This window comes from Chroicocephalus ridibundus, chromosome 4 (assembly GCF_963924245.1).
Source record: "Chroicocephalus ridibundus chromosome 4, bChrRid1.1, whole genome shotgun sequence".
NCBI classification, from domain to species: domain Eukaryota; kingdom Metazoa; phylum Chordata; class Aves; order Charadriiformes; family Laridae; genus Chroicocephalus; species Chroicocephalus ridibundus.
Genome location: NC_086287.1, coordinates 66,193,140 through 66,477,437, shown reverse-complemented (window position 1 = coordinate 66,477,437; position 284,298 = coordinate 66,193,140). Strand labels below are relative to the sequence as shown.

General features: G+C 47.5%; 7 protein-coding genes across 14 annotated transcripts; 3 read left to right on the top strand and 4 right to left on the bottom strand.

The window, feature by feature from the left end:
* Positions 1 to 48,577: 48,577 nt before the first annotated feature.
* On the bottom strand, positions 48,578 to 63,515 carry LOC134515223 (potassium channel subfamily K member 16-like). 3 transcript variants are annotated; one of them, XM_063333962.1, is made up of 6 exons: positions 63,211 to 63,515; positions 61,110 to 61,230; positions 58,829 to 58,995; positions 57,079 to 57,247; positions 56,426 to 56,586; positions 48,578 to 49,846 (listed from the first exon to the last, which is right to left on the bottom strand). In XM_063333962.1, exons 1-6 carry the CDS (start codon positions 63,403 to 63,405, stop codon positions 49,769 to 49,771), a joined length of 891 nt encoding a protein of 296 aa, XP_063190032.1. In that variant the 5' UTR covers positions 63,406 to 63,515; the 3' UTR covers positions 48,578 to 49,768. The 3 variants fall into 3 exon arrangements, with proteins under 3 accessions (XP_063190032.1, XP_063190033.1, XP_063190031.1); XM_063333963.1 differs by lacking the exon at positions 48,578 to 49,846 and adding an exon at positions 55,667 to 56,261; XM_063333961.1 differs by lacking the exon at positions 48,578 to 49,846 and having other exon boundaries at positions 55,668 to 56,586.
* Positions 63,516 to 83,526: 20,011 nt separating this feature from the next.
* LOC134515034 (inositol 1,4,5-trisphosphate receptor-interacting protein-like 1) lies at positions 83,527 to 85,065 on the top strand. Its single transcript, XM_063333559.1, has one exon. It carries the CDS (start codon positions 83,527 to 83,529, stop codon positions 85,063 to 85,065), a length of 1,539 nt encoding a protein of 512 aa, XP_063189629.1.
* A 35,181-nt stretch (positions 85,066 to 120,246) lies between these two features.
* On the top strand, positions 120,247 to 216,617 carry DAAM1 (dishevelled associated activator of morphogenesis 1). Of its 5 annotated transcripts, none has more exons than XM_063333626.1 (28): positions 120,260 to 120,354; positions 135,941 to 136,029; positions 138,553 to 138,650; positions 157,080 to 157,303; positions 172,152 to 172,241; positions 183,168 to 183,239; positions 185,839 to 185,933; positions 187,780 to 188,113; positions 188,582 to 188,692; positions 188,800 to 188,903; positions 189,323 to 189,389; positions 189,735 to 189,852; positions 189,976 to 190,114; positions 190,600 to 190,658; positions 190,990 to 191,177; positions 191,499 to 191,810; positions 191,926 to 192,033; positions 196,943 to 196,972; positions 198,322 to 198,425; positions 203,513 to 203,597; positions 204,357 to 204,463; positions 206,183 to 206,271; positions 206,506 to 206,674; positions 207,428 to 207,535; positions 209,663 to 209,723; positions 210,374 to 210,505; positions 213,185 to 213,355; positions 213,796 to 216,617. In XM_063333626.1, exons 4-28 carry the CDS (start codon positions 157,121 to 157,123, stop codon positions 214,003 to 214,005), a joined length of 3,246 nt encoding a protein of 1,081 aa, XP_063189696.1. In that variant the 5' UTR covers positions 120,260 to 120,354; positions 135,941 to 136,029; positions 138,553 to 138,650; positions 157,080 to 157,120; the 3' UTR covers positions 214,006 to 216,617. The 5 variants fall into 5 exon arrangements, with proteins under 5 accessions (XP_063189695.1, XP_063189698.1, XP_063189696.1 ...); XM_063333627.1 differs by having other exon boundaries at positions 120,281 to 120,331; XM_063333625.1 differs by lacking the exon at positions 135,941 to 136,029 and having other exon boundaries at positions 120,247 to 120,354.
* Positions 216,618 to 225,698: 9,081 nt separating this feature from the next.
* Positions 225,699 to 228,477, bottom strand: GPR135 (G protein-coupled receptor 135). Its single transcript, XM_063333621.1, has one exon. The coding sequence runs from the start codon at positions 228,260 to 228,262 to the stop codon at positions 226,976 to 226,978; it is 1,287 nt and encodes a 428-aa protein (XP_063189691.1). The 5' UTR covers positions 228,263 to 228,477; the 3' UTR covers positions 225,699 to 226,975.
* A 939-nt stretch (positions 228,478 to 229,416) lies between these two features.
* On the bottom strand, positions 229,417 to 233,734 carry L3HYPDH (trans-L-3-hydroxyproline dehydratase). Its single transcript, XM_063333623.1, has 5 exons — positions 233,150 to 233,734; positions 232,686 to 232,855; positions 232,240 to 232,362; positions 231,235 to 231,376; positions 229,417 to 230,478 (listed from the first exon to the last, which is right to left on the bottom strand). The coding sequence occupies exons 1-5, from the start codon at positions 233,673 to 233,675 to the stop codon at positions 230,357 to 230,359; spliced, it is 1,083 nt and encodes a 360-aa protein (XP_063189693.1). The 5' UTR covers positions 233,676 to 233,734; the 3' UTR covers positions 229,417 to 230,356.
* A 72-nt stretch (positions 233,735 to 233,806) lies between these two features.
* Positions 233,807 to 238,700, top strand: JKAMP (JNK1/MAPK8 associated membrane protein). Its single transcript, XM_063333624.1, has 7 exons — positions 233,807 to 233,924; positions 234,099 to 234,190; positions 234,928 to 235,082; positions 236,142 to 236,348; positions 236,797 to 236,978; positions 237,663 to 237,739; positions 238,034 to 238,700. The coding sequence occupies exons 1-7, from the start codon at positions 233,912 to 233,914 to the stop codon at positions 238,250 to 238,252; spliced, it is 945 nt and encodes a 314-aa protein (XP_063189694.1). The 5' UTR covers positions 233,807 to 233,911; the 3' UTR covers positions 238,253 to 238,700.
* A 446-nt stretch (positions 238,701 to 239,146) lies between these two features.
* Positions 239,147 to 252,122, bottom strand: LOC134514659 (uncharacterized). Of its 2 annotated transcripts, none has more exons than XM_063332738.1 (10): positions 252,097 to 252,122; positions 251,490 to 251,621; positions 247,218 to 247,356; positions 246,842 to 246,921; positions 245,338 to 245,490; positions 244,032 to 244,134; positions 243,868 to 243,911; positions 243,153 to 243,315; positions 242,057 to 242,095; positions 239,147 to 240,831 (listed from the first exon to the last, which is right to left on the bottom strand). In XM_063332738.1, exons 1-9 carry the CDS (start codon positions 252,100 to 252,102, stop codon positions 242,079 to 242,081), a joined length of 837 nt encoding a protein of 278 aa, XP_063188808.1. In that variant the 5' UTR covers positions 252,103 to 252,122; the 3' UTR covers positions 239,147 to 240,831; positions 242,057 to 242,078. The 2 variants fall into 2 exon arrangements, with proteins under 2 accessions (XP_063188808.1, XP_063188807.1); XM_063332737.1 differs by having other exon boundaries at positions 239,147 to 240,804.
* Positions 252,123 to 284,298: the final 32,176 nt, after the last annotated feature.

Below are 284,298 nucleotides of genomic sequence, written 5' to 3'. Positions count from 1 at the left end.
AAAGGACAGGCCAATTGTGCATTCATCTCTGTGAATCAAGATAATTCTGCTAAGCAGGACTTGTGATAGCAGTATGAGAACGGTGGACCCTGTGGCCACTTGGAGAGCCCAAAACTTTTGCTTAAGACCAGGTCTGAATTAGAAAGAGACTCTTTCTCTGGCATGCTCTCGTAGTTTCCAGCAGCCGACTCTTGGAAGATTTTTTGCCTTGCTTGGAAAAAAGAATTATATATTTATATGATTTCTGATGTATATAGAAAGATTCCTGGACTGACTTTTTCTTGCATCACTTTTTGTTTTCTACACCCACAGATACGGCATTACAGAGCCAAGCACATGTGAGGTCAGAGTCTCGCTTGCAGAGTGTCCCACAGCTCACACCAGCTTGTGTGGAAAAAGTGATGGAGGGTCACTTATCATGCACTGAATGCTGCAGCTCTCTGCAGGGACTCACTTTGTTCTGGATTTAAAGGTTTGCAACCTGGAGCGATTTCATGTGTCTCAATCCACATGTTCTCTAGCCAGTCACCAGCTATTCCTGATGTTTGAGTGTCAAGGCCAAGGTTTGCTTCAAAACTGCCTGGGCAATTCTTGAGGTTTCTGTCTGAAACGGTTGTGAACAGCCTGGTTTCCCAGGGACAGGTGCACCAAGACTTTGACTGAATTCTTCCATTGTTTGAGATTTACTGCTGGCAATGGACGAGTTCCTTTGGGAAGGCCTTAACATGAGTTGACAGTAACTCACCAGAAGTTTGGCATGGTTTTACCTGAGGGAACTCTAAACCAGCAAGCCTTCCCATGATGGAATATGCCAGAGGTCACAGAGCAATTAGGATTAGGGTTACAAATGTGTTTGTTAGTGTCAGGACAATTATCTCTTCTATCTCTTTCAGATGGGCATCTTAAGACATGTACTTTGGAAGACTTACTGTGAGAAGGAAGAGCTTGAACCATAAACCTCGTGAGTGCTGTCTGTGCTCCTCAAGTGTTGATAACATGTTGTCCAGGATAGACTGGAACTGGCTTTTCACTCTCTTTTCCACAACAAAGCCTAGGAAGTATCTGAGGAAGCTAGGAGAAACTCAGAGCAAACAAAAGGATGTGCACCTTCCCACAATAGGCTGTTGCCTGTGGAAAAACCACAGCCCCTTGACCAACTGTGGATACAGATGCCAAAAAATTGATGGGGGCTCCAGGGAACACTAAGTTAATGCAAGAGAGATCCATCCACCCAGGGCTGCTAACTGCACAGGAACCACACCTGTCTTGGGAAACCCTTTAGCTGAAAATGGCTGGAAGCTGCAGAAATATCCGTAAGTGCTTCCCTGATCTTAGACTCTTTCCTAGCCATCCCCTCTTGGATTCCGCTGATCTGTGTTCTGGCGGCTATGGCCACTTCGGTGGTTTGTTGTGCTACAGCCTCCCTCCCACATTTGGGCTTCAGGGGCAGAAAGCAGCCCCTTGTTGTGTCCTCCCTCCTCTTCCTCCGTCCCCCAAAATGCTGCGTCTGATATGTGGGATCAGAAGCATGCAATCCTGTTGCATGACCTTGTGCATGGCGCATCTCTCATTGGGAAAGAAGGTGCAAGGTGTGTGCTCAGATAACACTGCCAGAAAACTATCCCAGAGGGAAGGTAGTTTTTATTGATGACCCCTGTTCAACATGTTAGCCATAACTCAGTTCATGCCTGCTCAGGGGCAGTGCTTTTTCTTTGAAAGAAAGAGATGTAGCTTTTCATGAGGACAACATTTGTGTCTCTGTTCCATCGAAGAAAGATGAGGATCTTGCATGTCTGTCCGTGCTGTAATCAGTTTATTGCTTTATGGGATCCAGAGCTCCCCAGGAAAGTGTCATGGATTGTGTCATGGTGCCCACTACTTGCATGGAGACCTTTGATTCAGCTGGCAGACATAAAAAGAAGACAAAATGCGTTTAGCCAGAATGCTCTGAAATGACTGCATGTGCGCAGCTGCAAAAAGAGCAAATGGTAATTGAGCCAAGAGTGGAAATTATTGGCAGCGGGGTCTGCATTCATGTGTGCTTCATATTTTATTCCTGATTTGTAATTTCTTTACCAGCTGCATGACGTAGCTTGCTATGTCACTGTTATGTTCTCACCTAACTGTTGTCCACCCTGATGCCTTCCCAGGACTCTCCTGAGACCATGCCTGATGACATGCTTGACATCAGCCTCCATGGTCCGAGAGCTGGGGAGGTGCTTTTGAGTATGCTCCAAACATAAATATTTGGGGTGATGTAGTGGAGTAGGAAATTCCTCTGTACACTTTACCTCAGGTCTGGAGAAGCTGGAAACACACTGGAAGCTCAGGAACAGGGGCCAAAGTCATAAAACCAAAGCCATCAAGGGAAAGCTGTTTCAAGCTGCAGTCTAACTTGTACAACCCAGTCAGTAAATCCCCACCTCAAAGCTTGATAAAATTGTCCTGACAAGACAGATGTTCTCCTCAGTCTACGTCTTCCTCCTCCTCTCATCATCAGTGGGGCTGAGAGCTTATTTACAGAGCTAATGTCCATCACGTGCTGGTTTATTACCTCTTTCACCCTCTCCTGCTGAGAAGGGCTGGATGCAGGGTGCAGGCTGCAGTTTGTGCACAGGGCAGCTGGCATGGGAATGGTTAACAGCCACTTCTTTGCAGCTCAAGTCATTTTTACAGAAACAACAAGAGCTGACTAGCCAGCAGAGGGACAAGGAAATACTCATAAAAATACGACCCTAGATTAAGTGGTGCTGCAGTCTGCTCTCCACTTGCTGTGGATAGCTTGACATTACTCCAGGAGCAGAGAGCTGAAGAAGCAGATCCTTGCCATTTCCTAGTCTTCAAGTGGGTTTTTCCTGTCTTTGTATAAGCAACTTTAATGACTGAGCTCCTGCCAAGCCAGATTGACCATGCTTGGTCCCAGATTTTGGGTCTCCAGTGGGTACACCGGTCAGAAATACTGGCACAAGACAGACGCAGATCAAGAGTCCCAGCGGTGCTGGTAGATGCTCCCATTGGCTTCCAAAGTCTCAGTTTGTAGGATGAAAGGGGAAAAGAAAGATGGATTTTCTGGCTTGTTAAATCACAGGATTTCTGCTGGGCAAAGGAGATGTCAAAGCTCCTAGCCTTACAGCAGTGAGGAGACCAATGGATCGCAGCAAGCTGGAAGTTTGAAACAAAGTGCCTTCTTGTAATGAACTGTTTTTCCAGAAAGTTGTTCTGCAGACTGTCTGGAGTCTGCACACAAACCTCCCCCCGCCCCAGCACGGGCCACAAATCTCTGCCTGGGCTGCTTTAGCTCAGAGTTCAGGAGTCAAACAGAATTATTTCCTCAGTGGGGATGAAATCCTGGTCCTGCTCACCCTGAAGCCAAAGCTCCTTTTACTGTTACCGGCGAGCCCCTGCAGGAGCTCTGCACATTTATTACAGCATTTTGCAGCATCCCCCCTGCTCGTGGCCAGGTGCTGCCCCTTTCTCCCAGGAACGCGGACGGGAGCCTGGTGCCCAGAGCCACGCTGGTGTAATCCACTGCTGGGGACTGCTGAGGAGGTGGGAATGGTTTTTCCCTTAAAGGCAGGACCTCAGCAGGGACCTGCAGGGCTCCCCTATATATAACCAAAAGCCCCGGGGTAATTCATGAGCTTTGCACCTGGATGAGTGGGTGCTGCTGACCCGGCATCTCTGAGAGCCGTCGCAGCCGGACTTGGGCTGTGTTTTGCCGGGTGCCAGCAGAACAGAAGGCACACTGACTTTTCAGGCTTTTCTGCTTCTCTCTCTGTTCCTGCAAACTGCAGAGCCACTACCTCTCACGCTGAGCTCTAGTGTTTTGGAAGGTGTGATTTCTGTGGAAGTTGTGAGTTTTTGTTGTAAGTCTTCCCTCCCTCCCTTGGGATGGCAGAGGGGTTCATACAAATATAGCACAGGTTTATTTTAAAGGTTGGAACAGCAAAGTGCAGGAGTACGTTCTACAAAGAATAAGAAACAGATCCTAACTGTACCATTAATTTGCCTTATAAGACATGAAGCTTTTTATATTATTTTTAAAAATTCTTGGGGGAAGCTTATGGCTTACAAGTTATAAAATCCTGAGCCTGCTGTTGCTAGATTAGCTCTCTGAGTTAGAGACAGAGAGGGGATGCCGCTTTTACAGGCACCACAGGAGTCTTATGCACTCACCTTCAGTGACAGGAGCACGTGGGGTGAAATCCCCCCACAGATGGATGTGTCTCTGGAAAGCCTCTGCTGCTGTGTTGCGTTTTGCACATGGGTCTTTCTGGATGCTTTCCTTACCCTTTTCAGGGGTGTTGGTTTTTTTTTACTCCCACAGAGAAGTTCCCCCCTTAGCCATCGATACAGCCTGTCAGGCCATCGCCTTTCAAGCCCTGGTGGATGATTTTGCGACCAATACATACTGCTTGAATTTCTGGGCTCTCCTATGTTCCACTGTTAATAAGCGTGAGGAGGAGAAGGATAATGTTTGGTATACCAGTTCCTGGTGCTCTAAATAACTTCTAGGGGAATGATGTGCCTTTGGCATCAGGTGTCTGTGGGCCGCATCTCTCCTGCTTGAGCCCAGCTGTGTGCCTGTGCTTCCGTCTGACAGCGAGGGAAGTTTTTCCCTTTGGCTGTTTGCAGAGTTCTTGAATTTGCACATACAAACCCTCCTGGGCCCAACACTCGCAGCTTTGGTTCCTGCCCTGAGGGTAGGACGTGGCAGAGTGTCCTGGAGCTGCCCCATTTCCTTCCAACCCTATAACTCAGAGTGAGACACGTAAAGATTTCCATATGCAGCAGGCAGGGACACATGCAACAGCCTTCAGGGGGAAGGATGCCGTTCAGGAGCCATGGGCTACCTTGGCGCTCAACACTGCTCTCTGTTACAGAGGATTAATTTGGATTCAGACACAATTTAATGCAATCTCAGCTCTTCCGTACTTTCTGTTCTCCATTTTCCCCTGCATTTCCCCATGGTAGGTTTGTAGCGGAGCCTCTGCATGGTCGCAGAGGGGTCCCAGTGCTGCTGGGCTGGCGTCGAAGCTCCGACCTGCAGCCGAGCATGGGGCGCTTCCTGTCGCTCTCACGCACTCTCCCCTCTTTCCAGCTCTACAGCTTTTTCGCAGGGGCCTGCCCAGGTCTGCTGCCCTTCCAGTCCATTTGCACCACCAAGCATCAACAAGCGTGGTGAGCTGCTGTCTCCTGGGTGCGAGTCCTCAGCAGCTGTGGGTGAGGTGTGAAGATGGGGAAAACCTGGCAGCCACCAGAAGTCATGTCACTTCCGCGGTGTTTTCAGATGAACTCAATGGTGCTTAGCAATAAATAAAATTGATGCCAGGTTTCAGCAAGCTGTTCCCTGTCTGAGCTGGGCTGTGCTCGTTCCTGCTGAATCATAAAGCTGGTGCCACAGGGATGGAGGCAAAACAGCACATAGAGAGATGAAACTCATGAAAAAGGGGCAAAGTATAGCTGCAAAGAGGGGCTGGTTGTGGTTTGGGCCTCCTTAATGGTCCCATGGCCTACTTTGTGTTTTGCTGTGATTAATTCATCCTCATGCTTGGCACTGGCTGTGGCTCCTGAGACATTTGGGGGTCTCTTGGGACTGTTGCTGTGACCTCCTGTGTCACAGGGGTCTCAATCTGTGTGTCCCTTAGGTATTCTCAGACTGTGGCTCTGCAGATGTCCTGTGCCCCTGGAAGGAGATAATAAATGAGTGGGCAATGTCCACCTGGCCAAGGTGGCAGGACCCAGTGCACTTCTGTTTGGTTTCTCCTAAGAGCCGTGTCCTTCCTCTCTAGACACCATAACATGGAAAGGATGTGGATTGTAGCAGGAAGATGTGTCTGAGCCTACGTGAGCCCAACGGGCTACTTCTGGGTATGGTGCAGCTTGGTCAGCCTTTGAACACAGACTCAAGCACCTCTGCCAGGAGGATGTACACATGTGCTTCTCTTGTGCACTGGAGAACAGTGTAGACATCTCAAAGCTGCCATGCACAGGTGAACACTGCTGCATAACCCTATGCAAATGCCATACCAGTATAAAACATCTTTAACACTTTGGGCAGTCAATCTCCATGGAGCTGGTCTGCACTCAATTTCTCTCTAAATACACTACTAAGGGAGAAGAGGTGAAGCTGGCGGGGAGCAGATGACCTAAAATATAAATGCACGGAGAGCCAAAACCTTGCCTTTTTCCTGAAGATGGTAAGTTGGATACTGCATCGGAGACACCAGAGGTACCGAATACCTTCTCCAGGTGTCTCTATTAGGAATAGGAGTCAAATTTATCTTCTGCCCTTTCTCACTCTCTCTCATGCAAGACATGCACCCCCAGTTACCATTGCTTTTAAAGACTTAGGATCACTCTCTCCAGGTAGTACATAATTTTTTTTCTAACAAAGTGACAGTATAAATACTTCTGCAAAGTTGAACTGGAATTTCATGCAGGTTTAGCTATGTACCTTGAGATCCAGCCTCCCCATGCCATAGGGGACTGATCCATAGCATGCAGCGCTGGCTTGCTTCAAACACTGGAGCTGAGAAAGAACTTGTAAGGGGGACAGTAAAACACCTGTGTTTTGCCTGTAGGAATCCTTGTCGCTGGCAGTTTGGAAGAAGAGGTCTCTGCTGGGAAGGGATGAACCAGAGGTGCATTGGGGTAAAGGGACAGTCAGGACCAGCCAGCTATGACACTCCTTGCAGCCTCCCAGGTGTGTGACCGGCTCCCAAGGTCCCTAAATGTGAGTTGCTTCCCGCCTCCCCACACATCCAGACCCCAAAACCTTCAGGTCTGCAGAAGACTGAGCTGGAGTTAACCACCAAGCATCCAAAAATGGTCCTGTTTTCTCAGCAGGAACGTCCATCGGTTCCTGGCTGGGACCTAACCACCAAAGCTGCTGCTGTGCTGTTCGATCAGCAGGACAGCTGCTATTGATTTTTATTTCATGCCCAATGATAGAGATGGTGCACGTGGGAAACTCTGAAAGGAGACATAAATAATAAACTAAGAAAAGCTGTAGTGGTGGAGCGAATGAAAAGCAGTCTGGCATTTACTGGAAAGCAGAGTTTAGCGGGTCATTTTTCAACACAAAGACAGTTTTGCTACAGAAAATGTCGGGCCTGCTTTTGCTGTTAGTTATGCAAGTGGAATTTGGAAGCAGCACTGGGCCAGTAGAGAAAGCGGGGTCAGAGTCAGCCCTGCTGCTTTTTGTGGGCCTTTTCTCATGCTACAGCAACAGTGCATGTCAGGCAGGAATGGTTTGCTGTCACTGCCAAATACCCTGGTTAACGATGGCTCTGCTGATCAATTAGCAACCACAATCAACTGCTTAGCAATTAGGTTTGTTAAAAACAAGATTTTTTCCTTTGGGGAATGAAGTAAATTCTCTTTCTTGTTCACTGTTCAGGTAGATTTACTGAGTGCCGGATGGTTTGAAAGGGAGGGAGGCCCAAGAGGGGGTTTGTTTAACGCAGTATGAGTTCATAATATAAAGCAAAAGGCTTGCCAGCTGTCCTGAACCAAAATTATATGCTCCTTCTCTCCTGTCCAGCACCTTTTATTTGGGAGATACTGCAAAATGCTGTGCAAGAACAAGGTCATGTGCCAGGGGATGAGTGAGAAAAAGGGGCATGTCATTTCTGAGACAACTGGATCCAGCATGTCCCTCTGTACACGGTCTGGGTCTTGTTGCTGGGATTCGCCAGAGCTGCAGGTCCTGTCCTGGACCCCACCAGAAGAGCCACAAGCTGTAGGTGAGACCTTTGCTTTCCTCAAGAGGATCCATTTGGGATCAACACAGAGTTCCCCACATGTGCTCACAGCTACACCATGCTGGGAACAACCGACCCGCGGTTTCCACAGTTTTCCGTCGACAACCTTCACTTTGGTGGAGAACAAAAGAGGAAGAGTTATGTCTAGAGCTAAGCAGGCTGCGGACAGAGTGAGGAAAGGACCCTGAAAGGTACCTGAGAAAGAGTGGTAGAAAACCTGGAGTGAGCAGGAGGGAGAACTGGAAGAGGGAAACCTGCAGCCTCTGCCTACTGGTGCAGTAGCCTTTGGACCAGGTCATGTTTACGCGTCAGACAGGGTTCAGCTTCACCACGGTGAAGACCCACCTGCACAGATGATGCAGCTCCGGGAGAGGCTGCCCAGACCTCCTGCCCTCGCAAAGCTGCCTGCAGCTTCAGAAATCTCCTGTCCCTCCCAGTTCCCTTTCCTGGCCAGGAGCATTTATCAGTCAATTTGCCCATGGTGCAGATGTCTGTCTGGAACCATAATGACATTTACCAAAGGGGACTAGAAATTGTCACTAGGGGACTGCAAATAATGAAGCCAATGCCTTTTATTGACACATGTGGAAGTTTTTTAATTTGGGATATTGGCTGTCAGAAAATAGAGGTCTTTTGCAGCAGTTTTCCCAGTGAAGCAATATTGTACTTAATTTCAAGGCTTGTGCTTGCATTTAAAAGTGAGCTATTCTCAGCTTTTAGGTTTGGAGTTTCTTCATAGCAATAACATATCAATTTAACATGCGACAAGGATTTGATTTGTCTCTGCGTGCAAACTCCAATGATTTCTGCCAAGGATTTCTTGCTAAGAAAGAACAGGAGCATTTTCATTTTTTCCCCTTCCAAATGCAGTTGTAAGCCAAGCACTTGAGCCTGGACCCTTGGGTACCTGTCAGCCCCCAACTTCTGATTTAGGCATTCTGCTTCCCATTTAGGATACGAAACTTCGTCTTCTTGGGATTCTTTATGTGCTTAAAAGGAGCCATGCTCTTTGCCACCTTGTGTAGTCAGCCGAGAAAACCAAGATCCCTCAGAGAGGGTGATACCTAAAAGCTGAGCATCGCAGGTTTAAAAATCAGGAAAACAGCTCCTGTTAGGAGATGATGCAGGTGCAGAGCTCCTTGTACTGCTAAACTCTGCTGGCTGTGTTTAACTCACACAAGAGTCTAGGGAGTCCCCAGCACTCCAAAAAACTGGTGATGGGACTGGATGGTGCAGCAGGAGAGGTTTGCACAGGTCAGCTTTATTCCCGGCTCTGGCTCCCACCAGGGCTGAGAGGTGCCACTTTGCATCCACATCTTCCCATTGGGAACTGAAAAAAAAAGGGTTATTGACATCTGCCAGGGTTACATCCATTTTGGGGCACATCTGCCGGGATGGCACAGCCCGGGAGGAGGCAGCCTGGCTTATTAATTTTAAGTGTGCTTGAGATGCTGTAGTATGAAAAGCTATCATCATGAAAGCGCTCAGCAGCATGTAATCAGTGCTCAGCCTTACAAAGAGACCTCTGTTGTGCTCAGCCTTTTCCAAAGGCCAGTTACAATCTACATTATTTATGTAGAGAAGTGTTATTAGCCGAGTTTCCTTTATTTTCTTTTTTTTTTTTTTCATGGAAGAATTTTAAGGGAGTTCTTTGTAAGGGGCGCTCAGAGGCTCTGGGACTTTCTCTCTCTCTCTGTTTCCTGGTGGGACCAGATTTTTTATTTATTTATTTATTTTATTTTTTACTGAATATTTCAAATACCAGGAAGCAATATAATGTTAAAGCCAAGCCAGTCAATGCGTAATTGTGGCACCAGTCTAGCTGGTGTGAAGAACGATACTTTCTGTTATTACGAGAGCCTGGGAACTTTAAGAGTTTACCTTTTAACAGCCTCCCTAAGAACATGGGCACACATTAATGGTCAGAACAGGCAATTAAAAGCAAAAATGGCTGACACCCTCAATGGCACAGGACAGGGTTTGCAATGAATTAGACCTAGAAATAGATATTGGCAAAAAGGACCTCCTAATTATTTAAAAGAAAAGAGAAAGAGCTGGTGGCTCGATCATGCATTGCAGAAATCAGTGTGAGTTTTCTCAGCGACTGTGGTAGCTGTGCCTGTGCCTTCAGTTTGTGGAGCAGAGATTTCAGTGAGTTTCCCCCTGCTCATGCCAGGCTGGGCATGCGTATGAGTCCTCCTGCCCAGTGGCTGATTATCCTGGCAGCAAGTTGTTGCAGACAAAAGATGGAGAATGGGACAACCTGCCGGTTTTGGGGTAATCCATAGCAGGTCCAAGGCTGATCTGCTCGGACTCAGCAACCCCTTAAGGCATGTTTTTGCACTTACAGTGAATTATCTGCAAATGGTGTTTTATGGAAGTGGGGCCTTGAGGAACCATGTGTCCTCCCACAGAAGCCACCACAGAAAGGAAGTACCTGCTCAGAGTCTTCTCTCGACAGCGCTGGACTTAATGCATAAGTGCATTAACTCATTAGCACCTTGATTCATCAGGCATTTGGAACGAATGATGGTAAGAAATGGGCATCAGATTTACCAGGGGACTAATGGTCCCATCACTGTAAGATGGTGGAGCTTTGTATCTCGAGGTGCAGCCCAGCGTCCTGCTGAACTGGACCCTGCACCAGGTCCAGGCTGGCTCTGGCCCGGTATGTCTCTGGGCCATTCTCTCCTTCCATGGCATACAGCAGGATTTTTTTCTGCTGTGATTTTTAACCCTCATTTTCTACAAATATTTACAGCATTAATTCCAAATTAGCCTTTCTGTCTTTTGTAATGCATAGAACGAGCTGCTCATTGACTATTCAGAATTTTAAGCAAAAAGCCCTGTCCAATATTTGCTGTAAATATGTATAAATGCTTATTGGATCTTTCCCAGTAGCACCTGTTTCTTCTGATGAGGCCTGTGATATAGAAGAAAAATGCAAACAGGAGCCTTCTAAATGAAATGGCAAATTTAGCCCATGTAGCGTACAGAATACTAATGAGCAATCCGAGGGAGCCGCTGCACATTCATGCATTACCAGCACCGAACAATGACCTTGCTCAAATGTGTGAGAGAAGGGAGTCCTTGCACTTGAGAACAAATAGATGACTCTGATTAAACTGCAGCCACCTCACCTCTCTGGGGACCTTCATAGCCAAGCACGGCAAGATCAAAGAGCTTACGCTTCCAGCAAGGACCTGAATTCAGCTCACGCGCTGCAGTAATTTTGCACCAAGCCCTCCCTTTCCCTGCAGCCCCCCTCAGACCTCACTGTTGCCTTCATTGTCACAGTACGCTGGGTGAGCTCTCATATTAATAAAAATACCAGATTGGCACTCTGTTCCCTCCTGCAGCCTCAAGCTGGTCAATTATTCTGCTTTAATTTCCCCCTTAAACATGCTTTTTATAGGTGCGGGCCTGTGCTGTATTTACGGCTAATAAAGTAATGAAGGGATGCAGCGATAAATTACTCTTCTGTTTAAGGTGGGGATAGGACATGACAAGTACAGGTGGGGATTCAGAGAAGTTTAGTGCATTGCTGCACTTCAGAGAAACATTTTGTTTCCCCCTGGAATGTCTTTGTCTCTCCTTTAGTTTTGCAGCAATTTTGGTGTTTTAGCGTAAGTTTGTCTTTTATTGTGTGACTGAATATGAAAATGCTGAAAGTGTCTTTGTTCAGTAGGTTAATTTTCTTGCTGATGATTAAAAGAAGACAATCATTTAAGACAGCAGAATAAAAATTGCACTTGGGAATTTCACTAGACCAAGAAATAGAGTGGAGAGGTTTTAATAAGGGGCTGTCTAATTTAGATTTCTTTCTTTTTAACCAGAACACGGAAACTGCTTTCCATTATGTAAGATCAATAATAGCATTTTTTAAATCCCATTTTCATATTTAATCATTTGCTTAATATTGGTTCTGGATCTTTCTGCAATTCCAACATAACCCAAAAATCAAAGGCAGGGATATTTTCTGCAGTGGCTTCCTATGGAAAAACAGCAATTACATCTTCCAGCAGTGATCGCTGTTGCTCTGTACTGGGGAGAACAAAAAGATGAAGCGCAGAGGAGATGCTGGCATGACCGAGGGTGGAGTATGCAATGGGGTCTGAGTTGTATGTGGACTTTGAGCATCTGCAAAATGACAGGTACCTCTGGACCAGGGAGGGGATTTCTCTCCACACCTCTGTGCAATGTCCACAGCCCAGGGGTCACCGCTGGAGCTGGCACACCTCAAGGAACTCCTGCTCTTAACCCTGAGGTCCCTCTGCTTTGCTGCCAGTCAGTTTTCAATTCAAGCCGATATTCATAATAGCGATCTTGTTACATATGAAAAATAACTCCAAAACATGATTTGCTTGGGCCAAATGGTCAAAAGCTTAGTATAATATATTACAGAAGGGTTTTTTTTATTTTGTTTTTATTTGGCCTCCTTCTCTACGCTCTTGGGTGCAGCCAGACACTGTTTCTAGGGGTTTAGTTTTTAGTGAGTTTACGGGTTTTTAATTCAGAGTGCAGAGGGCCAGAAACATTTCTCCCCTGGAAAAAAGTGCTCTTCACTGTACTCCAGTGGCTGAGACTCCTGTCCATGCTCACAAACATCCATAAGACCTGACATAAGACAGGTAGGGAGCCTCTTGGATGCTCTTATAGGGCAGACCGAGAAAATTCTGGAACAGGACCCTGTGGAGGACTTTCCCCTCTGGGTCTCCAGGTGCTGTCATGGTTCCACAGCCCATACTTTGCTGGGTGATGTCCTCAGCTCCTAGTGACAGCCCGGAGTCCTCCAGCCCAGATCAGTCCCCAGTGTCCTGTGGCTGGGGCTTGTCGTGCTTTACTGGGTTTGATATGGGGGGGATGGATGTCTTCAGTGCTGGTGGTGTGTGCAGGCCATCAGAGACATTAACCCCTCACAGTCACGCTCTGCAGCTCCCTCTTAGAAACTCTCCTAGAAAACTTGTTAAAAGTAAGCAAAAGCTGGGCTACCCGGGAGCAAAGAGAGCTTGCTCAGAAACAACATTTGATTTGCAACCTTTCCCTCCCCCAAGTGCTGCTTAGAGCAGCCTGTATTATAGATAAGGATGTGGCTTGAGCAGCTATTGAAAATATCTTAAAGTTGTGGAAAATAAATGGGCTGGACCTGCAATAACTCTCAGCGCTGCTGCTGGCCTCTTGAAACAGCCATCTCATCACTGCACACAGCCACGTGTCTCCTTACGTTTACATACGCAGTGCACAGCTTTTTATGGTGCACCAGGGGCGGCCGGGGTAAAAAAGCAGCCCCGGGCAGCCAGGAATTGAAACACAGAGGGCTTGCAGTGAAGGTGAAGTGTGTGCAATGGGGGGGAAAAATGATTTCTCAAATGAACCTCGCCTTGCAAGCGTGGGCAGGGCGTTTAAGCAGGTTATGGCAGCAGGGAGAGCTAGTCCTGTGCCCATGGCGGCCCTGTCCCCTCTCATGTGGGGCTCTGTGGCATCCCCCTGCACACGGCTGCGTGTCATGCCTAAGTGCATCCCTACACTTGTGCAATGCATAAATGCAGCCCTATACTTCGATGAGTTTGTGCACGCGCATCTTACTGGTCCTGCCAGACAGATGGACAAAGAACTGTGCAACAAGAAGGAAAGGGGAAAGATGCATCTTCGCTGCACTTGGAGAGGTAGCTGTGCACAGCCCTGCACTGTGTCTCTGCAGTCCTACCCTAACTAGCTGAAACAAATCTCTCTGAGCACTGTCAGCCTGATGTCGTTGACTACTCCTCCAGGAGAGCAGCTTTGAAGCTGAGCAGCCTCTGTGTGTGCCCAGGAGCTCCCAGCTGCCTCTTCATGAGATAGCCATCAGAAGGAGCCTTCAAGAACAGGTAAATGTCTTTACTGAACACACTTTTGCTTTCTCTCTTCCAGGCTTTTTCTACTGTGTGGTGGGTTTGGATTGGGTTTTTTCTCCTCTTACTGGTAGCCTGCTTCATAGAATCATAGAACCATAAAATCATAGAGTATCTGACGTTGGAAGGGAACCATAATGATCATCGAGTCCAACTCCCTGTTCCTTGCAGGACTGCCTAAAACTAAACCATATGACTAAGAGCATCGTCCAGATGCTCCTTGAACTCTGGCAGGCTTGGTGCCGTGACCACTTCCCTGGGGAGCCTGTTCCAGTTACCAAACCATCCTCTCAGTGAAGAACCTTTTCCTACTGTCCAATCTGTCCACTTGTCACATTCTCTCTGCACTGACTTTGGAAGGCGGTGCTTTCTCTTCTTCTAGCTCTATGCAGTTTGAGTCCTGGCAACTCTTCTCTACCTGGCCCCGCAAAGGCACCTCAAACCTCTTGCTTGGGAAATTCAGGAAATTCCGGTTTTTCCTGCCTACTTCCCTCCTCACCTCCCTTTTTCACTCTGGCAGGGCTTCCATATGTTCGCTTCCAGTATCTCAGCTCAGCTTGGCCCATAGGCACAAGAGCTTCCCATCATGTGAGCTGCAGATATGCACGGTGACCTTCAAACAAAGATGTGATGAATCCTCCAGTCTGTGTCTCCCTGTTTGGGAGGCTTTGAGGGGGGCAGACACTGAACAGGCACTGGGCTTTCAGCCAGCCTGCACTTGACCATGTTAAGCAGTGGAAGGCAAACGTCTTGATGGATCACGATTCTTGCTGCGGGAAGGTGCTGCTTTTCCCAGAAAAATTATGTCTGCTGCTGAATAGTGCAAAATAATCTTGTCTGACAGTATGTGTTGTCCTGGGTCCACCCCATGAGATTGGCCCGTGGTGGTTATCGATCCTACAGAGCACAGGCAATCAGGAGGGAGGCAACAGAGCTGGAGAGTCATTGCTTGGAAAACTAGACAAGACCACATGGTGGGCCATGAGTAGGGAATTGGGGAATAGCCATTTGCTTCCATTCTTCCCCAGACTCCCAAGCAATGCCCTAAATTCTTGGAGGATGTGCAGAGGCAGGAGTACGAAGTAGGCAGATTAGCCTTTCTGGCTCTGCCTGGTTCACGACACAAAATCCAGGTCTGGAGGCACCTCGATGCCCTTTCCTTAGAGGAGACACTGTCTTACCCAAAGCCACACATAACTCCTCATGAGTTCATAAGGACTTTTGGCATCTCCTGAAATGGCAAAACAAAGCCATTGCCTGTCCCTGCTGCTGCACCCTGTCATGCATGTCACTGTCTCTGTTCAGTCCCTCAGTTCAGTCCCCCAGAAATCCCCCTCTCAGTGACACACCATCAGCCTCGTCTGCACGTGTCTGCATCAATTCAAATGCTCATGTCGTGTCACTCATCCCCAAATCTTCTGAGATCTCTCCCTGCCTTTCTCAAACATGACAAATGTGCAAGTGGCAAAACCACCTCCAGCTTCCCATGCTGCTTCCCTGCAGAAAATCCCCTCTCAGGCAAGAAGGCAAACCTGTGCAGTAAAGCTCTTTCCAGCTCATTGGTGGCCTTCAGGACAGGCAAAATTTCTCTATCAGATGAAGAAGTAAAAGCTATCAAGCACTGTGGGTGCAGAAACGATCTTTTATGTGGGGAGGTACAGACCGCAGTTGCAGGCAAGTATAGCAGCTGTATTGGGTTGGGTGAAAAGCAGAGCTGTAAAAAAGTATACCTTGATTTACCTCCAGCCGTAGCCAGCAGCAGATGCCTAGGGTAAAATGGCAGGACAAAACTTGCATATAGTGATAACTCTCCGATAGACTCTTTCACTGCTCTGCAATGCAGAGTTCACAGGTCAAAGTTGGTATCTTTGTTTTTAACAGACCTTGAGGGGCTTTTCTTCTGTGAATATGGCTCAAACGTTGCTTAAGCAAAGGAAACATCCAGCCCTCACTGTGCCCTGGGGTGAGGAGCACCGCGGTTAAACCCATAATGTGTGATGAAGCACCTCTCTTTTTTTGTGGCTATTTGTTGCTGCAGTTGTTATCTGCCACTGATCATTTCAATTTCATGGGCTGACCCTCAGCTTTTGCAGTCTGTGGGGTAGTGAGTAAAACCTACCCATTCACCTCCCTTGGGTCATTCATGAGCTTCGGTTTCTCCTTTTTCTCATTTTCGGGGGTTAACAGGGTCGTCTCTGTTTCCTGGTGCTGAGCAGCTTCTGTATCCCCAAATCTGTTGGTCACCCTCCTCTGTGCCATATCTGGTTCGCTGTCATCTTGCTGAGATGGTGAAAGGCAAACAAATACAATATTCGATGTGGAGGCCTGTCATAGTCTTATGTAGCTGTCTAGCGATGATTTCTGGCTTATTCTCTATTCCTGATCAAACATCTCAGTTCTCCTTGCCAGGGTTTTTCTCACAGCTACCAACCTTGATGCTGTTGTTTCCATTGTGCCATCTGCTGTAGCTTCCCGATTCCCTTTGCAATATCTCTTACACATTAGTTTAGTGCTTTATCTTTGCAGCAGAGCTTTTCCCCACAGTCAGTTCCCTGAAATCAGCTGCAGAGTGGTAGCTCTTAGCTGGAATAGGCAACTAGATCAGTTTAGGTGACGTGCCCGTCTCCAAACATCATGGGCAAATGGTCTAGGAGATACATAGCCAAAGTCTTGGTAGTGTCAATGTGAAATCCCTAGAGCACTGGGTTAACTGCCTGAAAAGTCAACTGTGTGCATTGTCAAAAGGCTTTGCAGAAAATTAGTTGAAGATGTAGACAAATGGACAATACCATAACTAATAGGAGGTTATGTTGGCTCCTGTAGAACTAACTGAAAATGTTGCCAGCTGGCTACAAGAAAGGAAAAGTAATACTGAATAATTTATTTTTAAATAAAACACACATATGTTGCAAAGTGACTGGATTAAAGCTTTGGAGACTTTTGGAATTCTGCGGAATCCGTGTGAAATTCAAAATGTGTAGTGTGCTGAGTTGAAGATTAGGCTGTTTCCAACTTTGATACTTCCTAGTTCTCCCTCACCTGCCTTCGAGTGGCCCTGGGCAGTTTAAGCTGTGTTATCAGATGTGTGCTGGACATGCCTGATGAATGCCAAGATCTCACGGTTTGTGCAGACAGCTACTGCTCTGATCTGAATCACTGCAGACTTTGAACAGACTGTGTTTAAGCTGAAAGTGGGTGGTCTGAGTTGTCTGCAGACAGTCTAACTTGAGAGGGATCTTACTCCTGGAGCATATCTAAAGCCACATATCAAAAGTTACTTTGATTCTTATCAATATTCTGGAGGCAAAACTTCAAAATATGCCATTAAAACAAAGAGGCATGACTGATCTTTTTAAGAACTCTTGGGAATTTATTGTTCTCTTGAAGTCAAACAACCTAGGAACAGAAAATATATTTTCTAAGTAGATATCTAGGTTAAAGCAACTTCCTCTGTAAAAACAACCCTTTGGAAAGCCTATTTCTTCAGACCTTCCTGACACTGTTCCGGTTGCACTAAGCAGCCTCCTTAAAGCAGATCTCACAGCGCAGTTGAAAATGACCTCCAGCAAGAGACAATTTCTTCAGTAAACAGCCAGCAAACACCCTATTAAAGAAAGTATCCTCGTTCCTTAAACAACACACATGCTAAAATAATGGGCTTACGCTGTTTCTTGACGATGTACATTCTGAGCCCAAGGGGATTTTCCAGAAAGAAGGGAGGGCATGGATGGTCAGAGGGTAGATATGCAGCTATGTACATTCACTAAGATCGCTGTTATTTTATGCTCATTTGTATTAGATGAAGATAATATAACTTCCTGCCCCACCTACGTCAAAGATTCATGTTGTGTTTGTAGTACTATGTTGCTTGAAAATCTCTATGAAAAAGGATAGTTTTATTATACAAGGAAGGGCAAGAAAAGGGAAAACTTTGCTGAGAGTTCCGTGCTCTCCTTAACTCTTACTTCTTTTGCTCAGGTCAAATTAATACATTATTTAAAATCGGAAATCTCTTGATGAAAATTCAAGAGCCAGTAGGTTAAAGACACTAGTATCTAACTTTTTGTTTGTCTGTTTCGTTGCAATGAGGGGCATAATTGATGGCGGTAGAAAAAAATCCCTACGGCCCCTCCCAGAACTCACCACTTGCGTTTCAAAATCCCAGGGCATAGACTGGACATTCACATCCCTTTCCGCATCAGTCTTAAAATATTGGTGGGCCAGAGTCTCCACAACTGCTTTGGAAAGCAACAACTGCCTGATTTCAGCTGTATCATTTGGTATTTATATGTGCGTGGCAGAGGGCAAAATGTGATTTAGTTCACTTTTCAACCCTGTGTACGCTTTTAAGACAGAATACTTAAATGATTTTAAGCAGTCTTGTGTCGGAGACAGGCTTCTTAAAAAGAATTACTCTCCTTGTGTAATTACTCATAACAAAGCATAATGTAATTTTGCAAACAGCAAGCACTTTGTTTTTTTCCAATTTCACATTAATTTTATTGGCCCCAAATCCAGGGCTGTATTTTTGTATTTGGGCTCTTACCAGGAGTAGAATATCTCCTGTAAAAATGTTCTTAATTTGCTGGCATTATAAGCGTTTCCTCCTCCATATTTTTGCTGTGAAAGAGTTAGTAGATTTATATAAGCCAAACACACTTTCCTAGTGATAAGTTTCTGGTGATAGTATTTCCTAGAGGGTGCAAGCTTGTCTATGGTTTACACTGTTTTCTGCCAGTGGGGAAAAGCATATACATCTGTGTCAGTTGACTTATACAAAGAACAGCTGTTTTAGCCCCTGTAGAGATATTTTCCCCTTGAAGAAGATTGTTTGGTCTTGTCTTTACTGCTAAATTTTTTAAATCTTTTTTTTTCAACCCCAGGGGAACCAGTGCTCATCCAATATCCTGAGGTAAAAACACAAACGAGGCAGTAAAACTAAAGCACCCTGTGGGATAAATTTGCAGAGGTCAGCTTCAAGAGGGAGCACAACACTGACCTTGGTGAGTTTACCCACAGTAAAACTCAAGTCCTCTGTCTTGGATGTGTTGTTTACCTCAAGAGAGCTGCTGGCTGTTAGTTATCTTCCAGTGAAAAGAAATATTACTGTTTTTCAGTAGCGAAGAAAGCTCTTTTGAGATGTGACAAAACCTCAGCGTCTGGATGTATTGTCAGAATTTAAAATAAAGTGGGTATTCTGCTGCCTTTAACTCCTGAGAGCAGCTTCAGCAGAAACATATTTGGGAGGGTGTGTGCTGGCTGAGCAAGCCCTCCCTGGCCAAATCTGCTGCTTCCCTGCCCTGCTTTGCCACGCTGCCTTGGGCAAGTTCACAGGTGGACCTGAACCTGGAGCTGGAGGTCTTTAAGTCCGCTGACAGACTACTGAATTCTCATGTATCCAGAAGCACATATCTGCTAAAATGAGTCAGTCTGGAGGGTGTTGTTTTGGTAGTAGGATGAGAGTTATAGAGGAGCTAGACATTTAGACATCTAAAGGTGTCCTTTGGGCTTGCAAAAAGAGCTGCAAGACTTAGGCAGGCTTCACCCGGCTCAAACTTAGAACAGTTCTTCTGCAAACAAAGCAGAGAATAGCCGCATTCTTTTTTTTATTTTTTTCCTGGCCGTGGGTTTGGAAGAAGTGCCACTGACAATGGTTTTGCGTTATTCTGAGTGGCTTCATTTTAAAGCATGCGTGCTTTCCTTTGAATTCAGTGGGATGGGACAGGGTCAGTGGGACCCGTGCTGAGCCGCTGATGGGACTGTTAGCACATCTGCAAGTGCTGGCTGCGGTGCTCAGAGGCAGGATGGAAAGCAAGTGCCGATGGAGATTACTTTAAACAAAAAGTAGAGTGGATATAGGCCAGAAACCACACTGCAAAGGTCCTTGGGGAGCAGTAATAATTCCTCTTACTGGCCAAAGGCTACTTCCTGCTGGTCTGTGCAAACAAACCCGCTGCACTAACGGGGTCGTCAGGCATCTGAGGAGACGTGGGATTTGGCACTGGTCGCACTGTGCTCATGAGCAGGTCTAGAAAGGCGACCTGTCCTCTGCCAACAGGGGTTTACACCAGCCCTGGCTGCTCTTTTTGCAAATCCCCAGTGGGGCTGCAGGTCTCAGCACCACACCCAGGAATTAGAAACTGGGCTGAACCCCAAGGTATTTGTCTCTGACATTAAGCCTGATGGGAAGACAGGCTCTTAGCCATGGAAGAGATCTCTCCTTCCTGGCTGCTCTCTCTGCCAGTGTAGAAATCAAGAAGCGTTCAGCTGTTGCAGTTTGCAATGCTAATATTTCAAGCCTGAGGAATTTTTTCCTGAAAAAAATGAACTTTTTAAAAATGAACCTTTGAAAGAATGAGATTTTTCAAATTATATTGGTTGCTTCCTATAAATCTGGCCTGGAAAGTGAAACTGTTCCCCAAGGGAGCTGAGTATTTGAGATGGTCGTGACCTCTCCCCTTGTGTAATGTGCCTGTAAGAAGGGCTTTCACCAGGTGTTGTTTGTTTAAATAGATTTCTGGTGACGGCATGGTTATGTATGACCTTTGGGGTCGGCGTTGATAAAGAAAGGAGCAATTAAAACAAAACCCTGAAAGCAGACATGGAGACCCATCAGGAAACCAGGGATGCAGATGAAAGAGCATTGGCCCCACAACTCTGAAAAAAGCCAAGGAAAAGAGTCCTGTGGGATGCAAAATGTCAAAGAGGCTGGTAGTTCTAGGAAAAGAGATGTGTGAGACAGCCCTGGGATTTCAGCTGCATGTTTTTGGTAAAAGTACAGTTTTATCAGTATACCTGCCTACATTGCCAGTTTTGTTGTCTTAACAGAAACAAGCCAAAGAACTTAAGTATGATAAAATCAGAAAGGGCTATAGTGATTTATTGATGATTTTGAGGTGAGGAGGTTCAACAGATGGGAAGCTGGCAGAGGGCAGGCTATGTGCACAAGGTCACCTGGGAAATCTGTGGTAGAGAGGCTGCTCATGGATGTCTTGAGCTCCAAGTGAATGTCCTAATTGCTAGAACATCCTTTTGCTCTGACAACTGGCCTCGAGTCTCTGTTCCTTCTGTACTAGGGCTGCTACAGGAGCCAAACAGTTCAGCTTCATCCACTACTTATTACATTTTATTTAGTTTACGAGGTTCGCTCTCTTATTAGGGGGTGAATCATCCTTGAGGTCTAAGTATGTCCCCTGGGATTTCAGTTCAGACCTTTCCTCTCCCAAGTATCATTCCTCACTTAGTCATGAGCCCAGGGTACTAACCCCCTTCTGGGGGTTTGGTGGGTGTTGAGCTTGTGAAAAGCTTTTGCATTGAAGACTAGGGCATCAACTGATGAAAAGTGACTCAGAAACTCCTGTGGCTCATAATTCTTCTCTCCTCCATGTCCTGGTGTATTGGGTTTGTGTGGCAAGGTTTTGGTAGTGGGGATGCTACAGGTGTGTCTTCTGTGAGAAGCTGCTAGAAGTTTCCCCTGTGTCTGACAGAGCTAATGCCAGACGGCTCCAAGACGGACCTGCTGTTGGCCAAGGCCGAGCCCATCACCGACAGTGATAGCACCTTTGGGATAATGTATTTAAGAAGGAGAAAAAAGAAACTGCAGAACCGCAGCTGAAGGGAGGAGTGAGAACATGTGAGAGGAACAACCCTGCAGACACCAAGGTCATTGAAGGAGGGGGAGGAGGTGCTCCAGGCACTGCAACAGAGGTTCTCCTCTTCTGTGGTGAAGACCATGGTGAGGCAGGCTGTCCCTTTTGGAGGTTAACAGTGGAGCAGCTATCCATCTGCAGCCTGTGGGGGACCCCACGCTGGAGCACGTGGATGCCTGAAGGAGGCTGTGACCCTGTGGGAAACCCTTGCTGGAGCAGGCTCCCGGCAGGACCTGTGGACCCATGGGAAGAGGAGCCCATCCTGGAGCAGGTTTGCTGGCAGGACTTGTGACCCCATGGGGGACCCACACTGGGGCAGTCTGTTCCTGAAGGACTGCACCCCATGGAAGGCAACCTTGCTGGAGCAGTTAGTGAAGAACTGCAGCCCATGGTAAGGACTCACATTGGAGAAGTTCATGGAGGACTGTCTCCCACGGGAGGGACGCCATGCTGGAGCAGGGGAAGAGTGTGAGGAGTCCTCCCCCTACGGAGGAAGGAGTAGCAGAGATGTGCAATGAACTGACCGCAACCCCTATTCCCCATCCCCCAGTGCCACTCAAGGGCAGGAGGTAGAGAAATTGGGAGTGAAGTTGAGCCCAGGAAGAAGGGAGGGGTGAGGAGAAGGTGTTTTAAGATTTGGTTTTATTTCTCATTATCCTACACTGATTTGATTGCTAATAAATTAAATTAATGTCATAGAATATGTTGGGTGGGAAGGGACCCTTAAATGTCATCTAGTCCAACCCCCCTGCAGTCAGCAGGGACATCTTCAACTAGGTCAGATTACTCAGAGCCTCATCAAGACTGACCTTGAATGTCTCCAGGGATGGGGCCTCCACCACCTCTCTGGGCAACCTGTTCCAGTGTCTCACCACCCTCATTGTGAAGAACTTCTTCCTAATGTCTCATCTAAACCTGCCCTGCTCTAGTTTAAAGCCATTGCCCCTCGTCCTATTGCTACATGCCCTTGCAAACAGCCCCTCCCCAGCTTTCTTGTAGGCCCCCTTCAGGTACTGGAAGGCCACTATAAGGTCTCCCTGGAGCCTTCTCTTCTCCAGGCTGAACAAGCCCAACTCTCTCAGCCTGTGTCCCCATGCGAGTCTGTTTTGCCTGTGATGGTAATTGCTGAGTCATCTCCCTGTCCTTATCTTGACACAGGAGTCTTCTGTCATAATTTTCTCTCCTTTACCTGCTGAGGAGGGAGAGTGATAGAGTGGCTTTGGTGGGCACCTGGGGCCCAGCCAGGGTCAACCCACCACAGCTGGCTGGGTGGGAGATAAGGGTGAGCTGATCTGACAGCCAGCCAGGGGCTTTTGGGAACAGAGACCTTCCTCCTCTTTCTCTCTTCAGAGGTGCTTGGTTGGGTTTCCCTCCTTTTTCTGTGGGTTATGAATTTTTCTTTGTCTGTTCAGTGAGAAACAAATCAGTAGGAGCATTATCTTTGAGGCATCTACCCCTTTTTTGAATGTGGTTAAAATTGGCAAGCTAGTTCAAAAGTTTGAGGGTGGAGAGGAACCAACAGGCTGTATCCTCATATAAACCTTGCTTCCTGAGGTAAAAACATATCCTAGGCCATCTGCACAAACTTAACTTTCTCTTGCTGTGTATCAGGCAGCTAATTGCTTGCGGCAGGTAACGAACTCATCTGTTTGTGGCTTGCCCTGACTATGTCGAAGGGAATCCTGCTTTGCTCTACATCTCTTCTTGCCACCACCCTCACCACCGCCCACCCTAATCTGCTCTGCCTTCCAGGGTCTTGGAGGTTTGAGATGTCCTTTGATCCAAGGCTTAGCTCTGCGAAGAATAACTCACTCCACCTGGGATGTGTCCAGCCATTTTTATCTTCATGCCTTTGAAGCTGCCTATCTGCAGCGCACTTCTCTGTACTGTTGTTTTTACTCCTCCAAGTCCTTTTAATGGCCTTTGCCTCCACCCCAGGCATTTGGCAACACAAAACCAAACAGGGAAGTAGAGTCGCCCCTAATGTTAATAAGATATTGACCCTCCGTCCCATGGGATGGAGGCACTGGAGGAGGACTTGCTGGCTGTGATGAGGGTTGCTCTCATTTTCCCAGTGTCCCAGCAGCTTTTTCCCACAAGGTGAATTGCTGCAGTGTGCCATGACCCCAGGGCTAAGAGCAGCATGGTGATACAAAAGTAATACAGCTATCATGCTGATTGGAAATGAGCCCAGGTGAAAATCTCTGCTTCAAATAGCTCTGAGCTTTGGAAAGAAGTTTTAACTCCGGAACAAGAGCTGATTAGTAAGGAGGCGGTTTTTTTCTCAAATGCATTTATTCTCTCTGCTCATCGCCAGGGTACCTGGGCCTCTAGCAGTGATTAAAAAAAACAATACCTGCCAAATGTTGAGGTATTCAAAAGCTGATCAGGAGGATGTGAATGTTGAACCCGAGTATTTCATTATCCACCCAACAACAGTACCAGGAATGTCTTTGCAGAAGGACAGTCATTATAGAGGATTACAGATCATTTTGAGGCCTAGGTGAAATCTCAAAGTGGGTGATGTTTAGCTGGGAATAAGCAAATGAATTCTTCATTCAATTTGGCCTTTGTTCAGGACAAGTGGTTGTGTTTCCCCTCCCTGACCTCACTTACTGAAAATGTACATTTACCTAAAGCTGTAGGGAGTTCATTAGAGTTGTCTGTCTCTGGGTGACTAAAGATTAAGGTGTGCATACATTAGCCAAACCAAAATATACCAGGCCAAGGAGAGAAAATAAATCAGGCTGTATTCACTACAGCCGAGTACAATTGTGTACTGCCACACACCAGTGAATATGGCCCTGGATCTCTCGCATCTGACTCTGCACAGAAATAATTCAGGAATGAATATGGGATCTATTTGTATGTCAGCCTGTGGGACTCTTAGCGTGACTCCCTGCAGAGGTTACTTGGAACGGTGCCCCACTGAGATTCCCATTGAGATACATATAGACCATTGTGTATTGCACATTAATGCAGAGTAATTATGTCGTACTGGAAACCTTTCAAGTCAGCATTCATCATTCAGAAATTGTCTTAAACCAGTTTGTGCTGCTCTTGTGCTTGAAAGTGAATTGTGCGAAATTGGCAGCCATAACCACCACTGCAACAGAGCGTATAAAAGCCCTTTCATTGTGGAGTTAGTGGTTTTACTGTAACTTCCCTGTCTCATCAATGAGCACCATAATTCACTGCAAACATCTATAAATCCTGGAATATCATGAGCCTTTGGCTTGCTGAGCGTGAGTGACTCCAGCCTGAGCTGTGGTGGAATCACTGTTCCACATCCCAAAAGTAGCATCAGCAGGCAGACAGCAAGCCTGGACAGGGAATCCCATGAAAGTTGGTCCAGATTGCACTTTCCAGGTGGTACGTCTGCGCTTACTGGATGGGAAGAGGGCGGTAGGAGGAGTGTCATCATCTGCAGCAGCTCTCTAGTTGAGCTAATACAGAGGCTAACAGGCATTTTCAAATATCATGCTGGGCAAATTCTCTGGGCCTCTGTCACAGCTGCAACATGAGAGAGATGATAAAGACTATCTGTCTCGTCAGTTCTGTGGCCTTTTGGGCTCTTCCTGAGTTTGTGGCAGGATTACAGTATGCAAAGAGCCTCGTGCTCCAGCCTCGTGCACCAGATTAGGTGGTAAAAATAATTGTGAAGCAATTTGTGGCTCAGTTTCACTATGGTGTTTTTTCTTGCTTTAGGAGCTGCGGTGTGCTGCAGACACACGAGGATAGTGTTAAGGCTCCTTTGGAAAAAGGGTAGAAATAAAGAACTTCGAAGATTTTGGTTGAAGATCTTCCAGCTCAATCAGGTTTGAAATCTAATTCTGTATTATTTCAATGTCCGGCACACCAACGAAGAAATATCCATCCAGGTTGCTAGTGGCGGGAAGGAGTGAAATGAAGGTAAAACCCTTTGAAACTTACAGAGAAAACACTGTTTCCACTAAATTCAGTGCTAAAACCTTCACAGATTTCATTATAGACAGATTTTCACCAGGCTCCGATTTTAGCGGAGCTGTTCCCATGCTTACAACAAGCATCTTAATAAGCTTTTGCAAATTTGGAGCCTTAACTCATGGTCCCAGCTGCCACAGGTGGGAAGGATATATTAGTTCAGCTTTTTGCCATGTGGCAGATTGCCCTCTACATGACATTGATTGCTCTTTGCCTAGCTTAACAAGGGTTTGCGTTCAGCAGCCGAATATAACCATGTAAACAGAATTTCTGTTTATTGTTAAAATGTTTTCATCTTAACAGGAGGATTTCTGGAGTGTGTCTGACGGCAGCATGACATGGGCATTAGGGGCGAGTACAAAAGTCTGGAGTGCTGAGCTGTGGTTTCCTCTGCAGCTACCCCACGCCCAGCTCTGCGATCAGCTGCAGCTCATGTAGAATTTAATTTCAGATTAAGGAGCCTAAGGCAGCAAGGACTTTTCATTATAAACGAGGGCAAAGCATGCCGGTTATGCTGCCTGTCTGCACGTGCTTTGTGTGTGTGAGCACACGAGCATAACCGGTGATCCACCGTGATCGGAAATGGTGAGCAGCTGGGACATGTCCTGAGCACATGAATGACTCCTGGAGCGAGGGTGAGCTGTCAGACGTGTTACTGCTTTCCCGCAGCAGGGGTGGCACGGAAATGGCATCAATAACACCCTCTTCCTAAAACAATCCCTTGCCAGCCGTCCACACTACCCCCTGCAGCTACTGCCATGACATGCTGTGCAAGGAAGAAGACAGTCCAGCCTTTGGGGTGCCAGCTTGCACTTTAGGATGCTGTCACCTTTGGCCAAGTCTCTGGCAATCAGCATCCTCTCTGGTCCTCTCCACCCCAGGAGCTTGTTGCATGTGTTTTGTGTGGGGAGAGGGCTTCAGGGCAGGGGGATGTCCATCTAGAGAGGGACTTTCTCCATTAACCATCTCTCAGGTGCCCACATGTCTTGCAGGAGCTGTGCTGGAGAAAGCTGGGCTCAACGAAAGACACCCTCCGTCCAAAAAAAAACAACCTCAAACTACTGCTGATCGTTTTTAATTGGGCAGCACCTCCTCAGCTAAATTAACTAGTGCTCAGCTGGTTCATCCTGCCTGAACACTTCCCCACCCCAAGCCCCAGATTAGGGTCCACCAGATCTCACCTGAATCTAATTAGCGCTGGAAGAAAATGAAGGAAATACATTTGAGAAGCTGTCTCAGAAACTGGCATTTTTCAAAGGCCCTTTTGCCTACGGGTGTTGTTCAATGAAGAAAGCTGCCATGCTGGAAGAGCAGGCCGTGTGTCAGGGGACACATCTGCAGCGTGTCCCTGCTCTCAGCATCACAGCTAGTGGTTCCTATAGCCCTCAGCAGTTTTTCTGCAGCGGCGGCAGGGACATGCATGCCACAGGCGTCCCGTGCACTGACTGGCCTTGGCTTTATTTATTTATTTTTCAGTAAGTGCATCTGAGCTAGGAAAGTTACTGCTTTGGCTGCTTTGCTCTTTATCCGTGAGCGTTTTCTTTGCCTTCAGGCAGCCACATGCATGTGGGGCACAAGGGCCTCAGTAAGGAGCGAAAAGCACTGGTATTTTTTTTCCATTCCATCCTGCACATTTCCAAGGGGAGACCGCTCTCCTCTACAAAGGTTCAATGCAGCTCTTATGCACTGGGTCCACAAAAAAGCAGTAAATACGGCACAGAAGCATGCTTTGTGTGCTCTCCTGCCCAAGAGAAGTGTTGTAGAGCAACTAGAGTTTCAAAGCTTCCTCCGATAGGACGTTTCATTCCCTGCGGGATTTTGGGCACCACGAAGCCTAGCTAACTCAGCAAATGTATTTACTTTTGTGAACTGGAGAGCCACAAGGCAGGAATTCACAGCAACCCCAACTTCTTAGCACAGAACCAATAACATTATGAGCACCTCAGGGCAGCTCAGAACAAGGGCTTCTTTTGTAGGCGGGAAAGTGTAATACAAAGTGATTCTCGGCCACAGGAAAAGGGAAAATCGCCCAGGTAAACGTGCAGTGGGAACGGCAAACTGGATTCTTTCTGAAAAGTTTAATAATTCTATGTTATTTTGTGAAAGCTTTCCGGTATTATGAGTAATAACCCCCTCCCCCATCCCTACATGTTAAAGTAATTAGATTGCAAAATGCAATGGCTGTAGATGTATCTATGGCTTTTGTTATTTAGCGAGGGTGGTTTTTTTTTGTTTGTTTCTCTACTCCCATGATGAGTCTAATTGAGATCCAAATGAAATAAAGAGGATAAAATAAATGGTGACAAGATGGGTGCTCCCTCTGGATCTGTGGCCTCGCTGACTCCCACAATTTGTTCAGTGACTTCTAGGAAATGTAAAGCCAAATTAGAAAAGTCTTAATATGCCAAAATGCTGCAATAGATGTTTAGCTGTTCCTGAGGAACTGGTTCTCTAGATCAGTTCTTTAAGTGTGAGGATTTTCCCTTCTAGCCAGCCTCACACAGTGGCATTTCTAATTGAAATTATACAGGCATCACCCCTGCAAGGGAAAGAAAAAGAAAATCTACCATTCCCCAAATAAAAGGTGGTAGCATATTGCCTTGTCAGACTGGAAGGAAATTCCAGCTTATCAGATAAATAGCGATGTTAGGCTATTTTCTGAAGATTAAGCAACACCAGTGCTACCTTGAATTTAATTAAAGATGCATGTAATTGCTTTATATTTTTTCTAGCTGTTTGACCAGAAAGGAGTTTGGATGTAAAGTCAGGTGATTCCTAGAGAGCTGAGAGACACCCGCAAAAGTCCTGGCCCTGCTTCCATCCCCGCAGAGAGGGTAAAAGCAGAGGTCACGTCCCTGAAGGGACAGAGCTGAGCTATCAGGAGGGGGAGCTCTGAACACGCAACCCAGCTGCAAGCCTCCTCCGCTTGCTCTGAGATTTCTGCCCACGTCTTCAGTTCCCCCCGGTTTGTGTTGGCCTGTGCATTAGCATCCATCCCCACCTCACTTTGCTCCACGTACCTTCAGCAAAGAGCTTTGCATCACTACTGTCTGGTCAGGGAAATGAGACCCCCCTCTATCGCACTTTTGGGGTTCCCCAGGAGACAGCGCAGGGAGTGGGTTTGGTGCCTGGTGAGGCGTCCCTTTCCCTGTCACAGCACAAACTTTCGGTTCCTGTGGCCCTCTCTGTGTTTATGGTGTGCTGGGGAAGTCTTTCATGAGCAGTTGTTCTTGATAGAAGTTTTTAACAATTGCACCTGTAATGCTGAACAAGATGTGTCTTGCAGAATGCTTTTGACGAAATAAATGAAATCCAGCTATTTAATTAACATTAAAAGACTGCAATGCATATAAGAGTATTTTTTTAAGTGCATGTCATAAAGGGATACTACAGAACAAGCAGCTGCTGAGGACTAGCTGCCAGCTGCTGGGATCCAGCTGATCAATAGATATCAATCTTCATGACAGACAAGAACAGGGCAGAAAATGATGAGTAGGGATTTTCACCATCATAACCATCATACTAATTCCTGTAGTGCTTGAAGGCTTCCCCGTGTCTTAACTAATTTAGCCTCATGACCTGCTGAGGTGCCAGGTGCTCTGAAGGGGACCAAAGGCACTGCCCAACATGCCACTTTGGTCTTGAAGCTTTTTCTTTGACTTAGATCCTTTTCAGTCTGATCCCCAGTGTTTGAGGAGGACACCGTAGCCCCGAGACCTTGTTTGCCTCTGCATCCGTGTTAGAGGAAAATGAGGCACTTTGGGGATTTTGTTTCCACTCCAGAAGTTTCTCTGATGGGGAGAACTTTCCCTTTCTGAAGCATTTTTGTTCTCTGCGGATTAAACGCAGTCCCCGCCCCTTGTAAATTAGAGGTCTGTGCATTGAACAATGAACGCTCCTAACCAAGATTCAATAAAAACTAAAAGAGATCACAGTGGAAGCAAAAGCCGCTGGAACTAGGAGGCTTTCTTGCGTCTCTAAATGCACTCTTCATGCTGAGGACTGTTGCAAAAGACAGTGCTCTTTTTTGGAAATCAACACCGGCATTTCTCTACCTCCGGTTTCTGTCAAGAATATCCTTATTAGCACGTTGAGGCCAGTCCCAGCCCTTAGTTGTGGCTGGAAGTGCTGGACTAGGTGTAAGAGCCTGTGACCAGTGCTGGAGCTTACCTGGGCATCCAGTAGCAGTGATGGCTGTTCACAGGGTTGCAACTTCCCCTGGAAGCTTTTAAAAATCCGGTGTAAAATATTGTCAAAATACAAAGCAAAGAGGCTTATTTGGCATGAAGCATTGATTTCTCTCCCGACAGCTGGCTTTGTGTGGTAGTCTGAAATATTACTTGTAATATCATGAGATCAAAAGTGATCTTCAAATTGATGATGTCCCCTTAAAATTACTTTCAAAAATCCTTTTAACGTAGACGCCGTCATTTTAATACCACCCGCGGAGTTCAGCAAGTATCAGTGTCACTGTTCCCGCACAGCTGTAAAAAACCCTCTCCATCTGGACTTTAAAAGATCTGACTTTAAAAAGGCAAACCAGCAAACCCCTGATCATTAACCAGGAACCGTTTGCAACAGAGATTTATGAAATTAAAGAGCACTCATGTTAAATTGCTTCCATCCAATATGTATGACACAGTAGATTTGTTACACTTTGGGAAATCGTGATATTGCTTCTGCTATTACTTGGCAGAAATATAAAAATTCCTAATAAAAGAATACACACACATGAAAAATCAGCTTTTTGTGGCATTTCTCTTTGAAGTTGCTCTGGCTCTGTGCCAGCGAGTGGTCACAGACTAATCTGCAGCCACTGTACATGCTCCCTGTGTTGCTGGACCCCATCTGCTAACAGAGATGACTGGACTCATTGCCAAAATTTGAATCAACGTCCTCCTCTCTCTCGTGCTACTATGATCGGTATGGCATTTTGCAGGCCCAAAAGGATTATTATTTTTTTTTTGTAATTCTATTTCTTACTTTTCAGAAAATGCAAAATGTTGCTTTTTTAAGTGCAACAGGTGACTGTATTGAGAGGACTGCAGTTCAGCACCAAGGGATATTGTGTGTCTGTGAAGGGAAAACCGCCTTCAAGCACCTTTTACAGCAGCAGTCCTACATCTCGTCCTCAGAGCCCGCTCTCTCTAGCTAATAGTTGTCCTTGTTTTGATAGCCACCTGCCTCTTTTTTTTTGTGCAGGTTATCCAAGGCTCCAAAGCAGGAGCACTTATCCTAAATGCTCGTAGCATCAAAGACACGTGGATTATCTGAAGCATGAGTTCTGAGCACGAGAAATGGTTGCTTTAAATCAGACATGCAGAACCGTTGAGAAATGTGGAAAGGCCCTGTGAAGCCTTGCCTCCTCTTCGTCCTCCCACATCCCAATGCACGCGGGCCCTGCCTTCGTTGCAAAATTGCACAAATAGCCAGGAACCCAGATGACGTGAGGGAGGGGAGGGAGGGATGAGTCCACAAGAACATGAAGAAGAAAATGAGGAGCTGATTTTTCTCGATGTCCTCCACAGGCTGACCTTTGTCTTCATCTTCTACGGAGAGATCATCTTATTTATCATCTCCTTGCAAATTTCTTGTGAGATGCATGCAGAGAGGATGCCCAAGACTCGGATGGATGGATGGATGGACAGACAGACGAACACAACTAGATATACAACATATCATCTCCTTTCTATTCTCCCACTTCCCCAATTCTTCTATACAAATATGTATGCCCCATCGTTTATCGCTTCCTTCAATCCTGACAGCTGATGAGAAAGTGTTGTTTAGGACTCAAGGTGTTTCTTTAGTTTTCTAATCAAATAATTTAAATGTATGAGTTGACACAATAGATGAAGAGCCACAAGTCCCACTGCTTTCTATTATGTGTGATTCTCCTTTGAGTAAATATATAATCACAGCCCTAAGTTGTAATGATTATGTAATATTTCTTGATAGGAACAATTGGAATCTATTGTGCAGGGAAGTAATTACAGCCTACTCTAGTTCCTTTGTTTATGAGTGGGTGGCATTTATAAGGAAAAAATTATGCATGCTCGAAAATCTTTATAAAATGTTGGGTTCTCAGGAAGTCTTGTACTTACTCAGATGTATGGGATTTTTAAAGGATAATAACTTCTCTTTGTTTTCTGCAATGCAAAAATGTTTATTCCATTAACGAAGACACATTTATTTCTAAGGATGATAGAACATCAAGGCAAAGGTTTTCCTTACAAAAAAGGGAAAGTTGGTAAATTGAGACATTCAAATAGGCTCAGTGGGTGTGTGTACACATCCCCCCTCACACACACAGAAGATACGAACTGCTTTTAAGCTGGCACCTTAAATATTGATTTTTATCCTGTAACAATTTCATGTTGGAGGGTTCTTTTTTGTAGCTAAATTGCTGAGAAAACTTTCATAGTCATGACAGTGCAAAAATTGGCTTAAAGGAATAAATTAGCAGTAATAGCACAAAAGAAGGAATGTTAAGCAAACTGCTACAACACTGTCTAATTTGCTTTTCTGATCACATCAGTGAAGGTCTGGAAATAACATGACACATTAACGTTTATCAAGAAATGATAAAAGTTACCATCCTGTCAGATATTCAGTTGATTTATTAATTACCAGCAGAAACTTGAGATGGGATGTGTGTTAGTTCAACTACTTAACCCCTCACTGGAGAATGTTTTTAAAGGGATTTCCTGTAGAGGAATAAGAGATGTTTGGGAAATATTTTTGAAGACTGAAAGCAAAAATGTTAAGTTTCAATTCCTGCCACGATCTTTATAAGTCTTTCATCAAGTGTTTAGGAGACTGGTAAGGGACATAGGAAGTTGGCTGAAGAGGAGAAAAGATCATAAACCCACAAATACTTATCCTGGAGGCATGGGGTGGCTTTTTACACATAGCAAGCTCAGGGTCTCCTCTTACAGCACAGTGTACTGACTCAATCAGTCCAGCACCCGTGATGGTCACGCTGAATGACAAAATTAGTGTTGAGGAAGCTGGAACTGGTGTTTTCCATGTCAGAGGTGGCACTTGCATCATCTTCATGCCTGACAGTGTCTTTTCTCAGTAAAACTTAGTGTTGACTCCGGAGATTAGATGAGACATCTCCCAGCCTGGGACATGTCTGGTGACAGAGATTTCTTCAGGTCTGTGCTTTCTGCCTGGATTTCATTTGCTCAAATAAAAGAGCCCATCTTCAATGTTTTCCTAAACATTCCCTAAACATTCCTAAAACCTTTTCCTAAACCTTCCTTCTTTGTCTGTGGTATTACCCTTCTAGAGGATGCTTTTCCCCAGATCTGACCCAGTATACCTTTCTGAAGCAAATTGCATTTCTCGGGGTTTGGGAGATGCAAGAAGATGTATTTGGGGTCCCATGGTGGCAGCTCCTCCATCTCTATGGACATTGTTGGGGTCAAAGCGAGAAGAGGCTGGGGGGGGCACCAGTGGCTAGTGTCTCATGTCCCTCTCTGCCATCCTGTGGTCTGAACTGAGGGCGGTCTTGCCAAAAACTTCTTCCAGGGGTTTGTGGGGGCATCACCTCAGAAAAGGGATTATTTGGTGCTAATCTTCAATTCCTAACCTCAATGTCAGTGACCATAAAGCACAAGAATCCAGCTGGGTGTCTCTGTTATCCATAATATTTAGTCACCAACACCAGCTGAGAAACTGGCCCATGGCTTCATTTTCTCCTGGCTGACACAGAGGCTTAAAAACACCTGCTGCAAAGTTACCTCCAGAGCCATCACTAGGCTGATTGATAGCACTAAGTATTTCTTCTGCTTAGATCTGCATATTTCATCTATCTGCTTCCCATGGAAAGCTTTGTAAGTGGCTTCCAAAGATCAAAAATTGTTATTTTCCTCCCATTGCACACAGACCCAGATACTTTTGTTCCTTTTGACCTGATTCCCTGCCTTCTGATCAATATGCCAACATTTTAGCTAGTGGCCCTTTCTAAAATGTTCTCCTGTCCACTAGAGATTCTCTAATTTACTCTAACAATCGCCCTTGTAAGAGTAGAGATAGGCAGTGTGGTGCCACCCGTGTGTAGTGCAGATGCATGGGCTGTAACTCCGTGTTTACATCTGGGTAAAGCTTTGGTGGGTACAGACCGATGTGCAGGCCCCTAAAAAGGCCCCCCCTTTTCTCTGTGACTTAGTTGCACTTAAGATTTTCTCACGTGTAAATTTTATTCTGGATGTCTGCTGCTTAAAAAAACTGATGGCAACGACAGCAAAGCCTACCGTCTTCCACGTATTTTGACTAATTGCCTCAAAACCTCCTGTGTTAGATTCAGGCTGTGTTTTACACCCACATCATCACCATTTTCTTGTACGTTTTATTTCACTGGCTTTCTGAAGCAAGGCTGTGAGCTGCCAAACTCCTCGGAGATAAGTTAGAGGTCAGGGTCTGCACTGTCGCTCCCGAGTGGCGTGGACAAGGAGAAAGCCCCAGCTGTCCCCAGTCCTATGGGACAGCTCCTGTGTAGCCATGAAAAACTTAATTTGCCAAGAGGATAAAGAAATTTTGTACTGAATGTGATGGGAAACATAACGGATCAGTGTGGGAGGTGATTGAAGATCCGCACCTAAAGCTTTTCGTGCAGGGTTTGAAGAGGCGGATCTCTTGTTGGGGGCTGCCTTGTACATCCCTGGCCACAAAACCTGTTTTTTTTCCCCAGGCCTGAGTCTCACGTGAAGGGAGACTTTCAGGAACAGACTCTTCATGGATGTGTCAACTACATAGCTGCTGCTTAGCTTATTGATGCTTCGTATTGAGATTCAAATTCTTTTTGAAAGATTGCAATTTAAGCATCAGTTTTATTGTAGCTGCGGAGATTTCTTTATAACTTCCCGTCAAGTATAAAATGCAAGTTAATTTCTGATCCTAAAGAAGTGCTGTGACAAAGGCAGTTTTAATGACAACGTTTGGCACAGCCAAGCCCCAAACCAGTCTGCTCCTGCAGGTCATGCTCCCATAACTGCTGCCCTGATGTCCTGCACCCCCTAAAAGCAGTACTATAATTCCCACTTGATTGGGAAAAGCCAAACCAAGAAAGCATTGGTTTTCACCTGAATCTTAGAGTGATAGATTTACCCTATTGGTTTCAGAAAGTGAAAATGTGATCCCACCCCAGGTGACAGCTTTTAGGAATATGACTGATAGCTCCGTAGTGTGACTTGCTTCAGCAGCCTGCGTTTCTCCACATGCACGCTTGTCTCTGTCTGCTGTGCTATTAATAAATAACACGTTCATTTTCACGGCACGTACGCCAAGATGTCAAGACGTTGTCCCAGAAGCCAAATATGGTTCATAAAAGAGTTAACAGGCAATCCTGCACCTTGCAGGGAGACTTTTGCTGTACATTTTTAATGGCCCGGGTTCTTGGTAAGTGAAAGGAAAGTTCCAAGCAATAATTCACGTTTAAAATAGTGTCTCAGTGCCAAGTAATCAAACTAGTTTTAAGTGAAGCAATTAGCAAGAATTAGAAAGGCAGCTATTTCCTGCTTGAAGGTGGTAAACTCTGTGTCTCTTATTTTGATTTCTCTGGGGATGTGAGTAATGGGCTATGGAGCTGTTTTTTGGGGGGTGGGGTTTTTTTTACATGCAAGGCAATACTGACCATGTCCTAACTCCTTGATAATTTACTAGATACGAACGACGATGAGCATGGAATGATGCCCTTACTCTTTTCTGGTGGCTTGAACAATACCTGTGCCAGAGTCAAAAAGGTGGTTTTCTCATTGGTTGCTTAAATACAGGTATTTCACTGTCAGTACAGGCTCACTGCTTCACCAGATCACCATCGCTGGGACCAGGCCAGTGCTGGCGGCTGGAATGAGCAGACTGGGCAAAACCTGGTCATTCTGCTGCATTTCCTAGGTTTTGCTGGGGGCTTGATGAAACCCAGGTGGGGACCACATCTCCTTGAATGAGAGGCTTCTCTTTGAAACCATCTTGATTTTCTGCCCAGGGGAGCTCTCAGAGCCTGAACTTCCAAGGTCTGCAGCAGTGGAGTGGTTCCCAGCAGGTGCTTTTGGAGCCAATCTGCCACTTGTCCTAATTTTCTGCACTTTCCTTTGTACTGGAGAGCCACTCCTGAGAGCCGGACCAGGTCTCTCTCCCATCTCCCTTAGTGCCTCTCTCCTACACCACAGCTTTATAAACTGGCATCTACATCTAAGGGTCCTCGGATTAATAAGAAATTCTCCTGTTGGCTCTGCTGGGCTTTGAAAATTTCCTCGGGGGCTCCAATGGAATGGATGTGCAGCCAAATAAAGGTGAGAAGCAAGGCTGACACCTTGCAAAAATGCCTGAGGTGCAGGAATGTGTCCCCAAAGGCTCAGCATTGCATGGGGGCAAACCACCGCCCCAAAGGGAAACCTCTGCGGGAAACATGAGGTCCAGAAACAGACACTCCATGATTCATTGCAATCTATTCTTCTTGTTTTGATTTTGGAGGAAAAAAACCCACCTTTTCTAAGTGAAAACTGTGAATCTTAGGAAATATTAAAACTAGTTTGCTTTCTACTATTTATGTTCCTTCCCCACATAATTCAGGCAGGATGGCAACAAGCTGGAAAGCCTGAAAACAAAATTCTTCAACAGCATTTCAGATATGTGCAAGCACATGCCCTTATCTAGTATCAAGCCTTATGAGACTAGTTTTATTTTAACAAATCTGGATCATTAATTTGATCAGATGGCAGTTTGTGCTCGCACCAGCTCATACCTGTAGAATTATTGCTGCATATAAGCAAAAAAGAAAACACATCAAAAAAAGCTGGAATCTTACCTCAGCCTAAAGAAACAATGAAAAGTTTGGCAGAAAATGTGGAATTATGTCCTTTTTTAAAAATGTTGGATTTTGGGGACCACAGGAAGCAGTGGGGGAAGGTCCCCCTCCCATCCTCTTGATTTTCAATCAATTTGTTCTTAATTCTTTCTCTGAACATATAGGACAGCTCAGGCCTTTCTGACAGGGTGTCTAGATACTGAAGATAACCACAACTGCTTAAATTAACAGATTTTCTGGCTGAGTGCTGGGATAAAGAGCAGAGAAGAGGAAGAAACAGTGTCCCCAACATGTAGGACCTCAACCCAGATAGATATTGGCAAAAGAAACTCCTATTTTGGAAAAAAAGGGAAGCTAACTATCTCCTTTACAGCTGACAACTCAGCTGATGAGTCTACCGGTTCATCAAAAAGCCTCTTTCCTGCTCTTTATGGTTTTATTATTATTATTATTATTATTATTATTATTATTATTATTATTATTATTATTATTATTATTATTATTATTATTATTATTGCGGCATCTGTGCAAAATTTGGTGTTTGTCACAGCTTTGATTTTCACACTCAAGTTTTTCTGGTGGAGGTATGAATGCCTTTACAGCAATCTATGCACTGTTGTAGTAGGCTTGAATTCATAGAGAAACAGGCCACAGGTTGAAAACCATTAGACCGCAGCTGATAGCTAGATGTGATATTTTCCATCAGAAGACGCAGCATTTGTTTATTTAGAGCTTTTCCAGCCCAGCCTGCTTCAGATGGGAATTTTGCTGTGTGTTTCTAGTCAGGTCAGACTCCTCAGAGATAGGCACTAATTACGTGCTTCTGATCGCTTCATTCCCCAGCTTGCGACGTCCCGCCAACCACAAGGGTGAAGCTCTCATGACTGCAGATGCAGCCAAAGGGGACCAGTACTGTGACCAAGCAAAGTGCAATGGAAATAAGTACTCCGGAAAATCAAGCTATGTGCTTTCTCACATTAACAGGTGCTTTTAACAATGTTGACTTTCCCATCTCTGCAATTCTATTCCCCATCTCTGAAAATGGGGATAATAGTAATATCATTTTGTGGCCCGGGGCTCTGCTGAAGATACATCCACTAGTGCTGCTGAGTTTTTCAGTCTCAAAGAGAGAGCACTTCATAGGAAAGCTCAGCCCAGGGTTTGAAAGATATGCACGTGGATAAGGATGAGGGGCCGTGGAATGAACAGGGAGACATACACAGCAACCACCTTGTCTGGGGATGTGGATCATTATGTACGAAGCAAAGCAGGGTCTGATGGAGGGCAGAGGAATAGGTCTGTGATCATGTCTTTCTAGACCACATTATAACATATGCAGAAGAGACTAAATCAAAGTGGATGGCACTCTGTGTGTGTGTGTGTGTTTGTGTGCATATATGTGTGCATGAGCACACACGCATATACATGTACAGGATCTAATCTTAAATTAACAGCTAGGGTGAGGCAATCATTTTTAATGGTGAGATTCACAGGAATGGGTATGAAGTTGAGGGTGACTGTGAAAAGTATATTTATCAAAAAAAACCCAAACAAACAAAAAAACCAAACCAAAAAAGCAGTTTTGTGATCCTGCTACGAAAAGATCCTCTGATGCCATGAAAGCCATCAGAACAGCAAAAAATAACCCATGGTAGCAATGAAATCTTAGGGCATCACATTGTAGCACAGGGCAGACTCCCAGGCACTTCAGGTTGACAATAACCAGGGCTACTAAGGCAGACCTCAAAGGCTCAGGACTTTTACCAGGCACCAGGGTAAAGCACCATCCTTCCAGGGTGTTCGCCCGCTTGTCTGGACGAGGAGGTACTCGTGCGGTGACGGTGCACTGCTGTACGCCGGTGTCCGGGGTCTCCACTGCTTCCTGCTTGCATCTGCCCCTGCCTGATCAATGGCCACCATGCTGCCCTTTAGCCGCGACCTACTCAGTGTTAAGGAGGTATTTGTTGTTTCGGCAGACAGATCTCTTCAGGAATGGTATTTGAAAGGCAAAGAAATAGCTGTGTTGCACAGCTGGCGGGGTGGTAACCTCTGGCTGGCTGGCTGGCTGGGACGGCTGTGGCTGAGAGTGGGTTATAAACCTTTGATCCGGGGGAATGGTCACTGCAGGAGCTGGGGTGTGTAATGCGGCTGCTGCTGCAATATGTAATTGCTTCTGCATTAAACTTGGGAGGTGGAACAGCAAGATTTGCTTCTCACAGCTTATGCTGTGCTAGCAGCACGCTCCAAACTCTCCTCACCCCACTCCAGCCCCCAAGTATAAACGTCTCTTTATATGTATTTTTTTTCCAATCTGAGTATCTAAACTTCTTTGAATATCAGGCTCAAGTTTCCTTGTTTGAAGATTGAATCCTCTATATCCTCTGTTTACTCCATTTTCTTTCAGGCAGGCCTGATTGATGCTTGAAATATTCCCATTACATACAACTGATCAAGACTTTTCACAGCGGAGCACAGTGCGTTTGCCTGGAGTATCCACCTGACTTCAGCGGTGCTGCATTATTAGCTTGGGAAGCTATGACCTTGAAGGCTTTAAATTTAATTTATTTCAACATTCCAGGCATAGAGATATTTGGTCTGATTAGATCCAGTAAATTACCCTCCACAGATGAATTGTCAGTGGATTTTCTTCTAATTTTTTCTGCCTATTCTCAAACTGCGTAGAATGAGCCTGGGTATGTAGCAGTGTGTGTCTGGATAGCTTAAATGACTCCTTTTCCATAGCACAGGCCTCTAAACAGTTTACAGTGAGTTTTCCTGAATGACTGCTTATCATGTATGGTACCAGATGGTGCCAATGGTGACACCACTTATGGTGTCACCCAGTGGCTAATTTGATTAGCAAAACTTTTCAATAATTAAATAAATCACAACTTATTTGCAATTTTGGTCAGGGAATAGCAAACAGGTAGCAGATCCATGAGGACAGCCATATCTGCATCCCAAATAAGGCATAAGCAGCCATTCTCTTGCTTTCTGGGAAGAAGAGGATCTTTCTTGCACAAATTAGGAAAGGACACGTACCAATAGTGAAAGAACAACAGAAAGTCTGAATGAAAGTCTGTAAATGGTGGCTTTCTGGAATTAAGTATCGTGATTTATATAGTCTGCTATTGCAGTGACGATGGCTTCTCTAGATTAATAACATTGCTTGCAGAAACATTCGGCGTTCTGGTAATAGAAACATGGGAATTTGGTCTTGGTGTGTGAACTTCAAACGCACTGACCAGCCAGGAAGAGAGCTGAACCAAATCTTTAAGATTTTCTGGTTCCATATGAGCAAGACGTGTGCTTTTTCTGCAACATTTTTCCACCAGAGATACAGCAAGTACTTGCAAGCAATTGAGTTACAGGAGCTTGATTCTTTATCACTTTTGCCCCAGCAAGAAGCCTTGTGTAACTCTGAACAAATGTAAAATAAAGCGTATTAGCTCCTGTCACCCTGCAGGGACATTTCGTTTTGCATTTGCAGGAGGCTAAAAGTTTGCACGTGGGTAGTCACCATAGCTTACTTTGTTAGCAATAACTTCTGCAGAGCTTCCCTAATTTGGTCACCTGCAGCTACATGAATATATCCCTAGGGAAGAGATGGTTATATCAGCATTTAGAAAAGGGCTTTTTCCAGAATGACTCATCTTAAAGACTAAAAATAAGGATAGATGCACACTTCTAGAGGCACTTTTTTCTCCTTGGGGGCCACCTTTTCTTTGAGCAGGAGCTGTAGCATGTGCAGAGGCCAAGTTTATGCCAGTGTGCTGATGATTCCCAGCAGAGCAGTCAAGAAGCCTGTTAGGACAAGCATTCACCCGGCAAGATCCAGGGCCATGCTACCTTACCTATCACCAGCCAAACTTCCTGCAGGCTCCTCAGCTTCACCTCATATCTGGAACAGTGGTGAACGTTGCCTGTTCCCCTGCACCTCTGTCCTGGCGTGTTTCCAGCGCTGGGCTTGGGGAACCCATCAGAAGCTTATTGCATTTGCAGAACAAGCTATCGTTACAAAACGCACTATTTGCTGATATGTCTGCATCTCCATGAGAAGGTTTTCCTGCACGAACTCATTTTGTAGTTAGGATGAGGCTGGAAATGATGGTAGCTGGTGGCTCTGGGTACCCTGGCATTTTTTTTCTTGGAGTGATTTGGGTAGTGCTTCCCAACTCTGAGGGGGGGGGGTTGTTGCTTTTATACCGAGGACCGGAAATTATGATTTAATCCTTGAACTGTGTAAGTAAAATCCTAAATACAGAATTACTGGTAAAGGCATCTGGGCTACTTTAGTCAGGAAACAGCTTCATCAAATGTTTTTTGGATCAAAACTGCTCAAAGCGTATTTTACACTTTTCATATATATAAAAAAAGTGTTGTAATAAATGAGGATCATGGTTATTTGAACTCTAGCATAAAATTCTAACATAACATTCTCTTACACCATTAGCTCTGTTTCCTTGGGGTATGTACAGCTACAGGCAATTCAGAGCTTTGGCAGGTCAGGGTAACATTTGCTTAAAACGTGTTTAAGCCCAGGCTCCAGTGACCACCCTAACCAAATAGATGAAGCTAAAAATAAATGTGAGATGTTGTAGACACACAGGAGCCCCTGTTCCCCCAACTGTTTGCAAAAGGAAGAGACTGATTCTCCTGGTTTCAATTTGTCATTGGAGATAAGAACTCAGATCAGACAGTATTGGGGGGGGGGGGGGGGGGGGGGGCGGGTCCTTTAGCCTCATTTTCTCAAACAGCAAATACTGCATAGAAACCCTCCAGAAAGCCCTTCTGCTTTCTGCATTCCCATTCCCCAAATACTTCAGGCCTTTACATATTTATGGCTAGATAATGAGGCCAGATCAAAACTGTCATCTGATCTCTCTGCTGATGTAGTAGACACAGTTTTCCAATCACAGCTGAAGCCAATTTTACTTAACTGTGACCTCTGCATCTGATGACAGCTGAAACAAAACTTCTTCAGTTCAGGTCCTAGGTTTTGGACAATGTGTGACTGCTACTCTCTACAGGTCCATTTGAAAATCCATATAACTAGCAAGTCAAGATGCTGAGTTCAGGATAACAATAAATCATCTTAACCAAATAATTAGCCACAATTGCAGAAGGGGAATTTCACATTCACGAATGATTTGAGAAGCAAATGGAGCTGGTACAGAAAGATTACAATAGACAACAGACAGTTGTCAATTTTCCCATGTTGTGTGGACACAAAATGTTTTCAGCACAGGTTTGAATGCACTGTGCTACGGGACATGAAGACAGTCTTCCATGGGTCTGGATGAATCTGATTCTTCTGAAGCTACAGGAAGCAGAAACGGGTGATAATGGTCATGAAGGTGAGAAACCTTTGTGTTGACATGGCTGTGATTGTCAAGAGTTGACTCCTTTGGTCTTCACCCCAAGGTGAGACTGTGAGGCACATTTTTGTAGGCAAATAGAGCACTGGGAGACTTTATGCTGGCTGGTGCAGGCAGACCCAGGCCACCAGCAGCACCAAAGGTGTAACTGGGACACCTAAATAGACTGAATTTCCCCTAAGGAAGTCTCATATGCAACCAGCCACACTGCAACAGTTAATGTTGGCATGGGTCTCCACGGACATGGTGATCTCTGCAATGTGTCGTGTTGCGGGAATAGGATGTACACGTTGTTCCTTCCCTTCTTAATTGCACTTGGCCTTCTAATAAGCAGGCTGTCAGAGGCAAAGGGATATGGGTCCTGTGGGCTGAGCAGGGAGATTGGTCATCCCCACTGCAGCGCTATTCCCCAAATTGAGGCAATTTCCTCCTTTTCATATTTGGCAGTGGGGTTGGCGGGGGGCACGGGGAGAAGGAGTTCCTTAGGGGATATTTTAAATGATTTTTCCTGCTGGAAGAAGGGGAGCAAAGGCTTTCAGAATGAGACCTGACCTTTTGCATGCCGTGGCACCGGCTCCCAGCACGGACCATCAAATTCCTCCCTAATGAGGAAGAACTTTGTTTTGCTCTGCAGCCGAGTTCACAAAGAATAGCCCCGTTTTCCTGCCGATCAGCTTGAAAACTTCCTCTCTCAGGCCTTGCATGGGCTCCTCTGGCCAATGGCTCATCCTTTCACCCCATGTGCACATCCCAAACTCTTCCCCAGGTGACCCCAAGGTCCTCTGCAGCAGGAGAAGGTCCAGGACCTCTGACTAAACCCCAAAATCCCTGGGTAAATCTTATCTGCCTCTAGTATTTCTTAAAGGAGCCTCACAGCCCTAGCTAGTCCCAATGGAGGAAGAGTTTGGGATGCACAGACAGCCCTTTTCCTTCAGGAAAGGCAGCAGTGTCTCCTTCACGGCTTGTTGCCTGCCCTGTGCCCGAATCCCCCCTTTATACAGTCAATTCCCTTTGCTGTCCACTGTATCCAACCTCCTCTCATCCCTCCATCCCTCTTTCCGTGCCCTAGAGCTAGTAGATGTTGTGTAAGCTGAAGCAAAATTGCACGTTGCAGAGGAAGAGATAAACACAGTTTCCCTTCCTTGCTCCACGCTGAAACGCAGCTTTGTTGATTTTCACCCTCTGCTCTCCTATGATCATCTCTGATGAACTTCACAGGCTAACCCCAATGTCAGCTCAGCTCTGTGCAAATTTGTAATACAGGTATGTAAAGAAAACCCCAAAACATGTCCCTTTTTGTAAAAGAAAAAGAAAAAAAAGACTAGTAGGAATGTGTCAGCTGCAACAACTGCAACAAGGGGAAGGGCAGACAGCTGGAGCTGGGTGTGAAGGATGAAAAGAGTTTCCACCAGGGATACCCTGGGATGCAGGGGAGGTGAAAAGGGAGAGGAAAGTCAGAGACCCTTGACAAAAGGGAGATGGTGGGTTCAGTCTCCCATTCAGTCTCTTGCTGGTGGGGCTCAGCAAGGATGGGTGGGAGTTTGAGATTTGCACTTAAAACTTTGCTTCCTTGGCCTCAAGTCCCATTTCTGCTTTTGGCTAAATCTCTGACCCTGGTGCCATCTCATCTGCAAGAGAGGACTCACTGCATGGATTGTACACAAACAACTGCATTCACAGCCCTGAAGGGCTTAAGCACAGCTGAGATCCACCACACACCCTTTCCTTTGCCCTGCTCATGAATAACAAGGGTGATCCCTGTTTGCTATGTCACAGCACCTCTGAGGGGGCTGACACGTTTCACCAAGCAGGTACAAATAATTGCTTTACGCTGCACAGAGGCTGCCGAAGGCTAGAGACTGGCTGTTAAAATGTTTGTGGTGACACTGCGCCAGGGTCTGTGACGGGAGTTCACCTTCGTGTAATTAATTCTGAGGCTCTGTCACTGAATCTGGTTCTCCTCAGATAAAGCTGGTGTTAAATAGGCTCAAAAACTTGCCGTGTCAGTCTGCTTTGTACTTGAGAGGAGACATGTACCTCAGGGTAGGGGGAGGGGAGGGGAGGGAAGGCAAATACGCTGATGACTGAGAGACATTAAGATATGCTGTTAATGGGGCCAGCCAAGAGCCAGAGAGAGAATAAATAAAGATAATTTGGTAGTCACAGTCTGTCTGGCATTGTACTGCAGTCTGCTAAGTTTTCTTTTTTTAAAGGATGCAGTGAAAGCAATATGGTGAAAGGGCTCTGAAATTATTGATTAGCTTTGATCCATAAATTGCTGCTGAGCTCCTTAAAAATGCATGAGATAAGGACAGCCACGCAGGATAGACTGGGGCCAGATCTGGACTGAAGCACAGGTCTCGGTGCTGCTAGCACCACAAAATGTGACCCTAAAGCCAATTTAAGTGGGAATGAAGGGACTTTTACTAGCCTGTGGTGAGTCTTGGCTGGGTATAAAGCTAATGATAGGTCCTCCTACAGTTTAGGGAGACTGTTGGCCCGCAGTGATAGGGAAGCCTGTTTGGTTTCTCAAGATGTGTGTGAAGTGAGCCCTGTGGAGATGGCTTGCCAAGCTGGGAGATGGAAAGGAAGCAGAGACAACCCAGACCGGTGGGTAATAGAGCATGATGCAACATGTCCCATCACAAACCATCACGAGTGCTGGGCTCCTCCAGTCTCCTAATGCACCCTCTCTATCATACATTTGCTCTTAGGTTTAGGTGAGTTGCCACACCCATAGGTGTTTTTTTACTCTTTGGGCTATGGGAAATAATGAGAGTTGAAACCTTAATCCTTGTGATGCTCCGTCTAGGAAAGATTTCTTTGCAAGCTTAATTTGGGCAATGTTAACAGAAATGCTTATTCCCACAGACAAATTTGGGCATCTGAGCCCTGTTTGAAGGAAATTTGACCAGATCGCTTCCTGAGCAGTGAAACAGCTACATTTCATGGGGCCCTAGCCCCTGTGCAATGTTAAAATACTCTCCTCTGTGCAATGCTTGCTGGCCTGACTTCTCAAAACATTGTTATGTCTCAGCATTGCAAGGATTATTGCACATCTTAGATCCCTCAGACACAGATTTCCTATAGCTGTTATGTCATTGGCACCATGAGCAGGGCTGGTAGCAAAGAGTGGACTCATGCAAAGATCTTTTTGTGTAGGGTCAGGCTTCCACAGAGCCTGGAACTGGAAAATGCATTGCAAGTTCCCAGCAAGTCTTTGCTGCCTTTGCATGATGATACTCCACACAAGCACATTCTCAGACTTTGGTAATTTAAGGCTGACATTTCGTTGCATCGGGGATCAGCTGTGGTCAGATTTGGCAAAGCCATTGAAGTCTTGCCTGCTGTCAGATGTGTACTCCAAGGCTGGAGCTTCTTCAAAGAAGCTGTGTAAGGAACAGAGTATCTGCTTCTTGTGGTTTGACTGTAGAAGGGAAGCAACTTATTTTAGGCATCTGGTCTTGCAATGATCTCCAGAGTGCTCCAAGGCTGACCAGGGAAGTCATGGGCTTTTCCTTGGATGATCACTTCTTCCTTGTGAGTCTTTATGTAGAGCACACTTGCTAAGCTCTTTGTCACAGTGCCAGGTCATTTTGTAGGTGGTACTGGAGCTCTCTTGACTCATTGTCCCATTGAAGTCTGTACCCACCTGGCTCCAAGTCGGTGACATGTTGCCCATCCAAGCTTCCACTGTTTCTTCTGGATCAGGCCATGTGTGCTGCTCTTCAAGGGCTGGATCCAAACCCTAGAAGTGTCCATGGAGAAATTCCTGTTTGTTTCAGCTTTGGACCTGGTGCCAATTCTCAGCGCTGTGCTGAGTATGAGCCAGGATCCTGCTGGAGGCAATATCTGATGCAGCACCATGTCACCACTTTGGATTTCCTGGCTTCAGCTTTTAAAACCCAGAATAAGTATTTCACTCATTTCCCTATGGTTATCCAAGAACACAAGATGGGAAGACACTTCGTTAAATCATCAAGGCAAATCCCCTGCTCCCACTGGCAACCATACCACTCAAATCCTTGCATAAACTTCAATTTTGGCAGTAGTTAAACTGTTTGGCCCTTTAAACCATGGCTAATCTCTCATGCATGTTGCATCCTTTTTCTGCCCAATATGCAAGTGTGTTGTAGAGTCTTTTGTAGCAGAGCTTGGCTGCTGTCATTATCAGCTCACACCTTCTACTCCCACCCATCTGTGCCTGGCGCTATTTTCATGCATAATACATCAATCATCTGCAGCCTGGTGGGGGGAAAATCATCACTTCAATTCACTTGTCTGAATTCAAGCCACATCTGAGCTTTATCCTTTGCCGAATCCCATATCTATAGCCTGATAAAGGGGGAGGGAGAAACCAGACAGAAAATCTCAGGCTCCTCCTGTCTGCAAGGACTCCAAAGCAAATATTGCTTGCATTTGTAAGCTTTTGAGAGTCTTACGGGCCACAGTCAAAGCTGGTGGAAATCCGAGCAAGTCTGATGCACTCTTGCAGCAACACCAGCTGACACTAGGCAAAGGATAACGGCTGTGTGTGTTTGTGTATCTTGGCTTTCTGCAACGCAAAGGATCAGGCTCTCCTCTTTTGCAGATTGTCTGCAACCCCATGAATGTTTACTGATTTTCAAGCATCCTACTCTTGATTTACACCAGCATTGCAGGGAAGAGCACCGGTGTTTCATTCTGGAAGACAGACCTTCAAAGAGTAATGTACACTTAACAAACTCGATTTTGAAGTCTCTCAGGAAGGCTTTGAAAACAAAGGCTCAAATTCCAGAGTAAGTAGAAAGTCCTTGGTTCCTAGTAGTGAAAGCTTCTTACCAGAATTATTCCCAGAGGCAGTATAGACTTTGCATTTTGCCTCATCTAAATGCATTAGGAGGAGTATTAAATTTCACGTGTGCTGCATGTTGATGTAATTCTCCTGACATGTCTGCACCATTATGAAATAAGGGATTTCCTTTCCCTTTCTTTCCACATTTGCCCTGCTCTCTAGAGAACTCAAGGATATGATCCGTCGGCGTACGAGGAATACGCCTTTTACACAGAGGACTTAAAAAAAGCTTCGTCATTGTGCTAACAGAGGTCTCGGAACAACATCCCGCATTAGCAGCGCTTGACTTAACTGACAATCTATGGCCGGAAGAGATCCATTAATCTTCTGTGTCACGATCCCTCCCGGCCCTGCTCAAACTTTGCTACGTGCAGCCCTTCATTTTAGGATGAAAACTTTGGTGCAGGAGGATCTTGAGGATCTATTAATGTAAAAACAATACCTCTGTGCCTTACAAGAGCTGGAGAAGCTGACATCTCCTTCATATTTTTTTTTTTTAAATCTGGTGGTTTTTTTTAATCTGGTGTTAAGGGAGAGCATGTGTTTAAATTAAGAGCCCCTGTATCTCCCGCAGTTATCTGCAGGTGCAAGGTTAGGCTGGAGGATGCTTTCTGCCACCCCGAGCGCCCCTCTGCAGCCTGTGGAAAGGTGATCAGCAGTCTCCCTTGGGTCTCATACCTCTGCTGCCTCAATGCTTAGCATCAGGGGCCGTGCTGCTGTAGTTGTGACTTTACTCTGTGTCACAGCTCCACACTGTGACAGGGACAAAGTAATGCCTGCTTTGAGCAGAATTTGGGGCCTTTTCCTATCCCAATAAATTTTGAATGCATTTAAATCTTGTGGGCTGTAAGGAGATGGTAGAGGTAAGAGGAAGAAGAGGCGGAGATGGGATTTTTTAAAGCCTTTTGCTAAGAGGCAAATTTACATAGCTAAAAGACTGGCATAAAATTAATTTAACAGGCCAAGCGGAACAGAGGAGACAACCAATTTTTTGATCAGTTAACGCAGACCTTAATACATAGACTTGAAGGCATGTTGCCTTACACCACTGGGGTTCTGACCCGTGCTTATATTCTCAGATCCTGCATCTTGGGCTGATTGCTGTGTTTCTCAGCTCATCAGCTGCACTGGCAAACAGGAATGTGTACTGGAAGAGATCAATATGCATATGGTTAGGAAAGGGGCTAGAGGACATACTTTGCTTTTGCCTTCATGTAAAACTGTTGGCAAAGAGCCTTTTATTCTTAACACCAAAAGTTATATTTATCTATCTGCCTGTCTGTCTATCTATCTATTTCTGACAGGTATATATATATAGGTGATGAGCATCTACACGCACATGTGGTCTACATCAGTATAAGTAAAACGCGTGCACGGCTACAAACTATATCTTTTGGTTTTGTCTGTGAACTGAGCACTTTTTCCAGGTGAGTTAGAAACCCTCGTGTCTGTCTGTCTGTCTATCCACCCCAGGCAGGAGAGCAGGGACTGCAGGAGAGTGTTTCTGAAGGCCTAGCCTGCAAGTGGGGTTTTTCTGCACCGTTTGCGCTGTGCCTCTCTCTTGCTTGGGTTGATGCTGACATCTGGAGGCTGTGCTGCGACAGTGTGCGTGCAGTTATTTTTACATGGCTTTTTGCTCATGTCCTGGTTTGAGGTAAAACAGAACCAACTTTCTGTTCAGTAATTTTACTTCTTAGCTAGGCCTCTTCTAACTCTCTGAAATTAACAGCATGTTCGTTCTCATCGTAACTATGTTTATAGTTGATGCCAAGGGATGGTAAGCAGAGAGGCTCTTGCTTATACTTATTGCTATAACAACCAAGGTCAGATAACTTCATTATTTGCCCCACTGGAGGGTCGGAAATGGAAAAGTTTAGGGGGTCACACCTGCAGGGAGGACTGGACAGGACAGCTGACCCCAAACTGACCAACAGGGTATTCACTCCCATCTGCCCCATGCTCAGTATAAAAGTTGAGGGATCAAAGGGTCAGCCCTCTTTCTTCAAGACTCTGTCTGTTCATCTGCCTTTGATCCCGATCTGTGCATTCCTGATTCCAGATCTGGAATCTAGTTCCCATCCGTCACTGAGTCCAGTCTGGGACTTCCCCAGAGCCTGCCGGTGACATCATCCTGGGAGTCTGATACAGTTTTGTATGTATTGTATCTATTTCATTATTTCATTTTTATTTTATTATTAATATTTCATTAAAGTAGTTTAGTCCTTCTAAACTCGTAAATCTCTCTATCTCTCCTCCTCCTCTCCTTCAAGTGAGCAGTGGGGGAAAGCATCTGTCATCCATCACTGGCCAGTCTCGCCAAAACCACGACAGCTCATCTTTGTGGTTGCATTTTGTAAGAAGTACCTTTTGGCTATCATGCTCTGCCAGTGTGATTTGACCCTGGGTCATGCCTAATTGTCTGGATATATTTGCTGAAATCCTGTTGCTGATTTGGGTAGCATTTAGCATGTTTGCTTTGGTTCCCTCTGTTACTGATATCTGGTCATGATATGGTCAGTAGACAGGAGCCCAAACTCGAATAAGGCAGGTCTGGACACAAGACGAGCTGTGATCTGACCAAGTTTAAAAGTTAGGGAAAACTGAATTAGGCTTTCAGATTATGGAAAATGGATTTGCTGTCTCAGGTGATGGACATCTGGAGCATTGATGATGTTCATAATGGGGGTTGACCTACAATACAGGCTGTCTTACACTGCTAACCCCAAAAATGAGCCGATATCCATAATCCCATAGGGAAGAATGCTCTGCCTGTCCTCCTTCTCTGTGCCACCTCTCCTTGCCATGCTGTCACCACATAAGACAGGTGGTACTGGTAATGGAGTGACAACATTTCTGTAACTCACTTCTCTGCTTTTTGGCATCTATGAGGTAAGTAAGGGCTTTGGGGTTTTTAGCCCATGAGCCATATTAAGTGAGAAAACTGTGCCAAAGCAAGGCCCTTTATATGGAAATTTCCAGCCATTCTTTTAACTTCCCAGAATTGTAGCTGTAAGGCACCCTGGCCACTACACCAAAGCCCTACCCGCTCTGGTATGATTTATTACTGTTTATTACTACAAATGCCAGGATGCAAATTGTCATGCTCCAGAAATTGTGCTTCTCCCTTAACACTTGCATCCTCAGAGGATGTTTTCCACTTTAACGAGTTGGTTTACCAAGACAGGTTGACCCCAACAGAGGGCTGTGGCATGATGTCTGGGAAGTGTCGTTACCAAACCCTAGCACTACAAATGAGCTGCGTTTGAGCAAAGAGCCCGGGCAGCTTGTATTCAGGCTTTTGCTCAGACACCTACTGCAAGCAAGGAATAGACTTTTACAACTACTGCTGGGAATTCCTCTTTTTGGTTTCCTCCTGGCAATTTTTGGCTATTTGGCATCACCAAATTGTGCTACCACTGCTGCTGTTACACTCAACTTTTAAGCACTTTGTAGACCTTGCTGCTACGACATGTTTCTCTAGGAGCTGCCGAAGCATTTCTGGGACTGTAGTGAGCTCTGCTGCATGCATTCTTCATCCCACCAGCAACTTGAGGTCTGTAAGGAAGAAAGAAATAAGGAAGGAAAGGAAAAAAGGAAGAGAAATCTAATAAAAAACGTTTATGTATTGGAATTTTATACTGGCAACTGGGAAACTGGACAAAGTTCTGCAGAGATGAGCATTTAATCTCCGTGATTGATTTATTTTGGGCTTTTCACTTTTGGGCAATATACATGCCCTAACCCCATCATTTTTGTTGCAACAGACTTGCACAATAGATGCTGAATAGCTCCTGCATGTTTGGTGAAGAGGCAGACTGCTTGAATAGGGAAAATTGTTGTCTAGCAATTGGAAGGTGCCTATCCTGGGCTTCTTGCATCTTTCTTGTTCTGAGCCAGTATGTAGTATATTTTTAGATGAATGCCTGGATTTTTTTTAGTTGATAATAGACAGATCTCTGCTTACATTTCATCCTTGTTTTCTAATAAATTTCCAAAAGCGTTTTAAATTTAAGACCTTAACCTCATTTTTAAAGCACTCAATGAGTCATTTAAATGAACAGAACTCTGAATTCTGGGGCATTTTCAGCAAAAATTCTGATTTATGTTCTTTTCTGGTCTTGATACATGATTTTCTTTCTGCCTTGCTATGGTGTACAATCATCTTTTACTTTGAGAAGCTGCATTCACCTTAAACCACGTTTGTTCTTTGAGAATATCAGCATCTTTCTGGCTAATCCCTCTCAAGGAAGCCATTAACTTAAACTGTAAGTTGTACCTCCATTTTTCAATGGCGCATGCTTGCTATTGTTATCATTCTGCTTATCAGTATGTCTCTCTTTCTGGGGTTGTATTATTTCATGCTTCAGCATCTCACCACAAAAGTACAGCTATGGCTTCCAACCACATATGTGAGAATAACTGAAAGAGAAATTTGGAAAGTCTTTATTCAGGAGACATGTCTCCTAAATCATGTTGAACTGGTAATTAAATGGATTCAATAACTGACCTAACTTTAACTGAGCAAAATGAACCTTTCCAAACCTCTGGTAGAGAATTACTCTAATCAAGACCAGAATCCCTCGTGATAGAAAATGCTGAATTTTCTGAGCAGGTTTGGAGCTGTTTGAGTTCATAGCCTGAGGTGGAAATGAGGCTGGCTATGGGGATACAAAAGCACAGACAAGGTTCTCTGGAGAGCAGCATTTTTGCCCACCCCCCCTCCAACCTTTTAGCCCCAGAAAAGCTAAATGTGAACTTTGCTAGCATGGAACCAGCAATGTTGCCCCAGGCCAGTCCTCAGCCACACATGCCAGGGATCCTCTTTCCATACAGTGTGAGAGCCGCTATAAAACCTTGCAGGAAATTTTCAAGACTACTTTGAATCCTGCTGGAATGGTACAAGGGGACTTGGCTGACACCAAAATCTGATTTTTTTGTTTCTTCGGGTGAGATGGTGAGGGGTGGAGAACCTTTGGAGGCCTTTGGAGAGTGATTAGTTATGTTTGTTCAACCAGTTCTGAGCTGGATCCAGTGTCTGTTATCATAAGTCAGGCGAGAAAGCACATGTCCAAGTGTGATGCAGTGGAAAATAGCGTGTGTGGCCCATGTTTAGTGGTTTCTGTAAAAAAATTATCCCACTGGCTAAATGATGTTACATTAGCCAAGCTCTTCCACTGCTTTGAGTAGTCTCTCTGCTTCCAGAAAAAAAATAATCTCTCCAATTGAACCAGCTATTAATTGAAGGAGACCTCAAAAGACCCCTAAACAATCCCATATGCTAAATAAAGACAGATCAAAGTGTAGTTTCTCCTGTTCTCTCTGGATGCAGTTGAATGTCTGAGGGGCTTCTTTCTGAGCAAAAGATAATTTCCTTGGTTTCAAGTGCAGAAATGCACACTTTGCTAGCTGGCAGCAAAGACATGGGTGATGTACGAGGAGCAGCCCAGACTGAATGCAGGAACTTGCTGCTGCCATTTAATCCAAGATACTATATTTCACGATCATAGTCCTGGAGTTTTTCAGCAACCGGTTTAATGTATGGGAAAGTATTTAGCTTGCCTTGGAAAAGTTTCCCATTTGAAAACAAGCTGCAGTGGGAGAGCTGGCACTTGCACAGGAGGCTGCTCTGTGAAAATTGGATTTCCCTGAGTGGTGCAGTAGGGCTGGGTCACAGCGAGGGCTTTTGAACAGCTTCCAGGAAAGGCTCCAGGCTATGCAGATGGAGAACCCCTCTGCCTGATCTCCAGAGGATTGCTGCCACCTTGCCGATTGCCAGAACAGGGATTTCGGAATGGATTTTATTCCTGTTTTCTGTCCCTTGGGCAAGGGGAACGTGCAGAAGAAGAGCTGGACCTTGGCTTACACTCATGAATTAAAAGTCTTGGGACCATTTTAAATCTCCAGCTGTGGAGGAGAAGCTCTGTTCTAACTTTGCTCTCAATTCAAGATGATTGTTCTTAACCTCAACAAATAGAGAACCACTAGTTGGTTCTAATCTATTAGCAAGCAATACCAGGACACCTTGTCATGGTTGAGAAAGCGCCAAACCAGGTGTTTGCCAAAGGTCTCATGCATGAGCTCAGGTGATACAGTTTATTTTCTCTGGGCCCCCTGCTATCTGCACAGAAAGCAACAGTTCCCGCTTTCAGGGGTGATGTGAGGACAAGATCTGCTGCAGTTGTGCGGTGCTCAGAGGATGATAATGCTGGAAGAGGCTGCTTGCTCCAGCCCTGGAGAGATTTGTTGCTGTGCCTAAGCCCTTCTGGAGGCAGCTTTATTGTTCAGCATAAGCATGAGGAAGAATATCGCATTCAAAAACATTCCTCTCCCACCCTGGCTTGCAGCTTTCCTGGGCTTTTCCCTTGCCTTTCCCAGCAGATAGGGCCACACACCCTTTGGTGTTGGTTCTTTCTTCCATGTATCTGCAGCTTCTGTCTCCAATCTTTCTGCTGCATGAGGCACTGCCTACCCTCGAGGCTGCTGCAGAGTGGGCCAGCTCACCCTGGCCCTAAAACCTGCACCCAAACCTGCCATTTTGCAGATTTTTTCTGGATCAATCCCTTTCCCCGTAGGAGAGAGGGTGTGAATGTGTGCCTCAGTCCTGCGGCAGATGTTATGTGGGAGAAGTTGGTGCATGGGGCACGTGGTAGGAGTGTACCCCATTGTCAGCACTGTGCTTGCTGCCAGTCAGGGTCCTTCGCATGATGGTTTGCTGACAGAACACAGTCGCATCCCCAGCTGAACTCCACAAGGCTGTTTCAGTGTAGGTACAAGGCAAGATCCCTTGCTGGACCAATTTGGAGTGCCCATCCCCACCTCTTTCTTGAGAATGAGGCATGTTTTAGCCCTTAGCAAGCTAGTATGAACTGCTTCCTCTGGTTCACACTGATGAAGTTTCTGCCCTGGGTGGGACTTGTGCTGGCCAGGGCTGTACCAGCTACATCAGCTGAACTGCACAGTAGGAGGTAGAGTAAAACTACCAGAATTTGGCAGAAATGCAAAGGGAGGGGGTCTGCTGCACACAACCACGAGACAGCATGAGAAGCAAAGCTGAGACCCATCTTCAAAAGGCCTCTCTACGGGTATGAGGATTTATGAATGGCTAGTCTTCTTTCTTAGGGCAGTTATCTGAATTTCTCCTGAGAGCTTTTATGTTTTTAATGCTTGTGGATGTGTTTTCTCTGTTCCCAGGCCGGCATCTACATCTGAAAAGACACCTCAATTCTCGGTGCCTGAAGGACAGCTGTGGCTGTCCATTCCCGGATCATGTTTCCCACATTCCCTGGCCCTGTGTGAGTTGTTCAGTCCCTCTGTGCCTTGTCTGGAGAGGCATATCCTTGCTTGGGGAGCAAGGCAAGAGGAGATGAATTAAAAGGTGAATTGCCTGCACCCTATGACAATAGCTGCACAGGGCAGACTGACTTTTGGAAACGGCAAGTGTTTGGCTTTCGTGGTTTGTTGTTAAATAACCACCAGTGTGAAGAAAGGAGAATTTGTCCTGTTCTGCTCAAAGAGACACTGCCTGGCTCTGTGCTTGCTGTTTATGGGCAGAGTCCATGGGTTACCTCTCTTGCCCTTCCTGAAATGTCTAAACAAGCATCCTTGATTGCTCTGTGTTGCAATGGGACATTACCAGCTTGTATCAGGGCTGGGTTGTATTATTTGTCATGGCAGGGAGCAGTACAGTAGGAACAAGTTGAAGAAAACCCTTCAGAGGTGTGTTGTCTTCAAAATGTCCTTGGAAGATCTTTCTCCCCAGCAATAAAGACAGCAAGTAGACATGTGTTGGGCTGGCCCAGAGGCTCTTCCTGCCACCTTGGGTCTGGGGAGCATCAAACACCAGGAACTGAGCTGGAAGGAACTGTGAGAGGCTGTGCAAAATGGCCATCGCACCCCAAGGCAGGACCACCTCTCCCTAAACCAGCCCTGACAGTACCTCTGTTAGGTTGGGGATGGGGTTAATGGTCCTTGTAGGAAGGGCTGGGAAAAGACAGAAGGGAAAAAATGATGCCTGGAAAATAACAATATGAGTCCATGTTTGGTGAGAGAGAACACAGAGAAGTGAAGAGATTCTTTTCCACGACCATCCAGCGGCTTTCTCTGCCTGGTTTGGGTGTCACCTTGTGGTAGCAATAGGGTCATGGCTTGCACAAGGACCACTGTGTCCTATAGTACCCCTGCCACCTTGCCCTGATTTTGGTCAGTTCTTGTTCCTGCTGCCTCAGAAAGGCTTACTGAGCATAAGACATATTAGGTGAGAAGTCAGCCTTGAGGGCAACAATGGAAAATAATTTGGGGAGGGAAAGAAAGTACATATTTGGTCAGGTCTTCATGCCAGATCTTGAACCAGCAGAGCTGTTTTGGGAAGTGTGGTTTTGTTTGACTGAAATAGTTATGAATTCAACTTTAAAGCCAATTGCATCTTTATGGCCTAAAATTGCTTTATAGCTGTAATTTATTCTCCCTTTCATACAGGAATAGCTCTGGCAAAGGCTGGTCTTGTTGTAACTAACACCCGGAGGGTGAGCCGAGAACAATTATTCACTGTCTGACAAAATAGGAACTTGAGGATATCATGAAAACGTTTCAAGTGACATGTTTGGCACCATCAAAAGGAAGCACTTCAGGTACTGAACCTACGGACTGCCTTGGGTGGGTCTTGTGGGTGCTGATGTGAGTTCAGCATTCACGCAAGTTCATGGACTTTGAAGTACAGAGACACCGCCTCTTGTTTGGGCAGCCTTTGAGCCATCAACTACTGGAAGAGGGATTGCACCCCAGTGCAGGATCACGGCAGAGCTCCCACGTTCTTAGGCTATTTGGAGGCATGTGCCAGTAGGTATGGTCAGAGACAGAATATTGGACTAGACTGACTTTTAGTGTAATCATATACACCCATGCGACTTTTCACTTCTATCACTGTATCTACCACAGCAGCTTTGCCAGCACTTCAGGGCAGGGTTTGACTCTTGAGACACACAAGCACCTAACGTGTATATTGAGCCTTTAAAGCGCAGGGTCTTCACCCATGGATGGCCTGTATGCCAGGCAGTACATCTGAAACACCATGCTCAGATTTTACATCCTTTTTTTTACCTGGTTGAAGGTAAGGCTGCACTGTTTAGACAACACTCGCACTTGGAAAGCTACCTTAGCATAGCACAACAGAATAATTTCTAAATGACTTTTTAGCTCCTATGGAATATAGACATAGCAGCAAGGCTCCGATGAAGCGAGGACTCCTCCATTCAAACCAGTCTCTGTTCTTATAAAATGCTTGCAGAATAAAATTATTATAAAATGTGAATTAAAAATATGGGTTTGTATGTTCTTTATAAACACCATCAGAAAGGTTTTTCAAAGCCACAGGGATAAAAGGTAAAATTACCTTTATTCATCTTAGTATAAATCAGGAAGAGGTAGAATTAATAATTTCTAATACGCTAACCCTTTTCTAACCCTGTCCATTAGATGCTCTAGTGTCTCTGAACTGAGCCCAGGTCTTGTCCTTTAAACATGTCTTTTGGATCACAATAGCTTATCCAAGATGATGGCTCAAGTCAGGCATCTGTTAAGTTGTATACCCTTATTTCTTCTTCCAAAGGTGCTATGCAATGCCTCAGAAAAGCTCATGCATGTCAGTTCCTGGAAGAGACATGATTTCTTGCAAGCAGCAAAATCCAAATAGAACCAGCAAGCTCTACCATGACTCCCCTCTGCATTTTTGTGGAAGCACCTTAAAAATGCCTTGCAAAACAAGTGCACTTCTCAGGCTGTTACCACAAATTGAGGGGCAAATTTCCTACCGGTAATATTCAGGCTTCGTGTAACTATCAGTCTTGAGTTCTGAAAGGTTGTATCTCAGAAAAAAAGTAGGAGAAATTTTATTTCCATGGGAATTCCTTTAGAATAATTCACTGCGACTCTCCAATGAAGAATTCAATCCTCACATGTTATGGCAATAGTTTTGCTATAAGAAAAAGCATTTTTTTCATTTTCTCTGTGTTCAGAATCTGCTGGTAAGGACTCAGTTTTCTGTGCATCCCCTTCAGCACATGGTGGTTGTAGTTCTTCTGGAATAAATTGATCAGGCCAGCACCTTGTTTGTTGGCTTGCTTCATTGTCCTTACTGACCTTTCCAATTTGATAGAGATCCTTGACGATTATTTTTTCAGTATCTTCGAGTACTGTCGTCAATAAATTAAATAGGAGAGCAATCCAGGCAAGACCAAAAAGAATCCAAATGGCCACCAGCATTCGGTAGTAGGAAAAGTAATTCCTGCCAGGCTGTTTACCTGCAGGTAAGGGGACAGAAAGAATCCCCCATGAATGGGATTTCCATCTCTCAGTCTGCTGTGTAAAATCATGTCTTCTGAAACATGACCACTTATTTCTTTACTTTGAAACATAAGTCTTAGGTGGCTAAAGCAGGGACACATGCCTTATTTTGTACGACTGTCACAAATGGTTCCCTTTTGGTATATGCAAATTCCTAGGCTCCTTGAATTCTCCCCCTACACTTCCACTTTCCTCCCCCAAATACTTGGCTTCTTCGCACCCCAAAGCACCACATTTCATTATATTTAGACAAATTTGGGCTTTTGTCAGCACATGCAGTCCCAGAGAAATTAGTATTTCCCCCAGAACTGTACAAGGCAAAGACCAGTCAAAGACTCAGACAGAAGATTTTCCTCTACACTATGTTGGTGGCCTGTGTGGTCAACCCCTGGTGATTACAGTCATAAACCTGTTGCTTTGCTGTGTGTCCTTTTTGAAATCAACCTTACCTACTACATAGTCTCCAAAGCCAATGGTGCTGAGGGTGATAAATGCAAAGTAAATTCCTTCACTGTAGGACCAGCCCTCTGTTATCTGGAAGAAGACTGATGGCAAACACAGAAAAACTAAGATCCCTGTTGCCAGGAAGAACAAAAGGGTCAGAAATTTGATCTTCTTCTGAAAAAGAAACAAATTCAATTATAATCATGATTTAACACATTAGCAGGCCATATATAATGATGGCTATTCAAAATGGGTGGCTATCTAGGAATACCTACTGGGACCACAGGAACTGAAGGACCTCTATTAAGTGTTCTTCCTCTGAAAGTACCCTAGCCTTGCTCTGAAGCAGGGGGAAGCTATGTATTATGAATGTTGCATATCCACATTAGCCCTGGGAGATGTAGTCTTTTACCTGATTGTATCAGCCTCCAATGACCATGAGTATAGGATGAATTCCTATCCAATGACTTTTACTGGAGTCAGACTGTTTCCACTTTTCACAAGACAACTTCACTTTTAATTTTTAGATATTCAGGTATGTCACGTAAAGAACATTCAAATTTGCCTGGGAAAACAGACTTTTAAAAAAATATTTACACCATTTCTGACAGTACTATCTTCAAGAGTCTTGCATTGGTGCCACAACTTGTCTCCTACCCAGTGGATACATCACTACAAGAAGACATTTAACAAATGATCTTCTGATGAAGAAGTGCCTGAACAGTGACTTTTGAACCATCCTACTTCCCAGCAGTCATGAAGAAGCCTTGACTGGAGAAAAAGACTTGCTATATATTAAGATTTATCAGCCAGACACACATATAGTTTATGTACAGGATTTTATAAGTCCTGATTGTCTGGAAATTAATGGTAACTGTTGGATAATTTTTCATGCCTTCATGCATTACACATGTTCTTGAGTCTATATCTGATCAAGTCCTATGTTCTATTTAAGTTCACCAGACGTGGGGAGAAATCTAGCAATTTGAACAGGGTTCTCTGTAGCATTCATACCTTGTCCGGAAAGAGAATTACAGGAGGAGACACTGAAAAGCTATTTTGACTTCCTCAGTAGAGGTGAGAGAAGGGGAAGAGCTGCAAATAAATTGGGGCATAACCAGGCAAGACACGTCCTGTCTCTAGGCCTTTACAGGTGCCTCCTCATCTTTCAGCAGGTGGGTTCAAATAGGCAACTTCAGCCTGAAGTTTCCTTTCTGTCAAGTCAAGGGAGGAGAGGGATTAAAGGACTGTATAATGAACAAGGAGGGGAGACACACTAGTCATTGAGTCAATGTCCATTGCAACTCCTACAGCTCACCTACTTTTTACAGCTTTTTACAGCTCATCTGCTTTTTACAGCTCATCTGCTTTTTGCTACCTCAAGATGAGACGCTTAATGATCTCTCTCTTTACTGGTTATAAAGGGAGACAGGTGCTTCCCTAGAATGTTAGCTCCTGAGATAAGTGTCTAGAGAAGTGGAATGAGGCGCCCGCTCTCTCCATTGATTGCTGAAGGGGGCTGGATGTCTGCCATTTAAATTGGTAGACAAAATTTATCCCTTTCTCTGAATATCTCCTCTATGGTTGCCTCGTCTGTTTAGCTCTGCAAGTGAAGAATGTGTCTTTCCCTTTCCTAGCACAACGTCTAACACAGCATTAGAAAAAATATAATAGAGGATAATGCCAGTATATATCTTGAGAAAAAAAAACTAGAAATGAGCATATAAACATGCCTGAGTAAGTAAAACCAAGTACCTTTCTCATTCCTTTTTCGTGCAGGAATTCCCCCAGCTTTTTACATAGCAGGGAGAGCATCTTACCGACACGGTGCAGAAAAACAATATTCAGAGGGATTCCAAACAGAGCAAAGAAGACACAGAAGATCTGGCCCCCAGCAGTTTTAGGACGTAGTGTGCCATAGCCTATGAAAAAAGATGGTTCAGAGGAGATATTCCAGAGAACTGGAGCAGTCTACTTTCACACCTACACCAACGTGGCCTGCCTTTGACCCCAAAAGATACGGCTAACACTTCTCAGTCTACATGCACTCTTTTTTCTCTGAAAAAGGCAGTAAGTAGATTAAGTGATTCGCGCTGCACGTGTTGGGAGATGCAGAGAGCCCTGTGTGCTCCCAACCCAGCCTTAGTGGGAATGAAAGCACAATCTAAAAGCAGTCATGGCAAACATGCTCTGTCCAGTGACAAATACATGGGAAGACAGAAACCAGAAGTCTGGGGACCTGGAAGATGTCAAGGCTGCAGTCCCACACTGTTTGCTATGTCAGAATCACATATAGCCATCTCTAGCTTCTTGTCAATCTGCCTGTGTGTTAGTGACCTCCCTGGCTAAATGCCAGTGAGTTGGTATGTCCAGATACAGGCTCCAGTCCTGCAGGCAGCGCAGCATGCATTAGAATAGATGATGCTAATTAGTCCAGACCTTACTGGTGGGTGATTTATTTATGCCAGAGAGATATTTGTCTTAAAGTCCTACTAAAAGAGGATTTATCTAAGTAGTAGAACAATGGCTACAGAACTCCAAACATGTTCTTTAATGGATGGGAGACTTTGTTCCTCTTAGACCCCATGAGGTACATCCCTGAGTGCAAGAGTCCTGTGCTTTGTGGATGTCCTTACTCTGTCAGTGATTCTGAGAAAAGGCACTTTCCCAAGCACAGTTCATCTCAAGACATCCATTACTTGGAAAATGCAATGTTTTCTTTGGGGGAATAGGCAAATAAAACAGCCGAGTGATTTATTGACTACTAAGCCCTCAAATGCTTGAGCTGTCTTATGCTCCCTGTTGCAGAAATATTCCATTTTCATCACAAAACCGGGTGAAGATGAGTGGAAGTACTTGGTGTACTTCACAACAGACCTCTGTGGCAAAGGTGCAGATAAACAGGCAAAGTTGCACTTTTCCTGGGACAGCCTGACTGCCTCATTAGGGAAACAAATTTGATGGGAGGCAACTGATTTGTTTGTCAGAGAAATGCTGTAATGAAAAAGTACAATACAGGTGGTGGCAAGGAGTGGATTGGCTAGTAGCAGGGTGCTGACAAACTAGGGAAGCTTTATTGATATGCGAATGTTGTAACCATGGAACACTTGTTGTTCATGTGATGGGTCAGAAGCCTTTCTTTCTTGTGCAGCAGGAGGTCTCCACATGGGTTCATGCAACACCTATACACCTGCCATGATGCTGGGACACCACTGGGGCCCCTGTGACGCATCACACTCACAGATCAGTGGAGCAGCTGTGCTGAGGGTGCAGTGGGAGTGAGGCCTCAGCTTCACTCTGTGTAATCATAGATTTGACTTTCACTGCATGAGAGTGTGAAGCAGGAGCTAACAGTGTGGATTTTATACTTAAATTTGGCAGGCCTGCACTGTTTGGGATGCATATTTGAGAGAAAGGGAGAGGCAGGCAGGGGCAGGCAGCCTCTGAAAAAGTCAGAACAGCTTGAAGCAGCAGTGTAAAAGTTTCAGCATTTACCTTGCCTCCTTCCCATTTTTTTCCTCCTGGCATATTACTAATTCAATATGTACATTAACAGCTTAACACAGGTTATTGAGACAGTGCCTGTGCCCCAGCAGAGTTCAGTTATTTCCTAACATTCTTTTATGTTTTACAGCACTCTCGGATTTAAAGCCTATTTGACCTTAGAATAAAGACCAGAAAAGTGAAGTTTATCTCCCACCCACAACTGGCAGCAGAGGGAGCATTTTAATGGATGGCTGAAAAAGAAGAAACAAGTGGGAAATAATATGAAAAGCCACTGGTATTTCACAAGCCAAAATAATGCGCAAAGAGCTGTGCAGTGATGAGATCTCAGGACTAAGTCTGTTGCTGCTTACCACCCATGACAATGAAGGGCTGGAGTTTTTGTACTTGTCGGTTTTATCCATTCAGGTTCTAATAATCAGAGGGCTGGAGTTTTTGTATTTGACAGTTTTATCCATTCAGGTTCTAATAATCAGACATGATAAGCATCACACACACAAAGCCACATATACATGGAAAGCGTTAGACCTACCTATTGTGGAGACGACTGTGCCTGCAAAGAAGAAGGAGTTACTGAAATCCCAGCTGCTGTCTTCAATCTGTGATTCATTTCCAACAGGGTATACTCCATTCTGAATGGCTTCGGTTAGGTTCTGTAAGGGAAGGCAAAGTTTGATATCAACATGGCTGCTTTTCTCAACTGCTTGCTGCAAAGATGCTACAGATTTCGCCAACTACTGCTCCTTTCCTTTGAATACTACTCACTTGTCCTCAGCAATACTCTGACACTATTCACACCTTTACCTCCAGGCTGGGTAGTCCAGGCAGTGTTAGCCTTTTGCCCTGTTCATCCTGACTAGTCTAGTGGGTGTTAGAACTTGTTTCTTTTAGCGTGATCAAGGACCTCAATTCTTTTAGACTAAGTACTTCAGAAAAAATGATCCTATAGATGACAGGACGTGGCAGAGCAAGACAGCCTGCTGGCTTAAGGGATGGGGTGGCTGGTTGCTGGCTTCGAGTTTGCCCTTGAGATGACAGTGGTGGATCCAGGATCTAATCACTCACCTGTATGCAAGTGTACTGAGCAGCTACTCTGATCCCTCCCAGGAGGGCATCAGTGAGTTATAGCAGGGTACATGTGACATCATAAACAGAGAATTTCATTTTAAGGCTGTATTGTGATTAGTGTCACAGTTTTAAATTCAGAAAAAGTCTGATTTGCAAAGCTTTAACTTTTGGGGCAACCACAATCAGAATTCAGCCTGACATATACACTCTTCTCCAAACTGCATACATGAACATGCATGCACATATTGACAATGTGGCCTTTAAGGTGAGGTTAGATGAACATCTGTCAGAGATGGTTTGGGTTGAGTTGAGACTGTCCTGCCACAGGGAGTTTGACTGGATTTTTCTTCCAAGCCCCTCTAACCCTTTCGTCTATCATGATATGCATTTTCAGACTCTTCCCTTCTTCCTTGGTTTTAAGTGCTGTTATTTTTTTTTGAGTTAAAAAAAAATAATTAAGAAAACCCCAAACAGTATCCAGCTGTCCCTGCCTTTAGCAAACAGAGAACATTGGACTGGACATCTGGAAGGCAGGCTACAAACAGCCTAGATAAAAACCAGGGCTGAGCCCTGCCAGAGGCAAGACACAAGCTGGAATGAACTGCACCAGAAAAGTCTCCCCCCCCTCCCCCCAGCTTCCTCCCTATCTTTTCTGCTGGTGTTCCGGAAAATCAAGACTAACAGAAATCATTCCACAGCCTTTGCACAAAGATTTCACTGTCTTGTAAAGTTCCTCTTTTCTTTGGTCCTCCCTTACCCACAAAAAAATTCCAAGGTGAAGAGCGTGCACGCATATGTGAACTGGGGGCTGGATCGCCGGTTGTGTCATTAGAAATACCAGCTTTCCCCTCTTTTCCTTAACCTACAAACTGGCCCATTAAGAGCTCCCTTAATTTCCCACGCGGCAATGCTTACAGCAAGGCTATTTGCACTCCCCATTTTCTTCTGCATTGTAGCAGATAGAGCTAGGTAATACCAAAGATGAAGAGACAACCGTATTCATTCTCGGCTTCCTGTGCCGTGACCAGAAACACCTTTCCCTTGGCCAGGCTACCTGTATCACTTCTGCAGCATCTTCAAAAAGTAAACCCTGACTATGCTACCCTGCTTGTAGTGATATGGGCTTCTTTTTTTCACCCAACAGATTATTTCAGACCTTGACATATCGTTCCTTTTTGCTACCTCTGACACTGTTGTAAGCGGCAACCATGCCCATTCATTTCAAACGGCCTCATTTCTCCTGCCATGCCACCCATGGTAGATGAGCACAGTCCCACCAAAATCCAAATCAACAGGAGGCAAAACCCCGAAGATTTGGGATGTCGCAGGATGGGGACTGTTAATAGCTAACACACAAGGTTCTGCCAAGCTGCACAAGCTGTATTTACCATCAGTGTGACCTGTGTGCTCAGACCAGAGAGCAGGCTAGGGGTTTGCTGAAATCATCCAAATGACCACATCAGTAGGAATGCAGTGGAAGTTATCTGTGTAGCAAGGCTGAGTAGGAAACAACATCTGATGGGGAAACAGGAGGGAGAAAGGGCTTCTGCAGGACTGGCACTTACCTTCATAAACTGCTCCATCTCTGCCACCGTGAGGTGAGTGAAGTTCTGCAGAAAAGCCTCCTTCATCTGGGCAGCAGCCATTTTCTCCTGCTTCTCAGCAGTCCTCTCCAGCACCTGGAACACAGCAGCACCCACCAACAGGTAGACAAAGTAGCCGGCCACCAGCAAGCCCGTCTGCAGCTTGCCACTGCACATGGCCTTTGGTGGGACACAGCAAGGGACAGGGAGTGAAAGGTGGCGACTGGTAAACCCCTCGCACTCCTGGGAAGCCTTCCGCAGGCAGGAAGAGCCCTCCCAGCTCCAGTTTCCTCTGGGATCCTGCGCTGACAGGGGCAGCGAGCTGTCAAATACATTAATGGGGAAGTTGGGAAAAAAAAAAAACAAACAAACCCAACCCCCACAAAAAAACTTTCCACTCTCTGGGCTGCATGCTGTTTAGAGATTTCCTCTTGTCTGTGAAACTCTGCCTTGCTCAGTTCTCAGGAAAAGTGGGTCAGGATGTGAGGAGCTGGCAGGTGGCCATCTCCTGACCAAGAGGCTCTGGGGACAGGTGAGGATAGCCTGCAAAGAGCCCACAGGGGAGCTTGCTTGGAAAAACATTATTTCCCTCCTCTGCCTCCTGCTAACTCCAAGAACCGGACTCCGGGGCAACCCCCCGATAACCCCAGAAACCCCTTCTTGCACGATGTTCAGGGGTAGCTTCAGGGAAATTCAGCTGGGATGTTCTCCTGTCCACTTGCTGTGCAGGGCAGGGTCATGCAGCCTTGCCACAACAGCTCACAGGAAAAACTTGGACATAGAGAAAAACCGGTTGCAGGCTGTGTATGTTCCAGGCCTGGACAGATTCTTCTGCCAACATTTCCTATCCAGTGTATTCAAGAGAGGACATTACAGTGTCAACGTATGCACAATTACATGGATAAAAAAAACGTTATGCCATCAGATTCATAGAGCCAAAGAATCATGGAATCGTTTAGGTTGGAAGAGATCTTTAAGATCATTGAGGCCAACCATTAAAACAACACTGTCAACTCCACCACTAAACCTTGTCCCTAAGTGCCACGTCTACATGTATTTAATACCTCCAGGGTTGGTGACTCAACTAGTTCCCTGAGCAGCCAGTTCCCATGCCTGAAAACCCTTTTGGTGAAGAAATTTTTCCTAAGATCCAACCTAAACCTCTCCTGCCACAACCTGAGGCCACTTACTCTCTTTCTATCGCTTGTTAATTGGGAGAAAAGGCTGACAACCACCTTGCCACAGCCTCCTTTCAGGTAGTTGTAGAGAGCGATAAGGTCTCCTTCACGCTCCTTTTCTCCAGGCTAAACAACCCCAGTTCCCTCAGGCACTCCTCATAAGACTTGCTTTCCAGACCCCTCATCAGCTTCGTCGCCCTTCATTGGACACGCCTCAGTATCTCAATGTCTGTCTTATAGTGAGAGGCCCAAAACTGAACACACTATTTAAGGTGGTGTCTCACCAGTGTCGAGTACAGGGGGATGATCGCTTCCCTAGTCCTGCTGGCCACACTATTTCAGATACAAGCCAGGATGCTATTGGCCTTCTTGGCCACCTGGGTACGCTGCTGGCCATTGGCCAACGCTCCCAGGTCCTTTCCGCCGAACAGCTTTCCAGCCACTCTTCCCCAAGCCTGTAGCATTGCATGGGGTTGTTGTGACCCAAGCGCAGGACCCGGCACTTGACCTCATTGAATCTCATACCATTGGCCTCGGCCCATCGATCCAGCCTGTCCAGATCCCTCTGCAGAGCCTTTCTACCCTCAAGCAGATCAACACTCCTGCCCATCTTGGTGTTGCCTACAAACTTACTGGTGTGCACTTGATCCCCTCGTCTAGATCATTGACAAAGATATTAAACAGAACTGGCTCCAATACTGAGCCCTGGGGAACACCACTTGTGGACAGCAGCCAACCGGATTTAACACCATTCACCACCACTCTTTGGGCCCAGCCATTCAGACAGTTTTCTACCCAGCAAAGAGTGCACCTGTCCAAGCCATGAGCAGACAATTTCTCCAGGACAATGCTGTAGGAAATGGTGTCAAAGGCAGATAACATCCACAGCCTTTCCCTCATCCACTAAGCAGGTCACCTTGTCATAGGATGAGATCATGTTAGTCAAACAGGTTATTAACATACAGTGATATGGCCAATTATTTCTTCATGAAAAGCTAAGTCTCTCTTACATGATATTCCCTGGAACATAGGAAGTCATGGACATCTCATTGTTCTTAAACCAGGGACCCCAGGCTGCCTGAAGGACCTTGATATAAGGATTCCTATGAGGAGCCTTGAGGCAGGTGAACAGTACAGAGAAGGACTATTAGAGTTCATTTGAGATCTCGTAGGTTTGTGGAAAGATGAAGGCACAGCTGCGCACTCACCACATAGGAGATATATCAATACCTCATAGAAACCACAACTTAACTAAGAAGTCCTGACAAATGCCATGATGAAGGAGGGTGTAGTCATACTCCAAGCCAGGACCAATGCATATGTGCTTTTGAGTGGGTCTATCGGTACGTTTGTGCTTGGGGAGGATGAGTCATCAAAGTCTTGGAAAGGCACAGAGATTTTCAGCCACTGAGTGGAGTCCTCTCCTAAGGGAGCCAAGAGTTTCAAGGGAAACACTCCAGGGAATGATTAGGGAACAATCCAGGCAGACTCAGAATCAGAATCATTAGTGATTCTTTGCAAACATTCTTCTGTACTCATCATCTGGTCATGTCAGAAAAAAATAGATCCTAGGAATGCATTAAGACATGAAGAACCTTGGGGTCATTCACTGTTACTGCCACTGAGAGACAAATAGGCAGACAAAGGAGGCTGTGGCGAGGTGGGTCTTTTCTCCCTATTAACAAGCAGTAGAAAGAGAGGAAGTGGTCTCAGGTGATGGTAGGAGAGGTTTAGATTGGATATTCACAAGTCAGATTGGTTTTAGATTGGAAATTCACCAAATTTATTCACAAAAAGGGTTTTCAGGCATGGGAACTGGCTGCTCAGGGAACTAGTTGAGTCACCATCCCTGGAGGTATTTAAAAGATATGTAAATGTGGTGTGTAGGGACTTGGTTTAATGGTAACTTGCCAGTGTTCTGTTAATGGTTGGACTCAATGATCTTAAAGATCTTTTCCAACCTAAATGATTCTATGATTTACCTACAGTAATGTTGCCTCTAATGATTTCAGAAGGATGGTTCTCATGGATTTGGAAGTCACTTATATAAGTGTCAGAGCTTGTTCCCATCAGCTTCAATGAGAATTTGGCTGCCATTGAGAAGAATTTGCAGGGTAGGAGAGCAAAGTCCTTGAATGAAGATATTGACTTGGAACAGATACCAGGCAGATCTGAGCTTGGCTGTACCATAGACATTCTTAGCACTCAGATTAACTTGCTTGGCCCCTTAGATTTTCCTTTGGTTTGTGCACATTTGCTTTGTTATTTCAGTAGATGCCCTACTTTAATCATGACAAAACGGTAAAGCAAATCAGCCTTTGAAGAAGCATTTAAAATGTGCCACTTACTCTGGTCTTCAAGCCTTTCTGTTTTTATTGAGTTTGACAATACAAGAAAAGGCAGAGACTCTGGGATTAGCTTCACAGAACTAGTGTAAACAAGAGTTGGCAGATGGCTTCACTCTGTCAAGTGCAGGTTGTCCTTTCACACATAAACCTGTTTAACCTCAGAGGAAAAGAGGAAAACTATGAATGAAGGTAAATAGCTTTGCAAATCCTTAAAAGTTTAAAGATTTTCTTTAAACTTACTAGAAAAAGCTTTGTAGAAACAGGATGTGTCGTGTTTCCTTTCACTTCTTTTGAAGCTACAGGGTGCGGAAGGTGTGTTTCTTCCTCAGTTTTAAACTATTTCTATACAAATAATGGCACCTATGGCTTCACCCTTTTGTGTCTCTCAGACTCCCAGCCCTATGAGACAAGAGAAATCCCTATATATATTCAAAAGCAGCATTTCCTTAATGCACAGCAGACAGGAATATATTACAGATGGATACTTTCCTCAATACATCTGAGGGGAAAGTGCATGGAAAAACCACGAAACTCAGGGAAGATGGTGAGAATTTTGGTATTGACTTCAGTTGCAGCGGTTTGATTAGGGTAGTTAAGGTGCCAGGAAACCTCATGCTGTCTCCTCTGAAGTGTATATATACTAAGCTGGGTTTCCCTCTAGCCCCATCTCCAAGATAGCAGGTTTGATATTTGTTCATCCATTTCCAGAAGCCCTTGACTGCAAGGAAGCATTCAGAAGTTTGGTGACCTTTTGTTTTCCTCTAGCTCTGGAATATGGAATACACATCATCTTTAATTAGTCTGTTTCTTCATACCTGCCTGCAAATCTTTAATAACCACTACAGATTGTTCTGACATGAGAGGAGCGTCCCATCACACAGCATCTTGTTCATACTTGGGTTGACACTTACAGAGGGAAAAAGGGAGAGAAAATACAGTGTCTTCACTACTGGGATCTTCACAAATAGGTTGCTTTGGGGAAGAAAGGAAGGCAGAACCCATATTCACTCAGTGGAGTGCTACACTTGAAACCATTCCTCATAAAGGTCCTCATAAAGCCATTCCTCATAATTCCTGTTAGCCATGACTGTGCTCCTCTCCTTATTTTGCCTAAATTAAGAGCTGCAAAACATGTTCTTGGTGGAGGCTGCTGGAGCTGTTCCACCTGTTGTAGCTATTGAGTGAGAGTCACTGAGAGAAGGGGGATCTGGGCTGAGCCAAAGCACAGTCATTGACTCCTTCCCACCCTAGAGGTCTGGACACTAGGCGAGCCTGACACCACTCACCCCAGTCATGAAAACCAAGCACTTCCTAAGTGCTGGGAGCTGCTGTAGGTACAACATCCTCATCCAAGGGTTGATGCTGGCACCTCACACCTGCTTCATAACCAGAATGATAACCTGTCTAGAGAGCTGGGATGGTCTATCTGACAAATCAGCCACCATTATCCTGTGGACCGGGAAATCATGAATACATCCTGCCTGGACGCAAGTTAATACAACCCAACTAGATGCTAGTTAATCAAAACAAATCACTGGTGAGGGCAGCTCTTCTCTCATGTTCCCCAAGATCTTGGACCACCTGGACTGACAGACCTATTCAATGCCCCTTGTTCCTCAAAAAGGAGCAGAACAGATTGTAAGGCCTCCTCACTGTAATTTTCAGTTGTGGGAAACAAACAGATCCAGCTATCAAGCAGTAACACTTCTTCACAACTCATGAATTGACAGGAAGATTTCTGTTGGCCCAATTCAACCTTCGCTTGGGACTTCCCCACTGCCACCTAATCTGTAGCTTGCAGTTACATCAACAAAAGGATCTATTAGGGTACAGGATGCTGTGGGTGGGAGTGTAGTTTTCTGGCAGGGACTTGCAGCAGAACCTAGGTATCCTAGCACTACAGACACTTGTGCCAGGGTGCAGTGAGGGTCAGCAGCTCCCTCAGGGACGGCGAGTCAGGAGCTGAGTGTGCTAACACCTAGGTATGTCCCGCTGCCCCCATCCAGGGAGCAGGGCTGGCCTGGAGACGCTCGACAGGTTCAATCACTCCTGCAGATCATCAAGCAGGTTCACAGCAATGAGGCAGGATGAGTTCAAGACAGGAAGTCCATCTGCAGCCCAGAGTCATGGCCAGGCATGGCCAGGCAGGGCTGTGGGGACAGGGCCAGGCTGAAAACAGGCTGGGATATTGGCCCACTGGTGGGCCTGGCTTGATGGAGCCCATGGCCAGGACAGTCAAGGCCAGGGCAAGCTGGAAACTGACAGCCTGCGGTGTTGCTGGGACAGGGACTGACTGCCCTGGTTTAGGCTAGAGGGGGGTTCTGGGCCATGGACAGGTTGGAAGGAAGCCCTGGGAGGGTGGTCAGGGCCCTGGCAATGATGGAAGCAGCATGTCTGGTAAGGCAGTTAATGCTTTTTGTTCCTAAGCTAGGAGAGACCCATGACGCAGTTATGGGACACGGAAAGAGAAGTGATGCAGATTTCTCGCACATGCATTATTTACCCAGTCCATTGCAGGGAAACCCATGTAGTGAGATCCGGTGGTAATGGAGGGCAGGGAGCATTTCCTGCCTGTGACACGATGTGCTGGGACAGGGTTTTCTTATGCCAAATACTGCTCTTGCTCCTCCCCAATCCCATCATAACTACAGTTCAGCCATTTCCTTTTTCTACATGTGGCGTTAACTATCTTGCTGCATCCTTATGCGTTCTGTGTCCTTAAGCAGATTATAGCCTGAAATTAATTCCATCTTAATGGAAAGTGCTATCAGTTGCCATGGAAATGCCTTACCATATGTTTGTGGTTCTACTTCCTGTTGTGCTTAGGGTTAAAATCATTACATGACCATCATTTTTACACTTTCTTACAGTTCTATAAATATCTGTTACTCATAACTGTGGTCAGAACATTCGGTCTTCTAACACCGGTCATTTTGGTTTTTATGCTGTGATCTTATGCCAGGCTATCAGACACTTATGCTAAAGCTTCCTTCAACAGAGATCCTCAGACTTCCTGGTTTGTTATTTAAGATCAGCAAAGCCAGATTCCTGTGGATAACTATCAACTGTCAAGGAAATGGGCTAATTTCCAAGAGTGAAGAAAATGCTGAAGCTAGTCACTTGCCTTTGCTAGTTGGCTGATACTGAGATAAGAGCTCTAGTATGCAGAAGGTAAGGGCTGTTGTGCCAGGTGGCCCAGCATGGAAAACTGCCCAAGTGCTGGGTAACTCCTGGCCACAGTGTTGGCAACTGTAAACGGCACCTCCTTTGGCTCAGCGATACAGCTCCCACCATTAGCAGCTCATTTGGGGATCTGTGTTGGCTCATTCTTTCTTCCTCATATACATTAGGGATTCAAGTAACACAGTTTTGTACAAGCTCATCATCAAAGAAAAGACTCTCCTCACCATCAGCAGTGCCCCCTCCAACAATCTTTGGACAATCCTTTCATTACTGGTAGCTCCACCTAAAGGCCTCCAGAGCAATGAAAACACTATAAAGTCTTTCAACAGCACAATAAGGTCACCAAGGCCATTTATTTGATCCTCATTGTCACAAGCAGAGGAACACATGTGAGAGACCTCTAGAGGTCTTTACGCTACACCCTACTCAAAGCAGGGCTAACACCAAGGTTAGCACATGTCACTCAGGGTCTTGTCCTACTAAACATTTAATGTTGCCAAAGAAGGAGATTCCCCACCCTCTCCAGCTGTCTCTTCCACAGCTTATCTGCTCTCATGGCATACTTCCCTTGCTGCAATGTGTGACCATTGCCTTACATTCTGTCACTTTTGGGGCTTTTGGAAGCCGGCAAAAGCCCTCGGCCTGTGCTGAGGGCGGTCAGCTGGTGGGCGGGCTGCTGAGGGAGCCTGGGGGCGGAGCCAGCACCTCCCCCGGTGGATCAAGCCACCAGGTTATAGGAAGCCTCCGGAAGGGCAGGGACTAGGCCTTGCCCACAGAGCGAGCAACCAGTGCTCACCCCAACTGACCGTCGCGTCACAAGGTGTCACTTGCGTGTAGAGATCCAGCCATGGCTGCTATCCAGTCGAAGGCTGCTGTTAAAAAAAACCATGGGCGCCCAGACAGAGGCCCCGCGCAAACATATGGGCGTCCAGGCCTCTGGCTGCAGAGAGTGCCGGAGCCTGGCACTTGCCATGGAGGGCAGCGGAGACAACACCTGTGTCAGGTGTGAACCCCGGGTCCTGCACTTGGGCCACAACAACCCCATGCATCGCTACAGGCTTGGGGAAGTGTGGCTGGAGAGCTGCCTGGCAGAAAAGGACCTGGGGGTTCTAATGGACAAGCGGCTGAACATGAGCCAGCAGTGTGCCCAGGTGGCCAAGAAAGCCAATGGCATCCTGGCTTGTATTAGAAATAGTGTGACCAGCAGACGTAGGGAGGTGATTGTCCCCCCGTACTCAGCACTGGTGAGGCCACACCTTGAGTATTGTGTCCAGTTCTGGGCATCTCAATATGAGAGAGATATCGAGGTGCCGGAGCGAGTGCAGAGGAGGGCAACGAAGCTGGTGAAGGGCCTGGAGAATAAACCTTATGAGGAGCGATTGAAGCAGCTGGGACAGTTTAATTTCAGGAAGAGGAGGCTGAGGCGAGACCTCATCACTCTCTACAACTACTTGAAAGGCCGTTGTAGAGAGGCTGGTGCTGGTCTGTTCTCACATGTAATTAGCGATAGAACAAGAGGGAAGGGGTTCAAGCTGCAGCAGGGTAGGTTTAGGCTGGACATTAGGAAAAAATTCTTTACAGAAAGAGTGGTTAGACACTGGAATAGGCTGCCCAGGGAGGTGGTGGAGTCACCATCCCTGAATGTGGTTAAGACTCGTTTAGATGTGGTGTTAAGGGATATGGGGTAAGGGAGAACTTTGTAGAGTGGAGTTGATGGTTGGACTCAGGGATCCCAAGGGTCTTTTCCAACCTAAATGATTCTGTGATTCTATATAAGGTCACACTGCGGGGAGTGGTAGCAATACAAGGGGATGTGCCAGTGAGCCCATTGGGCAGAAACTCACCCCCATGGGCTGTTAACACAGCTAGAAGCCAGTCCACCTGGGATATGCACAATATGCTCAGACACTGAAGAAGGGAGGCTGCTTTTCCTCAGGAGCTCACATGGAGAGACCAGAGAGAGCTGAGTCAACTCCTTGAGTGCAAGGGAGGTGATTCAACATATTTGGAGGACTGGGACCTCACGGCAGTACCTGTGAACCTCACCCCAGACAGTGTGATGCAATCACCCAGTGACAGGGTGTGGAGCTCCAGTTCCTCCTGCTTGTTCCCCAGACTGTGTGCATTGGTATACATACACTTGAGGTGGTTGGCCTTCTGGTTCACATCTTGGGAGGCAACTAAGGAACATTTGTCACTGTTCTGGTTGGCCTGGCTTATTCCCCAGTTGGTTGCAACGGCGTGAGCATTGCCACTTTGGACTGCGCACCCCCCCCCCGAGTGCTTTAGTTTAAAGCTTGCCCCACCAAGTTGGCGAGCCTGCTGCCAAATATTCCCTTGCCTCTTCTAGACAGGTGGATCCCATCCCTCCCTAGCAGGCTATAGTCATTGAAGAATGTCCCGTTGTCATAAAAGCCAAAACCCTCACCATGAAGCTAGAAGTGGATTTGCATTATACGTCTATTTCTGGCTGTACCCCTTCCTCTATTTGGTGACATGGGGGAAAAGATAACTTGGGCACCAATACTTTATGCTTGCATCCCCAGGGCTTCGTAGTCTTCCTTGATTTTACTCAGGTTCCAGCTTGCAGTGTCATTTGTGCCCACATGAAAGAGTAGCAATGGACAGTAGTCTGTGCTCTTGAAAAGTTGTGGCACCCTCTTGGCAACATCTCGGACCTTAGCTCCCGGAAGGCAGCATACCTCTCATGACTCCCTGTCAGGCTGGCAAATTGGCACCTCGGTGCCCTTTAACGAGCACTCATTGTTTCTTTCTGTGGTATCCACTGTGCTACTGGTACAGTTTCTCTTTGTGGACCTTGCTTGTGGGTGTCCACAGTTCATATCTGGTTTTGGTTGTATTGCTGGAGGGTGGGGACTGAAGCAGAGTTCTGCTTTTTTGGGTCACCAGGGTCCAAGGTGCCTCATTGTTTGTGGTGTCTGCCACAGGAGCGTGGTTCTGAAACACTTATCTATCTCCTTCTTGGCCCCTCTAATACTGCCACAGCCTTTTAACTGTTTCCTGCAATTCAGCCACCTGACACAACAGATCATCAGCCTGTGCACATCTTTCGCCGGTACTTATCTTTTCTCCAGGAGAAGGGTCTGGGCACTCGTTGCACTCTACCTTCTGTACTGAAATCTCCTTGCTTACCAGTTCCATCTGGGTGGAAGCCACAGACATCTCAGGGGCTTTCTCTGTAGAAACACGGTTTTTAACCCTGAGGCGAGTGCCCACCATTATGGAAGAGACCGCTTGAGCTGGTAGGGTGAATACTCCGTTCCTGTGCGCCCTTCCACACAAACTGCTGGCAAACTGATGGGCCATGCTCTGTTTGCCCACGCTGTTCACTGCCCTCCTGGTTGCTAGCACTCCCCAGGCTGCTTTTTATAGGTGTGGGAGTGGTCGTGGTTGCTCTGGCAAGGCATCTCCCGTGAGAGCTGCCAGCTTCTGGCAGGTTTCTCCACTGCCCTGGTGTTTCCCCGCCTCAGGAACCCCCACCATGTGCTGAGATCTGCCACTCCACTGCAGGTTCAGCTCCGGAGCAGCTCCCCTCGGCAACTGACGAAACACTTAAGAATATATCTGAGTTGCCTTCGTCCTTGCCAAACATCAATACATCCTCAGGGTGGTTGAGGAAGCACAGCATCTTTTCCACCATCTTCTCCCTTGTGCATGTACACTCCAGCTCCATGCAGGTGCAGGAGTCTCTTGCTGTCATCTCCTTCACGGTGCCCAGATCAAAGTGGAAGGCGTGCCCAAGGAAAGGATGCAGGGGCACAAGCAGGCAGTAGACAGCATCACCCTCATGAGGACTCTAGCCTTCAAAGGTGCTGCCCACCCCGCAGGCTGGCTGCAGCACCAGGAAGAAATTATTGAGAAGATGTCTACCTGGTCTTCTGCAAAGCATTTGACACTGTCCCGCACGACATGCTTGTCTCCAAATTAGAGAGACATGGATTTGATGGATGGACCACTCAGTGGATAAGGAACTGGCTGGATGGCCGCACTCAAAGAGTTGCGGTCAATGGCTCAATGTCCAAGTGGACACCAGTGCCGAGTGAAGTTCCTCAGGGATTGGTATTGGGACCAGTGCTGTTTAACATCTTTGTCAGTGACAGTGGGATTGAGTGCACCCTCAGGAAGTTTGCCAACGACACCAAGCTGTATAGCACGGTCAACACACTGGAGGGAAGGGATGCCATCCAGAGAGACCTGGACAGGCTGGAGAGGTGAGCCCATGCGAACCTCATGAAGTTCAACCAGGCCAAGTGCAAGGTCCTGCACATGGGTCATGGCAATCCCAGGCACAAATATAGGCTGGGCAGAGAATGGATTGAGAGCAGCCCTGAGGAGAAGGACTTGCGGGTGTTGGCTGATGAGAAGTTCAACATGACCCGGCAATGTGCGCTTGCAGCCCAGAAAGCCAACCACATCCTGGGCTGCATCAAAAGAAGCATGGCCAGCAGATTGAGGGAGGTGATTCTGCTCCTCTACTCTGCTCTGGTGAGACCTCACCTGGAGTACTGCATCCAGCTTTGGAGTCCTCAGCACAAGAAGGATATGGACCTGTTGGAACGGGTCCAGAGGAGGGCGATGAGGATGATCAGAGGGCTGGAGCACATATGCTATGAGGACAGGCTGAGAGAGTTGTGGTTGTTCAGCCTGGAGAAGAGAATGCTCCAGGCATGCCTTATTGTGGCCTTCCAGTACTCAAAGGGGGCCTAAAGGAAAGATGGGGAGGTACGATTTTAAACTAAAAAGGGAGATTTAGATTAGATGCTAGAAAGAAATTCTTTATTCTGGGGGTGGTGAGACACTGGAACAGGTTGCCCACGGAAGCTGTGGATGCCCCATCCCTGGAGGTGTTCAAGGCCAGGCTGGATGGGGCTTTGAGCAGCCTGGTCTAGTGGAAGGAGTCCCTGCCCAGGGCAGGGGGCTGGAGTTAGATGATCTTTAAGGTCCCTTCCAACTCCAACCATTCTATGATTCTAAGAAGAGCAATATGGATGAAGTCACCAGCAGCTCCTTCGCCACCTGGTACATGTTGGCGAGATTCTGCAACGTACACTAAATGTGGTTTTCAAAAACCATGCCCAAATCGCTCTCATCATAGGGATCTTCTTCACTTTCTTCCTCCTACTGCCCCTCACCCCCTCCTCCTCTTTCTCCTCGTCCTCTGTGTCCTACTGAACATTTAATGTTGCCAAAGAAGGAGATTCCCCACCCTCTCCAGCTGTCTCTTCCAGGGCTTATCTGCTCTCATGGCATACTTCCCTTGCTGCAATGTGTGACCATTGCCTTACATTCTGTCACCCTGCACCTCTGAGATAAGGCAGGCTCTGGGTAGTGGAAGACAGCATTTAGAATCATAGAATCGTTTTGGTTGGAAAAGACCTTTAAGATCATCAAGTCCAATCGTTAACCTAACGTGGCCAAGTTACCACTAAACCATGACCCTTATCACCACATCTACAAGTCTTTTAAATACCTCCGGGGATGGTGACCCTACCACTTCCCTGGGCAGCCTGTTCCAATGCTTGAAAACCCTTTCGGTGAAAAAATTTATCCTAAGATCCAATCTAAACCTCTCCTGCCACAACCTGAGGCTGCTTCTTCTTGTCCTATCGCTTGTTACTTGGGAGAAAAGACCGACCCCCACCTCGCCACAGCCTCCTTTCGGGTAGTTGTAGAGAGCGATAAGGTCTCCCCTCACCCTCCTTTTCTCCAGGCTAAACAACCCCAGCTCCCTCAGTCGCTCCTCATAAGACTTGTTCTCCAGACCCCTTGCCAGCTTCGTTGCCCTTCTCTGGACACACTCCAGCACCTCAATGTCTTTCCTGCAGAGAGGGGTCCAAAACTGAACACAATATTTGAGGTGGGGTCTCACCAGTGCCAGGTCGAGGGGGATGATCATTTCCCTAGTCCTGCTGGCCACACTATTTCAGATACAAGCCAGGATGGATGCTGTCGGCCTTCCTGACCACCTGGGCACAGTGCTGTCTCATATTCAGCACTCCGTAGACCAACGCCCCCAAGTCCTTTTCCGCCGGACAGCTTTCCAGCCACTCTTCCCCAAGCCTGTATCGCTGCATGGGGTTGTTGTGACCCAAGGGCAGGACCCGGCACTTGGCCTTCTTAGGTCTCCTTCAGATTTCCTTCTTGGAGAGACATGGTGCTGGACAGCTGTGGTGTGGTGCAGTGTATGGGTGTCATCCTGCTACCTGTCAACAGAGCTGCAGCATCAGCCTGCCGCCAAGCCAGGTCACCCATCTCTTGAAACCAGCTGCTCCTAGAGAACCTTCTGCACACGGACAGGAACAGTATAACCTATGGGATCCCCTCTAGACATTGCACTGTCCTTAACCATCCCTGCACCTAGGCACACCTCTCGGCATGCTTACTTAGGGCCAGTGGCATGGCCTGCAGGCTCACATGCAACTGCGACCTTGCTATTACTCAGTGAACAGTGTCAGGCACGGACGAATCTATGTACTATCTGAAGCGCTTCTTCCATTGCGAGCTTTTCATACAATTGTAAGCTTGCAACATGAGCATCCCTCGTGCCTACAGAATCTTGGCATCCAAAGGTCCTCACAGTTGCACAGGAAACCACGCAACCACCTTCCTTCTTATGCAGCCTGCTCCTGACAGTCCTCCTTCTTTGGCATGTTGGGACTCCCGGGAATTAGCTCTGGACTGTAGTAATTCCCTTCTTGAGAGGAATCATGTCTCCATAGCGTGAGAACCAAGGGACTCAGGGAAAGGTGGTGATTGGTAGCAAGCTGCCAGTGCTGCCAGGCGGGCCCTATAGCATGCTCCTGGGCTAGAGACAGCTGCTGGCTGGGGCACTGCTGGGACCCAGGGGCTGTACCAGGTGGGTGTTTAGTTGTGCCCGAACACAACTGGGATGGAGATCTACAGCATCTGGCTATCTGTGCCAGTTATCCTCTGGGAGTCAGAAAAGAGACGGGTCAATACAAGTTTTTAATAATGCTGCCTGTGACCAGAGTTGTCAGCGGCTCATGATTCTTACAGAATACGAAAAAGAGAAAATACAAGCCGGGATACCCCTATCCAAGAAGAGACGGCAGAAGGGTCAGCAACTCTGAGGAAGCGAAAGGAAATTGTCAAAGAGCGTGGAAAACCCGGAGCCTTTTGGAAGGAACCAGTTAATGTGGTGAACGTGCTTGGGCTTGGGTGACTGGCAAGCCTGACTTTGTGGTAACAATCTGTTGGGATGCAGAGGGCTAAGCAGCTGATTGCGTTGTCTTCTTGGTCTCAATCGGTGCTTGTCATTCTTCTTGCTCCCCCAGATTCTCAGCCTTGTCCTTGATCAAAAGAATTTGGTGAGAGGAACGGGCTAGGTAAGCATTTTCATTGGCTCAAAAGCTCAAAGGTACACAAGAGGGAAACAAAGCCCCAAGAAAGACGCAACAGGTTCAAGAGGAGAGATCAGCAAACTGTCATTAACTGTAGCTCAGAGATTGCTCTTTGAAGCTGGAGGGATGCAAAGCACTGAACAAGACTATCATGGATGTATCCAAATGAAAAAATTCACACGGGAGATCGTACTCAAGTAACGTATTTCTCTTCTTGCCTTCATATACAAAACTAAAATGTGTTTTACCTCTTTGAATCAACAAAGATGCAGGCAAACACAATGTTGTTATGGCCATTCTGGGGGAGAAAGGTTGGGCCGCAGAGTGAAAACGACTGGTGTGAAAGATGCAGAGACAGCATCTCATCTCAGGTTTAACTTCATTTTCCAAAAGTCCATCACTAGGCGAGGAAGGTTCCAGTAGCTTTGCGCATCATGGAAGAACTGGCCGTGTTCTGCACTGTATAACTGAAAACGAGGAGAAGCCTGGGCTTCTCTAGCACTCAGACATAGACAGTTAGACAGTTCTTTTGACGTGACAATTATCGAAGATCTTGCAAATTTTCCCCTATATGCTGTGCTTGGATTTCCACTGGAGGTGTCTCAAATACAGGTATGAGTGCACCTCTTCTGCCACACAGCTGCCGTCAGGCCACTGCTTCTCATAAACATGTTATGGACTGCACAGGTGCATGCCTTGGAGACATCTCAAAAGCCTTCTTTAACCACATTGCACGTCTTAAGTCTCCTTTGCCAAGGTGGTGGGAACCTCAGCTTTCAGGTCACGAGCAATGAGTGAATGAGTCTCGTGCTCGTATAGGAGCCAGCGCAGCCAGAGCCCCATGCCGCAGTCGTGGCACTTGTTGCCTGTGCAAAGGGCTCCCCGTTCAGACAGCGTCATTCCCACCTCACTGGGGTCGCCCAGGGGCAATGCTGTGGGGCTCCCAGGGCTTGGTGTGTGGATGGCTCCCAAGGAAACCACTGCAGGCTCCCTACGGCACACAGGCAATGTGCACAGCTGTGGAGGGTGACAAATTATTCCCATTGCCCCAACACAGGAGTACAGACAGGTGGGAGAGCCTTAGTTACAGAATCAGTGAAACCAGAGCCCGCTGCACCAGCTCTTCTGCAAAACGCTCCCTGACTACATGGCAGCTGAGCAGTCAGCACCCTACGCCCACCTTCCCCAACAAAGTGATGCATGGCTACTCACGCAGACAACGTTTATTCAAACAAGTGATTCACTGACATCTTTGTAGAGGGTAAAGCTCCCAGAGGGAATGGACTCTCTCAAAGAAGGAGGGCGGTCACTGTCCAGGTGGTAACGGGAGTCTCCGCCACAAGTCTCATTGCAACCGCCACTTCAGCTGCATCTGGTCCCACTCCACACAGCGCGCTTTTGCTGTGGAGGAAAGGTGAGGCACCAATTCCCACTGCCGATGGAGCAGCGTGTCCTTTGTCTCCAGCATGCTCAGTTCTGTGGCACCAGCTCCCCAGGGAATGTCTAGGATGGGCAGATTCTCCACCTGAACTCCAGTGAACGCACAGAGGCACATCAGTGGTGCCTCTTGCTTGGTCCCTGCCCAGCCAGAGCTGCTGGCAAGAATTTCTGGGCCCCTGTGTAATCGTCACCATGGCTGTGACAGTGTGAGGGGACAGCAGGGCAAAAGTCACCTTTGTAGCCACCATAGTCATCACCCGCTGCTGCGTTGGGGAGACCGTTGAGAGGAGAAGGGAGGAGAGGAGCCACTCTTGGCAAGAGGCTGCTGCGCAGGGTTTTCCCTTCCCTTTCTGTGTCCTGCATTCTCCCCTCTTTTTCCCTCCTGTACGAGGTGGTCGTCTGCCATCAGCCGTGAGCCCCACAAACACAGCTCTGTTCATGAAGACTTATTTCAGCGTCCATAGAACAGCAGTCTCGTGAGCCGATCTTGCAGCTCATTGAACTCATGCAGTGCCTGGGCGTGCACGTCCGGATCCTGCGCCAGGCGCTGGAAGAGGTTGAGTGGCACCGCTCTACGGTGCCTCGACCCCGCCACCGGCCCCGCTGCCCCCGCCGCGCCGCCGCCCGCATCGCCGCCGCCAGGGGCCGCCATGGCGCCGCCGCTCCTCGTTCCCCGGCCAGCACCACCCCCGGAAACGGGCAGCGGCGGGGAAGCCGCCGGTGCTCCGGGGGGTGGCGGCAAGTGCCCCAAAGCGACGCCCCGGCCCTACTCTACCGGGGTGTCTGGTCATGCCCTGGAACAGCCATAGAGCTGTGCTATGGCCGAGGTGCAGTTCTTCAGGCACAGGGTCAGGCCTGAAGACACTCCCCCAGGAGCTGGTGCCACAGAACTGATCCTGCTGGAGACAGAGGACACGCTGCTCCATCTGCAGTGGGAGTTGGTGCCGCACCTTTCCTCCACAGCAAAAGCAACTCTGTCGATTGGGAAAGAAACAGGCATATGCAATTTACCAATACCTGGCTCCAAGGCCAGTGTCACTGGCAGAATTTGGGGTTTTTCAATCATGAGATGGTCAATGTGACACCAGGCCTGCTGGGGCCTGACGAGATTAACTGTTCTCAATGGGGGAAAAGTATTTTTGCTCACGAGTTATTGGGGCTGACTGAAAGGGCTTTAAAGTTGGTTTGATGGGCGGAAGGGATAAAATCAGGCTTACTAGTGATTCTATGATTTAAGTTTGCCCGGTGTGGAGTCAGGGGTTGGACTTGATGATCCCCGTGCGTCCCTTCCGACTCAGGATTTTCTACAATTATGAGATAGCCATTGGCAGGCAGATGATAATAAACCAAGATACAGCACCACGCAAGCTCCCGTGAAGAAAATTAACTGGAGCCCAGCCTTAACCAGTGCACCAGGGCAGCTGAGGGTCGCTGAGCCGGGGTGTGGCCCAAGGGCGGGGCTGGTTGCCAGCCCTGCCTGTGCTGCGCTCTGGTGCCTGGGACACCACAGGGGACGAGTCACAATGGGGGCAGCTATGAAGGGGACCAGGAGACAGTGCTGCCCCAGTACGGCACGGGACAGTGGTGAGTGGGCTGGCAGGGGGTGGCTGGGCTGGACCAGGGCCGGGGCAGAAATGTCGGTCCCCGGGGGGTGGGTTCTCACCCGGCATCGAGGGCCCAGCCGCTGGCAGGAGCGCCTGGGGCCAGGCACGGTGCCGCCACCTCCAGGGCCGGACACAGGCCTTGCTGCCTCCCCTCTGCCTCCCCCCTCTCCTACCTGCCCCCAGCTCCCTGCGGCTCCTGTCCCCGCTCCCCCCTGCCGCCAGCTCCTTCCCTCCCTTCTTCCCTCCCAGCCCCACTGAACCCCTTCTCTCCCTCCTCCTGCAGGCCATGGCTGCCAAATTGTTCCTTGCCTCGCTTGTGCAAAGCGTCTTCCAGGTGCCGCAGATGGCTGGCGATGAGCTGGACGAGGCCACACGCGAGCGCATGCAGCAGCGTGCAGAATATGTGAACCAGGAGATGAATCGGCTGCTGCAGGAGCTGGAGCAGAGGAATGAGGAGCAGAGCGGCTTTGCTAGGAGAGCCCCACTATTCGCTGCCTTGCAGCATTGGCAGTTTTGTGTGATTGCTGGAATCCTGGTGCTGCTCTTCGGGCTCTGCTGGTGGCGCAGAAAAAGGAGCCGTCGGCCGGCCAGCAGAAGCAGCAACAAGGACAATTCCAGAAACAAGGACACGCACCTAAAAAGACCCAGTCTTGTAGTGGATGTGCAGAGAATGTCATCCATGCCACTCGTGTATCTGACAAAATCATTCCCAGTGGTGGAGGACCTGGTGTTTGAACTTCTCTGTATCTGCCAAAAACTTACTGGGAACAGTTTCATGCCACGGCTGGAGACAGCCTTTGGGGTGCACAGCGCCTTCGAAAGTTGGAGTCTCCATGAGCATCATGCTGTCTACCACATGCTCACGCCCCTGAAGCCCCCCCGTGGGCACAACTTCCACCTGGAACTGGGCACCGGGGAGGAGATGCTGGCAAACAACTTCTGCATCCGTGTGGAGCTGGAGTGCACCTGCATGTGGGAGGGGCTGCAGAAGGACATGCTGTGCTTCCTCCACCACCCCAAGGAGGAGCTGAGAAGAAATCAGGGTCCCAGCCTCCTAGACACCCTCTGCACCGGCCCCTACCTAGACATTGAGAAAACCATCCACTGGTTCCAGATATTGGTAAAAGCAGCCTTGGTGGTTTTGCCTCAGTCGAGACACTGCCGTGTAACAGTGCTGCCCTCCACATACTCCTGCAAGCTCCGTGTGACGGATGCTTCTGATAATACCATCCTGGTTCATATGGTGCTTGGGGTGCAGCAAGGAGATGGGGCCACCTTCCTGAGCATTGAGTAGGTGACTGTCAGCAGCAGCAGGACGTGGCCAGAGAGCTGTGCTATGGCGGAGGTGCAGTTCTTCAGGCACAGGGTCAGGCCTGAAGACGCTCCCCATGCCACGGAACTGAGCACACTGGACAGGGAGAACACACTGCTCCATCGGCAGTAGGAATTGGTGCTGCACCTTTCCTCCACAGCAAAAGCAACTCTGTGGAGTGGGACCCGATGTAGCTGAAGAGACTGTTGCAAGGAGCCTTGAAAGAGACACTCCTGTCACCACCTGGACAGTGACCACCCTCCTTCTTTGAGAGAGTCCATTCCCTCTGGGAGCTTTACCCTCTACAAAGATGTCAGTGAATCACTTGTTTGAATAAACGTTGTCTGCGTGAGTAGCCATGCATCACTTTGTTGGGGAAGGTGGGCGTAGGGTGCTGACTGCTCAGCTGCCACGCAGTCAGGGAGCATTTTGCAGAAGAGCTGGTGCAGTGGGTTCTGGTTTCGTGATTCGCTGGGCTTTGGCTTCCCAGGTGTTGTGGGTTAATCCCAGTAGGCAGCTTGGCATCACACAGCTGCTCAGTCCCTTGCCAGAAGTGGGATGGTGGAGAGAATCTGAAGGGTAAAAGTGGGAAGACTCTTGGGTTGAGAGCGGAGAGTTTAGTACGTAAAGCGAGAGCCACACGGCCAGGCAAAGCAGAACAAAGAATTCATTCACCACTCCCCTGCTCTGTCAGCCAGACCTGCCTTTTTGGGATGCATTCTGCCTCCCTGGGTCTCGCCTTGAAGGCATTACCAAGAGAATTCCTAGCCTTGTACCGCCCTCAGATTATTGGGCGCTGTTGCTTTTTCATGTGTTTACCAATGAAGTTGTGATGGGAAGCCCGAGGGTGGTGAAAAGAGGCTTCAGGGCCTCAGGGAGATTGGTAAAGGGACCAGGAGCACAGGTAGTATTCTCCTCTGTTCGCGCAGTTGCAGGGAGTGATGTCAAAAGAAACAGGCATATGCAATTTACCAATACCTGGCTCCAAGGCCAGTGTCACTGGCAGAATTTGGGGTTTTTCAATCATGAGATGGTCAATGTGACACCAGGCCTGCTGGGGCCTGACGAGATTAACTGTTCTCAATGGGGGAAAAGTATTTTTGCTCACGAGTTATTGGGGCTGACTGAAAGGGCTTTAAAGTTGGTTTGATGGGCGGAAGGGATAAAATCAGGCTTACTAGTGATTCTATGATTTAAGTTTGCCCGGTGTGGAGTCAGGGGTTGGACTTGATGATCCCCGTGCGTCCCTTCCGACTCAGGATTTTCTACAATTATGAGATAGCCATTGGCAGGCAGATGATAATAAACCAAGATACAGCACCACGCAAGCTCCCGTGAAGAAAATTAACTGGAGCCCAGCCTTAACCAGTGCACCAGGGCAGCTGAGGGTCGCTGAGCCGGGGTGTGGCCCAAGGGCGGGGCTGGTTGCCAGCCCTGCCTGTGCTGCGCTCTGGTGCCTGGGACACCACAGGGGACGAGTCACAATGGGGGCAGCTATGAAGGGGACCAGGAGACAGTGCTGCCCCAGTACGGCACGGGACAGTGGTGAGTGGGCTGGCAGGGGGTGGCTGGGCTGGACCAGGGCCGGGGCAGAAATGTCGGTCCCCGGGGGGTGGGTTCTCACCCGGCATCGAGGGCCCAGCCGCTGGCAGGAGCGCCTGGGGCCAGGCACGGTGCCGCCACCTCCAGGGCCGGACACAGGCCTTGCTGCCTCCCCTCTGCCTCCCCCCTCTCCTACCTGCCCCCAGCTCCCTGCGGCTCCTGTCCCCGCTCCCCCCTGCCGCCAGCTCCTTCCCTCCCTTCTTCCCTCCCAGCCCCACTGAACCCCTTCTCTCCCTCCTCCTGCAGGCCATGGCTGCCAAATTGTTCCTTGCCTCGCTTGTGCAAAGCGTCTTCCAGCTGCCGCAGATGGTCGGTGATGAGCTGGATGAGGCCACACGTGAGCACATGCAGCAGCGTGCAGAATATCTGAACCAGGAGATGAATCGGCTGCTGCAGGAGCTGGAGCAGAGGAAACAGGTCTGGAGGACCCAGAGGTGGGGTGGCTTTGCTAGGAGAGCCCCACTATTCGCTGCCTTGCAGCATTGGCAGTTTTGGGTGATTGCTGGAGTCCTGGTACTATTCTTTGGGCTCTACTGGTGGCTCATGGAAAGGAGGAGCCATGCGCCAGACAGTAGCAGTGATGAGGAGAGCTCCAGCAGTGAGAGTGAGGAGGTGCAGGACAATGAGGAGGAAGAAAATGATGATGCAAATGAACTGAGAGGTATGAGAGGTATTTTTGAGGAGTACATACAGCAGCCAGTTCAGAACCTGGCCTCAGAGTGCCAGACTGTGAAGGAGCTGGTGGACAACTTCATTCTTGTCTTCAGAGCGCTCTTGTCAAATAGTTTATTCCCGGAGCTGCAGTCAGCCATTGGGGTGGGCAGCGCCTTCGAAGGTTGGAGTCCCCATGAAGAAGATGTCATCTACTGTGTGCTCGTGCCCATGAAGCCTCCCCGTTGGCATTCCTTCCACCTGGAGCTGTGCAATGCTGGGGCGATGCAGGCAAGGAACTTCTGCATCCGTGTGGAGCAGGAATGCACCTGCATGAGAGAGCAGCTGGTGGGGGACATGCTGTGCTTCCTCCACCACCCCGAGGAGGAGCTGAGGAGGAATCAGAACGCCAGCCTCCTACGCACCCTCTGCACTGGCTCCTATCTGGATGCCCGTAAAACTGCCCGCTGGTTCCATCAATTGGTGAAAGCAGCCTGGGTGGCTTTGCCTCAGGTGACCAGTTGCCATCTAAAGATGATGCCCTTTAACCGCTCCTGCAAATTCCAGGTCACACAAGCTGATCAGAAGAGACTCATTATTGAGATAATGTCTGGGGTGCAGCAAGGCGATTCAGACATCTTTGTGACCAGCCAAAGTACAGAGGCCATCTTCACGCCAAGCACGATGTGGACAGAGAGCTGTGCTGTGGCAGAGGTGAAGTTCTTCAGCCATATGACCAAGCAGGCCCCACGTGACACATTCCACCTCAAATGCCTGCAGCTCTACAATCGCATCCTGGTGGGCACAGGCTTTTCCGACTATACTTTGAAGACAGTTGTGATGCACCTCCTGACCACCATACCCCTGTCAACCTGGAGCAGGAGGGAATTTGTGATGCGGATGCAGGATATCATGTGGTACCTGCGCAGCTGCCTGGAGGAGAAACGCCTTGACCACTTCTTCTTTGGCAATGAGAACGTGCCCAAGGAGATAATCTTGCCGCCAGCCTTCCAAACGGCCGAGCCACTCAACCTCTTTCAGCGCCTGGCGCAGGATCCGGACATGCACGCCCAGGCACTGCATGAGTTCAATGAGCTGCAAGATCGGCTCACGAGACTGCTGTTCTATGGACGCTGAAATAAGTCTTCATGAACAGAGCTGTGTTTGTGGGGCTCACGGCTGATGGCAGACGACCACCTCGTACAGGAGGGAAAAAGAGGGGAGAATGCAGGACACAGAAAGGGAAGGGAAAACCCTGCGCAGCAGCCTCTTGCCAAGAGTGGCTCCTCTCCTCCCTTCTCCTCTCAACGGTCTCCCCAACGCAGCAGCGGGTGATGACTATGGTGGCTACAAAGGTGACTTTTGCCCTGCTGTCCCCTCACACTGTCACAGCCATGGTGACGATTACACAGGGGCCCAGAAATTCTTGCCAGCAGCTCTGGCTGGGCAGGGACCAAGCAAGAGGCACCACTGATGTGCCTCTGTGCGTTCACTGGAGTTCAGGTGGAGAATCTGCCCATCCTAGACATTCCCTGGGGAGCTGGTGCCACAGAACTGAGCATGCTGGAGACAAAGGACACGCTGCTCCATCGGCAGTGGGAATTGGTGCCGCACCTTTCCTCCACAGCAAAAGCGCGCTGTGTGGAGTGGGACCAGATGCAGCTGAAGTGGCGGTTGCAATGAGACTTGTGGCGGAGACTCCCGTTACCACCTGGACAGTGACCGCCCTCCTTCTTTGAGAGAGTCCATTCCCTCTGGGAGCTTTACCCTCTACAAAGATGTCAGTGAATCACTTGTTTGAATAAACGTTGTCTGCGTGAGTAGCCATGCATCACTTTGTTGGGGAAGGTGGGCGTAGGGTGCTGACTGCTCAGCTGCCATGTAGTCAGGGAGCGTTTTGCAGAAGAGCTGGTGCAGTGGGCTCTGGTTTCACTGATTCTGTAACTAAGGCTCTCCCACCTGTCTGTACTCCTGTGTTGGGGCAATGGGAATAATTTGTCACCCTCCACAGCTGTGCACATTGCCTGTGTGCCGTAGGGAGCCTGCAGTGGTTTCCTTGGGAGCCATCCACACACCAAGCCCTGGGAGCCCCACAGCATTGCCCCTGGGCGACCCCAGTGAGGTGGGAATGACGCTGTCTGAACGGGGAGCCCTTTGCACAGGCAACAAGTGCCACGACTGCGGCATGGGGCTCTGGCTGCGCTGGCTCCTATACGAGCACGAGACTCATTCACTCATTGCTCGTGACCTGAAAGCTGAGGTTCCCACCACCTTGGCAAAGGAGACTTAAGACGTGCAATGTGGTTAAAGAAGGCTTTTGAGATGTCTCCAAGACATGCACCTGTGCAGTCCATAACATGTTTATGAGAAGCAGTGGCCTGACGGCAGCTGTGTGGCAGAAGAGGTGCACTCATACCTGTATTTGAGACACCTCCAGTGGAAATCCAAGCACAGCATATAGGGGAAAATTTGCAAGATCTTCGATAATTGTCACGTCAAAAGAACTGTCTAACTGTCTATGTCTGAGTGCTAGAGAAGCCCAGGCTTCTCCTCGTTTTCAGTTATACAGTGCAGAACACGGCCAGTTCTTCCATGATGCGCAAAGCTACTGGAACCTTCCTCGCCTAGTGATGGACCTTTGGAAAATGAAGTTAAACCTGAGATGAGATGCTGTCTCTGCAACTTTCACACCAGTCGTTTTCACTCTGCGGCCCAACCTTTCTCCCCCAGAATGGCCATAACAACATTGTGTTTGCCTGCATCTTTGTTGATTCAAAGAGGTAAAACACATTTTAGTTTTGTATATGAAGGCAAGAAGAGAAATACGTTATTTGAGTACGATCTCCCGTGTGAATTTTTTCATTTGGATACATCCATGATAGTCTTGTTCAGTGCTTTGCATCCCTCCAGCTTCAAAGAGCAATCTCTGAGCTACAGTTAATGACAGTTTGCTGATCTCTCCTCTTGAACCTGTTGCGTCTTTCTTGGGGCTTTGTTTCCCTCTTGTGTACCTTTGAGCTTTTGAGCCAATGAAAATGCTTACCTAGCCCGTTCCTCTCACCAAATTCTTTTGATCAAGGACAAGGCTGAGAATCTGGGGGAGCAAGAAGAATGACAAGCACCGATTGAGACCAAGAAGACAACGCAAGAACAGATTGTTACCACAAAGTCAGGCTTGCCAGTCACCCAAGCCCAAGCACGTTCACCACATTAACTGGTTCCTTCCAAAAGGCTCCGGGTTTTCCACGCTCTTTGACAATTTCCTTTCGCTTCCTCAGAGTTGCTGACCCTTCTGCCGTCTCTTCTTGGATAGGGGTATCCCGGCTTGTATTTTCTCTTTTTCGTATTCTGTAAGAATCATGAGCCGCTGACAACTGTGGTCACAGGCAGCATTATTAAAAACTTGTATTGACCCGTCTCTTTTCTGACTCCCAGAGGATAACTGGCACAGATAGCCAGATGCTGTAGATCTCCATCCCAGTTGTGTTCGGGCACAACTAAACACCCACCTGGTACAGCCCCTGGGTCCCAGCAGTGCCCCAGCCAGCAGCTGTCTCTAGCCCAGGAGCATGCTATAGGGCCTGCCTGGCAGCACTGGCAGCTTGCTACCAATCACCACCTTTCCCTGAGTCCCTTGGTTCTCATGCTATGGAGACATGATTCCTCTCAAGAAGGGAATTACTACAGTCCAGAGCTAATTCCCGGGAGTCCCAACATGCCAAAGAAGGAGGACTGTCAGGAGCAGGCTGCATAAGAAGGAAGGTGGTTGCGTGGTTTTCTGTGCAACTGTGAGGACCTTTGGATGCCAAGTTTCTGTAGGCACGAGGGATGCTCATGTTGCAAGCTTACAATTGTATGAAAAGCTCGCAACGGAAGAAGCGCTTCAGATAGTACATAGATTCGTCCGTGCCTGACACTGTTCACTGAGTAATAGCAAGGTCGTAGTTGCATGTGAGCCTGCAGGCCATGCCACTGGCCCTGAGTAAGCATGCCGAGAGGTGTGCCTAGGTGCAAGGATGGTTAAGGACAGTGCAATGTCTAGAGGGGATCCCATAGGTTATACTGTTCCTGTCCATGTGCAGAAGGTTCTCTAGGAGCAGCTGGTTTCAAGAGATGGGTGACCTAGCTTGGCGGCAGGCTGATGCTGCAGCTCTGTTGACAGGTAGCAGGATGACACCCATACACTGCACCACACCACAGCTGTCCAGCACCATGTCTCTCCAAGAAGGAAATCTGAAGGAGACCTAAGAAGGCCAAGTGCCGGGTCCTGCCCTTGGGTCACAACAACACCATGCAGCGATACAGGCTTGGGGAAGAGTGGCTGGAAAGCTGTCCGGCGGAAAAGGACTTGGGGGCGTTGGTCTACGGAGTGCTGAATATGAGACAGCACTGTGCCCAGGTGGTCAGGAAGGCCAACAGCATCCATCCTGGCTTGTATCTGAAATAGTGTGGCCAGCAGGACTAGGGAAATGATCATCCCCCTCGACCTGGCACTGGTGAGACCCCACCTCAAATACTGTGTTCAGTTTTGGACCCCTCACTGCAGGAAAGACATTGAGGTGCTGGAGTGTGTCCAGAGAAGGGCAACGAAGCTGGCAAGGGGTCTGGAGAACAAGTCTTATGAGGAGCGACTGAGGGAGCTGGGGTTGTTTAGCCTGGAGAAAAGGAGGGTGAGGGGAGACCTTATCGCTCTCTACAACTACCCGAAAGGAGGCTGTGGCGAGGTGGGGGTCGGTTTTTTCTCCCAAGTAACAAGCGATAGGACAAGAAGAAGCAGCCTCAGGTTGTGGCAGGAGAGGTTTAGATTGGATCTTAGGATAAATTTTTTCACCGAAAGGGTTTTCAAGCATTGGAACAGGCTGCCCAGGGAAGTGGTAGGGTCACCATCCCCGGAGGTATTTAAAAGACTTGTAGATGTGGTGATAAGGGTCATGGTTTAGTGGTAACTTGGCCACGTTAGGTTAACGATTGGACTTGATGATCTTAAAGGTCTTTTCCAACCAAAACGATTCTATGATTCTAAATGCTGTCTTCCACTACCCAGAGCCTGCCTTATCTCAGAGGTGCAGGGTGACAGAATGTAAGGCAATGGTCACACATTGCAGCAAGGGAAGTATGCCATGAGAGCAGATAAGCCCTGGAAGAGACAGCTGGAGAGGGTGGGGAATCTCCTTCTTTGGCAACATTAAATGTTCAGTAGGACACAGAGGACAAGGAGAAAGAGGAGGAGGGGGTGAGGGGCAGTAGGAGGAAGAAAGTGAAGAAGATCCCTATGATGACAGCGATTTGGGCATGGTTTTTGAAAACCACATTTAGTGTACGTTGCAGAATCTCGCCAACATGTACCAGGTGGTGAAGGAGCTGCTGGTGACTTCATCCATATTGCTCTTCTTAGAATCATAGAATGGTTGGAGTTGGAAGGGACCTTAAAGATCATCTAACTCCAGCCCCCTGCCCTGGGCAGGGACTCCTTCCACTAGACCAGGCTGCTCAAAGCCCCATCCAGCCTGGCCTTGAACACCTCCAGGGATGGGGCATCCACAGCTTCCGTGGGCAACCTGTTCCAGTGTCTCACCACCCCCAGAATAAAGAATTTCTTTCTAGCATCTAATCTAAATCTCCCTTTTTAGTTTAAAATCGTACCTCCCCATCTTTCCTTTAGGCCCCCTTTGAGTACTGGAAGGCCACAATAAGGCATGCCTGGAGCATTCTCTTCTCCAGGCTGAACAACCACAACTCTCTCAGCCTGTCCTCATAGCATATGTGCTCCAGCCCTCTGATCATCCTCATCGCCCTCCTCTGGACCCATTCCAACAGGTCCATATCCTTCTTGTGCTGAGGACTCCAAAGCTGGATGCAGTACTCCAGGTGAGGTCTCACCAGAGCAGAGTAGAGGAGCAGAATCACCTCCCTCAATCTGCTGGCCATGCTTCTTTTGATGCAGCCCAGGATGTGGTTGGCTTTCTGGGCTGCAAGCGCACATTGCCGGGTCATGTTGAACTTCTCATCAGCCAACACCCGCAAGTCCTTGTCTTCAGGGCTGCTCTCAATCCATTCTCTGCCCAGCCTATATTTGTGCCTGGGATTGCCATGACCCATGTGCAGGACCTTGCACTTGGCCTGGTTGAACTTCATGAGGTTCGCATGGGCTCACCTCTCCAGCCTGTCCAGGTCTCTCTGGATGGCATCCCTTCCCTCCAGTGTGTTGACCGTGCTATACAGCTTGGTGTCGTTGGCAAACTTCCTGAGGGTGCACTCAATCCCACTGTCACTGACAAAGATGTTAAACAGCACTGGTCCCAATACCAATCCCTGAGGAACTTCACTCGGCACTGGTGTCCACTTGGACATTGAGCCATTGACCGCAACTCTTTGAGTGCGGCCATCCAGCCAGTTCCTTATCCACTGAGTGGTCCATCCATCAAATCCATGTCTCTCTAATTTGGAGACAAGCATGTCGTGCGGGACAGTGTCAAATGCTTTGCAGAAGACCAGGTAGACATCTTCTCAATAATTTCTTCCTGGTGCTGCAGCCAGCCTGCGGGGTGGGCAGCACCTTTGAAGGCTAGAGTCCTCATGAGGGTGATGCTGTCTACTGCCTGCTTGTGCCCCTGCATCCTTTCCTTGGGCATGCCTTCCACTTTGATCTGGGCACCGTGAAGGAGATGACAGCAAGAGACTCCTGCACCTGCATGGAGCTGGAGTGTACATGCACAAGGGAGAAGATGGTGGAAAAGATGCTGTGCTTCCTCAACCACCCTGAGGATGTATTGATGTTTGGCAAGGACGAAGGCAACTCAGATATATTCTTAAGTGTTTCGTCAGTTGCCGAGGGGAGCTGCTCCGGAGCTGAACCTGCAGTGGAGTGGCAGATCTCAGCACATGGTGGGGGTTCCTGAGGCGGGGAAACACCAGGGCAGTGGAGAAACCTGCCAGAAGCTGGCAGCTCTCACGGGAGATGCCTTGCCAGAGCAACCACGACCACTCCCACACCTATAAAAAGCAGCCTGGGGAGTGCTAGCAACCAGGAGGGCAGTGAACAGCGTGGGCAAACAGAGCATGGCCCATCAGTTTGCCAGCAGTTTGTGTGGAAGGGCGCACAGGAACGGAGTATTCACCCTACCAGCTCAAGCGGTCTCTTCCATAATGGTGGGCACTCGCCTCAGGGTTAAAAACCGTGTTTCCACAGAGAAAGCCCCTGAGATGTCTGTGGCTTCCACCCAGATGGAACTGGTAAGCAAGGAGATTTCAGTACAGAAGGTAGAGTGCAACGAGTGCCCAGACCCTTCTCCTGGAGAAAAGATAAGTACCGGCGAAAGATGTGCACAGGCTGATGATCTGTTGTGTCAGGTGGCTGAATTGCAGGAAACAGTTAAAAGGCTGTGGCAGTATTAGAGGGGCCAAGAAGGAGATAGATAAGTGTTTCAGAACCACGCTCCTGTGGCAGACACCACAAACAATGAGGCACCTTGGACCCTGGTGACCCAAAAAAGCAGAACTCTGCTTCAGTCCCCACCCTCCAGCAATACAACCAAAACCAGATATGAACTGTGGACACCCACAAGCAAGGTCCACAAAGAGAAACTGTACCAGTAGCACAGTGGATACCACAGAAAGAAACAATGAGTGCTCGTTAAAGGGCACCGAGGTGCCAATTTGCCAGCCTGACAGGGAGTCATGAGAGGTATGCTGCCTTCCGGGAGCTAAGGTCCGAGATGTTGCCAAGAGGGTGCCACAACTTTTCAAGAGCACAGACTACTGTCCATTGCTACTCTTTCATGTGGGCACAAATGACACTGCAAGCTGGAACCTGAGTAAAATCAAGGAAGACTACGAAGCCCTGGGGATGCAAGCATAAAGTATTGGTGCCCAAGTTATCTTTTCCCCCATGTCACCAAATAGAGGAAGGGGTACAGCCAGAAATAGACGTATAATGCAAATCCACTTCTAGCTTCATGGTGAGGGTTTTGGCTTTTATGACAACGGGACATTCTTCAATGACTATAGCCTGCTAGGGAGGGATGGGATCCACCTGTCTAGAAGAGGCAAGGGAATATTTGGCAGCAGGCTCGCCAACTTGGTGGGGCAAGCTTTAAACTAAAGCACTCGGGGGGGGGGTGCGCAGTCCAAAGTGGCAATGCTCACGCCGTTGCAACCAACTGGGGAATAAGCCAGGCCAACCAGAACAGTGACAAATGTTCCTTAGTTGCCTCCCAAGATGTGAACCAGAAGGCCAACCACCTCAAGTGTATGTATACCAATGCACACAGTCTGGGGAACAAGCAGGAGGAACTGGAGCTCCACACCCTGTCACTGGGTGATTGCATCACACTGTCTGGGGTGAGGTTCACAGGTACTGCCGTGAGGTCCCAGTCCTCCAAATATGTTGAATCACCTCCCTTGCACTCAAGGAGTTGACTCAGCTCTCTCTGGTCTCTCCATGTGAGCTCCTGAGGAAAAGCAGCCTCCCTTCTTCAGTGTCTGAGCATATTGTGCATATCCCAGGTGGACTGGCTTCTAGCTGTGTTAACAGCCCATGGGGGTGAGTTTCTGCCCAATGGGCTCACTGGCACATCCCCTTGTATTGCTACCACTCCCCGCAGTGTGACCTTATATAGAATCACAGAATCATTTAGGTTGGAAAAGACCCTTGGGATCCCTGAGTCCAACCATCAACTCCACTCTACAAAGTTCTCCCTTACCCCATATCCCTTAACACCACATCTAAACGAGTCTTAACCACATTCAGGGATGGTGACTCCACCACCTCCCTGGGCAGCCTATTCCAGTGTCTAACCACTCTTTCTGTAAAGAATTTTTTCCTAATGTCCAGCCTAAACCTACCCTGCTGCAGCTTGAACCCCTTCCCTCTTGTTCTATCGCTAATTACATGTGAGAACAGACCAGCACCAGCCTCTCTACAACGGCCTTTCAAGTAGTTGTAGAGAGTGATGAGGTCTCGCCTCAGCCTCCTCTTCCTGAAATTAAACTGTCCCAGCTGCTTCAATCGCTCCTCATAAGGTTTATTCTCCAGGCCCTTCACCAGCTTCGTTGCCCTCCTCTGCACTCGCTCCGGCACCTCGATATCTCTCTCATATTGAGATGCCCAGAACTGGACACAATACTCAAGGTGTGGCCTCACCAGTGCTGAGTACGGGGGGACAATCGCCTCCCTACGTCTGCTGGTCACACTATTTCTAATACAAGCCAGGATGCCATTGGCTTTCTTGGCCACCTGGGCACACTGCTGGCTCATGTTCAGCCGCTTGTCCATTAGAACCCCCAGGTCCTTTTCTGCCAGGCAGCTCTCCAGCCACACTTCCCCAAGCCTGTAGCGATGCATGGGGTTGTTGTGGCCCAAGTGCAGGACCCGGGGTTCACACCTGACACAGGTGTTGTCTCCGCTGCCCTCCATGGCAAGTGCCAGGCTCCGGCACTCTCTGCAGCCAGAGGCCTGGACGCCCATATGTTTGCGCGGGGCCTCTGTCTGGGCGCCCATGTTTTTTTTAACAGCAGCCTTCGACTGGATAGCAGCCATGGCTGGATCTCTACACGCAAGTGACACCTTGTGACGCGACGGTCAGTTGGGGTGAGCACTGGTTGCTCGCTCTGTGGGCAAGGCCTAGTCCCTGCCCTTCCGGAGGCTTCCTATAACCTGGTGGCTTGATCCACCGGGGGAGGTGCTGGCTCCGCCCCCAGGCTCCCTCAGCAGCCCGCCCACCAGCTGACCGCCCTCAGCACAGGCCGAGGGCTTTTGCCGGCTTCCAAAAGCCCCAAAAGTATACCAGCATCTCTCAGCGCATCCTCTTGGCCAGGCACTTGCTTCACTCACCGGAGAACAGAAATGGGGATGAACTGGCTGGCCATCAGCCCTCCTTAATGATGCTGGTCTTTGGCTGGGGGTCCCTGCTCACTATGTGCAGTGAGGCTGGAGCAATACCACAGGTCTTGTCCAGGAATCAAGTCCTACCTGATTCCTGCCCAGCGGGGGAAGGCAGGCACTGCACTTGTAGGGCTTCACCTTTAACAGAGCAGCCAGACTTTGTGCTTAACTACCAGGGCAACAGTTCAGTCAAACAGAGGTCTTGTTTCACAATGTCAAGTAAGGTTAATATATTACAAGGCTCATTCATTGACTTGATAACATGGTGGAGGGAAGGGAACAACATGCCATCTCACTGCTTGATAGACAAGGAAGAAAGTCCTGCTGTCTGGGATGGACAGCACGTGAAAAACTCTGTGATCTCTGCTCTTCTCATTCTCTTTGGTATATTTGGTACATTTGGTACATTGCACTGTACACCTTAATACAGCAGAGCAATACTTTATAATGAGAGCTCCTTTCAGGTTAGAAGCCTATCCACGAACGGCCTCTAGCTGGAGCCAGAGATTTATGGTCCTGAAGAAGCATAACAAGTGAATGGCTAAAGACATTCTTGCCCTCTCCAAAACATCAGTCTTCCATTTTCTATAGTTGGTCTTTAGTCTCGTTAAAGCAACATGAGCTGGGAAAGAGAGCGCCATTTCCAAGTGTTTGGCTACCCCAAATCACACCTACTGTGGAACAAAGGATGGGAATTGCCTAGAAAATATTTGCTGAGTTTCTTTCATCCTCTCTAGCAGCTGTTTCTTTTGTGTTGTGATCCCTTCTCTTGTGTTGGTGATGCACAATGCAAGAAAATAAGTAGAGCCATCAAATCAGACTACAAATTTTGATCACTGCAAAGATCAGGGGTTAATCCATTAATCCATTGCAAAGGACAGGGTAGAATGAAACATGCCATGTTTAAGCGTGGAGCACTGTAACAGGCCATGGCAGCAGTGGCATATAAGACCTGACTGGCCCAGCACAGGGAAGGAGGAAAGCACAGACATGCGCTGCCAGGGCTTTTAGTCACCACTGGGCCGATTCCACTGGAGGTGCAATTGGTAGCTGCCAAGGACAAACTTGAACCAGACCAAGATCTCCAAACTTTGACAGGGTGGCAACGCTGAGTCCTGGCCTGAGTGCAACCACTGTGGCTCAAATTCCTCTCTGTACAAGCACGATACAGTAACATAACTCATGATGCTATTCTGAGTTGTTCACAGCATCTGCTGCCTGTGGGCACTGGCGTCTCCTCAGGGTTAAGTTCTGGCCAAAGCATCACCTCAGAGGAGAATATGTTTTTGTATTTCTGCAGGAGACTATTGAAACCAGTGGCTGGTGACACTGTGGAAGCTTTCCCAATGAGTTTGGCAAGCTGTGGGTGAGAGCTAGAGGCACGATCAGGAGCAGGTTTTGACTGAAATAGTGTTTTGTAGTGTCATTCCGTGAAGCCATGAGTAGCAGCTTCACTCTAATGCTAGAGCTTATACAGCTCCTTTTCCATGCACTCTCCTCATCTTGGTTTCTACCCTTACCCTTGGGATGGGAGAATAGGCTTTGGTGGGGTGAGAGATAGTGCAAAAGTCTCAAGCCATGGGGCAGTGGCTTGGTTTATTTCTGCCAGGGCTAGACCTTCCTCCAGAAAAGGCTATGATCCTTGTAGTCCGTATTCACATGCTTCGACTGTTCTGAGTTACAAGCTGCAATAGATGTTTGTCAAGCTGAAGGCAGATCACAGAAAGCACAGATCTAAAAACAGGGTGAATGATTGAATGGATAGAGGCTCTTAGCCACATCAATCACTGTCTGCGTTTGCCAAGCAGATGAAAATGACATGTACACAAAATGCTGGTAGGGAATGGTGGAAAAGTTGCTATTTCCAAACAACATGCTTCCTGGAATCATGTAAGTTTCATGTAACAATTAATGGAAACTGCTGTACAAGTGTTATGACCCTGTATTTTGTCAATATTGTTTATCATACAATAGAGTTATTGCAATATTATTATTGTGTATTATTTGAATCATTACAATATTTTTCCAATATTTCTTACATAGGGTAAGGATTTCACAAGGTGGCCACGGAAGCAGAGAAAGACAGAGACAACCCAGGCGTGAAGGAGACTTTATTCGCGGAAGTCTCTTTTGATTTCCACCCTGCCATCCTGCTGCAACCCTCCAAATCGTTGGCAGGATGAATGTGGGGCAGGATATACCAGATGAGTCTTTCAGATAGGCTCAGAAATGCTTTGGGAATGGTGCTGGCAGCACACCACAACTCAGTTACCCTACTGCACAATCCTGGCTGCTTTCAGGTTAAAGCCGGGGGACGAGCTGCTCTCCCAGCTCATGAGCACACGCTGTGGAGGGAGAATGGGTGTTACCCATTAGAACCCTTAAAATCACAAACCATAAGAGAGAAAAGAGAGGGGCAGAGGCACCTTTTTGAGACTGATCTAGGCAGGACTGAGAATTGAAAAGTCAAATCCAGGTCTCCAACATGGGAAATGTCACAGGTCTTATTGTGAAAAACAAACCCAAAACCCAAACAAACAAACAAAAAAACACAAAAAAACAAAACCAAACCCCAACAAACATTAATAAATGTTTGCAATTTCTGAGACTTATGGCTGTGAGAAGCTGCTGCGCACTGCTGATGGCCTCTTCTCTGCACATTCCTCTTCCTCGCTTTGCTCAGGGGTCTGCAATGGCAGGGGAAGAATTCATTTGTGTCGCCCCTGCCAGGCGGGCAGGAGGCTGAAGTGGTGCAGGGACTGCTCGGGGAAAGGACGCAGGACCTGCCGCAGCACAGGTAATGCTCATTCTGGCCTCACTCTGTGACAGGGGAGTCGGGTTCTTCTGTAACGAGGACCTTTGGCTACATGATATATATTTTGTCATTCGCCCTGTCATTAGCAGCGGCTTCTCCAAATGAAACACTTGTGCCTGGAAAATGTTCATTTTTTCGTCTCAGTACCTAATAAATGATGTGCCTGTCATTTCTCCTCCTTCCCCAGCTATAGGTCTGAGCTGGTCCTGCAGCACATGGTGCACTTTGTTAATGCTCTGATGTGTCTAAATACTCACAGTTGCCTATATGGAAGGATGTTTGCTGCTGAGTTATTTCAGAGCTGTTCACTGGTGGCTGCATGTCAGATTTGGGTGGGGGTCTCTGGTTAGCTCAGCCGTGGGACTTCTTGGGTCACCTAGGTTAGGACCCATCCCACAGGTGACCCTCAGCTGGAGAAAACTGACATGTTGAGAGCAGAGAGAGAATGTAGAGGGTACATCTGTACAGCACGGTGGGTGTGAGGACCTTATACAGTCACTTCTGACGGGCGCTTTATTTAACTTTGGCAGCGATGCTCAGCATCTGCTGTGGTTCATGGCTGCTGCTGCTGGCTCCGCTCTGGTCCATGCTCCCACTGCTGCAAATGGGAAAGCTCCTATGCTGAGACACCAGGTGAGACAAAACACCCTTAGGCTGGCCTGTGCTGTTAGCAGGAGAGCTGGTGAAAGTCAGCCTACCCTACGTATGGGCCAACCTTTCCCTATAAGGCTCCAGAGATACAAAGGCAGAAAGATGGAGCCTAAGCTGTATTGCATTAGGAGCTTGTTGAGCTTGCCTGTCCTCTGTCATCATTCTTCATGCCAGTGTAAATCTGATGTGACAGGGAATAGGGTTGATAGGGAATTCAGGGTTTGACCAAACTGGGGGCTTGCTGAACGCAAAGACCAAGGGAGGGCTCTCACTTGTGCTGGCAGTTGGCAGACCCATGGGGGTGACAGAGGAAGTGGAGATTTCTTGGGTGCAGGGACCCCATCTGCAAAGCCTGGCCTTACAGAATAGCAAAATTCGTAGTGACAACCTGGGACATTCCAGCACTTACTTTCACTCCAAACCCTAAAATGTTGTACAAGGGATAGTCAGATTTTTCCTTCTGTTTTTGTAGTGATGGTTTCCCTTGTTTCATGTATTTAATAAAAGGTTCTCCTCACATAGTAACACTTTACGGCAGCCTGACTCGCTTCCCCTCTCCCACCCCATTTCGTACTGGGTCATGGGAACTGTAGTCCAAGAGCATCACCTTTCCCTTCTCTGAGATGAGCCTCCTCTCCTACCATACTCCAAAAGTTAGGCAGTTCCTATACTGCATCACACAATTTCAGCAGTGAGGTATTTATAGGACATGTAGCCTCCCAGAGTGCCCTGCCCCTAAAAAGGGGCTTGAGCTCTGGAAGGTGGCTTTTGTAGGTCAGATGCATCATGGGGAAATACTGTCAGATGATCTTAAGCTTTTTTAAAACCGAAACATGTCATGTTCAGTGGCAGGTTCTGGTTTAGAGCTAAGTGACTGAAATGAAACAGCTAAATGTGTCTTTCCCTAATGCAAAAGGAAGATATTTTTTTTTTTTGAGAACTACGTCTTCCAGAGAGAACCCTGAGTGCCTGAAGCTCATTCCCAGCCAGCCTGAGCTGGTGGTGCCTTCAGAGAGTAGCTGCCCAGCTATGCCAGCTGGCAATTTGTTCTTCTGATTGACACATGTTTCTCCATGCTTCAGAGGCACGAGTCTTTCTAGACACATCCTTAAACCAGCTGTGGGTTGGACACAGACCCTACAGTATATGCCACTAAGCAAACTCGGAGTGCAGGGTTGTAAAGTATTTAACTTTCAGTCAGACATAAATTAGCTTTATTAAATCTATGCTGTAAAAACACTAGTTGTTTTCTAACAAAATGTAATGTTCATTCCCCAGGACTCCACCTTCTAAATCAGGAGCTCTGTAGACCCCGTCCTGACTTTCCCGTTGCCTCCACTCACAGCAGCTTTGGCCGAACAAATGCAGCACTTTTCCCCAGGGTGGAGAGATAGGAGCCCCCCTCCTCATTTCAGCTAAGTTCTCACTGCCAGACAGATTTTCAGCTCCCTCCTTTGGCCCAAAGCATCTGCATGAGTTTACGTTTTGTGACTTGGAAAAGAACGTAAAAGGGCTTATTTTATTAACGAGACCCTTCAAAGCAAAAAATATGGTTGAGAAATTAATCATCCTACACCTCCAAAGTGAGATTTATTGTAGCTCTGAAACTAATACAGAAATGAACCAAAAGCTAAATGCATGAATCACTATTTTAAAATAAAGTAAGGACTTCAATGACTATGGTATATGTACTGGTAAAATTAAACGCAAGGCCATCAAATTTTCTTCATTCAGAGATAATGTTAAAGTAACATGATGATCCTTAGCTTCTCAATGGCCAGGGAGAGTGTTTAGCAGAAAAGGTCTTGTCTGATAATACTTTCCAGATTACTGAAGTGATTTTGTTTCCCACTCTTCCTATATTTTTTGTCTAAAAATCCAAATTAACTTCCTCTGAGCAAATGCCTACTTTCTGTGTTTATCAGGGCAAAGAAGGCCATTGTCTGGGGAAAATGGCTCTGATGGGAATGCAAATGCAAGGACAGGGCATTAATATTTGCTGACTTGGGTTACAAGTGGGATGGAGTTTCACCTAAGGGATTACATTCATAGATTCTTGGTGGATTTTTTTTCCATGGTTCCTCCCAGTGCATAATTTGCCGTCAGGAAAATGTGGCCAGCTGCAGCTGCAGCATCAAAGGTGTATTCTTAAATAACTGTAACCATCAATTGTTGCTCTGGGAGCTGGCTCCAAGGAGCTCCTGGGAAGAGGACGAGATGCTCTCGGCCTGCTCCTGTGCCTGCAGCCTCCATGATCACAAGCTACTGGCAAATGGTGCCCATTTCACAGGTGAGACTGTCATGTTCTCAGCCCATCTGCTTGCTTGGGGTTCCTTGGTTGGCAACGTTGCCCCTTTCCCAACTGCATGGCCATGCAGTCTGCATTGTCCTCGGTCCCCATCAGCTCCTTCTGGTTATTGTCACTGTGTTATAACTCTGTTTCTACTGATGAGTACATTCTGTTTTTTCCTCAAACTGTATAGCACCAAAAATCTCAGCAGGCAGAACAGCTTTTTCTTTTTGCTAAATTATTTGTACACAAGATATGCTTTTCCCCAAGGGTTGGAAAGGCTCAGCTTCCCATAATAAACACTTCTCCTATGCCCTAAATTGTCTTGGAGAATTTTTATTTTCTGTCCTCCTTGGTTTTATTTTCAAAAGCATAAAAACTCTAACTAGAAATAAATGACAGCTTCTCAGTGCAGGGATAAAGTGCCTGGACAAAAATGTTGCAGTGATATGAAAGGGAAATTCAACCACCAACATCAAATCCTTAGACACCTTTGAAAGAGTTTCCTGTTTTTCCAGTCCTTTAGAGCCAGGCGGTGAGTTCACGCAGAGCTTGCTCAGAACTTACTTACATGAATAGGCCAGCTCGTGGTGGGGACGGCACGTCTCCCAGGGGCGCCTCGCTGCTGCAGATGACCAGCAGAATTTACATCAGAAACCTCCCCAAAAGCAGGCTTCTTGCTTCAAATCACATGCCAAAAAATGTGCAAGAGCTTCAAACACATCAGCTTCCAGAAGATGGGACTGCCCTTTCTCTCAGCATCGTCGTGCCTGTTTCAGGGGACATTTACAGTGCAGAGGGCTGCTCATGCATCACGCTCAGCAAAAGAATTTGGTACAGAGCTTGTTTTCACACAATGGTCCTTCCCTAGTCCACAAAGCACGGTGGTGTGTTTGCATGTGTTGCTGCTTTGGAGCTGGGATAAGCAAAGATGGTGGTGTCAGCCCAAAGAGAGATTAAGTGATTGTTGAGGAACTTCTTTATCACCATCCTGTGTAAATAGAAATTAGAGACAGAACATTTATCTTACCGCTGCGAGCCACTTCTGCAAACAGGAGGGAATACAGTGCTAGGCAGTATTACACAGCCAGCTTCAAGAGTGTTGTTGCAAAACGTGAGGACATGGACTCATCGTAGCATCCATATAAAGTGAGAACGGCAGTGCTGCTCTGCCTGCAGTGCATTCCTCCTTTGGCAATGCCTTGTGGACCAGCAAGGCACCAAGCCCACACAGCTGGGCTTGTGTTAGTCCCAGCTGAGCCTCACCCCAGCAGTGACATGCTCCTTGAAGGGCAGTGTTTGTGCCCTAGGTGAAGGTCTCTGTAGGCAGTGTAGTTGCAGAAGCCCTGAGGAGGTCCCTGATATACAAAGGAGATCAAGCAGGAGCTCAACTTGTGCGCAAGTTTAGTGTATTTGAAGTGTCAGTTCTGATTTCTTTCTGTGCTAAATTGCTTTTGTTTGAGGGGGTGGCTAATACTGTGCACCAAGCCTTGAATTCTCATCAGAATGTGACTTGTGTTATATAGGAGAGTATATAGTGTAGCTTCCTACATTTAAGTGGCTGCTTCCTTCCTTGCAAGCAGGCCTTGAAAAGTATACAGAGCAGAGTAAAAATAAAACAGCATTAATCACTGGTAATGAAAAACTACTCCTATCCCAAAAGAGAGGAGAGTAACGTTTTCCACAGTTTGAGGTGCAGGCATTTGACAGAGCAGGTCCTGCTATGTGCTTGGATGACACCCAGCCCATGTCTCATCTCTGTTTACTCTGTAAATACTGATTTCCCAATGGGAACAACTGTTGTACAGTACAGTCAGAGTTGAAGAACTGCTATGAAAGAAAACAACCAACCACACGCGTGCCTCACTTCTGCAGCATTCCTGAGACAAGGCTGTATTTTTATCATCTGCAAAACCAGCTACATCTGCTGTGCTAAGCTATAACTGGAATCCATCATTACGACCTCCGTCAGAGAACCGAGCCAACTTCTCTGGGGTATAATTTAAATTCTACCCAGTTCCATAGTTTTCCTGAGAAAAAGATAACACCCTGGTGCATGAAGTTGGATGAGAGACTAGCCCAGCTCAGCTGCTGCAAGAGGACCCACTGTATGCATAACTTCATCTTTCCTAAAAGTCACTCCAGACCACAGGCGTCCATTGCTGCTATGGGTGAACCCTGTTAAATACCATCTCCCACGTTTTGGCCTCTTCCTGCACACAGCAGCTTTGAAGTAATGAGCTTTATCCCTCCACCTGCCTGCAGTGGCCTTGGGTTTGATGCTCTCTTGGGTGCTGAGCAAAAGCTGCCCTCCTGCAGCCCTCAGGACATCCAAAGCAACTGGGATCTCCTGCACAGCTCCCAGCTGCCTGCAAGTCTGCCAGAAATGTTTGGCTTCCTCCACCCCATCCGCCAGAGCTGCTCCCAAACTGCCTCGCAGGCCAGGGCTGGATGCCCTTGATGTCACAGATAGCTGGGGTTTTGATCAGCTGGTCCAAAGAGCTTCAAAATCCCCAAGAAGAGGGCAAGGCTCCAAGTCAGACTTAAGCCCAAGTCCTCTGCATGTTGAATAAGGGACACATCAGTCCATGGTGGAAAACTGCAGCAACTCTCCAAGGGTGCCCTTTTACCACTCATCATGGGAGGTTGCTCTCCTGCCAGGGTGTCCTAACATCAAATACATGAATAGCATACTCCTTTTGTAGCATATTTCTTTTAGGAAGAGAATTTCTGCACTCTCTGACTTCAAAGGGAAATCCCTGAAAACACGGAAATAAGGCCAATGTTCGGCTTTGCTGGTCCAATGCAGACTGCTAGCTGGAGAACACTTCTCAGTTTCATTGTATCTGTTAACAGGATTCAATTAAGCTGCCAGATATGATAAGCATTTAGAGGGACATCAGCCATCACTCCTCGCTACCAGACAAAATCTTTGTCATGTCAGCAGTCATAAATCAAAGTGATTGTATTTGGGAAGTGTTATGGACTGTAACTCATCACCAGGGCTTAATTCAGCTTCCCTCGGGGCACCATTGTACCTAGTAGGCCAAGATAAATGTCTTGCGTTGTTAGTACACAAGAAAGAAGTATTTGGGGGGGTATACCAATTATGTCTATTTTCACTGAAGAAAAAAAAAGTTTCCTTCTAAAACAGATCGAAGGCTACAAGTGTGAGGTTGGTCGAAAATAAAATTCTCTGTTCCTAGGGAAAAGTAAGGTTCTTTAAACACGTGGTTTGATAACAAATCAGGGCAAGAAAAGGGAAAATATTCATTCTTTTTTTTTTTTTCACGGAACAGTATTTGTCACAAAGTTCTGGGAACATTTAAACCCTCCAGCCCTGCTCAGTTTGCAGCATACAGGCTGCTCATTGCAATGCTGTCACGAGGGCGTTTTGCCCCGGTTTTTTGCCCAGGCTTGGACAATATCTCTCACAACAGACCCAATTAAAAACTCAGATAGGCACAGGTTAACATCAGACTCACAGCAGCTAAAAGCAACTGGCCAAACTGAAACAATGAAGCCTGGAATGCCGAAATGGGGGGGAAAAATGTTTAATTTTCAGGTTAAGATAAGGAATGGGAAAATGTTAGCAAAACTGTCACCATGCCATAGGATGTATCTGTTTGCAGCAACAGGCATTTCCCTCACAGATGCCTTTCAGCAGGAAGTCCTTGACCAACTGTAAGAGAAAGCGAGCTCCAGCTAACGCCCAGCACAAATGCATGAGGCTGGTGCTCCACTGTTTCAAGTCATCCTTGAGGTCTACACTGCACAGAGCCCGACGCGATCCGCTTGGGACCCAGGACAGCATCATAAGTGATAATGGATTCATACAGACCAAAGGGGCGTCTCCTTCCACGCAGGGTGACTAGGGATTTAAAAGCAGAGATGAACAGTGAAAGGAGATGGACAGACCAAAAAGTACAAGGACACAGAAGGATCTACTCTCTGTGAGGGTACAGCCTCAAAGCCTTGGGTGCTGCTACCAGACTGTTATCACTGCACAGACAGATCTCAAAGAGGGTGATGAGATGTTAATAGGAATTGTAAAGGGCAGCATAGGAGAAAACATGAAGGTCGTGGGATGAAAGTGGAGCAAGACGGTTACCATTGACCGAATCCATGCTTGGCCAGGAGAGCATCTACTGGGTCGTGGAGATGAAGCAAGAAACTATGATGTGCTGGAGAAAGCTGAGCCAGTAGACAGGTGCAGAGAGACGAGGCAGGGGGGCTAAGTGGTGGAGCGGGAAGCATCATCTCTTCATGCAGCATTTAAGAAGATACTGTTGTGCTGGGGACGACACAGGCCCAGGTGGGGGCCTTGCTGCATGGATGGATTGTCAAACAGATGCTACAAGGAGGGAAGCGGGTGTCTTGGGACAAGTTGGGGGAATTTCACCAAGGGCTCTCTGATGTTGCAAACCTCAGATTTCCTCCACATCCTCCTGGTGGGGGTTGTGCACCACCTCTTGACTTTCCCAAATTGCCAGGCACTTTTCAAACCTCTGCCTGGGAAAGCCAAGCTATGACCCACTCACAGGTCCTTTTTTTTCTCCCCTAGCCTCTTAAGGGCCTGGTTGCAAATTACTTCCTGAAATCAGTCTCCTTTCTTGCACACTGGCAAGCCAAAGCAGTCACCCCAAGCTGTTAGAGGCTCTGGAAAATGTTGCTTCACGCTTGGCTTTTTCAGCGCCCTGCACAAGACGTAGGAGGTGTTTCAGTCCTTGTGCTTCATTTCAACACTCAATATCGACCTTTTCTTTCCTTTATGAGAAGGCATTCGTGGAGGTAGGAGGGACGGGAAAGGAGGTTTGTTCTTCGCTCTTGCTTTGTGAGCTGAGCAGAGGAAAGAGACACTCGGGGCTCAGACGGCTGGTCGTTATTTGCTCCTTCGCCCCCCTGACAAGGTGTTTGGCTCACCTCGGTGCTCCCATTCCCGCAACAAGTTTGGGGAATACAGCACCAGCTTTTCCCTGCTGGCAGGCAAGTGCATGAAAAAGTAGGTGGCCAACATGCAAATCACGTTACCTTGGGGGACAGTTTACCTTGACATTACTTGAAAATAGAAGTGCTGGGTCAGGAGGGTTTTGCTGCTTTCTGCATGAGGGAAGGGGCTTTGCCACAAGGCAGAGGAGAAGCCACGTTGAAAATCAGCTGCTCTTTGGGGATTTTTTTCCTGTGGATGAAATAATGGGTGTCCAGCAACGGCAGTCTCAAAAAGTCCTCTGCTAAAAGCAATGAGATCAGATCAGAAAGAGCTTGGCCTTTGGGCACCGAAATGATTGCTCCTACCTATACTGCCCATGTCCAAAGGTTTAACTTGGGTCTTTAGACAGTGGGTGTTTTTCTAAATTTCTGTTTCTGGAGTCAGGCAAATGTGTTATAGGTTTTAACTTTTGCAGAAGGGGTTGTTTCTGCTGCTTTGGAAAAAAGCCAAGACATGTCCTAGAAGCACAAAACCCCAATGAAGACAGGCAACTTCTGTTACTTAAAAAAAAAAAACAAAAACAAAAACAAAACAAAAAACAACTCATGATTTGGGGAAGCTTACTTTACAATTTGCAAAGTCTGAGATTAACACCATTGCATATCCACAAGATTTGAAGAGCAGTAAGTGATTTCCCCTGCTTAACTCAGTACAAAGAGTAACAAGACCTAAAACAAAAAAAAAAAATCTTCAGCCTCCAGCCCACACAAGCTCAGTCTAAAGAGCGAGGCAGATGGGAAAGCTGAAGCAGGCATCCAGCCTTGAGCCAGCAATTTCCAGCCTGTCTCACCAGTTGTGCATGCCTCATCCAGAGCGTGGCAGAGTGCTGGATCAAGGCTTTCAGCAGGCACTGGCTGCTGCCAGCAGCCGTGTGGCAGTGAGCGGCTCTGGTGCACGGGCAGCCTTTCTGCACCATCCTTCAAACCTGCTCCTAATGGAAGTGGTGGCTTGGATTTAATGAAGGAGCACACCTTCCTCTGTGCGTGAGCAAGCTCCGCATCATCTTTGTTTTACCACCACCAGCGCTGCATCGCACCTCAAGGCCTAACCAATAATCTCTTTCTCTTATTTTATAAATAGAAAATAAAACTAATTTGCTTGGAAGTCATCAACAGATTAACAAACTCCAGCTGTAACGTTGATGACTAATTCAGCCTACTAACCCAGCTGTGCCAAAGTTCTCATTTGTATAATTTGACGTCTTCCTACAGGTTCTCTGTGAGGAATATTAAAAGAAGATGGGTTTTCAGAGAGAGCTGAGGTTTGTTTGAGGTTTGTTTTGAAACTGCACACTAAACAGGGTGTAAAGATTGTGCAGATCGTGTTAGGATAAGCTGCTGCACACCTGTCTGAAATAAGAAGTGGAAAGGGCTGATCTAGAAAACAGAGACTATTTTGCAAAGCTGGAGGGCTAGTTTCAAAAAGCACTGAATTCAGTTCCATGCTCACAAAAAAAGTCTCTAAGTTAAATACTTTTAAAATCTAAGTTGATTACAGCTTGTTTTCAGCATGAAGACATGTAAAAGCCTTTGTATCAGAAAAAGCAGGAAAAAAATGTGAAACGCAGAGCTGTATTTCTCATGTCCCTCAGATTCTTTGTTTGTCTTCCAAGCTGATTTACTGTGTTATTGTGGATTTATTCAAACAAAAAGCATCAGCACTTCAGGAGGAACAGAGAGATCAGCCAAAATGCCCAATCCAATGCCATCTATTTTCAGTATTAGTTCAGAGCAGCTTGTGGTAGGCATGGGTGAGTAGATCCTGGTTGAAGTTAAATGCAGCTAATCCACTGTGTGAGCTCAGGGTACCTTTCACCACACTTCCCTCTGGATCACAGAAAGCTGTCATACTCAGGAAAATATGCCCTCTGCCTTTTCCGTGGCTGAGCTCATATTTAAGATCAAGCTGTAAAGATACTTTTTGACCATGCGGTTTGTCTCTTTGCAGGAAGGGAGAGAGGAGGCTTAGTAACAGCCCAGACGCATGAACAAAGGGAACAATGGGAGCCATTCTGCAGCTAAAGGCTGTTGCATTCTTGGGCACATTCACACGGATAAAGGAGATCAAATAAGAACCTCCAAAGCTGCACGATGATAAGAGAAAAATATTACAATGCTGTTCTGCAGGCTGGATTGTGCAGTAATTATACAGCAGTTTGTCCAACACAGCTCTCCAGGGCCAAAATGCAACCAGTAACCCTTCCCTTAAGCTCCTGGCTTCTCTGCAGAGCCACAAGCGCATCTGATAATTCCCTGGCAGCCCCAGCTGTGGAGAGCCTTGTGCAAAGACAGGGTAAGTTGAATGTCCGGTTTGTGTGCTTTTCACATAGAAAGAGGTTGGGTAGGAGGCACAGTGCATGGAGGGATGTCCACATCCCTCCGCTGACACTGATCCACTCTTGGTCTTGGGCAAGTAATCTAGTGGCAGTCTGAGTCCCAGGAGCCGTGGCGGCAGGAGGCTGTGTTGCCACAGCATTGGTAGATAAGGGGAGAGCAGCCGACGTCACCTACCTGGACTTAGGCAAAGCGTTTGACACTGTCCTGCATGACATCCTGATCTCTAAATTGGAAAAAGATGGATTTGATGGGTGGACCACTCAGTGGATAAGGAACTGGCTGGATGGCCGCACTCAAAGGGTTGCAGTCAAGGGCTCAATGTCCACATGGAGACTAGTGACGAGTGGCATTCCTCAGGGGTCAGTACTGGGACCAGTGCTGTTTAACATCTTTGTCAGTGACATGGACAGTGGGATTGAGTGCACTGTCAGCAAGTTTGCTGATGACACCAAGCTGTGTGGCATGGTCGACACACTGTAGGGAAGGGATGCCATCCAGAGGGACCCGGACAGGCTTGAGAGGTGGGCCTGTGTGAACCTCATGAAGTTCAACCAGGCCAAGTGCAAGGTCCTGCACATGGGTCATGGCAATCCCAGGCACAAATACAGGCTGGGCGGAGAATGGCTTGAGAGCAGCCCTGAGGAGAAGGACTTGCGGGTGTTGGCTGATGAGAAGCTCAACATGACCCGGCAATGTGCGCTTGCAGCCCAGAAAGCCAATCGCATCCTGGGCTGCATCAAAAGAAGCATGGCCAGCAGATTGAGGGAGGTGATTCTACCCCTCTGCTCCACTCTGGTGAGACCCCACCTCTCTGTACTGCATCCAGCTCTGGAGTCCTCAGCACAAGAAGGAAATGGACCTGTTGGAACGGGTCCAGAGGAGGGCGATGAGGATGATCAGAGGGCTGGAGCACGTATGCTATGAGGACAGGCTGAGAGAGTTGTGGTTGTTCAGCCTGGAGAAGAGAAGGCTCCAGGGAGACCTCATAGCGGCCTTCCAGTACCTGAAGGGGGCCTACAGGAAGGATGGGGAGGGATTCTTTATCAGGGAATGTAATGATAGGACACGGGGTAACGGCCTCAAACTGAAAGAGGGTAGATTTAGATTGGATATAAGGAAGAAATTCTTTACTGTAAGGGTGGTGAGGCACTGGAACAGGTTGCCCAGGGAAGTTGTTGATACCCCATCCCTGGAGGTGTTCAAGGCCAGGCTGGATGAGGCTTTGAGCAGCCTGGTCTAGTGGGAGGTGTCCCTGCCCATGGCAGGGGGGTTGGAACTGGGTGATTTTTAAGGTCCCTTCCAACCCGAACCATTCTGTGATTCTGTGATAAGGGGGACCAGGACTCTTTGTGCTGCCATGCAGCCCCCCTGAACATCTGTGCCCAGGGAAGGTATGTCCCGATGGCAAAGGGACAAGTATGGGAGAGAGCAGCAGATGGAGCTGGGTTGGGTGGTGGCAGACAGCTGTTGGGTAGCAGAGCTCAAGGTGGGATACAGGTGGGTGGACCGCAGGTGGGGAGAGGAATGGAGACTCCCCTCCTGTGGTTCAAAAGGAGGTACCAGCCAACTTTTCCTTTCTTGGATGACTAGAGCTTCAGTTAGAAGCAGTGCCAGGGCAGTATGTTGCTGGCAGCTCCAGAAAGCTGGAACTGGGCTTTTGAAGAGGAACAGTCCAGGAAATGTTATCCAGAGCTTGCTTCCAGACAGCTCTGGTTGATATGGAGTACAGACAGCAAAGACAAATGAGCATGGTCTCTATTGTAGTTCCATTAGAGCTTCATCCTTGTGCTCCTGGAGCAGCCGGTAATGTTGCTGCACCAGCTCTGGGGCTGGCAGGCTGCCTCTGGGCTGGGCTGGGAATGGAGAGGTGCATCTCACAGATCTCCTGTTTCTCTGGCAGGGTGTTTTCACGCAGCTACAAATTGCACCACTTCTGACGCAGGATGTCTTGTAACTGTGCTGCCTGCCCCGTTCTCTCTCTCCGCCTCTGAAGCTGAGTGTTTATATCAAACCCCAGAGACGTGGCAGTACTTTGAGAGGCTTGAAAGATGGATGATGTTAAACATCTCTAAAAGGAGTTCTGGATGCAGAGACGATTTCTGAGCACATCCAAAGGAGCCTCTTCACCTCCACTTCCTGCCAGTAGAATCACTCAGGGCATCTGTGTTTTAAACAGATGGAGGGTAGCCCAATAAAAACAGCAGCTGCTTTTATATACAGCCTCCAGTCCAAGCCCTTCCAGGAGAGACTCTTTCGGATAGCAAAGAAATACACATCAAAGCTAGCCCACAGCATCTGCCAGGTTTGTTGGGGGAGCCGCAGTGCCTGTGTTGTGGGTATGTCGCAAGCGTTTACTCCCTGAGCGCGAATCCCTCTTCAAGGAGTGAACGGAGCAGAACAGGGCCATTCGAGGCTATCAAGAACATACCTGAAGAGCCTGTTTCCAGCTCTGCTTTTGCAGTTACTGAACTCAGGTGGGCCATAGGATATTCTCGGAGCATGTTGGGTGTCATGTATACAGCAGGACCTTCTTGAGGCCAACTCAAATCAGCCCTCGTACCCAGGATTGGTACACTGGGCTGCCACAAGTTTGCAGTGGCCCGTGCTATCTTTACTGATGAGAAAGGCTGAAGCCAGGAGCCCATGAAATTATCATTAAATCAGTAATTAGTGGAGTCTAATTTCTTTTACAGGCCTTACTCTGGGAGAGTAAACCCAAAAGAGGGTTGGTTGGTGCCAGCCTGCGCTGAGCAGGATGGATGGATGGAGGCAGATGGGTCATGGGAGACCAAGAAAGAGTCCCCGGTGAACTGCACCACAGGTGTTGGTTGTCTCTTGGCCAGGAGCAGCCCTGGCAGAGCCATCTGCCCAGAGCAGCAGGTAAAGGGACACAACAGCCCACTGCCTGTGCTGAAGCCCTAGGAAATGACCTTCCCTCACTGGTGGGGGATGCATCCCTAACATGTACAGCTTCCTTGAAACAGAGAGACCTCATCAGCAGAGCACATTTGGCCTGGGATAGCTCCTTCTACACAGGATCTTTGCTAGTGTAAAAGACACAGCGTAAAATGTCATCTACTGAACTGATCTTACTGTCCCAGTGAAAGCTTTGAGTGTTCTGGACTTAGTGTAAATAAATCATGTAGAAAGAATAATACAGAGCTAATAAAGCTATTATCTGGAAAGATTGCAGCCTAATCTTCAGCACAATGAAGATAATGAATGTTGAATCATGCCTGGAACATCCTAAGAAAGTGGCAGCAGTTTTGATAAAGGATAGGAGTGGATTTTTGGTTTCATCCTGTTGCTGGCCTATAGATTTCTGGGGTTGTGTTGGTCCCTAAGCTGTGGGTCCATGTTTCTCCTCGTGGCAGAGCTGGCTCAGCCTCCTGCACTCCCATCGCCTTCATCTTGGCCTGGCCAGGGGAACTGGCTGGCTTGGCCACACCAGCGTGATCAAGTGAGTGGCACATGGCTGGGGCAAGCACATGGAGACAAGACAGGGACAGGGGAGAGAAGGGGGCACCGCGTCGTCATTTCAGCCTCTGCTGGATCTGCATGGCAACAGCTGTGTGTCACCAAACAGGATCAGCCTTCCCCATATGATTAATTTCCATGAGTATGACACTCCATCTGTGTCCCAGGTCTGCAAGGGATGCGATGCCGTCTTGGGACAGACACTGGCTTGGTTGCTTAACCGGGGGGAAGCACACTTTTCCCTGGGGCTCCTGCGGATGGCAAATGGAGGGTGATCCCATGGCCAGAACAAATTCCTGCTTGCAAAATCCTTTGCCCTTGCAGAAAGGCAGGGACCATGCAAGGGAGTTGCAGGGACTGGATTCAGCAGTGCTACGAGCTTACGCCACCACTGGCAGGGGGAAGAACGTGGCAGGAGGGATCTGCTAAGTGCACAGCTTTGCAGCAAGCCCTGGCAGCAAGCAACTATCCCAGAATAAAAGAAAAAAACCCCAAACAAGCTGAGGATACACAAAGGAACTGCTAGGCTCTGAATCTGGCCTCACATCAATGAGTTGTAACTTGAAAGCTTTATTTAGACTTCTAAGAAAAACATCTGCAGAAAAATACTGATGACCTGCTTTAAAGGGGGATTTCAACAAGGAGAGAAGCGCTGGGCTCCTGCTGGAAGAGGAGCACCTAACTCCCCGAAATCCCTTTAAAAAATCTCAGCCTTAGACTGGGGAGCACTGCAGAAGGGCAGGATTTGTATAATCTGAAGAAAATAAAAATACATTTGAAAAAAAAAATGCCAGCAATTTAAAAGTAATAAAAACCTACCCTGAGGAGATGGGGAGAGCTCAGGGGAATCGTGAGCAAGGGATAGGAGTCAGGGAGTGGGTGCTGTGTTTGGCAGGCTTTTGGTTTTGGGCTCCCTCAGGCCAAGCTGAGCTTCTCTTCTCGGTGCTTGGTAGCAGCAACGCTGGTGAAAGCAGCCTGTGCACATGGACTTGTGCAGTGTTGGAGAAAAATATTTGCAACTGTCAAACAGACCAAGCTTGTTACAGTACCCAGAAGAGCTCTATTGCTGAATCCCTATCTGCACAGCGATAAAAAGTAGGGAGGGGGAGATAACTCCATGGGGAGGTTCTTGCGAGCTCATAAATCACCGCAAGCCCCAGTTTCGAGACTGACGAAATCACCGGGAACCCCGGTGGCCTGGTTTCCGCAATGCTGCCTGCCCTTCCTCCACTAGCGACGATATCATTGGAAGAAAAATGGAGCCAAGCTGTTGGGAGAGGGGTGGCTTTTTCCGAGCAACAGGGAAGCTGTTACAGCCCAAGGCTTTCTTAGGATGAAATGATTTAAGCACCTCGCTGGCATCCTGCTGATCTTTTGGAGGCGGGGGGGGGGGCGATAGCTGAGACTCCTCGGGATGATAATTGCAGTGTATTTGCAGAATCAAAGGTTTCCCCTTGGAGTGGAGCCAGCAAGCCTTGGGAAGAAGAATGTATCCGATACAAAGGGTATTTTTAAAAGCCCATTAAGTTGCCTAGGGGCTGAGCTCACGTTCCCACTGCCTCGGCAGTTGGTGGCAGGGAAGTGAGGTTTCATTCCCATCTCAAGTGGGAAAGTTCTTCTTTCCCTTTTCTCCCCTTCACAGGTCTGCACAGGGAGGGGAATCACCCCGGGGTCTGGGGGCAGACCCTGACTGCAGCCCCGGAGAGAGATGGGGGGCCATCACCTCCCACCTCCTGTGCTGCAAACACCAGGCCAGCTGCAGGAAGGCTGGAGCCAGGACCCCAGGGCTGCTGCGATACCCACAGCTGGGAGCTGCAGGAGATCCGTGAGACTTGGCGTGTATTTGAGCCCTGTAACCTAGGCTCATAATTTGTGTTGTCCCTTATACACAAAGCAGGCATCTGGCAGGTGTAAAAATGCTTCCAAGACCTGATCTCACCCGCGACTTGCCATGGATCAAAACAGGGAGAGCCATGAACAGGCCAGGCCTGCTGCAGGAGCTGGGGCCTTTTCTCCAAGACAAGCCCACGTCCTGAATATAATCTCTGGAGGGACTGAAGTGTTTCAGAGATGGTAGAAAAGGCTGAGATATGCATGCCCATCGCCTCCTAGTGACACTGCCTTGGAGGATGCTTGGAGCAGCCCTCTCCATTACGGACCCTCTGGGCTGGCTCCGTCCTGTGCCTGAGTCAGCATCCCACTCCTAGCGCAACAATTTGGCTCCCCAAATTTGGCCCGAAACTTAAACAGCCTGACAGTCCCATCAGCATTTCCCTCCTTAAGGTTTTCTGGAGGCAACAATCAACCCCAGGTGTCAGCTCTTACTCATGCTGCCCTGAGGAAAATATAAGAATGGGGTTAGTAATCCAGCTGTGACTAAGGAGGTTGCAACTGGAGAAGTCCCTCTTGCTGTTGGTGTGACCGTGATTTCCCTCTGCCAGTTTGGCAACACCTTTGTGTCACCAGTGATTCGGGGCAGGGAGGGCATGGCCGAGGTCCATCCATCTCACCAGGGCAGTGGTGCAGGGAGACTGCTGTCACCACCACATTTCCTACCGCCCCCAGCCCTCCGCTGCACGGCAGAGATCTCCCAGGGGCTCCTTCTTTGCTGGGGAGGTGATGCTCTCCCAAGGCTGCAAGCTGAGTTTGAGACCTCTGAGCAGCACCAGCCACAGACAGCTTTTAGGTACTGAAGACATCAGTCCTGCCAGGATATCGGCCAGAGCCTGGTGCATGGACCTACGATTATTGCAAGGCAGATGAAGGAGGAGGAGAGGTTTGTGTGCTTGGGAAAGCAGGGAAAAGGCTGAGGAGAGTAAAGAGAAGAACTTTCCTGTGGTGTCCATGCCCAGCTAGGAAACTTACCAGTAGAGCCATTCCTGCTGGTGCAGCCCTGAGCAGCCAGAGGTAGCTGCAATGCCTCTCCTTCCCCATCACAAACACTGCTCCCAGCAGAGTGGCTCCGATGAGCTGATGAAGCCACGGCAACGCAGAGACCCTGGAGCGGAGCAGCACGTGGATACCATGGAAAAGGGCAGGAGAGCCTGTGAAAGTCCTCCCAGCAGAGAAACTGCAACTGGAAAGCAACCACAAGCCCTCCAGGGAAAACCCATAAGCAAATATACCCAGCCAAGAGAGATGATCTCAGGGCACTGATGTCATCCCATGAGCACCCAGGGATGGAGCAGGGAGGCTGGAGCAGTCCTGTGGTCGCTCCATCTATGCAGGATGCCTGCCCTATGATCTCTTGACAGGGATGCAACAGGACCCACTGCTTCGCTGACTGTAACATCACTGTTCAAGTCTTGTATCAGATCTGTCCTGAATCCTGCTTATTAGAAAGAAATACAGTATGAGGACCTGAAAAAGCCACACTGATGCTTTGAAAGATACTGGGAGCGTGTACGTCCAGTAACACAGCTGTCAGGGATGGGAGAAGTTTTCCTGCCTGGGCTGGTTGCTGAGTCTTCACATTCCAGCCCCTGTTCTGGGAGGAAAAAAACCTCTTAGCTCTGCACTTACTGGAGACAGGAGGCACAAACTTGAAGTCATCTGGAATCAGGCACTGTAAAAACTTAATGATGCAGGACAAATCAGGGTGACTAAAATAGCGAGCAAGGCAGAGACTGTCTTGTGATTTACTGCACTCGGCCAGGACTCAGGGTATCTGGGAGCAGTTCCAAGGTCAACCATAGGCTCCACGTGTCACCTTGGCTGAGTCGCTAGGGACAAATGCTGCCAAAAATTGGCTTAGGCATCTTGCAAAAGATAGGTGCTTAGAAGACTGAATTGTATCAAAAATCAAGAGGATTAAGATATTTCAAATGCAGCTAGGCCCTTGATGAGCACTCCTAATTCCCATCAGATAAGCTCCTCTCCCTAACGGATGGCAGACTTGAGCTGGGACCCACCTGGTGACCTGGTGTTTAACTGTTTTATGCTCCATTAAGAGGATGGAGGCTCAGCATAAGCCTAAGGCAACTTGGCACTTCCTCACTCTGTCTCTGCCACAGCTCTGGAGCAAAGGACGCTCTACTGATAAGGCAACAGCCTCACTTGCCTCCATGGGCCATCACAGCAAGGTGGGTTTGTAGCCCACTCCCCCAAGCAACGGAGCCAGCATCTGGCCAGGCCACGTGCACTTCCCCATTTGCACTTCTTGCAAAACCTTAATCTGAGGTTTTACATGGGATTTAAGTGATGCCCTCACTTTTTGCTGGCCCATCTGCAAAGGCAATAAATTCAATCCCTGCTAGATGTGAACAAATAAGAGCAGCTCTCCCTGTAGGCTGTGTATGCATCCCTGTTAAACCCTTCTCTGACAGCCCGAGCAACACCTGGTGTAAATCTGCAGTGGTCTCTGTCCTCGAGAAAGAGGCACTGATTTACACCCCTCTCCCACCCCTTCTCTCCTCTTCCTCCTGCTTCACTGCTTCCCTGGCCGCTACCCCTCAATTTACTCCTTTCCCTGCTCTGGGGAGATAAATAACCCTGGATGTGAGGAATATAATGGGGCACTGAACTTTCATGTGTCTACCTTGAAACAGGAGGATTGTTTTGTCTGGTACCTTCAATAGAATTCAGTGCAAGAAAAGTCATCTCCAGGAACAGGGGGAAGAAAAAAGACAGGGGCGAAGTTACAGATCCCTAATCAGGAATGACTTGTTTTCTAGCATTGTTGAGGCATCTAGGGGGAAAAAGATAGTGCCCTTGACCCACCCTGAGCAGCACATTTACCCCCAGACCTGACATCTGATGCTGGCACAAGGCTATGAGTGAAGCCTGGCACCGGCAGGAGGATCCAGGGAGGAGGATTCGCCTTTGACTTCACGACCAGTCAGGAGCTGCATGGCAGGAGCCTGCCCAAGACACGCCATGCAGAAGCTAGATGATCCAAACCAGGGCATGGCCACACACATAGCATCTCATGGGAGACAGCCAGGAGGATGGATGGCGAGGGTAGCACAAGGCGCTTCTGGTGGCTGCAGAGAGCAGATGAGAGGGGAGGAAGGCAACCACAGGAGCCGCAGAGAGACACAGGGTGAAAGACCCTAGCCAAGGCACTGAGATTATTAATGGCTTCCTACACCCCCAGCAGGCCTGCAAGTGCTTTATGTCTCACCACTACTTGTCAAAGTCAAACGTTCCCCTCAGGTCACAGCAGTTTGTGCAGGGGAAGCAGCTGGAGAAGGCTGTGCTCTGCCAGCATCTCCCAGCAGAGAGTGCGCTTGGACAGGGCAGGTCTGGAGGAAGACCTCAACTAGAGGCAGTAGCTGTTTGCAAGAAGTCTCACAATCTGCTCTCTAATTATTTCTTACATCTTACCCTTCTCTGAAAATGTTGGAAAAGAAGTCTGTTGCTTGGGCTAAATAGCCCCACCTCCACCAACGTACTACTCCCCTGTACCCCATAAAGCATTTACGTGCATCTGATTAAATGCCATTGAAGTGAACAGGAATTTGCTTACAAGCAAATTACAAATTCCTTACAAGCTTAAGGACTTTGCAGAATCAGGGCCTAAATCCACCAAGTCTCTGCTAACGCTCTCAGACAACACAGGCACAGCTGAGTCCTGCCTTGGGAATGCATTTATTTTCCCTTTTGAGGCTATGAAACATTACGCCAAAGCTTTGCTTCCCCCTGCCAGCTGCCGGGAGCTGATGTGAATCATGGGGCAAGATTGGGCTTAGCGTTGTTAGAGATAATGCTGGCTTAGGGTGCGGTTTGTTTTCAAGCAGAACCTCCCAGCTCAGATACAGAGCCGCAAAAGGTCCTCTACGTATGCTAAAAGCCTCATATCAAAGAAAGAGCAAAAAGCATAATGCTGTCTCCTACCTTTGAGTTAAGACCAGCCCTGACTGCAGTTGATGGAAATCTTCCCTGTGGAGTAAGATCCAGTGGAGTAGGACGGTGGTAGCAGCTCAGAGTGTGGTTTTGTTCGGTTGGTGCAAGTCTGGCTTAGACCAAAACAGCAATTAAATAAAATCTACAGCCCATTTTTCTGCTGAGCAGATCAACTGTGCAACATGAAAGGCTATAACCTCAAGGAAAGAGGGCTTTTTTATTCCAAAATCAATTTTATTTAATTTTTGTAAGGGGATGGGTTCCATATTCCATTACTCTCAAACGAATCAACAGTGTCCTTTCAAGTTTCACTGGAACAGACACATAAAAACTCTCCCCCAGGGATAAGACAGTATTGATCTCACACGGATTGACCTCAGAGAACATTAGTAGGGTCCAGTGAGCAGCTAACGATGAACAATACCAAGTATATTCTCACAGATTTAGAACAAGAAACCCATTTTCTTTCTCTCAGCCCAGAGAAAATCCTGGTTTAGTTTTGCATCCAGTGAAAAAACCCTACCAAAAACCTCCTGTTACAAGGCATTATAGGGATTACTCTCCAGGCAGGCTTGGTACCCATGTTCTCCCCTTCTCAGGGCTGGATGCTCATCTGTCTTACATGATGACTATTGCATGTGTCCTACTTAGCCAGAGAGACTCTGGACAGCTGGTTATTTTTCTGTCTGAATATAGGAGCTTAATTTAATAGGTGGCTGTTGGAAAAACAAGCAGGAAAGCAACACAATAGGACTTGATAGGCAGCCTCCAAACAAACTCCAAGGAGGCAATTACAAGAAAATGGCTGAGACTTTTCAATGAGGAAGATGTACTCCCAGGTGCCAACCATAAAGCAGCTGCTTGCCCAGGCTGGGAGCCTCCAGATCAAACCATCCTTACATGGTTAACAAATGTCCTTGAGGAAAGGAGTGGGAAGGGGAGTACTGGGAGGGCATTTTGTGGAGGAAAAGACATGAATGCAAGACTGTAAGAAAAGCTGTGCCGGGTGGGACCTGGGGACCATCCTGCCCGGCACCCTCTCTCTCCCATAACCAATGGTGCGTGATAAGCCAAGGGTATGAGAAGTGAACAGGGATATTTTCCTGTAAACTCTCCAAGTCTGCAGCAGGCTGCAGCTTCAGGATTTCCTGAGCCTGAGGCTTGTATAGAAATACTGCGTCGCATAGTCCTAGCCTAGCCAGTTACCAAAGTGAAAAATGCTCCATATCTTTGATCATTAGTTCTTTGGTGAGAACAGAGACCAGAACTGCTCACAGTATTCAAAAGGAGAACAAACCATGAATCTGTACAATAATTTTTCCTCTTTCTTCATTAGCTCATACCCGTCTATTTGCTTTCTTGACTGCTGCCCAGCAGCATTGATGCTTTCACCAAATTTCCTGTTATAACCCCAGGATCCTATTCCTGTGGGCTGACGGTCAGTTTAGAGCCCATCGCTGTGTGCATGACGTTAGGAGTGCTTCCTCTGAGGCTCGTAATTTATATTTATCTCTACTGAATTTCATCTGTCATTTTATCACCAAGTGTCCGGCCCCTACTTCCACATCACTAATGAAGACACTGAGCAGCACAGACCCCTGTTCAGATCTGCACCAAATTCCCCTGGGTATCCCTTCACTGCAGAGACTGACCATCCCTGTCTGGCCTTTTTGGTTTCTGTCTTTAAGCCACTTAATTTTTCATGGCTCCTTACTCTCCTCAAGAGCCTTTGATGAAGGATTTTGACAGAGGACAGAGCCTTTAGGAAATACGTATCTATTATATCCATTAGATCTCCATTGTCCATGAAATCTTTGGCTCCATCCAAGGACTGCAGTAGATTTTGTGAGTTATAATTTCTCTCACCAAAAGCTGTGCTGGCTCCTCCCCAGTACACTTAGAGATATGCTTGTCCTTGTGTCCCACCAGTTTCACGGCACCATCATTAGGCCTACTGCTCCCAATAACCTGCCCTTGACACCTTTTACCCCAAAACTGCTCCTGTGATTACCACCTCCCGTCGATCCAACACCAAGGTAACATTAAGAGAGCACCTGCACACTGATGAGTACGTTGCCATTTGCATCTTGGGTCCCTGCAGTACCCCTGTGCAAAAACCAGCCGGTTGTAGCAATTTGTAACTATTCCTTTTGCCGGTATGATCTGTGAGCCCCTTTCCTGGTACTTCGGCTTGAGATAAAACCTCCAACGTGTCCCTCCGCAAAGAAGGGTCCCAGCATTGGAAATTTCCCAAGCCCTACCGTGACCCAGATGTGACACCTCATGCATCACATCACATTAGAACAGGAATTAAAGTAACGCATCTCTTGCTGTGGGCTGGCACGGACACAGAGACAGGTTCTGGGGAACCTCCAGCAGTTTGCATCCTCTCGTCCTTCTGGGGAATGGTTAAGCCCTTGGTAAGACAGGCACGTCTACAGAAAGGTGTCGGTGCTTTTAGAAGGCGTTATTTCAGTTTTCAGAGTATTGACTAGTTTCCAGGAAGGGGCAGGATGGATTCCCTGCTGAAAGATTCACTCTCAGGATGGCAGCTCAATGGCTGGTGGTTGTTTGCCAAAGGCTAGGCTGTAAGAGTGATTTAAAAAAGCTTAGAGGTGAAGCCAGCCCAGTAACAGGGAACTGGGATTGCTTTGAAATTCACAACCAATAAAGTGAAATAGATTTTTCCCTGGCAAGTCACACTTATCCTGCGGAGCCCATTACTACAGAAGACCAGAAGAGGTTAGGAAAAGGACTGGGCATGGTGAGAAGGAGAAAATCCACTTTATGGAATGCTGGCTTTGTTGCGATAAAATATACTTTCTTGCCTTAAAAACAAAAACGTCCAGCTGACGTCTTAACAAATTTTTCTAATGGGCATAACCATTCCTGAGGCTCTATTGCATTTTTCTCCAGGGGTGGTATAGATCGCTTGTTTGGAATATGGATTTTGGTATGAAGTGTGGGGGTTTGGACTGAAACCATATAGGATGGCTTGAAACACTATGGGTCTGACCCTAGTTTCATTTTGCAGATCAAATCCTGTGATGGAGCTTAGATGGGCAGAAAAAGCCATTGTCAGGGCCGTAGGTGCTTAACCTGTCTAGCACTTGTGTGGACTCTATACATACATACATTTCAGTCTCTCTCGCTAGTACAGAAGGCCCTCTAGGAGTCTGGATGGCTGTGTATAACCTATCCTGTTCTCACGTTACGTTTTGTTCCATGCTTTGATATCAACTGCCCTAAGGATGCTCTTTCTTTACTTTCCCATCGTTGGCTCTTCCTTTGTGTCTGTTTCAATTTGTGCGGGCTCCATATGAAAAACACTCCCCGTAAATCCCTTCCAGCCTTTCAGACCTTCCCATACAGTTGTTGCTGAGAAAAAAATTCATATGAGATATAAGTAGCTTGACCTCTTATCCAGAAAAAAACATTTACTTAAGCTAAAACATTACACGCTATGGAGTTCTGATTTGCACCAAAAGCAATACCTACTTCTGTGTGAAGCCCATAGCCTTATCTCACACCATGTGGTTATTCCAGTGCATGTGGAAATCCAGCCATGTAACAGACTGCTGCTCTGATTTACGTGAGATGGGAAACCCTGGAAAATTGAGTTCTTAAATCCAAGCTGACAAGTGGAGAACGTTGTGGCTCAGGAGAGCTCCGTGAGGCAGCTGGGACCCTAATCCTGCGTGTCCGCGATCACCCGTGTCGCCGGCCGGATGAAAACTTTATGTTCGTTGCTTGCCTGGGTGGGAGCTGGACCCTCCCCGCCCTGCTCCCGTCCCACCTCCCGGAGGTGGCCTGGGGCTCCTTTGCGACACAAGCTACGGCGAGAGACCCCGCACCGCGCGTCCTGCTCCGCGCACGGCCGCGGCACCCCTTACTCTGGACACCGCCACCGCCGCGCCCACGCCACCGCCGCGCCGCCGCCCCTCCTGCACTACAACTCCCGGCGGCGGTGGCGGGAAAGGGGCGGGGGTGGGCGTGGCCGCTGACGCCAGCGCGCGGGGCGGGGCGGGGCCGCGCGGGCGGGGCAGGGCGGCCGCGGCCCATTGTGGGCAGGGGCCGGGCAGGCTCCGCGCCGCGCAGCCGAGTGCCGCGCCGGCAGGTACGGCGGTCCGCGTTCGCGGGGTGAGTCCACCGCGCCCGGCTTCCCCTCGTCCCTCTTCCCCTTCCGGCCGAGTAGTTTTTGGTGGGGGGAAAAGAGGGGGGGGTGTGTTTTTTTCCCGTGCTCTGGGGGCGCTGGCTGTGCAGGGGGGGAAGGGGGGGGGTGGGCGGGTCGGGTCGGGTGAGCCGGCACGGTGTCGGGATGGGGAACCGGCGTTCTCTGCGCTCGGGGGCTGCTTTCCCCCGCCGTGAGGCAGGTGGGGAGAGCGGGAGCCGAGCCCACGCCCCACCCTGGGGCGCTGCGTGGGGTTGTCCCCTCGGGTGGGGAGCAAGGGGGCCCGCGGTACCCCCCTCCGCCCCCTTCCTCAGCATTACCTGGTCCCGCGGGGCCTAGCGCGCCCTTCGGCCACGGTGTGGCCTGGGCGAGGGGAGCGGGGCCCCCGCCGCCGTGCCCGGGCGGTGCCCGCCCCTGTGGACGCCGGGCAGGGGGCGCCCACCCGCGGGCGTGGGATGCGCGATGCTGCTGCGCTGCTTTCTCCATGGCAACGCCTCCGAGGGCTGCTTCATCCCCGGCTCCTGCTGGCACGGCGGCTCCCACCCCTGCGGCAGCTCCCGAACCGGGCTTGAGCCACACAGGGGCGGGATGTGACCCCTCGCTTAGCCGCAGGGCCCCGGGGATGGGGTTCCCCCGGCTGAGCAAGGCGGGTTTTGGGTGGTCTCTGCGCCCCCCCGCCATGCCTCCCTACCAGGCGTAGCAGTTTGGGGCTGCCTAATCATCTGTATGTGCTGTGCCACCAGCACTGGTGTAAAACACCATGCTGTGGGCACGTTCTGGTCCAGCCCAGTGCTCTGATGTGGGAGCCTGCGTGGGAGTAGGATTTTGGCGTGTCTTGGTGTTGGGCTACAGCTGCGTCAGCATCAGTGGCAGAGAACAAGCGGGTTTGTGGCACCAGCCAGAGAGCTATCAGATGGGGAGGACAGGCCTGTCACTGTCTGCACTGGGCTGGAAATTCAGGGAGATTCACGTCAGGGGGCCTGTGTGGAGGAAGGATGATGCCCTTGCTGCTTGTGAGCCCCGGAGGCTGGGACCTGCTGCCGTTGGTGTGTGATGGCTGCGGTCAGATCCTGCCTGATGTTGACTCGCCAGGCACAAAATCATTAGTATTAACAGTGGAGTTTCATCCTTGGGGTCCGCTCCACTTGTAGGTGGCTATACTGCCTCTTGCGTTGGCACCCATGTGAAACAGGTTTTCTGCATCTTTAAGTGATCAAGGCTAATTTAAGGCAAAAACAGATGATAATTCTCCTCCTAATGAAAGTCAGTTGAACTGACAGGGCTGCGTGCTGCCAAACTGGAGGGTAAGGAGCTCTCAGTGGAAATCGAAGGTTGATGGGAGATCATGGGGCGTGGCTGAGCCCCCCCTTGCCAGGTGCCAGGGTAAGGGGAGCTCGTGGGCACAGGCTGCCCTGGTGGTTTCAGCCAGTCCTGAGCGCTGCGGACACTCAGCGTTGTACAACCAGCTGGCTTCTCCCAGCTGCACTGAGAGGGATGTCGGAACAACGCTTTTTCTTTTTTTTCCCCTCTCTAGAGGTCGATTCTGATACTGCATACAAAATCAAGTGGTGGTGTGTATTAAGGCCACCGTGGTGAACGACAGTGTAACCCAGTTATCGTCCCGTGCTCAAAACAATGTATTCCAAAGACAACAGCATTCCTTGCCTGCTTCTCTTTTGGTCCCACCAGGACTAAATGGGTCCAGCAGCGTCTGGACCTTTTTCTGTGAGCACTGGGGTTCATTTCAGTGTGCATTGCCCCCCCAGCCTGGCTTGTCGGGCATCTACCTTGCTGTTTCTCGATTAATGAGTGACTCACCTTGCTGTCCCGGTGGCCGTACACTGGGACCTGCCCCTGCTGTTGGGAGCAGGAAGCAAAAGCCAAAGTCCGTGATCTCTGACCGCCCAACATGTGACACCAGGACAGCAGGAAGCACTGACGCTTCCTGGCTCCAGCCAGCTCTCGTCTGGCGTGCGCTCTGACGGTGGTGCCCCTGCCACCACCCTAGGGCTTTTGGGTCCAGCCAGCCAGGCATGCATGCTGGTCTGCGTCCTGGCCTCCGCCCTGGGGATGCAAACAGGATGGGTGAGGTGTAACATCAGCACCGAATCTGCTCCCCTGGGCTTGAAATGGAGTCAAACCGGTCTTGACCTGAGCTGGCTCCTTATCTGACCCTTTGTTTGCAGCAGGGGCGCGGGAGAGAGCAGGAAAGGAATGGCCGTGGCAGGCGGGCTCCTCTGGTACCAGGCGAGCCCTCCTGCTGAGGATGGGCAGGAGCTGGGGACAGACGGTCTAACTGGGTCATGTTTATCTCCCTTTGCTTGTGTGCTTTGTTTTGGTTTCTTCCCTCCCTTGTCCCATGCTGTCATTGCCACAGCTGAGGAACCCGGCGCAGGGGAGGCATGGAGCTGTTGGGCAGCTGGGCTCCTTGCAAATACCGTTTACCAGCCACCTAGGAGTGCGTCCCCTCTCGCTCCGTATTCCTGCTTTGCAGTTTGCTTGTGTCGACCATTGACACAGGCTTGATGCCTGAAGGTCTTTGGCCCACCACGTGCCCAGGTAGCAAATTTGCCTGCTGTGTGTATAACCTGAACTGGTTAAAAACTGAGTGAGGATGCCGACAGATGCACCACCCAGAGCGGGTGGTCTTCTTCTGCCCATCCTCCAGCTGTGCAGATAAACACTGAGCCGCTCCTACACAGACACTTTTATCTCAGAAGTATTAATAAATGAAGCTTGCCTATTTATATGAGCCTTTTTAAGAGATTGGCAGGGCTGCCTTGAAGGCTTGCTCGGCACTGCAAGTATTCAGAGGTTTTTTGTGTGCGTGCTCTAGCAGTCGATAAGCCAGGGCATCCAGCTGTCAGCTTTGGAGATCGACAAAGCCTGCTCAACGAGATTTCTGCAGGCTTCGCTCACAAATGAGGATTTTGTTGGACGCTTTGGTTTCTGACTTGATGCTGGTAATTAAATATCTTAACTTGGCTTCGGAAAGCTGTCACTGCCATGGAGTGACTGGTTAGGCCATGTGAACCAGGATGTGCTTATTCTGCTGGAATTGAGTGTGACCTAACTACAGTTCTTTATCCTGCATTTTTTTTTAAGTACACTTTTTATACAAGTAAAACTCTTAAAAGGGGAAGAAAAATCTTGCGTTTTACTGCTGTGCTGTTAAGCTTGCATGGACCTGCAGTGACAGCTGTTTATTTGCAAGCTGTGGCAGCCAAATGCTGTAAAATTCAAATCATGTCCACATTGATTTCTCCCCCCCCCGCCACCCTTCCTTTTAAGGTGTACTTTTCACTCGTGCACCACAACAGATGTCAGCACCGTGCTGAAAAAAAAAAAAGAGGTGATCTGAACAAAGGGCTGTAAATTGGGGAAGGAATACTGAATGTCTGATCCTGACTTCTGTGTTGGTTAATCTAGATGCTAAGCCATATAGATTTACTTACTGTACATGTTTACTGTACAGTAAATGTATGATGATGTAGGATGAGAGAAACAACTATTAAAGGTTTGGAAAGAAGTTAAATATGCCAGCAGAAGCTTTTTTTGCACATTGCATTAGCTCCCTCACCCTTAATGACGTACTTCCAACTTTCTATTTCATGCGAAAAATAGAGGATCCTCTGCCCCTTGCAAGACACTGGGTGTGATCTGCTGTTTGCCTTTGATTCTTCTTTCCCCCCACTGCTGCTTCAAGCTGAGCTGGGTTGGGAGGAAAGCTGTGCTGATGCCTTCTTACCCTCCCACCCTCTCAGGAGATCATTTGCACTTGGTGTCTTCTGTCCTTGTGGTGCGTTGTAATGTTTTGGAATACATTGAAGAACCAGGAGTTCTGGGGCAGCTTAGAAAATCTCAGCTCAGTGAGTCATAAAGCTTTCAAATCTTTGTGGCTGCTGAGAAGAAAACCAAAGGAGGTGGAGATGAGAGAAGCGGCCTGGCACACCATAGAGATGTGGTTAGTTGACTGGAGAGTTTCATGATCTGAGCTGATGGTGCTTTGTTTCAGCACTGGTATGGTCTGAGCACCAGCCACCTGAATTATAGCAAATTAACCAAACTAACGCGTGAAGTTGTCTGAACATCTGCCCTGTGTTTTTCTTGTGGTAAAGTTGGGTGGGGTCATTCCCAAGGGCATCCCGTCCCACGCTGCGCCCAGGTCTGGAGCAACCCCTGTGTGCTCTGATCACCCTGTTGTGTTCGTGCTTCTTCCTGCGTTCACCCCCACCCCTTTGGGGGAGTTTGTTGTGAATTTGCTAAATGGAAGAGGTTTGTGCTGCTTCGAGCACCCGGGCGAGGAGATCGCTCCTGCCTCTTCCTAAATCAGCCAAATGGATGGGGTGGCCCAACCTGGTGACAGTCATTGATGAGTCATTATTATCATGACTCAATAAATTACGCGATATATTAGTCCTCGTGGACTGAGTTGCCTTGAGAGTCTTTGTACTCAAAACATTGCCTTGACCCACTGCAGGGGCAGTGTTGGTGGGCGGGCATGTTCTCACCCACCATGGCACACGCCCGCTGGTCATCACGGCAGTGCTCACTGGTGCTAACGTGTCAAACCACCGGGGCGGCGTTGCTCTTCACGCCTTGTCTCTTCCCGGAGGGCGTGCCAGTTGCTTCACTGCTGTGTGGATTTTTCTTTTACATCATTTTGGAGCTCGCTCTCGCTGAACTCTCCTGGACTCGGCACTGAGGAAATGCAGCAGCACGTTTGCAGCGCAGTTAGTAAGAGGTGGTACGTTGCTGGTTGGAGGCGTCCTTGTCTTTCTCAAGCCAGAGCACAAAGTTACCCAGCGCTTGCAGGGCCTGGCAGATGATTGAAGGGTTGTTCACCTTGCCAGACAAGTGGCTTCATGTTTCGCCTTCTGCATTCCTCTGGGTGAGCACTGCATAGCGATGCGCTTTCAGCTATGCGCTGCTTACCTGAATCATGTCTTCCCTGTGCATGCAGCTTCACCGACTGGAAGTCAGAGCTGTCCCTCTCCAGGCCGCTCCGTCAACCTGTGAGTGTTTTCACAAGAGGGTAAATGGGGTAACGCGTGGAGGGTGTGGCCGAGGAGCAGCAGAAGGGTCCAGCTCTGGCTTCTGTGGCGAAGGTGACTGTTCCTGCTTTTACTATCCCCTCCTGAAGGGACAGTTTTCAGAAGCTGAACCCAGTGACCAAATTCCCAGACTCTGGATCTGGGCTGTTCCCAGGAGTTTTGTACTGGGGCTCCTCATCCCTTTTTGCATGGAAAGCAGCTGTGCCAAAACTCAAAGCAACTCAGCAACAGCCAGACACTAGTGAGATTAAGAGAGGGGAAGGACCTAATTAATTCATCTGACCTGTGCGCATCCTCAGGAGAGCAGAGGAAAATGCAGTGGGATCTCCAGGTGTTCGTTGCTCCCTGCTGCTTGTGTTCCACATGGGGCTTTCATGCCAGTCTCCTGGTGGGGATGGAGTGGGCTGCTGGCAGATCCTGACCCAAGGCACTACGGCAGGAGGAAGGCAATTCAGAATTGTGCCATTCAGAGGCTGACTTGGGGGGGTTGCATGAAACACTGGCAGCTGGTCCCTGTACCAACATGCAAAACTTAGCTACGGAGCTTGGCAGCTTTTGGGGAAAGCTCTGTGGGGCGTTGGTTCCTTCAGTGCTTGGCAGGAGTGAAGATCAGCTTACCTTCCTGATGGAGGTCCTTATAGCAAGCTGGGCATCCTCAGAGATTTTAGGGTTGAGTGTTTGAGGGTAGACTATCAACAAGCAGGAAAGTGCACACACCACTTTCAGACAGGAACAAAACCGCCTGTACCCCGAGGCTGGAGGGCAGGAGAGCTGGGGCTGGGCTCTGCACCTGGGAGCCAGCTTTGCACTCCCTGGGCTGGGAGGAGAGGGTGTTACTTGCCCTAAAAATCAAAGAAAACTGAAGTATGAGAATGGGGGATGCAGAGGGTCATCGTTCTGGGATGGAACCTGCAGTTGCTCAGGTCTGGGGTGTAAGAGCGGGTCAGGGTAGCGGAAAGACCCATGGCATTTTATGCTGCTCAGGTAATGTCCTAGCAGCTCAGTGCCTGTTATGTGCGACCTCTTCTAGCAGCAAATCCAGCAGAGAAGAGCAGTCCAGCTCTATTTCCACTGCCCCAAACAAGCAAGATGAATTGCTTGCTACAGCACAGCCACGGAGGAATGTTTTCTGGCTCAGATGTGTTGCATGATACTTAGCTTAGGCTGTGGTGGGTCTGCCCCACTGCTGCTCCTGAGTATTTCTTTTGTGCAGACCAAGGTGGCTCTCTGGAGCTGCATGTCCATCTGACTTTCACCTAGCCATGAGATTTTTAAAAATTTTTTTCTGGATGCCTGTTCCTTGCTTGGCCTCAGCATCTTCTAAGTGAACAGTACTTCAAGGAGCTGTGAACTCTTTTGTGCCGCTCTGGAGCATCTGTGGTAGCTGACGTCCAGTGCGGCTGTTTCCTGCAAGGATGCTTGTGTGGATGTAAGCAGCTGTAAATCTGTTTGTGTAAACCTTTCTCTCTGGTGGTTGCCAGGCACCCTTTGCACTCCCATTCCTTCATGCTGCCACCTCTGGAAACCACAGAACCTTCTTGCCAGAGCTGAGGATGGGGGAGATGTGTTTGGGAGAAGGTGTATACCTTTACCACGCCCGGCTTTCACAGAAATTGCATGTAAAGGATGCTTCATTTGCTGAGGTTTCCTCCCCTCTGCCCCCAAGGCACTAGGAGTGTCTTGGCTGCAGCTGTGTGCCCGGTGCAGGGAAGAGAGGCTGCTCTCTGCCTTAATATCAGGTTAAGCCTTTGGGATGCATGGTGATTTTCAGCTGCACTGTTTTGCTTGGCACCGTTCTCCTTGCATATCCCATGCATGACTTTTGGCTGCTGTTCCTCTGCCGAGGGACACTCGCCCAGCTTGCTCTTGGACGCCCTGGTGTTGGAGCTCCTCCAGCTGCACGGGAGAAGAGCAGCCCCATGGTGATGCTGCCTTGGGTTTTCTTCTGCTGTCAGGTCCTGTGGTCAAGCACAGAGCTTCTCCCATCCCTGTTTCTCAGCCTCCATGTGCAGGAGTTGGCAGGGTTAAGGCTGTCAGGAGCCTGGGTGTTGCTCGGCAGTGCCAGACAAGCATTGGGCAGGAGAAAAGCTGAACTTGCAAATCTGTTCCTGGGTGCTCCAGTAAGTCATGCCAAGGACTGTTTGAACTGCACTAATCCCCGGTGCCTCCAGAGCAACCTTGTTTGCAAGAGCCGGCACTTCAAATGGGTATCCTGACAGATATTTTATATAAGCCACTCGCTTAGCAAAGCTCTCTGGGTACGAGGGGCTGGTTTTGAGACCTTGGCCCATGTGCTGCCTCTTCACCCCAGCATTTTGGAGGCATACTGCAAAGAAGCTGGAGGCTTTTGGGGGACAACTCGGATCCATTTATAAACTCCAGCTCCTTTTATCTTCTGTGGAGAGTGCCGCCTGGCAAATTGCACGTGAAATAGCTGGTGGCTCTAGAGCCACAAGAAATCTCTGCCTATCGCATGGAGCAAAAAGATGTCAAGGAAAAGTTTTGGAGCATGCTAAATATTGTAATCCCTACAGTCAGTTGGCTTTTGAGTATGGGGCTGTAAATGAGTCTTTATGCTCATTGTTTTCTCGCATTTACTTTTGTATTACGTGCTGCTCTTCCACTGACAGAGTTCAACGGCTATTTCTTATGTGGTGCAGCGGTGGCTGTCGTTGTGTTCAAGCCGCAGTGATGCGTGATGGGCTGTGATTTGGGTTACATAGTCATGCAATTGTGCCGTTCCCACAGTTGACATGCCAGGACTTTCCTTGAATCCATAAAATACCTCCCAGGCTTTTCAAGGCATCCTATAATGTGAGAAAAAGATAGTAAAGAGGGACTTTAACCTCAAAATAATCAGCAGATAGATTTCCAAACGATCGTTTGGAGTTGCATCAGAGGAAGCTCCGTTGGGTTTGCACAGGGGATGAGGCTGAACTGGGTGGGAGACGTGTGAGATAGCGGTGATGATGTGTCTCACAGGTGTAGCTGGGTTGCCTCATGTCCACATTTTCTTCCCTTTGTCTCGTGTTTTGGACTTTGTCTTTCATTTTGGTGGGAATCAGGGGTGAGACTCTGTCTTTGGGGATCTGGCATGTCTGGTATGCTGTGGGGTGTTGGAGCAATTAAGGAGGAACCCATCCCTGGGGATGCCAAGAGCTGGGCTCCAGCTGCAGCTGGAGTCTGTTACAGTATGTTCTGAGATACATGGGAAATTGACTCTTTGGGCAACATGGGGAGGGGGGAGAAAGACTTGTGGAAAAATGGGTGCTCATTTTTCCAGGGGGAGGAAAAGCCAAACAAAACGCATCCAACAGTCACCTTGCTAGATAATGTCATGGGGCTGTCCATACCCAGCCTCTGGGCTGTACTTGGTGCTGTTAATTACAGCTTCCCTTACTGCTGAAAGTAAAAGTTTGAATCTGTTCACTCTGAGGTTCCCGTGGCAGCTTTTTGGGATGACACCAGTACCATATCTCCATGCCTGGCAGCCCTTGTCCAAGGCCTGGGACCGGGCTGCCCTTTGCTTGTGCCAAGCCTTGTATTTGCATGGTCATGGTTGAAGAAGGTCTTGGAAAAACACATCTCTGACTCTCTGCCCTATAGTGAACCCACCTGCTGCAAAAGGCTCTTGCAAAGATGCTCTGGAGCTTGGGGGATGTTGCTGTAAACGTTCAAAATACATGACTGCTGTCTCTTCTGGTCCTGACCTTGTTTTTGGCTCTGTCCTGCCGGAGGATCCGCAGGTCTGCTCTCCCTTGGATGCAGCCCTTCCCACCGAGCGTAATTGGCTCAGGTTTGGGAAAATAAACAGGCTTCCTGGGAGTCCTGAGCTGTTGCACAAGGGGAGAAGTTGTAACCAAACAGCACTTTCATCACCTGTCTACCTGTGCTGCTGCTGCAGCTGGCTCTGCAGCCCTGGAATTGCATTGCCATCTAATTTATAATATGTTGCATTTGGAGGACAGCTTTATATTCTTGTTTCTAAATTCTTGCATAGCATCAAGAGGGGAAATTATCACTAACCTTTCCATTTTGCACGTGGTTTTGTTTCTGTTTGGAGTTCTGCATTATGAAAGATTGCACGATGCTGCTGTTGCGGATGCGGCATTGGTGAGCCTGTGTCGTGCATCTGGGCAAAGGAGCAGGGTGGACTCTTACCTGCACTCGTGGGATGCTTTCCCAGCGCCAGCTCCAGGTTGTGCAGCGCCCAACACAGATGGATGTTAACAGCTTGCCAGTGCTGGTCTAACCCTAAGCCTATTAAAGGCCCACAGGACCGTCTTCCCCTTCCTCCTCCTGCTTCCTCACCCTCCCTCACTTTTCAACACCATGTTTTTGAATAAATCATCTAGGATGTGATCACACAGGAAACTCGCGATTTTTTTATTTATTTTTTTTTACAGCTAAGTTAGGAAGTGAATTCACCTCTCCAGGGTTTCAGCCCTGTGCTTTTGAATCATGAAGGTTTCCATCCTTTCTACTCCGTCACTTGTGACGTGATGTCTCCTCAGTTGCATAAGCTTTTCCCCTGCTTCTGCCTGCCCACAGAAACAATAGCTGCTGGAAATGTTCTTCAAGAACCTGAAATGGATGCAGATTGCCGGTGGAAAATCTACATTAGGTCTTTTTTTTGTTATTTTATTTACCACTTGGTTATCCTTTTCCTTCAAAGGTTATCCTCCAAAGCAAAGCCCTTGTTCTTGCAGAATTCATTGCTTCTGATGTGTTACTCGCTGGAAGTAACATGCTAAAAATACTGCATTCCTTTGTACATCTCTTCTTTATTTTCTTTTTCTTTGTCGGTGGGAGTTTAGGGAGTATAATGGGCAGATTAGCAACTGTATTTGTGGAGTAACCCATCTTTGTGCAGGTCTGGCTAGAAACCAATTAAGCTTGTCTTGATCTCTAAATGAGATTTTTGTCGAACGCCTTACCCAACTGCCTTTTGCATCTGTTAATAGCGTGGTGGGATGAAAATAGCTGAACGTGTAAAGATCGCGTGTTGGATAAATAGAGAGGTGCTGGTTGCGGGGAGGTTTCCGGGGATGCATGTGAACCGCAGCCTCTTTGTGTAGTGGTTTTATAGCTCCAGTTCTTGAAGTCTGGGATTAGGTATATTTGGCTGCTAGTCTGCAAACCTCCGCAGTAGTGTGTCTGGCACGGGGTCAGAGGCAGAGCTGCTGGATAAACAGGGAACGTCCCGTGGACTTCATTAATGTGCTGGTCCTCATCCCTATAACATCCCTGGAGTGAGACCAGGATGCATTCAGGAGCTCCTTGTGACTCTCAGCTGTGGGTCCCTCAAAGTGTCTTGTCCTGGGCTTATGCCCCTGGGCTGCTATTTACCCTGGGGAAACCTGACGGCTTTCCGGGGTGGCACGTTGCATCGTTGGTCTGGGGGACCCTGCCTGGGTGGTGTTTGCTGCTGCTGCTATGAAAACTGGTCTGGGAACAGTACTTCAGTGTGGTGGTTTTGAAGAGAACCGACTAAATAAAGACGCCTTTAATAAACCATTCCTTCTGGGAACCCCTCTATCTCTGTCCCAGAATGTTTCTGCGTCAAGATAAGATTGCAGACCAGCTGGATTTGTTCTCTGCTTTGGGAGGTGTAGGTGGGGGGAGGGCACTGGGATTTCCTTTAGGATGCAAGCATTGGTTATGATCACCTTTGTTTGTAAAGTAACTGCAGACAAGCAGTGCGCAGTCTAATTATCTTCTTCCCTGAATGCTTGGCTTTTCTATTGTGGGCAAATGGTCGGGAGAGTGATCTCAAGGGAAGGAGGGAAAGAAAACACTGGGTGAACTGTGTTCCCTTTGTTGGAAAGGATCCTGTTTTCCCCATCGCAGCCCTCCAGGCTGCCACCTGACGGCTGCCACCCCGTCTCCGAGCTGGGAGTGTGGGCTCTGCCAGCTGTGGGTTATGGGGTGTTGGTGGTGGGATCACGATGTTGTGCTTGTGCAAGGATGTAGCTGCTGTAGATGAGCCAAGTTGTGGACCTAGGAGGAAAAAAATCCATGCGAGGTGCGGTCAATGGCAGACGGAAGCTCCTGGCGTAAGCAGGCTCAGCTAATTTAATCTGTGGTGGACCCAATCTTGTTTGTCTTCTAGTTGAGTTAAATATACCCTTCGAGTTGTGGTTACGGAGGCTAGCTCCAATTTTGATTATGCAAAATGTGCTAACGCGGGATGCAGCTGGGAGGAGAGCAGGATGGGGCATCCTATGGCCAAGACCCTTGTGCTTTCCTGCTAACCTGTATCTGGATCACAGATGAGGTGCAGCATACTTGATAGGAACCTACGTGGAGATCTCTAGCTCTGGGTTTTTGGGCGATGCAGGTTTTGGAAGCACCAGTTCTTGCAGCATAGCCGTAAGCTTTCCATCACCTGACAGGTTTTAGAGTTTAGTGGCTATGCTGCAGCTACCTGGGCGTGGCTGGTGGCTTCAGGACAGAGAAAAGGGCCCTCTCCATCTTTGCAGAATTTCCAGAGGCAGCAGTTCAGTGTTTCTGGATGCAAAGGAATAAAAAGCTGCTGGTCAGCTTGAGCAGCAGTTGGAAGAAGTTTTAGTCTTAAAAGGCAAAAGGGAAATTAAATGCCAGTGGGGAAATTTGCTGTATTAGTCCAAAGGTGCCACGTGGGAATTTATGTGCCTGGGATTAAGATCATCAAGTTGTGGCGGTGTGTGTGCTGGGGGCCACCTGTTTGTACCCTGCTCTGTGTTGGTGCTCTGCCGGAGCTGATGGGTTGCTTTATCTCCCAAGGTTTGTCTTGTGTGACAGCATCTCAGATTCTTCTGTGTTTGGCCCCACAAGACTCCTTGAAACACCAAAAAGTCACAACTGGTAAAAAGCGCTGCTGCATCTTCTCTGGGATGCCAGCCTTGAAGCCAAAAGTTGCTTTGTCTTTACAGCCTTCTCAATTGCAGGTTTCAAAATAGCGAAGAAAGCAGTTCGTCAGGAGAACTTTAATGAAATGTGGCTTCAGGGTGTCCAATATTGTCAACTTCTGAGATAAATACCCGGTGACAGTCTTGCAAGTGACTTGTGCCAGTATTTGCTGTAGGCTGGCAAACCGCTATTCACCGTTTTGCTTATCTGCAGTATGTGACCAGATAGATTTAACCCCCTTATCTGCCTGTGCGTTGGCAGTGTGACATGGTGTGCTGTGCTGGCCCACCCCGAGATCTCCCGCTCCTCTGCTCCAGCGTGCCGGGAGGAGCCCAGATGACTGCAGCCGTGGCTGGAGGTGGGGCCTTCCAGGGGAAATGGGTGTTTGCCCTCTGTGGGATGATTGATTGATTGCTTCTGTTATTTTTAAAAAAAAAAAAGAAACCCAAACAGTTCGTGGAGACGGATAATTAAGCTGATTGAAGTGTTTAAGTGAATGAGTTTCCCTTTAGTTTAACAAAAAAAAAATAATTATATATCATCATGGTACCTAAAAGAATGAGCCAGTGACCTGCTTTATCCCTTATTTGGCTTACAGATGGAGAAGGGAGGCAAATTTTAGATAAAAGGGAGGGGGAATCAGCTTTACCCTTGAAAAATCAACTCCTTGGCTTCTGTGGCGATGCCTGTTTGTTAGTTGAGAAAAGCAGAGAACTGCTTTCCAAGGGCAGGGTGGTTTGTCCTTTCCCGGTGGCTTGGGAGCAGATCGGCGCTCAGCGCATCTGATGAAGGTGCCCTGGCAAGGGTGAAAGCTGCAGCAGGTAGTGTCACATCCTCAGCCCTCTGCCCCTTCATCCCCACAGTGTTTGCTGGGCTCGACTCCAGCCCTGTACTCTACCTTTCCTCTTTGCTGTTTTAAATGATTCCCAGCGAGTGAAGAAGTGGGTATTTGCTGGTTGCTTGTTCCTGCGTGGCAGGTATATTGGTGCCTGTTCTGTATTGCTTTGGGTGTGCCCGGGCAGCAGCTGAAGGGAAGCACACAATGCTCAGGGATGCTCACTGGCTTTCCTGTCTTACCTGGGTACCAGCCACGCCATGGCGAGAGCACAGAGCGTGTTTTAGGGCTGTGTCAGAGAGTGGTAGTCCCTGAGCGCTGCTGTGCCTGGCCTCAAAGGTATTCACCATGAGGGTGATTTCTGAGACAGTGCAACCAGAAAGCGGTTGGACCCGGCAGCCAGGGGTGTAAGGACCTGTATGAAGCTGGCAGAGCGTGCCAGCCCGCTCTGCCTCTCGCCTGGGCTGGGAAGGGCTGACAGGGCTTGCAGCCTTCCCAGCTCTGGGTTCCGTGGTGTTATTTATTGTGTCCCCAAAAGCTGTGGGCAGCAACTGGTGCCCTCCATTTCGATCACCTGCGCTTCTGCTCGATGCTCCCCAGTGCTGTGCACAGCCCATCTGCTGCAAGGGGATGACTGCAAGCATCCCGGGCGGCTGCAGTGATGCAAATTGATTGATATTTTTAATTCTCATGAAGTAAAGGAGCTATTTTCTCCCCACATTATCAGGGTGGGAGCAGGTGATCCATCCAGGGTGGCCGTTCCCAGACCCTGAGCCAGAAGGTTGCTGCGGAGCTAGGAGCCGTGGCCTGGGGCTGGGAGGAGGTGAGGGACAGTGCCGCACCAGGGAGGCGAAACCCCTTAGCGTTTTATTCTGCAAAGCCAATGCACGTGGGAATGGCAACCCCTTGATGGCGAGTTAAGTGATTAGATGTGATGAGACATGTCTGTTTATCAAAACGCTAATTGGTGCTGTGGGGATGGTGTGTGTTTTGGGGAACGGGTGGGGCAGCGTGGCAGAGCGTGGGTGACTGTGAGCAATGGGGACTGCAAACACAGCTGTGTGTGCCTGATATCTTGAAATCATCGCTGCTGGGAGTCCCTGCCTCAGACTGCTGCCAGAGATGTGGTACCCTTTATTAATATGTAGAGATAATTGTAGTTTTAATGTTACCAGTGGGGGAGTTCGCATGAGGCAGAGGCATTCCTAGAAGACCTCTGCAGATACCATTCTGGAGGCATCCAGCGTGACTCAGCGTCTTCGCTGATGTTTTTTTTTTTAAAGTAGGTCTCAAATTGGTGCCAATTTAAAAAAAAAAAAAAAAAAAAAAAAAAAAAGGAGATGATTTGAAGATGGGGATGCTGGGAAGTGATGCCAGGAGGTGATTTGGAGCTGTGGAAAGCGGTTTGAGCCATGTTCAGCTGCCAAAGGCAGTTTGGGAGCAGGGCTGCTGCTGAGCCTGTGGTGGAAGGGCAGCGCCTGGCCCTGCCCTCGGTGTTTGACCAGGCTGGTTTGACTGATGAGGGTTGTGGGGAAGTGCCACACATGCATAAAAGCTGGGGAAGTGCTTCACGCTGGGAGAACGTGAGTGCTCACCTTTTCACCAAGAAGCTAAAAAACATGAGCATATATTGCTTTGTTAGGAGGGCGGTGGTCGGCGTGTGGTGGTCCAGCAAACAGCCCACATCTAAAAGCCGGACGTGTGCTATCCAGAGCAAGGCACAGGTACATTTGCATATTTAGTTATTTTTGAGCTGCCTTTAACCACTGGAACAAACACTCACAGAGAACGGCCTCGTCCTCATCTCAACATCCTGAGTACAGACCACTGTTAGCCCCGTGAGGGAGACCTGAGCTTGATGGAAGTGCATTCAGCCCTCAGTATTGAGAGAAATGAGTAAGATTAATGAGCTGCGATGTTTGGGAGTTCCGTAGTCCAGAAGAAATCTTTCAGAGCAGACATTTCTAATGGGGCTTCATGGGGCTGGAGGAGGACAATGCAGAGGAGGTCAGAGTGGATCTCCATCATGTCTCACCTGGTCCCCACCTCCCTGCCCCTTGGCAAGCAGACCCATTTGGAGGAGTGGTGCATGGGATGCCAGCAGGAGCCTCTGCCTCCAGACCTCGCATCCCACCCTGCCCAGCATCTGCAGCCCTACATGGGCCAACAGCCAGGGGTGGATGGAACCTCTGTGGATGCAAAGCAGATGCCAAGCAGCATTTTTACCTACTTGCTTGCAAAAATCGTCCATCACATCTGCCTGCTGCAGGGCAGAGAGGTGGGGACCAGGTGAGACATGGCCCAGATCCTTGCTGGCCTCTGGTCATCCTCCTCTACCTCCATGAAGCCCCATGTTTTCTCCTGGAGTACAGGACTGAAATGATAGCACTGCAGCCTCTTGCTGCTGAGGGTGGCCCTCATTTTGTCTCGTCACATTGATCTGAATAGAGTAATTTATAAGGACATTTTCCATGAATCAGTAAATCCGTGCTTGCTGCTGTGCCGGAGAGGTTTAATTTGCTCTAGATACTGCACCAAGTATCTCTGTCCTGAATCGCACTGTGAAGTCATGCTCTTTGGGTGAGGATGAGGATACGTCTGGATCCTCCTTGAACACACGGCGGGCGGTGTGATGGTGCCTGGTCCCTCTTAATTGTGCATCTCCCAACAGGAGCCAAAGACGTTCCAGAGGGTGCGAGTGCAATAGTTTCTCTAGGTATGCATGTGGAGCTTGAGGAATTTGTCTCTTGTGCCAAGCAATTCCTGATGTTACAGGGACTGCGGAAACTGAAGCCAAAGATTACAGGAGGGGAGGGAGCGTTGGCCTTTGGAAGGAGAGTACAGTGCGGAAATCTCGGTTACAGGTAGGTTTCCCTTGCAGATCTCTGCATGATGTTTCCTGTTGAGAGGAACTGAAAAATTCCTGTTGCACCGTGCCGCCTCCCCTTCCAAACACTGCTTTTGTGAGCTGCCTTTCTTCTGAAAGCAATGCATGTATGTTGAAGAAGCCCACCACAGGATCTACTTGAAAAAAGAGGTTTCAAAAAAACAGCCCTTCTGCACACAGAGAAGTCAAAGATAACACTGAGATCCCCGCTCCCGAGCTTCTTTCCCTTCCTTTGTCCGAGCACCATGGTCTGGCAGGGCGGGAGTGTAGGTTTGTGAGTGGGTTCATCTTATTGCCAAGACCCAAGAGGGGACCTTGCTTTCTGCTGTGCATGGTATATTATTACATCCACTGCTCCTCATAGAATCTTCATGGTCGGAAAGGACCTTTGAGATCATCAAGTCCAACCATACATATACACACACAAAAAAACCCCAAAAAACAAAACAAAACAACAACAAGCAAACGACAATCTCTGCTGTCATGGGTTTGTGCTAGTTTCTGACTTGTTCTTGTGGCACAATGGGTGTTTTGGGGACCTCTGAGCTGATGGGGCGTGGACTGGGGTCAGCCGTCGCCGTGGGCACCCAGAGCCCACCTCTCCATCCTGTTCCACCTGCCCAGCTGAGTACCCAGGGACCCCTCTGCTTCTCCTCCAGAATGGCTTCAAGACTGTTTCGCGGCTTGTGGAGGTCAGAGCTCGCACTGGGGAATCCAGAAATGTTTCCAGAGCCAAACCACTCCACAGCAAGCGGGTGTGTGCCTGGTCTCTGCTGCTCATTTCCTTCCTTGCTGCAGAAAGCAGCTGAGCTGCACATGGGGTTTCAGCAGGGTGCCCCCTCTTTTGTTCCTATATATGAGAAAAGTCTGTGCACGTGTTTATATTTAAAAAAGTATATTTATTTTTAACATACCTAGCTGTGACCTAGGCCATTCAAGACTGCTCTGGTTGGGTGAAGGAGGGATGTTGCTCGCAGCTGCCTACCTGTCGCTCTGGCAGCTGTGTGATGGTCCTGCTGGTCTGGCCGTGCTTGCACTTGGACAAAAACAAATGTTTGCAGGGAACTATCCCAAAATTGCTCAAACCCAGCTAGAAAGGCTCCCTGTGATGTGAACAGTTTTTAGAGTAAGTCTCACAGCACCCATTGAGACCCAGTTGCTGTTATTTGTGTCACAGCCTGTCGCAAACCTTTCCACGTGTGTCCGTCCTGCATTTTCTGTCCCCATTTTCCCGCATGCTTGCTGGCATGTTGGAATAAAACCAACACATATTCAGGTGGCAGTACTGAATGTTGGCTTGTTGCTCGTCACGATACTGCCCATCCTCTGGGGTGATGAATGCAAGGTCAAAGCATCATTGTGCCAGCAGCAAACTGGAGCGGCCATGTAAAGTTGTCACTTTAAATAACTGCCAGGATGGTTTCCCCTCCTTTTTCCCCCATCTCAGTCCCCATGTTCTTCCCCGGCAACGTGTCTTTCCCCACCTACCACCCGGGGGCTGCCCGTATCTGTTCAGGATTTATGTTAAAAGGAAAATTTTATGTACGTAATTAAAACGTCGTATTGCTGGGCAGAAATGGGATTTGGTGCTTACTGCTGTGACTCTTTCTCATGCGTGAGGGTGAACTGATTGATTACTGAGGTTTGAGATTAAGTATTCCCCTGAGCTCTGCTGGCATTTAATGTGGAGGGTGAGAGCAGAGAGAAGGGGAGGAGGAAAACAATGGTTTTCCTCCAAGGCGAGGAGAGCAGGGGAATGTCTACTGAACACATCCCCTTGTCTCGTTCTGCACACAGTCTGCTGTGACAGAGGTTCCCAAAGCTGGTTTCATGGATCGTGATAAAGCAGCTGCCTTAGTCTGTATCCACAATGGTGGGTGAGCTGCTGGTGGGCTTTGCTGGTTCGTCTCAGCGCTGGTTCGAGCATCCCATTGCGCCCTGTCCCATCCCCGTGGCTCAGCTGCATCCTCACCTCCCTGCATCCTGGTCCCTGCTTAGCGCCCTCCAAGCCTAGTGGCGGGGTAGACCTGCTGTCCCTTCCTTTCTCCCTTGGAGCATGCCTTATTTATTTCTTTTCCTTAATTGCTTTTAATCAAAACAATCCTCTCCCTTTGGTTTCGGTGGGAGGGGAGGAAAAACCCCAACATGCCGCTCCTCAGGCACATGGTAGGAGCCTTACCGTGCTGGCACAGGTTGGAGACACCCGCCTTTGCCTGCTTTCCTTGAAGTCTAATTTTAGCTGAAGGCGATGGGATCCCTCCAGGGTACGGCGGAGGTTTCCTATCAGCCTAGACCTTAAGAAACACCACGCAAACAAAGACAACACAGAAGCACTTAGGTTTATTTGGGTGAATTCTTTTAAAAAAGGGTGTGACTTATTTTTGCGAGCAGCCCCAGCGCACACTGGCTTTGTTCTGCTGCAGTCGGGTATTTCAGGTCTTCCAAGATTTAATCAGAATAATTAGTTACTGTCTGTTTATACCTTCTGTTTTTGTTGCAGGTTTTCCAAAGGGCGTATTTATCTTCCAGAGTGCTGCCTAAGTGTTGCTTAATTGTTAAGCATCTGATTTCCTCCAAGTTATCTGTCATGCTGCTTATGTAAGTAAATTTAAAAAAAAAAAAAAAAAGAGGGTGGGGATAGTGTTGGTGGATTCTGCTTGTAGGGGGGGGGGAGGTTGTAGGGATTTTTCCTGATTGTCACGGGTTTAATTGTGAGTTGCCTTCGGTTCCCAGCCCGTCATGTGGTGATCAGAGGACTGTGTGTTTGGATTGGCGCTTAATGACCCAGCCAGTTTAATGAGATTGCTTTCAGCCAAGCCTTCATGTATACCCCACTAAACTGGCAAGAGCTGTGTTACTCCGTGTCATTTCAGGAGGGGGGAAAAAACCAAAACAGACTTTACAGAAATAAATAGCTTTTACTTTCGCTTGTACAGTTACGCCTTTGACTCCTCAACCCAGTGGAATCCCTTATAAAAATCACAGCTCTGCCTGCAAATAAGTTACCGCTATAAGTTTGCCAGGATTGGAAATCAGGTGGTTTTCAGCCTGTATTTGCACATTTGGTTTGGGAAGGGGGGCCGGTGATATACACATTTCCCATCTCTTTAATGGGAGATGAGAAAGGCACAGAAAAACACTGCAAAAGAGGATGGGATGGCTGGAAAGCCTCACAAAGAGACAGATATGGTGCTGAACCCACCCCTAGTTCATGCTCAATGCCTAAATGAATCACATGATATTTTCCCTTCAATATTTATCACCGAGAGCAGCTGAGGGTGGCCGTCATGCTGATGGCAGTGTGAGACTGGACGATTTGCTTTTTTTCCCTCGGGGGTGGGAAAAATCTGATGTGATGGAAATATTCTTAAGAAAGGCTGTCGACCTGATTCTTTCCTTGACGTTCACCCAACTGGAAGGCTGATGGAGGTTCAGGTGACACCTCCCAAAGCGCTGGGGATGTGTGATGTGCAGTGCGGCCATTGCTCCTGCTCAGCATGGCCCCTCCAGCCACAGCGAGGGATGTGGAAGTGGGCGGCGGGTCTCTAATCCCCATCCTCCCAGCACGTGCCTGCTCGCTTCACTCAGCTTTTCACAGATCTGCTTGGTTTGGAAGAGGGAGAGGTGGGGAGGAGGAGCAGAGCTGCTGGGAGTTGAGGAGGGTGAAAGCACAGAGGGAAGGGAAGTGGGCAGTGCTGTGGAGGTAAATGCTGGGAGGAAAAGGAGGCGACGTGACTTGTTTGCCTGGTGCTTTAGGAGGTGCTTAGTTAAATGAAGCATTCGCTAGGGAGCTAAATTTGGCATTTAAATAGCTTTGGAGCATGTGAATGCTCAGTGTTGCTCTCTTCTCCTTTCTGTGGCGGGAGTCACCTCCCATCCCCATCTCTATTTGAAGAATGTCCCCCTCTTAGAAGTCCACCTTCACAGGAGGTGCAACTTGGTTGGCCACGTGCTTTCAAAAAGCTCTTCCAGTTGTCCCCAAGCTCCTTGTCGCTCTGGATCACCCATCCTTCGACTACTCCCAGCCTGGTCGCTTCAAGCCTTCGCCATCAGGACAGACTACAGGTCCTCTCTCCTGTGGTGGCCACTGCATGCACAGGGTTTGGTGCTCACCACATAGTGCTGGCTAGTCTGGGGTGGACTCACTGGTCTTTTGTCACCTCTTTGAGCATTCCACTTAAGGCAGAGCCAACGTCCCTTTGGCTTTCCTATGTTTTTGCAGGGCTTTGTGTGTCTTCTTTCCTTTCAGCCACCTGAAATACTCCTCCAGGAAATTGGAAGGTGATTTTTTTTCCTGGTTGTCCCTTAGCACAGAACTGGCTGTTCTTTGTGCGGTTGAGTGTCCTGCTGCCTGGTAAAGGAAACCTGTAGCATTTAGTTGTATTTAATTTCTGTGGAAAATGAATGTATTTGAAGCTGCTTCCTCTTCTGGGCCCCAGAATAACACAACCCCAAGACGGAGGATGCCAAAGGCAGGCGCAAATCCAAAGGATGGGGATGCAAAGGATGTTTACTCTCCAAAAAACTTCTCAGTTAAGGACGGGGAGTATTCCCACGCTGTAACCACCCTCAGAGGATGGGCTGCGTCCTCCTGTGCAAGCAGACTGTGTCTACTGGGTGCCACTGAGGTGCCAGCACAGGCATGGTGCCCCAAGGACTGGGGCTGCTTCCCTGCTCTCACCCTCCGCCATGTGCCTACCAGCCACTTCCAGACGTAGCAGGGGAGAAGGTTTGGAAGGAGCACACCCTGTTTTCCTCGTAAAACTCCAAACAAGAGGCTTAGCCTGGTTTAGATTTTAAAAATAACTTGCACATTTGGAAGCTAACATTTCAGAAGGGCTCTGAATGGGATAATGGCTTTGATCGTGGCAGTCCGAGATCAAGGGAGAGCTTTTTCAGTTTGCTGGATCAGCTGGAAAATATATTGTAGTGTCTAGACTTTATCATCCTCGAGCAAGGCTTTTTTTTTTTCAACTCTACAAAAGGTCTAATCAAAAGCCCATGTACAGTTGATAGGAGGGCTCCTTTGGAAAGGAGCCTGCTCTGGGTTTTGGTTGTGTCCAGAAGCAAGTTGAAAGAGATGGAGATCAGCTTTGGACTTTGAAGGACCTCTGAGACTCTGCTTTATAGGCACTGCTGTTTCTGATGAGGTCGTTGGCAAGGTGGAAGCTGTTGTGTCAGCAGTGGGGTGAGGAGACTGGGGACAGGGACCTATCATGTGTCAGCCCTCCAGTCCCCAAAGGGATTAGTTCGTGCAGCTGAGCACTGCTGAGACCTCTTTACTTGCCGTTTGGCTGCTGCTGTTGGGGTCAGCTGCTCAGACCAGCATCTCCCACAACCATCTCAGTTTTGGCTGTGTAGTAACGATAAATGTCCGCATTCATTGGTGTTTGGACGGAACTTCAGCATTTCTTGTTTAAGTGTAGAAAATGTATGTTTTTCTCTCTTTCCTTTCCATAAGTGGGTTTTTAAAACAATTTTATTTTATTATTTTCCATAATTCCAAAGGATTAGAGGCAGAGGAGTGATTTCCTAAGCTGCTTGGAATAAACTCAAAAGCCTGCTGTGAAGGTGAGGACATCTGGCCATGTGCACCTGGCCATCTCTTCCTGAAAGCCCACATAGCAGTTGAGCTCTGTCACGTTGGAGGATGCCCTGTTGAGAAAGTAGAGACAATTTTTCTTTGAAACGCTGTGTTTTCTGCACAAGGGTCTTGACTGTGCTTTGGCAGGTGTGTTATTGGAAAAGTCATCAGCAGCCATCTCCTCAGCGCGTGCTGCAATGCACCATGATGCTGTACCCAAATAATGGCACGGGCTGTAACCATAGCCTGAGGCTTTGGTGGAGTCGCAGCCTAGCTGTGAAAGCTTCAGCTGGAAGCTTTGGAAAACATTTGTATCAAGGATGTCATAGCTCCGCGTCTGGTTGTTTTCCTTTGCTTTGTCCTTGAGAGAGGGAACTGCTCTTGGGTTTCTGTTTTTTCTTTACATCAGTTACTCTTTTAGACGTATTTATTTCCAGGGATGAATCAGAGCAAATGCCAGCATGTAAACAGTTTGCAGTGTAAAATGGTATTAAAATTGGGCTGGAAGGGATCTTGAGAGGTTACCTTGTCCCCAAGGCAGGGTCAGTTGAATCCATGCCTCAAACTGGAAGGTGATTGTGTTTGCTGGCAGCTGTTTTCTCATAAATTATCTAAGGAGCATAGGCAAAAATCTACCAAATTATGCTGTCAGTATGTGTGTGCAAGCCTCCTTCTGTTTATTCAAATCATTTGCTGAATAAGTGTTGAAAATTAATGATGGGTTTGTTCCCAGAGCTATTCAAAGTAATATTCCAGAGTAACCTTTTCCACCTTGGCATTTGCCAAAATACTGCAGTGTTCATGAATGGGATGCATTTACCCATAGCCTGTATTTGATGTGGAGCCATTCCTGTTTCGCCCCATTTCTGAGACAGTCAGACCCCAGAAGCCTCACTGGGACGCAGAGCAGTTTTTCCTTTGTTTACTGTGAACTAGACACGGCTTTTCAGTTCTCCGGCTGGTTCCCACTTGAGCTGGAGGGGCAGCAGCAGAAAGTCTCCAGATCCATCCCAGCAACACAGGGTAGTTTGGGATGCTGCAACACCAGCGCCATGGAAATCAGCAGCAACCTCTCCCCTTGATATCTGCAGGTTTAGATAAAGCTGCGAGGTCTTGGGCAGTGGTGGGAGAGGAGAAGTCTCCCTAGAAATCCTTGTCTGCTTTGAGATCGAGAGCCAAGCAGTGACCTTCAGTTAATTTCTCCTGCATCTTCCTCTGTCCCAGCTTTGTGTCTTGAGCGTTGGATCCAAAAAAAACAATATGCAAGAGCCCTAGCTTAATCCCTTCACCTTTTAAAGGGGCCGCAGAGCTCCAATCGGTCTTTTTAACTTGCTTTTTGAGTGATGAAAGGTTTTGAAAGAGGTTCATCTATAGCCAGGTGGATGCTGTCTTGCTCTCCATTGCATTAGTATTAGCATCCACACAGCCCAGACGGTCACCGGTTTTCCGTCATCTGGTCCTTTCACCAACCAGTTTATAGTAGGTGATAGCAAAATTCATTCATCTTTGGCCATGCGGCAGGTTTGGTGAGCCCCCCCCCAATCCCATCTGAATGTTTAAAGTCAAGATGGCTGCCATGAGCGATATTGTTTGGCCAAATGTATGCAGAGATATCACAGCTTAGATTTGTTACAGATGGGTTTCTGGATATAGTCTAAGGCATTCTGCCAGCCAATTTTAGATCAGTGTAAAAGTGATTGGCATCCCTGTAACTAAAGCTGCTGTGGGGTTATAAATCTAAATATACTTATTCATTAAATTATTTTTACATCTCAAGTGGGTTGCCATCCTGATTTATCATACGCAAACCATGCTCTTCGCATGTGTGTTATCCACAGCTCCAGAAATGCAGCTTCTGAGGATTTGAAATATTTTTTTCCCTTGGAAATATGTGTGTGTGAACTGTCCATGAGTCCCTTTGCCACGGTGGGATGAAGGACTTCTTCACTGGGACCTCTTCACAGTCATCACTGGGAATGACCCTGTTCCAGAGACTATTGTAGACAGAGTTCCAGAGGCAGTAGTGGCCGTAAATATGGGAATGTGAACTCTTTCTTTTTTTGGCTTACAAATGAGTATGACTTTGCTGGGTTACTTAGTCCCTGTGGCCACGTAAATACTCTTTGTGTGGCTCCTTTGGTGTTGGGAAGGACTCCCTGACTAGCATCTCCATCCATGTCCTCAGGCGGGGAGTCTTGCAAAGGGTTTTCTTCCCTCTGCATTGTGGGCTGGGCTGCATGGGAAAGGGGTCTTTCCACCTCGTTTATCCATCCCTGCTGTTGTTTCAGCTACGAAAACAAGGAAAAAAGTCCACCAGACCAGGTCCAGGCACTGCCATGAGCTGGGGAGGTGCAGAGCCGGAGGGAGAGCCTGGCCAGCCACCCACGCAGTCGGGCAGCGATGCAGCCGCTGGTAAATCTGGCTTGGTCTTTGAACAGGCTTATGAAAACACTGCGCGCTGCAGCCTCCAGTTTCCTTGGGTTTGTTTTCCTTCTCCTTTCAAAGCATTTGAATATTCATTCAGTAAATGATGAAGCATAGAGCACGTGTCCCTGAGAGGCAGAATATCAGCTGCCTCACTTTCCTCAGTAATAATGTGCATCATTGAAAGTTAACCTATGATTTTGGCTTAGTTTCCTAATGAAAGGACAATCATCATCACTGACAATTCATCAAGTCCGTTGGCTGGTTTTGTCCTCTCTTCCAGGTTGATTTTCATCTCAAATACTTGGAGCTGCTGCAAGTTTTGTCAAAACAGGCATCGAGTTAGAATGGTGTTGTGGAGGTTTTTTATTAAGGGAAGGGATGCAATGAAAACTCACTCTGTACTAGACACCAGGGAATACACATAAATGTTATGAACATCCAAGCCATAAAGAGTGCTTTAGTTGGATTTACCATGTTACGAGACACCAGAGAGCCAGTCCTGCAGGGCTCTGCACAGACATCTAGGTGTTGCAGGAGGGATGTTCGCCTATGTGAATTCTCTGATGTCTAATAAATGTAAGTTCATCCTGCAGCCTTAATATAAACGTGGCTTATATTGCTTAGGTTCACAGAGGGAGATCTCTTTGTTAGTGTTGGTATTCCTAGTGCTGCTTACCCCTCCAAGTGTAGTTTCTGTAGTGTAGCAGGATCAATGCAGTCTTGTAGGGTCTTCAGAGGCTGGTAGCAACATTTGCATGTCTTCACCCTTTGCTGGAGCTGGTTGCAGGTCTGCGTACCATTCAGCATTGTGGAGGCAGGGGAGGAGAAGCTGCAGGGATATGGCATCCTGAACGTCGGAGCTGGACAACAGTGTTAAAAACCTCACTATCTTCCACCGCTGGAAAGCTTAGCGTAGCAGATGAGCAGCAGGCTGAGAGGAGGACCTGTCAAGCCTGAGTGGTGGGTCCTTGTGTCCCTGCCTTAGGGTTATTTCTGGTGCACAGTGTCTGAGTTGTAGCTGCATGGTGGAGGTGCAACATTCGCGTCTGGAGGTACCAGGAGTGGCATATGACTGCACAGACCAACTATTTGACAAACTTAGAAATGAAATGAATCACCTTATCTGGTGCAGGTAAGGGCAGAAATGACTTTGACTGTGGCGTGAGCCCTGCGGGTGTGGCTGGTGCCAGCAAGCAGGGAGGTGTTTTCCTCCAAGAATGATGTTGCCGTGGTCCCCATGTCCTGCTGCAGACCCTGACACAGGAAGGGAACCCCTTCCTCTCAAAGCAGCAAACAGCTCCTGCTTGGCATGTGTTACCCAGGCCCTGGAGGTCCTGGCATGGGTGCCCAGAGCATCCATAAGGTAGTCTGGAGGTTATGGTGTGACCAGCTGTGCTCAGTGCTACTGAGAGCTGGCTGCTGGTAGCCACCTATGTGGGTGTATGAGATCCTTGCGTCACCTCATGTCTCACAGGCGGAAGGGGGAGACCCCGAAAGACTAGCCACCTACTTCCCTGCAGGGACGCAATGGGGCATGGGTAGGACTCAATGTTCACTGTGTTCTTGGTGAGCTGCCAAATGTTTGCATATCTGCCTGGCTTTTACTGGTGGGTGTCAATACTTTTTTCCATGCCTGGTTTTTGTTCTCTGCTTTCCACTAGAGCTTGTATTCTTTGCAGTGTTGGGTTTTGTTCTCTTGGTTTCTTTCTTCTTTTCTGTCTTTTTTTTTTTTTTCCATCTAGTGCCTTAGTTAAGAACACAGCTGAAGTACTGGGAGCCCAAACTAAACCTGTCTATTACGCATTACCTGATTAGACACCATGGTAATAAGCATTTGAATCTAAAGCTAGATTAGGCAGGGAGCAGTCTGGGGTTGGATTTGCATAGCACACATTCCTTCTCCATATGACATGTTGGTAAATCTACTGAAAGTGAATTTATAAAGCACCAGTGTGCTTCAAGTGCTCCTGTTGATGCATTCGTTGCTCCCTCCATGAGGCACTCAGCTGGGCAAAAAATGCCTGTGATTTCCTGGAAGGTGCTTTTTCTCCCCTCCTCCTGCTCCCATAGCTCATGTTGCAGTCAATGGGGACGGGTAGCTCTTGCCAGCTCTAAAAACCTGCATTAATGGGGTTTTGAATGTTTTTGTCTGTAGAGGGAGTTATTTCAGGGTGTTTTCTCTTCCTGTGGCATCTCTGGAAGTAATGGAGTGAATTTGGAGTTTTCAGGTACCTAAATCCAATGCGCAGCTTCTTCAGACTTTCACTGCAATGTTACAGGTCTTGTGCTAGAAAATGCTGTGAAGATGTGTTAGCCAAAAGCTATTTAATTTCCTTCCTCTGTGGACAGTCATGAGCTTGTGGATGATCTCGAGGTCACTCTCTCTTTGAGGTATTTCATTAGTGTGTGTTTAGGGCATCCTAACTGCAGTTTTAATTTGGATCAGTGAGCTACCGAGGTTAGACATGAAGGAAGATGTTTTTCAAGGTTTAGGGCAGTGGCTGTGCAGCAAACTTGCAGGCTCTCTGTTGTAGGGAGGGCTTTGAGATGGAGGTTCTGGGTGTTAAGGTTCTGAATGTTCTTGTTCTGTTGTAGGGAGGGTTTGAGATGGATGTACTTGTGCTACGAGCTAAGCAGAAAACAGCCTTATCCAGCCCCTTCTCATGGTGACCTCCATCTCATGGCAAAGTGTACGGCAAAGTTACCTTTGGGTGTCAGAGCTGAGGTGCTCTGATGTTGTTACAGCCCCTGAGCCAGAAAGCACCGTCCCCGCTGGCTTGGCTTTTTGGTTGTTAGGGCTCTGCTTAGTCGCTTCAGGAGCCCACTGAACATAGCTTGCTCCATTTGAAGTATTCGCTTGGCCGGCTTGTGACCCTCGTAGCGTGGGCATGAGGAAGTACGAATCAAGGAATAAAGCTCAGCTCACTGAGCTGTTATTTCACGTCAAGCTTGGTTAGGCCTGCCGGGCCCTGCTTCAGGACCTTGCCACCACCAGGACTCAGGAACCCTCAAAGAGATGAAGTTCTCCACTGCTTCGGATTGTGAGCAAACCAGACTAGTGCTGATGGGAAGAAGTGCTTTCACTTTGCTGGCCAAAGTGGTGGACTCCAACCACAAGTAATAAGTCATCTGCAAGGAGCTGTGAGCTTGGGAGGGGCCAGGAGCATCGAGGACTGGTTCAAAGAGTCAGGAAGGTGAGGGAAGTGACAGTGTTGAAGCACGGAGCATCCTTACAGAGTTGCAGTGGGTGCACGGGAGGGAGCTGGTGGATGGAAGAGGGCAGACCATGATGCTATACCGCAACAGAAGTGGGCGACGTTGTGGCTTTCTGAGCCTGTGTTGTGGCTGCTGGGGAGATATATCTCTGCTTGTGGGTGCATCTGGTGTGGGGCTAGTCCCAAATATATGAACACCCAGATTGCCATCCTGCAGCTGATGAGATTAAATTACAAACTTCAAACACAATTATCTTCTCTCCAGGGTGTCTGAGCCTCTCAGGATCCCCTTGGGTCACTTTTTCAAACAGTTCTTTGCAATTGCGAGGCTGGGGTGGTTTTTTTTCTTTTTTTAATGAAAAGGGAGATTGTTATATAAATATCTACAAGGATGGGAAGCTTGTATTGCAATTCGTTGTGGGTGCAGTGTGAAAACCTGCAAAGAAGAGAAATCCACTTCTGTGCATAGCCCTGGCAGGGAGGTGGTCACTGTCACTGCAATATTACACCTTTGAGGGTGGTTTCCTCACTGGTGTGTTTGCTCCAGTGGGGTAGAAAGGCTCATTTTTTAAGCAGCATATAGAGATGGAGGCAGGTAGGATGCCTGAAGCAGTAGTGATGCTATGAAGGCCCTGTTTGGACTTCCAAGTGTCTGAGAAAAAACAGACTTGGTTAAATCAGTGTGCACAAAAAAAAATAATACTGTACATGTACTCAGTGTGTTTAAATTTGGCTTGTATTGATGCTGCTGATCCTTATACTGTCCTGGATTAAGCAGTAAAATAGTCTCTATTGATTTTTTTAAGTGCATTCCCTTGGGATCTGCACTGGACGTTTCCCTCTGGATGCTCCTGCCAAGCAAGAGGAACCTTCATTTGGTCCATCCCGAGCAGTGGTGGGTTGGCTGACTTCAGAGCGAGCCTTTCCTTGCTCCCTGCCATCGGTGAGAGGCAGGATAGTTAGGCAATTGAAATGGCATGCCTCCATTAAGGCAGGTTCTCCAACTTGCAGGCGGTGGGTTTGAGCAGCTCTCCTGGGAAAGCCAAGTCCTGCTCTCGTGCAGCTCCGTCCTGGTCAAAGCAGAGCTTCTGCCATAAGCTGCACGGTGTTGCATCTACATAAAAAAAAGTATAAAAGAAAGTATAATCAAGCCTTCCAAATTAGTCTCGCCTGCTGTGCTTGCCTGCTTTTCTTTATTATGCTTAAATGCAAACAGTCTTTTAATGTAATGTGATAAAAAATGTTGCTTTTTCCCAGGCCGGGTGGGAGCAGGCGTTGTGTTGAAGCTGTTGGGATTGCATTGTTCCTGATGCGAGCTCACATATATTGTTTTTCAGCATTCATCTGCTGAATCACGGGGAGGTATTAATGTCGTACTAGAAGGAAATTGGCTGGTGGGCCATTTCTGCCATCAGACATACTTATGAAGGACTTCTCAGCCCTATGTTCATGCTTTAGGAGGAAAAATCACTCTGGATTACCACCAGGATTTAAAAATTTTAAAAGAGAAATCAGCACTGCAGATGGGTAGGACGCCTGAGAGATGTGACAAATGTGTTTTGTTTGCTTTGGGCACTTTCTAGACTACAAGTTTAATGATACCTACCTGTCAGGGTCCCTGTTAGGAAAGACTCCTATTTACAGCAGCCTCCACTCAGTTTCCATTTTGAAAGAGGAAAAAAACCCCAGCTTGCTACACAGCACAAGCTGCGTGAACACCAGTGGTTCCAGTACCCTCACTTTAAACATGGATAATCCTAAAAATCTCCAAAACTATCCTGTTGGGACTCAGACAGTAGCTCCTCATTGCCTTGCTGTGGTGGTGGTGGCCCCACCGCAGACGTTGCTGTGATGATGGACTGGAAGCATCTGCTGCTGAGCAAGTTGGAAACTCCAGTTTGCGTAGCCAAATTAAGAGGCTTTAAGAGAGGAAAAACCTGCCTGCCTTCCCCCTTGGTTTTACCCTCGGAGAGCCTGTCTCACCCCAGAGATTGCTGCTGAAATAGGGAGCAGTGAAATGGAAAGCTCAGCAGTGAGGCTTTGCATACGATAAATCAAAGTCAGAGACCAAATATTCACTGGAGGAGCAGGGCTTGGGACTGGGGAGGGGGGAGGAAAAAAAGGGGAATTAAAATAAAGGAAAACTTTTATTGAACTATTGTTCTCCAGGAAAAGGCTAATTGGCAAACAAATATCCTCCTCCAGTGAGAAATAAAGCTCCTCTCTCCCTGCTTGACAGGCTGTTGAGTCTTTATTGACAAAAGCTTTTCCTCATCAAAGGGAGTAGTTGGAGCCGGGAGTGATTTTGGAAATGAAGTGATTTAATTCCATGTCCTTTCAGATTGAGAGGGAAATACGGAGAGGGGAGGTCTCCTTCCAGTGGCCGGGCTGGGAGGTGATTCCAGTGCCTGTTGTGTTGGGAGGTTCTTCCTAATTATATGTAACTTGTGATACACTGGGGTGGGCTTCACATGTGGCTCAGTATTATCAGCCTCCCGGAGGTGTTTTGTGCTTTGCATGAGTGTTTTCTCCCAGCTGGGGACAAAACCAGCGATGGAAATGGAGTGGGGCTGGATGTTGACTTGTGCTTGCGCTGGGTGATGAGGATGGAGCCGAGATGGAGGAGGATGCTCGCTCTGGGATGCTCTGCGGGGCTGTAGCAGCCCCCTGAGCTGCCCAGAGGGTCTTGCATCTCTCTCTTGGCTGCTTTTGGCCTTGAGGGCTACATGGCCTTGACATTGCCTAGCCCGGATGTCTGCAGTGATGCAGGACTGGACACCTGCAAAGGCTCCCTCACAGACCAGGTTCAAATAGCAAAGAACAACTTTTGTGAGGGTCTTCTGTGCAAGGCTGCGGGCTTTCAGAAGAGCCCCGGGTTGGTGCTAATCCCTCCCTGCGTGTGACCTCTGCTCTGAAAGGGGCATTTCTGCCCCTTTGAGCCCCACCACAATGCAGTGCAAGCAACTGCCACCCCAAAACAAGAATGGGGTGAGGGGAGCACCAGAAGGGACGGCCCCTTGCATCGCTTTTCATTTTTGCCAGGTTTTTCTGTGCTGCCTTTTGAAACTGGGCTGGGGCACAAGGAGGGCAAGGGGATGCTGCAATATCCTTCCTGGCAAGCTCCCCCCGCCTCCTTCGCAGCCTCCACCTCCCTCTGTCTTCCAAGGAAGTCTCTTGGGCTTAACCCACCTCCGACAAGTTTGTGCCTAGGTTTCAGGATGCAAATGATTGAGGGCATTTAAGGGAGCAACATGTGACTTGAAAACTCTTTCTTCCTCCCACCACCAACCCACCCAGCTTTTTGGTTTGCTCCTGCAAAAGGACCACAAATCCGTCTGGCTGCTGGAAAAAAAGCACGTGTGTGTTTGTAGCATTGAGTCGTTTGGCACCCCTGTGAGTATTAAGGAATATATATATATATATATATATATATATATATATATATATGTATTTATATAGGTTCCCAGACTGGGTCTTGTCTGCAATTCCATGCTTGTTGTCCTTGTTCCTTAAGTAAATGGCATTTGCCCAAGCTGGTCTGCTGAAGCTCCCGTATGAAGCAGTCTGTAGTGGTTTAGAGAATCTGACGCCAGCGCTCAGCTCGTCACCGATTAAGTTTACCTTTTTAGTGGAGAACTCGTGACCTCCTTCAGTGTTACTGCGCCGCTTACCATCTAGCTAACTGAGAAACTTCCAGCAAGGTTTGGTTTTTAATCTTCAAAAACTAAAAAAAAAGTTTTGCTCCAGCAGCATCTTCCCTAGTTGGATTCATCTGTGCACTGAGCTGTGCTGGTCTCTGCAACTGCAGGAGGGATAAAGGGATGTGTGGGGATCCCCGGGGCAGCTCCTGCTGTGGAGGGTGGATGCTGCAAGCCCTCAGCATCTTCTCCTTGGACCCAAGCTTATCTCCATGTTCTGGGACAGACGCGGTCCTGCAACACACTGGCAACCATCCTGTGCTCTGGATTTTTGCTGGCTTGCCAAACCAAGCGGCGCTGCTCTGAGGATTGATTTCAGTCGGAGAGTGCTAAGACAGATCTCATCTCACCCTGCTGTGCGCCACACTCTTCCCCCCCAAAACTGGATTGCAGAGTCAACAGCATGTGTGCTTCCCTTGGCAGGGAGCTCGCTTGCGCGCTGGAGAGGCAACTTCCAAGCCGAGCTGTGATATTCTTGCAGTGTGGTGGAGGTGGTTGCTCTTTCTCCTGGGTAGCATCATTAACACCTCTAGATAGGAGAGCTCCATGCAGACACGTGCAAAAAAATCTCTCCCAGCACTTTCATTGCTTGCAGTAGGTGTAAATTTTGCTTAGATGGAAAAAGGAGGGCTTTTTCTAGTGTGTTACAAATTTATGAAACTACTTTTTTTCCTCACTGGTAAACATATAAGTGTTTACTGACGCTGTGAAGGAACTGGTTTGATTTTTCTTGCGGCACCCTGAATTTCACCATCGAGCCTCCGGATCTCATCTGCCCTTGAGCAGAGCAGAATGTTTTCTTGTGGGACAGCAGGCCCAGATGTATGCTTCGGGTGTGATGAATGCCACAATAAAAGGAAAGAATACAAAGAGGAGTCAACACATTTTAGGTGAACATTGGCGTTGTGTGGGTGCTGGCAGGTGGGGCTTTCCAGGAGCGAGCTGAGAGCCTGCGACTGCAGCCAGCCCCTGTCAGCATCCTTTGGGTACTGGGCAGCCTGAGCAAGATTTGGACATGCAAACCCCTCTGCATTGGATTTATGGAGTATCATAGGATTTCTGGGGAGGGGGAGGAGGATCTGGGGTAATTCAGGATTTGAGAGATGTATTTATAAATACATGAAACCCAAGTCTATGAGATTTGCTTACACTAAGAATTATGGCTCTTGTGATTTAGCAATGAGTCAGGCTTCTCCTGCCAGCTGATTTTCCTGAGGAATCATGGGAAGGGTTCTGTCCCCATCCTCTTCTGCGGCTGCCATTTCACAGGTGGATGGAGGGGGAAAGGCATTTGTCAAACAGTTTAAAGCTGCCAAGTGTTTTGGCTTTTTTCCCCCTCCTGTCCACATGCATGGATTTCCACCAAACACACACATTCCCAGCCTGTATGTGAAAACAGCTTTACACTGGAGAAAGTGGTTTTTGGAAATTGTCATGGGAGCTTGTGACCAAAAAATCATCCTGGTTGCTTTTAACAGGAATGGCTGTGCTGGGTATGCCGGCACCATGCTCAGCACAGGGTCCATGCTGGAGGTGCTGGTGATGGGTTCAGGTCCTCTGGGCTTCTATGTTGGAGGGAAGGTGGCTCCTGCTTAAGGGAATGCAATCCTATTTCTGAGCTTTTCATTCACAAGGGCTCAATTTCAAGCTTTTATTTTTAAAATCAAATAGTACTTGGATCCCCCCCTTTAAAAAGGGTTTCTCTGCACTGGCTTTGGTGCAAATGTGAAACGGAACAGCACTTCTCACTCTTGAGAGGGATGAGTGTGAATGCTGCCGCCTGATCAGCTGGGCAGAGCACCACACACATTTTGGAGGGCTCACAATCCTGAACCTGAGGAGTGGTCGGGTTAGCGGACGAGGCCAAGGAGTGTGCTGGCTGTCTTGTGTCCAGGGAAGGCTTTGCTGTTTCTCAGGGGATGCCTCAAACATACAGCTGGTCTGAAAAATGCCATGGGAGCATCTAGCTTTTATTGCTATGGAGGTCTGGACTCAACTTACAGTGGGAAGAAAATGGTCTAAAATTGTTTGTTTAAAAAAAAAAAGATGCAAAGTAATTAGCAGGTTTGATGTGCACCGCACCGTGCGCTGGGTGTTATATGCATGGGGAGAAGCACCAAGGGAGAGTGCGCCATTGCTCAGCGGTGGGGTGGGACAGGCTTAGGGTGCGATGTGTGGGATGCCAAATTTCTGCCTTCTATGTGCTGTAAAAAGTAGTCCAGGAGACCCAGCTCTAGCACTAGCTGGGGGTGACAGTATATTCTAAAACTGCCTGCCAAGACCAAGTGCCTCTCAGCCACCACCAGCCAAGGAGGTCACTTTGCAGAGACGGAAGAGAGCCAGATTTCTGTTGGTTGGAAGCATCCCACGTTGCACTGAAACTCTGCGGGGTTGGGGGAGGGAAAGCTTGGTGTGGCCCAAGATGCTGAAATCGGTCAGGGCTTGTGAGAGATGGTCAGTGAGCGTTACTGCACTTGCACAAAAATACTCTCCCCTTGTGCAATGCACTGAAATAAAGCTCCACGTTGAGAAAGAGCTCACTCAGGATCTTGCATCCTTGTTTTGGGATGGAATGGGAGAGGAGCCAGAAAAACAACAATCCAATATTCACATTTGAGGATTTAGCTCCTAGCTTCTGGGCGGGTTTGGAGGAGGGTGTGAAGGGGAGCATGCACGCTCCTTTACATGTGTTTGTACCCTTGCCGGGTATTTTTAGGCAGCAGACTGCAATGCTGCAATACCGGTGCTGGCTTTAAACCAGTTTGTTGAGGTATCGGTCACAGATAGGCTTTGGCAGCATGTTGCTCCACGCGGGCTAATTTAGCTTGCCGAGGAGGCTCTTGAATATGCAAGCGGTAATTGCTGCTCTCCTTTCCTTAAAGCAAAGGCGGAAGCGACACCGGGGTCCAATTTTCTCCTAATGACTGATTTCATTTAAGCACTGCTCAGGGCAATGGAGGCTTGGTGGGGTTTTTTTAGGGCTGGGAAAAACAAGAGTGCTTATCTCTGTGTATCGCTGAGCTGCAGCCCATGGCCTCTGTCCTGCATGAGGACCCCGGTCGGTCCTAGTGGCACACTTGGGCTAAGCTACTACTTCTCTTCCTCCTCCTCCTCCCCCTCTCCGTGGCCTTTCAGGCTGAGCCCATCGCACACACATTTTCACCCCTGCTTCTGTGAAAGTGAAGTTGTTTGTGAATGATTCAGCCCCATCAGTCCTTCCTTGGGAATTTGGGGGTTGTCTGGAAGTTCCCTCAATGACCCTTCCCATCCTATCTTCCCTGGCTCTGTGCTTAATTTATTCTGGCCCACCCAATAGCAAAGGCCAGAAGGCACCATTAGATCACAATCTGACTTAAATTTATTGATCTAATTAGTGCTCAGAGGTATAAAGGAGAGGTGGGAGCAGCGCACTTAACATGTGATGCTGCGTGGAGCTAGTCCTTTCTGCTGTCCTTAATGTAAGCCTACGGGTTGCCAGGGGCTGTTGGTTTTTCTCCTTGAATAACCGATTTCTGTAGGATTTGTGGGGAAGGAGAAGGCTGCGTAGCTGGACTTTGTTCTAACAATGTAATCTGCACTGTCTGCAGCTCCTGATGAACTGCCAGGGAGCCACATTTTGATTTTGATTCATCTTGTCAATGAATATTCATCAGCCTTCTGAAGGTTTAATGCTATTTGCCTGGTAGCTAACATATTCTCTCTAACTTTTTTTAGCCTTGGTTGCTAATAACCTGCAGCCTCTTCAGCCTACACTATAGGGTGGTTTGGTTTTTTTAATTGTTTATAGATGAAAATGAGGAACCTCAATAGCTCCAGAGCTGGAAGCAGCTCAAAAATACCTTGTCTTGGTTGCTACATGCCTGTCTGCTTTAAAACCCAAAATAAAGTCTTTCCTTTTGGTCTGTCATTCAAATTCCTCATAAAATGTCGTCAGGAGCACGTATCTCTGAATAGCGGCTGTCGTTCTGGTAAAAGCTTTCTGTACATCTTTGCAAGCCCGAGTCAGAGGTTGTATGTAGCAGCAGGTTTCAAGGATTAGATTGATGTGATATTGAAAAGGGGATGGAAATTGACCCATGGAAGAAGAGAATGGGTTCATTTGCTCCGGACTAACTGCAGGAGCAGGATGAGGTCCTGCTCTGGGCACAGCATGTCTGTACCCATGGAGTGGTATTGACCAAGCAACCAAACTTTGCACAGCTGAGGACGTGCGGGTCCGGACAGAGCTCCCATGCCAGGCTCAAAGCGCTGGGCAGCCACCAGCATCTCCCTCTGCACCCTGCTCCTCGTGGCTTTTCAAAACCCAAACCTGCAACATTCTCCTCTGTGTTGGAGGTGACAGAGGTCTGTGTGTCTTTGTTTTTTTTTTGTTTCCCTCCCTCCTTTAGGAAAGAAATTCCCCAGCAGATCCAAAACCCCTCCTAACATGGAAGAGATGCCAGCAGGCTGCTAATGGATTTGCCATGGTGTGGGCTGCTGGGAAGCTGCGATGAGAGAGCTTTCACAGCAGCTGAAATTTCTCCAGTGGCTGCATTTTTCTAAATCCAAGAAGCTAAATGTGAAATGAGATTTGGCTCTCTTCAGCGAGGGGGGGCGGCCCTCCAGACTGGGCACAGAGCAGTTTCACAGCCTGGGATTATTCCCCATGAAGACCCAATAGCTGTTTCCCATTGCTCATGGTTCAGCAGACGATTACACCGTGTGCCAAAATTATGCAATCGAAGACGATTTCAAGGGTCAAGTCCTCTGTTAAAGTAATGTGGGTAGAGCCTGAATTTTCTGTAAGGTCCCTATTTTGGGAGGGCAGCATTTGCCATGCAAGCGGTGGTGCAGGGTCCGACCCCAGGTCTGCCCCCAACCTGCCTCTGATGCTGGCTCTCTATAGGGCATGGCAGCTGTTTATTTGGGTGTATAAATCCAAATGACTGGCTCTGGGAGATCAGACGCTTCTCTCCAACTGCTGACCTTTTTTCCCAAGTCTCTTCATAGCTTTGTTGATAAATCTGAGTCATCTATATTTCAACCTTCTGCATTAACCTTGGCTGTTTGTCCTGTCTCTTAACATCTCAGCATCTTGTTGCACAGAGATAAAATGTGTGGGTGTGTGGCTTTATAAGACAAATGTTTAGGCTTTTTAAAAATTCTTGACTTTGCTGGTTAGGGTGTTTCTCTGCCGTCCACATTCCTTGTAGGTGGCCCTTCTCTTGTATCGTTGACTTGACAGTCCCAATTTTGGGGCAATATTTGCCTGCCTTGCCGTTATTGGTTGAGCAAGACACATCGCCTGCCCTGAGCTTTGCTCCCAATCCGACTTTCAGAAACCAGCAAAACCCAAGTGACCACTGATGCAAGCGATGCCCCGCATAAGCCACTGCGTAGGAAGGTCTGAGCTACTGGCACCATGTGAGTTTTATCAGCTGAAATCACATCTTGTAAATATTTACTGGAATTTGAAGTAGGGTTTATCTAATTAAAGCCAAGTAAAACTTCCCATGAAAAACTGCTGCCTAACCGGCGGTTGCCGATGGATGTTTAGGGACATGTTTAAGAGCTGGAGTGCTAATATAGAATATTTTCACAGCTCTGCTGCCATCTGCGGCTCAGGGTATCCTGGGCCACTTGAGGTCTTTGAGTACCAATTCATCCATTCTGGGGACCATGTATCTGGTGGTCCTGGGCATATCCAGCCGTTCCTGGCAGCAGCCTCCAATCTTTGCCATACCTCTGGCCTGACTGAGACCAGGGCTGGCCTGACTTCCACAATATGGGGAGGTCAGCAGGGTTTTGCTGAGATTTGCAGCAGTGGGGGGGAGGTGTCCAGGATCCAGGACCCCACTCCCCATAGGGACGGTACCGTGTCCTCCTGCTGCTGCCATCTTCGGCACAAGGCAAAGCAAATGCTTCTTTTTAATTCACATGGTCATCAAGGTTGCCAGGACCATAAACGTCAAATGTGAGCAGAAATATTTGGCAGATAAACCGTCCCCAGTCTTCCCCTCTGCGCTGAGCGCGTGGGTGGCTTTGATTCCTCCTCCTCTCGGCAGGACGGGAGCGCAGCACTGCAGGACAGCTGCTCGAGCCTCCTCTCTTCTCTTCCCCTCAGGATCTAGTGCCCAGAAGGGAGGGACGCAGAGGATTTTGGCCATGGCCCCAAGGAAGAGGAGCGGTCGGGGGATCTCCTTCATCTTCTGCTGCTTTCGCAGCAGCGACCACCCTGAGATCACATACCGGCTGCGCAATGACAGCAGCTTTGCCCTGCAGACCATGGAGCCGGCGCTGCCCATGCCACCGGTGGAGGAGCTGGACGTTATGTTCACCGAGCTGGTGGTAAGTAGGGTGCTTTTTATGTTTTTCCTTTTTCCCCTCTTTTTCTGTTTCCCTCTTTCTCGTCTCCCCAGGCTTGTTTTGAATTTTGAGGCCAGCTTTGGTGTGAAGGGAGCGTCAGGGGCTGCTGTTGGGAGCGGCTTTGCACTGAACTTTGAGCTCTGTTCCGTTCTGAAATCCTGCCAGTTTGGTGTGATTTATTTTCCTCTCCTTAGAAAGTCGTGATTTCTTAGAGCAGGGCTTGGGAGCTGGTCTGGCTTTGTGCACCTCTGGAGTGGTACAGGGGTGTCCAACCCGCTAAAGTAAATTGTCCCCTTGGTGCAAAGTGACTGTACTTGTTGGGCACTCTGCTTTGCAGAAATCATTGGGTGTGGGCTAAATTGAGATTTGGAGAGTCAGGATATTCATGGAATCACGGAATATTTCAGAGTTGGAAGGGACCTCTAGAGATCATCTAGTCCAACTCCCCTGCTAAAGCAGGATTGCCCAGAGCACATCACTCAGGATGGCATCCAGGCGGGTCTTGAAAGTCTCCAGAGAAGGGGACTCCACAACCTCCCTGGGCAGCCTGTTCCAGTGCTCTCTCACCCTCACCGTAAAGAAGTTTTTCCTCATATTTGATCGGGACTTCCTATGTTCCAGCTTGTGCCCGTTACCCCTCGTCCTGTTACTGGGAACCACTGAAAAGAGTCTGGCTCCATCCTCCTTAAACCCACCCTTTAGATACTTGTAAACGTTGATAAGGTTTCCCCTCAGCCTTCTCTTCTCCAGGCTAAAGAGTCCCAGCTCTCTCAGCCTTTCCTCATAAGGGAGATGCTCCAATCCCTCAATCATCTTTGTTGCCTTATGCTGGACTCTCTCCAGTAGTTCCCTGTCTCTCTTGAACTGGGGAGCCCAGAGCTGGACACAGTATTCCAGTTGTGGCCTCACCAGTGCAGAGTAGAGGGGGAGAATGACCTCCCTTGACCTGCTGGACACACTCTTCCCTGTGCAGCCCAGAATGCCATTGGCCTTCTTGGTGACAAGGGCACATTGCTGGCTCATGGATAATTTACTGTCTACCAAGATCCCCAGATCCTTTTCTTCAGAGCTGCTTTCCAGCAGGTCCACCCCTAACCTATACTGGTGCCTGAAATTCTTCCTCCCCAGGTGCAGGACCCTACACCTGTCCTTGTTGAACCTCATTAGGTTCTTCTCTGCCCAGCTCTCCAGCCTGTCTAGGTCACGCTGGATGGCAGCACAGCCTTCTGGGGTGTCAGCCACCCCACCCACTTTGGCATCATCAGCGAACTTGCTGAGCATACGCTCTGTCCCCTTGTCCAGGTCGTTGATGAATACGTTAAACAATACTGGTCCAAGTATTGACCCCTGAGGGACACCACTGGTTACAGGCCTCCAACTCGACCCAGCTCCATTAATCGCAACCCTCGGAGTCCTGGCACACAGCCAGCTCTCAATCCACATCACTGTCCCCTCGTCTAGTCCACGCTTCCTCAGTTTGCTAAGGAGGATGTTATGAGAGACAGTGTTAAAAGCCTTGCTGAAGTCAAGGTAGATGACATCTGCTGCTCTGCCGTCATCTAGCCAACCAGTTATAACATCATAGAAGGCTATGAGATTGGTCAAGCGTGATTTACCCTTGGTAAATCCATGGTGACCACTTCCAATAACTTCCTGCTCTTGAACGTGCTTGGATATGACATCCAGAACAAGTCACTCCATTACCTTCCCAGGGATGGAGGTAAGACTAACCGGTCTGTAGTTCCCTGGGTCCTCCTTCCTGCCTTTTTTGAAGACTGGAGTGATATTGGCCTTCCTCCAGTCCGCAGGCACCTCTCCTGTCCTCCATGACTTTTCAAAGATGATGGAGAGTGGACAAGCAATAATATCTGCCAGCTCTCTCAGCACTTGTGGGTGCATCTCATCAGGGCCCATGGACTTACGGATGTCCCGATTGGCCAAGTGGTCTCTAAAATATTGTTTCTCTAATATTGTTTCTTTATTCCTCTACACCAAAACTCTAAAAAACATGGATCAAAAAAAAAGCAAAAAAATTTTGGTGTGGTTTGCTGGATGGGTCCAGAGTGCTTCACTTGGAGTTGAGTCATCAGTGAAATGGAATTTCTCTACGGTGCTTTGATGGGTGGAGGGAGCTGGGAGTTGTGACGCTGATCGGTCACACCTCATGGTATAGCATGACCCATTAGATGACAGGCAGCATGGTTTTGGTGAGCTAGGCCACTTGGTAGAGGAGAGCTTCAGGTTGTATTATGACAGCCAGTTTTGGCCAGACGTCCTTCTCCATGAGCCGGATGAGAAGGCAGACTGGGACACCCACATGGCTCGGTGGGAACAAGATGTCCCTGCAGCAGGACTCTTCTTGCAGCAGTCCTGCAAAACACCGCCAGCTGGGTTTGGTTTGTTCAGGTGGAGTAACTGTCACTGTTCCACGTTTTTTTTCTACTGATTATTTTGCCAAATCAGATTTTCCTAGGGAAATTCTTTCCTGGGGAAAACCCTCTCCATGCCCCAGCCAAAGGTGGTGTTAAGGGCTTGCTGTGCTGAGGCTCAGCATCACCAGCCAGGCTGAAGGAAGCACCTATGGAGGTTCATGTGCTGGAGCCCCACCAAGACTGTGGCACTTCATCTCAGCCCAGGATTTTCAAAGAATCTCCCCCAAATTCAGCCAGATTCTTTGTGCAGAGGCTGTGCCGCAGGGAACCGCTGTATGTGCAGTGAAGCAGGAGCCCAGCAGTGCTCCCAGGGCCAAGCTGGACCCAGGGCATGCCCTGGTATGGCCCTTCTGCTCTCTATCCCTTGCTCTGTGCTGCCAAGATTTTGGGTTTTTTTCCCCTAACCAAGGGTGAGAATAAGGCTCTGAGGCAGATGCTGCTCCATGGCATGCCGACAGCAGGAGCCATGCTGGCTCCCTGGTGACTGAAGTCATAGAGAGAGGGGAACAGCAGGTGCCCACCGTGTTCCCATGCAAGCAGCTGCAACCCCCTGGCTCCCCAAAAAAAAACATCAGGAGATCTCAACCCAAGCCAGTGCCAGGTGGGAGGGAAGGGGAAGACAAGTTCTGCCCCACCGGCACAAGAGGGCAGATTCCCATTCAGGGGAGTGAAGTTGCAAATCCCAACCCTCCTCCATTACAACAGCTCCTTCTTGTTCTCAGTAACCTGTTGGTGTCGGGTATTAAATTTCAGCATTAGTTAAATGGTTTGGAAAGTGTCCCACTGTTTCTGTATAAACCCACTGTGTAACATTTGGAAGAGAGACAGAGAAAGCACTCAGAGGCGCTGGGATGAATTTTATGCCTACAGGAGCCTGATGCCACCCAGCCTGTCACGCCCCACCGTCCAGGGTGGGATGGCTTGTGCCCACTCTGTGGGACCAGGGTTCCCTCCAAAGTCCTCGGTCGCCTCAGTCTATTGGGTTGAGGGAAGTCAAAGGCGTTGGAGGGGATCTGGAGGCTTTGACAGCTCGGGTTGGTCCTCGGCCAGCTCTTCTCTTGCAGCTTAGTAGTGACTTTTCTACCCCATTTGTTCCCTTCAGGGACTTGGAGTGGCAGGGGTGGAAGATTTCAGGCCTGGGACAGGCAACATCTTTGGGGACGTTGCAGCAGTGAGTTTGCAGGGTGGACAGTCTCTGTGGTCTCCCGCAGAGACCAACAATCTGGCAGGGTCCCTGCTCTGCAGATCCCAGCCTGCTGCCTACATCAAAGGGCAAAGCCTCTTTCTTTTTGGAGCCATCCCACAAAATATTCTCTGGGTTTTGGGTGTTTTTAAGTGTGCAGGTCTGCCTGAGTCAGGGAACATCTGTAGCGTCAGAAATCAGTGACTGTCCCATGCCAGCGGCCAAGGACGAGGGCCTGAGCTGCAGAGGGACCTGGAGCAGCTGACTTCAAGATCGGCTAAAGGCTTGATCTGCACTCCTGGTGTGTGTTTCATGGGCTGCTATGTGTTATATGGACACTTCAGATTTTAGATGGAATACTTAAAGAGAATAGTTAAATAGTTAGGGTTTTATTTTATGGCCGTGCTAGTGTTTCTCAGGAGGAACAGAGAAACAGGAAATTTTTTCTTTTTTGTTTGCCTGGGCACAAACAGGAGCAATCAACCTGTGAGAAATGCCCCATGTTCACCCTGGGCTGCAGGGACAATGTGCCCTGTCCCAGCCAGCAGTACGCAGCAGGCAGGAGCCTGCTCAGGGCAGATGCAGATGTTGCTGTGGTCAATGACGGATCACTGCTTCCTCCTGGAGGGACCTTTTCCTTTTCCCTTCCTTTCCCCCCGCCTGGGCTGAATAGGTTTTCATCAGGGTATTGTTGGGATGTCGCTCAAGTGGGCACTGGCCCCGTCTGAAAGGCTTTTCTTTGTCCACTCTCCTGCCGGGGCTCAGGCTCAGCCACCCAGGGAGGAGCAGGTGCTGGCAGGGAGGTGCAGACAAAAGCGGGCTATTTCCGGAAGATGTACTAATTTGCAGCTCCCTTGGCTGGGGCAAGGCTTTTCAGTTTCGCGCAGCTCTCCTTTCATCGACATCGGTGCATCCCAGCAGCTTGGGTCGGCAGAGTTTGATTCCCAGGGCTCATGCAGTGGAGTGGTACCCACCAGGCAACATCCATCAGATTTAAGGAGTTTCAGGAGGCATTGGTCCTCCTATAGGACACATCAGGAGGATCGCTGTGCCGTGGGACTGCTCAGCCCCACGAGGGGGAATGTCTGGGGCTGCAGGAGCTGCCTACAAACCAAGAGAACAAAGCTGTGCCATCTGCCATGGCTTCTTTCAGGAAGCTCCTGCGTATCCAGGCTAACAATACAGCATTTCTTCAAAGGCTGAAATCTTGCTTGCACACTCAGAGAAAGCACTTGCAAAGCTCCACATAATGGTGCCATATGGTAGATCTTGCTGTAACAATCCTCTATTTTCTGCCAGCAACTAGACTTTCGACCAGATGGGTAAATGACTGATGTCCTTTATATCTGCTTAACACTCCTTGTCACTCTGAGGTTTGCAATGAAATGCTCTGTGTGTGGTGGTGTGCATCGGCCCTGCGGGATGTGCGCCAGGCCGGGGGTGGAGGCACAGGGGGATTGAACAGCTTGGTCTGGAGAGAGCAGCGGGAGCCCCAGCATGACACAGGACCCCTCGCTGGCTCTTCTCCTAGTGGGGTGGGCCGCAGCAGTGTCTCCGTCCCAGCAGTACAAGAATGGTGCTCCAGCAGCTCCTCAGACCGCCTGGCAAGGTCAGAGGAGCTGCCAGGTCTATCGTGGCGTTGCTTGCCCCTAGAGCATGAGGTGCTGCCTCTACCTGGTCCCAAACCTTGCTCCCAGCCTTGCGTCCCTGCCAGCGGAGGGACAGGCTCAGAGGAGATGCTGGCTGCCCCTCAAAGCTTGTCCTCCCGAATACCTGGGCTTTGCAGAAATGCCAGTTACTGGTGCTGATGGGGCCTCTCAGACTTTTCACCTCCAACTCGTCATTAGTGATGTGGAAGAAATTAGAGCAGCCTCCATCTAGCCCAGTGCCCTGCCTGTGAAGTGCAGCATCACAATTTTAGCCTATGAAACTGTAGCAGGTAACCTTCTCTGGGTCCCTCTGCCCAGACTCCATCAGCCAGCAGGTCTTAGACACCCGGGGAGGTGATGCCAGGAGGCGAGTGGCTGGTGGCTGTGCAGTGTCCTCAGCCCCCCGGGCTCAGTACGGACCCAGACCCTTGGCCACTGGCATTGCACAGTGTTGGTGACTGCCTTCACCAGGATCTGCTGGAGGGGAGATACTCACAGACGGTCTCCCAAGTGCTGGGCTTTAAGCCTTCCTCTCCCACATCATGGAAGGCTGCTCCATCCCTCCCTGCTGCTTTCTGAAGTAGTGGAAACTCGGGAGCCTGGGGAACAAAGAAAAGGTCTCTGGCAGCTTACGAGATTTATCACAGCATTTGATTTTGCCGTACTTGGGGCAACCAATGCATTTCATCAGAGCTGCTCTTTGGATGCTATCTGTTAGGAGAGAGTATCCCCCGTCACAGAGATTAATGCTGTGTTGCCTTTGAACTGCTTTGTGGTGAGCGATCAATCTGTGGCTCATGATGTGGGGTGCTTGGGTAAGATGCTCCATGCATAACTGTCCCGCAGAGCTGTGCCTTCCCGCCCTCTCGGCGTGCTGGGGTGATTGCTATTTTATATGCTGCTCAAATGGGCAGCGGAGGGCAACCCCAATGTAAGGAGAAGGCAGTGGTGCCGTCAGTGTGAGTGCTGTTATGTGTTAATGTCAGCACTGGGTTGGGAACTCATCGCTAGCAATATCCGGTTTAACTTAGGAACTTAAGTAATGTGAATTTCCCCCGGTTTCTAATCCAATAAGGAGAAAGTAGGAGGTTTTGGGCCTTGCAAAACAATGCGGCTTTTAAGTAGCAGCTGAGGGATCAGCTGCAAAGCCAAGCTTTGCATTTCATGCTTGCAGGTCAGCTGTCGTTTTTTGCTGTCTGGTCTATGCAGCATTAAGGACTTCAGGGGTTTGTGAGCCACTGAATGGTACCTGAAGCCATTTTCCCCTATATCTGCAAAGAAAAGCATGCAGTTGGTATCCAGAAAAAATATGATTGCAATAGCCCTCGTGTCCTGGGCAAAACACTCTTTTCTGCAGAGTCTGTCCAGGGCCAGACACGCAGCACGGGACTCCTGACTCCGTCCCGCCACCGTCTCCCAAGGCCAAGCTCCCTTGAGCCTTATTAATCACTTCTAAGGAAAAAACCCAAGTGATTTGGTAACGTCTGCTTCTAAATTCACTCTGCAGGGAACCATGTGGACGCTTTTACCTGGGGTTGCCCAGGTTCTGCTCATTAGATGCAAACAGCCTGGACCTGCCACGCTCTCATCGCAGCCTGCCGCTCACAGCACTTGTTTTTGTCACCTTGTGGCGTTACACCCTCTTAAACACGTGTTTCGATAAATAAGCATCTCTATAGAAGTCACAGACCTACTCGGTGAGAAAATAAGGATTTTCTGCCGAGGAACGCTGTATTTCAGCTTTTCAGCATTCATGTAATTGCAATATCTGTTACAGCTGCAAACTAGCATGGGGCCTTGCCCCAAAACCCATGTTCCTGACCCGTAATTTTACAAAGGAGCGAAGTTACAGCACAATGTGAACCCCAGATGAAGGCAGAGAGCACATAAGAAACCTCTTTGTTTCCAGGAGAAGTACAGCTGAAGTGGAAAAATTATGTGATCTACTTGTTAAATGCTTTCCACTTTGCACTTCACAAAAGAGGAGGCTACATCCCTGGGAGATGCCTGGGCAGGTCATTCGGTGACGCATTGGTAACCTTAATTGGGGCATTTAGGTTTTTGGTTTGTGTTTTGGCTCCAAGTGTTTCCAGCACAGGTCAGCATGGAGGGTAGCAGCCTCACTGGATGAGGCATCTGCTCCAGCAGCGGTCTTCTCCTTCCTAATTTCTTGGTGGTTGGGTGGTGTTGTTGGAGTTACGGGCAGGATTGAGCAGCACGTGGGTTGTGCCTTATCACCGACTTCAGCAGGAATCGTTCCTCCTGGGAATAGCCCGGGCCTGCCTTGTATCCTTTTGCAATGAAAGCAAATGAAAGCTGTTCGTACTGCTGTAGTATCTGTTGCCGGCAGAGTCTGGCTGTTCCTTGGCGTGCAAGCATCACTGAGGTTGGCTTTTGGCAGCTGAGGCTTTCTGCAGCCCCATGGGCAGGATCCTGTTTGAGCGCCCAGCGGTCTTAATTCCCACTGACTCCAGTGTTCAAGTCAATACTATTATTTATGGGGATCAGCTTCCCCTCCCCAACAACACCTAACATCTATAAGCCCATCTGGTGCCTGCTTGTGCTAGGTGTCTTGCTGTATGTCAGACCTCAGTCACAAATTCACTCCTGACAGGGTGACTCTCTGCTTTGCACCTGCTCAAGTTCTTAAAAATCACCTTACGATGCCAGGTGTGACCACAGCCAGAGCTGTGGGGAAATGAGGACCACTCGTCCCACCCAAGACATGGGTATGCAAGGAGCCTCTTTCCATCTTATGTTGCCCATCAGCGTCAGTCTGTAACTGGCTCCTTGCTTCCCTCGGCCACATCCTTTGGGTCCCATGCACAGAATGGTAAATCTTGGGAAGCTTTCAGGATCGAGTTGGCTTGGGGCTTTGCAGCCGCTAATTCCCATCCAGCCCCTTTTTGAGGCCCTTCCCAGGGTGTTATCTGCGGAAACCGTGGTGGGTTTTAGCCCCAGACCAACCATGCACAGCTTTTCGAAGTGAGCATCCCTATCGGGCAAGGGACATCTGAAGCCACACTTGACCCATTCATTAGCTTGCCTTCCAACTTCAGTAGCTCTCAGGGATGCCAGCAGTGGAGGTGGTATACAAAAAGAGATTGAAAAGAGAGCTGCCTCTTTAGGTCCATAAATAGGTGGGAGATCCGCATCCGAAACCTCCTCTTATTTGTTTTCAAGCTGTGCTGTATTATAGAACGAGGTGAACCTACCAAAGGACAGTCAAGCCCAGCTGTGGTTAACGTGAATTTAATCAACTTTAGTGATCACAGTAGTAAATAATGGGCCAATACATCTTTTTTTTTTTTCTTTTTTTCCTTGGGGTTTATGTACAATTCTGTGGAAGAAGTGTGCTGGTGATCCACCTGCAGGGCTTCTAGGTCTGAGGGTGCTCTCCAGGGTAAAACTGCGTAGATCAATAACTCAGGCTATAAAAGTACCCTGTGTTTAATTAAAATGGGAGAAGGGTTTTCCAGATAATGTCAGCGAAAAGGTCACAGAAAGTCAAGCTCAATAAATAAAAAAAAAGTATTTATGTGGTTATAAACATATATTACACAAAAAAAAAAAGTTTGAGAAAGCTAAGTAGATACTTCTCTCTTAAAATAAATTAACATTAGATATGAACACCTTTAAAACCTTTAGCCTATTAAAATAATGAATTAAATTAAAAAATATTAAAGCAGTACATGCTATCTGCCTCAGTTAGGTATTTGAACTGATGGAAACATGAAGCAGCTGCAGCTAGGATTTATTGAGGAGCTAAATCATCTATTGATGGCTGTAATCTTTCCTGCAGAAGAAGAAAGGAATACATATTTTATTTACGTCTGTCCTGTGCATTCAGATCGATAACGTAAAGCTGCAGAGCAGGGTGGATTGAGGTCTTTCCTCTTCCAGTCTGGGACTAAAAATTTTATGTGGGAGGAGGCTGACTAGGCACAAGCACTTTGAAGTGTTAACACATTATTCCTTGTTGCTGCTACTCATTCCCTTGCTGTAAGCAATTTCCTTTATTCAAAAAATTCATTACATTATAAAGGCAAAATTAATAAAAATCTCCTATCTGTTATGCTTATTCATTAAGAAATATGAATAGTTGAGTTTTGTTCCTGTTCTGTAATTCCAGCTGCAGGTTGTTATGGGTAAATTAAAAATGTACAGTGATAATATTGGCCGGGGTCTGTTTCTCTGAGGCATCATTTTTAAGTTCTCAGGGTACTATTTCTGAAAAGATGTGTGCTAGGGAGGAGGTATTTTTATCACTAATACTAAAAATAAAAGACTCCATTCACTACCTTCCTATTTACAAAAAAAACCCACCTAAGATAAATCTGCATGCGTCGAGAATTGTAATCACCTAAATAAATGTCACAGATAGAGAAGCTCCTCCCATGGTGCAGGACGTGTTTCAAGCGGTGGTTGTTTGCGCTGTAACAGCCGCTGAGTAATAAGTCTGTTTCTTTAGGAAAACAGCTTAAAAAGAAAATAACGAGCGAAGTAAGATCAGCTCTGAGGTGGAGGTTTATTGCACGCCGGTGCAGATCGCAGCCTGGGCTGGCGGCTGCAGGCAGGCAGCTGCCCGGCTGGACGTGCGGGCAGTGCCGTCGCCCAGCGGAAGAAGATTAGATGAGGTACGGGGAGAAGAATGCTGATTGCCGTTTCCCTTGACACTGCAGCATTCTGGGATAAGTCAAACTGATGAACTTGGAGAATAATGCCTGGAAAAGAGTGAAAAAGTGATATGACCCCTGAGAAAGGAAGCCGAGGCAAACTCCAACAGGCCTTTTTTATTTTTTTTAATTCCCATGCTGTACCAGTTAATGCCAAATGTTACCGAAAAGTTCCCACTTGTTTCATTCTTTCTATTTTTTCTTTTTTGTTGTTTTTTTTTTTTTTGTGCAATCTTGGATGTCTCATGCTTTATTTGAGAATGCGGAGGTCTTGCCTTTATGTACTGTAGTCTCACAGAAATTTCTAAACTCTGCATCCATCCATCAGTAGTGAATTCACTTGCTCTTTATTATGTTGTCATTTATTGACCTGGTGACGTCCTTCTGTGTATGTGTGTGTGTAGAGAGGGATATATATATGCACACATATGTGTGTATATATAAACACAGAACAACCCAGCAAATTTTAATTTTTATTTCAATTATGGCAATGGATATGACCTCCTTATTTTTTACCGTCTGCTCCATGTGCTACAGTTACGCGATTTGTTAGCCAAAAAGGTGCATTAGACTGAAAAGTTTTTCATCTTTTTCCCTACAACCTCTGAAGGTATTTTGGGGGTGCAGACCCCCGTATTGTCCCTTATTGCATCTCTACTCCCCAGCTACTTCTTGCAGAATGTTTGGTGGCCCACAGGACCTGGGGGATGTAGGGGAAGAACCAGTGATGGTTGTGCTGGCGTGTTGCAGCTGTGGATGGGTAGCGCTCAGGCTCGCCCAGCTCCAAGAGCTCATCCTGGAGGTCATTTCTGAAGTCAAGAGATTTGCAGCATCCTTCTGGCTTCCTGCTGTTGCCTCCTTAAAGCCTGTGGCTAGCAGCCCAGGGAAGATGCTCATTGAAATGTCCACCATGTCATAGGTGAAGTGGCAGAACAGGAGCTTGCACTGAGGACCACACAGTGAGTCTGGGGTTGGACTTGATGCTCTTTCTGGTAGGAGGGTTAAACACTTCTTCCAGCGGCAGCGCCTCACTTTTCTGGTTGATCTGGCTTTGCCTTCAGGAGGTGGTTGGTTACTACAGTGGCTGCAAACCAGAGAGGTGGTGGAGTCTCCCTCCTCGGAGATATTCAAAAGCCATCTGGACGTGGTCCTGCTTAATCAGGGTGTTGGACCAGAGGACCTCCAGTGGCTTGGGCTCCTCATACAACCCAGTTGCCAGCTCAGGGAGGTACAGACCATGGGAACATCCCCCCTTGGGGAGGTTCTCATGGTCTGTACCTCGCCGAGCACCGCTGTGTGTCCTCCAAGGGAAAGGTATAGATCACTTGATAGAAACTTGTTTGGTCCATGGGTTCATGCTCATAGCGTGCTGAGCTGTGAAGAACGGTGTGGGATCACCTTCACTGGAGCCTGTGCCGTGCTCAGAGAAAGGGGGAGATTTGCTTGGCTTGAGCCGAGAGCCATCAGCAAAGGAAGCTGCACGGAAGTATTTTACCGCCTAGAAATAGCAAATACACGCTGAGAATCAAATCTCCCCTATGATTTTTTTTAAAAATCATATTCGAATAAAGATTTAATGTGGAAACATGTTTCCTGATCTAAAGGTGAATAGTTTAACTGTTCAGGATAAATATTTAAGAGTAGCGTATCTTGTTCCAGTAAAAACACTCTGGGCAGAGACTTCCTTTTGGTAGCAAAATGAAGCTGTTATTTTACGTGCCTTTGACACGATTAAAAAAAAATATATAGCCTAGTTGGCAGATCCTGCCATGGGAGGCAGCCAGGTGGAAGGCGTAGAGCTGTGAAAGGGGAAGCTGAAGTGAGGGGTGAGGGCTAGGGGGGTGAAGGACACCGAGCCACCAGTTATCTTCTCACTCTTCAACAGCCACCAACATCGCATGCTGTGTCAGGAGTGCATGGCTTGCAAATGGCCTATAAAATTAATTGCCAGTTAGAATCACCTAATTGTCAAGCTCATGATTATTAATTGAAGGCGCATATGGGTTTGAGGTTGTACACGGCTTCTCTGCCATGCTGCGACTCCGCCGAGCCATCGGTTTGTCAGAGCTGCGCTTGTACGGTGGTCCGTGAGCCCCCAGAAGATGGCTGGTGTTCCTCTCCTCTCTTGATCTTTTGGATTTTGAAGGGCAGTTTCTGAGCAGCCTGCTCGGGGCCGAGGTGTACTGAGATAGCCATCGGTGAGCGTAAGCGAAGGGCTGGAGGTGGGTGCAAGAATTCTCCATGCGCATAAAACCAGCAAAGACCTGACTCTTCATGGTCAAGTCACTGCTACAACTCAGAATAACAGTCATTAGTCACTATTTGATTATGTGGACTTTCGTATTCACTGGGTGCCCCGTAATATTTATTTAAACACCTCTCCCAAGCATCCTTAGGCGGGTGTTACTGGATGATGCAGGGCTGCGATGACTGAACTGGTTAGAGCTAGGGCACAATGAAATGCGCTCTGTGTGGCTCAGAAGCATTTCTGTACCTTTTTTGGATGTGTTTGCACATTGTCAAGTGCCAGCACCTAATATGTTCTTCTGCTTTATCCCTTCTTGCTCCTGCGTAGGCTTCAGCTTAGTTTAGATTTTTTTTTTTTCCTTGGTTAATAAATCTTAGCATTTGCACAAGTTGTATTTTTAGGGTATGGGTATTTTGAAAGTTTCAATAAATATTTTTCTAAGGACCCAAGTACAGATGTGCATGGCTGGTGCTTTCCTGCCTGAATCCCAGATTCACGTGTCAGGGAAGCAAGGTCACAGTGGAAGCACTTCCCTGTGCTCACTTAAACCCTCACCACAGAGGTAGATATTCATCAGGAGACCCTCATCCTCTCCCACACTCCCAGATGTACTTTTCCAATGGGCAGAATTTCAGCCGGGTCCCTGCATCAGATGTCATCCTGTTAGCCACCTCTAGGCATGCAGAATTAGGGCTGAAGCAGAGCTCGGGTATCTCATAGCCTGAGGAGGCAATGGCGAAGAACATGGAGTGCAATTTCAGTTTTGAGGCATGGAAGGGTGTCGAGACTTGCCCAAGGCTGTGGGGGAGATCAGTTGCTGGGTATGAATCCCTGGCCTCCCAAATTGTAAGGCCATGGGGAGGTTTGAAAGCGGCGCTCGTTGGAGGAGTCAGCTTAGTTCTCCTCCTGGGTGCAGGAGGAGAAGAGGTGCCTCAGATCGTCTCATCTTTCTCAGTCCTCACTTTTTTCCAAGTCTCTGTTGCAGCAACATGTTTATTTCTCTTGTAAGTGTCTTGCAAGTCTGCTTCCAGAGCTCCGCCAATGTCGGCTTTGTGGAGTACAGTGGTTTGAAGAGTCAGTCGATATGGGGGGGCAAAGGTCAAGGAAGAGGCAAAGCTCCTCTATGCGTATGTTATGGAAAAAGCTCCATGACACCTTTCCTTTCGAGGAGTAATTTCATCAGGAAGTGAAATTAATACCTGAAATGGATGTATAAGCCTCTCCAACATGTTAGGACTGCCGGCAACCCTCTGTTGCTGCATGTTGCTCTGGAGGGCCCTTGGGTTTAGGTTACAAGATAGCTGAAGGCTGCCTTCCTTGTCTACTGAGTGCAATATGAGCTTTGATTAGATCAGTTGAATTTCTTCATGGCACGTGGGCTTGCTGATGGAGGGACCCATCTTTACCCATAGGCATCTTGTTCAGCTCTTGCCACATGGGGCTTTTACCTTTGATTGGGATGTCAGGGGCTAGCTTTGGTTGATAAGCATTATTATTCAGGCAGGGAATCTTTAATGGGTCTCCATGTGGTTTCTTTCTTTTGTTTGGTTTTTTTTTTCCTTTTATTAGTTGCTGGAATTAAGTGTGTAATTTTTAAAGGGTATCCTCTTAATTAAATCCACTGGCTGGGTGAGATGAGTTGGCTGGAGGTCATGTCAGGGCTCTCCTGCGACCTGCAGCATCTCCGGCACACCCACCACTGCACCAACAGCCCTCCAGCACAAGGATTATCATCAGTGGTGGTGATTTTAAGAGACATCCATGGTTGTAAGATCAATGTTGGCTTTAGCAACAAGCCTCACAGCCCTGCCTGAATGTTTTATTTAGTTCTCTGATAAAAGCTTTGACCTACATCTAGCACTAGGAAGTGGCGAGGCTTTGATAATACTCGGGCATCCTGCTGGAGAGCATGCTGCTAACCGAGCCTCCAAGTTGAAAATGGATGTGTCCTTTAAAATAACATCAGATAAACCAATAAAGGTTTCAGTAAACAGCTTTATCTCTGTTGGGCAATATGTAGTCCAGTTTTAATTGAGTGGATGTACCTCTTTATGAACTGTAGATATTAGGAAAAGCGTTTTCTATTTTTAGTTATAGGAAAACAAACCAAAAGCCAAAAAAAAGCCCCCGGTTTTTGATGATATGATGGTGTTGGAAATGGAAATGGGCTGGACCACTCGATGTTCAGTGGTGAAGCAATTATCTAGGGTGGTAAAGAAGAAAGGTTCTATTTTAATTGTTCTTCACTGTGTGTATCTTAGATGTGGTCTGTCATCTGGAGCTCTCAATCCTCTGTGCGAGGCTATCTTGTGGGAAGCTGTAACAGCTTCGTGGATGTCCTTTCTAAAACACTTGCTGCCTTTAAAAGCAATGAAGGCAATGTCTGTGAGGAATGAGGCAGGGAGGTTTGCAGCCCTGTCCTCCTGGCAGCTGGCTGTAGCCCAGGAGTCAAGGGGAGGTCAGCAACAGCAGGATGAAAATTAGCATCATTGCCCTGACAAATCAATAGTCACGGGGCGATGCTGCGGGACCACCGCTGTGCTGTGGCCCCACATTGATTTGCACCACTTATCTGGGGGGTTGTGTCCGTGCCATCACCCATTTGTGTACTCATGTTGCATGTTTTTTTTTCCCCTTTCCAGGATGAACTTGACCTCACGGACAAGCACAGAGAGGCCATGTTTGCGCTGCCGGCAGAGAAGAAGTGGCAGATCTACTGTAGCAAGAAGAAAGTAAGAGACCCATCAGCGTTGTGGTCGGGGGGCTGAGCCCCTTCCCTGCCATGCAGGGTGGAGAGGAGATGTGGGGAGGGACACAGCTCTCTTGGGATGCCGAGTGGTATTTGAGGTGTCGCAGAAATGCATCTGTTCCCCGGGGTGGCCCTGAGGAAGCAAGGTCTTCAGTCTCCAAAACACAGAGCCTTTCTCCCCAAGGCCATTCAGGCTGGAGGAGGTGTCCCCACAACTTGCACAGGTGTCCCCCACCCCATGCTCATCCATTCCAGCACAAGCAGGGCCACGTGTTGCTCTGTGGCCACCGAGGCTGACATTGCTGCAGCAAGGCACTGCTCCAGTCACCATCTCTCATGGCCCTGCTCTTCTCTGCTGATGTCTGGTCACCCAGTTACAGCCTGCTCGAAAGTCTCCCCCTCTCCTGGGTTTCCAGTTTGCTGCCATAAAACAAGCTTGGCCATCTCTTTTGTCCTTGCACCGTCTCTCCCTGGAGGACCGCACAAATGGAACGCACTGCTGGGGAAGCCATGCCCCTGCAGCGCAGCCTGCGAGAGATTTGGCCTGGTGGTGCAGAGCTTGCTTTTAGGGCAAAGCTGTGTCACCCCTGGGGCGATAAAGGGCTCTAGGCTCATGGGTTTAACTGAGATACCGCTGATGCGAGGGCTGATGTGAGTCGCTGATCTCTCTGCTGAGCTCCCGGCGTGACGTGTCCGCTCTGCGGTGCTGCCCTTGTGGCCACATTTCTTAAGCTGAAAGCGTGCAGGCACATCTTCCCAATGCTGAGATACGCTGACATCTGAGCTTGGTTGTGTCACGCTTTAGAAAGAGGTCAAGAATTGAGGTTTGTTTGTATTTCTGCTGGTAAATCAATGCCTGGGTGGTGCCCGTGGGCAAGTTCACAGATGCTGGTGCTGGTGCTCTCAGTGTGTCCAGGATGGAGCAGACTGCCTTGCCACCTTTCTCTCTTGGTTCGTTTGCTTTTGCTTCTTGGCACAGGCAACGTAAGTGGTGCAGGGTACTACACCGCTTGTGAGGTGGCCAAAATCACTCTTTTTTTTCCCAGTAAACTGAACATTTTTGCCCCTGCCCCTTGCACAGGAATTACCCCGAGCTATCTGTGCTGGAACTCATTATCCCTCTCAGAGTTGGCCAAAACAGAGATCCTGCAGGACATAACACCATGGGGAGAAATGAGGCAAAAATCCTCAATCTCACAAGCAGAGGGATGGACACCAAAGCCTGCCCAGGAAATGCCCCCATCTGGGTCCAAAGGAGGGCCACAAAAATGATCAGAGGGCCGGAACACCTCTCCTATGAGGAAAGGCTGAGAGAGCTGGGATTATTCAGTCTGGAGAAGAGAAAGCTCTGGGGACACCTTATTGCAGCCTTTCAGTACTTAAAGGGGGCTTATAAGAAAGATGGGGACATTTTAGTAGGGCCTGTAGTGACAGGACGTGGGGTAATGGTTTGAAACGAAAAGAGGGTAGTTTTAGACTAGATATAAAGAAGAAATTTTTTACAATGAGGGTGATGAAACACTGGGACAGGTTGGCCAGAGAGGTGGTAGATGCCCCATACCTGGAAACGTTCAAGGGATTAGGTTGGATGGGGCTCTGAGCAACCTGATCTAGTTGAAGATGTCCCTGCTCACTGCAGGGGGATTGGACTAGATGGCCTTTAAAAGTCCCCTCCAACCCAAACCATTCTATGATTCCCAAATTCACTGCTGCATCCCCTAACCTGGCTGCAGGAGTTGGCTCAGCAGTGCTGGTGGTCTCCTGGCCCCACTCAAAGGGCACTTGCTGCCATTAATGCCTCTTTTCTCCTGCTGTAGCAATGGCACCAGATTTTCCAGCTGTGTTTTGGGCCAAGAGCAGGCTTACCTTGCTCATGTAGGATTAAGTTTTAAGCCTCTCATAAATACCCCTGAAATCCCTGTATTATTGTTAGACAGAGGCCTGCCATGCCCGAGATTTAAACTGGGGGGGAGAAGAGGTGTTAACAAATTACAGGCACTGCTCTGAATTGACAAGAAAACGGGCAGGGGATGCTCACTCGTCACCGTCTGTCGGATAAGCGGAGCTGTGCTCCAGTGCATCTGGATAAGGAGAGACAATGGAGACTTAAATCAAGCAAAGCAGTGTAATTATTATTGTGAGTGGAGATTATGTGCTGTCTAATCTCCTGGGGAAGGGTTTAGATGGGGCTGATGGTGCCTCTTTCACATTCCAGCACCTCTTGCACTCACAAGTTTTTAAAAACCATGCTGAGGAACTCCTTGCTCCTGGGAATGTTGAAGGAAGGAGCCACAGAAGCACCCGGTGGCATCCTCAGAGGTTCTCGAAGCAGGCGCCCGTTCGAGGATGGATCCTGCCTGCAATCCTGCTCTGGTCCTCATTCCTCTGGCTGCTCTCAGCTGTTACTTGCATAGTCGTGACGCTGTCTTGGTGAGCTGCAGAGCGTACATGCCACTGCTTGCTCTGAAGGAGATGTGCTGGTGGCTTGTTTGCAGGGGAGACAAATGCTTTTCTTCTGCTTTTTAATTAAAAATGAGCAAGACTGTGTCAATGGAGGCTTCAGCAGTGGAGGAAACCAGGAATCACATGGACTGGAAAACATGTCTCTACGCACGGCAGGCTCTAGGCAGTCCTGCTTCTATGTGGTGAGGACTGGCATGCAGCGGAAACATCAGTGCCTATCCCAGCAGCTTGTGGTAAATCTTACTCACGTACCTCTCTGGTTTTAGGAGGATAAACCACCTGCGTGGTAGCCTAGCATTGAGGAGAGGGGCTGGACTTCTCCGGCTGAGAGTAATGGCTGTGTTTTGGCCAGGGCCGTGGAGCTGGAGACACGGCAGGGGTCCTACCTCCCTGTCTCAGCTGCAGGCTCGGCGGCGGTGATTTGGGAAGTCCAAGGGTGCACCTAAACCCTTTGGCCTGCCCGTGTTCAATAGCAAGTTGTTACTTGAGATGCTGGTAACACACAGCTTCACCTGATGCATCCCAGGGGACTGGCAAAGGTGGACATCAGTCACAGGCAGCTGCCTGACTTACCAAGGATCCAAAATTGTCCCCTGAGCAGTTTTTGTTCTTTCCTCTATTGCCAATTTTGTCTCCTGTTGGAAACAGACTGTCAGGTGACTTCGGTCGGGCTTTGAATCTGAAAGCCCTAGTTTAGGGTGTTCCTAATTTTTAGCATTTTCCCCATTTTCCTGCCGGTTGCAGTGCTCCCTGCTGCAATTGCAGAGACCAGTTGCAACAAGCTCTGTCCTGAAGGAGCAGCACAAGGCAGGACAGAAATGCTGCCCAGCCTTCTCCTGGGGGTTTTCCTCAAAAATCAGCTTTGCTGGGCTCCAAAATAACTCGTGCTGTGGCCGTAGCCCACGCAGCCAGGGCACTCCTCTGCCTCCATCAACGGCAAAGGTGTGTGCAGCACAGAAAGCATCTGAATATCTCCTGAATATCCTGAATATGTCCTTTCAGTGTGTTCCCTGCTGCTGTGTGCCATGTCTGGCACTTCTGCTTTGCTCTTGGTGTCACCATACTCGGCTCTGCAGAGTGCATCCCAGTTGTTGCACATTTTATTTTTTATTTTATTCCCCTCATAGGTAAGTTTTGGTAAAAGGTGACCAAAATGACATTGTTGTGCTGGGTTGTCCTGGCAAGGGATTTGGCAACACCTGGCCTCAGCAGTGCTCATCAAGATGAAATAAGGGAAAACTGTATTTCCTTCCCTGGAATATTTCCCCCTGCCCTGCAGCTTAGTATCCTGGTTTGCCTGCCCCACAAGCAGCTATTTTTATCCCAGCCTATAGTACCGGCTTGTCAGGGTGGAGGTTTTGCCCTCTCTGATTCTCTGTCCGTGGAACTACTGGGTCTGATCCCAGACCTGATCCTCCTTGGAGCAAGGGGATGCACTAGATGAACTCCCCGGGGTTCCGTCCCACCTGCATCACCCTGTGATGCGGGGGTGCGGGAAAAGCAGAGACATAAAAAGCGTCTCGTGATGGGGGCTGGCGAGACTGTCAGCAGTGACCTGAATGGGAACTGAAGTCTGCATTAAATCCAGCAGCTGTGCAGCGCTTGGGTCAGGAGGGAGATTTAAAGATTATTGGAGAGACCTTCTTTGAAGTCATCAGCCCTCTCTACGGCTGTAATAAAGCAGGGAAATGCGAATATGTAGATGCATTAGCAGCAGGATGAAATCTGCTTTTAGAAGTGGTATTTTTGGATGATGACTCGTTTTATACCTCATCCCAAAATATTTCACTCCCTGCTGTCCCCGCTCTCCAGGAGAGGATATTGCTTGGAAGCACAGCGAGGAAGCAGGAGTGTTTCCAACTTTAACGTTTCTTTGGCTGTGGGTTTGCTTCAGTGGAAGAGAGGGACTCAGGATGGCCTTTCTCAGGAAGCTCCAAAAGTGTTATTAATTAAGACTTTGCACTTATTCTGCAGCACCTCTTAATTGCAAGAGGTTTGGTTCCTGCCAGCCTATGTACATAGTGTCCAGCTATTAAAGCATCTCACCACGTCATTTTTATGAGCCTTAAAATATGGGTGGATAAAGGGTGTTCATGCAGAAGCTCAGCATGAATAACCAGGTGGAAGGTAACTAAACCAGCTCATGGGGATGCAGAGTCTGCCTCTGCCCCTCTCTTTCTATTCGGCTGAGCTCTCTGAGCATCCGTAAAGCTGGGGTAGGGGAAAAATGACCTGCAGGAATGCCAAGTGATGCAGCAGTCTTTAAGCTTGTGTTGAAAACCCACTGGCATCGCTAACGCTGGCTGCGTAGTAGCACAGTGTTAAGCTGGTCCCTGCAAGCAAAACTTACATGTAAAATTCCCTTAGCCATCAGGTATAAAACCAGGATCCCTTTGCATTAGGAGAAGGCAGTGGTGGTGCTTTTGCAAGAGAGAATGGGGAAAAAGGCGACAAATAGGAGAATGAGTGATGGCTCTCCAATAATAATGTATTTCACAGCCAGGCAGCGTCTTTCCTCTCTAACTGTGCCTTCCACTCTCTCCCTCCAGAGAGTTTCGCTTTCCAGCTTGCTCTTCCACTTGTCCTGCTCAGTCCTGCAGCTCCTTCACAGGGCTTGTGTTGCTATTTCCTTCATTTAAAAAACATGTGGGGTTTTTTTTTGGTTTGTTTGTTTGTTTGCTTTGGGGTGGTTTTTTTGCTGCAGTAGCAGAACTAAGAGCAAAAGCTGACAAAAGCAAGGGGAGGAAGAAAAAATAGCTCAGTGTTTTGTTGTGCTCCTGGATCACCTGGGATGGACGAGAAGCGTTCCGTGGCCCCTAGGCATCCAGATATACCTGAGGTTATTGCAGCAGCATGTTAAAATATCATCTCAGATGTCATTTTCTTGGGCTGACCAAGAGAAAGGGGCTGTTTGCATGGCTGGAGGTATTTTTCAATAGGAAATGTTTATAGTTTTTATCTTAAAAGGTAATTCCCTTTTTAGTTCCAGTCACGACACACTTTTGTTTAAGCAAGGTTTTTCTCCCTCTCTGGACAAAAAATGTATCTGTTAGCGATCTTTTTGAATTTGAAAGCGAAGCTTTTCAAACAATGAACCAGCTGACTACGGAAGGCATCTGGTCATGCTATATTTGCTTATGGGGAGCATAATTTTTAAACCCTCAGAAAAGCATATGAGGACATGCGTGTATTTGTTGAGGTGAGGGTATAGGAAGTATTACCGTACAGAAAACTGGAGTGTTCTGGGATGGGACCCCCAGATCCCAACTTGGGAAGAATCCCATAAAATTACATCCCTTGGCAGCATCACGCTGTGAGCCTTTGGCATGGTGTGGGGAAACAGCTTTAATTGCATCATTTAGTGTTTGTTGCAAGGATACCTGCAGGACCCGAGTGGCTGGAGGGACAAGGAAGACCGAGAGGGCCAAAACTCCGCCAGCACACGCCTGGCAAAGGCTTGGCTGTCAGTGGAGCTGGGCTGGGTTTAAACATCCCATGCAGGCTGCAGACCCATTGGCTTTAAAACCCATCCATGCCACTGTCTGCTTCTTTTTTGACCTTGCAAACAGCATCCAGGTGGATCATCCGCAGCAGGCAGGGAGGTGAGGGTTGCCAAAATGCTGTGGGCTGCCAGCTGCCACCGGCTTTCCCTTGCTTTGCCATTACGGAGCAGCTAGGAGGGGTGGGGAACATGGTGCAAAATAAAAATGCAATCAGGAGGATGTGTGAAAACGAAGGGGGTTGCTTCTGTTTTTTGCAGCAGGTGCCAACTCAAGAGGGGGTTTTTTTGACCCCTTGCTGTGAGTTCCCTGGTGTGAATTTCTCCTGGGGTATGCCAGCCTTGCAGGTGGTGCCAAGAAGGGGGTGAACCATCAAAGTCACTAGTGTTGTCACTGACAGGCTCTCTGGGGTTTGCCTGGAGGTGGCTGCTGCAAACCAGCCCTTTCCTTCTGACTTAGTTTCACCTTGAAGGATCTAACCTGGCGTGTTGGACTTCAGGTGGGTGGGGAACCTAGCCAGCTGCCCTCCAGGGCTCAGTTATCCCAGAACAGCTCCAGATCCATCACCACCACCATGGGCTGCAAGTGTGGGAAGGAGGCTTCTGGATCAGATGAAGACAATTCCTGCAGGCTGGGCATCTAAAAAGTGCCTCCAGAAGGTTGATTTGGAAGAAAAGCAGCCATAACAAAGCACCGAGGAGCTTCACAGTTGTCTTTCTCCCCGCTGCCATGGGGACATGCTGTGAGGAGGAGGGTACATTGTTCCCGGCAGCTGTATTCCTGCAGGTCAGAGGGGCAGGAGCTCATGAAGATTCACTTTCCAGGAGTGGAAGTACCCAAATGGGGCCAAGACCAGCTTTCTAACACTAACCACTTTCATGCCACCTCTGGCTCAGCCACCACCTCCTCTGTGCTGCTGCCTGGTATCCCAAGGAGGGTCACTGGGAAGAGCAACAGCAGTCTGGCTGTGAGAGCTGCCGACACCCCAAGGGGGAGGCACGTGGGCCGTGGAAGCGTCAGGCTTGTCACCAAGACATGACAGGGCTAGGGAGCATGAAGTCTCCACAGGAAGAGCAAAGGGATGGCTGGAGCTGACAGATCAGTGACCTTCACTTGGAAAAGCTCCTACTAATGATGCATCTTGACTGGGCGCTGCTTTCCCCGCGGCACCCGGCACTGACGGGGAGAATGGAGCTTGTTCATCGGGCCCTCACTTCTGCTGCGCTTCTTGAGAAGAGAGCAAACGCAGCAAAGACCTAAACACATCCCAGAGAAGAAGAAACTGGGAGATGTTTGCGTCCCTGGTGCCAGCCAGGCAGGATGCGATGGAGCATCCCAGAGAGGTGACGTTGGCAGTACTCAGGTCTGCGTCTGGGCATCCCTCATCGAAGGCAGGCTGCAAAACTCATACCCCCAAAACCCACCCTGGGTGCTGGGAAACCGTCTACAAATTTCACCCTTTCAAACCGTGATGCCCGGGGAGGTTCCTCCCTCTTCCTGGCTTGCCTTGTGAGCAAAGCCTTGTGAGTCACTTCCCTCCGGGCTCATTAATTTGTTGGGAGATTTCTTTACCGCCACCAAATGCACTAAAGGACGCTTATCAGTGTGCTATAGACCATTAGCCGCAGTTATTACCACTGAGCAATGTCCTGCAGCAAGCCGAGGGAAGCTTGTGCCCTGATCTTTGCCTGCTTTATTGTGCAGTTCCCCTTTGCCTGGGAAGTCGCTTTCCGATGAGCCTGGCCGGCTGCTCATGTGAATTAATGAGGTTCTGCTGCATTTAATTGAGAGCACTCTCTAAATTGGGGGTTTCAGGGAGGAAATGCAAGAGCCCGAGGGAGCCAAGCAAAGGGAAATATTTATAATGCAGCACGTTAATTATAAATGAGCAGTTTAGCCAATTTTGTTGTTCAGCCTCCCCTCCGCCCCCCAGAGAGCTTTATTTGTTTGCTCCACCGCCTCCTTTCAGCCTTAAATGAGCAGCAGGTCCTGATCCCTGCCTGCCTCACAGGTGTTTGCACCGTGCGGAAGGGCCCTGGGATATGGGATGAGCCAGCACTGCTGCCTTCCCACCCCGTTCCTCAGCACAGATCTTGCTCCCTGCCCAAATCTGTGGACTGGGTACAGCCCATCATCTCTTGGTGCTGAGCAGTGGTGGGGACCTCATGACCCTTGCCAGCTGGTGTTGCTGCTGGGAGCGCTGGTGGGAGAGGGATGCTCCTTAAAAGAGATGCTGATTGTACCCTAGGGTGATGGGGAGGACCTCCAGTGACCTGTCCAGGTGGTAAGTGGCAGAAGCTGTTCTCTTTTTGGGCTATGTTCAAGGCACACTTGGGTGCCCCAGCTCTGCTGTCCCCTGGGGCACCATTTGCATGCCATCCTCTAAAGTGAGGCAGGAAAGCTGGGAAAATCAAAATCTTTTCCCCCAGGCTTTGCAGGGTTTGTGCTGAGCCTTCCTGTGGCAGAGCATAGGACAGCTGAGAGGGGTGAGCTGGCAGACATGCACGGGGCTCATGGCTCCCCAGCATCCCTCCCTGCTTCAGTGCCTTCACCACGTTTACATTCTCTCTTGTTTCTGGTGCATATGGACGGCGTGCTGTATGCGGCTGGATGTACCAGGGAAGGGGGTGCTTTTGCACACAGGAGCAGATGGGAGGGTCCTTTAGGAAGGTGCACAATGTGAGCTGAGAAACCAGAAAGGCCTGGCTGCCCGTGTCAGACGGGATCATCACTGAGCAGGAAAGTGGCCCAAGCCTCACCCCGGCTGCTTGTCATTGCTGAGGGACCATGGGGTTATCCAGCAAGACGGGTGGGTGGCACTGAATAGGACTAGCACCAAGAAACTGCCCTTTGGTTGCAGGAAAATAATGCAAGTGATACTCTCCAGATTGAACCTGCCATCGGGTGCAGCCTGACCTCACATCCCAAAGCTGGTTGGCCGTGGGCAGTTCCCTTGTATTCCGCTCCCACCTCACACTGTTTGGACAGGATGGGGACGGTTTTATTTGTTGTTGGCAAAAACTAATTGTCAGAGCATGACTATGAACAGTCCTCCATCCATGCAGAGGCAGGCAGTAGGACGTCCTTCAGGATTTTTAGGTTTGGCACTAGCATGGGTAGGACAGATTTTTTTTTGTTGTTTTTCTAACATCTCAGAAAAATTCTTGCTCTTTGCTGAATCACACTTTGTTAAAAAAAAAAAAGAAATGTGGAGGGCAGGTGAATCAAGTGTTTCATTCAAAACCTCGGTTCTTGGCAGGAGAATAAAGGGAGAACGACCCAAAGTATTCAAGCAGAGGGCAGGAGGGCTGAATGTAGTCTTCTTTCTCAGGAAAGTTATTTTAATTGCTTTAAACTTGACCAGATCTGTAGAAGATTAAAAAAAAGTGAGGCTTGTGGATGTGCACCTGTCAGCAGGCAGCCTGCCTGAGGGCATGGACAATTGGCATGGAGAGCTGCTTGGGGCGATCTGGTTACTGCCAGGCTGGATTACAGCAGCTTGGAGAGGGCTGGAGGTGACCATGAGGGTGGGCACACAGCTTCTCTTGGTCCTCAGCATGTCACAGGAGATGCCCCAGGGTGTGCCACGTCCCTTGTTGCTCCCAAACTTCTTTTGTCCCCATCCCAGAGTCAGGCACAGAGAAGGGTCAGGTCTGTGGGGATGGGCTGCACTGCCTGTGGGGGAACTGGGTTCCTGCCCGAATTACCTGTTGCTGACGCTGTGTATTCTCATCTTGGCAAGCTGCAGCTTGGAAAATTTGAATGCATGAACGTTTTCCACGTATGCCTCTTGAACCACAGTAAATATTTGGGACTCTGCTCCTTGGGCTTGCTGAAATCAGCTGGAGGGTCAGTAGTTGTCTGCATGCACAGACGTGGGAGCAGAGGAGTAGGTCAGCCAGCTCCCACTGTCACAGACGACGGCAGCGTAGGATGACCTTTGCAAACATCTCTTAAAGTTAGGGAGGGGGCAAAGCCATACAGCAAGTTGGGCTGTGGACTGAAGATAGTTATTGAGGGAAGGTGCCCTCAATGATTTGCATAGTATCGGTTGACTCCAGCCTAGAGCTGTGTGACATTTCTGCTGTGAATCCTTTTTCTTCTTTTGATGTAAGTTTTTAGGTCAATACAGTGGGGAAAGGGGTTGATCTTGAAGTATTCCCTCAAAATCTGCCTACTTGCTCCAAGCAGTCCCTGGGGACTTGCAGCATAATTTATCTGAGCTGGACTCAGAGGTCCTTCAGTCATGTCATACACGAACATGGTAGAACCTGAAAATCCTTGTGAGTCCCACCACATGCAGGGCATTGTAGACCAGGATGACCAAATGAGGTTCTACATCACTCAGTGTCATAGATCATGGGCTCAGGGTGACATCCTTTAACAGGGGACATTGCCAGGTGCATGTTCCCTCCTACCAGCTAATGAAGGTGCCAGAGGACTTGTCTGTTGTGCCTGGAGTCTCTCTTAGGATGTTGGTAAGTCATGATCCTGCTCCGGGAGTGGAGCCTAGTTTGTGTCACATTTATTCACTCTTCTTTACTTGTTAGAGACACTTTTTCTCCCTACAGAGCACATTCATCAAGGCTATACAGCCAAAATTTCAAGGGTAGTGTAGAGGAGGTACAAGAGAAATCTAGATGTAAAATTTCAGTGTGGTTTCTCCAAAGCTGATAACCACAAGACTGATGCAGTATCATTGGGCAGTTTGGTCACAGGCAGATGCTATATCGTAGATTGTATATAGTTCAATAAATCAGGTAGTGTTCCCATAGCTGGAGCTGTTGGTGGTGAACTCAGAATATAGGAAGTTGCACTTATATTGATATAAAGTAATGCAAGAGCTCAAGGGCACTTCAGAGGTAATTGGTCATGAAGGGCAGGGGATGTTAATGCTATTTCTACTAATATGCTGTCTTTGTTTCACATTTTTTCCCCCCTGCCAGGACCAGGAAGAAAATAAAGGAGCCACCAGCTGGCCGGAATTTTATATCGATCAGTTGAATTCAATGGCTGCTGTAAGTATTGCCCAACGTACGGAGGAGCAGCGCTGCAGTGACATTCTGTGGCACATCCAGCATTGTGCCCAAGGGGGTGGCAAGTGCTGTAGCCACAAAGGTGTGACCTGGCTATTTTCAGCCTTTTGAGTCTGTGGACCTCTCAACAATTTGCAGTTGGCAGTAGCTTGCAATTTGTCCCAGCAATTGAGAAACCCCCAATGTAAGGGTTTAAGGATATCATCCATTAGACCAAAAGATACAGCTGGAAAACAGGCGTTTTCTATGGCAGGAAGGGCATTTCATCTTACCCCAGGCTGGGAGGCTGTGAGACAGATAGCAAACAGCAGGTTTCAGTATAAAGCCACCAGGCTGGCTTTTAACAAGCCTGTTTGATTGTGCAATGCCAGTGGGGCACCAAGGTGCTGTGGTTGCTTTGAAGCGGATAGTTCTTGTGCATTTTCATGGATGCCTGCTACCGCCTTCCTCCTGAGACACCCTGCTGCGCCAGGCGGCCACGGCAAAACGCGGCACAGCGGGTTGTCTGTCCCATGAGGGACCTTCTTAGATGGAATTTCATTAAATACTTTCTTGTTGAGATCGTGACGGTTGAGACAGAAATAGCACTGTTTTCTGTAGGAAATGCGGTTTATTTCCTGCAAGGGTGCGCTGTTCAGACCCCCTCTATCCTCACTTCTGTTTTCGGGGGCTGAAGGTGGTGAGGTTCGTGGCCAGTGCACTAGGGATGGGAGCAGCATGGAAAATGAAAAAGAAAAGCATCATTTTTCTTTTTTCCCCCCTATGTTTGCCCTGCTGTCACGGGGCCATGGTGACAGGGAAGGTAGGGCTGGGTAGGGGACTGGGGATGGAGGCGAGTAGCAGGGGACTGCGAGCCAGGAAGAGAGTGTGCTGCTTCCCTTTGGGAAGGCAGGGATGCCCAGGGCTGGCTGTGGACTTAGGTGAAGCCCTGAGCCTGAGCAGAGCTTGTGATCAAAGCCTGCCAGATGCCTGGAGGGTGTCTCCCTGGCATGCTACTAAAGAGGAGCTGGGTTAAACGTGGGGCCAACGCATCTCTTCATATCTGCTGGGACCCTTTCCCCCTCCTTTGGCTTAGCCTTGGCTGGTACTGGCAAGGGCTCACCTTGGCACCTCCAAGGGCCCAGTGCCGTCGGATGTTGCAGGAGGCACCTGGGGTGTTGCTTTAGCTGTGGCATTAGTTGCATGAGTTGGGGTGAGGAAGCTGTACCCCGTGCATGCCTGGGGCTGCAGGCAGCCATGCTACCCAGGTAAAGCTGCAGGAGCCAGGGTCCCGGCCCTCAGTGCCAGCCTGATAGCAAAATCCAGTGTGGGAGATGCCAAGGGCATCCCCTGCACTGTCCCCAGCCTGGATGCACATCAGTGGGTTGTGTTGGAAGACCTGGGGGCGACAGGGTTGGCAGGACCCACATGGCTGACCCCAAGCGCAGCTGCTGCATCCCATCCCCTCCGGGCTGCGGTGTGTCCCCTGAGCCCCTCAGCTCTCTGGGGGCATATGGGTACCTGTTGGGATGCATCGGTACCAGGGGAGGCTAAAGGACTCCTCCTTCTCCCCTGCCCCTATTTGGCACCTTCCCTCTGTGGACCCCCAGTTCGCATTGGTTAGGCCCCTGCATCCTCACAGCCCTCTCCAGCCCTGGAAACACATCGAGATTTATGTCACCCAGATGTCACCTGCAGTGTCTCTGAGCAGGGTTCAGCCGGACGCTTTCTTATGGGGTACTGTGATGCATTTATTTACCTCTTCCTTTTACAAAGTGTATTTCCTGGAGGGTCATGGGCTGCAGGGGGCATGCCAGGGTTTACATCCAGAGCCCCTGAGCTGGGATGCTCCTTGCCTGAATTGCAGCCTTTCCCTCTTGCTGCTCTGAGTCTGAGAGTTGCAGGGGGACAGTTGCGAGCATCCTCCAACGTGGGCTTGTCTGGATGAGTTGCAGGTCAGCCATTTGGGGTGACACCACTCCTACCTGCAGGGTGTTTACTCTGGAACTTAATGATCACACAGGACAATGCTAAGCATGTCCTCTCAAGGTGTCCCGGTTGTCTCAGGGCAGTGAAGCCCAGCATCTACCAGGGCTTGCTGGGGGATGAGGACTGGTTTGGAGAAGAGCGCGCTGGGTTCCTGTGGCCTTGCCCAGCACTGTCCAATGTTTGTTTCCTGCTGCTTTGAAACAAAACCCAAGTGGCCGGGGAGACGCAAGGCCATCAGCGACACTGCTCCAGAGCCAATGTGGGTTGGTGTGTCGTTCATTTGTGATTTGCCAAACACTTGAAGCTTAATTGCCCATGTGCCAGTGAGTCGTCTGGATGCTTGCAGGCAGCATCTTCAACCTAAAGCAGCGCGTTCACACTGCTCTCCCCAGTCCAGGCCGTCTCCTTGCAGACCGCAGGGTTTTTTCGAAACTGCCCCTTTTCCCAAGTCCTATGATTGCCATAAGGATCTGGACTTTTAGACGTCCAGAGTCGGTTTAAGGTCCCAGCTCTGTCCCAAAAGCTTGGTGTGGTGGGTGACAGGTGCTCCTGTTCTTCAGGTGCAAGCTTTGCAGGGAAAGCTCCCCTCTCACATCTGCCTGTCTCCTTGCAGAGAAAATCACTGATCGCCTTGGAAAAAGAAGATGAGGAGGAGAGAAATAAAACAATTGAAAGTTTGAAGACTGCACTGCGGACAAAACCAATGAGGTAATTCCTTTCTGTTTCCTGGCTTTATTGCTGAGGTCGTGGCTTTGGATTTGAGAGAACTCAAATCCAAAAAAGCTGGGGGTTAAATAGAAATATAAATGGTGCTGCACAGGACGAGGGAGGCAAGGACCCTAAACCAGCACTTGCTTTTTTCAGTTCACCTCTTGTCATTTTGTTCCTTTAAGTTGGTCCTTTTAGTGGCCAAGAGCCACCAGGAGCCACATCTGTTCAGGCAAATCAGGCAACTTTTTTTTTTCAAATTTGCTTTTGTTCTCATTGGAACAGAATGTAAAAATTCCTTCTAGATTGAATTTTAAAAAAAAAATCTAATTTTTGTTGGTCAACCAGGCCCTTTGTTACAACTTCATCTTCTCTTGCACTTTTTAAAGGAATAAAATCACATGAATCTTCAGGCTTCTATGAAAAGCACAAAAAAGAAATATTGCTAGGAGGTTTTGATGGGGAGGATAAAAAAAGGGCGGGACTCTTTCTGAATGTCTGTAGTTTTTCCTAAATTTGGTTTCTCTGGAGTCTGCATGCACACATCTGCAAAACCTTTAAGATGCCTCGGGTCAACATTATCTGATGGGAAAATGTTACATTAAGAAATGCATGACCTGGTCTGGTTATGGAAGAAATGAATTTGCTATTGCTTGCAAATACATTCCCCTCTTCCATTTCTCTTTTGCAATGGTTCTGGTGATGGTACTTGGTAAGAAATTTCCAGAGTCAAGGGTGAGCACCCGATCTCTGTGAAACCCAGACCTCTTGGGTGCTGGCTCCCCGCAGTTCCCCTGGGAGCAGGACTGGTACCCAGCCATGAAACTTCGCAAAGTCTTTCAAAGTGGTTTGCAAGTCTGTCTCACTGGAAGTCAGAAGGATCCAGCAGACTCTATAGAAAATTTTACCTGTTGGACCTGCTTTTGCTCCCAGGGAAGTAAATGTCAAATTTCCTATTGACTTTGGCTGGAAGAAGAGCAGGCTTTGAAGCAGAGAAATCAGTTTTCCCCAAGCCTGCAATTACCCGTTTTGTTGCTGCACATCAGCATGGCTTGTTTCAAATTAAAATCATCCCAGTGCTGGGATGTTCTTGACTCTTTTGCTTTCCAAGCCTGTGCCTTTTGCCAAACCAGAATACACCCAGCCTGGATGGCACTGGGCAGGGAGGTTCTAAAATGCCTGAGCAGCATGCAGTGTTATGTCTGCCTGCTCTACTGAATCTGCCTGGGGCACTGCCGTGCATTTGCTGTCTGCTTTCTATTTAGCAGCATTATAAGTCATCATAAAAATCATAAATCCCTTAGAATTGATGAGATATGCCTAAGGGAGGAGAAGGATGTGGATGGTGAGGCGGGAGAGGTGGCAGGAGGCAGAAGGGCTGATAGGCATCATGGACATGGTCTTGGCTGACCTTGGGGTGTCTGCAGCTGATGAGGAGGTGACTCCAGGGCTTGGGAGCTTCTTCCAGTCCTACGCAAAACTGGTCCCAAGTGAGTGAGATTTAAGACTCAGCTTGGGGACTGGCAAGGTTTTGCATCAGCGTGGCTGCAAACTCTAACCTCCACTGTGGGGCTTGCGCCCCAGGCTTAGCTGGTCCTCTTCCACGTATCCTGGCTCTGGACAACCTTGTGCAGAAGATGCCTGGTTGCCTATGCTATGGGGCATCAATTAAATTGTTAAAGATTTTCACAACCTCGTCCCTGTGCTCTAAACTCGCAGGCTTTCTGTTATCCAAAGTCCAGGAAAAAATAGATAAGAAGGTTCTGGGTTTACAACAACAGACAAGTCAGCCCTGTTTGAGAGTAAAAGGGTCCTGTAGCATGTGGTTTTAACCTCTTTCTGACAGGTTTGTAACCCGGTTCATCGACCTGGATGGCTTGTCGTGTATTCTGAACTTTCTCAAAAGCATGGACTATGAGACGGCAGAGTCTCGAATACATACCTCGCTCATTGGATGTATAAAAGCACTAATGAACAACTCCCTGGGCCGGGCTCACGTCCTGGCCCATTCGGAGAGTATTAACGTAATTGCTCAGAGTCTGAGCACAGAGAATGTTAAGACGAAGGTGGCAGTGCTGGAAATCATGGGCGCTGTGTGCCTGGTTCCTGGGGGCCACAAAAAGGTACTGGAGGCGATGCTGCACTACCAGAAATACGCCAGCGAACGGACTCGTTTTCAGGTAGGTGGATCTCAACTTGCCCATCGGCTCCTGAAATTTGGCATTCTTGTCCCTTCCTCCTCCTGGATATCTAAATGCTGCTTGCAAATGATTTATTATGGCCATTTGCAACTTAGATACTCTGGGAATTACTCCAGAACTGTGTCTGATGAGATCTGCATCTGAGCAAAGAGTAAGGAACCAGTTATTTAGGGCAGAACTGCCCCCACAAAAAAATGCTTGCTTGGGCAGGGTCACTGGGATTTCAGCTCTGCAAGGCTGTAGCACATCTGGATGGGCTGATGTTAGCCTAAATGGGTGCTGGGATAGGCTGCGTTACAGCAGGCAGCATCTGATGATCCATCACCAGCAGGTTGCTACAGGGGCTGCGGGAGCATCACAAGTTGTTGTTCCTGCCTATGTCCCCTGGCCATTTGTGCAGTATTTGGGCTGTCACTGGGCGTTTAATTGACGTTACATGTTTGGCAGACGCTGATCAATGACTTGGACAAGAGCACAGGACGGTATCGGGATGAAGTGAGCCTCAAGACAGCCATCATGTCCTTCATCAACGCAGTCCTGAGCCAGGGGGCAGGCGTGGTGAGCGCCAGGGCTCTTGGAGAGGGAGGTGTTTTGGTGGGTTTGGGGTATGTTTTTATTTCTGAAGACATGCACCTTGCTGTGTTGACCCCAAACTTTCCTTGCAGGAAAGCTTGGATTTTAGACTCCATCTGAGATATGAATTTCTCATGCTCGGGATCCAGCCAGTCATTGATAAACTAAGAGAGCATGAAAATTCAACCCTCGACCGGTGAGTAGTGACCCCAGACCGCTGGTTGGTTTTGTCCTTGCCTTGCCCCCTTGCGTTCTGGTTTCTGGACTTGGCCTTTGGGGAAAGCACGTGGGTCTACTCACCCCTTTTGAGGAAATTCTTTGCTGTCACCAGAGAGGGAGGGAAAACTCCCATGTGGTTTTACTGCGCTCTGACGCAGGGTTGAACTGGGAAGGATGTGCTCTCTGGGGTCTAGTAGATGCTGCCAGCCCTCCTCCTCCTCTTCTCGTCCCAAAAGACTTCTTAGGCTGTAATGACTGGGAGCTCGAGACTGAAGATCCAGTTGATGTTTCAAGTCCTGCTTGTCTCTGAGCTGCTGCCAGACTGGCTGCCTGCAATTTGTTAGTCACATTTGTATCTGCTTTTAACAGGCTTTTTCCCCCCCTTTCTTTCCTCAGGCACTTAGATTTTTTTGAAATGCTTAGAAATGAAGATGAACTGGAATTTGCCAAAAGATTTGAGCTGGTGAGTATGAACATTGCTGATGTAGATGCTGGCACTTGATGTTATGGTTCCTTTTAAAAGCCCCTATGTGGCCTGGGACGAAGTGCAGTCTTGTGGATAAAATTGGAGTTTGGAAATCTGTCTCCTGTTGCCTTGTTTTGTTGCAACCTTCATCCTACAGACTGCGTCATCCCTCTTCTCCCCTGGCTGCCAGTCAGAGCTCTTTGCCCCTTGCAGGCCAGTAGGGCTTGTCCGTTCATCAGGTATGGGGTGGGAGTGGCTTGTGGGGTTTGGAGCTGAGACTTGGGAAACAGGTGGTGCCGTCACCGGTCTGATGGCCTGACCTTGCTTCGCTCCCGTCTACAGGTCCACATCGACACCAAAAGTGCGACTCAGATGTTTGAGCTGACGAGGAAGAGGCTGACACACACCGAGGCATACCCGCACTTTATGTCTATCCTGCACCACTGTCTCCAAATGCCTTGTAAGTCCCAGGGGAGGCAAGGAAACCCGGGGCTGCCAGGGTCTTAGCAGCCCAGATCTCCTCCCCAGGGGCAGCAGTGACCTCCCTGCTGCTCCCCTCAATCTCTCCCTCCTTCCTCTCCAGATAAAAGAAGCGGCAACACTGTCCAGTACTGGCTACTGCTCGACAGGATCGTGCAGCAGATCGTCATCCAGAGTGACAAAGGGCAGGACCCTGACGCCACTCCCCTGGAAAACTTCAATATTAAAAATGTTGTACGAATGTAAGTGCTCGCCTGCCTTTCCCAGGGCTGGCTGCTGAGCAGCACCAACATGGGCCACTGTGGCTTTGCTGCCTCCTGCTCTGGCAGGCAAGAAGGACAGGGCTGGGGGTTACCCCTGCCAGTTTGGCATCACTTTGACCTCTTCAGCACAATGTGCAGGTGAATTAAGCTCAGCCTCTGTGTCCTCAGTGAGCGATTTCCCCTGACTGCTGCTGCCACTGTGCCTTATTCATCACTTACTGTCACCCAGTGGTGTTTCTGCTCCTCGGTCGGACATGTCAGCATCCCTGGAGCTGCTGAGACAGCCCTGCATCCCAGCCTGCAAAACCCTGCCGGGAGGAGGCAGAGACAGAGGTTTTGGAAATAGCACTTTGGGAGCCCTAAATCCCACAGCCCAGGCTTGTTCAGTTGTGTTTCTTGCTGGTGATGGCCGGTTGTTTACTGTGGTAGATTGTCTCATTGTACTATTTGTCTTTTCTTTTTAGGTTAGTCAATGAAAATGAAGTGAAACAGTGGAAAGAGCAAGCAGAAAAAATGCGTAAAGGTGAGTGATGAACAGATGCGTGGCGTTAATTTGAACATTAGTGTGCACAGTAGCCTGAACAGGCAACACATACATGTATTTAGCTGGATGGACTCTGCAGGCCTTATTGAGTGGCTGAGGTAATATCATGCTGTGGGGCTTACAAGGGAAACACGCAAAGTAGATATTCATGGGGAAGCCCTGGATGGGGTATTAAGGCGTAGCACATGCTCCCTTTTCTTAACTGTGCAGCTTCTCTGCAGGGCAGTGTGGGGTTTAGTCCCCCGCCTGCTACCATTTACCAAAAGGGGCGTGTTTGTCACCCAAAAGTGGTCTCATGGGGCTGTTTCAGAGCACACCGAACTTCAGCAGAAGCTGGAGAAGAAGGAGCGTGAGTGTGATGCCAAGGCCCAGGAGAAGGAAGAAATGATGCAGACGCTGAACAAGATGAAGGAGAAGCTGGAGAAGGAGTCTAGCGAGCACAAGCAGGTCAAGCAGCAGGTGGCAGATCTCACGGCGCAGCTCCATGAGATGAGCAGGGTGAGGCCCTGATCCTTCTCACTGTTGTGTCCCAGGCCAAACCCTCTTGCAAACACCATGGGGTGATTTCTGGAGGTTGAGCTGCATAGGAGGCTGAAAAAGGTGCTTGGTGGGAGGGCCACCACCATGTCCATCCCAGGTGACAGGCTGATTTTGCCTCTCCAGCTGCATGGGACCTCCGTCAGGAGTGCTGGAGCCTTTGAGTGCTTCCTATGCTAGTTAAATTTTGGCAAAAAAAAAAAAAAAATTGGCATGGGGGCATGTTTTAGGTGGTGTCCCCTCGCTCTGTATGACCTGTCTCCCCTCCTTTTTTCCTCCCAGAGGGCGATTTGTGCTGCCAGTCCTGGAGGACCTCCCTTGCCACCAGGAGCTCCTGGTGGCCCTTTACCTGCTCCAGCTCCAGGATCCCTCCTTCCTCCTCCACCACCACCACCACCACCACCAGGGGGATGTCCCCCACCGCCTCCCCCACCACCCCCTCCTCCAGGCGGCCCACCGCCCCCTCCCGGCCCCCCACCCCTGGATGGGGTGATGCCTCCCCCCGGAGCACCTCTGGGCTTGGCCCTCAAGAAGAAGAGCATCCCACAGCCGACGAATGCCCTCAAGTCCTTCAACTGGTCCAAACTGCCAGAGGTAAACCGGACAATAATTCGAGCAGTGAAACCAGAGGTGCCGGATGGCCAACCCGGTGCCACGTGGGCAGGTGGGCAGGGGACCCCCAACCTGCAATCCTCCCGCTGTCTTGCAGAACAAGCTGGCAGGCACCGTGTGGACCGACATAGATGACACAAAAGTGTACAAAATCCTGGACCTCGAAGACCTGGAAAGGACGTTCTCTGCCTACCAAAGACAGCAGGTAATGGCTGGCCCAGGGCGCGCATAAGGATCTGGGCAAGGCACCACCGATACGAGATCGTGCGGTTTCTCTTGTGGTCTCAAAACATGTCTCCCGTCATTATTTCATACCAACGCCATATTTGCCAGATTGACTTGATCTGCTTTATCCTCTTATCCGCATGCCAGTGCCTTTGCGTTGAAGTGGCCGTTCACAGCTTGGTGTGCCCCAATGCCCACGCACCTGACCATGTGTGTCATGAAGATGGATCACCAAAAAAACCCCACCCCTTAAAAAGACAGGGAATGTATGAAAATAGCCCCTAGGTGTGGCTATGGTTGGGTAATATTTTTGGATCGCTCTTAACAGCAACTGCTTCATGTCTCCGTATTGGGTGGAAAATTTCTATCCCTCTCTGGTCAAGAAGGACCGTTTTGCCCACATCTACCATGGGTGGATCTCTTCTTTTATTTTTGTAGTGAGTCCAGAACAAAATGTGAGCTTTGAACAAAAAAGCAAATACCAAACCAAAATAATGACACTGCAGGCAAAAGTCTCTGCTTTTTAATCTCCTGCTCAAGCAGTATGGCCCCAGTTTGGAAGGCATCAAAGCACACAAAGACAATTAGACATTTATTTTACCCTGGGCAGGACCATGATGGGCAAAAGCAATGAATTTTTCAAGAAGGAAGGAGAAAAAGCAAGGAGAGAGGCTGAAAAAGTTGTGTTCACCTGCTTAATGTCTGGCTGCATTGCTGGGAGGAGAGAACAGCTTGTCTTGGTCTTGCCAGGCTCAGGCAGAGGGATGGTGCTGGAAAGGGGTGGACTTGACGCGTAAGCTCCTTAGGCAACGTAAGAGTTTAATCTCTTCCAGAGGCTAATTGAGGGAAAAATCGGGGCAGATTAGAGCAGGGCAAATATTAAGAGTAACCCACCAGAGGTACATGCTGCCCCAGTGTGTTTCAGGAATAGGTGACCATAGTGCTGGCTCTTTTCCCCAGAATTTTTGGAGTTTAACTCATGCCTACTGAAGGGCATGATGAGATGGAAATGGAAGGGAAGCAAGAATAGAAACCTGGTGTGTCAGCGGAATGGTTTGCCCTCTGGCTTGCCTGCCCGAGTCCATGAATCACCTGGTGTGCCGCGCGTTATTGCCAGGCAGTAATTTAAAAATAATTTGGCTTGGCTGAGGTCTTGCAGGGTAAAGTGGCTCATTAGGTTTAGAACCAGCAAGAAGGGAGAGATGCTGCAAGGAGATCTGTGACATGGGCTTTCACCCTAGATGGGATGAGAACCAAAAGGGAGCTAAAAATGGGAGCCAGGGACTGGAGCGGGATTGGCAGAAGATGCTGTGAGAGCGTCTGGAAGGGGAATAGGGAAAGAGGAGGTGAAATCCCCCCTGTGAGATGCTGCTGGGGCTGGAGCCACCCTTGGGAGCATGATGCACAAGTTCCTTGTGGCTCACCCAGGCTTTGTGGTCGCACCATTTTGTGTGAGTCGAGTGATGGGACAGATCTCCCTGGGCATGTGATTGCTCATCTGCAAGTTCCGAGGATACCCCCCACTTGCAGTCCCAGTGTGGGGAGAGGGTGCCTGGCTGTGTGCTCCAGTGTCACTGGCAGCACGACCCTGCAGACAGCTGCCGTGCACACCCCAGCACGTGGGGTTAGATGCGCTCCTTGAGATCACACCTGTACAGCATGGGGCACTTTGCACATGGTGGGAGGCTGGGGAAGCTCCGTGCAAATAGCCTGTCCCTTTGAGGAAGGACAATGAACTAGCGCCTTGATAACTCACAGTGTTTTCGAGCTCTAGCAAAAGTTGGTTTCGGTCCTGAGCAAGCAAGGGAGGAGCAGGGATTTCTCCTCCCTGCTCCCTGTCTTGAGCTCTTGGCCAAAAATCACTTGCTCGCTGATCGCACCTCTCTCCTTGTCCTGAGACAAAACATTCGCAGGACCTGGGGCATCAGGGGCTGCCTGTCTGCCCACACCCCCAGCAAACCGGGGCTCTGAAACCGCATGGCTGGGTGGTGCATCACTGCGGCAGGTGCTCCCACAGGGTTTGGAGACAGCGCGCAGACATGTGTGTGGTGCAGAGAGCTCTCTGAGCCCCCTTCAAGTGGCCGTTGGGGGGCTGTTGATGAGATTTGGCTGGTTTTATTGCCCTAGTGCCTGGGAATCTCTAAGTAGCGCACGAACCCGAGACTTAACGATGTACTTAATTTTAAAGCTTCTCTTTAAATGCTTTTCCCACATCACAGGCTGGGATGTAAATGCAGGCTATAAAGTGAGCTCTGTAGCTCTCAAGAAAGGCTCTTTCCATGTGGGGAAGACAGGAGCCCTCTGGGCTTCCTGAGGCTCAGCCTGGGAGCATCCCTGCACTGTGCTGTCAGGAGAGCCCATGTCCTCCCCAGGTCCTTCCTGCCAAAGCTCTGCAGATGTCCCCATCCCTGCAGCTGTGTGTGATACCAGCGTTTACCAGTCCTGCTAGATATAACAGAAAAAGCTGCAGGAGCTTTGCGTTTCAGGCTGTGGCATGAAGACCCGGCAGGACCGGGGGCAGCAGCTTAAGGACGTGCATGTGGTGATGGAGGAAAGCAAGTCTAGGGCCATCAGGGCTTATATGTGCTCCACAAGGGTCTGCGCCTCCATTGGAGATGTTTCGAGAGCCTGCAAGGGGAGGAGGCTGGGAGTTATGCTGATAAGTGGCAGAGCCACAGCCAGGGCAATCCTGGCAGGTCCCTCAGTGGTGAGTGATGTAAAAGAGCCAGGGCGAAGTGGAAAAAATACGTGTTGTGGAACCAGGGGCTTAGTAGTGAGCTGGGAAAGAATTCCTCTCCCAAAAAAGGATGAAAGAGGAAAAGCCTCTGGCTCCTCCGTGCAAGCAAGAGTGACCTGCGCAGGGGCCAGTGGCAACAAGGGTGGGGAATGTTTGTGGGGACAGTGACAGCAGATTTAAAGCTACTCCTTCTTACAAGCACCATCCTGCAGCAGAGGCTGGATCACAGTTTGTGCAAGGGAAAGGGGCAGGAATGAGGCTGTTTTGAGGCAGAGAGGGAGGTTTTTTGTAATGAGCCTTTTCTCTACCTTAATGCCTGAGGAGCCTTCCCTCTCCTGGAGCAGGAGACTGCAGGAGGACCACCATGTCCTTCTCCTCTGCAACAGTGTGGAGCAAGTCTGAGCATTGTGGGGCAGGTCTGAGCATCAGGATGGAAGGAGGGCTTCCTAATAAGAACCAGTTAAATGAACAAGATAACCATTGCAGCTTGTGGGTATGCTTTGTGCCTGTCCCATGAAGGCGCCTGCTGGGAAGAGGTTGCTTTATGAAACACTGATCCTCAACCTTAACTGATTCACAGAGTTAAATTCCATCTTTGCAACAGCCTCACACCCAGCTAAATCATGCAATTTTTCATCTAACCTCCCTGAAGTACAGCAGTGGCAGCTTGGGTGTCCTTATTCAGGGTCTGCAGGTCCCCCTTGCTTTGCAAAGTCCCTAGTACGGTTGCATTGCTGGAGCTCTGCTCTTGGGCATGGTCGTGGCAGCTCTTTAACACGTGTTTCTGTGCAGGTGGGTGCAGCACTGCCTCAGGGAACCATTCGGCGCGGCACCACGCCGGGGTGCCTGTACCACACCCCATGGGCACCCATCCCTCAGCCTTTTCTTGGCTGTTTCTTTGCCTCCTGGCACGTCTTGTTCCACATCTTACCCACAGCATTTCTGTGGGCTCAAGGAAAGCCTGACACATTGGTTTTTAGCCACGGGGCTTGCAATTGGCACAGCTCAGCCCCTGTGTTCACTGGCATCTAAGGGAGCCTTTTCCCATCCTCCTGCCCAGAGCCACGTGTAGGTTCTGGGCAGATCCAGCCTCGGCAACTGGTCAGGGGAAAACCTGCGTAAACAAGGTTTCCTTTAAGAAGGCAGCAGTGATGGAGCTGTGTTTGGGGATGACTGACTCCAACCAGGCATGTGGGCCATCAGCCACCCCAGCACACCCCACCCTTGTAAACCAGCTACATTTAGACCCACCTGCCTCCTCTGCTCATTGCCTGCCTTCTATTTTCAAAAAAAAAAAAGAATAAAATGAACCATTTTTGCATCTTTGAAACCTCCCTCCGTATCACAGAGGTGCTTCATGGTCTCTTGAGCCAAGCACACAAAAAAAATAAGATGCAGTCCAGGGAACGAGGAGGGAAACCCCCCCTGTGTCTGTGCACGTGTGTTGTGCCAACTTTGTGGCACATGTTTCCAGGCTGGTGGGGGAAACGTGACAGGACAACCAGGTCTTTGAAGGAGCGTGTCACCGTCGGGGAGTTGGGGTAGCATTTGGCCAGGCTGCCAAGCCCTGGAGAAGTGGCGTTGTCCCTGTTGGAGTAGAATTCAAGGGGAAACATGTTGCCATGGCAAATGGTAAAGTTTTGCTGCAGCCAAATTTGCTCTGGGATGAGCCTCTTGTTATTTCCACTTGAAAGCCCTGTTTTTCCTGGCAGTCACGTTGGCATTTCAGTCTCTTGGATTGACAAAAACTAGCAATTTTCTTCCCCAGCATGGTGGGCTGAGCAGTGCTGTACCTTTGGGCCAGCGCTCGCTGACTCTCGCACAGAGCAGCAGCAGGACTCGGCCAGCATCCTCCCACCTCGTCCCATGTCCCATCCTCACCTCCTTGCACAGCAGCACCTTGACCTGATCCATTCGTGGAGCTGCCTCTCCCTTTCCTGCCAGTCCACACTAGGGGTTTCTGCATATCCTTCAATCCTCAACACGTTTTCATGTGCATCTCCCCCCATTTCAGTGCAGGCAGACCCTGAGTGCTTCCCTGTGCTGCCAAGTCCCCCATGTTGCACCCTTCCCTTGTCTGTGCTTCAAATTCTTTTGGTTTTGCTGAGATGTGTTTTTACTGCCTTTTTCCATGCTTCTGCTATGGCCGTAGGACTTCTTTGTGAACGGTAACTCCAGACAGGTAAGAGAGCATCCGCAGGAGCCCAGCGCCTGCAAGCAGCGAGTGCAGCATGGGGCTGGGGACATGGGGGACACATGTGGTGCTGCGGGGGGTTAATGTCTGGCAAAGTGGGCGTTAAATCAGAGAGCATGCCGGGGAGGCTGGTAAGTACAAAGCTGCCCTCTCTGCTGTCTAGCTGGACTGCGGAGCCAACCTGTGTCCAGGGGTTGAATTTTCAGATGCGACTTAACACAGAGAAGCTCCTGCCACTAGGCTTTTTCACTTTTCAAAAGATGGAAATAAATAAACTCATACCTATGGGTTGAAGCTCTCTGTTTCATTGTGGTCAGAGCAGGCAAGGCACACGGGAGGGGTGGCTGATGGTAGGTGACTTGGGGCTTACCTTCCTTCACGTGCCACTGCCTTCACTCTATGCCACCTGTACCGGCAGCTTCACGCTTCTCATAGCTGTGTTTTTTTTTCTTTCAAACGAAACAAAAAAGTGAAAAATGGGAACTTCTGTTCTCACTCTCAACCTGTGCAATGGCTGTGTGACAGCTCTCTGGCACTTACAGACGTTTAGTGCAGATCTTCAGCACGTGGGACCTTGCAGCTCCAGGTTGTGTTCCTTCCAGAAGGATTGAATAGCTGGCTTTTAATCCATTACCTTACTAAAACATATGATATGGTAAATTAAAACCAGGGGCAACACGAACCCCTTGGGCAACCCTGCAAAATTGCTGTTATGTACATCTGCCCATTCGCCCAACAGTGCAGTTTGATATGTTGTTACTCATTTGAAGGTAACGTATTTAAGCTGCTTAGGAGATGTAGGTGCTTATACCACACCAATTCCTGCTTTCAAATCCCTTCTTTTGGGAGAATTTCGCTGAAAGAGCTGCACAATGCTGCAGGTTGTGTTTGGGAGTCTGGTAGCTTGTCTTGGTCAGCTTGCTCAGGAGGACTGATGTGTGAAGGGCGACTGAAGGTGTTTGGAGCGGGTGAAGTACAAGAGTGATGCTGAGTGTGTGCAGCAGCCCGTAATGAAATATTTCATGGGAGGATTTAATGAAGTATCACAAATATGTACGCTAAGAAAGCCCAGCTTTATTTATTCAGCAGCGCCTGCGTGTTTGCAGATTCTTAAATCTTCCCTGTCTGAGAAAATATTTACATTTCTAACCAGTCGCTTCAAAGCCAGCTCTGTGTTTCAGTTACAGGCAATGGGTTTTACCCGTAACCCGTGGTGACGCTCCTGATTAATGGGGGTCTGCTGTTATCACGCTGCTATGTGCTGAGAGTACTAAATGTCTTTGCTTCCCCACAGCTTTTCTCCAGGCTTTTTTTTTTTTTCTCTTGTTTTTTTGTAGAAGGAAGATGCTATCGATGACACCTTGAGTTCCCGGCATAAAGTCAAGGAGCTTTCGGTCATAGACGGCCGGAGAGCTCAGAATTGCAATATCCTCCTCTCCAGGTATGGTTAATGCCTTCTCGCCCTCCAGGGAGTAGGGGGATGCTTGATAGCCTGCCCTGGGCTGGGAGGGTGCTCCTTATCCCTGGGGGGAGTTTAATGACAGGAGGCAGCGTGGGAGGAGAGCCAGCGACACCTGAACCCAGCTATAGCCTTACACCGTTCATGGCAGGGTGGCATGGAGGGCAGGGGGGGGAAATGCGATTAATTGGGTATGTCGCAATTCAGTGTCCCTGGAAAGCCTCAGAGGGGCTGGGGTGCCCAGCACTGAGCCTTTATAGGGGATGGGCAGGTGGTTGATTTCACCTCGTATCTTTCTCAGCCTGGATTTTGTTTGCTCTTTGGTGGTAGTTTAAGAGGATTTCTGTTAGGCCGGAGAAAGCTTCTGCTCACCCCTTACAAAGCAGGCTCAGCCCTGCCCTGTTACCAGCAATTTAATCCCACCCCTGGCTTGCTGCCAAGAGGATAAAAAGGGCCTTTTTTGGCAAGATAAACTACACCAATAAGACTGACTTCTGAGAAAGAAGCCAGGCTGCAGTGGTCTGAAAGGATCAACCATCAGCTTAGCTACTTGGAAAAATAACCCAAACAGCAGCAGAAAATGCCACTTGTTTCTAACTCACCCAGAAAGAAAAAAATCCCAACAGCCATAAAATATAGCTCCATTCGGAAATGTTCGCTCTGCTGTCTGGAAGTGCAGAAGCTTTTGTGACACTCAGGCCTGGCCAGGATGGAGCAGCATCACTGGCAGGTTGGGCCTGCAGCCATGGCGCCCAAAGTCTGTTTTCCCAGACGATGGGTCGATGGAGGCAGTGCCTCACCTGAGCAGCCCGGCTGGTTTCCTTCCCTAGAAAGCATGCAGAGGCCGATGCCTGCAAAACAGACCCCTCTGGGTGGGTAACTTGCAGTCCCTGGTGCTTCTTCAAGCTCCCCCAAAGGTGGTCCTCTGGCCCGCAGGCAGCAGGAATGAGTGCAGCAAGCCATGTGCCGCAGCGTTCAGGGGTAGAATTGCCATGTTTATGGCTGTTTCTGCTTTAGGTTGCTTCTGGGGATTTTCATACATCCTAGCAGTCCAAATAAAAAGGATGACAACGGAAGCAGAGTTTAAAGCAGCAGGCAAATGAATACGTCTATGGCAGCCAGCCAGCAAGTGAAGCAATTGGATTTGGGGCACTGGCTGGGCTGCTCTCGGTGTACTTAGGCTGAGCACAGTCAGAGTGGGTTTTGGTGTAATTCAGACTGAGGTTTAAGTGTATAATGGAAAGTTAAGCAGGCAAATAGCCCCTTTGGTGGGAAGGGGAGCTACTCAAGCACTTAACTTCAAAGGCATTTTGCGTGTCTTACTCAGTTAAGTGCTTGAGTAGCTCCCCTTCCCACCAAATCTGACCAGCGAATCTTTCTATTCCAAGAAAGCGATGGCTTTCTTTACAAGTCGCCAGTAATTAATCCCCCAAAAAGGGCACGACAAGGCCACTGCCTGTCTGCCCTCCCCTTTGGGTTGTTTCCTAGGGGAAAAGCAGGATCAGACCTGCCCTGCAGGGTGGTCCCCAGGACTCTCATACAGCTTTTCGTGTGCACGTCCCACAGCATCAGGGCCCTGCAAGGACGAGCAGCTCTGGGGAAGCTCTTTGGAGGTGCTTTAAAGTTCACCCCATGGTGCTGTGAGGGATGCGTGGTCAGAAGGGCGAGCCGAGCAGCAGCAGCCAAATCTGCCCCTTCCTCCATTTCTGCAAGGGACCACAATTGAGTTTCTCTCCCCAAAATCCTTTTGGGCAATTCACTCTTGATGCAAAGCAGCTAAAAGGAAGGGCAGTGTTGGGGTGAAGCCCAAGCATCCTGCTGGCTCCCACGGGCCTCTGTAGGCTCAGGTCCAGCCAGACTCCATGTGACCTTGGGCAAACCCTTTCATCTCTGCCCGCCCCAGTTGCCCATCCCTAAGCCAGGCAGAGCAGCAGGTCCTTGGTCCGGGCATTGCGAAGGGCTCACTGGGTGGCTCGCTGCTCTCCTACCTTGCCCGCCCGGCCACCATGGGGACCAGGAGACTTTCACATGCGAAAGGATCTGCAAGCTTGGCTCCTTATGTAGCCCAGACATTTGTAAGCTCACCAGGCATTGTCTGGCTTGCAGCGTGGAAAGATTACAGCCAGCAAGATACTTTATCTCTGTACATTTATTTTTTTGCCTGCTTCACTTGCTTTGGGAGAAATTGCTGCACAGTGAGATCACTGGATTTTCCTCTGGCTTGTAATGCAGCACAAGGATATTTTTAACACTTTTTTCCTCTTTATTTTTTTGAGAATGCTTTGCAGAAGTCAGTGCACTATTGGGTCTTCCTCAGCAAACCACCATGTCGTTGCTTTTGCTCCCTGTGTACGTGTTTGTATTTTTAGTGCTGCTTTCTGCAAGATGCAAATCAAGCCCTTGCTCCATCACTTTCTGCGTGTGCTGGCGGTGAATGGCTCATTTGATTCCTCTCCCCGGCAAGATGGCATGGAGCATTTTTCTCAAATGAATGTGGCTTTTCAAGAGGGCGCGTCCCGTTCCTGGCGGAATTCGTTTTTCCCCTTCACACATATTACGTGATCCATGGGACTCTACAAAAGCCACGCAAAATAGGCCCGTGCTTGTCAGGCTGGCAAGCTGTCACTTCGCATCGGCGGGCTGCTGCCTTTAAATCCCTGTGACAGCAAGTCCTGTGACCCCATTCCTCTCAGACGGCTCGCGTTCGACAGCTGCTGCCAACAATGATAATTATTGTTGTTATAGATAAGCTTCTAGCTTTCACTGGCCCCTTTCCCATCAAGTCGTCTGAGAAGCTGTTTTCTTCTGGTGCCCCGTGCTTGCTCTCTGCCAATGCTGGGGCAGTCTCTTGTTCTTGGCACTGGGTTTTGGTGATTCCTGAGAAAAGCTTTTTCAGCTTCTTTTTTTTTTTTTCCTTAAATCTGTTCTGTTATTGACTTTGCTTTTAACAAGCAGGGCTTACAAAAGTCAACCTCATCTTTCACCGCCCTCCTGGAGATAGTCATGGTGGAAAGCGTGCACTTAAGGTGTCACTTTGGCTTTGGATGAGGAGTAGCTACCTACCCCTTCTCCCGGGAGCATTTTTGCCTCCCAGGAATCCCCCCAAATGTCCGAACCGAGCCAGTGTCTGTTTTTCACTGTGACGGGGATTGATGTGACATTTGTTGGCAATCTTGGCTCTTGTGTCCCTGCTTGGGTATAAAAGAAGTCCTCCTGCAGCTTCATACCCGACATCAGGTCATGTCCATCCCAGCCACTGCCCTCGTACAGGACAGGTAGGGTGTCCCCAGGACAAGGCTGCTTATCACTGCAAGCAGCAGAGGGGATGTTTTCCATGGATCTTGGGTTTGCTCCTTGTACAGCAACCGTAGCAATAGTCCTGGGCGCTGCTCAGCTCAATCTTTGAGCTTCCTCCCCTGGCTGAGGGTGGGATTTTAAATCACTCATTTAACAAACCCTCTCTTGGGGAGCTCACTCGAGCGTGAGGTGAGAGAGGACCAGGTACAGGACAAGAGATAAGGGCTCATAGGGAACAAATATTTACTTGACAAGCCTGTAAGGTCCACATACCTCGATAAATCAAATCCTTTACTCCAGCCTTGAGCAAAAGATTTCAAGCTAAACTGAGCCCTTGCTACCCTGGTCTTAGAGACAACACCCTCCCTGCTTTAGCTTCATCTTCCAAAAGCCAGCTCCGTGGTTTCAGTCTGCTTCCTGAAGAGATGTTCGGCTGAGAAATACCCTCCTCGTTTAATTACTTAGAGTGATCAAGTCAGCTCCCAATCTCCTTTTCGATCTGCTGATCAGGTTGACTTCCAAGGTCTCACATCCCAGCGTAGGGTTTGTTTCTGGTTTCAGCTCATTCCTTTGAGCCACATCCAATGTTTCAGCATCCCTTGGCAGCACTGATCACCAAGACTGGGACAATAGGTTTCCTTAAAGCCCATGAACAGGTCTTTTCAACCATGCAACTTCTTGTGCATGAAAGTACAGGGGATTTATTTTATTTATATCTATTGCAATGACTTTAACCGTCACTGGAAGCTGGGCAAGGGATAGGATGTTGGCAGACAGAGTTGCAGGAGTTTCTGGGCTCTCCCTCTTTTGCATTTAGTTTATTCTACTAAGTGCAATGCAAAAACATGAAGAAAAATATGGTGGGTTTGCAATCAAAGTCCTTGCAGGGAGTGGTCACAGGGAGTGCTGCAGACATATTAAACTGTAATTGATGGCTGCTCCATCTTCAGTTCCTCTTATGTGAAGTGGAGGAAGAAAAAGGTGGAAGGGGGCTGGTTTCCAACTGTTACTGTTTGAAGCACGTTGAATTCTGCCCCCCTCGGTCCCCAGAAAAAAAGCTGATGGGTTTCCTGGGATGCTGAGCATCTGCTTCTCCAAATTTTGGACTCCTTTCTCTTTCTTCCTAGAGAGACACTCGCAGCGAAGGCGGCTGGGAGGGGTGGGGAAGGCAATGTTCAAATCCAAGAAAAACAGCAGAAATTGGCCCAAGTTTCCTTAGGGGTTGCAGCAATGGGTTTAGGAGCAGTGCTGAGCTGAATGCTGAGCTCAGCCTGAGCTGTGCTGCCGACAGGGAGGGTGGCCCCTGCTGGCCCCGTGGCCCTTGGGGATGCTGGGACTGCAGGAGCAGCATTGGTATGGGCAAGAGTTACGTATAAAAGTTATTTACTTTTAATACATGTATAATACTGTATAATGTATATATACTTATACAGTATATATATTATACATATATAATGTATAATGCTTAGGATACTTACATAAAATACTGTAAAACAGGGGATGGCAGCTGCAGTGTGGGGAGAGGGAATTGGCTGGTGGGGTTTGACACCCCCCCTGTTTGCAGCAGGGCTGCTCTGTGCTGTGCCTTGGCAGAGCATAGTCCTGCCGTGTCTCACACTTCTTCCTTCATAACACACTGCATAGTGTAATTTGTAAGGCTGCTGCTGGCTGGGAGTTAAGCTGTTCAACTTGGAGGGGTGTGTAGGAAATGCTCATCGACTCTGCGTGATTACTGGGCTGGGAATAACTCTCCTTCCCCCTTTACCTCCCAGGCTGAAACTCTCGAACGATGAGATCAAACGAGCTATTTTGACGATGGATGAGCAGGAGGACCTCCCGAAAGACATGCTGGAGCAGGTGGGCAACGCGTCCTGTGCTCTTCCATGGTTGCCTAATGCTAAGACCACACTGTGCAAGGTGCTCGGGACCAATCCGCAGCTTTGAGAAGTGTGTCAGGGCCCCAGATTATTTACCAACCGCATGTTGAAAAAACACTCAAGTGAGCTGCAGGAACAGGAAAGCAGCTTGGTCACAGCATCAGTGTTGGGAGCAGCATGGCCTCCATGTGCCTTGACTACCTGGGTCTGCCCTGGGACCCCAAGGCTGAGCCAGTTGCCTGTTTTGTGGCTGCAGCTTGAAGTTTGTGCTTGGTAGGGGGTTATTTTTGAAAGATTGTTCAGCGTTTGTGCAGTTCTCAAAAAGGGAATCCCATATTTCACCCCATCTGAATCCGTTTGGAAGCATTTTAGTCACCTGTCCTTAAAGCTGAGCTGGTAATTGCACTTTCAGCAGACACGTGGGAGGATTCATTGCACAAAATTTCCATCTGCAAACAGGTAGAGCTGCAGCAAATAAGAGTCTCTGACATGTCCTCTGGCAGAGCTAATGTTGAAAACTCCTTGGAGCAGACAGAGTGATGGCAGGGCCGACACTAATGTGATGGGGTAATGGAAGGAAGGTCACAGGGGTAATGAATACACTTATTTTGTAGGTGGTCTCAGGGTCACTGTCTGTACATGTTGAAAAGGTAGTAGATTCAAGCAAATAAGTCGCCGTTTTGCTCCTGAAAAACTGTGTATGGACCTCATGTCCACAAGTGTGCTTTCCCTTGTTTAGCTTCTGAAGTTTGTTCCTGAAAAGGGTGACATTGACCTCCTGGAAGAGCATAAGCACGAGCTGGACCGTATGGCCAAGGCTGACCGTTTCCTCTTCGAAATGAGCAGGTTGGTGGCCCAGGAGACACGTGTTTTGGCCTGTGGCTGCACAGGCTGGTTGCAAGGCAGCTGTTTGATGGAGCCTGGTTGGGATGCCCTGCTTGCTTTTTTTCACATCAAGAAATGAGAGGGACAAAGCATGGTGCTCTCACCCATAAGGATCACTTGTGATGCTGTGCTCCTAAAATCAGGGTTGTGCATCCCAGACAAGCAGCAGCTGGATGGAGCAGGGGGGAGAGAGATTGGGAAATGGATCCTCTGGAGACATTTGTTGGTTTCCCAGAGGATGTCCCGTCACATTTCCCTTCTTGTTTGGATTAGAAAAGCTCAGTCTGTCAGAAGTCTGTGAAAGACTGCATCATCTGCATCATGGCCCGGGTAGCAAGTGCTGTTTGAATGATAACAACACTGTAGTGATGCTCCTTTCTCCTTCACACGAACATATCCTAATGAATGCTAAAGACTGATGTGTGTAAGTTTTGCCCTGCTGTGTAGGTAAGTCCCACTCCTCACCTCAGGAATGACTTGTCCCTGGGGATCCTGAGAATATGGAAAGGAAATCTCATTTCTTCCTGCTTCTGGTAGCAATGATTTAAGGCTTAGAAATCTTCAGGCATCAGTAATCTTATCTTTTGCATGTACATCCTCCAAAGGTGCTGGTTTAAAATCTTGAAGCTCCTTATTTAAATCCAACTGAGTTGAGCTCCTTGAATTTCTTAGCTGAACTTCAAGCAAGTCACTTGTTTGCAAAGTCAGTGAGTTTCACAATCTGAGATTGTACTAGGAGATCAAAAATAGAAATGTTTCTGTCCTCCCTGAGAAATGCACCAATGAACACCAGGGCAATGCACCGTGTAGTTGCTGAGTGTCAAAGACAGGCAGGACGGAGCTGTGAAGTTCAGACCTGAGCCCTCGGGGCTGGAAGAGGCTCAGAATTAGCTTTCCTATCGCAGATCACCTTTCTTCTTCACAGTCTCTTGCCCAAGTGTTGCTCCCATGCCTCCATCTTTTGGAAAGCACAACGTACTGATGCAAATATTTTCCTTGATTTCCAGCATGGCTTTTTAATTTGCCCTGTGTTCTGTAACCGAGCGTGATGTCTTTGTCACCTCTGATTAGTACAACGACAGCGTAGCTCATGACCTTGTCTGTGAGCACGTCTCCTTTGGGTCCTTGGTCTAAATGACTCAAATCAGACTGCCATTTGCGTACAAGTGAGATCTTGTTTAGCCTAAATACAATTGACATGAGCAGAGCTGTCCCTGACTTGCCCAGGAAAGGGCTGGATTGGGCTGTGTTTGGTGGCTTTCCAGCCCAGGCCATCATTTTGAGGATCTGAAGGTCCAGTTTTGTTAGTGCTGGTAGTTGGTGTGCCTGTCTCCAGCCACAGCTCATCACAAAGCCATTGGGAGCCCAGACCTCATCAGCATCTTTGCTAAGGAGTGGTAAAAGAACTGTTTATAGCAATAGGGTGTAAAAATGCACTTGTTGAACCTGCTGAGTTAAGGATAGCCTCAAGCACATGCTTAAGAGCCCACCTGGATCCACCCCAGGACAGCTGTAGCTTCAGTTGTCATTTTTCCCAGCGAGCATCAGGGAGAAATGTCGTCATTATTTTTTAATCACCATGGCTCAAGTGTGCTTTGTGAGCACAGCTGCGAGCAGCAGAGCAACTGAGCTCTGCCTGGAGCAAGCAAAGCTCAACCAGCACCTCTCTTTTTTTCCCAGGATAAACCATTATCAGCAAAGGTTGCAGTCCCTCTACTTCAAGAAGAAGTTTGCAGAGAGAGTTGCAGAAGTCAAACCCAAGGTTGAAGGCAAGTGACCAGACCTGCTATGGGGCTCTGTGTTAGCACAGGGAGCACTCATAGAAAGAGCATCACTCTGTGCCAGGGCAAGCCTGGTCTGCACGGAGGTTGCAGTGACACAGGGGAAGGGAGGGAGTTGTGGTTACTCTTTGGCAATAGGGGCACTGAAGGGGTCGCTGCAAGAAAAGGGGACTGGTGTGCTGCCATGGCAGGGGGTAATGTCCCACACCTCTCTGCTTTCAGCCATCCGCGCTGGCTCCAAGGCGGTGCTGCAGAGCAGCAGCCTCCAGCAGCTGCTGGAGGTGGTCCTGGCCTTTGGGAACTACATGAACAAGGGCCAGAGGGGCAACGCCTTCGGGTTTAAGATCTCCAGCCTCAACAAGATCGCAGACACCAAGTCCAGCATTGACAAGTGAGCAGCCCCTCCGCTCGTCCTCAGTAGCGTCCGCGGGCCCTAGGGATGTTGGGACATTGGAGGGGCCATTAGTGTTGCCTCTGGGACATGGGTAGGTGGAAGCTGTCCCCTCCCTCCTGCTGCCCCATCTGGCACATCGGATGATGCAAATGTCCATTTTTTGAGCAGGACAGATTTCCAGGGAAGCTGAGCTGCAGATCAGCACGGGGATTGATGGGGGCTTTCCTTCCCGGGCTGGCTAAACAGCAGCCAAGGCTGATTAGGAGTATCATCCCCCAAATGTTTTTTCCTCCCCTTTGAAGAAGCTAAGAGCTGTCGTGCTGTGGTGCAGTGTCCAGAGGAGGGGTCCCAGGGGCTCCTCTCCACAGGAACCCTCAAGCTGCTGCAGCCATCACCTGGTTTGCTCTCCCCACACCAAGCTCCATGCACACAGCGAGAGAAGCTGGGTCAGGTTTCAAACCTGCCTGGCATCATCCATCAGTAAAGACAGTGGAGGATGGGAGCGGTAGTGCTCAAGTCACCTCCGCTGGGTCCTTCCTGTGGAGGACCCTTGCTTGCAGGGACCAGGCTGCTTTGCAATGTGGCTGTGCATGGGACAGACCCATCCCATGTCCCTTAGACAGGCAGCAGCATCCTTGCAGAAATCCCAAAATAGTTTATTACCAGGGTTGGGATTTAACCAATGTTTTCAACTGAGCTCTTGGCTCCCCGTGGTGCCACCATGCTGACCTCACCGCTCCTCTCTCCTAGGAACATCACCCTTCTGCACTATCTCATCACTATCGTTGAAAAGAAATATCCCAAAGTCCTCCACCTGCATGAGGAGCTGCGAGACATCCCGCAGGCAGCCAAAGTCAAGTAAGCAGGGATTTAGGTGGCACATAGGGAGCACCGGGAGCACCTCTCCCCTCGCTTCAGCCTGCCTTTCTGTGTCACCCTCCCTTGCTTGCGCTCCTGGTCAGATCCTGGCCACTGGGCTGGGCCCTGTACTGTGGCCACGCTGGCCCTAGAGCAGCCTGGGAGGCAGGACCAAACATCACCTGGCTTTAAATATCAGCCCTTGCAGCAAAGGACTGCGAGCCTCAGACCTTGAGGGAGGGGAGCTGCTTGGAGCCAGCCGTTTCCTGTTGTTATCTCACTGCAGAAGCATTTAATTAATTTCTAATGGTACATTAAGTAATCCGGGAGGAAGCGGTTGCGGTGCGGCTGCAGATAAAGGGCAGCTGTTTATCTGCGTGTGGCAGGGAGGCTTTGCCTGCAGCATGGGCAGGACCAGGCAGCAGTGCGAGGGGTTCACCTGCCTCCAGGTCCTGCCTGGCCCTCATTTCACCACTGACACCGAGCTTCTGGCATTTGCAACAACCTTTTAAACGCTGCCTGTCTTCTGGTGACCTGTTTGGAGCAGGCTGCTGCTGTCTCCTTGCCGGCAGAGCCCCCGGTTCAGCAAAGCCCTTAAACACACGCTGAACTTTTAAGTACAGGAGCAACTCGCTGTTGCTCTGCGAAGCCCTCAACTATGTGCTGAAGTCCCTCTGAAATCAATGGGGCTTTGTTTCCGTTTTAAAGTTCAGCAGGAGCTTACTGGTTTTGCTGCTTTGGGGACCTGAGCAGCAAAGATCCCACATTTCTGCAGTCAGAACACATTTGTGTTAGCCACGGACATGAAAAGGGCCTGAAACTGCACGTCTTTAGAGAGGGGATGGCAAATACGCACGGAGTTTATGGCAGCCTGAGGATCTTTCAGGTTTCAAAGTGCTCTTGTGGCAATAGTGGCTTCCCCGCAGAAGATCTGTAATGTGCAAAGCCAGCATCCTTGTGTTTAAAATGTAAAAAAATTGTCAGCCATATGGATTAAACAAAGTGACAGGACAAATCTTGGCATGTGAGGAGGACTGTTTGGCTGCTGCACTCATAGGCATTGGCTGAGAATATGGTTGAGCAGGGCACGCTCCCTCGCCGGTGCAGGCTCCGGCTTTCTCATGCTCGTGTATCTGCAGCTGTTATACAGATAAACGTATGGGAAAGAAAACATCTGCGTAGAGAATATTTCCCCCCCTGAACTTTATCATTTCTCTCTAAACTGGACACCATGTGTAATATTTGGGCTTGGTTCAATCTAGAGTGAAACCAAAAAGTTTCTAAAGCTCTGGAAAACTAAATTCCCCTCAGCCCTGCAGCTGTGAAGCAAAATTGACACCTCTGTCAATCCCACCGCTAGTAATGAACTTCTGGAGCACAGGGCTCCCAAAACTGCATTTTCCCAGACTAAACCTGCCAGGAACGCTTGCCCCATGACCCAACGTCAGCGTTTCCAGGGACCCCAGCCCTAGGACAGACACCCCTGGAAAGACGTCAAGACTGTGGTCATCGAGTCTTTGTGAGAAAGCTTCCACTCAGATGTAGTGGTAGAAATACGTAAGCACTTGAACTTGACGCTCATCAGGGGCTTGAGCCTTGTGTAAACACAGTCAGTTCCAGACGTGATGATTTATTTTTATTTCTCTATATTTGGGTTGTCTCCCTTTATGAAAGCCTTGCTGCTTGGAAGGATGCTTTGCATGGCATTCACCTAACTGTGGTTCCCTGAAACATTGTCCGCTGTGCAATGGGACAGCAAGCCTATCTTCTGATGGCCCTCAAGAGGGGAAGAGAAATCTGTGCCCAACATATCCCTCTTCTGAGCTCTCCTTTTGCTTGGAGAGGTCTGGAGGCTGCTGAGCTTGCTAAGACTGCACAGTCCCCTTGATTGAAAATACAGAAAAGCGCTTTGCTTCAAAAAAGCAACTGCAGCTACTTTGAGATGGGTAGCTGTCTAGCTTAGAGGCTATCAGCCCAATTTATTGCTTAGAACATGCTGGTCTGCAAGCAGGAGACAATGTGTGCAGCGCCGGGATCTTTTCAGTGGAAAAACATGGTCGAGTTGGTTAGAGAGCCATAGAATTTGCTGGGGAAGGATGAAAATTAACATCCTGCCATTTCCAACAGCATGACCGAGCTGGAGAAAGAAATAAACACTCTGAGGAGCGGCCTGAGAGCAGTGGAGACCGTAAGTATTATTTAAATCAAATATAGTCCAGCTTGGCTCCACGCACCGCGACATCCCTCCTTAGGGAGGCAGGCAAGGGAGCTCCCAGCAAAGCTGCTGTTATCTCACATCCTGGAGATCTGTTTGTCCTTCCTTCCTGCCCTACACATGCGTCTGTCCTCTTAGGGCTGTTTTGGCATCAAAGTTACCATATGTGGTTAGGCATGTGCGTGGTTTATATCTAATAAGCCAAGGGAGGCTGAGTGAGTTTAGTGATGATGCCTGTGGAGGACCTGTGGTGTGCTGAGGGGTCTCCCTTTAGCTGTAAAACCACAGAGGGCTGGGGCTCAGGCTGAGCAGCACTTCTGCAGCCCAGCTGGAGTGGTGATGAAATGGTGGAGGTGTCCCGAAGGACTTGCTGTCTTGCTCAATTATGCCGCTTCCATGATCTCTCCTGCAGGATTTGGCCTTAAAAGTGTACTGCATGTGTGATACTGTAGAACAGGGTAATCCATGGCCTCACATATGGTAGGAGGAAGCAGCAGTGGCCGTGCAGCCAGCACGCTTGGCACTGATGCAGGCACTCACCCAACAGCCCTGACAGAGGCCGATGGTATTTGTGTCCCTCCATCAGCCAGGGCCTGACCAGATTTACTTTTTTTTCCCCAAAGGAGCTGGACTTCCAGAAGTCTCAGGTTCAGCAAACAGGTGACAAGTTTGTGTCTGTCGTCAGCCAGTTCATCACATTAGCCAGCTTCAGTTTCTCGGATGTTGAAGATCTTCTGATGGAAGCGAAAGAGCTGGTAAGGTCACCAACGTCCTTGAGATCTGGGTAGCATTTCAGCCTTTCCCCCAGCCAACGGGGGAGGGATGGTCCTGGCCTTCCCAGAGCACATACTGTGTGTTAACATCTCAGATACCTCCCCCACCTCCCCCCATGCAAGTGTCCTGCCGAGATCCTGACATGAGGAAAGTGCTGGGCTGCTCTTCATGGTTTGTTTGAAGTGGGTGTGTGGGTACATCTCTGTCTCTAGGGCCTTTTTCCTGCTTCACAACCCAGCATGCCAGGGGTTCACAGGTCAGGCCAACAGACTGCTTCTGGGACACAAGATGTGCTGTAGAAAGCCCCTGGCAGGGGCTAGCCATGGGAGAGTTGTGTCCATCCGGGGAGGAGATGATAGGTCATTTGTGAGGATCTGAGTGTTGGTGAAGAGCTCTCACTCAAGCCTAGAGAGCTTGCTTTGCTTTCTGTGTCTTAAAATGGAAATATCCCAGTTTTGGTGGCTTTAGAGTTAAGACTGCGGCAGCTTGGGCATCTTGGCCAATGAAGGCTGAAGATGGCAGGAAAGCAGGATGTTCTGTCTGGTGTTGTCGGAAGAGGAGGAAAAAATGCAACCAGGTCTTCAGGCTGGACGTGAGGTCACCCAGAGGTTGATATCAGCGAGCTGGGTGACCCCACTTCTACAGGGCAAAATAACATCCGATGCATAACTTCAGTCTGAGACCTGCCCAGCTCTTCTCTCCAAAGAAGGAGAGGAGCTCAGTGACATCAGTTGAGGCCAACTTCAGACCTGGTTAGAGAAGGTACTTAAAAGATTCACCTTCCCCAGAGTAATGCCTTGGTGAGTGCTTTGTAGCCACGTGCAATGACCTCTTGCCATGTTGTCCTTTTCTCCCTACCAGGCTGGCTTAAATCACAGCAATGGGGTGGCCATTGTCTGACATCTCTGACTCCCAGGCACCTTTTGCTTTCCCTGTTTCAACAAAGGAGCCCATATCTGGTTTCTGTTTCCTCCAAGAACAATCCTTCAGTATCTCCTCCCTGGCCTGGCCTTCATCTTGATTGAAGTGGCAGGGAGATAGTCCAGCGCAGGCCACTTTAGAGGTCCCATCCTTCTCCCTCTGCATGAGCTACCTCTGCAAAGACAGAACTTACCAAGTGCCACCACCACCTTCTCCCTGGTTGTACCAATGTCCAGTTGGCACTGTCCTTCAGACCATCCACCCGTGCTTGGACATTATGATTGACCATTGCCTTCCTGAGGACATGGCTAACCCAGACCACGCTTTTAAATTGCTGATGGTTATCTGGCAGATTTTCCCTGCAGTGAGTTAGGACTGTGGAGATGGTGACAAATGCTCTGCTAACTGTATCGTCATCTGCTGATTTGTCTGGATCTGGAGGAGAAGGTGGTCCCCAGCGCCCATCAAAGTCCACTCTGAAGCAACGTGCGGCTGTTTCTGTGGTTATTGAATTGGTTGAGCTGTGCAAAGTGCACCAGTGCTTTGCTTTTTAAACATATGTCCAAATTCAAGTCGTGTCAAGTCGTCAAGAAACATCATTGTTTTATAAACTTTATATCCTGCGAGGATTACATTTTCAGCCTTTTCCCCTCCACCAGAATCTCCTGTAACATGGCAGAGGATTAAATATCTTGATGAAAATCAACAAGAATAACCTCAATTATTTTGACTTATATAGTGGCACCTCTCAGATTCCTCCCTGCATCTTGAAGTGCTAAGTCTCTTAAGTAAACAAAGAAATAAAAAAATGCCCTAAATGTCTTTTGAAGAGTCTGGGGCACCCCTGCAAATAAAACTAAATCATACAGGCAGGCTTTAAAAATGTTCCTCTCAGTCTACCCAGCAAAATCAAAGCAACTAATAAATCTGTGCTTTGATTTTGTTTTTCTTTTCTTTTAAGCGTGCTTATCTCCAGAACACACCATCACAATTTTAACAAACTTTCTGTGCACAAAGAGTCTCCTTCAAACTGGATATGAGAACAAAGGATGTCAGTCCCGAGGACAACTCATGGACTCCTTGGGGACCAGGACTCATCAGCAGATCGTGGATATCCTGTCCTGACCTTTGCTACGGCCTCATTCGACTCCCTTACACTAATGGTGTGCAAACAGCACGAAAGGCCGGAAAACTCCCTATTTCCCTACCCAGGGCTGTGCCTGAGCCTGGGCAGAAATGGCTTTTAGAAGTTCCACCAACACATTTGGTTTCAATAGCGGAGCATGTGGCAATGATAAATAATACCCCAAAAATACTTCAAAGAAAAACTTAAAAGTGCGAGTCTCCCTTCCCCTGCCGTGTTTACTATTAGTTTTATGTCTTCGGTCTTCGGTCCCACAATATTTTGCTTCCTTGTTTTTACTGCTGCTTAGTTAATAAAGTCGAGCTGGGCCAGGGGGAGGCTCAGCAGAGCCAGAGGCAAGAAGGGCTGTGTGGGGGATGTGTTAGGAGAGGGTGCTCGGGAGTGATCCAGGTCAGCTCTTACAGGGCAGCAGGTAAAACATCAGATGATTTATTTCATGTTTAAGTCAAGGCTTGATGTAGCAAAGCCGTGCTCTCCACCATGGCTGCTGGAAGAGTTTCTCTCCGCTCCATCGGGTCCAAGGCTTTCCATTGCGGGTTTCGCCGATGCAATGGGTGTCTCCAAGACTGATGGACCCCTATCTTCTCTCTCCCAGTTTTCCAAGGCTGTGAAGCACTTTGGAGAAGACACAGACAAAATGCAACCTGATGAGTTCTTTGGCATCTTTGACCAGTTCCTTCAAGCCGTGACTGAGGCCAAACAGGAGAACGAGAACATGAGGAGGAGGAAGGAGGAGGAAGAGCGCCGGGCACGCATGGAGGCACAGGTGAGCAGGCATCAGTGATTCCCAGCAGCACCCCTGGGGCACTGGGGGGATGGCAGCCATGACATGCTGTCCCCTTGGTGGCCATGGTGGCATGGAGAGCACTGAAGACTGGGCCAGGAGCTTCTGTGCACTTAGACCCACTGACTTTTCACTGTTGATTGTTTAATTAACTAATGACCTTGGGTTGGTGAGGTCTTGGAGATAAAACATACAGCACATCTGGTGCTGCCTGTGGCCCACCAGCAGCAGACATGGGCCTGTGGACCTCAGTCCATGGCTTGTATCAATAACCCTGACCAGCTCTCACATGCTGAGCACCTGGGTGGGAAACCACTTTTGTTTCATGGGTTTGGGGGTCACCACGTGTGTGTTGGACACCCCCACAATTGCCTGCATGAGAGTGAGATGTCTCCTTTCCCCCCCTCTACCGTGGCACATAGCTGAAGGAGCAGCGGGAGCGGGAGCGCAAGGCAAGGAAGGCGAAGGAGAGCGGGGAGGAAGGCGGCGAGTTCGACGACCTCGTCTCAGCCCTGCGCTCAGGCGAAGTCTTCGACAAGGACCTCTCCAAGCTGAAGCGCAACCGCAAGCGCATCGCCAACCAGCTGGCTGACAGCGGCCGTGAGAGGCCCGTCACCAAGCTGAACTTTTGAAAAACAAACAACAGCAACAATAAAACCCAATAAAAAAATGCGGGTCGGGTTAGTCTTTTTGAAGTGGCTTGGGGGGCAGTTTATTCCCATTATACTGCCTTGCGATTCAAAGCGAAACAGTGGCACGCTCTCTCCCCCCGCAGGCGAGTGTGTATGTATATATACTGTGTATATAGTCAGGTCAGGGGTGAGGATGGAGGTGCCTGGGCATCTTGATGGGTGCCAGCACCGCTTCCTCTCCTCCGGCTCCCTCCAAAAAGTAGTTCTCCCCATGCATAAGCACAAGGGCCGTGTCCGCGGGGCAAGAGAGGACCCAACCCAGAGACACCAGTGGTCTCCATGGTCTGCAAAGGCAATGGGAAGCCGCTCCCCGCCACTCTCCTGCTGGGAACCCCTCGGGCCATTTGCAGGGGACACCTTGCGCACAAGCCAAGCGGTTTAAAGAGGAAAAGAAAAAAACAAAGTTGAATGAACTTAATCTGGATTTGGTTTATTTTCTCATTGTCGTGATTATTCAAAAAAAACTCGCACATCCGTGCTTTCATGCTGGTTCCTGAGCTCGGCGCTGCGGGCGCTCCCGGCAGTGCTCCTCTTGGGAAATACTCTATTTCCTCTTACCGCCACCTTGCTAAAGGAAAAAGTTTACCCCAAAGTGCTTATCGCTTTAACGCCACACAGATGTATTTATACTTTTATAAAACGTCTTCTGCCTCAAGATGGTGGGAAAGGTCGGTTCTCGGAGGAGACAAAGAGCATAAACTTTTGTGTTGTAATTTTTATTCTTGCTTTCTGTTCAATGGGACAAACTGTATCCTCTGTAAAGGTGCGTCAGGACCGAGGGGCTCTGATGGGCTGGTGCAAAACCGCCAGCTTTCACCCACCTTCTTTTCTCTTTTCTTTGTCGGACACACAGAAGCAGTGATGCCAAGAAACGCTCGTCTCTTAGCCAGGTCTTTTTTCAACTGGTTTGCTGTTCGTTGTCATTGCAAATTTGTAAGCAGAGCTACCTGTCAAATGTCAGTCCAAATAAAGACAAAAAATAATAATAAAAATAATTCAAAGCTCTCAGGGAGTAACAATTTAAAGATTTAGAAAATTAAGAATTGGAGAATAAAAAGTAACCACCGTTAACATATTAACATTTCTATTCTTAAATTATGCTGAGTATATAGAGGACTGTTACTTTTTACTTTTATTTATTTGTGGTGTGTTTTTTAAGAAAACAAAACAAAACCTTTTTATACCACCAATACTTTTGTGATCCTTTTCTTGTTTGTTTGTTTGTTCTTTTTCCTGTGGAGAGATGAGTTTGTCCCTGTTGCACTAGATATTAACACTATTTGAAATAAGGTTGGTTGGGGGTTTTTTTGTCAGATAATCGGTATTACTGGTGGGGTATGGGATGTCAGTTAACTATATGTACTGTAGCAAAAGTGATGTTTAAACTAATTTGTATAAAAAAAATATGGTTCTAAGCACCTGAAGGCCACGGAGTCTGCGTGCTGAGTGAAAGCTGTGAAATCTCTCTCTAACCAGAGTTGTCAAGAGCTGTGGTTTTACCATTTTTGTTCTTTTCTTCATTGCAAGTTTTGACGCACTGTAGATTAAAAAATAAAAAAAAGAAAAAAGAAAAGGAAAAAAAAAGACTTTCTGAGTAGCGTTAAAAACAGTAATAAATTAAGCAGGTAAGCGCAAAAAAAGTCCAGCACCTCGTATCCAAGCAGCTGCAAAACCTGCACATTATGTTCAAAGGTGGAGTTAAGCACTTTGCTTTAAGAAGGAGGGGGAAATAAAGACAAAAGGTAATGATAAAACTATTCCTTAACTAAAGTGCCTCTATTTATATTTTTTATTTATGGCTGAAAAAATGGAGTTGATAACAATTGAGGGAATGGACTTTGGGGGGAAATTAAAATATTGAAAAAAAAAGAAGGAAAAAAAAAGGTTAAAAAAAAAAAAGTCTGGCCTCTGATGGTTTAAGGAATGGTTGGTCACTTGTGTTTAATTTGAAAGGCGGTGGGAGTCGGAAAGGGTGATCGCCTGCCGGGATCCCTGCCTTTGGGGCTCGGCTGCCAGCACCCACCCCCGGCTCCTGCCTCCGCAACCCCAGTGCCACATCAGGACCTTTCCTGACAGATTTCCTCTTGCCCTTCCAAACCTGGTTGTTGGGGTTTTTTAAATTGTTTTACAACAGCCTCATTATCAGGCTGAGTTTGCCACTTCTTTTTTTCTTTCAAAAAAAAAAAAAAAAGAAAAAAGAAAAAAATATATCTCTATAAATAAATACAACGGCTGTGTGCAGGTAATTCCATGTGCCATTGTTGAAAAGTACGTTTAGGTTGGTGCTGGTGTAAGTAGCCACTCTTTTCTCTTGGGTGTGTATTTTAAAGATGATTTTTTTTTTTAATAATGGCAAAAAGGAAAAAAAAAATCCATAATAATTTGTAAACTGAAGTATATGTCTTGGACCTTATTAGCTTCATAGTGACCAAGGTAGCCTGTTAGGTGCAAGGATGTTAGTAGTCTTAGCTAGCGGGAAATGCTGTGTAATGTTATGAGACTGTACATTTTCTAAGACAGCAATATGCAATAAAGAAAAACAATTTCGGTGAGTGTACATGGCAAAGCTGCGATTATTTTGGGGGGGGGGGGGAAAGGGATATTTGGGGATTGAGACAGGTGTTGAAGAAAAAGCCCTCCGCAGGTTGCTCTTTTCCAGGTGTGTCTGCAGTCATTGCTGGGGTTGGCCAGTAACCCCCTTTCACTGCTGTCCTGCATGCCGGGTTTTAGGCACAGGGGGGCTTTTCCACCCTCCTGGCTTGCAGCATCCTTGTGGTCGCCCACTTGCGGGCTCTGAAACGCCTCCCAGTTAGCAGCCCCGTTCATTCCTCCCCGCCGTGTTGTTGCTACTGCCTGTTCCCACCTTGGTGACCAGCTTTTCTAGGAGCCTCCATTGAGGCAGCCACAGGTTTTGCATCTCAGGATTGGATGATCTCCCTTTCTCCAGCTGACGAAGCCAAGCCAGTGCTGGCTGGGCTGGACAACTTGCCTCAAGGAAGCCTATCTAGATACACAGCGATGTTTTCTTGGTCGCCCAAACCCCTCTTGGCCTATTCATGCTCACCATTGCCTTTCCCGCAAACCTTTCCATCTGGGCTCTGTGCTATTTTCTTTCTTTTTCCAATGTTCTGCATTCAGTGACCTCTGCAGTATCCAACACTCCCAGATCCCACTGTCTGTCGTGACAGGAGCACCTGCATCATGGTCAGACCCATAGGTTTGCCCTTTTGATCAGGGCTTTCCCCAGTATAACCTATAAGTGGGCACCAAGCCAACACAGATGGGGTGCCTAACACATCCCTCTGCTTGCTGGGGCCTCCTTTGGTGAGATCCCACTCACCATCAGGCTGACAGACACGCAGCTCTCTCCTATTTATATCTCATGGCTGGGATACATAAATATATATATATATATATATACACATGACCCAGCATCGGTCAGCTTTGGGCTGGGGGGAGCACAGGGCAGTGGTGAAGACGATGGCTGCCATCGCAGTGCCTGGTAGCTGCGTGGGCTGCTGCCGCCACCATCTGAGAGCTGCGTGGCTGTGTAGCAAAAGGACCTAAGCAAAAGGGGAATGGCTTCAGCTGCTCTTCCCTTCGTAAATCCCTGTGTCCCCAGCACAGGAGTGCTCTGGGGTGCATCCATAAACGGATGTGAATGAGACGACCAAACCCTACAACCCAATGAGGACCTGGCTAATGGCAGATTGCATGTTTCCTGGGCCACGTCAGTGTGTGACAGAGGACGGTTCCCAGGACAGGGAACAGGGTGGCAGTGGGAGATGTGAGCAAGGCCAGGGCATAGCTTTTTATTCCACCAAGATATTTGAGGGGGGAAAAAAAAAAAGCCCAATATCATGCAAGCTTCCTAGCCTGCAAACCCTTTTTCAGGGCTGAAATAGCAGCATCTATGGCTTGAGAACATAAATTTGAGCTACGATGCTTGTCATCCCCGAGGAAAGGAGACTGGGATGGGTGCTGTGCTGGACCGGCACGGCTGTGCTGTGTGAGGCCATGTCATCAGGAGCTCATGTCCACCAGTGGGCTGGCCAGCTGGGTTTTCACCTGAAAAAGGGCTTCTGTACACCAAATCCTGTCTGCTACATCCAGTTAAAGCCATGAGGAGGATGTGCTAAATGGGCCAAACCTGCCCAGACCTGACGGTGCCAGGGGAACTGCCGGGCATGGTGCTCCCAGAGGAACTGCGCCACGGGGCCACCCGCTTTGGTGGCACCAAACCTGGTGACCCAGCCCTGGCTGTGCTCCGCTCCAGCCCGACCTCTTTCCCTGTTGAGGAAGGCTGAGGCAATTGGGAATCCTGCTGGAGCGGAGCGTCAGGTGTCATCTCCCGCACTCAACCTGTTATCCTTGGCATCAGGCCCTAGCATGGAAAAAATGAGTCAAGAAGTCGGGGCCATGACCTGATGCAGACACAGCATTGCATGCAAAACTCAGCTCAGCAAGTGGGGCAGACACAACTCAATGGGGAGAAACTGGGCTCCCAGCCCTGCCAGCAGCACTGCTGCTTTGGTGCCACTGGCAAGGGGCCGCAGGGTGCTGGGTCAACAGGAGCTTGCTGGACTTCATGTCCAAAAGTATCTATTTACTCCCAAGGGAGGGTACAGTGGGACCAATGGACCTGTCAGGCTTTTACATCCCTCCTGGAGACTCTCGGGAAAGCAGAGATGTTACCAGTCCTGCTCCCAGCTGTGTTGCAGCTGGACCTGGCTCTGTCCCCAATGTCAGTGCCTATGTCACAGCTCAAGCAGGTGTTCTGGGGTAAAACTGCACTTTGGCCAATGTCATGATCTCACACAGCCAGATCACCAGGTCCGTGGCCCTTGTACAGGGCTGACGCTGCTGGAGCGCCCCAGGAACAGGTTCATCCCTAAATGCAGAGACTAGTGTAGCAACAGAACCCCATAAAAGCACCTGGGTGTTTCTGTGCCAGCCTGTGCCGTGGGGTGAACATGGCCACCCAGCTGTGCTTCTGGGGGGATGGGAGAGACCAAGCTGACACAAAGGCAGGAGGGGTGCAGGAGGGAGGCTGTGAGCCAGCACCGTCCCTGCCTCCATCCCCATCCCCGTCCCTATCCCCTCCCCTGCAGCAAATCCTACAGACATCTCTCCTGTGAGCTCCCCCCGGCATTGCCCAGGGTCCTGCAATATGGTGAAATGGAGAGTTCTCCGCCTTAATCAGAGGTGCTCTGACCTGAAATCTCTGAGCATTTTCTATTATTTTTAGCCTTAAACCAGGCTTGATGAGTTGTGTGCAGGTGAGCCAGGGAGAAAGCCAGGAGCTTGTGCGGTCAGGCCCCAGCAGAGCCTCAGGAAAGGCAGCACCACCATCTGCTGGCACTTTCCCAACTTCACGGTTTTAGAGCTTGTTGAGTATAAAATCAATCCCGCCTCTTGCTTTCCTCTGCCACATCTCTGCTGGGGTCTGAAAAGTTCAGTGTTCTCTGGCTGTGGAACAGTCAAAATGCTAAATTTCATATATAAGTTTCCCCCCATGTAGTTGAGAAGGGATAATTTTAATTCTGCCCTTTGTAATTCGAGTCAAATAACCAAAGGTCACAACGTGTGGTTTTGCTGTGACTTTTGGAACTGCCTGGGCTTCAGGGTGGTGCACTCTGTGCATGTGTGTGTGCATGCAGGCAACACAAATGCATGTGTGTGTAAGATAAACTGATGCAAAATGCTTTCAGGGGACATCTGAAGGCCGCAAACTTACCTCCATTGCTTTTGAAACCGTACTGTGCCCCACTCCACTACAGTCCCCCCAGGACTTGTCCAGATGCTGGGATCTGTGTTGGGAGCCTGTTTTGTGCAGGCTCCTCTTGCTAAAACCCAGCTTTCCTTACACTCTGTTGTCATGTTGCATGAACTTGGCATTAAGGTGGAAGTTTCCCAATCCCCAGGGCAGCTCCGTGAAGATAGGTCATTGAGTTGTCATTTGTCCATTACATTCTTTACGGGTCCATATTGCAACATTTGCTCACAAGCCCGTGCTCTCAGTTCAGCCGTGGCTCTGCAGGAGGGGTAGGACACGTGCCCTGAGTATTTGGGCACAACAAGTAGAACTAACTGCCCTAAACCAGGTTTATCCATGACCAGAAGTCTGGAAGACACGGGACAGCCAAACATAGCTTTGCTCCTGCTGCCTAACCCATCCCTCTGGCTTTCCAGGATGCCGCCATAAGCAAAGCTGGGCTGGGACGGTGCTCACAGCTTTACCTGGGCTTCGGGTGCCATGGGGTACCAGGAGCTTTTCCGCCTGCTTGAATTTGGGTTTGTGTACATTCACGCAGCTTTACGTTGCCAAGCTCTGTGCAGAGTATACCCTTGGCTCAAGGAAAGGTGAGGAAGCCCCAGCCTTGTGCTTTGCCCAGCTCCCAATCTCTGCCTGAGGCCCTTTTTACGGTGAAATCAAGAGTGTGAAGCACTCAGGCAAGACCTAGTTTCTACAGCAAATCTTTCCAATTAAATAGCAGGGGGCGATCACTATTTGAGTTACATTTTCTGGAAAGAATCCACAATTCAGATGCTGTATTCAAAACCTGCCATGACTTCAGGGACAGTATATTACCAAATGTTCTGTAAAATGCACCAGACTGAGCACAGCAGCCACAGGCGCAGGTCAGGGAGGAGCACAAGTGCTGCGGCACATTACATTTCACTGGAGAAATAAGTGACCTGGTTACTCAGAGCATTTTTTCCCTGATGCTGAGAGTAGTTCAGAGTATGTTTCTAGGTCAGGTAAGCAAATTACATTTATGTGGCTGTGAGGGAATTGTTGGGTGACCGACTTAAGAGAAATTTATCTTGCTGCTTTTGTCCACATCTATGACCCTGAGGGTTTTTAATCTGTAGGACTCATCCAGGGGGTTTTGTTCCTTACCAGCCACAGCACCAGCATCTCCCCAGCCGCCCTCTGCCGGAGTGGGGTGGGGTGGGCTAGCCCAGTGCTAGCTGTCAGCCTCACCTACAAGTCAACGCAGCTCCCACACGCTGTCCCAACCCGGGGACAATTTCCACCTGCTCTGAGTCTGCACATTTCAGTGAAGCGCTCTGGTCAAGCCCTGAGCACAAACCGAAGCGTTTAAGCCTGTGCATCAGTACTACTGGCAGAAGCAGGTGGGGGGATTCCTGCTGCCTTCAGCCAGACTTGCTCTGGCCCCTGGGAGAAACATTCCTCCACATGTGGAAGGGCAGCGCTGAATGTTCCCATTCCCCATCTCCACCCTGGAAGCTGAGGAGTGTCATCTTCCAAAATGACCTCCCCAAAGTCAGCCCTGCTGCAACTTTCTGCTTCTCCTTATGGTTGGTAAGGAGAAGAGGGTGTCTGCACGGCTGAAGGGAAAGCAGACAATCTGTGAAGCACTGAGGTTTGCAAACGCCTTTAACTTTTCAGTGCGTACAACAATAAAAAACCCTCTGAGAAAAGGTGCAATCCTCTTTTCAGAGCAAAGCTTTTAAAAAAAAACTTTTTTCAGTTCATGAATCTCTTTAGATGCTCCCTTGTCTATTAGTTTCTGAGCTGACTATTTATGGAAGAGATAAGGTTGAAAATAGTTTATAAATGCAAGGATAACAGATGCATAAAATTAAGGATCCAATATTTGAAAATTGCTCCCCAATCAATTTTGTGGGCTTGCGCCAGTGCTTGCCTTTTTGAAAGCAGCTGAACCTGGAAAAGCTCAGTGCAAGCAAGATAAGAAATAGCACAAATAACAAATGGCTCCTCTCAGAGTGAATTTACTTCCTCTGCTGAATCATAGCTGGATCCAGCTCATCTTTCACCGTCACCCCAGAAGCCTGTGGCCTTGGTGTGCTGCTTCACCCAGTACAAACAGCTCGAGCAAGGCTTCAGGGCTCGATTGTTGCCTGAGCAGCAAGTACCAGCACGACCGCTCCAGTTGGGGTGGCATGATAAGTGCAGAGATCTCTGCAGAAAACACATGGATTGTTCTTCCGTTGTGGCTACTACAGCTTGCACTAGAAGAGCTGGAGTTTAAGGCTCAGCCAAAAACCCACCCCTGAGCAAGAACTCGTGTGTGAAGCTGATCACGGAATGGTCATGCCCACAGCGATGGGAACAGGACGCGGGGCAGGGCTGTGCAGACAGGCTAGCCTGGCCAGGGGCCGCTTGGCACAGTGCTGCCACCTCCCTGGCACAGAAATGCTGGAGGGTGTCACCACCTGCCTTTCTTCAGGCCCAGCTGCCTAATGACCAGGGGGTCTTTGCGAGTGAATCCGGTGCTGAATCTTACTCCCAGCACACATCATGCTGTGCTGGTGTTCCCCTTGCCTTCAAGCCCCCCTTGCTAAATCTCCTCTGGCTTCAGTTACAGTCTCCTGGGATCTTCTTTGCTGAGCAGATCATCCATCACTCTCCAGCCAGACTAATGCAGGCCCTGCTGTTGTGCCCTGGGGTTTGTGCTACTTTCACTTTGATTTCTCCAGTGACTCATCTATTTTATGCCCCTGAGAAGGATTTGCTGTCTGTCTCTCCATGACAGTTTTCCTCCAGCTTCTCACAGTGGTAATTTCCTAGGAAAAAACCACCTAGAAAAGCAGAGCTGTTCCACAAGCACTTCAGCTGGGGTGAATGTAGACGCTTCAAGACTCAGGCAACGTGCTGCCAGCAGCACGGCATTAGCAGCCCATTACTCCTTTCAAATCGGGAACAGCAAGCGGGCTGACCATGGTATGGATAGCATCTCATCCTCCCACATCCAGCCCCTGTGAAGCCACTGGGACTCACCCCACTGGTCCTGGCAAGTTCACAGCTTGCAGCAGGACAGCAGCACAGCACAGCTGTGCATGGGGTCACCAAGCCTGGATCCCATTGCCGGTGACAAGTCCTGCGGGATTTTGGACTGTTTTATTCTTCCAATGCTTAGTTACTACCTTGTGCCTGTGTGCGAGCAGATCTAGAGGTGCACCCATTTACTAATAATCAGAGTCACCACATAAAAATACAATTGCAGCTAGAGGGAAGAGGCAGCTCTGCTGCTGAACTAAGCACCCTGACAGCACCAGGGCTGATCTCACCAGGCATCCGGGCTTCTGCAGCTCTGGAGAGCATGCAGCACACACATTAGCCAGCATTGCACAAAACGACACTTTTCTGATGTGCTATCCAAATTATTCATTTCGGCCTCTATGACAAACCTTCCAAAGAGCAGCATGTGTTGGGTTTAATGGTGACTTACTGAATCCCTCTTTGAAACTGCAGCTTGCACTGCGTTGGCTGCAGCCCTTGGTCTGAATGTTTTAATCTGGGATGCAGCAGTTCTGAAGGCAGAGTGGTTGATCCCATTAATAGGAGGAGGCTTTTCTTAGGATCATTAGTGAAAGGCTGTGCTGGGTGCTCAGATCTCTGCTGGCGTGTACTGGATGCGCAAGCCAACACCAGTGCTGAAAGAGAAGCAGGGGTGGTGGATCTCACTCGCGTGAGCTATTCTGGTTCCGGTTCCGATTACTGTCAGCTATTACAGCCCATCAGGCGGTCACTTATAAACTGCTAGTTGCTCATACTTCATAGGTTATGCACAAAGCATTTACTTTGAATCGAGATTTCATCCGGAGATTAGGAAGGGAGTGGAAAATATTGACTTGAATGAATCTCATGATTAAATCTACTGCAAAACTACCACTGACTTCAGCTGGAACAGTGCCTTCTAAAATGCTTGTCATTAATCGAGACTTAATATTTTCCTTCTAACTTATAATGCATTAATTATATCAGTGGCATGCGCATCATTGCCAGATAGTATGGCACTCTTAAACCAAGGGTAAGTATGCTGGAAAGTCAATGAGGGACTAAAGAGCCCAAGGACTAACTTTTCATTTGGTTTTGACTAATGTTGTCACTGGTATCCAGGGCTGAACTGGTCTTCAAATCATGTGAACTACTATCTCTTTTACGCGGAACATCCCGCATTGAGTAACCCACATGATTTTTGAATTGGGGTGTCCCAGCATCCTTTGCAGAGCCCTTGTGCAAATGAGACTGCTGTTCACCTTGCATCCAGGCTCATCTCAAGGGAGGAAGAAGGAAAGAAATATTGCAGAGCTATGGCTGGAGGGTTGGAGCTTCAAAGCTAGTTTTGTACTGTCTGAAACCTCGGTGCCTTGCTGCCTTCTGAGTTCTCCTTCAGCCCAAAGAAAGGGGATCTCTAAGTGAGGTGACACCAGCATGAGCGTGTAAGAGGCATGAAGCTGATGTCTCCATAGAGGTTTGGCCAGGAGCCACCTCCTGCAATGGTTTCCTACCTGGGAATAAGCTGCTGTGACCATGGGCAGAATTTTCACAGCTAGGATAAAACAGCGAGGTAAACCTGAGGTCTCCTTCTCCTGGATGAACACATGGAGCTATTGTCAGGTACGAGGACAGAGTGACACGCTGGCTTGTGTGCTACCATGGCCAAGACAGTGCCCATTCTGCACTGTTGGTGAGAGGCAGCAACCTTCAGCGCAGCTGGGACACAGCAGCATTTCAAGTACTGCTTTGGCAGGCAGCCTGCAGCCTTCAGCGTGTCTTGTGTGTGTTTGTGCATTTATTTAAGACACTTCACCCTTTGGTTGTATTTTTTAAAACATACTTTTTAAAATGTGGCTGTAGAAACCCATGTACCTGACTTGCTCAACAGTGCTGTGATATGAGGAGCAGCTGAGGGAGCTGGGGTTGTTTAGCCTGGAGAAATGAAGGCTCGGGGTGGAGGGCCTTATCATTCTCTACAACTACCCAAAAGGAGGTTGTGGCAAGGTAGGTGTCAGTCTCTTCTCCCAAGTAACAAGCGATAGGACAAGAGGAAACAGCCTCAAGTTGCGCCAGGGGAGGTTACAGAGCACTGGAATTTACTCTAAGGACTGTTGCTACAACTCCTGGAGACACGTCCCTTCTAGGAAGGCAGAACTCCACCAGTTTTCCTTGCTATCTCCCAGATCGCAATTAAAGTTTTCTATAGATAACATAAGAGTCAATGACTAGTGGAACTCTGGCAAAAGCTCTTGAAGCTGTTAAAACACCAGAGTGCTTTGCATGGCAAATTAGCTGGCACCGATCTCCTTGTTACCACCTGCCAGCCACCTAGGTAAGAGTTAAATCTAATCTCATCATTCACAACCAGATCTTTCGCTCTACATGATCCATACCTTACTGCGGAAGGGCAGGTATGCAAGAAATTCCTGTCCTACCCTTCTAACAAGTCCCTAGTGTTCACTTGCTGTCAAATAGCTACTGTGAAAAGCTGTGGTTTTTCTGTACAGCTTCTCCCTGAAACAGCACAAATGCACAGCTCAACTTGCAAAATCCAGGGTCTGCAGGGCAAAGTATCAGTGCCGAGAAGTAAAGGGTCAAGTCTTTTCCTCATGGACTTCAGGAGCATCACAGAAGAAAATTACAGTAACGCTCATAGCACGAAAAACAGCTGCATTAAAATTTCATGAACAATTAGGTCTCTCCTTACTGCCCCCTATCTGGCAATTTTTTACAGAACTTCCCTTCTCAAGACTGGGTTGAAAATGATGCCAGGCTGAGATGCTTTCGTCTCCTGCATAAAAGACAATTTATTCCTTGTCTTACAAAATAGTGATAGTATGTTCACTTGGGTCACAAACAGTTGAAAAAGCCAATAAAACAGTAACATTGTATTTTTAAAGCCTGTACAAGGAAAAACACTGCCCGTCTTTCACATTTAACTCTATCAAAGATAAAGGAAGGCCCAATCTTAGTTCCTGATTCAAAATACTAATTTAAGGCTTTAGGCCTTTGGACCAAAAAAATTATACTGATAAATTCATACAAATTTATGCCATGCAATTGCACTTCCTTGTGTTATTTTCCTTTTTTTCAATAGCTAGCTTTTTAATATTATACTCCAGATGGATTGCTGCCATCAATACAACAAGATCTGTTCTCCACATATGCACATTTTCACATGCTTAAGAGCACAGGAAGAGCGCGTGGTATTGCTTTACCTCTCCTTTCAGATATCACCTCTCTCGCATGGCTCCTCTAAACATGGTTAAAATCTTAAGAGGTGTGAGAGACTTCAGATGAGCTCAAAGAGAAAACACACACCTTGTGTACAAACCCAGTGGTACCATAGTCTACACATCCACCTTTTTCCTCAGCCTGTCTGAAGAACTCTCATTTCTCATATTGATAGTATTTTAAGCTGTGTACCTGCAAAAAAAAAAAAAAAAAAAAAAAAGGCTACTGAAATTCTGAAAAATGCTGTTTAATCTTCCTTTCCTTCCCTTCCCTTCCCTCCTGGTACCATATATCCTCCCTTTCACAACAATTAGTGCTTTGTTATGCTTAGGAGTTTGAAAAAAAAAAAATCATATTAATAGATCATTCTTTTAGCTTGTCCTACCATCTATGACTTTCTGACTATCAGCACTTCCACATATAATGGGATAAAGCAACATTTTCCTGCCATGATGCAGTTTTCACAGTGTGCTGTTTTCAGAGCGTCTTCCAGCTGCCAATGCTCAGCTCTCAGTTGCATGTTTGGCACTTAACAAACAGCTCACACACTCAGTTTGTGCTGTATTTGTGTGTCTGTCTCTTAGCTTCACTGTGGCACGTTCTGCAGGACTGGAGCAAACGCTGTTTCTTCCTGCAGTCAAACTCTCATGCTGGCTGCACAGTGCATCAGGCCTGCTGAAAGTGAAGGGGCCTTCCTTTCCCTGTGGAGCTGCCGCTTGCAGACTGGGTCGCCAAACCAGAGCTCACACAATGGAGAAGAAACCACACTGTGGCTCACGCAGTCCCATTGCTCCAGTTTCCTGGTAGTCTGGCTGCAAAGGGCTCCAAGCTCCGGGGCTCCCCACATTTCCTCAGGGAGACAGCCCTGGCGTCCAACACCTCCAACTTGGACCCCCCATCCCTTCAGAGACTGGTGTCAACAGTGTCCGCCTTTGTTTGCAAGGCAGCCTCAGAGATGGTGTCCGGTTGCCCATCCCGACAGAAGAGCACAGCGGGGTTCTTGCAGGCCCACATGGCCACCTCTCCCCCGCTCACTGGGCTGGAGGAGGATGGGGCGCTGCCCAGGGGGCCGCTGTGCCTGTTGATGTAGCGCTCCCGGACACGGTCAGCCCGGTGCTCCGGCTGGCGTCCCGGGACTGAGAGGTAGGCAGCCACGTTGTTCCTAGTCCTGTAGCCACCCTCGCGGCTGCGCCGCAGCAGCACAGAGATGTTGGGGTTGCGGGCGGCGTAGATAAGAGGGTTGATGGCGCCGTTGGCCCAGGCCATCCCGCTGGCTACGGCGTCCATGGTGGGTGAGAAGGGCAGGCGGCCGGCAGCAGCGGCCAGCCCCAGGATGCAGTAAGGCCCCCAGCAGCAGATGATGGAGACAATCATGATGAGGACAGTGGTGGCCGTGCGCATCTCCCCGTAGGCCCGCAGCAAGTGCCCGTAGGTGGTGAGGGGCCGCACGCGGCTCTCGGCCAGCCGCACGGCCCGGCAGATGTTGTAGTGGCAGAAGCACATGAGGGCGAAGGGCAGGAGGTAGCAGAGCACGATGAGGGCTGCGCCATAGGGTGGCCCCAGCCGGGAGGAGCCCCAGGGCAGCACGTAGACACAGCGGTAGGCCCCGGGCCGGGCCTCCTGCCGCCCCTCGCCTGCCAGCCCGTACCAGGGCCCAGCCAGGGCCAGGGCTGCCAGCCAGACAGCAGCCAGGAGCTGGGCGGCGCGGCGGCGGCCCATCTTGTGTCGGGGCTGGCGGACGATGGCGCAGTAGCGGTCGAAGGAGAGAAGGGCCATGGTGAGGGTGGCGGCGATGCCCAGCCCGGCGTGGAGGGCGGCGCTGGCCAGGCAGAGGCGCTGCCCGAAGAGCCAGGCGCCGGGCGGGCGGCTGAGCAAGCTGAGGAAGGCCAGGGGCAGGCAGAGCAGGGCGCCCAGCAGCTCCGACAGCGACAGCGACAGCACAAAGGCGTTGGTGACCGTGCGGAGCTGCCGGTGCCGGGCGATCACCAGCACCACCGCCCCGTTGCCCAGCGCCGAGAGGGCGAAGATGAGCAGCAGCGCCAGCGCCTGCGAGGCCAGCGCCGCCGCCGACCACCCCGCCGCCGCCGCCGCCGCTCCACCCGCCGCCGCGGCCGCCTCGCCGCTCTCGTTGCCGCCGCCGCGGGAGAGGTTGCCCGGCACGGCTGCCGCCGGCTCCATGCGCAGCCTCATGCCCCGGCCCGCGCCGCGGCTGCAGACGCGCGCCCGCCCGCCCGCCGCTCCCCGCCCGCGCCGGGCCGCCGGCCTCGCCAGCCGCTGACGTCGCCCGGCCGCCGTTGCCGAGGAACCGGGCCGGCATGGCCCGGCCCGCCCGCCCCGCGGCCCGGGGGCGGAGAAGCGGCGCCCTTACAGCCCAACAGCGGGGCCGGGGGGCTCCGGCCGTCACCGGCTGGGCTGCAGACAGAGATTCCCCCTCACGCCAGACGGGCACCATCTCCATCCCTGAGTCGGGGACGGGTCCCCACAGCCCTTCTCCCCTCACGGCCCCTCTGTCCTCATGATTCCTTTCCCCTCATGGCCCCTCTCTCCTCACAGCCCTGCAGCCCATCACAAAGGGGCAGGGGCCAGCTACCCGCAGACACTCTGGTGGAGGCTGGGACCATCCCCCATGCTCTCTGGGCTGGGGTCTCACCAGCTGAGGGGTCAGGCCAGGGACCCCCACACGGGCAGCAAGACCCTGTCCCCCTGCTCTCAGCCATGCTGGAGCTGCGGGCCCCCGCATGAAAAATTTCTTAGGGATGGGGATGGTGAATAGGTAATGAAGGCTGCGACGCAATTAATGGCTGAAGAGCTTCTGAGGTTTCTGTGCTGAGGTTCGTGACGTGCTGGCCCAGCTCTTCCCCAGTAGTCAGGCTGGGGGGCTGATGACAAGGGAGATGCCCAGAAGCTAGAAACCCGCAGAGGAGTTTGCTCCCACAAGCATGGAGGATGCGTGTGTCGCTGCTTGCTCCCCCAGACCAGAGGCTGTACAGGATTTATCTAGGGGTTACAGGAAAGCTGGGAGCAAGAGCCCCAACACCAGCCCAAAAAACTTCTGTTGGAAATGCAGCCATTCTCTGAACAAGGGGGGTTTTGTTTCTTCGCAGTCCAAAGTTATAATTTCCAAGTTGACAGAAGAAATTTCTCCCAGGCTTTCCTATGCCAACCTTTTCCAAGCTCTCCAGTATGACTTGCTCCCTTCTGCTGCATAAGCAATTGGGAGATGATCATTCTCATTTTTATGTCTCTCTTTAATGAGGCATGCTCCCACAAGCGTGTTCAATGAACAAACACCATTTTGTCCAGAGACACAGTGGAAATTACAGGCCACGAGTGGTCTGAAGCTCTGCTTCTGCCACTGCAAATGCTTGCCTACATCCCAGGGCTTGCTTTGGTTTTTCCACTGGCAGTCCTCCCTCGGGGGACTCTGGCAAAGCACACATTGACTGCACTCTGCTGCGCAAGCTGCCCCTGGGCTGAGACAAAATCATCAGTAAATAATTAGCAATCAAAGGTCATAATGCCTCAGACCTTCGAATACAGCTGCTCCTGTTGAAAGTTAACCACGGGGTATTTGCAGCCAATGGTCCAAGATAAGCAAGAGAGGAAGGTTTAGGGAAGCAGAATGGAGTGGACATGCAGCGAGAGATAGTAGGAAGTTCTGAGCAAGCATCTGCTTCCAGCCCTGGGACACAAAGGGCTTTGGTAGGGGTAAAGCAAGTGCAGCGAGGAACGGGGCATCTGGACAGGCCTGAGCAGGGCAGACTGGAAAAGCTGGGGTATGAGACAGAGCAGCACAACCGGCTGAGTGGGAGGCATTGAGGAAGAGCAGGCAATCCAAACCAGCAGCCACGGAACACTTGGCAGAGTCCTGGGAATGTGCTCCAGGAGTGTAAACAAGAGGTAAAAAGCAGTGTCTTCATCTGACTTTTAATAGGAAGCTGGCTTTGAAATTAGTAATTTGCAGACGCAGAGAAGGCACATAATTTTTAAGACATTTCTCTAAGATCAGCTCCATTTTCTGCAAATAATTATTGGAAAAAAAAGAAGAAAAAGATTACGGCTTCTCAGAACGGCCCATATATGCTAATCACATTGCACCCAATATGCTAATCACAACAAGGGAACACTGCCTGTTATCTTGAAACATGGCAGATGCTGACACACCACCAAAGGCTCTTCCTGTTGCTCTGGTATATTGCAATGACCCGTGTGGAGAAGAACAGAAATGCTTGGGCAGAAGGGCAGCACCATCAGTGACACTCTGCCAGTGCCTCATGGCTCAGGTCACTTGAAGAAGAAGCCGTATTTCAGTGGGTCCTCCTCTTCGACAGTGAAGGTGGCTGTACCAGTGTAAAAGGCTTCTCCCGAGACTTCCACGATGACGGCATTGTAGTCCCCAAACCTGGCTTCCTGCAGAGGGATTAGGATCAGGACAGAGGCAACAGGAGGTTTCCCGCCCACCCAACCCCATGAAATGCCAGTGCTACCTGGCGCTTAGGCAGAGACACCCCTCACCAAGTGCTCTGCCTTGCCCAGGTACATCCTGATGTGCAGCAGCCCTTTTACCACCTCAGCTTGCCTGCACGAGCTCCACACCTGCACAAATGCTGCTGCCCCTGCTCTGAGCTCGCGAGCCCCTGCACTGCCACAATATGGGTTTGCCTCAAAGGAGGCTGACAAGCTGGTGGCTGCCTGCACCCAAAGAGCGAGAGCTCCCTGGGGCTTGTCCAAATCTTCACAGCCACGTGCTTCCAGATACCGTAGGGACAGGGCTGAGCCTGGAAATCCAGATGCACAGACCCAGCACCTCCGAACAACACGCTCAGTCTTTGAGCAGGGAAGAGGGGACTAAACCAGGAATCCACCCTTTAGCTGCCACTGAGAACAAACCAGACAGACTTATCTACCCCAGTGCTTTCCTAATGGCTGAGGGAGGATTTGCAGGGAAGCTGTGCAGCAGAAGAAGGTCTTACTGTTACTTGCTTCTCTAACAAAAAATCCAGAAGCCTGAGGCTTGTTGGAAGGCGAGACCCCCAGGCACCTCCCTCCTTCCATACATACTTCCCCAGGCACAGAAAGGCTTTTCTGCTTCTCCACTGAGCCAAGCCAACAGCACTTTTCCAGCAGTCCTCAGGACAGAGGGAAAGTCCAACACAAGCGACTTGCCTTCACCGCCTTCCCAGTGAACAAGGACCCTGTGGTGCTGCTCCGAAAGGTTCTGGTCTGATTCAGCTGGATGAGTCCCTTATGGTACTGCAAGGCAATGCGAGCCATCACACCCGAACCTGTCGGACTTCGGTCAACCTATATTCAAGAAGAGAAGATGAACCAGCTCTAGTATTTTGGGTTTTAAAAGAAAAAAATATTGCTTCCCTCAGTTCTTCTTTCCACCTTTATACTGCACTTGGGGGAAACCCCTCCAGCCCAGGGCTTTGTACAGAATTCGGATACATCACAAATGGGAAGACAAAATAAGCAGGTTTGGGGTACTTTTGGATTATGATCAGCTTTGTCAAACTTGTAGGGATGAACAATCTAATAAATATTGAGGCTATTTAGGGAGCACTTGAAAGCTTCCCAGCATCATAGCAAAAGGACTGAGAGAGGCAGACACCATTCTCAGGCGTGAAGGTAGGATCAGTTCTCCTTACACTTAACCGAGAGAGCTGCTGGCCAGCCTGGTTTTTAAAATCTCCAAAACCACAGCATTGGCCAGCTTCTGAGGTGATCTATCCCAATGATCCACACTCCTCACTGCTGGAAAGTCTAACCAAAACTTCCCCTGCTATTTATGGGATACCTTATCCACTGCAGACAAGGACAGAATTTTACACCCCCTCTATTCTCTCTTGTTCTTTTCATCCCCAGACATGCACTATGTTGGGATCCTGCCTCAGCCCCTGGACTCCTGGGAAATTCCTACCTATGGGATATAGGTATGAACCTTTTTAAAATGCCACCATCTAAGACGTGCAAAAGTATTTCCATCACAGGAACTAAACCAGCATGTGTTCAGTGACACTCAGCACTTCAGAGACATCACTGTAGCTGAAGAAATGATCGTTGCCCAAAACAAAATGAAACAGAACCATCTCCCGTCTCTACAGCGGATGTAGGAAGGGAAAAAGGTGGTGCCTTGTGTGTCTGAGAAGATCCCGTTTCTGTACCTGTTCATCTGCAAACACGCAGATGTTGGTGGTGGGCTCCTCACTAAAGGCATCTTTCCCATCTGTCAGTATGGTGCCATAGAGGAAAGCCAGGTCTTCACTTTCAGGGTGATGAAGCTTGAACTGCAAACAGCACAGACAGGTTCACCAACGTGCGCAGCAGCAGTATGTGCAGTACAGCTTCTTCGAGAGACCAGAGGAAGGGGACGAGGCCACGCTGCTGCGTTTCCACCTCTGCTTCTCCAGTAACAGAGACGGGTGCAGCAGCAGGAATGCGAGCTCCTTCTCACAATCTTGTGAGGCTGAAGGAGGACCCTGAAATTCAACATGGGGCTGGAAAATGGGACTCCCCTCCCATCCCAAGCATCTCAGGGAAATAAAGGGCCTTGGTCTGGTGCAGTCACTCTGAAGGGAACATGCTGGGGTACTGCAGTGCTCCGCCATACCTGTTTCTTCACCGCTTCCGTCACCGCACTTGCCGCACTGACGAGGTCTCTGGTCTTTGAAGAGCAGACATCGAGGCCCAGCTGCTTGGCGCTGAGGAAGGCGTAGAAAGTGCCACCGTAGCCGATGTCGACCACCACCTTCCCGTGACCAGGAACGTCGATAGCTAAGTCTGGGCAGAGAAAGGCAGCGAGGAGGGGAAATCATGCTGAGCAGTGGGCTCGCAAGCGGAGCTGGGGAACCCAGCTGCATGCAAGGAAGAGACGGGGACAACTCGAGTGCTCCCATGCCAGAGTGGGATGCCACACCTTCTACCATCCCTGACGGCCTCATCCAGCCTCTGGGGGACAGCAGAATTGGGGAGGGATTTGCCAGATGCCCCTCAGCCACGCCATGAGCCCCCGCCCTGGCACAGCCACCACCAACCCCTCCCCCAAAATTGCTATGGCGCAGGCTTGGTCCCCACCAATGGCAGCAGCGAAGGCGGGCACGCTGTGGAAGCGGACGGGGTTGCCGCTGCGGCAGCCATCCCAGGGGACAAAGGCAGTGACGGGCCCACAGGGGCAGTGCAGGCGGACGGCGGTCTCAGGGGAGGTGGGCACTGCCACCAGCCCGTAGTCGAGGGCGAAGCGGCCGAGCGCCAGGACAGCGTGGCCACACATGGTGCTGTAGCCGGCGCAGTGCAGGAAGACAGCCGCCAGGTGGGCACTGGTGGTGGCCACCCCGCCGGCCACCACCACCACCCCGTACATGCCGGCGTGGCCCCGCGGCTCATGCATCAGTGCTCGCCGCACGTGGTCCTGCGTGGCTGCCATCTCTCGCCGCAGAGACAGCAGCGACAGCCCCCCTGCCACCGCCTCCTCCGCTGCCTCCAGTCGCGGGATGATGCGGAGCGGCTCGCCACCCGTATGCATCTCCACCGTCTGCAGCACCAAGCCCGAGGGCGAGTGCGGCGGCAGCCGCCGCCCTCCGCCGCCTGCCGCCATCGCCATCGCCCCGGCGGGCCGCACCACCGGCCCGAGGCCCGGCCCCAGGAGCGGGCCCGCCCCCGGCGCAGTGACCCCGCCCCTGCGTATGGCCTCGCCCGCGGGCGGAGCAACCCCGCCCCTTGCTCGTGACCACGCCTCTATCCCTCGGGGGGTGGAGCTGGTCCCCGCGTCGGAAGCGGAAGTGGCGCGTGACGGAAGTGGCTCGGAGGAGTTGGCGGGCTTGTTGCCGGGTTACCGGGATGTTCCGTTCTGGTAGGCCGGGGACACCGGGCCCGGCGGTACCGGACTGGGCGTAGGGATGGGGATGGGGGTGTTGTCAGCGGCTGGAGCGGGCCGTGGGTGGCGCTCGGTGCCTCTCGGCTGCGGGCGGGGCGGGTCTTGGCGGACCGGAGGGCCGCGGTAACGCGGGCTGCGCTCTCCCCGCAGGTGTGGACATCCAGACCGCCTGCCTCGGGCTGTACTGCGGCAGGACCGTCCTGTCGGTCAACGGCTCCGTGGAGACCTACGGGGACTGTGGGGTAAGTGCGGCGCGGGCGAGTTTCGGCCTGGGGAGAGGAGAAGGACCCGCTCCCTCCTGAGCTGGGCCCGGCTTCGGCAGCGCAGGCCGCGGCAGCCCTCCGGCAGCCCTCCGGCCGCAGGCTGACGCGGATCCGCTGTAAGCAGCACCGCGGCCCGCAGCCCAGCCCCGAGGTGCCGTGGGGAGCAGGTGGAGATGAGGGCTGCAAAAGGCAGGCAGAGCTCCCTTACTGAAAGCAGGAGCTGCTCAATGAAACGTTCCACGAAGGAGGTGCTAAGCCAGAGCCGAGCAGAGGGGCTGCGAAAGCTGGAACAGGGTGGGATGGTACGGAGAGCTGTGCTGAAATCACTCTACCCAGTGACTTTATTTGAGTACTAAAGGAGAGCAAGATCCAGGGAGGGTGGAATGAATGGGGAGCAAGAAACTCTGTGTGGAAGTGGTTGCAAGGGGCCTGGTGACTGAGCTTAGTGAGGAAAAGGAGGTGGTATGACAGCGGGAGAGGAAAAGGAAGTCTTGGATGAAGCCTTTTAAACGTACTTCACCTTTTTTTATATTAAAAAGCAAGAGCCAGAGAGATCAAGGGCAGCATAGGCTGAGAAATTGCTGATATTAATGTTTCATCTCTTTAAAAATCTGGTAAGTTTATTGCCCCAGAACTTCTGTCTGTTTTCCCAGGAACTGCAATGATTCATTATTGGTACTCAGATGCTTTGTAAATACAGTCTCTACTTTTTGTAGGTATGCCCTAGAGGTCAAAGAACCGATGACAACAAAATCTGCCGGGAATGTATGGGATCTCCAGACCGCTATGACTGGCTGTACCTTGGCTTCATGGCCATGCTTCCCCTGGTTTTACACTGGTTCTTTATTGAATGGTATTCAGGAAAAAAGAGGTTTGTATACCCCTTCTTCAGATAAGTTATTTAAAAATGGAAGCCTTGCATCCATGAGTGAACAGTCTGAGATGCTGAATTGAATTGTCCAGCAGTTCATGCTGCTGGTTGAGCTGATATGAGCAGCACATAAGCTTTGAGCAGCTGGAGGGGGGCGTTATTTACAAACGTAAGAATCCTGCAGGTCCTTCTTGCCAGTCACTGCCCTCGGGACATTGGCTGTATCTCTTCAATGAGGTGCCCAGTCTGGCAATTTGGGCTGGATTGAGTTTCCCAGCAGCGGGCAGGAGCAGCACGTTGTGTCATCCCCTCTCTCCTGGGCCAGACCAGGGCCAGGTCACACCCGCAGGTGTGACCCACCTCCGCAGAGGCCCCGATCAGCAGTGCTCTGCATGTTCAATGAGAGAATGGGTTTGAGTTTTCTCTTTAGGAATACGTATACTGGGTTTGGTCCTTATAGCATAGCTGATGTAACCTTTATGTCAGCATGGTGCGTCAAGGAAGATCTGTAAAAAAGGGGTTTAAAACCACAGCTTCATGCGGCCATTAGGTGCTAGGCTGGAACTTTTAAGAAGTAATGACTCTAGAGTGTACTAAACTCTGAAAACATAGGGGACTGAGAGAGTTTAATATATGAATATACCATCTTGAACAAGGACTTGCAGCTTTGAACATTTCGCTTATATCATATGTAACAACGTTACCCCTTCTGAGATACCTGGGTTTTATCCTCACTGCTGCTTTCTGTGAAACTGCAAAAGCGTGAGTGTTGCTGTCCCTCACCTGAGAGGATGTTTATGCTACAGCAAGCTTTTATTTAAGTAGCTGGAATGTTGTTCAGTCACATTTTACACCTAAATCATCTGAGATTCTAAATGGGTTTTCACATTCAGCTTCAAATACTTAACTTTTTATTCAAGCAGAGTTGTCCTTCCTTGGTCACGTCGAATATTAACTCTGTAGAAGGTTCTGCGCTGCATGGGCCTCCACTTTTCAGTTGGCGTTTAGATTTCCTATAGTGTTAGCAAAATAGTAGTAAATCTCTCTCTCCATCCATAGTTCCAGCGCATTATTGCAGCATGTCACCGCCTTGTTCGAATGCAGCATTGCAGCAATTGTTACACTGGTCGTCAGCGACCCTGTCGGCTCTCTGCACATCCGCTCCTGCAAGGTGAAGAAGCTTTCGGACTGGTACACAATGCTTTACAACCCAAGTCCTGACTACATCACCACAGTGCACTGCACTCATGAAGCAGTCTATCCCCTGTGAGTGTAAAGGCTTTTGTACTCCTCTCTGTCCCTTCTTTATATACAAGTGTGTTTCTGTCCGTGCCTCTTCTCAAAGCTGCAAAAAGCGTGCAGATATAACTCAGACCAATGAGTATCGATTGCCTGAAGTCTTTCATGCATTGAGCTGTTTTATGTGTGAAGCACTTAGCAGCACCTGACGACTTCCTGAGTCACCAAAGAAGGTGGCGTAAATCCAGGCTATTTAGCTATGAAGAGTTAGAGTTTGGGGGGTTTTATGCTTTGCTGCATCTTCCCTGTTTCCCCTTGGAAAAGTGAGCCCATCATTCTGTGTTTACATCCTTTGATTGTAAATTCTTTAGACTTCACTGACTCTAACCCCAAATTCCCTCGTTCTGAGTTGAGTCTGTAGGAGAAAAACAACTGCACGTTTTAAGAAATTTTTCTTTTTTTTTCTTTTTTTCAGGTACACCATTGTGTTTATATATTATGCCTTCTGTCTTGTGTTAATGATGCTACTTCGGCCTCTTCTGGTTAAGAAAATTGCCTGCGGTTTAGGAAAGTCTGATCGATTTAAAAGCATTTATGCAGCACTGTACTTCTTCCCTATCCTCACTGTGCTTCAGGCCGTTGGAGGAGGCCTGCTCTGTGAGTTCTCTCTTAAACACTTATAAACGTACCTATAAACACACACTAACAAGTGACTTATGGGAGGGAAGGGCAGCCTTTTTGCTTTGAGAATAAGGATGTTGTTTAAGGTTATTGTGAGGAGTCTTACCTGAAAAGGTTGCTCACTAGTAGCCCTGTCCTAACCAGCCTCCTGATCAGCATGGCTTTTGCCTCTGCCGGTGCTGCTTCCCCGAAAAGGGAGTAGAAGAGGTATGAGAGGAAATTAATTCAGAGGAAGTTAATTCCATTTTCTGCTAAGGTAGAGTTTGTCTGATTTCAGAGGTGGATTAAAGTGTAAGTTTGGGGAGATCAGCTATTTTTGGTTTAGCTTCCAGCATGCTTGTCACATGAAGGGGACAGGTGCCACAAAATCTCCACTCAGCCTGGCTACTTTTCTCATTATCTGCCTTTTTCAATTAGTGATTTAAGTATACATTAACTCCCCCTGGAAATATTAGAAAAGGTTTGAAAACCTAAGATGGAAGGTTGAATAGTTGTGCTTGGCCGACCCTTACTGCTCTGCGTGTTTGATGTGATGATAAGAGGTGGGCTATAGTAGCTTAGTTTACTTCATACCCGTGGTTATATATGTAAAAACGATCTCCTCTGAATTGTACGTAATGCATTCTTTTTCCTGCTAACGTGTTCAATGGTTGCCTTTAGATTATGCCTTTCCATACATCATACTGGTGCTGTCCTTGGTTACGCTGGCTGTGTACATGTCTGCTTCTGAAGTGGAGGTAGGTAAATGTGTTTCCTCTGTTAAAACTCATAATATAAAATACTTGAGACCACTTTGTCTCTTGCCTTTACTCAGCAGTGTATTTGTGTTTAAGCCTCTTCCTTTAAGACTTCTCTTAGCCAGAGGAAGCTCCGGCGAGACTCCGTCTTGTGGTGTGTTGAGAAACTGTGTTATGTGCTGGAAGGTCTCAAAACCGGGAGGCTTCGTACAGGCTCTGAGCACCACATCTTTTAAACATCAGGTACTAGGTAACAGGCTGAATGCTAACAGGATGCTGTGTTTGTTTTGCAAGTCTTTCAAGGATCTTCTTGTCAGGAAGAAAAGGCTCGTTGTCCTCTTCAGCCACTGGTTACTTCATGCCTATGGAATCATCTCCATTTCCAAACTGGATAAGCTTGAGCAGGACCTGCCGCTGCTTGCCTTGGTACCCGCACCTGCCCTCTTCTACTTACTGACAGCAAAGTACACTGAGCCATCGCGCATACTCTCAGAAGGTGGAAACGGACATTAAAAGGAGCCTGTGCCAACAACGCTGTCCTAATCATGTGGATTAAGCAATTTAAGTGCTTGTTATGCTTTGGAAACTTCTGTGTTAAAAGAAGTTATTTATGTACAAGACTTCCAGGTGAAACACTTCTGAGTGAGACTGTATAATACGAAAAGGCTGCACTTTGTATTCTTCATACGTATCTGTTATAGATCAAAGGGAATGTCTTTTTATCTATTTATCACTGTGAATCCGTATAAAAAGCTTGTGACACAATCTAGTACAGCAGTTTGCTTGTATATGTTTATTTCCTAATGCAATATTTTAGGTGTTGTTTGAATAAAACAACAACGTTTTTCAGACTTTCAATAAAACAAACTGAGCTTGAATATTACACAGAGCTTGGTTTTCTTGTCACAAACTCTATCTTCTATTCCCACCCGTGGAAATAAACTTTTGTCTTCAGAAAATACGTTGAGCGTCTCCTCATTGATTCCTTGTGATGCTTATATATGGCTGCTAGGAAGAAGGAGGGGGAAATGCATTGTAAAGTTCACTGTATAGTTTGTGCTTTCTGTAATTCACGTATGGAGACCTCTTGTTGCATGAAAAGGGACAAAGCAGTTTTGGCAGAAGATAAACCCCCTTGCGTTCTAACACTCCTCACCGAGGTGGGAGGCTAGGTGCGGCTAGGTTTAAATTCTGAGTGATGCCCAATTCCGCACTATCAGTCCAACCGTGTTTAATATGTATTAAACTATTACGATTGGGATACAATGATAGTGGACTGCACCTTCAGTCTAGTCGTGCTCATGAACTAGCATGGCCACTCTCAAGCTTTTGGTCGTATTCAGGGAGAAACCAAAACGACTAGCTACTTAAACAGTGCAGTTTATTTAAACAACAGATCTATAGGTTCTTAGGATTGCCAGTGATAAATACACTGTCTGCAAAGTGTGTGCAAATAAAGATATTGTTAAGTATACAAAAGCATGACAAAGTTATAAACAACACAGCCTGGCTATAAACGTAGGAGAGAGATTCTCTAGAGAAATTTCTAAGTTCCCCGAGGAAACTCTCGGTATAACCTAAGTCTTACCCAAGGTGTCCCTATGGTGGGGAAGAAAGGCTCAGCCCGTCAGCTGGTCCTGGAAGTCAGTGATGGAGTTCTCGACTTGTTTGGGACAGTGTCTTCCCTGATATCCCCCCTCTTTCGGGCTATTTTTATACTATTTTTTTATCTTCAAAGTGGAGTTTGAGTGACTTTAGTCATAAATACTTTTATTATGATTGGTGTACTCAAGGAGGAGTGGTCACACCTTGGGGGTGGGTAGCTTCTGGGATGGAGGTGTGTTTTGGTACGTTGTAATGAGCAAAGTTCCCACAAAGGACAACATTTCATGAAAATTTGACAAAATGTTGGCTCAGGTAGCGTGTAGGCTGCTTATCTGTTTCGTAGTAAGCAAGTAGGCAGCTTATCTGTTCCGTAGTACCATCTCGCTCCCATATCTGCTATTCGTCACAAGGGAAGGCCACGGAACAATCGCGTTCTGTTCCATCCCTCGTGTAGTTTCGCAAACAACCTTGTCCAGGGAATCGCAGATGCTGCATTCTTCATGTGTCAGCTTCAGCTGTATTCTACCTCAGAAGCCTCTTGATTTTATGACTTTCCTTAATGTGTGAACAATGCGGTACTTTTGTATTCTTGGCCAATTTAGTAATTATTCCACATAATCCGCCCCGTGACTACAGTCACTCAAGCTCCACGATACGCAATACTGATGATAGGGAATATCACATGTCCTCGTGTGGTGAGGGATATCAAGTGCAAATACATCTTGTGGAGTGATCAAGTGAGTTAAGCTTTTCATCATAATCTAAAGTCTAACACACAAAACGATTGTCAATACAAAGCACAATACGGTGAGTACTAGTAAAACAACAACAGGATGGAGCATCTTGTTAAAAAGTCCTGTAGCCGTCGGCGACCATCCAAGAAGAGTGTCCCACGGTTCATGTCCCCCGTCTCTCTTGACTCTTTCCAGTACTTGGTGTATTTCTTCAACATCATGATGGACAGTAATCAGAGTTCTTTGTCCATTTTCTTGGGCCTCTTTCAACAGTCGCTTCAATTCATCATGTCAGAACGCAAGGGCGTTTATCTTCTGCCAAAACCGCTTTGCCCTTTTACACGCAATGCCTCTTCCTGGCGATGATTAAACAGTAGTAGCCCTCCCATGAAATTAATTTTCTTATACCTTGACTGTAATTTTCCATTTAAGATCAGATTAAAGATTTCCTTCTTCCGACAGCCTACACCTTTTGTCAGCAAGCCGCTTGCTGCCAGTAAACCTGTGAAGCATCTGTTAGCTATGTATGGGTGAAGCCTTCTCTGTGCCTTTCAGCACAGCCACCTTAGCTTCCTCTTCTGAGTGCTTCATGCCAGTTTCATCCCTTTGTTGGTGGTGCCAACAGCTCAACTTTTGCTTCTTGCTGTACCCATACTACAGCAACAGCAGTGATCAGACAGCAGCAGAGTTTAGCAGCAGAGAAAGGAACTTCATACAATATCACCACTGCAATAATGAAAGCTGCTGGAATGACTGAAGTACAAAACCAGCACGGACTTAATAAAAGGAATTGGAGATTCCTTATCACCTCAAAAAGATACTATTATCTCTGCTCTACATTAATCAAAATCTTTATGTGAACACCTTGATAAGAGTTGCTAAAACTTCTGAGGCTGTTCAGAAGCGAGGTTTTGACCTTGCTGAAGCCAAATACCCACTGACAAAAACTCTAGTCTTCTCTCTATATTGTAGAGGAAGCTACACAAAGCATATGTCCTGTATATTCGTCACCACTAATTTAGTGCTATAGAGGGTCTAGAAGAAGATGCAGAGCAGTCCTGAAAGTCTGAACACAGAAGGAAGAGTAATAAAAAGATCTTCTCAACTTAAAATCTTCCTACTGTGTGGATCATCGGCTGTAGCGGTGCAAAGAACAGTGTATACGTCTATATTTAAGTGTGACAGTAATGCTTTCTTTATTCTATTACCTATACCAACATTGCTAAGGACAGAGGCTGCCAGCAGCTCAGCCAGGCTTCCTCGAGATGTCGCTCTCCTCTTTTTCCAGAGAAGCTTTAATTTCATTACGTCTGATACGCCTTTCCTGATTTTTTTTTCTGTGAAATGCCAATTGACAGGTTCACTGCTTCTAAAAATAGCATGCGAACAAACTAAGTCTTGCATGCAGAAGGTTTTATTTAGGGATTAAGGAATTGTTCTCCTTAAGGAAATCAAGTGTTCTCTATACTGCTATGTACAATATGTAGTTTGCAGATGCACTAATCTAGACGACAGTTCTAGAAGTATAGTTTTAAAACTCATGTATCAAAATACCATTTCCATAACTGACAGATTCACAGGCATATTTTTAGGAAACACATATGTTTAGGAAACACATATGTTTAGGAAACACAGTTTTGTGTCTACATTTGCATAGGCGTCACATCAGTGCGTGCACAGTAGGCATGTGAGCAGCCAGGGCAGCTCCATGCTGGAAGAGCCATTTGGCAAAGGTGTAGTACTAAGGACTGTACACTTTTATGTGCATTTCCATGTATGGACTATATGTATTAGGTTTAAATATTGGGCTATATCTTGTTTTTAAAAAGAAAAGTAACAGCAACTCCCAGGTAATATTAGCTGTAGAAATGGGTACATCTTTTGATAGGTGTAGAGAATCATGTGTTAGTTTTAAAGGCTGCAGAATGAAGGACTCTATTAAAAGGCAGTGCAGCCCACGGCATACCCAAACACTGACCTTCCTGCTGGGGTCCAGTACTTTAGCCTTCAGCAAAACCTGGAATGCAAAATACAAATTAGTAAAGTCTTTTTTATTGCCTTCTCTCACTAGCATAAAACAATTGTAATGGCAGCCAAAGAGTTAGGTAGACACAGCTAGATAAATTCATGCGGTTTGGAATGTCCAAGCAATGGTTTTGCGGAGGCTCCTTGTGAAGAAACCTGCCCTGTGCATTTCACACAGAAAATAATACTGGCACTAGCTTTCAGATGAAGTGGGATTCTCTTCTGCTGTGTCTTTGCCATCCTTCCCCTCTCTGCCTGACTCCCTTCCAGGGACACGCCCTTCCTCTAAAAATTCGTCATTCCTCTTCCTGGTTTCCCTGTCACATTACCCAGACCCAATGATTTGGAAACAGCCTGTGTGCCATAGCCTTTCGGCTTTAGTCTGTATAAAAAACACATTCTGTAACAAGACAATGGCCATACAGTGACCAAACCCGTGACTCATTACGGATGAGACCTCTATGAACCAACAAGTAAAACAGGTACCTATAGGATTTGAGTTAAAAGGAGGCCCTGAAGCAAGTGATTTGTATGTGCTTAGGGCCCCTGTGTAATATCACCCCTCCCCAAGACAAGAGTATAGAATATTGTTAATTTAAATGGAAGCAGTAGTGCAACTTGCTCACATGTAATATTCTAGAGAACATAAACATTAATTAACCATATAGTCCTACAGTGATAATCATGCAACCACAAGCTGCAGGAGTTGGAGGTCTGTTAGTTTTATTTATCCTTTGAGGAAGAGCAAACATATAGTTCTGGAAAGATCAGCGATGCTCAGACTGTTTTATAGCCCCCTCAGTGTTATTATCACCAGCCTTTAGAAAGTGGCAATTAGAGATAATAATATCCAGGCTGTGTTATAAAGCATGTCTTGTTCTTCTAATAAATATACCACTATGTCTCAATCTGCAGCAGAAGGATCAGATAGAACTTGGCTGTACTACTTGTGTTTTATCACAAACTGATAAGAATTAACATATTCTGGGATTTAAAAAAAAGGGGGGGGGAAGGGGAAAAGGGGGGGGGGGAAGTTTAGTGTCTCTTACAGTGAGCATCCATTCTAGATTTCTTGACAATCAGAGAATCCAGTTCTTCCAGCTTATTTTGTAGCCTGCCATTAATATCACCAATCTTTTCCTCTCGTTGTAGAATTTTTGTTGTTAGAGCTGTCACTTCATTCAGTATTTCCTGCTCATTCTCCAGAAATTCCTGTAATGACACAGAGTAGAATTCATTTTTTCTTAAAAGGAAAAAAAAAAAGGCCCTCAAAATGTTAAGAAACCTGTTTTGTTTATCTTGTTTTCCCACAGCTTGACTGGCCACCAGACTTGTAGCTCTGCTGGAAGTTTTTCATTAACTCCTCAACCCTTGCGTGAAAAAAGCAAAGTTTGCCTTTCTAACGGAATAACCAGTGAAAAACTTTCTTACATGACAGTTTGGTGTAATTCGTGTTCAAAATGAAGGTCATCCCCAACTGGAAAAATATTACAAGAGTGATGAGCTGAATGTAGAACAGCAAGAATGTTATTAGATACAGGTTTAAGAAAGGCTTGAATGTAAGACCAGCAAAAGGAACAGTATCAGAAAAAATTCTTTTTATAGCCAGGACTTTCATACAATGCTGGAAAACATAGGTTTAATACTTTGCCCCTCTACAACTTCAAAGGTTGTAGTGCCTTATTTGCAAAATGCAATTTTATTTTTTACGTGGTAAATTAAATATATTTATGCAAACCAGTACAATAGAAAATTGAAATTCACCTTTTGAATACAGCTCTCCTCTGACCATCCCTTCAGAAGATGATCTACAACAGAGTTAACAGTTAAAATGTGGCAGATTGCTGTGTCAAAAAATGACATAAGGACTGAAAGTTATTATTAAAAAAGGTAACTTTTTTGTTCTGAAATAGTTATTAATATGTTACCATGAAGCACTGTTAGGTCATTCAGCATTTTGACTGTTGCTGACTTGTGGTTTTCTGCTTCGGAACTCATTGCAAGAATATCTTCTTTTATCTGCGCATTGCGCTGTGAAAAAATAATGACAACTGAATAATTCTTCTCTAAATTTTTCTCTAAATTCTTCTAAATAATTTCCATTTTCATGGTTTCTAAAGAGAACATGAAGAATAAACTGAGTTTTAGCTTACAGAAATACAAAGGTCGATGTATTCCCATGGACACGTTCTCTTTCAACAACAACATCTATTTCATCTTGTTGAATAAATTTTAACTGTTGCCAAAATCAACACAACCCAGCTATGTCTGTGCTACCAAAATGGATGACGACGCTGAGAGCAGCCAGAGCAGCACAGTTCACGTGCAACCAGGGAAACTCTTCCTCACTCACTCCCCAAAATAGGATGGATTCATTCACGTTGGATCAGCTCTACCAGTACCCAGCTTGTACTGTTCCAGGTTTGGCTGAAACGCGTTAGGTGGCCCGGATCAGGCAAAATAAATAGCATTCCCTGGCGCAATACAGGCGTCAGAAAAATCAGAGCTTCTCAGCTTCTGTTAGTGAACTGAACATAAGGAAAGGGATGTTTGTAGTGAAAAGAACAGTTCTCTTCCTGAGGGAAACCTTTGTTTCCATAAGGATATAATCAGATAGAGCTGCAGAGTAGCTGGTACCTAGCATCCTCAGTGCTAGCACACACAGGTTCAGGCAGCTGCCCTTGCAGCAGCAGAGCTCTGCGCTTGCAGGCAGCAAATAGTGCACGGGGTTCAGATCATCTGTGAAATTTAGTCCACATGGGATTCAGGTTTGATGGCAGCCTGGTAACAGTTGGCAATAAAACCCCTTTGAGGATCCTTCATGTCTTTTAGAGGGAAGGAGGTTCTACCACACTGATAGGCTGGGACCTGAAAGGTATACAGAATATCTTCAAAAGCATAGATTCCAAATTGCACAGGCCTATCGCAGGCCTATTCTACATCTCACGTTCATCTCAGCCCCCTTCATGCGGCAGGAAGGCCTTTTCCTACAATCCCTAACTGAATGCAGCAGATATACGATATTGATTATGCCTCAGGGAGATGCCTTGCCCTTGGATATTCCTCTTTGTTTCCTTTCGAATTTAAACACAGCTCCACACATTTATTTAAAAGGCCAGGTTTGCCCTGTGCTGCTTATGCTTCATCATCTTCCACAGCTAGTTCTCTGTGAAATGAAAAATGATCATGAACTTCATATTGAGAAGGAGCACTGTCAAGCTCCAATATACTCACTAATTTGAATCTGCAGTTCTCAGTGTTCACGATGTCAAGTTTCCTGTTGATCTCGTAGATGTCTCGTTCTAGCAGCTTCATACTCTCTGTATGATTTTTCAGTTGGTCAATCGCAGCATCACGCTTGATCCGCAATTCGTTCCTCAGCTCCAGCTGTTAATAATAAGCTCTTTGCTGCTAACTGATCTTTATATAGGATTTGTGTAATTAAATAAAGAGTTTTTGTTATGTGGCACCTTTCATTTTAAAATGGCAAGTACCCTCTGAGACAGGTATCTATCCCCTCTTACCAATGAGCAGGAAGAGATAAAGAGAGGAGAAGTGATTGCTCACAGTCCACAAGGAACTAGCTCTGCGACGTTCCTGCTGCAGGGTCATCCAATGACAAGGGTGTCACTTTTCTGTGACTGGAGGCTCAGGTGTACACAACTGTTTTGTTGTGTTATCCCTATTCTAATATAGTTGGAGAAACAGATCTCACTTTTCTGAACAATTTCTGTGTTGATGTGGCTTCTATGGAGCTCATCAGAGAGATTTGCTCACTACCAGACCACTGGGACACAAATCCTGCAATCTGACCAGCCTCATAAGAGCCCATTATGTGGTTTATTGAACTTGTCTTATGCTTCTCAGTAACTAAAGATACTTTGATTCTTCCTATTAACAGCAGAAGGTGTGACTCTGTTCCTTTTCCCCCTAAAGGTTTTGTTCTAGCAGAGAAACAGAAAGCAGAAGCAATCTGATTGTTTGCCTGGGATGCACAGCCCAGCTGAAGCAAGCTCTGGCCAGGCTGCCTGATCCCCAGCAGCCCTAAGCAAATGGCCCCAGTACATACCGGGACTGGTTGTGTATGCACCATAAAAATGGCCAGTGCAGGCACAGCAGGTCTGACATGCGCTGTGGCTACCGCACTCAGGCTTATCAGCTCTACCAGGTCTGGAGGTGGCTGACAGACAGAGTCACTGTGCAAGCTCTGCAGAGACACTCTGTCTGGGAGCAGCAGATGCCCCACACCTCAGACATTTTGAGCCACTGCAACTACCCCCACAGCTATACAAGTTTCTCTCTCTTCACACTGGTGCTGATTAAATGCCTCAAGTCAGAAATGAGAAATAGAGCCAAAGCGGCGGCAAGGATACAGATAGGTTTTTCAAGTAAGAGTTACTGAGGTAGCAGAAATTCCTGCCCTAGCAGTAGGAAGCATCTGAATAGAAGCAGGTTCACAAATGCCCTTAATTCACCATCTTCTTTTTGACTTGCTCACTTGCCTAAGGAATGTAAATTCAAGCACAAGGGCAGCTTGATAAAAATGCTGGGTTACAGGCTGAGCTGAGGTCTGAGGCATCCCCCAGATGGAAACACAGCAACAGAGGACGGTATGTCCGCAGCCCCAGTCTCCCTCCCCCAGTCCCAGTCTTCACGGGTGTCTGGTCTTTACTGGGAAGAAATAAAGCTGGTGATGGAAACTTCGCAGAAGTAGTACAGCTAAGTTTTAACTTATTACCTTGTCCTCCTTGAGCTTCCCAGTAGTTTTGATTGACTGCTGAATAGCTCTTTTGACTCGTAGCTCTTCATCTTTCTTTTCTACAAAGCAGAGAAAGGGTTTTTAGACAGTGTAATGACTGAACGTTAGAGTTAAGCTGTTATAAATAAATCTAGGTTCTATTAGTAAGTGATCTGTAAAACCGGTCTGGCATTTTTTTAAAAATGCTTTACATTTGTGTTATGGCCATGTCTGTAGATTCCAGTTGTTGCAAAGAGCTCAATTTAAACATGTTTCATAGTTCACTTGAGTCATAGGCAGACAAAGGGCTACGGCACACTGACTTTAGAAACAGCAAGAGGAAGCCCACTATGTAGAGGAGCTACTTAATACTTACGTAAAAATGATTTCCTCAGTTCTTTGTATTTTGTATACTCCTCTTCTCTTGCTCTCCGGGTTTCTTCCAAGGTTATCCTGCTTATCTTTAGTTCTTGTTCTTTTTTAAGTAGATATTCAGTTGCAGTTTTGATGTCATTCTTTAATGAAACTAAATATTAATCGATAATCTATCTATCTAAGCAGCATTTAATGCATTAACAATTCAACATATGCAGAGGGGCAAAAAACAGAGAAAAGAATACTGGAAGTGATCCCAAGAGGTCATCTTAGTCCTTCTCTCTGCTCTGAAGCAGAACCAATTAGACCTAAGTACCCATGACAGATGTTTGATTTGTCCTTAAAAACCCTAGTGGTAGAGATACCACGTCTTAAACAACCGATTCCAGGGGTTTATTATCTGTGTTGTCAATGCTTTCTTAGGGCCTAATTTTTTCTTAAGTTAAATCTATTCTGTTATTTGTCTCAACAACTGCACAAGGAGAAAAGCTTATCATCTTGCCCTGAATTTTTATTTAGTTGGTAGCTACTGCCATGTCTTCTCTTAGATTTACCTATTTTAAATGGAAAAGCTGCGTATTTCTTCAACCTTTTTTTGATCACCTTTACTGAACTCCTCTTGGATCTCAAAATAATCTACATCCTCCTTTAAATGAGTTGATCAATACTGGACGTTGTACTCCAGCTGTGTCCTACCAAGGCCAGCTAAGGTAGAGACCATACAACATAAGCCTTGCCAGGCTCAGCCTTTTTATACAGACTGATTTGACAGTTGCTTTTTTCATTACTACAAATCTTTGCTGACTCATGTTCAACTTTTCATCTTTAGTTGTATTTATCACGCCCTAAATATCTCCCTCATAATGGATTTGTACAGACAACTGTTTCTACCTAAACGCAAAACTATGGGTTTTTTCATTATGACCCTTTCTCCCCAGAAATTACTTCCTTCTCCAACTTGCTAAATAATTCTGAATTCTAGTTCTGACCTGCAGAGGGTGCTCCCACTCTTATCGTGTTTGTCATCTGCAGATAGGATAAGCATTCACTCTATCCTATCACCTGAGTCATTAAGGAAGAAACAGATTCATTCCAGTATGAGAATAGACATCCCACAAACTAACAGGGACCATGATCCTATTTTGTCAGAAAAGCTTGGGTAACTATTATGTAGGATGATTTTTCTAACTGTTTTGTACCTGGGATTCTCCAGCCTGGAAAAGAGACAACTGAAGGGACATACAATGAACGTGTGTAAAAATCACACACCTTTGCTGGACAAGATGAGAAGACAACAGTTTTTCACTGTTTCTCACAACACAAGAACTGCAAGATGCCAATAAACTTTTGAGACAGCAGATTTAAAACAAAAGAAAATTCTTGTCCTTATTAAATAAATGATATGTTACAGGTTGTTATTGAGGATAAATGTATATGTGAGTTAAAAGGATCAATCAGTGATAGGAGAGTATTGCTCTGAAGATCCAGCACAGCATAAAATTCCATCAAAAGCTATTAAATGCAGATACCATCTCCATCCAAAGAAGTTCCTGACACTTCATTTGTCATGGTGATTATACAGAAGAAGATTCATTCTATATTTGACTGTTCTTACATTACTTCGCCAAGCAGGACTATTGATCACTGCAGAAGACAGGATCCTGGTAGGACCAACATTGTGTCTTACCCAGTATGGCTATTTTGGGAACTGAAGTTGATTTGAGCTTCACTCGCCTATTCTTGATATGCATTTAAATATAATCATGAATAGCTCTGAAATGGCTTCAGCCACTTAACTACCTGAAGGTGAATTTCATTAGACTCAGATGATCTGAAGGCATCTGAGTTCTCTAGGTACGCTTGCTTGTCCTTTCCTATCAGCATGTCATTTTGTGGCTTGACCTGTCTCATGTTGTTGCTCCATGCCCAGCCATAAGCATATTTTTTCAATCATGCTTATATTGGTTTAATACAAACGTAACTACAACGCTTCTGGATCTGAGCTGTACATCCCCCTGTAACAGGGCTGCACACACTTAGCAGCCTGGGAATCTTTGCACTCTGTTACATCAGCATGGGGAAGAAGAACTACTAGCTTTTAAAGACTAAGCAGATCGTCACCTAAATACCATTACAAATCCGTACATTTTAATCTTTCTCTGTCTCGTTCCTTAGCTTTAAAAAAATCTGACCTTTGGTTTTAAGGAAAAAAAAAAGTCTAATTCAATGTATATGCATCTCTCAACATAGTGGAATCTCATCTTGGTTAGGACCAAAGAAACACAAGTCACGAGTTAAATGACTTTTCAGCGAAAAAATACATCCCTTCTCTTTTGCTGCAATAGGTAAAAACACAGAAAGGGAGAACAGGATCAGCCTATACAGACTGGGAAACTTGAAGAACAATGTTAAGAGAAAGACAAGATGATACCCAGGAAACAACGCCATACAAAGAAATGAAACTGGGCCCAGGATGTAAAGTAACAAGAGGACTCTGAACTTGCTTCTTTAGAGGACTTTAATGTCAAATGCTGCAGTACATGACTTTGTTCCCTCTGAGATTCTGAAGTCAGGCAAGTCATATCCATTCCTGTGATCAAAGACTAGAAATATTGCTCGTGATCTGTATTTTTTTAAGGACTGTAGCAGAAGGATGGGTTAAAAGAAAAGAAGAAAATGGAAATTAGGGAGGAGAATAGACAAAATGGCTCCCTTGGCAGACATTTATACGCGAAGAAGGTGGAGAAAGAAAGGGGATCTGAGTCTTATTTCTATGGACTATTTTGATATCATGCATCATCATGATGCTCCAGACAGAGCATAACAAACCTGATCTGACATGACTCTTACAAAAGAATTTATTCCCCTTACACAGACCATGTCCGTGAGACCGCATTCAGACAGAACCATTTTGCAGACAAAAATAGTGGAAAGCAAGTGTAAGAAAATGCTGAAAGCTCCAAAAGCAAAATGGGGAAGAAAACAAAAAAGCAAACTTCAATTGTTTCATCAAAATGGCATGAAATGAAAACAAAGCAGGAAAACAGTTAAAAAAGGAGAAAATGTTAGAGTGTGTCACTGGATGAAAATAAACAGTTACAATTACTTTTTACTCTGTCCAGGCCACAAAGGAAAGGGCAACCCTCTGATAACAGTTTCATCAGCACTGAATTGGATGAGGGAAAAACTCTTTCAGAACAGACCATATCAAAGAAAAGACAAAGACAGTCTCAAGGTTCAGTTAGCATCTCTCTTGCAGATTCTGCGCAGCTCAACTGCCAGAAAGTGCATGAGAATGAATCCAGCACAACTGCTTACTTAGCAGTGACAGTCTCAGCCCTGATTTTTAGGAAAGCTTGAGCAGTTACATGACCATAATTGTTCTGCGTGATATGGGAGCATAACCTCTCCACCACCAAAATGAGAAAGATGCTCAAGGCCTTCTGTAAATCTACCTTTCTAAGGTCAGGCATACAAAGAAGAGGATATTTCCTACGCTCCTGGTACCTGCTTTATCCCATCTCACATCAGACTGTTGACCAAGAGTCAGACAGTTTCCCTGGGAATTGAGCATATGCTATATACCAAAGATCGGAGAAACACTTGAAATCTTTGAAAGCTCTGCATAGTTCATATTCAGCATTTCAGTGTCCTACTTTCTTTGGGAAAGAAAGCTCATCAGTGTTTTAAAGAACACTGACACTAAGTAGCCTTGGGTTATGTCTTGTACACCATCAGTCACTCCAACAGATTTACAACAACAATAATTCAGAGGAGACTCTGACCAGTGTCTAAAATTAAGCTGTCATATTTCCATGAACGTTAGCCTGTTTACTAAAAAATGATGAAATGCATTCTATATTAACAGGTTACACTTTAGGAGGCTCACTACAAAGCTAAGCTGGACGCGTCTCAGAACTGAATCTGGTCCTGCACATATTTTTATTTTAAAATGGGAGGCAACCCTTCTGAGAAACATCTTGACTGCATTCTTTTGACATAGATGCCCATATGTACATTAATATATACGTACATATACATATATGGGTGTGTACTGATTCCAGTGTCTCAATCTGAGTGTCTTAAGTGCTTCTGAGCATTAAAAAAAACCCAAAATAAAAACACCAAGCTGAAAAGTAGACTATTTTCTTGAAACAATTTAAGCATTTAAGCATTGCTCCAATGAGCATAGTTGCAATGAGGTGCAACAAACACTGCCAGTTCATCCATCTGAAATCTTCCCAAGGTTAGTTAAAAGAACAATAAAACTTACCTCCAGACATTTTATTTTCTTAGTAAAATCCTCATTATAATTCCTGTAATCATTTTCCTTCTTACTTGCTTCTTCACTCAGGGCTTTGACTTGGTTTTCAGACTGAATAAGCTTTCTCTCAAGGTCTTTAATCTCATAATGGAAAGCAAAATGAAGGTCAGTGATTTCTGAAATACATATCTACTGGACCACTTGGAAATAAACAATTAGAGCAAAATGAGAGAAGTCTGCACAACACCTGCTAAGATAAATAATCTCTTTAAAATAGTTATTAATAGGAGTTACGGTCAGATCACAGAATCACAGAATGGTTGAGGTTGAAAGGGACCTCTGGAGGTCATCTTGTCCAACCTCCCTGCTTAAGCCAGGGCCCCTTTGAGCAAGTTGTCTAGCACCACATCCAAATGGCTTTGGAGTATCTCCAAGAACAGAGATTTTAGACGTTTAGATACTGAAGATATTTAGATCTGATCTAATATTTAATAGCTTACAAAGAATTGGCCCTTGGATGTTACTTACTTAGGTATCAGATTATTCTGATTATGTGCAGCAGGAACATACCGTAACACTGGATGTAGTGGGTTATAAAACCTGCTGTTTAACATACCTCCATAAGTAGTTCAGCATGCCTTTTTTTGCCAGCTTCTATTCTTTCATTAATTTTCCTGTTTACATTCTCCTCCTCTAAGAAAAAGCGTTTTCTCTGCATTCCTAAGTACAGTAGCTTCCACTGAAGCATTATTCTGGTGGCAGACACACAGACAGAAATAAATTGAAATTGGGAGAAAAACAGAGAAGGGAGACAACATTATATGAGGCACTGCAAGCCTAATTTAAGTAACTGAAAGACTCAAACATATCTCCTGGAACTTCAGGACTACAATCAAAGTGATTCAGACAGAAGTCTAGGATCCTGGAAAAAAATCTAGGAGGGATGCATGAAAAGACATAAAAAGCTTTCAAAGTGCCTCTGTTTGTACAGCACCTGGAGGAGTATTAAGGTGACCAGTCTCGCTTAAGTGCCTCTGTTATGTGCTAAAATTAGCTACTATAAGTCTGGGCCCAACTAATTTGGTAAACTTAGCTTAGGAAATTGGAAGGTTGGAATGGACAATATTTCATATTCATAAAACCCTAGGCTTTGTAAACTGTGAAAAGGATAAAAGACAACACTGGTACAAAGCCAAAAAGACACTATCTGTCTATGTGAAAATGGAGACTGGAAGTCAGAAAAAACTATTCTTAGTTATCGAAAGAATAAGATTTTAAAATGACATCTTAATGAGGATAAGGGGAGAAAGCAACAATGGCTTTTTGGATTGAGCATGATTGTTTCTTGAAGACAAAGGTATGATGCAACATTCAGGGGAGACCCAGACTGGACTAGATGACCAAGAAATCTCCAGATCTCTTTGCACCTTACGTGACAGAACAATCAAATGAGAAGTCAGAGCTGCAGAGCTAGTGTGATGTAGCTGAGCAATCAATGGCTTTATTTGGGAGAGTATCATATAAACTGTAGGGGGCTAAGCACTTTCTCAAATCCACTTTTTTCTCTTGCCGATTAAAAAGAGGAGGTAATAATCCCATCCGGATCACATACAAGGAGGCATTCGTGGAAGAAAAAACCCCTATAAAGTACGTAGGTCTCAATGCTCTGAAAAGAAGGTATCTCCATATTGATGTGGAATGATAGCACCTCAAAAAACAGATACACTAAACTGATTTTAGACAAACAGTATGAACAGACCTCCAAGAGCTTCAATTTAAATCAGGCAGTTGCTGAGAAACTCATAACTACCCGGAAAGCTTTATATTGCTCTCACCTTAATTCCAACTGCAATCATTCACTTAGACTTATCCAACTCAAGGCATTTTCTACAGGAAACTCACACCACTGTGGGTAGATGTGTGTGCATATATGAAGAGTGATGCAAACTACCTCATGGCAGATATTCTGAATATACATAAAATAACCCTTAGTCTTTTTGTGACCTTTGTGTAACGTGCTCCTTACGATTCTCTCTAAAGGTTTCCTAAAAAGAAAGATTCAGTAGAATTGCTAAACTAAAGAAAAATACGTAAGTCCAAAGAAGAAAGAGTAAATACTTGAAAATGCAAGGATATCTCATTTTTAATGACTCTGGCAAAGGGTTTATCTAGATAACATATCTTTATATCTATATATCTGGAACACCAGACCCCACCAGTCTGATGACCTGATTTGAAAAGATGCTCAGCACGCAAAGCTCCCTTACTTCCTAGCTGGAGCTGTAGGTGTTTGATACTGCAGGGGACTGGGACACTTTTCCCATTGAATTCTATGGCAAAGTTCTCATCGACCTCAAAGGTGCAGGGTCAGCTACCAAAGAGCATTAATTTAAATTAATTAATATAATCATAAAAAAAACCCAAAGAGTTTTACAGTTTATGTAAGTGTCCATATCCTGGAAAAATCCCAAATAGCTTATAAAATAAAGTAGAACATTTAATGTCGTAGTGATTGAAAGCCACTTATACGGTAAATTCAGTGGTTCTTACCACTTGGCAGTACAGAAATACTATTCAAATGAAGCCATGGGTATATTTGAGGAGATTCCCTTTTATTTGCCATTATATCATGGAATATTTATATAGTGAGGCTTTTGGTTTATATCTTTGATATAATAGCAGCAACGAGATATAGTAATTCATTAAGTTGCGGCTTTGTTTTAAAGAAACAACGCACACCTTCTAGTTTATCCTACCTTGTCTTATTTTCTGTCTTCAAATCTTGCTCTAGAGATGACAGTTCTTTTGCATACCTCTCCCTGGTATTTCTGGGGGGAAAAAAGATAAACTTTCAGAAATAATGCTGAAGATTTGCAGAACATTTAGTTTACATCAAATTTTTAGTACAGTTTTTCAAAATTTCCTTCCTACCAACCAAGATGCTAAGCACTTATTCTAGTTGGAGAGAGGCAATATGGTACCTGGGGGGGTCACATCTCAAAAACATATACATTCAAGTGTTCAGTGATAGCTGTGTGTTACACATTGCTGTTTCTCAGGTTGAAAACATTAGTTCAAAATTAAGAGACTCTTGTTAGGAACCAAGGCAAATCCAGGAGTATATTTTTCAAGTCAGAATAAATAAGCAAATGCAAAACACAAGAACAGACATTTCAGAAATGAACAATTACGGTATTTTTAGAAGTATTTTTAGAAGCAGAACTTCGGGACATATCGACAAATCAATTTATTTGAATTTCTTACTATTCATTTTTCAGTGTGTCATGTGTCGTAAATATTAAAACGCACGAACTTTATACGTATTCAACACATGCAAGGAGAACTAAACACAATAAAAAAGACTGGTAGTGTGAAAGCAGTGATTCTCGCTCCTTCAAGACACAAAGGTGGTGGGAAGCACCCACTCCAAAACCCATCAGGATTTACAAAGAGGTAGTATGGGGCTTCCCTCCAAAGGTTTTATTGTTCCAAATGCAAAGCTAAATGTATCAAGCCAGTACTGTAGGACATTTTAACAGTAGCTGAATGTGTCCCAAATCACAGAATCACAAGATGATAGGGGAGGGGTTGGAAGGGACCTCTGGAGATCATCTAGTCCAACCCCCCTGCCAGAGCAGGGTCACCAAGAGCAGGCTGCACAGGAATGTGTCCAGGTGGGGTTTGAATGTCTCCAGAGACTCCACCACCTCTCTGGGCAGCCTGTGCCAGGGCTCTGCCACCCTCAAAGGAAACAAGTTCCTCCTCATGTTTAGGTGGAACTTCCTATGCTCAAGTTTGTGCCCATTACCTTTTGTCCTGTCCCCAGGCACCATTGAAAAGAGCCTGGCCCCATCCTCCTGACACCCGCCTTTAAGTATTGATAAGCATTGATAAGATGCCCCCCTCAGTCTTCTTTTCAGTCTTTCAGACTGAAGAGACCCAAATCCCTCAGCCTTTCTTCATAAGAGAGGTGTTCCAGTCCCCTAATCATCTTGGTAGCCCTTTGCTGCACCCTCTCCAGGGGTTCCCTGTCCTTCTTGAACCGGGGAGCCCAAAACTGGACACGGTACTCCAGATGCAGCCTCACCAGGGCAGAGGGGGAGGATGACCTCCCTCAGTCTCTGCTGGCCACACTCTTCTTGATGCACCCCAGGATGCCACTGGCCTTTTTGGCCACAAGGGCACATTGCTGGCTCATGGTCATCCTGGTGTCCACCAGGACTCCCAGGTCTCTTTCCACACAGCTGCTCTCCAGCAGGTCAGCCCCCAACCTGTACTGGTGCATGGGGTTATTCCTCCCCAGGTGCTGCACCCTACACTTGCCCTTATTGAATTTCATAAGGTTCCTCTCTGCCCAGATCTCCAGCCTGTCCAGGTCTCTCTGTATGGCGGCACAGCCTTCTGGTGTGTCAGCCACCCCTCCCAGCTTTGTGTCATCAGCAAACTTGCTGAGGGTGCACTCTAAACCTTCATCCAGGTCATTGATGAATATATTGAACAGGGCTGGACCCAGTACTGACCCCTGGGGAACACCACTCGTCACTGACCTCCAACTAGACTCTGTGCCCCTAATCACAACCCTCTGAGCTCCGTCTTTCAACCAGTTTTCTGTCCACCCCACTGTCCATTCATCTAACCCACACTTCCTAAGCTTCCCTATGAGGATGCTGTGGGAGACCGTGTCAAAAGCCTTGCTGAAGTCAAGGTTGGACAACATCCACTGCCCTCCCCTCATCCATCCACCCAGTCATGCCACCACAGAATGCTATCAGACACGATCTCCCCTTGGTGAATATGTGTTGAGTACTTCTGATAGCTTTCTTTTCCTCCACATACTTTGAGATGACACCCAGAACAAGCTGTTCCATCATCTTTCCAGGGATGGAGGTGAGGCTGACCAGCCTGTAGTTTCCTGGGTCTTCCCTCTTGCCCTTTTTGAAGACTGGAGTGACATTGGTCACCAGGCCTCCAGTCCTCAGGCACCTCGCCTGTTCTCCAGGACCTTTCAAAAATGATGGAGAGCAGCCCAGCAATGGCTTCTGCCAGCTCCCTCAGCACTCCCAGGTGCATCCCTTCGGGACCCATGGACTTGTGGATATCCAGTTTACTTAATTGATCTCTAACTTGATCATCCTCAACCAAGGGGAAGTTTTCCTTCATCCAGACTTTCCCTGTTACCTCCAAAGTCTGGGACTCCTGAGGGCTGGGCCGAGCAGTAAAGACTGAAGCAAGGAAGGCATTCAGTAACTCCACCTTCTCCGCATCCTCTGTCACCATGGCTCCTGTCTCATTCAACAGCAGGCCTACGTTTTCTCCAGTTTTCCTTTTGCCTCTGATATATTTGAAGAAATCCTTCCTGTTGACCTTGATACCCCTTGCCAGGTTTAATTCCAAGGAGGCCTTGCCTTTCCTCGTTTCATCCCTGCATACTCTGACAGCATTCTTGTAATCTTCCCAAGTGGTCAGTCCCTTCTTCCCCTTGCTGTAAACTTCCTTCTTCCACTTGAGCTTTTTCAGAAGCTCCCTGCTCAAGCATGCAGGTCTCCTGCTTCCCTTGCCTGATTTCTTGCTCTTAGGGGTGCACCGATCCTGAGCTTGGAGAAAGTGGTATTTGAATATCAACCAGGTCTCTTCAGCCCCCCTACCTTCCAGAGCCGTAGCCCATGGCATCTCTCCAAGCAGTTTCTTGAAGAGGTCAAAGTTAGCCCTCCTGAAGTCCAAGGCTGCAATCCTACTTGTTGTTTTGTGCATAATACCCACGATCCTGAACTCTGCCTTCTCGTGATCACTACAGCCAAGGCTGCCCCCAACCTTAATGTCCTCCACCAGTCCCTCTGTGTTTGTCAGTACTAGGTCCAGTAGCACTCCTCTCCTTGTTGGCTCCTGCACCACCTGAGTCAAAAAGTTATCATCAATACACTGGAGGAACCTCCTGGACACATGCCTGGCTGTGTACCCTTCCCAGCAAATATCAGGGTGATTGAAGTCCCCTGTGAGAACCAAGGCCTGTGACTGCAAGGCTCCTTTCAGCTGTCTGTAGAAGGCTTCATCAGCTTCCCCACCCTGATCAGGTGACCTGTATTAATCACTGACAACAGTGCCTCTCTTATTAGCCTGCCCCTTAATCCTTACCACAAGCTCTCAACTCTCTTCATCCACCCCCAGGTAGAGCCTGATACATTCCAGATGCTCTCTCTCATAAAGAGCAACTCCACCACCTCGCCTTGCTGGCCTGTCTTTCCTAAAAAGGACATAGCCATCCATGACAGCGTTCCAGTCATGTGAGCTATCCCACCACGTCTTGGTAACTGCAATGAGGTCATGGCCCTGCAACCTCCAGATCTCCAGCTCTTCCTGTTTATTCCCTATGCTGCATGCATTGGTGTATAAGCATTTCAGAGAGTGAGCTGAGTGTGTAGTTTTCACCCTTGAGGGGTGATAGGCCTTCTGGTTCTTAAAAATACTAGCATGCTGCCCAACAAGTGCTGATACAATCTATATGGGTATCTTAGATACAGGGTATCTGAGAACAGTCGTTCTTAGATACCCTGAAAAACCATAGTTCTTCTATTCCATACTTTCCAAAACTACATTCACTCTTGTCAAGTCAGTGGGTTTCCCATTTCAGTGGGTTTAATCAATTGGAGATTGCCTTCTTTGAATGAAACCTGACAGTCTTAATCTGAAATTGTCCATTAAAAAAAAAATAAATCAGTCAATCATGTAAGGTGAATGGTGAGATTCTGAATATATTGCATATTACTTTTAGAGAAAATAAAAATTAGCAAGAGATCTTAATTTTGATTTCCAGTTTTGCGTCTCTGTTAAAGTGACTGGGAAGTCTGTGTGAGGCACGGTGAAATTAAATTATTCCGGGTTTGATGTGGAGGTATGTTGTGAAGTCAGTGAAAACTTACAGAACAAGATAATTATGAAGAAACATAAAATAAAGACCTGGAAAAGCAGGGGACATGGACTGGAGAAAGGGGATTTTTCAGTTTTTCTAAAAGGTCAGAGCTACGATGCATTTTGCACAGTTCCATGTAGCCTAGTTTAAAAGTCCAAAATTAAGAGCTGATTGACTCTCAGAGAAAGCTCTTACAACCCTTTCCTTTGCTATCATTAGCGAAGATATCCAATTAACATCAAGATACTCTGTGATGATTATTTCACCTCATTATCTTGTTAACTTAGTTTTATACTGTAGACTTCATTGCACTTCATTACAAATTCTCCTCTTTAGCAGTGCATGGCTACCTCCTTTTTAACAGTGTGTAGCTACCTCGTGGTCTTATTTTTTTGCATCCCACTTTTACATGGCAACAATATCTCCTTTGTCAGCAAAAATGCAGACACTGATCCTATCAAGGATAGATAGATATCAAGATAGAAATGTACTTCTTTTCCTACAAAGCAAAATAAATGTATTGTATGTTTTCTTATTCGATATGAAAAGGGAGGTGAGCAATTTTCTTTCTTTTTAGTTATAATTATATCCATAAGTAGGGCGCTTCCATATTAACAAAACATTCCTCAGGAGGATTTAGATAACGGGAAGACCCTAGGAACACAGCCCCTTCAGCGCCACACTGTGAAAGTGTTGCACAGAACCAGGACAACTGGTGTCACTCAAAACACAGTGTGTGCAAATATTTGGCTCTGCTAGGTTAGGGGGACATAAGCTGAATTGGCCAAACATTTTTATTTTCTCTTGCAAAGGATGACTCTCTAGCAGAGGCAAAAGAAAAGCTCTTTCTTTTGTCAGGATTACTGTTCTCACATGACAGAATTTGATTATCAGTGTACAACGTAAGGCAGGTACTCCTGAGTAAATGGTAGTGAGACAATTTACTATTGTAAATGTTGAAAGATTACATACAGTAGGCTTTCTTCTAGATTTCCGATTTTTTTCTCTAGGTTTTTATTTTCCATCATATGATTTGCCAGAAATTCAAGCTTGTCATCAAACAAAACAGATAATTTCCCCAATCTACCAGAAGAAAAAAAGAAAAGTTAGATACTTTGTCAGAAACATGATCTCACTATGTAGCAAGAAAAGCCTTAGTCATAAAATCACAAACTTAAAAAAATCTGTATTCAAAAGCTGACAGGTAAAACCTACTTTGCCACCATCTCATCCTTTTTTATAGCCCAGTTTTGCTCTTCTTCCAGCACTTGTTCATACTTCTGGTGCACAGCTTTATTTTCTAATTTAAGTTTTTTATTCAGGCATTTAGCACTGTGTAGATCTTCCTTAGTCTAGAAATAAGGACCACAGATGTTAGCTTATCATTATTTCTAACTCTGTTTTACTTTATAATAATGTTCTGTGCTGCTATAGTGCCTTTAATCAAAAAATCTCAGAGAACTTTACAATGAATCAAGATTCATAGCATGTATGTAATTAACATCTGTTGACATCACATCAAGATCATGTTTCTGGATCTTCATTTCCATGGTCTCATTCAAACCAACCACTCTGAAGCAGCCTGCAAGCTCTGTGATGCTCCCAGACACATGGTTACCTTGCTCCAGCTGGAGGCAGTGACTTCCACTGTGTGGACTACAAAGAGTGACAAAGTGGGAATGGGGAAGGCTTGATGATGATGGAACACTGGGATGGTGGGCACACAATATCAAGCTGGAGGGAAGTAGTTGTGGGTCCTGGCAGAAGGAGGTAAGGGCAAGAAGACGGAAAACAGAAAGGAAGTAGGAAGATCATGATTGGGATCCCGGCTTGTGATGGTAGGCAGTGCCGTAGAAGAGCAAGTGATGTGGTGGGCATGGGATGGGCAGGACGTGGCTCCCACCTAGTGCTGCCTAATGTCAGTATGGCAGAGTTTTTAACGGACCAACATCTTGGTTGGCATGTGCACCTCACATGTCATGCTTTGTGCCAGCCTGTTCTCATTGAGTGTTTCAACAAGACAAGGCCTACTAGAAACTCTGATGCAGAATAAAAATATCTCTCTTACCTTTTCAAGTTCATTATCAAAATCCTCCTTTTCTTGGGTAATTTTTGATTGTAAAAGCAATAACTCAGAATCAAGCTGAATTCTATTAAACAAAGCCAATGTAGACATATTTAGGAGGGTATTAAAAATATTTTAAACATTATTAAAAATTATGCATTCTTATTGTCAGGCCCCCCATGCGGATGTAAGCTATGTGAATATCTGCATCCATTTGAGCTCTATTCCATCCAGATATCCTTATTAATTACTTCCCTCTAATACAACTGATGAGAAGAAAACCTGCAAAGAAGGTAAGGACATACAGAACTGGTAGGCTTTCTACCGCAAGGTCTTAAAATACAAGCCGAGGAAGGCTTGTGGGAAGAGGTAATATTTTCTATAAACTGATAGGAAAAGTACACAAGGAGCAAGCAGGCAGGCTTCCAGGTTGATAAGTCCTACTAGCAACAGGTCTACAGGTTAATATGGGAAAGTTTGAGCATAGATTTATCCTTCTTGCTTCTGATGGACATTGTGTCTTTGCATGTTTTACAGGATATAGTCAGAACAAGGGATATTCACTTCCTTTTCTATCTTCTATACAAAACTGGAGTCATTCAAGAAGCATGAGCCTACCTAAAGAAGCGTTTGAAGAAAGAAATCTGATACAGAGGAGAGGATATCAAAAAGAAAAAAGAGCAAGAGAAAGCCCCAGTATCCTAGTAGCTTCACATCAAGCAAACACAGAAGCAGAAATCCATATTGACCACGCTTTGAGAGTAGGTACCAAACACTGTGGAGGAAAAAATACACTGACCAGATCCTTTCTTTAACTCAACTGCCTAACTCATCTGTTACATCAAATAGTAGAATGAGTTATGAAGGACAAACACTGTAAATTAAAGATCTTCACAACACTGAGCAGCTATGAAAATACAGCACAAAACAAAAAAGACAATGCTTCTGTTACACTCAGGCTATGAAATTCACCACAATGCACTGCTCTGTGGTCATCACCGGATCATAACTATTTGGATGCTTGAAACACAAGTATGGTGAACTTCCCTAACACAAATATTTCTACTGAAGTTAATACTCAGGAGAGTAAAGATAAGTAATTTATAACTGCCTACAGGATCAAGGGCCACGGCTGGATGCTGGCTGCAGCTCATTTTTTTTACAGTAACTTGTTAATTTGTTATTTGTTAATTAATGGCAACATTCATTTCATTAAGACATTAATGAATTAGTTCTGCCATCAAGAAAAATAGTAGAGTTCAGAGCAATAATTTTACCCAAGTTTCCAAGAACACATATTTTCTTCTTTGTAGGGATTCTTAGTTCCACTTGTAGAGGGAAATGGGTTCAAACCAGAAGTTTGAATCACCAGGAGGAGTCTCAGGTTTTTTCCCCATCACTTGAGTCACACAACCCTTTAGAAGGCCTATGTCAGAGTCGGAAGAGAAGCAGCTATGGAACCAGCATGGATAATGCCAAATGGAGGATCTCCACATTGAGCTCCATGGGTGTAACATAGACAAGCTCATAGAATGACATTTGGATTATTTTGCTTATCCACATCATTTGTAATTCTTTGCATCTCACGTAACATACAGAAGAAGCCACCTCTGCGCAATAGCAAATACAAGTATTCCAGCCGATAGGAAGATGATAGCAAGTGCAGGGAGTAATGACTGGCTTTGCTGCAATGCATATTGTTAGAATATCAATGTAACTCCAGTCCAAGGGACACTCTTTGTTAATATTTGTTCCCTGATAGCTAATCTAGATTAACTCCAGCTGTCATCCAAGTCTTTACTATATGCCCACTGAAGCCAATAGAAAGATTCCCATTAAATAATTCACATACTTTATAGAATTTCACTGGTTGTTCTTAAATATTGGGGAAAAATTCCCTCAAACATTGATGCAGGTTTAGCAAAAAGATCAAATCTAAGATCTAGATAAGTCTAACAATGCTTACTTCTTTTCTGAGAGAGCCAGCGTGTCTGTTTTTTTAAATTCCAGGGTTTTTTCCAGTTGCTCACTTTCTTCTTTCAGCTTTGCTTTGAGAATTTCCTCATTAAATAGAGCCTAAAAATATAACAGATTATGTCAAAACACATGAAATTTCCCAAACAGCAAACAATGAATCCCTTTACTGCCACTGTATTTTTAAGATTTCATAACATCTGCATGAGACTCTACTATTTTCTAGCCACTCCGAAATTTCACAGTCAAAGTTAATACAGTCTACAAAGAAAGAATACTGAGGAAACAGTGGTTAAGGCTGTATTTATTGTATTTAACCACCAAAAGAGTTAGGTAATTGAGCAATGCAGGCTGATAATGAAAAGAAACTTTAAAAAATTAACCTATGAAATCTCTCATTTAAGGAAACCTCACTGCAGAGTCCACTCAGGTACCACTCTGGAATTTTTACAAACGTAATATTCATTCAGAAAGTAAGGACTTTTACTGGGAAGGCAGAAATGTTTCTAAGAGGCGCTGGCAAGAGTAGGGAAAAAAATAATTTTTTACAGCTTCATTTGGTTCAACTCATTACACAAGTATTAGTTTTGCAGTACAGTTGCTTTCAGTAGAGCTAAGGTAACTCAGCAGATGTTAAACTCAATAGTCTTAATTAACTCTACAGGAAATCATAAAAGGAAAGAGGAAGACACTGATCTTTTCTTACTTTTGTCTGATAAGTTATCCTTGCAAAAAGGGAAAAGTAGTTCTAGAGTGGGCAGGGTTGAACTGCAAGCCCATATTAAATAGGTGGCAGACAGAGAAAGCCTAGTTGTCTTTTAGCCCTATTAGCTTTGACTTTCTAGATCCTGAGCCTCCTTTAGATTGCCATGTCCACCAGCGTGGAGTTACTTACACTGCTGAATGCATTCCCGGGCAGTTGAGCATAGTATAGTCTCCTTGCTTATTTTAGTTTCTACGACATTTTCCAGCACAAGCTCTTTAATAATATCTGAGCAGAGTCTTCTTTCCTAAATTTCTTCCCATTTCTTCCCCTTACATCATAGTTTGCATTCACTAAATATCTGTTGATTGTCATTTCTCTTTTTCAGCTAGTCCTCCAACTAGCTCCACCAGAGGCATGTGCATGACTGGGATTCAAGTCATCCTCCCACTGACTTTTTTTAATATTCCCTATAAGAATATCCTGACAAATAAATTGACCAGCACAGTGGCCAACTGTTTCATTAAGCTGGTAAAAACAGCCTACATGGACTTCCTATTTTTGAAAGTGACTTTATAACCAAGTTAATAACGTCAGTCAATTAGACATCATGCAAGCTTATTTTTCGTCTTAAAAGGTAGGGACTGCATTTGTCTATAAATTCAACTCACTTTGACCAATTATGAAATTGAATTTTGATCTTTACACTAATGAATCAAAAAAATTTTATGTATCACTTACCGTTGAATTCAGACTTATCAAATGCTGTAGGTCCAAAAATTTTGTGTTCAAGGTTTCAAATTCACGCTTTTTCTTGGAAGTGTTTGCTTCCTGAGTATCAAGGATTTTTTTAATTTCTCTGTTCTACATTAAAAATAATGCAATTGAGCATTGTGCATTGCTTAAAAATTTATATTAAAACATCCGAAACCTTCTAAAATTAAATGAGCACAAAATTTACACTGGAATAAAATAATTTTCTGCAAAAGCCACATCTATGTACCAAATGACCAAATTCTATAAGAAAAAGAAACAGTAATTAATTAATATGCAAATCAGGACCTGATCTGTCAAAATTTCATGTGATTTTATTCCAGCGTAGGAACCTGATCATACTGTATTTTCTACTTGAAAATTTTCTTTTAATGTGATCATCCGTTTTTCTGTTATCATTCAGAAAGGATATCAAATATACACAACTGAAAGTAGGGCAGAATATAAAAAACAGTACAACCTTATCTCAGAACTTGCTGGAAAATATAGGTACCTCTATTTTAAGCAGTTCGCCTGGAGGGTTTGAAATCCCAGTGTATAGTTATTTGTCCCACAGTCAGTAAGAAGTACCAATACAGACATGACTTTCTGACGTGTGCTGCTAGAAAACAAATATCATATACCACGCAATTTTGATGTGTGCATATGTGTGTGTATATATATGCACCACTGACACATAAGCACACATATACGGAAGTCAAAACAGTGTGCAGTCAATGACAAGAGAGTCATTTTTCTGTTTGGCTGCTGTGGAGACATATGTTAGCCCCACAGGCGAAAGCTAAATGCAACATCTGGAATAATCTCTAAGGTCATTTCATTTTTGGCACTATATAACTACCTGTAAAACTGTGAAGTACGTTTCAAAACTTTTACCTTTTCATACAATTCTTCTTTCTCTTTCTCAAGTTTACTCATTTTTTGAGCTATTTTTTCTTTCAATTCTTCAAATGCTGCTTTCGCCCTGATTATTTCTCTTTCTGTATCTCTTGTTTTATCACAAGCCTCAATTAAGAGAACATTTGTGTTAGCTTTTGTTGCCATTCTTTCATCCAGCAAGTCTACTCTTTCTTTATACTGTGTCTGCAAGTATTCTTGTTCTTCACTGGGGGGAAAAAAAAAAAAAAGAAAAAGATGAAAATTCTATTTCCTACCATTCATTCAGATCACAGACTTGGTTCAGATATTTGTTGAAATGATTACTTGCCTATCCACACATTAGCGACTCAGTCTACTATGGCAGTATACATACCACAAAGCATAACATGCACCAGTACCTGTGAGAAAGACCATCTAAGACCTTGCATTCCAATGAAATGGCTTTCAGTTATTTGCGTTACAACTTTTTCAAAGTTTTACTGATGTGATTATTTTCCACAAGTTTCATTAAAAATGGAACGGCTGCTTGCAAGCACGGAAAGAACAAAGCAAGCAGGCTTCCTCTAAGAAAATGCACTGTGATTTATTTTTGAACAGCTCTAGCAGCGTGGCAGAAGGTGACAGTAACATGAAATCAGGCAGGGAGAAAACAAAAGTATCTATCTCCCAAGTCTCTGTATCCTCTTGGGGTAACTCTTGAAGAGGAAGATGGATCTCTAGCACAGTTATGGATTCAGAATTCCTTCCCCAGTTCTTTTTTTTTTTGACCGAAAACTATGACTTTCATCTATAGTAGTTCCGTAATATTAATTGTTGAAAGAAAACTCTTTCTGCCAGTGTGAGAAGCAAAGCTCCAGACAGTTTTCCCTAAGAGAGCTTATCAGGGTTACAGAGGGCAGGCAGCAGCAGGCAGGCTCTGCTGTTCAAGAAACAAGATCTTAAAAATCAGACTTGCTGCTGCAAACAAAGAGCTGCCTAGGAACATTTGCGGCTAGTTGCAGCGGTGAGAGCCAAGCACTGCTCACCATGTTTTGAAAACATTTCAGGTCTCCTTAATCACCTCGACAGTATGGTTTTCCTTGTTCAAATGAATACATACCACAGTGCAGCATTCTGTCTTTCACACAGGATTTGCTTCTCATCCAGTAATTTAATTTCATCAGCAATGCTTTTCAATGCAGATTGCAGCTGATTTATCTTAGCAGCACTGGATTCACGTGCAGCAGTAACAAGAGCTAAAAAATAAGTACAAAACATGCGGAAGCCTCTTAGCTACAAAAAGGAATATATGAGATAATGCCTTAAGGGATTGATCCATAATTTTTAATTCACTACTACTGGTACTGTCACCTGGTAAGGGATAGCTGTGATTCTAAGACACTAACATCCCTGAAATCACACGTTATTTCAGTAGTTTAGTTTTACCACATTTTCCCTGAGTTACCTGCATTTTTCAATAAGAAGCCTGCTGTGTTCTCACAGAACAATTGCTCTTTTTCATACTATATGTCTAAGAATTTCCTTAGACATATAGTGAACTGATAAAATCTATTCCTTTCCCCCCCAAAAAATCTTCTGCACAACCAGCTCTGGCAGCCGCAGACAAGGAGCAGGATCACCTTGCTTGAAATTCAACAGCATTTCTCCCAGAAGAGCCACCACTGCGTGGAAGCGAAGAGCCTGCATGAAGAGGCACTGTGGTTAAAGCTTTTCTGTGCAGAGGTGTTGTACTACAGCACCTTTGCAGCTTCTGAGATAACAGTCACATTAGTGTACATCCACCCATGCAAAACACTTTGGCAGTGCAGAATGGGAGCAGCTAGCATAAAAAAATCGACTAACTGCACAGCAAACGTGCTATAGGCAGAGAGAAGGTGACGGAGGAAACTTGAGGGAGGAAACTTGGAGGCGGGGGCGGGAAGGAAAAAAGAAAACCTCTGGCTGCTGTTTCATGATGAATCCAAAGCTGATCTAACTCCGTAGTACTCCAAAAGTAGTCTTGCTCTCCTGGCCATCTTCCACATTGCCATCTCTCCTCCTGTGCCACCACTACTAGTAATACAGCCTCATGGTTAGCCAGATAAAGAACTCCAACTCCCTTGCTTCTCCCAAAAGGAAGAAATCCTAACATTCACCTAGATCAGCTCCCTTTGCTTTGTGACTACAGTGCAAACAGAAGGGTAGTAGTAGAATATGGGTTGGTCATCTTAAACGTGAAGCCATACCTGAGGAAGAAAAAAGAGAAATAGAGCTCACACTTTATTTTCATCCAGATAGATACCTACATTTGAGCTAAAGCTTTAGCCTCCCTTCGTAGCCAGTGGAGAGAAAGAGGCACTTCAAGTTCATTGTTCTTCTGACTCGCTTTAAACATCTATTCTAGGGTGAGATGAATCATACCTAGATGTGCCTCTCTCTCTCTCTCTTTACGGTCTAAAAGAGACAGCTGATAAGCATTTGGTCAGGTGAACCCCACCCAAAAGTAATGTCACATCAGATAAGCATTATTAACCCTACTTCACAAAGAGAGAACTTTCAGCACAGAGCACTCAAATGCTCCATCTCAAGCATCAGAGAAAGGCTGTAGCATGGCTGGGATCAGAACTGAATGCTGCAGTTTGCCAGTCATTCTCCCAGTGCTTATGCACAGTCCTTTGTGAAGGTATCTCTCATTTACACTCTCATGTGAGAGAAAAATCCCTCACAGTATCATACAGCAGCAAACACCTATCTTCCTTCATTAATAAGTTACTATTGAAAGTGATTTACCTTTAGCAGTAAGATTGATTTTATAGACTACTTCAAACTGTTTAAACACATAGAAAATTCAATTCTTTTGGTTATGGGGTTTTTTTCAGAGCTGGTTAAGTCAGTACTACCTGTCATCTCTGCAATAATCTCTCCTGGAAATTTCTGTATTCTGAAGCGAAGATTGCTGTTTTTTATAGTTTCCTCTTCTAGGCATTCAAGGGTATGCCTGCGAATTTCTTCCTGACAATTAAAAAATCCACAAGTGAGAACGAAGTAACACAACAACAGATGAAAAAGCACTTCTTCCTTACAAAACCATTATTTCATATTTTTTTAGTTAGTTGATACTGGGTATTTTCCATGCCTAGATATATCATTCCTCTTGCTCATCCTTGCTGTCTTTCCTCCTCCTTTTACGGGTAGCTGACCAAACCTATGGAGCTCCAGGAACTGTTGGCTTCTGACTTTTAAATCTTCAGGAAGCTGTTGCCCACATCGCTGCTACAAAAGCTGTGCTGGCAGGGAAGGTCTCAGCTGTCAGCGTCTGCCATTGTGCATGAAGGGTGTTATTCTAGCAGCAGAAGACCTCATTTCCCTGTGGCCTGAAGCTACACTGAAGAAGGGGGACTCTAGCTGACCTTGAGACACACTAGAAAGACATCATCTGATTCATGGGTAATGGTACGGGAAGGGTCACTTGGAGAGTGATGGTGAAGCAAGAGAAAACAGACTGTACTGGTTGCGGGAGGAGCCCTCAAACAACTGACTCCCCCAGTCTGTATGACTGAGAATTGCAGGTGGGTTAGTGAAGGCCCAGATGTCTGGGAAAAGTAATCAGTTCTTAAGTGGATGTTGACCTTGGCATCACAACTAATACATAAAACCAATCCTATCATTCTCCTTCAGTTTTGCTAGCAGTTACAATCACCAGCTGAGACGCTGTGGGAAGAAAGGGACTGTTGAATTTTACTGCCTACAGCGCAAATTCTGTATGCATGCATATAAATCACTCTCATTTCCTTGGGAAGATGAAATATTTAGAGGTGCAAAATACAGGTGTAAAAGGTTTTAATTTCATATGGGTTACATCCTCAATTAGCTGAAGGGAAGGGAAGGAAAGGAAAGGAAAAAGAAAACAGATTTATGATTTCAGCATGTTACGTGAAACACTCATCTGATAGACTAATGCAGAGTTGGTAGATGCCTACTGAAGGAGAAAGGAAAGTTTACAAGATTTACACCTAACTAGACAAATACATTGTGCAGATACTTTTAAAATACCTTCTGTTTGAAGCCATTCTCTCTTTAATGGCTTCAGAGGTCTTACAGCAAAAGTTAGCTATCTATGAACAGCTATCCTCAGCTCGTAATTGCTGTAAGGTCTCTTATTATCACACACAGCCCAGTTGTTTCAAGGAAAGACAAGTTGTTAAAAAAAAATCCCTTTGCACCTAGTCATAGGGCAAACCACCTACCTGCTGAACTCCGTACCATCTGCTGAATGATAAGTGGGTGTATCCTCACAGCAGCCCGTAGAGGGGAGCGTTATTTTTCTCCCTTGCACCAACAGCATTAAAACCCTTATGACGTCAAAAGCTCTATACAAGTAGACCTCTGCCTTCATGTGATTTTTGTGATGCTCCTACTAAGTTGCTGTAGGTTCAGAGCTTACACCTCTTGCACAAAAGCAAACTATGAAGATGCAATAGAGTTGGGAACAGAACTTCAACCTTAAGTCACAATTTACCGCTGAGCATAAGACCATCCTTCTTTTTACTTCAACAGAAGTCCGGGCACTCCTTAAATTTCACTACCTCTAGTATAAATGGCATGTACTGTTCCCCCATTAAAACACCAGCAGGTGAGCTAAGGCTTGGATCAGCTGGGTGATCTATATGATTCAGGTTGGTTTGTTCTATCACAGACGAACTTCTGCAGGCAGCAAAGTGTATGCAAGCACCCACCAATTTCACTCCAAACTGCCTCTCTCTCTCTCTCAAGGTAGAATATAACTCACACAAGAGAACACTTCTAATAATACAACCGTAGAAGATTAATTTCATGGTTACCAACTAACTCTCCCATATATTTGAAACTAAGTATTAGATTTTTCTTACCAATTTCTTAATAGCAGCAATAGTATCTTCAAGACACTGCACAATTTCCCCACTGAATGCAGTCTTCATTTTTCAAGTATTTTTCTAAATGAAAAATACAGTGAAATTAAAATGTATAGGTTTTAAGCTTGAGATATTGCTCTATTGTTCTGCAAGAATTATTCTGAAAGGGAATGATTTATTTTTTAATTATTTGCTAAATCTGTTTTCCCTTGTTCTAAAGTAGGTCAGTATCTTTCACACTTCTCCTCCTCCTCCTCCTGGTGCACAGAAAAGGCAGATGCCCAAGTGGCATGTGAAGTCCCAGGACATGGTAAAATTTTCAGTCGCAAAATGCTTCCAACTTAAATTCTGCTGAATTAATCTTTTAAGAGTCATTCAGAGAAGTTTACACATGTTATTAAAATGAAGTAAAAGCTGTGGATTGAAATAATTTCCCTTTAATCAGGGTGTAGCTAATCTTTACAGTTTTTTCCAAGCAGTCATGGCTTCATTATGTCTCTTTCCAACCCAAAATAACAATCCGGATTCATCAAAGCCTGAAGTGAGATTTACATTACTCCAGAAGCTACTCTTTGTTATATTAATTAAATTTACTTTAGCTTGAGATGGAATAATAATTGAAAGGATTTTAATTAATCCAAAAGATTATTGTACCTGTTACAGTGGCATGAAATTTTTTTATAACCTGGTTTTGTAACAGAGACTAAATCCTCATGGGGTGGGGAAGAAAATTCATAATCCAAGCATAAGTGAATTTGTAGCGAAGACGAGGCACTCAGCCAGCTGAGATGAGAGCTCTGTTTTTAATTTGACCTAATAACTTGTTTGAAAACTAGCAGCTGTCCCATTTCACTAGGATCTTTATCTGGAGTTGGTGGGAACAAAGGCCAGAAGTAGCTGCTACCTCTGCCGTAGCAGCCCACGTTCAGGCCTGATGATGATCACCTACCAGTACGGCATTTTCTGTGAGCTATCAGCGTGAGAGATGTCAGAAAACAAACTCATATACCCAGCAAATAGCAGGGTGGGTGGCATAAGAGCAGAATTTGACCCAGCTTCACCAATTAGTAGTAGTTCCAGATAATTATTTCTAATGATAGCAGTCTGAAATCACAGTCTTTTTACCACCTTCAAATCACAGAACAGAATCGTAGAACCATAGAACTGTTTGGGTTGGAAAAGACCTTTAAGATCATACAGTCCAACCATTAACCTGACACTGCCAGCTCCACCACTAAACCATTTTCCTACATGCCACGTCTACACGTTTAAAATATCTCTAGGCACGTGCCTTAACCACTTCCCTGGGCAGCCTGTTCCAATGCTTGGTAACCCTTTCCATGAAGAAATTTTTCCTAATATCCAATCTAAAACACCCCTGGTGCAACTTGAGGCTGTTTCCTCTCATCCTATCGCTTGTTAGTTGGGAAAAGGCACCAACCCTCACCTCGCCACAGCCTCCTTTCAGGTAGCTGTAAGACAGCGATAAGGTCTCCCCTCAGCTTCCTTTTCTCCAGGCTAAACAAGCCCAGCTCCCTCAGCCGCTCTGACTTGTTCTCTAGACCCTTCACCAGCTTTGTTGCCCTTCTGCCAACAGAACTATGAGCTATTTTCCTCAGAAACATAAAATTTAAGGCATATTGTGCATAAATGAAAATCCATGTTAAAGCCTAATTTAAGTTCTGCTTGTGAACACTTTTTTTCTAGTCCTTTAGGTCTTCCCTCTTCCAGACCCCCTCTTGATTTCTTTTTATCTATTTGATTTTCTCTTCTCTTTTGTGCTTACACTTGCTCTCTCAAAATATGTATTTCCTAGATGAAACTTCTCCTTCAGAAAAATGTTGCAATAAAGTTTTCGGATATATTCAGTTTCCTCCTATGCTTGTCATTAAACCAAAACTAAATGCCACTAAATGCCACTGGTGAAGTATAGGTTTCCCAAATACAGGTTTTTTATACAAAAAAAGATCCCTTTGAAAATCTTGCCTTTTTTTTCCTACAGGCTGCTCCAAAATTTAGCCTTTTGTGCCTCTCTCTCTACTGCCAAAACTCTTCTCCTAATCAAACCCTTACGCCTTTTAAAAGTGGCATAAAAATCAAAGTACCTTATGTGACAAATGACAGCTATTCATTTTCCATCCTTCCTGGCCTCTCTCATTCAGTGCCATAGGCGCAAACTTCTGGCTCCAGAACAGCATCAGTTCATCCTCCCTTGCACTCCACATCCTCAAAAACTATAAAGTCACTGCTATGTCCCACCTGAAATCCCTCCTCAACCCCCCTGCCTCCTTTGGGCATGGGATGAACTGCACCCTGACAGTGGCAGGGAGGTCAGAGTACTGAGACCACAGACATTTACTGGTGAAGTGTTTCCACATCATCTTAGATCTCATACTACAGCTTATGTCACCCCAAGCCATTTGTCTCATCTGCGTATGCCTTTTTTCTGACCTTTAGGTTATAAGCTCTTTGAGGGACATTACATTTGTGCAGCCTTCGAAACCAAGCTGTTGAGATAGTGCCGTGCAACCAATCTCAAAGGCAACACAGAAGCTCAGGCCCTAGTTCCATACAGTCCTTAGTCTGACAGCTGAGGCCTCCAGAAGTGAATATGTTACGATATACATCCATAACCACAAGCTGTGCCCAGTCCTGCCTATTTATAAGAGAAGAGTTTTGTTAGACAGGAATAACTTTCCATTACAGTTAAACAGATTTGACAGCAAGTTTTGAATGTTCTGAAATTGGAAAATTTGAAATGATAACCAGAGGCAGTGTCCCCCAGCGTGGAATCCATCCCTCGAGTCTGCTCAACCTTAATACACGTATGCTCCTTCCTCTCAAAGGACGGTATTTTAGAGCCAATAAAACTTGTTTGAAATATATCTCCTGGTACTTAGTTTATTTGGTGCTTTTTCTCTTGCTAACTTTACTACTCACAGCACAATTTTCTCACTTACACTTGAAGCAACCCTTCTCTTGCATCATGATTAATCTTCCCTTCTAAAGCAAATTTATTCTGGTTTTAGTCATTGCTTCATCTCCTTCACGGAGGCCTTCGCACCAAGCTGCTGATTGCTCAGTTGTTCCAGTTTTGCATCTCTGTAATCCATCCAGCTACCCTGAAGGCAGGCTGTATTTCTTACAAGAGACACAGTGATAAATGTGATTCTATAGGTCTCATTAATCTTCCAAGAAGGCCCAATAGCTCCATCAGCAGGTTCTTGTCTCACATGGCCCAGGAAAATATTAACATTCAAGACAATTCAAGGGCTTCTAACCTGTCAAGACCTGAAAGGAATGAATTTGTGCTTTAAGCATATTTAAAATTTCCTTCTTCTTTCAAATACTGTGACACATGCTCACTTCAGAGGCTGAGGGGACCACAGCAAGCATTTGTCTCGCACCACCTGCCACAACTCCTGAACCATTGTATAAAGTGTGTTTGCTTTCTTAATATGTCACCAGCCTCGTAGTGGAAGGAGGATTTTTCTCAGTGCTGCCCTACAATGTCAGCGCTGTTGACAGTGAGGAGGTCTGTGTTACAGGTAGACTGCAGCTGTCCAAGAAAAGTCTTTTTTAAGCAAGGTTTCCAGAAACAAGATATAGTAGAAAGGCTTGATGAGGAAAAACCGTAGACATCTTCACATAAGTGCTTGCCAAAAAGTCTTGGGAGTCCCACAGAGGAACCAGATGGCCCCATATGTGATAATAAACCCAAAAAGACAAGGAGGAAATGCATTAATAACCATGGCAGCCATCCCATTTAGAAACACACGACCTACACGCAGCCCTTCCCCACCAAACGCTTGTAGTGACTCTTACCTTCGGATTTTCTGTTTTCTACATTAACCTCAGTAAACCAGGCTGCAAGTAAACAGGAAAAGACAGTCCATGGCCACTGCGGCCATGGGGATGACGTTAGCCATATTATTTTCGGCAGACGGTTAAAATGGCAATACCCATTTTCCCTGTTAAGCCCTGACTCCACACATCGCCACAGTAGAAAATATATGTACAATACAAAGTTTGGGTCTTTCCCTGCTCCTTGCCTGCTCAGGGCTGGGGGGACGTTGTCCCTGGGGAGACCAGCCTTCCCTCCTAGTGCTGGGGCAGGAGGCACCTCAGCAGCCCCCCAGGCTCCGCTCACACCCACCCAGGCTCTGCAGGCGGCTGAGGGTGGCTGGTGCCACCGCAGAGGATGTGAATGCTGTGGTGGACAGATCAGGCCTCAACATGGCAGCCAGGCCAGGCCTCGCCGTTGCCAGGCAACCAGGCTCTGAGGGCCCAGGGCCACGCTCCATCCCCTCGCCCCGGGCAGAGGAACAGACCTCCCAGGGGCTCAGGCTGGGTTTGTCCCCACAACAGACGCCCCAGCATTACGGGGCAGTGCAGCCCCCACCCTATGCCAGCCTTCCAGGGTTGCCAGCGGGTAGGTCGTGACACGCACAGGCATCTAAGGGAGGCTTTGGGCAGGAGAAGATCTTGCCGCCTTCCCCACATCCCATCCACGGGGACAATGACCAGGCTGTCGTTCCTCATAGAAGTCATTTTTGGGGAGCAGATGATTGATTGGAAATTTCCTTCACTGTTGCAACCTCTGCGCTGCTGGTTCAAGGCCCTCCTCTGTCACGGACAATGAATTACATCGAGATTAGACCAAACTACTACAATAAACCTAGAAGAGTATTGGCCTACGTATTAAGTCTCACAAAACATGGTGCATACGGTACTTTTAGGTCATAGCAGTTAAACTAGATAATTTCTGGCCTTGGAGACTATGCTGGCATCCCAACCTTCCAAAATACGCAAGATTTAAAAATATTAATAATAAAGCTTAGATTCTTTATTTGCTTTTCTAAGCCTGTAAGCTGCAGATGAGTTGCGTTTTGAAGCTTTCCCATAGATCTTTTTAAATGCAGTCATCCGTGTTTTACAGTTATCACTGTAAAGGACAAATATCCTCTATTCAAAATTGAAGATAAAATAGTGATTGTATGAGGGAATATCAGGTGGCACTCATGGTTATTTCCGCGTGAACTAAGCTTGTAGACACAAGTAATCATCTGGATAATACCACCTCTTTTTAATTATCTAAAAAAAGTCTAATAGAAAGTACTGCAACTTTCATCTGGAGATAACCAGCTGGTTAGGAGATGGTCCCTTTCTTTCCTACGTATTTATGGCTGCTGACACTTTGCCAAGGTATTACGGGAGACCTTGTTCATTCACACTCGGTATCGATTTATGGCTCAGCAAAGGACAATCAGCAAAGGTGGTGCCATCCTTCACCTCCAGCACTCCCAGAAATTGCTTTGGAAATTGAACTGTGCCAAGAATAGCCATGTGTTAAATGATGTGCTCTTAATGCTTTATGTTGGGTACATGCACAGGACCTGATCCTAAGCAAGATGAGCATCCTCCTCTCCTCCTGATGCTTGCAGGAGATGGGGGCAGTATCCACTGCCTTGTAGACTGTGGTAATGCTCTTCTGCAGTTTGAATATGCAAAGTATCTCCAGTTAACCTCCAAAATAGATGGATCCATGTCTTCATTTCACTACAGACAGGATACCATTGTCTAGGTGAACATAGTAATCCCTGGACTAGTAGAAGACCTACCCTATCTGGCTTGAAAAAAAAGTCATCTGTTCATTGCATGACAGCTAACTTGGTAGCTACAAGATAAAGCTTTACGAGGAAGAAGGGAAGGGCCCTCTTTTTCTAAAAATCCTTTTAAGTCTTAGGCAGGAGACAGGCCTCAATGAACTCAGTGGTTGCAGGGTGCAGGCAGTTCTGTACCTGAGCAAAATTCAGGCACCTCTGGGCCAAGTAAACAAATTGATTTCTCTAATACTGAAGCACCGGGGGCAAGTTCTCAATTCTCTGGGGGAATTTAGCCCCTCAGCTGGAAATTATACTTGAGGAAAAATTACAGGTTGTTCAGGTTGTTTCCTTTTCAAGCAATGAAGCATTTCTAGGTAGTTTTTTACCCATTCTTCCTGTTGTTGGCTTTTTTGGGTTTGTTTTTTTTTTTAATTACAGTCTCACTGTTGTTTTGATACAGATAGCTTCATAACATTTATCAGTGCAATTGTAGATTTTAATGGAAAAACAACAGTAACTTTCCTGTTTCCTAATGAGATATAACCATTTTTTCTGCAAAACTAGCCTCAAAATCAGGACTTCTGATGTGAAATAGTAACGTTTTTTTCCAGCAGATATTTCAAGACAAGACTTCACTAGAACTTAAAACAATTCCACAGTTGCGAAGGACTTCAAGCTCTTTAACACTTAACAGAAAATGTCTGTCCTTGTGAGGAGGACACGAAAGGTCCTCCTCAAGGCTGTATCTCCTCTCCTAGAGACATGCCTTTTCAATTGCCATCACACTGCCTGTGCAAGTCCAACAAGACCTTATGTGCAGTTGTTGCTTTCAAACTCCTATCAAAGATAAGAGTGGTAAATGTGGTACAGACATATAAAGTGCACACATAAGCAAAGGGTAGGCCATAAACTGGCATGGGTTTACAACTGCAGCAGGGCATTTAAGCTAAGAAATACTTTGATTTCTAGCTCCAGACTTCTTGGAATTTATTGCTGCCCTGTATCAGAAATTTGGCTACGGCATTGATCACCAAATGGGAAAAGCCAAATCCCTGCCCCAGCCTTATTGTGAGAGCAGCTGGGCAATGCAGCATCAGTTTACAAGAACTACCAGGATATTAGGTCTGAGGAAGCAAGGGTCATTTTCTCTACCAGGGTCTGCTCCCTCCTTCCTTTTACTACAGCTCACAGTCTGAACATGGATAAAACAATACACATTCAACGTGAATGAAAATTTACATCGCTCATAAATAATCTGCTTCATGACAAGTTTATTAGAGTGAAAATTAAGGAGGGAATTCCAGTAGATTTTTTTCCTCCTCTATTTACTTATGCCAAAAAAACCTTCTGGATTTTTTTGCACTCATTTCTATTAACCTATCCATCACAACCTGAATCTACTGTAATCTGGTGACCCTTTTCCCTGCATACAAAATCACGCCACAGCAAACAGGATTCATAGAGGGAGACATGGACTTATTTGCCTTTATAGCATCTTCCTAACTGCTGTGAAACAAGAGGAGGCATGAAGCCCTGTCTGCAGTTGCAGGAGTTGATGAGTCTTTAAAATTTTGTCACGTCTAATGATGGCCTCCCTGGTGCCTGCTTGTCTCTGCTGAGCCTGGAATACCTTTCACAAAGCTTAGTAGTTAATCACAAATATTACTAGTTAGTAATAAATAACAAGGGCAATATTTTCTTCCCAAAGAGAACGTGCAAAATTTTGAGTTCATATGATCTGGAGAGAGCTGCTCTGATTTCAGTAGATCTACTCATCCACATCAGATGAGCATCTGTAATATTCTCTTCCTGCTAAATAAACACAGATACTCTCTAATAGTTAATGCACTAGTGCAATAAGTGCCGGGAGTAAAAAGCGTGCGTGATTCCCTGCAATCCATTCTTGTAAACTCACTTTCAGCACAAAAACACCCACATGGGGAATTGCCATCTGCTTATTTTATCAACAAGGCAATCAGCGTTGTATGTAATTGCATTTCCTACCTTGAAAGACTCTTAGATTCTCAGCGCTTGTTTCAAACTCCTGTTTGGGAGGTAGTGTTAATTTCCCTGACCTATAATAATTTTAATTTCCAAACCAAAACCATGAAATGTATTTTTTTTTTTCCTCTGCCATCATTAAGCAGCCTAATTAAGCACCAGCTTAAACAGCTTTCAGCCTTCCTGGTGTTTACCCCCAGTGTACATGTAAAGAGCAACTATATCCCTCCTTCCCAGCCTTTATTTTGCTAGTGTAATGAAACCAAACTCTCCTGGACTCCATTCCTGTAATGACCCCTACATTCCTCCGGATACCTCTGCCCCACTGAGAACTTCCATGATGTATTCAACCAGGCTTTTCTCATCAATATTTCTTTCTAACCAGCAACCTTCTGTCCTTGTTCCGGCAGGGATAGGGTTAGTCCTCCACAGGCTCCGGCAGGGAGACAGGTATCCCACCCCATGTGAGCCATGCCCAGCCCGGAGCCAGGAGCTGCCGGGGCAGGGAACTCACCGCTTGGAGCGGGCTGGGGCGTCCCAGGTCAGGTTGGTGAGCGGCGGCACCACCATCGTGTTTGTATGTTCCTCTGTCCATGTCATTGTTGTTGTTTTCCTGTCCCCTTTGCTGTTCTGTTAAACCGCCTTTGTCTCATCTGACTTTTGCCTTTTTCTTCCAATTCTCCCCCCACGGCTGTGAGGGCGGCAAGAGAGAGGCCGCCTGGTTCTTTGTTGCTGTCTGAGGCCAAACCACGACACTTCTTTCTAGCCAACAAGAGAATTTTCTATTGTCAATCCAGGACATAACTTTGCACTCGTGATGCAAAATATCATCCAGTGTCTATTGCTCATGGGCCTCAAAATTATCCAGTGTCTTCCATATGGCATCCCAGTGGTCTCCTCCGATACTTCACCACTTCATATTTTTAGCAAAGCTCATTAGCATCCTCTGCATTTCACTTTATGTATGAAAATTTGAAATATGGCTGATATTTGGGAAACTTCAGTACTGACCTCTCCTTTTTATGCTACCAATTACCATCTGCTCCTAAAGATGCCCTTAAAACCTTTTGTCAATGAAAGTTTTGTCTGCTTCACTCATAATTTGTCTCATGGCACCACACCAGAGACTCCAGGCATATGACTCTACAGCACCTTCTCTTGTCTGATTTCTTTCGCAAAACTTAAGTTATGGTACTGTATGTAGTTCACCCTGTGTAACAGAAGCCACAGCATTTCACTCCAGAAGGCAGACTTACTCAAGTCTCTTGTGACTGGAGAGCTGTAGGAGTACCTTTGGTAAATGGTAGTAGGAACAATGTTTTCTTTTAATTTTCACTATTGGTATAGTATATGAGTCATAGACTCATGATTACTGTTGTGAAAGTGGGCGAGATAAAACATTCGAGACGAAGAGAGATTCTTGGTTATATCCTGATGTCAGAATTAAAATTTAAGCTTATTTCTGAAAATCTGGTGTTCAAAAGTGACATGCGTAGTACCAGAATTTTATACTCCTTAAGGTTTTTTAAGCTGACATGTGAAAACTTGGAGTATACTTTTTGATAGTTTTGCTCTCCATAGTTTGTCACATCTCTGTATTTCAGCTGAAAAAAGTTGTAATTTGGCTAGTTTTTGAGGGGGGAAAGGGATGAGAAATTTCTGACTAGAAGGAATACGAGAGTTGCTTCCTCAAATGAGTTCCGAGAAGGTTACAGCCCCACCACTTCCTAATTAAGTGCTGTTAAAAAACTTGCTAATAACTGACAAGTTATGCTGAAGTTGCGCTGGTAACCATTCAGTGACCATGTTTAGCCTGTGCCAAAGGTGACACTTTTTCACTCAGTGTAACAGGCTAATAATAATCATGTGGATGGTGGTTTTTTCCAAGCACGCGTTTGTGAAATTAAGAGAAATGAAATTGGGCCTCATGTCTAACTTGGCAAATGAAGAATATTATGTGTAAAGACATCTGCTATTCAAGTCACTCCACTGCCTGGGTGTTATATATAATTTTTTTTTTTTTTTTTTAAAGTCACATCTATAAAACATTATAGACATTTTTGGACTGCTCTTAGCTACTTTACGTCACTTCAGCTAAATTAGAGGGCTGTAAAAATGTAGCTAATATCCTCTTTACAGGTCCCTCATAAAGGGAAATACATGCAGAGGGGCCTTACTGTGAATGACAATTAGCTTCACTGGACTGAATTATTTTTTCTACTTAATCAAAAAGGGCCATGAGGAAGCATAAATTGCAACCTTGAGGCTGAATCACTTTGATATTCAGTGAATATGAGAAATGAGTCTGACATGCCAGTTAAGCAGCAGACAGGAGGGAAAAGCAACGAAAGCATGTCAGCACAGGGCTACTTTGTCTTTTGGTTTTCTTAGCTAGATTCCTTCTGCAGCTCTCTGCCATCCTCTTCTTTTCATCCTGGTCCCTTCAGTGTCTCCCAGTATTTTGGCTGGGGCAGAGCAGGAGCGAAGGGGAAGATGAGAACATGGGAAATGCAGAGACGAGCACATCCCGGTGGTCAACAGGGGCTTGACAAAGTGCTAGACAGAACAGTCCACCCACGCACCTGCCTGCCCATGTAACTTTACCTTGTCCTGCACACACAAGGTGATGTGCCCCAGATTATGAATGTGGCATACTTGTAGATTTAGCACTCTTTTTAGGGGAGCAGCAGAGGTGGTGAAGATAGCTGGGCTTGCAGCAGTTTCAGGGGGCTCAGGTGCCCTTCCTGGCTCTACAGAGCTCATACTCCCCCAATAACAGTTACCCATACAAAGAAGAAAGTAGATTTGTAGAGGTGGCAAGTCACTGGCATCTGACTTGCTAGCCTGCAGCTACTTGTATTTGATGCTGACCAGAGAAGAGATGGTGAGATGACTGTTCACTTATGAACAAAGATCAAAGGCAGGTAAATTAACAGGTCAGGTAAGAGAGCGAAGCAGACCAAGCCCATGTACGTACTTACAGTCGGCTCCCATTTCCCTGCGCGCCTGTGGAGAAGAAGAATCCATTCTCAGTGTCTTTCCGCTACCATGGCAGAGGGCAAGGTTTTGCCACTCTCTCCTGTAAAGGTGCTGAGCAGCAAGAAAGCCTGGCAGAAATAAATAGACACCATTCTTCCTTCTGTTTTCAGGCACTGCAGCTTTTGGCTTTTTTATCAGTGGACATGTTTCACCCGTATCCAAATGCCATATGTCCCGCAGTGGCTGCACGTGCCAGCCGGTCTTACCAGGCCCCTCCGTGCCAGCAGCCTCACACCACTGATTCCCAGCATTCCAGGAAGCTCACGTGCAGGTTCACTGATGGAGCATCTTTTAATTCTGTGCCTGAGAAAAGAATATATTAAGAAGAGCCAGGAAGGAATACATCACACTCGGTGTTTGCAAAGCTGCACTGGGCAAACACAAGGGCTTGCCACATATTTCCTTGGGCCCAGATGGAGAAGGAAAGACTGATAAACTTACAGTTGACTGACCTGTAACCCACCAGGACAGGGACGGGAGCCAGCTGCCATCTGAAAGCACGCAGGGAGATAGCAAAAGCTGTGGGGAAGAAAACAGACTCTGTTTAACTGGATTAGCTGCTCACAGAATATCATATCATATCATTCTTATCTCCTCCCAGTTCCACGTCTTTCCTGACACTGATGTGTTTTATGATCCTACTCTCACTACATTAATATTAAAGAGCAGAGACAGCATAAAAGAGATCTGTAACAGCTCAGAGGCAAATACATAGGCTAGAAGAAGAGTGGAATATTGCTGAGGCACTGAGAAGCGGGGAATCAAAACAAACAATGTTAGAGAGTATTCACATTTCACATCAAACTACCAGTGGAATATTCATTTCAAGATACATAGACAGACATTCAAATGACATAAAGCACTGACAGAGCTCTTCCCTAACGATCAAACTGCTCCTTAACAGGCAGCTGTTTAGAGGCAGGCTTATAAAGTTTCTGGAAGGTACAGGTGAAACCCTGGAGAAGATATTTTAAAGTCACAGATCCTAAAAAAGACTGGTAGGTATAGATGTCCTAACAATTTTTTTTCTCCCACCAGCACGTCACTTTGATTTCATATCCCCAAGCCAGAGTTACGCCGGTTTCAGTTGAAATTACCACAATCACTTGGGCTGGCTTTCAAAGGTAAGCTCAGGAGGTAAACCTGTTATCTTCCCTGAAAGGCAGCACCATGTTTAGTAGATGAAAATACAGCTGTCTTCCTTATATCATCCAGGCAGTTCTCAGCCATGGGAAGGCCTGGTCCAGACGTGTTCTTACATCTAAACAAGCCTCCTAGCTAAGACAATACACCTTAGCAACCCCTCAGGTTCCTCTACAGAAAGGGAGTGTCAGCATTTCAAGCTACCCAGAGACACAGGATGAGAGACAACTGCTTGGGCAAGGTATTTAGCACAACACCTAACTCCAAACACCTGACAACATCCCTTGGTTAGATGGGTCTTCAAAATATCCATCCACCAGCACACAATCTTTGCCTCGCATATCTTGTTAAAGCAGTGTTTGAACTAGGGGGACAACCTGACTCCTGAAGCACTAGTGATGCCGTGTCACGTCCAGGTTCCTCTAGCGAGGAATGTTCTCAAGACAAAAGAATGGTGCAATGTCCTCCCTTCCCCTGCCATTTTACCCAGGTAGTGTGAGCTGCTTCCTAGGTTTCACCTGTTGAGAAAACCTCCCAAGTTTGCAGCTTTTACCAGTCAAGATTGTCTGTAGCTGTTCTCTTCACTTTAAATGCAAATGAAGACCAGAAACAAAAGGGCTTTACAGCCTGTGTACCTCAGAGCACAGCTCGGCTCAGGAATGTGAGTCATTGCGGTAAGTATCTTCAGCCATCTACTGTAATTACACTAAAATATTTTTAAAACCTAGAGTGCAGTGTTATTTTTTTTTCCCCTCACTCGTTTGAACACAAAAAAAGATGGAGGTATAAACCCTCTCCATGGTGTTGTTCTATGAACGAGGCTTATCAGGAACCACTAAGGTTATCGCTGTGAAATGTGCTTAACTGATTCGTGTCAGTGTGGAACAGTGTTAGGGCCACAGGGTGAAGTGTGACCTTTGATTGTTTTGTCTATATGGCCACAGACGAGATGGTGTGTCTGTCATGTCTGTGTTTTGCAGGAGCCACCTGACGAACATTCTAGAATACCAACTTAAACCGGTCCTGTTGTTATCTGCATAGTGACCTGTAAGGGGGGGGATACACCCATTTTTGGCAAGGGCCAACCATTTTAGAGACAGTTATGAATATGTATTAGTATAGGAGAGATAAACCAAAAATGGGGTCTGTGAGGTGTGTGTCTTGGTTGGGCAGAGACCCCCGGCACGCTCAGCGCTGTTTGCTTGCCTTTGTTCCTTTAATAAATTATAAATTCTAATTGGAATCCTGTTTGCGATTAAATCATTTATCACATCGCGAACTTTCACTCCCTAAATGCGCAGGGGCTCTGGCAGGGTGATTTATATTGCAGGACCATGAGTTAATAAAGGTTTGCAAACAAAGCTCCCGTAAGGAGCTACAGGCACAATGGCTTGCTCCAAGCTTCCACGTTCAAAGGTGTTGAAAGTGCTGCTGCGCTCTCAGTAAGGTGATAGCAGCCATGGGCAGCACAAGCAACCCAAGTCCTGGCCAAAGTCCTATGCTTCTGGTGTGTCCCAGTATGGCCTTCCAAATTAGGTCCATCCACCTTTGAAATTAACCCACCCCAGCTGCTCAGCAGCACTGGCCCACTTGGAGGCCGTTATTGCCAAATACATATAAAATCACGGTGGCTGCAAGGAAGTTTGGGAGCTGGGCTGGAAAGTGGGATGTGAGATAGAAGGAAAAGGCATGGGTTGGAGAGATGGGTGTGCAGGGGTACAGTCAGGGCAATAAGGGCCTGGAGTGGAGGGCTGTGGGTTTTGAGAGAGGCTGATGCTGGAGGAGACAAGAATGGGGGTCTTGGTGTCTGTTGATTTAGGCTCTTAGAAATATTTGGACTTCCAGAAGGTTTTATTCCATTTGATTTTGAAGTAAACAGGAGACGTACCCTTTAAATCTTGCTTAGGGTTAGGCGTTGCAAAAGTCTAGTCTCGGACAGAACCGCATTGGTGGTGCTTGGGAAGAACACATTTATGGGACCAATGGGATGTGACATTAAATGTGCTCATTTTCAAAATTAACCTGTTGGACCCATGTACTTACCTTGTAAGCGATAAGAACTGTGACAGTCAATCTTTATCCTAATGACACATGGTCAGGCTGTACTGTCTTCTTTGGAGATACGGGGTACATACTGGCCATTTCAATACACTGGCAGCAAAGTCTAAGACAGATAAAGGTGGGTGTAGGTGTTGAATTTTAACTCCTGGCTGCAAGCTACACATGCTAAAATAAACATATTCCATTTGCTCAACAGCAACATATGTCACTATAAGGCATTTGGTTTTTCATTGGAAAAAAAAAAAGTTCATATCCAGCTGCAGGTGACACTTAAAAGATGCTGTGGTATTTTTAAATAAGAGCAAAGATGATTATTTAAATATAAACCTTAAATGAAAAAGAGTATGTGAGACTCATCTCAGGAATTAACTGGCCCACAGCCATACCGATGTTTCTACTAACCCTTCATGTGCATTTGGGTTGCACATTTACGCGCAGTCAAACAGCAGTGCATCCTGACCTTGGTCATGTCACCGTGTCCATGTGTAGCTGAGATGAAGGTAAATTAAATTGATGAATCTAAGGAAAGATTTCCAGTCAAAAAGTTTGGATAAGTGTTTAAGGATCTAGTTCTTTGTGGGGAAAAAAAAAAAAAGTTCTGCCTAAAATCTTTTATGGTAGGAAAAAAACCCCTGCAATTTGACTGTGTTTTGATGTTCACATTTTTAGACAAAAAAAAATAATTTCCACTTAACCAATTATTTGTTTTGAAGCACTTCAGATAATGTTCAACAGCTGTTTCGCTTGTCTGATGGTTCTCAAACATCAAATGCCAATTTTAAAAACCCTTCACCT

Bases quoted from the DNA above. Each gene is read 5' to 3' on its own strand.
- LOC134515223 (XM_063333961.1), bottom strand. From the start codon at position 63,405: ATGTGCAGTGGCAAGCTGCAGACGGGCTTGCTGGTGGCCGGCTACTTT. The intron at 61,231-63,210 runs GTAAGTGCCAGT...CTTCCCTTACAG, and splicing joins AGATGGAGCAGTTTATGAAG to AACCTAACCGAAGCCATTCA. The intron at 57,248-58,828 runs GTACTTGGTTTT...TTTCTTTTTCAG, and splicing joins ACGAAAAAGGAATGAGAAAG to AAGAAGATCAAATTTCTGAC.
- LOC134515034 (XM_063333559.1), top strand. From the start codon at position 83,527: ATGGCTGCCAAATTGTTCCTTGCCTCGCTTGTGCAAAGCGTCTTCCAG.
- DAAM1 (XM_063333625.1), top strand. From the start codon at position 157,121: ATGGCCCCAAGGAAGAGGAGCGGTCGGGGGATCTCCTTCATCTTCTGC. The intron at 188,114-188,581 runs GTAGGTGGATCT...CATGTTTGGCAG, and splicing joins GCGAACGGACTCGTTTTCAG to ACGCTGATCAATGACTTGGA. The intron at 190,115-190,599 runs GTAAGTGCTCGC...TTTTCTTTTTAG, and splicing joins ATTAAAAATGTTGTACGAAT to GTTAGTCAATGAAAATGAAG.
- GPR135 (XM_063333621.1), bottom strand. From the start codon at position 228,262: ATGAGGCTGCGCATGGAGCCGGCGGCAGCCGTGCCGGGCAACCTCTCC.
- L3HYPDH (XM_063333623.1), bottom strand. From the start codon at position 233,675: ATGGCGATGGCGGCAGGCGGCGGAGGGCGGCGGCTGCCGCCGCACTCG. The intron at 232,363-232,685 runs GTATGGCGGAGC...TGCTGTTTGCAG, and splicing joins CGGAAGCGGTGAAGAAACAG to TTCAAGCTTCATCACCCTGA. The intron at 230,479-231,234 runs GTCGCTTGTGTT...CTCTGCAGGAAG, and splicing joins TGGGAAGGCGGTGAAGGCAA to CCAGGTTTGGGGACTACAAT.
- JKAMP (XM_063333624.1), top strand. The intron at 236,979-237,662 runs GTGAGTTCTCTC...GGTTGCCTTTAG, and splicing joins CGTTGGAGGAGGCCTGCTCT to ATTATGCCTTTCCATACATC. The intron at 237,740-238,033 runs GTAGGTAAATGT...TTGTTTTGCAAG, and splicing joins TGTCTGCTTCTGAAGTGGAG to TCTTTCAAGGATCTTCTTGT.
- LOC134514659 (XM_063332738.1), bottom strand. The intron at 247,357-251,489 runs GTAAGTTTTATT...GTTTCATTAAAG, and splicing joins AGAAAATAAAATGTCTGGAG to AATGACATCAAAACTGCAAC. The intron at 243,316-243,867 runs GTGAATTTCAAT...GTGTCATTACAG, and splicing joins AGGAGAGCTGTATTCAAAAG to GAATTTCTGGAGAATGAGCA.